General features: G+C 39.1%; 1 protein-coding gene and 1 long non-coding RNA gene across 13 annotated transcripts; both read left to right on the forward strand.

Annotated features, from left to right (window-relative positions):
• The first annotated feature begins 35,313 nt into the window (after nucleotides 1-35,313).
• LOC308611360 lies at nucleotides 35,314-215,980 on the forward strand. Of its 12 annotated transcripts, XR_014014854.1 has the most exons (7): nucleotides 35,314-35,674; nucleotides 75,187-75,251; nucleotides 175,909-176,014; nucleotides 193,100-193,226; nucleotides 209,622-209,843; nucleotides 211,364-211,452; nucleotides 215,048-215,980. It is a non-coding gene; the product is annotated as an uncharacterized lncRNA (long non-coding RNA). The 12 variants fall into 12 exon arrangements; XR_014014855.1 differs by lacking the exon at nucleotides 211,364-211,452; XR_014014856.1 differs by lacking the exons at nucleotides 175,909-176,014; nucleotides 215,048-215,980 and having other exon boundaries at nucleotides 211,364-211,484.
• Nucleotides 215,981-229,495: 13,515 nt separating this feature from the next.
• On the forward strand, nucleotides 229,496-234,350 carry LOC308611390 (putative spermatogenesis-associated protein 31C2; the record flags this gene model as incomplete). The annotated part of the gene is made up of 4 exons (XM_081260197.1): nucleotides 229,496-231,227; nucleotides 231,583-231,643; nucleotides 231,872-233,558; nucleotides 234,318-234,350. The coding sequence occupies exons 3-4, from the start codon at nucleotides 232,002-232,004 to the stop codon at nucleotides 234,348-234,350; spliced, it is 1,590 nt and encodes a 529-aa protein (XP_081116323.1). The 5' UTR covers nucleotides 229,496-231,227; nucleotides 231,583-231,643; nucleotides 231,872-232,001.
• Nucleotides 234,351-288,358: the final 54,008 nt, after the last annotated feature.

Raw genomic sequence — 288,358 nt, forward strand, 5'->3', positions numbered from 1 at the left:
TCTGTATCTTTGTTAAGCATTTCTTGCATCTTCTCGATCTTTGCCTCCATTCTTTTTCCAAGGTCCTGGATCATCTTCACTATCACTATTCTGAATTCCTTTTCTGGAAGGTTGCCTATCTCTACTTCATTTAGTTGTTTTTCTGGGGTTTTATCTTGTTCCTTCATCTGGTATATAGCCCTCTGCCTTTTCATCTTGTCTCTCTTTCTGTGAATGTGGTTTTTGTTTCACAGGCTGCAGGATTGTAGTTCTTCTTGCTTCTGCTGTCTGCCCTCTGGTGGATGAAGAGGCTTGTGCAAGTTTTCTGATGGGAGGGACTGGTGGTGGTTAGAGCTGACTGTTGCTCTGGTGGGCAGAGCTCAGTAAAACTTTAATCCCCTTGACTGCTGATGGGAGGGGCTGGGTTCCCTCCGTGTTGGTTGTTTGGCCTGAGGCAACCCAACACTGGAGCCTACCTGGGCTCTTTGGTGGGGCTAATGGTGGACTCTGGGAGGGCTCATGCCAAGGAGTACTTCCCAGAACTTCTGCTGCCAGTGTCCTTGTCCCCATGGTGAGCCACAGCTACCCCCTGCCTCTGCAGGAGATTCCCCAACACTAGAAGGTAGGTCTGGTTCTGTCTCACCTTGGGTCACTGCTCCTTGCCCTGGTTCCGATGCACAAACTACTTTGTGTGTGCTCTCCAAGAGTGGAGTCTCTGTTTCCACCAGTTCTGTTGAAGTCCTGCAATCAAATCCCAGTTTACTTCAAAGTCTGATTCTCTAGGAGTTCCTCCTCCCGTTGCCAGACCCCCCAGGTTGGGAAGCCTGATGTGGGTCTCAGAAGTTTCACTCCAGTGGGTGGACTTCTGTGGCATAAGTGTTCTCCAGTCTGTGAGTCACCCACCCAGCAGTTATAGGATGTGATTTTACTGTGATTGTGCCCCTACTACCGTCTCATTGTGGTTTCTTCTTTGTCTTTGGATGTGGGGTATCTTTTTTGGTGAGTTCCAGTCTTCCTGTCGATGACTGTCCAGCAGCTAGGACTGGACACTGTTATTCTGGTGTTCTCTCAAGAGTGAGTGAGAGCACGTTCTTCTACTCTGCCATCTTGGTTTCAATCTTGTATTTAATTTTTCATAGAGTGTTTAATACGTTTCTTGGTGTGTTTCTCCTTGGATTTATCCTGTATGGGACTCTTCTCGCTTCCTGGACTTGATTGACTATTTCCTTTCCCATATTAGGGAAGTTTTCAACTATAATCTCTTCAAATATTTTCTCAGTCCCTTTCTTTTTCTCTTCTTCTTCTGGGACCCCTGTAATTCGAATGTTGGTGCATTTAATGTTGTCTCAGAGGTCTCTGAGACTGTCCATAATTCTTTTCATTCTTTTTTCTTTAATCTGCTCTGTGGTAGTAATTTCCACTCTTTATCTTCCTTGTCACTTATTCTTTTCCCTCAGTTACTCTGCTATTGATTCCTTTTAGAGAATTTTTAATTTCACTTATTGTGTTGTTCATTATTGTTTGTTTGCTCTTTAGTTCTTCTAGGTCCTTGTTAAATGCTTCTTGTATTTTCTCCATTCTATTTCCAAGATTTTGGATCATCTTTACTATCGTTACTCTGAATTCTTTTTTGGGTATACTCCCTATTTACTTTTCATTTGTTTGGTCTGGTGGGTTTTTTTCCTTGCTCCTTTATCTGCGCCGTATTTCTCTGTCTTCTCATTTTGCCTAACGTACTGTGTTTGGGGTCTCCTTTATGCAGGCTGTAGGTTCATAGTTCCCGTTGTTTTTGCTGTTTGCCCCCAGTGGGTAAGTTTGGTTCAGTGGCTTGCGTAGGCTTCCTGGTGGAGGTGACTGGTGCCTGTGTTCTAGTGGATGAGGCTGGTTCTTGTCTTTCTGGTGGGCAGGGCCACGTCTGGTGGTGTGTTTTGGAGTGTGTATGAACTTAGTGTGATTCTAGGCAGCCTCTCTGCTAAGGGGTGGGGTTGTGTTCCTGTCTTGCTAGTTGTTTGGCATGGGGCGTCCAGCACTGGAGCTTGCTGGCCATTGGGTGCACCTGGGTCTTAGCGTTGAGATGGAGGTCTCTGGGAGAACTCTCACCGATTGATATTACGTGGGGCAGGAGGTTTCTGCTGGTCCAGTGTCCTGAACTCAGCTCTCCCACCTCAGAGGCTCAGGCCTGACACCCAGCCAGAGCACCAAGACCCTGTCAGCCACATGACTGGAGTGCCTTCACAGTTGGAGAAGCAGACCTGCAGTGGCTGTCCGTCTGTGCTGCACATTAGAATCACCTGCTTCTTCCTTGTTTTGCCCCAAAGACAGTGTTGCACAGAGAAAAACAGTAGCCTTGAAAATAGTCACAGCTCTGAGATGGCTTTTTTTTCCTCTTTGCGCTTATTTGGGTTTCACTTGCTCACAGGTGGCCATGTGCATAGGCCTCGCACCAGGCTCTTCTGATCGGAGTTCCTAGTGCAGAATGGCTGCCACCAACACCTCAGCTCAGGCGGGCTGTGTGCAGAAGTGGGGTGAACGATACTGCAATCCAAGATGGCAGCCAGGGGCCGTGTGCAGAGAGGCTGCGTTAATTAGCTTAATAAGTACTGGATGATGGAGTAATTATATGAAAAGAAAGCAAATTATTCTCCTTAATTCTGTCCATGTCTGTCATTGCATAAAAGTTGTACATGCCTTAGAGATATGAGTTTGTCTGTTATGGGAGAAACATAGTTTTTGATATCAGACACAACTAGGTTTTCATCCCTTTTCAGCACTTAAATACCTATGGGGCTTTGGGTGAGTTTTATAATACTCAGAGCATCAGTTTTGTTACCTTTGAATGGGAATAATAATTCCTGTTTTATAGAGTAATTAAGATAATAACATGAGCTAATGAGAAACCACTAGAATACTGTATAACATATAGCAGGCATTTCATCTTCCTTCTGCTCCACTTTTAAATAATATTCTGTGTGAAAGATGAATTTTAACCTTAGCTCCCGCATTTATAAGATGTATAGTTGTGGACAAACAAGTCAACTTTAGTTTTCTGTAAAATGAGATCAAGAGTGAGGATCAAACATAATAGTTAATGAGAATGGATTTTTTATACTGTAAATCCTTATACACATGAAAGATATTTAGTACTATCCGTATTTTACTGACTGTGATGAGGCCTAAGAAGGTGGATACATAATGCACGTTTCCTTCAGGCATTAGAGGGAAGATTTGTATATGCAAATGCAAGGTTAGTATTAGGCTTACCTCTCTTTTTGAACTCAAATGGCAGCATGAATATTTGGCTTCCGTTAATTGAACCTCCAGAACTTCCTTAGCAAGATTTATCTTTTCACTGGGGGGCATTAATCAAGACAAATTCCACCACAACTGTTGCCACACGTTTCTTACCATGTGCTATGTAGTTAGTTTACCCAGAGCCTCCTTCAAAGGACTATAATTGCAGCATTTCATCTGTCATTCTGGCAGTATTTGATGCCTCTTTTATCCTTCAGTTTTTTTCCTTATATAAACTATTAATATATATGAAAATGCATGTGTCTCTCTTAGGCTCTCATTACCACCTTGCCTGCACTGCTAGTTTTGCATTCAGCTTGCTGTAAACTCAGCATGGATGGTCTAAGTAAGTTATGGAAAAGCCAAATGTGAGTGGACAGATTCATAAATTGTAGTCAGGTTGTACACTAGTGAACATATATTTCTTTCTCCTTCCTCTATACCCACACATAAGGCAGTGTGTTTGCATATATACATGCTCTATGAGAGAAGTCTCGGCCACACATAAATAAGTTGATAAAGTCCAGGAGTCACATTACACGTACCAGACATTGAGTTGCAGCTCATGAATCAGCTAGAGCTAACTATAAATAAATGGCCATGTGCTCATTACTGTGCTGGTTATGGGCTTTTTCCAGTGATTGGCTTTTAATCTAAAAATAGGGACCAGTGGGCTGTTTCAAATATTTCATGTCAAGGGAGTAATGTCCATAATCAGCTTCCTCTTTTTTTTTCTTCTTGAATCAGGACTCATTGTTAATACATAATGGCTAGGAAAAATGGCTTCAGGATTTCTGGGTCGTAAATTCACCTTAGATGCCAGAGCACAAAGCCTTATATGACCCTGAATTAATGATTTATCATTCTTGTGTTCCTGTTTACTAATTTTCCGAAATGAATTTGCAATCATGTTACAGTGTCATAAAATTAATCTCAGCTAGTTGATTGGTTTATTTTCTGGGCACCCATTCCATTTTTCATGATTCTTAACTTCTGCTTTCTTGTGCAGTGTATTTATCAGATCTCTTTTGGTTGCAAATGACAGAAATGCAATTTGAAGAGGTTTAAACAGGGAACTGATTGACTTACTTGCTTCCTTCATCTGATGGTGCTCCAACAAGAACAGGGCTTTAGAGAGCAGTCACATGATGTTCTTTTTTTTTTTTTTTTTAACAAAGGAGAATCTTACTTATTTCTCTTGAAATTTACCATTTCTGGGTTCTGCCAGGTCTTCCAGTTGTTCTCCAGAGCTTAATCCTGGAATACCAAGGGTGTCTAAGCCCTTTATATGAGAACTTTCAGATAGACAGAACACATAGCAGTGGGAGAAAGATTTTCCTTGCTTCCTTTGGTGGGAGGAAAGAAACCATTTTTCCTTGTTCTATCAAAGCCCCTGTTGGACTTCAATCAGTTAAGCTTATTAAGCATGGTCTGTAAGGGACTAGAAGTAGGACTCTTTCTCCCTGTTTTAAAATGATATAACCAAAATTCTAAAAGACATTTCAGTTCCACAAGACTATGTGGTTACACATAGTTCATCCCTTCAGGACTGTGTTTACTACTTACTTTGTTTCCAAAAGAGTTCTAAAAACATAATATGATGAAAATAGTAATTTTGGTGACCAAAATGCTTTTACATTTTCTGCTGCCTTATTTCCTTTCCCATACCATTTTCAGGTTCTGTCACAATTTTCTCTGGTTTGTGATGACAGATTGACAGATGGAGAAAGGGCCACATGCTTTTCTTCTTAGGGTTCAATATCCTTCATCAACAAGGAGAAGACCTATGCCTCCTTATAGCTACTGGTGTTACGATGTCCCTAACAAATGTCCTCTCATTGTCTTTTGGTCAGGAGTCACCATTTATATCCCCAGCCAGGGAATCCTTCTAGCATGGATAGCTCTTCATAGAGTTGTTCCATACCCACCCTTCAACCTACAGCTGCTTCACATTTGGACTTAAATCCGAGACCAGATGGTCTCTCATGTGATTTGCTTCATCTTAAGTTTCCTTGTGTAGCTGGGGTCTTTACATTGATCTAAGTAGGGATTCAGATATGTCTAGGGAATGTCTAATGAATAATAAAGATAACACATCAAAGGACTTTACATTGACATCCCAAAAGCCTCATAGGAATTACTTAACAAAAAAATAAAATTGGATTCTGTATAATTTCTAATTTATAAGCTGGCCAGAACACTGGTATTTCAGCCAGTCCTCTGGTAGTTCCGATGATGTCCCCATGATGACCCAGGCATAACCAGAATGGCTTTAGGATTTGAGAGCCAAAATGTTCCTCAGTATTTACTGCTTTGCTAGTCCATTTAAGAAAATGGACTATTGAAAAAATAGCTTCAGACACAATATGGCATTTTATGATTTAGCATAAAATCCAAGAAATATAGAGGTTATCTGAAGCCTGCAATGGTAAAGTTCCCTCTGCTATTATTGATGTTTTTGTCTTTGAACAAAGATTCTACATCAGTAATGCTACATATATATATATATAATGCTCTTCAGGTTAATTTCCTATTCTCTCTAAGGAAGTAATTGGTTGGTTGGCATGAGAGATGGTGTGGCTTCCAAAGGTGAAAAGTATTATTTTGTTGTAATTTCCAGCTACCTAAGGATGGGAGAGGCCCAGGACACTGCAGTCAGTATATTATGTGGAACAGGTTATATTGTGGTTTATTTATGAACTTTTACATGTTTATTTTCTATTCAAGTTTGTGTGCTCCTTTTTGAGTTTTGGTAGATAAGTGTTTTGTAACTTTGGAATATTTCGAGTTATATATATATAACTTTTATATATATATATTTTAACATAGTAGTTAAAGCCATGGAGAGTGTACTAGTCTACCTAGGTTCAAATTCTGGCTTTACCCTATGACTTTCCTGTGGCTTCCTCTGCTCACCTATTAAGAGGGAGTATAATAAGTCTGCTGTGGTGAGTTATATACTAAGTGCTATTTAAGCATTTGCTATAATGATTATGTATACTCGAAGGCAAGGAACTTGCCCCTTGATCGTCTCTGTATTCCTAGTGCTTCAGAATTCCTAGTGCTTTTCTAGTGCATTGTCTTAGGATAGAGATAGCTCAGTATAGTTCTTCTCACTATAAAGTACTGTTATGTTGAAAGTCTTTGCTTCTGTACTAATAATCTATGACATATCTGCTGAGGACAAGGAATAGTTTTAAAACTGCAATGGATAACAAAAGATTCTATGATGTAATGCCTTTATTATGTAATTATAAAACTAACAAATGATCATGGTAGGAAATTTGAAAACTCCTAGACAAAATAGAGATCAAGAAAATTTGGAACTTTCAGAGTGTAGTATTGTCCATGAATATTAGTGCTTTCATATTTTCCAGGACTTTAAGTAGACTCTGCTTCTTAAGAGTTTATTCATGATATTTTATTTTAATGATGTTTTCATCATAGGGACACACACACAAAGCAATCTGTTAAAAAAAAAAGAAGGATGTGTAAATCAGTGATGTTTCAGATAGCCACATGAAATACAGTGAGAAAGGTCAACAAGCTGAAAGAATGTGGAGTAGCATCTCCTTAATTGCTTACATAATTCTGATAATGACCTCTTTGTGGATAAAGTAATTAATGGGGAATCTAATTCAAGAAAAATGTATGAACTTCAAGTCTTCTCGAAGCCAAGTATTTCTTTCCACAAAAGGTTACTTTCCACGGCCGTGCTTCCTCATTACTTACAGGGAAAGAATATTGTATGGCAAAGGGTCTTCCCGAAGGAGGGTGCTTCCCACACTGATTGTCATAAATGACTTCGGAATTACTGTTGCTGTATTACCAAAATCTTAAACTAGGCTATTTTAGACAAATGTGGTCCTTAGTTAATTTTTAGAGCTACAAACTGTCAGAAGGCTCCGAAATAACAATTGCCTGGCTATTCTTCAGGGTGATCACAATATGGTAATGACCTTGAGGTATCACTAAAAAGCAGGAAGGTGTGACTCTTCCTTTGGTTCCAGGGTGAAATGCGAGTTGGAGTTGGAGTTGGAAAAGAGGCCGACAACCCAGTGATAGAGAAGGAAATGTGAGGTCATTAGTGAAAAACCAGGTTTACGTTAAGGTGAAGAGGCATGAGGAAACGGTCAACTGTTACAGTATTACAAAGATCATCAAGAAGCATATCCATGAATGTGGTTTGTATTGCAATCTGCTGAGAAAGAGACAAATATCCTGGCCTGGACTTCATGGAGATTATATTTTATTGATTCTGATAATAGATTATTGTTGAAAAGGGCCTCCTATAAATTATAACCATGCAAAGGCAGCAAGATAATTTGTTTTTTCTTTATGTACGTGTTTCTCTTTCCTACTCACTTCTCTCTTAGGGGAAGATTAAATCACAAAAGACAAAAATGTCAAATCTCAGCTATTCATTTTCAGAATGATGTTTTTTCCAAATTCAAATGGAGGCAATAGGTTAACTGTTAAGATTTGTAAGACTCAAAAAGCTAGATTTTTACAAATTGTAGCCAAATTTTGTTCCATAAATAATAGCTTTGGAAAGAATATGTGATGATGCAAAGTTGGAAAAAGCTGGTTTTTCTTCCGTAAATGACTTCACCGTGTTGGCAGAAGAGGCAGAGAAGAAATCAAAGTAATTAAACATGGGGTGAGTTTTTCTGATAGGGGACTCTAGTGCTTTAAAATAGACTAGATAATCCTCGGGATAATCTGAGGGTAGAATAGACCAGTGCCTCATTTCCAATCTGGTAACCTGGAAGAAAAGAGTGTATTTCCTTTGAGGTCTTGAGAGGTTTTTCTTCTGCTTTGTTTTGTTTTTGGTTCATTTTGTAATCAACCTTATTAAGGTATCATTTACATACAATAAAATGCAGACATTTTTAGTCAACGGTTCAGTGACTTTTAATTAATGTGTACATTTGTATAACTACCACCCCCATAAAGATCGGTAACAATTCTAAAACCCTAGAGAGTTTCCTCCTAGGCTTTTGCAAAAGTATCCCCATCTCCCACCCCAAGGCAAGGACGGATCTGGTTTTTATCTTTAGAGATGAATTTTGCCCAGTTTAGAATTTCATGTAAGTTGAATAATACAGTAGGTGCCCTTTTGATCTGGCTTCACTTGCTCAGCATATGTTTTTTGAGATTCATTCATGTAGGGATGTTTTAAACCAGGATGTTAGCCTGGGTGGCTCATGTTGTCTGAAGGCACCTATAGGTACATCTGAGTCTCTGGCATTGTCACTGTCTGTTCTTGGCTCAGTATTTTCAACTTTACTGAGAAGCACAAGGTTGAAGTAAGGAAGATCATTGTCAGTATAATGGAGGTGAAGTGGGTTCTGTTATATAATATCCTCAGCATAAATTGACCTGCTTGGAATCATTGTGTTGATAATCAACAAGGATACTCTTCCTCCAAAAACCTTGATACTATAAAACTTCTAAAGGGCACTGTCCTAGGACTCTTTTAGTTTTCATTTTTTGGGAAACATTTCTGGAAAATTCAAATGCTTACAACCTGAAAGAAGCAATTATTCACCTGAAGGCTAACTCTGCTAAAGTTGAGTTGTCCGACCTTTACATGCCGATAGAACCCAAATAGCCTTGCAAAACAATGCTCTCTTATTGGATATGAGCATGTAGATTGTTTAAGATGGACGTGTATATGCAGTAAAGTGAAAAAACAAAGAATCTTTGAGTTTCCCTTGCTGGGTTTGTTTTTTGTTTTTGTTTTTTTTTCATTTAAGTTTCTATAGCATATGCTAATAGTTTAGGGTAACCTCAGGTTAGTTTTAGGTCCACTCTTTACATAAATGTTGAAGTACTCCATACCCACCTTTTTTCTACCTTCCTTCTTTTCTTCCATCTTTCCCTTCTAACTTCTTATAATCCATTATACTTAATCCTGCATTTGTTGAGGTGGCAATTAGTGTAGGAAAATTGAAAGCAGTGTGAAATTTTGCTGTTCAGAATGCATGTTGACCAAATTCTATACTGAGAAAAGGTCTGAATTTACCCACAGTAACCCATTCTCAGCATCTCTGAATAAAGGCCATAGAAACTGGGCTATATATAATATCCTGACAGGTATGTAGAATTCATAGCAATTGCCCTCAAAGAGCTTACCTAGCGTAGATGCATATGAATGCATTTAATGATTGCTTTATTGGCAGCAGTGCCAACCTACACAGTGTCTATTTTGTTTTATATCATTATCATTACCTGCTGTTTACCACTGTATACATTCCTAATGGTGTGGTTTCTATGGCTTGTGTATTTCACGGACCAATAATATGTAATTTATTGCACACTTTAGTGTAGAAGATGGAGACTCCATAAATTTTTGTGTGCTCTTTGCACCCTTTGGAATGTATTACATTGGGATCAGGCAAAGTAATAAATTTATTTCAAATGTGCGTGATAGCTAAATATCAATTAGGACTGATGGGCAATATTTCACCTTCCAGCAACATAACAGTTTTTAAAGACTAAGCCATTGAATGTGGAGTTCCTGAACATGGGACTCAGTTCACTGGGATCCCTTCTTAGAAAAATAAAGGAAAACTTGAATTGGATATGTGTGGCTTATTCAAGTAGTAACTAATCAGTTACATTTTGGTTAACTTAATTTGTCACAATCGTTTGGTATTTTATTAACTCTCTTCCCCTTCATTCCCTGACTCTCACGTGAATGGATCATGCGTATCTTAAAACACACTAAGTCGTCTTCCATCCCTGTTAATCTAACTACAAAAGCACACTTTCCTTATCCAATGTAACTTACTGTCTCTTAGAGTAGCTGTGCTTTTAATTCTCTACAAAATTAAAACCAGCAAAGAGAAACATTTTCAAGGAGCCAGCACATTGTAGAGCTTTAGAAAGAAGACTTTAGAATTAAGGGCAACTATATCATTTTATAGCTAAAGCACCTGAGGCCTAAAGTAGGAAGGTAACCATGGAGGTCAGGGAAAGGGGTTGAAGATCAGGTTTCAAGCTGAGAAAGAGTCTACAGGGACTCAATCTGAGCAGGTCAAAAACTGAAATGAGACCACGAATGTTCTGGGAAGGCTGGCATATGGCCTCAAGTGTGGGATTCAGACAGGGAGTGGGCCCGGGGGGAACTGAGCTTCTGCAGTAGGCAGAGAAGTCCACCTCATCTCCGGAAAGTGCCACTGACATCAGGGAGTTGAGGGGAAAGAGCAGTGAATTCCAGTCCACCTGAGAAAGCAGGCCAATCTGATTAACTCTGAATTTAGGCTTATTTCACATACTTGTTGAGAAAGAACTTGGACAAGAGCAAGTCCTGCACAGCCTTTTTAAATCCATGCCCAGTATTTTCTGGTGGAGCTGCTTAAACCCTCCAAGTGACTCCAGTATTTTAATTTCACTCTATATTTAATTCCGACAGTTCTATGATTGATTATTTAATTGGCAAATAAGTAGAGTCACAAAAGAGTGCGAATGTATTTTACAGGATGAGGATGGGCGGAGTGGAGCAGTCTGGAATAGGACACCAATAAAAAGGGATCTTGGTAAATAAATGCGTCTATTAGAAATGGAGAGGAATTCACAAGGAAATTAGTGCCTGACACCACGCCCTTCTCTCTGCATGTTTAGAAGCTAGTTTCTAATTTTATTTTCATAGGAGATGTCCCTGTGATGAATTGTCTTTTACCTCCACACTATTTATCACATGGACATATTGTGAAGTTTATGGGAGAGAAAGTATTAGAATTTGTCTTGGAAACAGCTATAAACATTTCCTGGAACAATCTAGGGTAGAAGGAGAAGGAAAGGAAGGTGGAAACAAAGGAGAAAGACAGCTAATGATGCTGGAGTCTCTCGCTGGGATTTGTGGTATCTCTTATTGAAACTAAGTACAGAAAGTCAGAACTTGACTGATTCTTTCTTGATCATGCTTTGTTTTCATTTTTGTTTTTTTCTTGCTCTCTCATCAGTTATTCCAGCCAGTGCTATGTCATTTTCAGTTTCAGTAAGCATTTTCCATTTGCATTATTCATGCAAACGTTGATTGAACTGATGACCCCGAGTTATTACGGAAACATTAGATACACCAGTGGATACATTTCTTAATTTTAGAAAAAAATTACCAAGTGAAGGTTAAAATAACTCCTCTTAAATTTGTCATTAAAAAAAAACTTCTCCTAACATACAATACCTCGTTGCCTAATAATGCCAGATAAATGAAGAATTCCTATGTATTCATGAATGCAGGCTAGTCTGTATATTTTTTGTCAGGTATGACCGTTACCGTGGGTAACGGCCTGGTTTGCTGGCCATGTCCTGTCTCCTAGAAAGTTGTAGTTTCTGTTGTCTTTAAGTTGGTCCATTGGATATCAGAGGTGAATTTATAAAACTATACTTCCCTTTACACTTACTTTGTTTTGTTTTGTTTTGTTTTACTTGAAGTATAGTTGATTGACAATGTTGTGTTTCAGGTGTACAGCCAAGTGATTCAGATATATATATTTCTTTTTCAGATCCTTTTCCATTATAACTTATTACAAGGTATTGAACATAGTTGCCTGTGCTATACAGTAGGACATCATAGTTTATCTACTTTATATATAGTATACACTTACTTTGTGTGATCCAGGCTGGTCAGACCACATGATTATTTTCACTTCTGATATAATTTTTTCAGGTCCAACCTCAAATCTTTGATAAGAAGATATTTTAAAATAAGTTTAGCATGTGTGTGCTCTAAATCCAACAGTAGTTATTACAGATATGGTTTTGCACTAGGTATTCCTCTCTTTTTTGTTCTTGGCCAACCAATTGAAAATTAGCTTTTATTTTCTGGTTGGTTTGCTAGATGTTTATGACTATAATAAAAGTCTTAAATTTTGTCTCATATCTTAAAACACAATCTGAATTAGCAATGGATATTGTGCTATACATAGGGGCTGTGATATAAATATAGTTTCTAACTTCAAAAACATATAACCTAGAAAGGAACACAGGCACATATGCAGCAATTATGGCAACTGCATTTGTTTACTACGTGAAATAGTACTAAGATGGATAAAGTGCTAGCAAGCCTTGAACAGCCAAATCAGCTTCAAAAATAGTTGTGCAGTTCTTTAAAAATATTTTTAACATTTTTCCAGCTACATATAGAATATAACAGCATAAAAACGGTATGGGTTTTATTTTAAGTAGTTAAGCATTTTGACATCCTCATAATGAAATTAAATCCAGAAGGAGGTTTCTCTCCATGATCTCTTGAAATGGTCCTTGATCATCCACAATATTTCCCATCATCACAAAGGTGATACCAAGGGCAGGGAACTCCAACATTATTAAAGTATCATAAAGCAAAGTCAATTTTAAGAATATAATGTCCCCAAACTGATAAAGGTCTTGACAGATAATTTCAAGGGAAGCATAAATTATTTTCTGTTTGTCAGAGGGCAAAAATATTTAGATTGAGTAAATGAATGGTAGAGTTTTTGAGTGGAGTGTCCTTAAAATATTATGTAGATCTGTACTGTCAACAGATGCTAGCTACGTGGCATTATTTATATGTAAACAAATTTTAAAATAAGATTAAAAATTCAATTCCTCAGTTGCATTTGCCATATTTCAAAGATGTTTATTGGCTCCATGTAGCTATTGCATACTGCTTTGCATAGTCCAGGTATAGAATATTTTCATTATCACTAAAAATTCTATTGAGCAATACTAAAATTATACCCAGATATTCACAGAGAAGGCAACCAAGTCTCAAGGAAATAATATAACTTCCCCAAAGTCACACAGCTATGTTTTTAAAGAAAAACAAAATGACACAAAGGAAATAGTAACAGAGGCATTAAAGAAACCCAGTAAGTTTCTGGAGCAGTCAAAGTAGGGCTTAAAAGTGCATACTTAGCTGTTAGCAGGGTTGAAGCTCTTGATGGTTGGTAAGATCTACTTGCCTGAATTTGGACATTAGCATTTTATGCAATGAATTAAAAGCAAAAAATCATTTCAACGTGTGGCTGCCAGCTCCATATTTTTAGCCACTGTTGTGCTTCCAGATTATGTTTATCACTTTCATATACAGGGCACCAGTGTGAAATGTGATGGTTTATCTGACCCCAGAGAAATCAAGAAATCTTGTGGGGGCTATGTCTATATTTGAAAAGGTTGATTTTTAAATGCATCATGCAGACTGGCCCTGTTTTTAAAGGGATTCCTGCCATCAAATAATCAAAATGTAAACTCTCTTCTCACCTTGCAAAAGTCAAAGATAGTCCCTGCATCTTTATTATTTCCTTGAAATCCAAATAGTATTTTTCCATTCCCTAACTTGTTTTCCTCACAGTGTGATCAACTATTGCCAAGGAAAGAAAGGTTAGATTTATCAGTCAAAGTTTGCTAAAGGCCCCCTAGGTAATTGAACGCTCAGGAGAAACAATCCTCATGTATTCTTTTTCTGTTGTTTCAATAGCTTTGTAAAGAGTCATTTCAGTATGTTTGGTTCTGTAGCAGAGGTTCGGTGAAGCGCTTATCTTCCTCAGAGGTCCAGAAAGCCTGCGAGTCTGCGGGTAAAGATGGGTAAAGAGAGAGAGGGAAGGAGGATAGAGAGTGGCTCAGGGCTGAGATAAGGACAGTGTTCTACAGCCTCCTGGGGTGAGGCTGGGGTGCACAGACACCCACAACTAATCTAGACAGAAACTGAATAATCAAGGGGACGACCACTGTGAAGTCGTGTGGTCACCTCTCCCTCTAGAAATAAACATTGCCCTCAGTAAGTCTCCTCCCACCCCAGAAGAGCATTAGGAAGGTCTGGAGAGGGGGATTATTGGCAGAAATGGAAAAAGCAGATTGAAGGGATTAGCCTGGAGCACAGAGACCAAGAAACCCAAGCCAGTAGGTGGAAGGCAGACTTTTCATGGAAGTCTCCAGGCCCAAGTCAAGTTCTGGGACCACCAAGTACAAGTCAAAGAGTGCTCATTTAACCCCAAAGGGCCCCCATGGGAGTGGAGGAAGACTGGACAGAGAGGGAGAAGGGGCCAATGAAGGTACAGTATTTACTATGGGATTTAACTCCTGAAAGGCCTCCCAGTAGCTTCAGATCTGCTCAAGAATCCTTCATGTCCTGCTGGTTTGCAGTGAGTGGCTCACAGCTTCAAGGCCTCCTCTGCCAGCTAGAGAACTATTTCAACCATCCTGCCTCTATTTTGGACTGTAGCAATGCAGACAGGAAACCTGACCCCATTTTCAGGTTCTAAAGAGAAATTCTAAGTACCTGAAAGACTAAGGAACATGGTGGCTTTTATTTAAGATGGCGAGCTAGAGAGCACATACCTGGACTTGGGCCTGCAGCAGCACCAAATTGCACCAAGAGTTCCCTTTAGTTTCTCTCGCATCTCTGTTTCTCCTTTTCTCTCTGCTGGATTAGCCACGGGGACTCCAAGTTCTTCACTGTGTGGTCCCGGTACCAAGAATCTCCTGGGAATTATAAAGCTATTCACCTTCTACACCGAGCACTTCTTATTTTTTCCCCAGCAACGTTAAGTCATCCTTAAGAGGAGTCAGGTGCTAACTCTTAAATATATTTTAGTCATTCCTTTGTACATTAAGTGCTCTTTCTTGGAGACTGCTCCTGACGTGGTGTTCACCGTGCTCTCAGCTGGCCTCCTGAAGTTCTGCCCTGCCTTCCCCACCAGGTACAGTTCAGGAGCTGCCTACCTCAGGGTGATAGGTTACCTTCTAGTTGCTTTATTCCTGTCCCTTTTACATTTAGAGAATATAATTTGAATACATAAACTTCTCTGTGACCTCAGCTTTATTTGCAACCCACAGGTTTTGTTATGGCATATTTTCATTATCATTCAATTAATAAAATTCTAACTCCCATTGCGACTTTATCTTTGACGTACATAATGATCAGAAGTATGTTTTTAATATCCAACTATTTGGTAAAATATTGGTTATATATTTTAAAATTTCTTGCTTATTCGGAGTCTTGTTTTATAACTGGAATATAGTCAATTTTATAAATGTGCCATGTGCACCTAAAAATTTCTGCGTAATATATATATTCCATCATTGTTGGTGCAGTGTTTTATGTAAATGTAGGCCAAAGTTTTTAATGATGGTATTCAGATCTTCTCTAATCTGCTGATTTGTTCTTGTGGTTCTACGTTACTGATCTAGGTAATTTAGATTTTTCTATTTCTACTTAGATTTTTGGAATTTCCCTTCATCTATTGCATTGAAGTTTTGATTTATAATATATTCCTTGTAAAGTAACAGTGGGTTTTATTATCCTGCCTTATCACCAGTGATACTTTTTGCTTTCAAATCTATGTTAACATTAAAAAATCTTCTTCAATTTTACTTATTGTTGTTAGGACATAAGTTTTGAATCCTTTAATTTTCAATCTGACTCTTGTCTCTTGTAGGTGGCATAGAGTTAGGTTTTTTGTTTGTTTCAATAATCCTTGTCCTTTAATTTGAGTATTTACAGTTAATGTATTTTCTTATAGACCGTTTACTCCTCGTTTACTATTTGTCCCACCTTGTTATGTTCTTTTTGCTCTTCTTTCTTCCTTTTAGATTTCTTCAAATTCCATTTTCCTTTGTATTAGCTTGTTATTTTTACCTAAGTAGCAGTTAAACATGTACCATGACTTATTAGCTCTTTTACTGCTTCTCAAGCAATGCTGAGATCTTAAATTTCTTTTACTACTTTTCCTCTTCCATTTGTTTTAATGCATTCTAATTTTTGATATATTTTATTATTACTCTTTTGTGCTGTTAGATTTTAGTTAGGTTTATCCACTTATTTATCCTTTCTGTTATACATAATTCTCTATAAATTCCTTATTTTCGTCTGTGATAATCTTCCTTCTACCTGCAGGTCTCCCTTTATAATTTAATTCAGTCAGTTCTGATGAGAACATATTTTCTAAATTTTGTTTGTCTGCAAATTTCTTATTTCATCTTTCCTTCCAAACAACATTTTCTCTGCCTCTAGAATTCCCAATGGGCAGTTCTTTTCTTTAGCACTTAAAAGTGTTATTCCATTATTTTCTAGTATCCAGTTTCATTGAGAAGAAAGCTGTAATCTTAATCCTATTGTTCCTTTGAAAGTAATCTCTCTCTTTTTCCTCGGGCTGCTTTTAAGATGTCATGATTTTCTTTACTATTCATGAATTGTACTGTGGTGATCTTAGGTGTGCTTTTCTTTGTATTTGTTCTTGTTGCATTCTTTAGTGCTTATTGAATTTATGGCTCCACATATTCTTTTTAGTTTTAGAGAACTCTCAGCTGTTAATATTTCTGAAATATTGTTTTCATCCCAATCTCTCTCTCCTTTTTCTTTGGACTCCAGTTTACACATATGATAAAAATGTTTACTGTGGCCCATATGTCTCAAATGCACTTTTGTGTACTTTTTATTCTTTTCGTTTCCCATGTTTTAGTCTTAATATTGTTACTACGCTATCTTCCAGTTCACTTACCTCTCTTTACCTGTGTCCAATCCACTACCGAGTTTGAAATTTCGTATAATTTTTAATTCTATCAGTTCAACTTCAATCAGTTTATAGTTTCTAGTTGTCAAGTTAAGTTCTCCACCTTGTCATCTATTTTCTTGAACTTGATAATATTTACCAAAATATGTATGAACTTTAATGTTTAGGTCATCTATGATTCTGATTCTGTTTTGTTTTTTATTCTAATTCTCCTTTTCTTGGTAGTCTTGGTGGTTCTTCAGTGAATACCAGACTTGGGATATGACAAGTTGTAGGGAACCTGAATGACGTTACAGTTGCCCTTTGAACAACCTGGGTTTGAACTGCACAGATCCACTTATACATGGATTTTTTTTCAATAAGTAATACAGTACTACATGATCTGTGGTTGGTTGAATCCTCAGATTCAGAACCACAGATAAGAAGGGCCGACCATAAAGTTATATGTGGATTTTTGACTGTACAGGGAGTCAGTGTCTCTAACCCTTACCTTGTTCACGGGTCAACTATATTTTCTTGAGGAGAGAATTTCCTATTCTTAGGTAGGGAGCAGAGGGGAAGATCACCTCAGTCACTGGACCAACTTCATACTCATTTTCCTTCTTTATAAGGTTCAGTGTAGATGTTGCATCAACCTTCCTAACACACAGACACACACACACACACACAGAGACAAACAGAGACACACACACACACACATATGTAGAGACTTTCAATGTCCTAATTCATATCATTCGTTTTCCATTGGGCCACAAATCTTTCATAGGTTCTGAACCCCAATTTTGTCTCTTCAGCATTATGAGCCAACTAAGTCTTTGCTTTGACTTCAGTTAGCTTTTGTTTGACTTCTTAGCATCTTGCCTTATCTACCTATTATACATGGAAAATACTGCAAGGGAACACTGTTGCTGAATCCAGCTCTGTTCTCTGAATCTTTACTCTCTCTGTGATTTTGGTCCTTAAAATTCTAGCTGCCTTGTTATTTCTCAATTCCAACTCTGGTTTCCTTAGTCCTATGACATTGTCCTAAGATCTACTGGCTTTTCTACCTCTTAGGAGCCACATTTGGTTTCTCAGACTTTTGCTCTTCATCAGTAGTTTCTAAATGACTGGGCTAGAAAAGCATGTGCAGAATATTGTTCTCACTTCAGTGAGTTTCTTTCTCTATTTTACTTTTCTAGGTCATGGCTACCTCAGTAGCTTTCTAATGCTCACAGTCCAATGTTGCTTATGATTTATTTGGCCTTTCTAGTACGTTTTCCTAAGGTAAACTGATATAGTTGGAAACAGAAGTTTGTACCCACCATTTAAAAAATTCTGTTTTGTCTTTCTATGAATTCTCGTTTTGTCCCATCTTCTGTCACTTTTTCCTACCCAAACTTCCCATTCTCACAGATAGATTATTTTAAGATTAAAAATTAAGATTTTTAATTTTTAATTATTTTAATTTTTAATCTTATTTTAAGATTAAAAATTAAGGTAATATGATAATTTTGAAAGGAATTAATTTTGCTTTGAACAAGAACACAGATTGGTGAATGGAATACGGAAGGTTCCTTAAGAGCTTTCTCATCTCTAAGAGTAGTATCCAAGCATCGGTACCATTATAAGTTTGTCAACTATGGAATAAAGCAGTCTTTATAAAATCAGCATTATTCAATAATCTCAAAAACTGCTTCACTTTCCTGCTCACGCCACGAATTTCCAAATGTTCAATAGGAGCAGAGAATCATGGGATGGGACGTGGAGAAATGGCCTGTCATAGTAACTATAAATATTGGAAGAATGAAATTACAAATAAAGAGGGTTTTCTATGAATATATTTGAAGTGTTTGTTCCTAAAGAACTTCTAGAATAAGACTCAGAAGTTTAACATAGAAACACCTCTTGATAAGTATGAAACTCAGTAAAATTTATCTCATCATAGTTTTTTCTTTTGTGTTATGTGACTGTCAGAGTCACACAAAACTGTGTTTTTCTGGACTTCACAGATCTTCTTATTTTTACTATGGGATCAGTGACCCTACATTTTTGAAACGTGGTAAAATCATTAAAATTGGAACATTTCCCCAGAATCCAGGGCATGTGACTTACATTTCTGTAGAAGGCAATATTATATTTCTGTCTAGTTCTGGGGTAAACATTTCCATACCTGCCAAATCCAATTTGACTAATGTATCGTTTTTACAGTGCATTAGTGTAAATTAAATGGTAAATTCAGTCAAACTGTCATTTCATACATCAAAAAGGAAAATCAGTCAACACAACTGTCTGACTGAAATGAACGAAGAAACCAATTCAAGGCAAACAACTGTCCCAGTAGACTTGTATAAATACAGTAGTGGTGTCATGTGCAGAATTAATCTTCCCTCACCCTTAACTGGAGAACACTCTGCCAGCCAATTCAGTCACTCAAATGATACTGAATTATAATATTCCAGTTTCATTTACTCTCAGTTACTGGTGACTGCCCTTCCTTCTCCTTCATCTGTCCATCAGTGGAGAATGTCAGAGCAGGAGAATAGTAATATTGGCCTATTGTAATGTACTGTCTTGAATTCTACAGCTTCAAAATTCTTAGGCTAACTCAATGATCTTAAAGAGTCTGGTGCAGAAAGGATATGTGAGTTAAATCGCAGACCACTGGCTGACCCTTCCAGCACTAACACCCCTTATTCCTGGTTCTAATATATCACAGAATACTCAAGAGGAAGGTTCTGAGTGGTCAGCATAAATATGGCTCCAAAGCAGGCACATGGAAAGAAATGTTGTCAGCCCTGATCCACTTTAAAGTTGACTTGTCTTTTACTCATAAACCAGATTCAGTGTGAATTCTGTTCTGTTAAAGGTTAGAGAATCTGTTGGAGGAGTGTGGCCAATTCTTTTGAATTTTTTTACTCTCTAACTTATTGTTTTTTTAACATCTTTATTGGAGTATAATTGCTTTACAATGCTGTGTTAGTTTCTGCTTTGTAACAAAGTGAATCAGCTATACATATACATATATCCCCATATCTCCTCCCTCTTGTGTTTCCCTCCCACCCTCCGTACCCCACCCCTCTAGGTGGTCACCAAGCACCGAGTTGATCCCCCTGTGCTATGCAGCTGCTTCCCACTGGTATCTATTTTACATTTACATATATGTCCAAGCCACTCTGTTACTTCACCCCAGCTTACCCTTTCCCCTCCCCGTGTCCTTAAGTCCATTGTCTACGTCTGCGTCTTTATTCCGGTCCTGCCCCTAGGTTCTTCAGAACAATTATTTTTTCTTAGATTCTATATATCTGTGTTAGCATATGATATTTGTTTTTCTCTTTCTGACTTACTTCATTCTGTATGACAGTCTCTAGGTCCAACCACCTCACTGCAAATAACTCAATTTCATTTCTTTTTATGGCTGAGTAATATTCCATTGTATATATGTGCCACATCTTTAGCATTCATCTGTCGATGGACACTTAGGTTGTTTCCATGTTCTGGCGATTGTAAATACTGCCGCAATGAACATGGTGGTACATGTCTCTTCTAATTACGTTTTTTTAAGGGTATATGCCCAGTAGTGGGATTGCTGGGTCGTACAGTAGTTCTATTTTTAGTTTTTTAGGGAACCTCCATACTGTACTCCATAGTGGCTGTATCAATGTACATTCCCACCAACAGTGCAAGAGGGTTCCCTTTTCTCCACAGCCTCTCCAGCATTTATTGTTTGTAGATTTTTTGATGATGGCCATTCTGACTGGTCACACAAAGAACTTTGGCATGGTGTTCATCATCTAGCTTATCCTAACATGCAGACATTTATGAGAGTAAAGTCAGGTCTTTGCCAGAGTGGGTTGCTTATTTGGGCAACTGGGTCCAATCAAGAAGGACAAATGTAGGCTGCCAGAGTAAATAAGGAGAGGAAAACAAAAAGAACGAGACATATCATTCATCAGTGATTTCCCCCCCAATATTCTTAGCCTCCACCTATCTCCATCTTACTGGTAAACAGGAACTAGACTGAACTATCAGGTAAAAGGTCTCTACAGAAACTGAGGTAATATAGAAAATAAAAAAATAAAATATAAAATTGTAAATTTTCTTCCTAAGGATAATTGAGATGATACTTCAATAATAACATAAGATCAGGGGAAGTCTCAAGAAATTTTAGCAAACTTGGATAAAGTAAGAAAACATCTGTTCACCAGCATCCGAATGTTTGAGAGACACCAAGACATGTGGGCCAAGTTCTGGAGAGAAGGGAAACACAGATGCAAGCTTGACATTTGGTGCAGCTTTTCTCCTTGGGGCATTTGCTGATTCAACTCATACAGCCTAGGAGCTGAAAAGCCAAGGAGTTCAAAAGACTGTACCCACAGAAGCCAAACGGCAAGAGCTCAAGCTAAAAGCAACAACTAATGGAATGACAAGCTACACGTATCCTTAGTCTCACGGGGCTGGGGGAACCATTACATTTAAAGCGTAACAAATACAAGGGTAGTTGGGAATAGGGAGAATACAAACTTTCACATGGTAATCCCAAAGAGCAACACCATAGAGGAAGGACAAGACAGAAATAGAGCACCCTTCACACAGACTGAAAAACAGCTTTGAATGAGCTCAAACTGAGAATGGACTAAGGTTTCCAGTCCCTATAGTAACTGTCTGCCATGGGCAAAAGGAAATCTTTTCAAGAGAACAATAACAACATCCAGAATGTGGAGGTATCTTTATAGTTTCCTAAAATAAGTTAAGCCCAATTTTAATATACAAAATAATTGGACATACCAGGAAAAAGACTAAATGATCAAAAGCTCAAAAAAAAATAAAAGAAAGAAAGAAAAAAGACAATATAAATAGACAAGGAGGACAAGAGTTAGTAGGCTTTGGTTAAAAAACAAAAAACTATGATTAAACAAAGAAAATAGACACACGGCAAATATGCATATGAAAAGATGCTACACATTCCATGTCATCAGGGAATTTTAAATTAGAACAATAATGAGATACCACTACACACCTATTCAAATGGCTAAAATCCAAATACTGAAATACCAAAGTTGTTGACGATGCAGAACAACTGAAATTCTCATTTGCTGCTAGCAGGATACTTGTCAGTTTCTTACAAAACTAAACATACTTTTACCATACAGTGATCTAGTAATCATGCTCTTTGGTATTTACCCATAGGAACTGAAAAGTTACGTCCGCATAAAACCTGCACATGGATATTTATAACAGTTTCTTTCATAATTGCCAAAACTTGAAATCAACCAAATGTTTTTCAATAGGGGAATGGATAAACAAACTATGGTATATCGGTCCAAAGGAATAGCATTGAGCAATAAAGAGAAAAGGCTATGAAGCCATGAAAAGACATGGAAGAAGCTTAAATGCATATTGCTAAGTGAAAAAAAGCCAATCTGCAAAGGCTACATGCATATTATATGATTGCAGCTATATGAACTTTTAGGAAAAGGCCAAAGTGTGGAGACAGTCAAAAGATCAGTGGTTGCCAGAGGTTGTGGGGAGGGAGAAAAGGATGGGTGAAGCACGGAATTTTAAAGGCAAAGAAACTCCTGTGTATGGTTCTACAATGGTGGATACAGGTTATTGCACATTTGTCAAAAAATCATATAATGTACAAAACAAAGAATGAAGTTTAAAGTAAACCATGGACATTAGTTAGTAATAATGTATCAATATGGGTTCATTAACTATAACAAATGTCTTACGCTAGTGTAAGATGTTAATAATAGGAGAAACTGGGTAGAGAGGTAAGGAGGTATGAGAACTCTGTCCTTTCTGTTTAATTTTTCTGTAAACCAGAAACTGCTCCGAAACAGTCTGTTAACTGAAAAAACAAATCTAGACCTGCATACAAAACTTGCACGTAAATCCAACCACAGCAGCATTATTCATAAGAGCCCCAAAGTGGAAATAACCCAAATGGCCATTTACTGTGAATGGGTAAATGAAACATAGTAATATCCACACCATGGAATATTATTCAGCCATAAAAAGACATCAAGTACTGATGCATGCTACAACATGGATGAACCTTGAAAACATGCTAAGTAATTGTATGATTCCATTTGTATGCAATGTCCAGTCTAGACAAATCTGTAGAGACAAAGTATATTAGTGGCTGCCTAGGGTTTGGAGAAATGGGGGAGTGAGTGACCTATAATAGATTCTTTTTCTTTTGGGGGGTGGATGAAAGTTCTAAAATTGATTGTGGTGGTGGATGCATAACACATTAAATTGTACACTTTAAATAATATGGAAAGTAAATTATATCTCAATGAAACTATTATTTAAAATTATGATTAATGTATTAAGAAAAGGACAACATGTACAATTTAAGCAAAAATTATCTGTGAAATGCAACCAAAAGAAACTTCTAGAATTAAAAAAGCTGAAATTAAACACTCAGAAGATCGGTTGAACAGTACCTTAGTCAAACAAAAGAAAGGATTACAAATGTCAATTAAAAAATAACTACACAAAAATTTGGAGGGAAAATGATGGAAAACAGAGAAATAAGTACTTAAGACATATAGAGTATATGTAAAACACTGTGTCTAGCCAGCCCCAAGTCACACAGCCTAGGAAGGAGACACACAGCCTACCTGAATCACAAGAACTTCTCCAAAGTAAAAATGAGGTTCTGATGCCAGAAGTGGAAGGAATGAATTACAAAGAAATATAACAATGGTAAACTATAATGTAGATATACATCGGTAAATACATAGGTTCCCTGGGGTTGTGATCTGGTACAACAATAAAAAAAAAAGATAACACTCATAGTAGAGGCTGCTAGATTCTGCTGAGGAAAATGTCCAGGGAGGGAAGAGTTGATTTATTTCATTATTTTTTTAGAGTCCACATATAAGTGACATCATGCACTATTTGTCTTTGTCTTATTTCACTTAGCATAGTGTCCTCCAGTTTTATCCATGTTGACTTAAATGATAGGATTTTCTTCTTTTCTAAGGTTGAATAATATTCTGTTGTATATATATACCATATTTCCTTTATCCATTAATCTACTATGGACACTTAGGTTGTTTCCATACCTTGACTCTTGTGCATAATGCTACAATGAACATGGGAGTACAGATATCTCTTCAAATCATGATGATGTTTCCTTTGGATATATACTCAGAAGTGGGAGTGAGGAAGAACTTATGACACAAATCGACCATGTGTAAAAGATGTTGTAGGAATGAAAAAGTCTGAACACCTAGGAAGAGTGTGGAGTATTTGAAAAGGTCATTGTTCCAGGTCATATAAAGTTTAAAATTAGGACATTTCAGTGAGCCTGTGTGCATGAAGGCTTGCTTATATTTTGGGATTTGAATACAGTGCAAAGAAGTGTTGCTAAATTTTCGATCAACATCAAAAAAAGGGTGGAAATGTTTTTTCTTTGATTATGAAACTACAGGAGAGGCAAGCCTAGAATTCTAGGCCCACTAGAATTTTCCCTGATGATAGTGCTAATTTAGGAGAAGAAGAAGGATCCAAGGCTATAGAACAATTTTGAAAGCAAAATAAGACTGCCGAGTCTTCACCCAGTGTATGAGATTAAGTTTTAATGGCATATGATGAAGTGGCCATGACACAGCCAGCAGAACTCGTTGAGTTGTTGAAAATGGCTCTTGAAGCTATAGGAAATGGACAGTAGACATAGAAAAAGAACAAGGTAAATCCCAAAGAGTGGAAGGACAAAATTAATCAAGAGAAAAGTCAAAAATAGAGAAGAAAAGCAGTAAACTTGACAAATAAAACCAAAAGCTTGTTCTTTAGAAAGACCAATAAAATAAGCAATATTTGGCAAATATGATAGAGATGGGACTAGCTATAAAACAGAGTAATTTTTTTTAATTACAAAAGAATACTATGGTAGCTTTATACCAACACATTTGAAAATCTGGACAAAATGGCTGATTATTGATTAGTTACATGCAGCCATTATTTACAACTGTTTTGAGTAGAGAATACAAGAAGCTTTATGAAAATAGAAAATATAATCAAAGATATACACCTTAGAAAGACATGAGTTATTTTCCAATGTATATAAAAAATTAGAAGAGTCCTAATACAAAAATCAGATATGGGGCTTCCCTGGTGGCGCAGTGGTTGAGAGTCCGCCTTCCGATGTAGGGGACACAGGTTCGTGCCCCGGTCCGGGAAGATCCCACATGCCGTGGAGTGGCTAGACCCATGAGCCATGGCCGCTGAGCCTGCGCATCCAGAGCCTGTGATCCGCAACGGGAGAGGCCACAACATGGAGAGGCCCGCGTACCACAAAAAAAAAAAAAAAAAAGTGAGTGACAACTTAAATGATATATGGAATATTTTGCTGACTTACAAGAGCATGCAGAATTAACTATGACCCAGTTGAAATGTTAATTTTATTTTAATGTGTATGTTGGGGTGGAGTCTTCAAGGTGCCAGAAAACAAGCATTCACCCATCCTGTTTGGAACTGCAGCACACAGACACCTTCAGTTACCAGTTCCATTCATTCGACAGAATCATCTTGAGAAAACATACTGTTTTTTATGGACCTGGTATATATCTTAATTAGTTTGAAGAATTTCCCAAATACCTGTTAATATGTAGTTCTCCAATTCCAATCTTGCCACATCCTGTACCAGTGACACAGCACATACGAGTTTTATTTCTCTTTCTTTCTCTGGGTTGTTCAGAACCCAACGAAAGAACAATGGAATGTCATCAAAGAGATCAGGATTCTTGACTCAGATTTACCATAAAATAATAGTGTCCTCTTGGGAAAATTATAGTTATTCTAGGCCCTTTTCCTTTTCTTTCCTTTGACAGAGCTGCACTAGATGACCCCAAGTAACATTGCACTCTTTGCAGTAGTAGCTTAGATGTTATTGGTTTTCTGAAACAAATGAAGACAATGACACATGAAACTGTGCAACATCTGTGTAACTATGTGTTCTTAGAGTTGCCTCCATTTTACAGATGATAAGATGGCTGAGCACAGAAGTAAATGTTTTGACCAGAGGTTCCAGAGTAGATGGAACTGAACCACAAGTTTCCTTCTTTCCTGAAGCTCACTTAGCCAAAACATAGGCTTCTGAATATTAAGCTGTAAAGCATATTATCAGTATGCTTTAAAAGAAGTGGTTCTTCTGGGATTTCCAATTAATAGCAGGAGGTTTTGAAATTCTTCAAAGATCATCTAATTTTGTGAGATTTACAGCTCTATTTTCCTGTCAAGCAAGTTGTATTAGTGCCAATCATCTGAGCTTCTGGATGCTTCTCTGAACCTCTTGAAGTTTTCTTCTTGTTATCTGAAATTCATGCCAGATAAGCCTTTTTCTAGAGCGTATATACAGACTTGTGTATTTTTATACAGAAAAGCGATGCAGTGAGTCAGGACGGGGGTTAAGCCCTCATTCTCAGAGTGGTATTGAGCTCCTGGTGAAATATAATCATCATTTCCTCAGAATCGAAAAGCAGTTATCTCTAGTTTTCAATCCCATTAACTATTTATACATTTATGTATGATACATGTATTTATTGTACCTACTAGGTGTGTTCTCTTTGGGAAGTACAAAGCTCTTTGAGACATAGGTTGTTCATTTTTTTGTTTTCCCACAAATACTGTGACCTTTTGAGCAGGAAGGTCTATATTTTACTAACATCTAGAACCAGCAGTTAACAAGGTGTCTAAGATGTAGTCAATAAATATGAAATACATAAATGAACACATTTTTAAGGAAGGGCCAGGACATGAACAAATAGAAATTTTTCATTTTCAGTCACAAAGAAACCAGAGATATAAAAATGATACAGACAACAAGTGCTACGGTCCTTCAAAGAAGGCATAGAATAGATACAACAAGGATCTCCTCTATGGCACAGGGAACTCTACTCAATATTTTGTAATAACTTATAAGGGAAAAGAATGTGAAAAAGGAATCACTGTGCTGTACACCTGAAAGTAACACAACATTGTAAATCAACTATACTTAAATTAAAAAACAAAGAGACAACAACAACAACAAAAAACCAAAGAGGTCTTAGAAGTTTTTATGAGATTCCATAAGAGAAGCCATATGAGGATGGGAGAGACGGCTTTTGAATCAATTCAGAGGAGAAGTCACAGAGAAACTTGTCTTTGACCTGAACTTGAGTTTCCATTAAGATTGGAACGCAGGGATATTACAGATGAAGGTAATCACATAAACTTACTATACTGAAACTTGCAGAGGCTATGAGCATTGTTCAAGATCCCAAAGCAAGGGCATTGTGGAATCAGAATTTTAAGTGAGGCCTAATGAACTAAAAACAAACAAACAAAAGAACAAGCCCTTTCTGTGATACCATGTTGCCTTTGAAGTCATTCTATTGGTGGGTTGGTAGAAACTGGTTCCAGTGTTTCTGGTAGGAATGACTAGCTCTGTCCCCCCACTGTCCCCCGCCCCCGAGTTGATCCTCAAAGTTTCCTTTAGAATGGACTTGCTAAAATGCAGACCTGCAAGTCTTCATGACGCCTGTGTCCAATCATTTCTCCTGCCATTGCCTACTTCACTTCTGGATTATATGAACAATTCACTGTCTTCTTTTATGCTTTTCCCTCCTCCAAGAATTCCTTTCTCCCTATGGGGCACCTGGGAAACCCACTTCGGTTTTCAAACCTCAGTTTACATATTATGTCTTTTGTGCAGTCTTCTTTTTAGTGTTGTGATCACACGCTCCTTTTTGCTACCCTTGCACTTCTGTGTGCCTGATTGCTGCACTCGCTACACTGTATTATAATTGTATTTTTTACATATCTCTGTCTTCTCCTGGGCAACATTCCTTGGGGCCAGGGACTACCTTTTTTCATCTATTGATGTTGCCTTAGCATGTTACTTGTTGTGAAGTAGTTAGCTATAAAAATGAGATTTGATTAAATTGAAAATTGTTATGTACATATTAGTTATTATCATTTACATATATAACAGGAAAAAATATTAATGTTGGTGCTGAAAGTTCACTGCTAGTAAATGGTGGTGGTACTTGACTTCACATATTATTTTCCCCACTATTTTATATCTTTCTACCTGATATGTCTTCTTTATTTCCATCTATGTTTCTTTATTACTACACCAAGAAAAACAGGGATAAGGGTAGGGCTAGGCCATACTTGGCTGGAATAGTAAACAAATTGTGTGGGGGTTTTGGTGAGAAAATCCTGAAGCATACAGGTCTGCATCTTCCCTTTGCTGCATGTGGAGGGTTCTGCTTCTAAAGACTTTTATTAGCAACTAATCAAGATGGGTTTTTTGGTTTTTTTTTTTTTTTTGTGGTACATGGACCTCTCACTGTTGTGGCCTCTCCCATTGCGGAGCACAGGCTCCGGACGTGCAGGCTTAGCAACCATGGCTCACGGGCCCAGCCGCTCCGAGGCATGTAGGATCTTCCTGGACCACTGCGCCACCAGAGAAGCCCAATCAAGATGCTTTTGCACAAGGCTCCTGATAAGCTTTTGGTATACTAAGAATAAATCAGAGTTAACGTAGCTTCTGATTTCTTTTACCTTGTCAATGTGGATGATCATTTTTTACTGCTGGGGGTGGTGGTGGTGGGGAGTGAGGGAATGTTCCTTTCCTGCTCCTGATGTTTTAGTCCTGTCAAGAGAGCTCGTAGGGTCCTATTAGCGCTGCTTCTTTACTGACTCTGCCCCAGGATGATCAAGTGACTTATATTGAAAGCTTGAAAAGAATTAAGCGTGCATGCTTGCCTTGACTAATTCTGTTCTCTCCCTTGAGAGTGTGAGTAAGTGTCTTCTGTTTCTCTCATTCTGTGTATTACTAGTTAGTAAATCTGCCCCATTCTGGGGTTCAGTTATGTGATCATTTCATTCAAACTGGATTCTCAAGCCAGGGTTATCAACAGTAACAGGAATATTCGGCCCTCCATCTTTTCTCTTATTTTCTAAGTTATGCCAAACCAAATGGAATTAAGGCATTGTAGCTGATGAAAGGTAATTAAAAGACCCTAACATTTGGTGCATTAGCTGGGAACACTGAGAAATAAAAAGGAGCAGACATTTTGGAGAGGAAAATGTCCATGTGGAAAATATTTTGGTACTGCCAAGGAAGGTATTCCAGTGCCTTGGTCTTTAATGTATGGTGGGATGTTGGGACCTTTGACTGTTTGAAAATATTTAAGTTTGTGCAGTAAACTGCTGAAGCCTAGAAAAGGTTTAAGACATGCTGTATTATTCTCCCGTGCTTATTGTAACAGACTACCACAAACTTGGACGCTTAACACAATAGAAATTCACTATCTCACAGTTGTAGAGGTCAGAAGTCTGATATCAAGGTGTCAGCAAGGTTGCTCTCCCTACAGATGCTTTAGGGGAGATTCTATCCCTTGCCTCTTTCAGCTTCTGGTGGTTGCCAGCTTCCTTGGCTTGAGGCCACATCACTCAGTTTTTGTCTCTGTCTTCACATCACCCCCTTTTGGTGTCTGTATCTTCTCTTTGGTGTGTCTCAAATGTCCCTCTGCCCTTCTTATATAATAAGGACAATTGTCATTTTATTTAGGACCCATCCAGATAATATAGGATGGAAATCCCATCTCAAGATCCTTAATGACATTTGCAAAAACATTTTTTTTCAAATGAGGTAACCGTCAAGGATGAGGACATGGATATATCCTTTTGGGGGCCACCATCCAACCCACTATACCAGCCGTAAGATACTTTGATTTTGGCTGATGGCTGCAGTTTATGGTGTGGGAAAGTGGCTGTTTCTTTAGAGCCACTTAAGTAAAGGTCTGACATAAAGAAAAGGGGCATTAGGGAGTTGCAGGTGACTGAGCAATACCTGGAGTGGAATGAATAAGGCACCTGGAGGGTTTTTAGTATACCTGGCACTTGACTTGAGAGTGTGCAGGAGTTTACAGGGCAGAAAAGTCTCAGGCAGCTGTCCATCAGCCAGCTGCTGCAATAGCAGCCACAGCCAACTGTACCCTTCAGGTACAGTTTTTCCCAAGCAGGCTTGACTGAGACAAAGACTCAATTGTAAGGAAAACATGTTTTATAGAACTTGTCGGCATTGACACATATGGTCTACCGTAGGCTCAAGTGACTCCCCTTACATGTGGACCCAAGCTGACACTGGATTTGTCAATTATGTTGGAGAAAGAAATGTTCTCTTAAAGGCAGCTGCCTTTGGTCTAGGCAGTTCCATAGCAGAAGGCAGTGAACATGGCCATGGCGGCATAGGACTGTCAAATCTACGCCTCAGAACTGGAGGTGTAATGTCACTAGACAGAACCCATTAGTTTACTGCAGTATGAACCACAAGGTCATCAAACAGGAAGGATAGCTCAAGAGTCCACGTGTGATAGATGCTCAGGGCTGTGCACTGCACATGGCGAATTCATAGTGACAAATCAAAGTCAGGCTAAAAGATTCCTCCTGGTTCGAAGTTCGCAGGTCAGAAATTTCAAAGAAATGGCCTAGACTAATGGACATCCTAGTGAGGCTAAAGCCAAAGAGACTTTCTCTTTCTCTCAAATGCCATTGAGTTTCTGCTATGTTCTTTGGTCAAATTCTGTACTGGATTCTGGGAACAAAAATGTGCCTAGTTTCACTCTTCTAGGAGTGGGGGATTGGCTTGCTTTTGAGATTGTTTTTAAATTTTGGGGATAGTGCTGTAAAATCAAATTGTATCGTAGTAACTCTTCAGACTCAGCATGGTTCATGAGAGGCTTGATAAACTGATAAAACAGCCAAGGCCCTGAGAGACCCAAACCCGTATCAGTCTGTTCTCTGTGTCTGTGAGTCTGTTTTTGTTTCATAGACAAGTTCATTTGTGCCGTATTTTAGATTTCACATATAAGTGAGATCATATATTTGTCTTTCTCTTCTGACTTACTTCACTTAGTGTGATAATCTCTAGGTCCATCCACGACGTTGCTGCAAATAGCATTATTTCATTCTTTTTATGGCTGAATAATATTCCACTGTATATATGTACCACATCTTCTTTATCCATTCATCCATCAGTGGACATTTAGGTAGTTTCCACGTCTTGGCTATTGTAAACAGTGCTGCAGTGAACATTGGGGTGCATGTATCTTTTCTTTCTTTCTTTCTTTTTCTTTCTTTCTTTCTCTTTCTTTCTTTCTTTTTTTTTTTTTTTGGTCACACGGCATGTGGGATCTTAGTTCCCTGTCCAGAGATGGAACCCATGCTCCCTGCACTGGAAGCACGGAGTCTTAACCACTGGACCACTAGGGAAATCCCAGGGTTGTATGTATATTTTTGAATTAGAGTTTTCTCCGGGTCTATGCCCAGGAGTGGAATTGCGGGACCCTATGGCAGCTGTATCTGTTCTCTGCACGTCTCACATCAACCACCTGCACTGCAATCCTTGCTCTCAATGTCATCTTCGGGGAACCCAACCTGTGACAGGGACCTTGACAAGAAGAAATGGCTCAGGGAAAAGCTACCTGCACAGGGAGGAGATAGAGGCCATCGACCCTGGGGTGTGGCGGGGAGCGTGGGCACAGAGATTTGTCATTTCACCCCTGATACTCAGCCCTCCTGGCTGCCCCACTCTAGGTCACCTCGGGATACAGAGGTGACCTGGTTAGAGTCCCTGCCTGTGCAGGAATCTAGGGGCACCAGCGGGTCTGAATAATATTAGTGCAGGGTCTCCCCCACGGCACTGGGGTTATTTGGGGCGGGTAATCCTCTGCTGGGGGCCCCTCCTGGGCACTGTGTGGGGTTCAGCAGCATCCCTGGCCCCACTCATTTGATTCCAGGGGCCTCTCCACCCCAGTTGTGACCACCACAGATTTTCCCAGACATCACCAAAAAACTGGGGGAGGCGGGGGCAGGATGGCCCTGGGTGAGGACAGCTGTGTTGAAGCAACCAGCCTGGCCCAGGGCAAGGTCTGCCCCAATCCCGTCAGGGCCTGCATTTAGAACTGCCCCTTCCCTCTCCCACCTCCCCTGCCCTGCAGTGGTCTCCGAGACATCATCCCCATGTAATCAATCACACCTTCTCAGTTTACTGTCCCCAGCACCTAGAGGAGTGTCTGATGTGTAGTAGATGCTTCATAAATACTTGCTGAATAAAGGAGTTGAATAAGGGATGAGTGGATGAATGAATGAAGGTTACCATGGAAGGAGGGGGGAGATTCCCTTTCTGGCTCTCGGGGGTTGGGAGATCAAGTGAAAGATCCATCCTAAATAGGCTGACCAGCCTTCTGGGGTTCCCCAGGAATGAGGGTTTCCCCACAGTTCCAGTGCTCAAACCTGAGCGGTCCTGGGCAAGCTGGGGGCGGGTGTTGGTCACCCTATGTAAACAGTAAGAATTCCAACTGCAATAACAATGGCCAAGGACCTCTAGGGTCTTACTGACCAGGCAGAGTTCTTTACCTGGCAGGGAAAGTGACACAGGAGGGAGGGAGGAGTCTAAGGAAGAACATCCCACACGACAATGTGTGCCAATGGCCCTGGGCCCAAGGTCACACCTGACCAGGGCTTGCTTTTTTTTTTTTTTTCTGGTTTACTTTTTCCCACATGGGTATGCAATTGTCCAAATGCCATTTATTGAAAACTCCTTAATTTCCCCACTTTCTGTCATATCAAGTTCTCATATATCTCTTTCTGGACCTTTATTCTATACCATAGAGCTTTACGTCCCATTCTTGCACCACTAGGGCTGTTTCATCACTCTAACTTTATTTTTTATTCATTTATTTTTTTGGCCGTGCCGTGCGGCATGTAGGATTTTATTTCCCTGACCAGGGATCGAACCCGCGCCCCCTGCAGTGGAAATTCGGAGTCTTAATCACTGGACCTCCAAGGAAGTCCCCAGGGCTTGCTTTGACATCCATCGAATGGTGGCAGGTGGACACGGGGAGCAGCTGTCTGTGAGCCATCCTGTGTAGAAATGCAGGGTGGAGAGCAGGACAGCTGGAGCGGGAGGGGAAGAGGCGGAGGAGGGAGGGAGGGTGGGCGGGCGAGAGACAGACAGAGAGTTTCCGGAGACAATAGCTCTGGCCATGTCCTAGGGCATGAAAACTGAAAATAGCTCCTAGTGCCGGAACCTTGGAGCTGCAGCCTGTGAGCCAGGGTGACTGGCTCTCCTCCCTGGTGTGTGTGTGTGTGGGTAGCTCTGGGTTTCTCAGGCTGGGAATGGGGTGCATGGAGCAGGGACGGAGTAGGGACCCTTCTCTCTGGGACCTCGCGGGCCATCCTTAGCTCACAAAGCTGAGCCACTCCTGGCCCTACGAGTGGGGGGCTTATCCTCCCTGTCCACTGGATCACACCCCCTCACACACAACTTCCCCGTGTGTGCTCCCAGCAGCCAAGAGAATCTGTTTTTAAAAGATTTGGGTGTGGGGGGGTAAACATACAAACAAGAGCAGAATGCATACTTTTTCAGAATGGGAATGGCTCTGTGTAACCCCACCCCCAGGGTAACCACAGTCCTGACCTCTAACACCCTTGACGAGTCAGCCTTGGTCTGGGCTTGCGGACCCACGGAAGCTTCCTCATCCCCTCCTTCAGACCCCGTCTCTCCCTCGGCGTCTTTGTGAGAAGCACCTGGGGAAGTGGCACTGCTAGGCTGTACTGCTGCTAGAACTCCACCTGGGCTCCACCAGGCTCCAGCCCCCCGCCCTGTGCGCCTCTCTGACCCTGAGGCACCTCAACTGGTAGGAGCGGCATCACCTTCCCTCCCGGGACTTGTGACACTTAAGGGAGACACCGAAAAGACAAGCGTTTGGCTCCCTGGCTGGCAAAGAGCAGGTGCTCAATTGTCATAAGTGTCCATATCAGTGAGGCTTCTCCAGACAAACAGAATCCATAGGGTGTGTGTGTGTATACACACACACACACATACATATGTACACACATACAAAAATATACATCTGTGTATATATGCAGTATGCATACAGACATATACACATATAGTATATGCAATACACACATACATATATACACACGTATATAAAATGCATCGTTTGTATATATACAGTATGTATACACACATACAATACACGTATACATATACACTATACATACACACATATCAAATGCATAGTTTGTATATATACAGTATGTACACATACATATAACATATGCAATAGACACACCTAGGTACATATATATCATACATATATACACACATACAAAGATATTTAGATGTGTATATATACAGTATACATACATATATAATATATGCAATACACGTACATACATATAGACACATATATACACCTACATCTAAAAGCATGTAGCATAAAAATATATATGTACTGTACATATAAATTCATCGTATATATACATATATATCATATATATAAGATATATACACATACATATACATAATGTATACACACACATACACACCTATATGTAAATATGCGCATGTACATACACATCTAAATACATATGCAAGTGTGTCTATATATAGTATATACATATATACATATAATACCTATGCAACATATACACATACAGGTATACAACATATATACACACCCATATATAAATATACACTGTATACATACATACGTACAGTGTACATATACTGTATATGTACACACACCCATATATCAATATATGGGTGTGTGTATATACACAGCATGTTCACATTTATAATATGTATACTATATATATACACATACATACATGTATACAATATATACACACAAATATATAGGCTTGTATGTATACTGTATATAGTACTTACACATATAATACAAACGCACGCACATATAAACGTGTATACATATATATAATATGTATACACACATATACAAATTAATAGGCTTGTATATATTCAGCATTTTTACATATATAGTTTTGTTTTAAGGAGTTGACTCATGTGACTGTGAGGCAAGCAAGTCCGGGCAGGACTCTGGGCTGGAGACACAGGGAAGAGCTGATGTCCCAAGGCCATTGGAGGAACAGTTCCCTCTTTCTAGGGAACCTCATTTTTCTCTCCAGTCCTTCAACTGATGGACGAGGCCCACCCACGCCGCGGCATTGACAGTCTCCTTTACGCAAAGTGGACCAATTTCAGTGTTAATCTCTTCTGAAAAATACCTTCCTGGCCACATCTGGAATAATGTTTGTGGTTGCCGGGGCCCCACGCAGTGCGCACATGAGATTAACCATCCCCGTGGCGATGATGACACTTTATTTTCTCCCTTGAACATTGTCCCTACTATTCCAATTAAAATGGCAGTGCCATGAGGGCAGGGCATTTCCTTTTTTGCCAGTACTGAGCGTCCGCGGTCTGGTGCCTAGCATAGGCTAAATACACGGCATTTTTGTGAACAGAAGCCGGGATTCCAGCTGTCATATTTAATGAGGAATTATAGTCTTCTTATTGGGGGGAGGGGAGGGGTGTGTCACGGTACGTCAAGGGCGGGAGTCGAACCCGCCATCCCAGGCCCCGAGGGGTCTCCTCGGGTCCCCACTTCGGGCCGGTGGGTGTGGCTGGGGGCAGCCGAAGACGTGCGTGCGTGCGTGCGTGCGTGCGTGAGAGCGGGCGTGCCCACAGGGTGGGCCGCGCGCGCCGCGAGTGGTTCGGCCCGGTCCCCGGCTCATTGTGCTCGCCTCACGCAGGCCTGAGTTCGCAGCAGCGCTGGAGGCCCGGGGCCTGTGACCACAAAGAGGGAGCCGGGGGCCGGACGGGAGCGCGGCGGCGGCGGCTGAGGCCCAGGCCAGGCCCCCTCCCCTCACCGCCCGCCTGCCTGTCTGTTTGCCCCGCCCCCGCCGGCGGCGCCGCGCCCCTCCCCCAACCGCCAGACTAGCACGGTGCGGGGGCGGCGCGCGAAGACATGGGGGAGAAGCTGGAGCTGAGGCTGGAATCGCTCGTGGGGGCCGAGCCCGCCGTCTGCCCGTGGCCGCTGCCGGTCTACGTAAGTGCCACCCGTCCCCTCCTCCCGGACCCCCGCCTCTCTTCCCCCACGGCGCGCGCTGAGCCCACCGAGAAACGGAGCGACTCGAGTCGCCAGACCTTCTTTGGAGCCCCCCCTTCCCGCCCCGCCGTGGTTCTCCGCGGCCGTTTCCAGCCCCCGCGCGCAGGGTGGGCAGAGGGGAGCCGGGGCCGGCCGGGGGCGCAGACTCGGCCGCGGGGACCCCTCGCTTCTGAGGGGCGCCCGAGCCGGTCTGCGGTTGGCTCTGCAGGGCTGGGGACCCCGGTCTCCCCGGGCCTGGACTGCCGGCGGGCTTGCCCTTCTGTACTTTAGGATTTGACATGTAGGGTTTCTTTTGCCTGGTAGTTTATTCTTATCGCTGTCAACGTGCTTAGGTTTTTTTTTTTTTTTTTTTTGAGGGCACCCTTTCCTCCCTGTCTCCAGTTTTTTGTGTTTCTGTTTTGTTTTGTTTTAGTTAGGCATTTTGTCCCTCTGATCTTGAGTGGGTGGGCTGGCAGGACACTTGGAGAGGAGGCGTGCTGTCCCCTGATCTCGAGTGGCCTTTGGAAAATGACACGCCAAAGGGAAATTTACACACAAGTCCGGTGATTCCAGAAATGCAGGGTGTCCGGCCAGGTGGGCGTCCGGCCTCTCGTCCCCTGTGGCGGCGTGGTGCGCGTGTACCTTGTCTCAGGGTTTACGCTTGGGCCCCGCAGCCCACCTTCCAGAGGGAAAGCGCAGCGGGCGCCCTTTCGTGCGCTCAGCTTGCGGGGAACCGGCCTCCAGGCGACCCGGCGGGGAAGCCCGCGCGACCCGCGCGTGTGTGTCAGTTTTGTGGAAAATGTGTCGCGGCCGGGGTCGGGACGCTGGGACCGCCTGGAGCCGACGTTGACTCCGAGCCCAGGTTCTCCGCAGTTATCTGAGGTCCGAGGGTTTCCAGCCCTCCACTGCGCACTGGCGCTTTCTATTTTTGCCCTTCCTGTGCCTGGAGGCGCGGCTGAGCCTGGGCTCTGGCTTTTCCGGTTGGGTAACTCCAGGCGGCCCGGGTGGGCGGCCTGAGCAGCAGTGGGCCGGGCGGGGAGACATGCCAGGGGAGGGAAACTGAAAGTGGGGAGAACCTTCAGAACTCCAGCTGATCCACTTGCCTCGCCTCCCCGCCCCTCTTACTGCATTTGTCATGCAGGGGATGGCTGGCCGGCACATTTTTCAAACTGTAATAATTTGTGTCTCCTTAGTAGCCGTGAAGCATAGTTCACTTGTAGTGCACAGTTGTAGGAGTTTTGATCGCCATCAGGCGGCAGAGCAATCCTGTCATGCCATTTGCTGCCCTTTGGCGCCAGGGTGCCTCTAGCCTCTTGGCCACTAATCTCCTCTCCGTCCCTAAGGTTTTGGCTTTTCCAGAAAGTCAGATAAACGGAACAACAGCATGTAGCTTTTTGATTCTGGCTGCTTTGGCTCAGCAAAAGCTTTGTGAGATTCCTCCCGGGTTTGTTTTGTTGTTGTTGTTGTTTTAACTCTTTATTTAGTTAGTTATTTACTTGGCTGTGCTGGGTCTTAGTTGCGGCACATGGGATCTTCATTGCCGTGTGCAGTATGTTTTAGTTGCGGCGTGGGGGATCTAGTTCCCTGAGCAGGGATGGACCCCGGGCCCCCTGCATTGGGAGTGTGGAGTCTTAGCCACTGGACCACGAGGGAAGTCCGTCATCCCTGTTGTTGCGGGTATGAGAAGCCACTCCTTTTTCTGGCTGTGTTGTATTCCATTTTCCGTTTGTCCATTCGCCTGCGGGTGGCAGGACTTGTGGGATGTTTCCAGTTTTGAGGGGATCAGGAATAAAGCTGCTGTAAACATCCCAGGGCAGGTTTCCATGTGAACTTGGGTTCTTACCTCACTTGAGAAAATACTCAGGAGTGGGACTGGGGTCTGTGCTAAGTGTATGTTTAATAACCCTTCTGCATCTTAGAAATTGGTATTTTTGAATATTGGAAGAGTTTAGAAATCCACTGTGACCCAGCACCCAGGCACTTGAAACGAAGTTGAAAGTTCCTCTGGAGATGGTCACGTTGTCCCCGTCACTGTCTTTTATTCGAGGCAGAGCGAGGCCACAGATGTGTAACCCTTGTAAGGAAGGCCTCGTGTGTCCAGGTCCTGGCAGGACCTGGCTTTCTGGTGGTGGGCGGTTCTGAAGTGGAGAGCGTCTTTCCCTTGCTGGCCAGACCTCGCTTGGCAGGGTGCGGGGTGTGCTGCCTGCCTGGCCGGGCGCTCTTTCTGCCGGTCAGCAGCCGTTCCTGGTGTGTCTGTCCTACTACCAGGCAGGCGGTCAGGGGCCCTAGTGACGTGCTCAGCGAGCCGCAGCCTTCCTAAAGCTTTGCGGGTAATGTCTGCTACCCTCCCATTTCCCTGCTGAGGAATTTTGCTTTCTCAGGGGAAGTGAGGGGGCCAGTACTTTATAAGAGTTCCTATTTTGTGATGACTCGATGCTGAATACATTAAGAAAATGGGCTCCTTCCAGAAGCTTAACTTCTCAGAAGGTCAGATTTCGCATGTGACTGCACATTTGAAACGAGTGAGCTTGTTTGTTCATGGATTCATTCATTCTGCAAGCACCTCCTGGATATGTACAGTGAGTGTTCCAGGGGGCGCGGAGGACAGTAGACAGTATTCTTTTTTTTTGTTTGATTTTTGAATTTTATTTTATTTTTTTATACAGCATGTTCTTATTAGTCATCAGTTTTATACACATCAGTGTATACACGTCAATCCGAGTCGCCCAGTTCAGCACACCACCATCCCCACCCCCCTGCGGCTTTCCTCCCTTGGTGTCCATACGTTTGTTCTCTACATCTGTGTCTCAGCTTCTGCCCTGCAAACTGGTTCATCTGTTTGAGACAGCTGAGACAGCTTTGTACTTCCCGCTTCCAGGGGCTCTCGTGTGGGCGCTGCGAAGCGGGGTTTTAGATGGTGCAAGGTGGAGGGTGGGCACTAGAACCGGTGCCCAGTGCCCGGGTGTGCGTGCGCTAGATGGGGCGTGCGGCCTCGGACTCCTGCCGGCTCGGTGACCCCGGCCGAGTGCTCTAAGGCTTCTAGGTCTCAGTGTTCTCATCTGTAGCATGGGCTGAACAGGACTCACTCTCTCTGGAGGTTACAAGGTCTCACTGTGTTAATGCTTGTAGACCCTACAATGTAGGACTTAGGACAGTTTGGAGCATCGTTAATTGTTCCACAGATATTACCTGGTCTGTTGAACGACTTTGCCTGGTACACGCCAAAGCGATTAGGAAACTGGTATATCCCAGCTTCATTTCCTTTCCATTAAAAGAGTGCTCAGGAAAAAAAATTCTGTTTTTCAGTAGTCGTATCATATAGTGGAAAGGGCAGGGGTGTGAAGGCAGCTTAGGATTTGAATTCCAGGGCTTATGCTGTCTGTGGCCTGGGCAGGTTACTTTTGAACTGCAATCCCCACACTTGTAAAATGACATTAAAAACCACTCTTTCTGTGGGTTCTTAGAATTAATTAAGCAGGTTATGTGTGTAAAGTAGCCTGGCACTTGAATGAGTTGTCAGAACCAAGGGCTGCTGGAGACGATGCTTCCGCCCTAGGTAATCTCCCCTCCTACTGGGCGGCAGGTAGACACAAGCACAGTAGTCAGTGCTCTGGAAGAAGTGAGTTCTGGTGCTACAGAGCACAGAATCTTTTTTTAAATTTAATTATTATTTTATATTGGAGGTTAGTTGATGTACAATGTTGTGTTAGTTTCAGGTGTACAGCAAAGTGGTTTAGTTATTCATATATCCATTCCTTTTCAAATTCTTATCCCGTACAGTTTGTTCCAGGCTATGGAGTAGACTTCCCTGTGCTATGCGGTAGGTCCTTGTTGATGATCTGTTTTATACAGAGTCGTGTGTCTATGTTAATCCCAAACTCCTAATGTATCCCTCCCTCCCCCCACCTTTCCCCTTTGCAGAGCACAGAATCTTGGAAGGGAAAGTTCAGGGTAGGCTTCTTGGAGGAGGTGCCATCCTTTCTAAGGATATGTAGAAGCTCCTGGGGTGGCAGGAGGGAGCAGTGTGTGTCAAAGTTTGAGAAATATAAGAAAATATGGCAAAACTAAGGTATAGGACTAGAACTCAGGGTTTGGGAAAGAAATGAGAGTTGATACTGGAAACCTAGTGGGGCCCAACAGAACGGGGCCTTGTTTGTCCTGTCAGAAGTTTAGATGTTTATCCTGAAGGCTGTGGGAAACCCTAAAGAACGGTGAGATGGACTTCTGGTTTAGAGACTCACTTGGACCTCCATGTGCAAGGCACTTGATTGGGTGCAGGGTGAATTGTAATCTAAGGTTTCCACTTAAGTTATAAAAGGTTGGACTGGATTTTGCAGATCTGAGAGAGAATGGGTGGGGCCTGGTGACCAGTTAGAAAAGGGAGGGCAGCAAGCGTGGGTGACAGTTTACAGCTGCATCTTTTTGAGAGATATAGAGCACAGTAGGAAGGTATTGGGGGTTGGGAGAGGATCTTACTTCATCTTCAGTGCTTTAGAGGGGCCTGGTAGACAGGTCTGGGCCCAAGGTTCAGATCTGGGCTTTTGGGGAGGAGAGGTGTTTGAAGGCATGGGAGAGACTTAGGTTACCCACAAGAAGATCCAAAGAATCATAGGTCTGAGGGCTTTTTAAGTGGGTATACTGAGGAAGTTTATAAGCTGAAAGAAAGCAGCCAGCAGAGAAAGGGTGTGAAGATCTAGGAGAGGAAATGATTGTTCATTTGTTTTCAAAAAGCTGAATACTTATCGTGTGCCTGGGCCTTTTCTAGGATCTGGGGTTCTCACCATGTGTTACCTCTTCTGCAAGGACAGTTCAACTCATTCCCTGGTGAAGAGAAGTCAGATTATTCTTTGCATCCCATTCAGGTGTAGGAACTGTTCTGTACCTCTGAAGGGACTTTACTTAACGAGAGTAATAAGTTAGAAATCAAAAGAAATTAGAGCTGGAAGGGACCTTAAAAGCCACTGTACTTAATTTTGCCTAATATTTTACATTGATTGTAAGAAAAATGCAGAGCCCATTCTCTTCAGAATTCCTTCACTGAACTTTCTTTATGACTTTCATCCAGTGGGTCTAGCTTGTAAATTTTGGCCTCCTCCTAAATTTGCTTCTTCATCCACATTACATTTTGCCCCGACTATGGTAGAAACTCCTGGGTGGTTTCGCGGCCCCTGGTCTCAGTTCCTCTAAGTTCATCTGCCTACCCGGGTTGAGTGATCTTCTAACATGACAAGATATGCCTAAAATAATGCTGCTAATGGCTTGCCCACACAGAGTTAGTGCATACTAGCCGCCCAGCGTGTGCTCTGCACAGAGGCCTGTAGTCTGAACTGTGCTTTGCCAAGCCTCCTGGGGCTCTTGGCCCTGAGGAAGGGGAGCTTTTTGTGATCACTCTCTTTATCTAATTGGTTCTTCAGCTGCGGGGCGCCTTTTTCTCATCAGCGGAGGCACCCTTACTCAGCCAGTGGTAGCCCCAGGCCTCATCACTTGTGGGATACAAGCCATGCTCTCTCCCAGGCTTGCTTGGGCCAACATCTCTATTTTTATTTCTGTCTCTTCTCACACTTGGACCGCTGGTCTTTAGTCATCCCCACCTGCAGTATTTACAGTGCCCAGCAGGTGTCAGGCTTGAGTGTATTTGCACAGGTGCTCCCTGTGCAGTTAATGCACCTCCTACTCCAACTCTGCATAGCCTCATCTTTCTAGACTGTACTCCAGGGTTATCATGAAGCCGTCACTTAGATATAACTTTTGGCCTCCATAGGCACTTCTGTGCTTCATGTCATGTGATTGAAATTTTGACTTTATAGATCTTCCTCCTTAATGAGGCTTTAAGGACAGGAGTCATTTCTAATCCTTAGCACAGAGCAGATGCTTTTTAAAGATGATAAAATGTATGGTTTAAATGACTCATTTTACAATACTTTTGCTTTAGCTTCTGTTAGAAATAAAGTTTCCAGATATTGTGTTCCTGCAATAAGAAATAACGATGTGACCTTCCAGTTGTGTAAAGCTCATCAATGCTGTGCAAGTGCGTCAGGTGCGCTAAGGAACGTGGAGCCAAGTGGTCTAGTTGTGAGAGAGACTTAACTATGTTAACAAAGGTAAGCCTCCATTGTGTCCTGCCAACATTTGACAGTTGCTTTTGGGCAAACTAAATTTATAAAATTTTAAACTGTTCCTCCCCTTTAAAGGGATTGAATATTTGGCCACTTTGGTGCACCTGTGTCTTGTGAATTGTCCAATTGGAGATGGAGGTTTAGAAAGTGAATTTTAGTCTTGTTTAAGTCTCTTCCCATCAGACTGGTCTCGTGATTTCCTACACACCATGTTACTTCCTGTCTACCTTTCCTTGGTGGTGTTCATGCCTGGATTGTCTCCTGTACCTGCTCAAACCTTGGTCCATTCTCATTTGTACCATGGAAGTTTGTCATGCCGGATACTGTCAGAACTAATTTTACTTAAGTTTGTGTTAAGGTGCAAAGCACACGTTTTGTATATTATCTGTTTTTTGTGTTTGTTTATATTTTTATGGTTTCTCTTCAAGAAATATTATGAGTAGGGAAATAACAAGATGTAAAGAGAAAAAAGTCATCATTCTCTTTTAAGTTGTTAGAACATCTACCTGCAATCATAATGCACTGTGGTATGTGTTAAAATAGGAAATCTGTGTCATGTCCCGTAGGAGCAGGAAAGTCAGTGGTGTTAGTGGGGGTGTGTCATGGAAGTAATCACAAAGCAGGTGACTGCTGGTTGGGGTCCTGAAACATTAGTGTGTGTTCCCTGTGTCCAGTAGTGGTCTGGAGGGGTCAGGAAGCGTGTCTTTCAATTTGAGGGAACAGAGGGTTTGAGGTCCTCTCTGTTCTATTGCTCTAGTATAGTATACTGCATAGCAGCTCATAAAATACTGGGTTTATAGTTGATATTTAAATCGCTGATTGATCATCAAGATTGGGATGTATCATTGGAAATGAAAATAGGAAGAGTCTTATGCTTTTTAGGTTTTTCCTTTTTTTCTGATGTCTCAGAAGGCTCTTTGACGGGGGACTTTTTATTCTCCCATACAATTCCATGAATACTTATACCCTGGCACTTATTTTAATGGCATTTTCAATTTATAAATGTCTCTGAAACACATACTGTAAACTATTTGAGGGTAATGACCATGGCCATTGATGGCACATCTTAAATGTGCATCGTGTTAATGTTTGAGTGTCAAGTGGTCTACCATCAGTGCTTCCTTCTTTCACCCAGTTTTCTTCCTCATTTCTTTCTCCAAATTTGTCTCATTTTTCTACTCTCCCTTTTGCTTCTCTATTCTTGCTTTCTCTTTCCCATTGCATGTGTCATTCTTCTTCTTCTTCTTCTCCTCCTTCTGACTTCATTATTACGGCCAACCAAAACCTTTTCTAGGATTGTCTCTATCTTCCTTTCCTCTTCTTTGCCATCCACAAACTCTTACAGAATATTCTTGCTTGACTCCGTTACTTCCTAGCAAACCCATGTACTTCCTGGTCACTTTAGAACATTGAAAAGTGTTGGAATTTTTAAAAATAGGTAATTATAATCAGTCTTCTTTCACCTCTGGCATAAGACTCTTCTTCCTCAATCTGACCATTCTTAAATCTAGAAGTACTCCAGCTCATTGGTCTCCCTTACCCCCATGTTTAGGCCAAAGAACTTGTGAAACCATAGCCCTGTTTAATACTTGAATTTATCAAAACATAAGAGGGCTAATTCTGCCTAAGGGCACCAAAGAAGAATAAAGACGCCACAAATAAACGTTTAGTCCAGATTTATAGTGGACTCTTAAGTGCCTAGTTGAGTGCTAACCGTTAACTCACTTGAACAACAGGGAGGTCATGACACAAACTAACATGTTAATTGTATAGACACTTCACTTCACCATTCCTCAATGTAGCTGATAAACTGCATCCAGTTAGCTTAAATAACATGAATGATGAATTTCCCTGTGTATATAAATGGGGAGTTTCTAAAGTTTTTGTTTTCCCTTTGTACAACTACTGACTGCCACCTCGCTTGGTCAGTGCAATAGAAAATGATGACTAAGAAACACATTGTCTCAGTATCAGTGGACATTATGTCCTAGTAGTGTATAAAAATCTCAAAATTCTTAATCTAAAAGGTAGTTCTGCCAATCTTATATCCTTTTCCTTTGTTAATATATATATCCAATCTATGAAGGTCTCGGTTTCCTTACTTAGAATATGAGGTGGATAGATTTGCTGATATCTAGAGACCTTTCCAATTTTAATATTCCCTAGTTATAAGGGCTGAGCCAAATACAATGGCTCCCTTAATCATTAACCTTGCTCATGATGAAAGTTATCAGCAAGTTCTACTTGTAAGAGATCAAACATTCATATAGATGTATATTGTAGCACATTGACTTTTACAGAACTCAAAGTAACACAACATAGTTACATTCATAGACTTAAGGTCACTGTGGTATACTTTACAATTTTTCTTTTCCCTAGTAAGGAAATGTAGATCCCTAGGAAGGGATTTCTTTCTCTGCCTTTCAGTAATGTAAGCCTTTTATTATCTCTTGGATCCTAAAAATGGGTAGGGTTTTGGCAGATGGAGCTTAGGACAGACATTCCAGGTGACAGGGACAACACGAGAAAGGGCAGAAGGAAGAATGGATTTTCAGAAAGACTTGATATCTTACATGATGAGAGCAGCGTTTCACAATCTCTGTCCTGCAGAACACTGGTTTTAGATGATGTTAATGTAGTTACAAGACAGAAGCATTTGAGAAGAGCTGTACTCTACATCCCGACATGAAATTCAAGTTTCACTTTGTTACATTACATACTCTGAAAAGTTTTGGAGGAAGGAATTGATTTATTTTTGTTTAATTCAGTCTTACTCACAGTTACTTGACAAACCTATATTCAGCTGATGGGACTGTATTTTGTGAAAGGCCAATCGGAGAAATGGTGAGATGGAGCTTAGGATATTTCTCTGTTGGGACAGGCATGTGATTATTTTTCTTATAATTCTTTACTGTTTGTCGTAACAATTGTTACTTTGCAGGAGTCAGGTTTTGTTTTTTTTTACATCTTTATTGGAGTTTAATTGCTTTACAGTGTTGTGTTAGTTTCTGCTGTATAACAAAGTGAATCAGCTATATGCATACATATATTCCCAGGATTCAGTTTTAAGCCCTCTTTTTTTTTTTTTTTTTCGGTATGCGGGCCTCTCACTGTTGTGGCCTCTCCCGTTGCGGAGCACAGGCTCCGGATGCGCAGGCTCAGCGGCCATGGCTCACGGGCCCAGCCGCTCCGCGGCATGTGGGATCTTCCCAGACCAGGGCACGAACCCGTGTCTCCTGCATTGGCAGGCGGACTCCCAACCACTGCGCCACCAGGGAAGCCCAAGCCCTCTGTTTTTACCTGAGTTATTGGGACTCTTAGAAAGCTCAACAGTCCTGGAGTCTTCATCTCTGATGTAGTTTCCAGACGCTCCTGGCACTTACCACTATTTTCTCTTGATTCTTTTCCTCCGGCTTCAGACTTCTTACGATTATGAGCTGATGGTTTTCTCAGCCTCTAGTGTCAAAACCAGCTACCTCACTCATCTTCATTGTCTCAGTTACAAGGTGTAATATTTCCCATGTTTATATGTGTCAAAATATACGTCAGGGATTGATACATAGCATATGCATAATAAAAATTGTATTTCTTTTTTTTCTTTGTTCAGAGGTATCCAAACACTGGCCAAGTTCTTAAATTGAAAGTAGAGTGATCTAACTTATTCAGCTCATCCAACCATCAATGTTGAATATTTGTCTTTTTTCTTACACATGTTTCTTGTATTCCAATTGTGACATTCTAGAGCACAGTGAGTACATTTATAACTTATTACTGCATTACTACCTTGGCTATTCCTTGACCAAAATTTACTTCACACAACTGACAGCCTAATTAACCTACTAGATTTTTTTTTAATGTACGCATACATTAAAAAAAATCTAGTAGGTTAACTTCATTGCTAATAACTGAATTTTTACATCTCTATGCACCCATGTATGCAACACCAGATCAAGATATTATAAAATATTTCTAACACCCTACACGGTTCTCTGTTACTTCTTTGTGTTCCATACTCTCCCAGGGCAACACCTAAGCTGACCTCTATCACCATATATGACATACATGGAAAGACACAGTGTGTATTCTTTGGTATCTGGCCTCTGGGTACATATCATTCTATCAGTAGTTTATTGTTTTATTGTGTTTTCCTGATTTTTTAAACCTAGACATTCATACAGTGTCAAAGTACCACTGAGTTCTTCATATTATTATGCTGACCTCCATCTTCAGGGGCTTTCCACAGTCTTCCATGTGTCTTTCCACCTCCTTTCTCTTCCGTCTAATTATGTTTCATTTAACCAACCTCAGCCAGCCTTCCCCCATATTCCCCAACACGTAGCACTCCTGTGTTCAGCCAGTTTTGTCCCCTATTCCATAAGCCCTTTGTGCCATTCCTGACACTGTGCCTGTTCCCTGCCCGGAAGGCCTGTTCCCTACCCTCTATATACTTGTTCAAGACTCAGTTTAAATGCTACCTGTTCTGAGAAGTCTTCTCAGAAGAAGCCAGTACTTTTTGGAATCCTTCTTTAATGAAATCCCATAGCAAGTGTAATCTGTCCTCCCTGATCTGGTATTTAATTATCCATTGTTCCTATCATATAGTGTTTGTTTTCCTTGTGTGCTGTTATTATTTATTGAAGCAGATTACAGTGACTTGAACCAGGAACTGGGTCATTTTCCTCTTCATTTTAGCGCAAGTTTCTGTGATATGAAGTTAAACTCTTTTTCCCTCACTTCCCATTCACCCTCAGCAGTTGTTAAACATGAAGTACAAGTGAAACTTATTGGTTAACAGGTTTTTGTGGTCCTTGTTTCTGGTCCCTAGGTCTAAGCTGCACTTCTGTAGTGCTAATTTGACTGATTTCTTATTGTCACATAACTCAGGAATTAACTAAATCATTACAAATTTAGCTCCGTATAAGATAGTATAAGAAAAACCCAGTGGATATCAAAAGTTTTGGCCTGGAGGAGAGTGTTGTATGAGTCCTAGTTTGGTGGGACTCACACTTAATGATTGAGCCTTCCAATATTCCACTGTAAGTAAGAAAGAGGTATGCAAATATATGGTTAATATTTAACAGTGTTGATAGAAAAGAGAAGAGAGAAAGGGACAACAGATACTTTGAGGGCCTTTTGGAATTCATGAGCAATTATGATTGGATGGGGAAAAAGAAGAACCGTGGGCTAACCTCCCACAAGTGAGGTCAGGAAAGAGAGAAGGGCTCATCTGGTACGCAGGTAGAGAGGTTTGACCTACAGAATCTTAGACAACCTCAACAATCTGAGCAGCGTTGGCAAGAGGCAAACTCAAGGGCTCACAAAAGTCTGCAAAAGTCTCACACAAAGAACTCTGGCATGGTGTTCATCATCTAGCTAATCCTAACATGCAGACATTTATGAGAGTAAAGTCAGGTCTTTACCAGAGTGGGTTTCTTATTTGGGCAACTGGGTCAAATGAAGAAAGGCAGGTGTAGGCTGCCAGAGTAATAAGTAAGGAGAGGAAAAACAAACAGAACGAGACATATCATTCATCAGTGATTTCCCCCCAGTATTCTTAGCCTCCACCTTATCTCCATCTTACTGCGAACACAGGAACGAGACCGAGCAGCGAGGTAAAAGGTCTCTACAGAACCTGAGGTAATATAGGAAATAAAACGTAAAATTGTACATTTTCTTCCTGGGGGTAGTTGAGATGACAGTTCAGTAATCGCATAAGGTCAGGCGACGTCTACAGGAATTGTAGCAAAGCTGGACAAAGCAAGGAAACATCTGTTCGCTGGCATCTGAACGTCAGGGAGACACCAAGACGTGTGGGCCAAGTTGTGGAGAGAAGGGAAACACAGACGCAGGCTTGACATTTGGTGCAGCTTTTCTCCTCTGGGCGTTTGCTGATTCAGATCTTACAGCCTAGGAACTGAAAAGCCAAGGAGTTCAAAAGACTCTAACCACAGAAGCCAAAGGGCAACAGCTCAAGCTAAAGGCAACAACTAATGGAATGACAAGCTAAGTGTATCTTTAGTCTCACAGGGCTGTGGGAACCATTACATTTAAAGCGTAACAAATACAAGGGTCGTTGGGAATAGGGAGAATCCAAACTTTCACATGGTAATCCCAAAGGGCAACACCCGTAGGGAAGGACAAGACAGAAATAGACCAACCTTCACACAGACTGAAAAATGGCTTTGAATGAGCTCAAACTGAGAATGGACTAAGGTTACCAGTCCCTATAGTAACTGTCTGCCATGGGCCAAAGTAAATCATTTCAAGAGAAAGATAACAACATCCAGAATGTGGAGGTATCTTTATAGTTTCCTAAAATAAGTTAAGCCCAATTTTAGTATGAAAAATAATTGGACATAACCAGGAAAAAGACTAAATGATCAAAAGTTTAAAAAAAAGAAGAAAGAGAGAAAAAAGACAACATAAATAGACACAGGAGGACAAGAGTTAGCAGGCCTTGGTTAAAAAAAAAACAACAAAACTACTATGGTTAAACAAAGAAAATAGACACATGGCAAATAAGCATATGAAAAGATGCTACACATTCCATGTCATCAGTGAATTTTGAATTAGAACAATAATGAGATACCACTACACACCTATTTAAATGGCTGAAATCCCAAAACCGAAATACTGAAGTTGGTGATGATGCAGAACAATTGGAATTCTCATTTGTGGCTAGCGGGATACTTAGCAGTTTCTTACAAAATAAACGTACTTTTACCATACAGTGACCGAGTAATCCTGCTCTTTGGTATTTACCCATAGGAACGGAAAAGTTCTGAATAGTTATGAAAGTAAGAGCCTTTACAGTGAGAAAATTCTATGATTCTATGGTTTTTCAACTCATTAATTTGTGTAGTTCATCCATTTTACTCATTGAATACACTTAAGTATATTGTTCCTTGAAATGGCCATTCAAAGTTGTTTCCTGTGCCACACACTATTATTGTTAGGGTTGGTCCTGTGTAAATCTTACCCCCACTGAATTAGTATTAACCCTAAACAAGCAGCTTTCTTCCATAAGGAAACAAAAAAGAGGTTCAGAAATGTCCAAAGGTTTTATAAAACTGTGTTATCAAATCTTATTTATCAAAAAACTTCAAACATAGCAGTATGAGTTCCCATATACCCTTTACTCAGCTTCCCCAAATGTTAACATTTTATATTACTAGAGTATGATTATTGAAAGCAGAAAGTTTACATTGTCACAATGCTACTAACGATTTATAGACTCGTATTCAAATATTGCCTATTGTCTTGTGGTCCAGATTCAAATCTAGGATCCCTTATTGCATTTGCTTGTCATATCTCCCCATTCTTCTCTAACCTAGGATAGTTCCTCAGTCTTTTTTTGTCTGTTATGACCTTGAACTAATGGAAAATCCTAGCCAGTCATTTTGTAGAACTTTTCTCAAAAAGGATTTGTTTGATATTTTCTCATGGTTAGACTGAGGATATGTATTTCTTGACAAGAACACTTCAGGAGAGATATGCCATTTTCAGTACATATTAGAGGTGCAAACAAATCTGTATGTCTCACTACTGGGGATGCTAACGTTGATGACTTAGTTATAATGATAGCTGCAAAATCACTATTTTTCCCTTTGTAATTATTTGAGATTGTTCAAATATTCTGCTTCTTGTTTAATTTTCCCATACTAATCTTAGCATCCATCAATAATTTTTGACTCCATCCTTTACTGTGGTGTTTGATGATTGTTCATTTTCTATTCCCATCATTCCCTCTACATTTATTAACTATAATTTGAGTATAAGAAAGAGCTGTTCTTCTTCTTCATTTATGTATTTATCTGGTTATTTGTTTATATATATACATACATCAGTGTGAACTTGTGGATATTTATTTTATTCTACGGGTTAAAATTTATTACTATCATTAATAGTTTTGTTTCTCAAAGTGTTCCATATTTGGTCACTGGTACTCCTTCCAGCTGTCTCCTATATTTTTCCTACATGGCCATACAATTTTTGGAGTAATATCTTACTTTCTGACGCCACAAAATGCTCCAGACCCATCTTGTACTTTCCTCTGTCTCAGCCTTGAATCAGTCGTTTCTCCATGGAGTTCTTGTTTCTTGCATTAATAATGGTATTCAGAAACCAGAATCTTGGTATGAGGTGGATTTATCGCTATCCAAGCTACCTCATTGTGTTTTCAGCAGAGAGAGCTAAAAATATATATACGAATACATAAAAATATACAAGTATCTCTATTTTCATATTATCTATCTGGGTGTGTGTGTATACACACACATTATCTATCATCTGTCTATCTACATATATATAATAACTTCAAATTGATATATGAATTCAAATTGATACCTTGATTCCAATCCAACACCACAGGGTTTATTCTAGCCTCCCTTACCCTTTCCTTATTTGTAGCTCTTTTCTTTAACAATTATAAACCTGATTCTCATTATTTGCAGTCTATTTATTCATTTGCTCAATTCTGGAATACACATAAAATATTTAAAAATCATTAACCTGTACACGTGTGAAAAATAAATTTACTAACAAGTTCAATATTTGTGTACATTTCTTTTTGTCTTTATGTTTTCAGTATATATTGTGCATGGTTAAGTACAGTATATTAAAATACTATTTTCCAAAGTTACTTAGGTTAGCTCTTTCCCACCTCCTTCAGTGTGTTTTTTTTTCTTCTGCAGTGTGAGAAAATCCAGTACTTTGTGTTCAACTCAGACTACCAAACCAGAAGTTCTAGCAGAAAAGGTGATAATCCATATGTGCACTAAGATCCCCAGGTGATTCTTTTCATTGGAGAAATATGAGGAACACTGCTTGACGTCTCTACAGCTAAGATGTCTAAAATGAAACTTCAGTTATTCCTTCTTCCAAACTGTCCCATCCTGCAAATCTTTTCTTGCTCAGTGAATGGTGCCATGATTCACACAAAAAGTAACTCAATGCAAAAACCTGGGAATGGTCCTCAATTCCTTCCTTTTCTTCACTTTCTGCATCGACTGCATCATTAGGTCCTCTGGAATCTCATCTCTCTCTCTCTCATCACATTTATAATGTTTCTCTTCATCTTCATTGCCACCATCTTAGCCACTACCATTTCTCCTTTGCTCTACTTGAACAGCCTAGTATCTACACAACTATCTTTTCATTTAATTGCTTTCTCTTGCATCTAAGATAAAGTCAAAATCCTTAGCCTTATAGATTCTGGCCTTGCCTTTTCTTGTAAGTTGTATTTTCATACTTATAAGTACAGGCACACTCACACACACACGTATAGTTGGTATTGTTAGTTTAGGTTTTGTTTGCCCTCCCATCCTAGCATGAGAAAATTAAGAAACAAAGTGAAACCAAAAAAAGAACTTTAAAAATAAATTTGAATAATATCCTTTCCCTCCAGAACAATTCTCTAAAGCAGTATTACCATTAATGGCAGTACAGACCAGAATTTTTTCCCTTAGACATAAAGGCATGGTGAAGAAGTCTCATTAAAAACTGGAATCTAAGCTTTCAATGTCAAGTTCTGTCTCTAATCTTCTGCAGTAAGCCATAATGATTAAAGTATAGGAATCTGAATCAGAGGTCTGGTTTAGTATAATCTTTTTTGTAATAAGCTTTGTACCTTAGACAAGTCATTTATCTCTCCATCCCTTAATTTCATCATTTATAAACGGAGATGTTAAGAGTATTGATATTCAAGGCTAATGAAAAAAGAATGCATCTAAGTACTGTATCAAACACTTTAAAAAGTAACCAGTTCAGGTTCTCTGCCCATTTTTAAATTGGAATATCTGGGGGTTTTTGATATTAAATTGTATGATTTCTTTAGATAATTTGGATATTAACTCCTTATCAGATATATCATTTGAAAAAATCTTCCATTCAGTAAGTTACCTTTTCATTTTGTGATGATTTTCTCCTCTCTGCAAAAGCTTTTCAGTTTGATATAATGACACTTGTTTAATTTTACTTCTGTTGGCCATGCCTGAGGAGATAGACCCCCCAAAAATATTGCTAAGATCGATGTCAATGTATTTTTCCTAGGGGTTTTATGGTTTCAGGTCTTAAATGTGAGTCTTTAATCCATTTTAAATTTATTTTTATGTATGGTATAAGGAAATAATTCAGTTTCACTCTTTTACAAGTAGTTGTCCAATTTTCCTAACACCATTTATTGTCTTTATTTCATTGTATGTTCTTGCCTCCTTTGTTGTAGATTAACTGATCACATAACTGTGGGTTCATTTCTGGGCTCCCTATTCTATTCCACTGACCTATGTGTCTGTTGTTATGCTAATACCATAACGTTTTGATTACTATAGCTTTGTAGTATAGTCTGAGATCAGTGCATGTCATACCACCAGCTTTGTTTTCCTTTCTCAATATAGCTTTGGTTATTGGAGGTTGTTTGTTTGTTTGTTTGGATGATTCTATACAAATTTTAGGATTATTTGTTCTAATTCTGTGAAAAATGCCATTGGTATTTTGATAGGGGTTACATTGCTTTGGGAATACATACAAATGACCAAAAGACACATGAAAAGATGCTCAATATCACTAATCATCTGGGAAATGCAAATCAAAACCACAGTGAGATATCACCTTACACCTGTCAGAATGGCCATGATCAAAAAGGGAACCCTTGTGCACTGTTAGTGGGAATGTAAATTGGTGCAGCCACTATGGAAAACAGTACAGAGGTTCCCCCAAATGTTAAAAATAGAATTACCATATGATCCAACAATTCAACTTCTGAGTATCTATCCAAGGAAAACAAAAACACTAATAAGAAAGGATGTATGCACCCCTCTGTTCATTTGAGCGTTACTTATAATAGCCAAGATATGGAAGAAACTAGTGTCCATAAATAGATGAATGGATAAAGAAGATGTGGTGTATATATACACATATATATAATGAAATATTACTTAGTCCTAAAAAAGAATGAAATATCTTCACTTGCAACAACATGGATTGACCTAGAGTACTAGGTGTGCTAAGTGAAATAAGTCAGACAGATAAGAACATATACTGTATGATTTCACTTATATGTGAAATCTAAAAAATAAAACAAAGAAAACCAAAGAGAAACAAACTTGTAGATACAGAGAACAAACTGGTGATTACTAGAGGGGAAGGGGGATAGGGGACTGAGAGAAATAGGTGAAGGGGATTAAGGGGTACAAATTTCCAGTTATAAAATAAATGTCTTGGGGATGCAATCTACCGCATAAGGAATCTAGTCAATAATACTGAAATAATTTTGTATGGTGATATATGGTTACTAGACTTATCATGGTGACCAATTCAAATGTATTTAGATGTTGGATCACTATGTTGAACACTTGAAACTAACATAATATTGTATGTCAACTCTACTTCAATAAAAAAGTGACCAGTTAACATTAATTGGTATTATAATTACATTTTCTCTGCATAAAGGCACATTTTATTGATTTTTTCATTATAAAGTATAAAAGTACCTTTTACTTTCAAGATGAGTTCTAAGATTACTTGCTAATGTTAATGTGGTAATTTAAAATACGTCTAGATATAATTTAATGTTAATTGCCTAAGACAAATATGTCTGATATTCACCATTATGAATTCAAACCTATGAGTAAAGATGTCAAATGAGTCACCAAAACATTTTTGTGTATTGCCTCTCATTGAACCCTAAATGCTAACAAGACTTTTTGTTGGAATGAGGGATCAAAGTTTTATACTCTTTAAGAACTAATGCCATAGCTGTTTTATTTTTATAAATAAAGCTCTTTCCGTTTACTTTTTAGTGTACAATTTTTGAATGGCCTGGAAAGAGAAAAATTATTCTTTGGGCTGACAAAAATGATAAAGAGGCTCATTGCTGATGAAGGGAAGAAGACAAAGAAGAATAGAGAAAGAAGGATTTGTTCCTCTTCCAAAAGGGGGGCAAGATACTAGAGCTTTCTGCAGGGAAACTGAAGCATACCTTTCTTTCTGAGATTTGAAAGGAAGAGATCCCCTACATTTAAATATCTAGAGTATATCTTCCATTTAAAAATGAACCTAGCTAATCATCCAGTGAGGAAGAAAAGAGTAAAATAGCCTTTGACCAAGTCCTTTCTGTGGTGTTAAATACAACTAATTATAATGAATATCACATATCTAATGAGTTCAAGAATTCCCCTTGGAAGAATTGGTCTGTCCTTTACAAAAAAGAGAGTTCAAGTGAGTTATTTGCATTTGGTAGGGAAGCTCTACTGTCTAAATCATACTCATTTAGAGGTGAAGTTCAGGGCTTCCCTGGTGGTGCAGTGGCTGAGAGTCCGCCTGCCGATGCAGAGGACACAGGTTTGTGCCCCGGTTTGGGAAGATCCCACATGCCGTGGAGCGGCTAGGCCCATGAGCCATGGCCGCTGAGCCTGCGCGTCCGGAGCCTGTGCCCCGCAACAGGAGAGGCCACAACAGTGAGAGGCCCGCGTACCAAAAAAAAAAAAGGTCCAGTTCAAAGTCTGCCATAATTTGTTATTATATATGTAATTTTTGAATGTAATATACAGTTGCATATGTATATAACATCAACAAGAAAGTGACCCACTTCAGAGTCAAGAAAATATATAGGTGAAGTGTAAAAGGGTTGGAATAGATATACCATAACAGTAACAACAAAACAAACCAAGACAACAACAACAAAACTGGAGTGGCTAAGAAAATATCAGAAAAAAATATATTTTAAGACGAAAATTTTTACTAGAGACAAAGATATTTTAAACTCATAAAATGATTATACCATCTAGAATGTATAATAATTATAAACTTATATGCACCTAACAACAGAACTTCAAAATACAATGAAGCAAAATCGACACAATGGAAAAGAGAAACAGACAGTTCTACAATAATAGTTGGATACTTTAATACCTTTCTTTCAATAGCAGAACAGACAGAAAATCAACAAGAAAATAAAAAAACTTGCACATTATCAATCAACTAGACCTAACAGCCATCTATAAAACATTCCACCCAACAGCATCAGAATATACATTCTTTTCAAATGCACATGGATATACTATATGCTAGGCCATAAAACAAATTTCAGTACATTTTAAAGGATATAAACAATACAAAGAGTGCTTTCAGATGACAACAGAATGCAATAAGGAATCGTTAACAGAAAGAAATTTGTTGAAAATCACAAATGGAAATTAAACAATATATTCCTAAATAATTCATGGGTCAAGTAAGAACTCATAAGGGGAATTAGAAATAATTTGAGATGAATTAAAATGAAAGTATAACATATTAATACTTGATTGGTCACACATAGTCTTTTGAAAAGCAGAGGGGTTAGACAGAGATCTAAATTAATTAAAAAATCATTTATTATTCTGGGAATAAAAAGAACTGGGCTTAGTCTCAGTTTTGCCTTTCTTTATCTTTGTGTCTGTTGATCATCTTGGAATAGTCATTACATAGTCAGAATACAGTTGCCATCTCAGGAATCAAATACTGTTATCTCTAGGGCTACCATAACAAGATACCACAAACTTGTTAGCTTAAAAGAACAGAAATGTATTTTATCACAGCTCTAGAAGCCAGAAGATCAAACTCAGAGTGTTGAGAGGGCCATGTTCTTTCTGCCTCAAGGGGAGGATCCTTCTTTGTCTTAACCAGATTCTGGTGGTGGCCATCAATCACTGGTGTTGGCATTTTTTGACTTGCAGCTGCATCACTCTGGTCTCTTCCACTGTTGTCACATGGAATTGTCTCTGTGTGTTCCTGTCTCTGGAAACAATTTAAATAGAAATTTCTATTTTTAAAAAACAAACTGTTGATTACTATGCTCTATTTAGATAGTTCCTCTAACCCACACCCACCTCCATTTCCCCATATGTATTTGAGAAGGAAAGAGGAACTCCTGTGAGCTATCCTATTGGAAAAAATCAATGATACATTGTTTTACTAGAGATGTCTCTTACCTAAAATATTTGAATTAAATATAAAATCTGGGGAAATTATCACCCAGTTTCCCTCTTCTAGAGGCATGATCTAAAAGATAGGCAGCAGAATATTTTATACCCATGAGGTTTGCTGACATTATTGATTTGATCCAGAATCTGTATTTTCTCTCTAAAGAAAACAGTATTCTCTCTTTCCTTTCTTTAATTTATAATGTTGATGTCTTAAGATTATTGTCAGAGAGGATGCTTGTAGTTCAAATGATTTGGCTGCATTTCACCAGTATTATTACAAGATAGTCAAACAATGGCTGGGCTCCAGTATAGACCTCAGTCCCTTTGTTCCACTGGGATACGGATGTGAAAGCCAGTGTTTCCTTATATTCCAAAGACCAAATAAATAAAACAAATAAATAAACACACAAAAAAAACCAAGTAAATGAAACTATCTTAAAACCAGCTCTCTTTCCTTCCTCATCCATGTTAATTCTCTTCTACCTAAAATTACTTCCTGGAAGTGATTTTTATGTTTCTTAGAGCCTCTTTATGTATATATCCACACTAATGCATATAAAACTGTTCCTTTTAGATCTTTTACTTTTTCCATTTGAAGAATTATTTTCACACGTCATATAGAGTTTATCCATTGTCCTAGATATGCATTTTTCCTGTGTATTTGAGCATCATAGGAAGATAAATTCTACTCTTGAAAATGTTAACTGGTGACTGAGACACAGAAAGCTATTCTTCTTACCATTTTTCAATAGTGAGTAGTAGATTCTGTAGGGGTGGAATTTTAAGATGTAAGTATACTGTTTTTCTACACTCCAATTACGTTCCCCTTATCATAGAAATTGACCAGTGAAGTGTCAGAATCCATGTACATACAATCCATTAAGTTATTAGATATAACGTTGGTCAGAAAAGCATACTGTGAAATGTTGCTTTTATTTAAACTCCCACTATTTTCACTCCATGGTTTCAAGATTTGACTTCTTTATTGCCCTCTGGTGGTGGGCTCTGTGAACTGCATATTTACGGGTCTGGAGCACATATCTTCCTGGAGGTATTCAACTCCTCAGGTACAAGCTAAAGAGTAGATGATAAGAAGCATTCAGATTTATTAAAACTAACTAAGAATATCAGTAGCCTGACTGTTGTTTCTAAAAATATAAAATATTTATCCTTCTGTTGTCAAACAACCATATTTCATGAAAAGAAGTATAAATCCTTTTTTGCTTGCAATAAAAGAACAATAATTGAAGGTATTCTTCATTTGGACCAAATACCTTCTCTGAAAATATAAGTTCAAATAGGAGTTGAACTTTGCAAAATATTCTTTAGTAAATAAAACTCCACATATAATTTCAAATTATCATTTAATTTTACCTTAAATTTAAATATCTATATTGACTTAAATGGTGTACTCTGTAATTTTGGATGATTCCCTCCTTTATATCTTCTTCCTCTCTTCAACAAGTAAAATACATATGAATGCCTAACGTGAGGTAGGGTATTCTCTGTGAAATAATGATGTTGGTATACTTGATTTTGACTTAGCAGAGGGATTGAGCCTCTGTGTTGGTGAATTCTCCCCAGGTGGTGCGTGGGGAGAGGGTCAGGCATGTCTCTGTGCTCCTGAAGTTTTCTCTGTGAAACTGTCAACCTCCAATATCAGAAATAACTTCCTTCGTCAGAAGGGATTTTCAGACATTAAAAGTTTTCTATTAAAGTGCAAGTATTTTTAAAATCTATAAAATATAGGGCATTATAAATTTTCTTTAGTTACTACAAGCTGAATTTTAACTGAGAAGACTGGGGACTCCATGTATGTGTACATGCATGCATGCGTGCATGTTTGTGTGCTACACAAGTGTGTGTGTGTGTGTGTGTGTGTGTGTGTGTGTAGGTCTACTGAGGATACAGAACATATTCTGGACATGAACGAGCAGTGGTGTATCAGAAGGGAAAAGAATATAAAGGACCAGCTTCACCTGCTTAATTTGTCCCCTGACCTGGTGTCATCTTATTTTCCACCATCCTTTGCTGATCTGTATACTAAATACCCAGGGTTCCTGGGTACCCCCAGGTACCTCTGTAAGTTTTACAAGCCTATCAATATCCCATGTACAGTGGATGGAACCTGGACTTTTTGCCCATCTAGTTTTCCTTTCCCTCAGAGTTTTCGTTTGAGTTATGTCATGGGGTAGGTACTGTTGTGAAAATTTGTGCTCACTTGTTAAATAGAAACTACTTATTTAACTGTTTAAACAAATAAACAGTATCTTAAGTCAGTTGCACGGCACCTCCAGTCTCCGCAAAGCAGAGTTACTTTGGGACAGGAAGTTCTTTTAGTTTCCCCTTAAATCAAAATACAAAGTTATTGAGCAATTCTAGGACCAACCCTATAGTTGCAAACTTGGGAAGAGATCACAGGATTCTGTAATCATCTGCTTATCCCCTTACTGGGACAGCAAATAGCTCAATAGTTCTTATACTGAAGTTAAAAGGAAGAAGAATACCGGAACAAAGTCTGCATTTAAAGTCTGTGTCTTATTTTTATTTTCTCTTGGCACATAGTAGCTAACTGTTAAATGTTCTCTTGATAAATATTAAAAACACACAAGATACTTCATATACTAGGGGTCATAAAATTTCAACTTTTCTTTTGGTGTAGGGGTTGATGAAGAAAAGTTTGGAAACTTCTGATCCATGTTAATGTTCCTGCTTTGAGAACTGCAGGGCGCAGCTTTTAGGTGGAAAAAGTTGCCAAGAGAACCAGAAGTAGAATAAAGACATTTATGTAATTGTTCCTTATAATTTCATTTATTGGTTTTCAGCATCTAACTTTGAAAAGTTGCCTGAGGCTGCCTAGGGTCTGCAATAAGGATCACAGCTGTGCTGTCCTACCCCCTCCCCACACGTGGGAACAGAGCCTCCCCAGCAGTGCTAATAGAGCCCCATGGCTTTCCGCCCACCTCGGTACTGCTCAAGGCAGTGGCTTTTTTCTACCAGCCTCACCCTTCTCCATTTGAATCTTTTTCTTCTTTCCAGTTTTATTGAGATGTAATTGACATATAACACTGTATAAGTTTAAGGTGTACAGCATCATAATTTGATACATGTATATATTGCAAAATGATTACCACAATAAGGTTAGTTAACACATCCATGACCTTACACACTTAATTACATTTTGTGTGTGTGTGTGTGTGTGTGATGAGAACATGTAAGATCTACTATCTCAGAAACTTTTGAGTATGCAATAGAGTGTTGTTAACTATAGTCACCATGCTGTACATCAGACTCCCAGGATTTATTCATCTTATAACTGGAAGGTTATACCCTTTGACCAACAACTCCCCATTTCCTCCACTCCCCAGCCCTTGATGGCCACCATTCTACTCGGTTTCTGTGAGAGCAGCTTTTTTAGATTACACCACGTAAAAGTGAGATTATGCAGTGTTTGTCTTTCTCTCTCTGACGTATTTCACTTAGCATAATGCCCTCAAGGTTCATCCAAGTTGTTGCAAATGGCAAGATTCCCTTATTTTTTAAGGCTGAATAACATTCCATTCTACATATGTGCCATATTTTCTTTATTCATTTGTCTGTCAATGGACACTATAGAAACAGAAACCCACTCAGTTCCTACAAGTGTCCAAGGTAACAATAGACAAAATATGGATGTTGGTGGGTGTAGATCCAGGCAGTAGGTTAGACTACATCCCACAGACAGGAAGGCCACTATTTTAGGAGGAGCTGCTTTGAATATGAATCAAATAATAATTGATTTATATGTCACCAGTTCAGAACTAACTCATCTGTTTTAGACACCTCACCATAGATATGAAATGAGAATGAGTGGAAAAGGAGGCTTCTGAAGGCAAACAGTCATAAAACCCATTATTCTTCTGTAAAAAGGAGACTATACAGTCTTACCTTTAGAACCTCAAATCAAACAAAGACATGTAGCAGCCTCAGTAGGATATAATCACCACAGAAAAAATACAAGCAGAAGGCAGAGGAAAAAGAAGTGCCATTTGGTATGGGAATAAATAGCTCTGTATGTCTCAAAAGCCTCCTATAAACATGTCTGGGTGTCAATATAGTGTAATAATTAATATCCATAAACCCTGAGTCTTAAGAAAAAAGAACTGTATCTTTTGCTTTCTTTTAGAAAGGGACAGAAAGGTAACTATATTTGCTTTAAGAAATACAGAGACTTAGTGCACTTAAATATTTGATCAAATAATTTTAAAAATGTTTCTTACAGTATACATCATTTTCTATGAAACAGGGGTAAAATAAGGTTCTAGGGTGTGAGGCAGGCATGAGGCATTATACACATTTTCTTTTCTGTCCTTTTGTAGCTGAATATCCTTTTCCAGGCCTAAAGAAGTAGTAAAATTATGCATCTAAGATTGCATAAAAGGTTTCATAGACATATTTTACATATATGCCATTAGATTTCCACAGAGTTATTTCAGGCTGCTGACAGGCTGCTTGCTTGAGCTGAGACCCCTCTAAACAAAGCCCAGGAAGAAACTAACAACTGTGAAAGCCAACTTATTTATTCTGTGAGTAACTTGGCTGCAGAGCAGACTAATTACCCCTTTAACCACACTGTTTGAACTCATTGTACTTATCTGGGAATCACTATTCTGAAAGTAGAGAAGGGGACTAGGGAAGTTAAAAGAGACAAAAGATGTAAATATGGTCTCTTTGCAGAATCTCAAAGGTCAGGCAACAGGCTTATTTCTGATGGTTTTAAAAAGAGAAGATGAGCTGTGGCTTAAAGGTCTACTTTGGAATTGAAGTTCTACCTCAGATGTAGCCTGAATGCTAGTCTCCACCTGGAGTGAATCACTGAAGGATCATTTCTCAGCACATAGTCAGTGTTTTTAAAATTTTCATATGATTTTATCCCAGTGAATAATATTGATGAGGGATTTTGAAACTATTAAATTCCGCCAAAGGACTTAATTTTGTAATGATACCAAACCTTGGAAAATAAAGGAAGTAGAGATTGGTGAATCCTTGACAAATGATTAGAGTTATAACTGATTGTTTCATAAGGAAAGATAGGGAATGGATCATTTAGGAACCTGAATGAATACTTGGAATCTCATCTATTTCTGTTAAAACTACAGGTTAGTTGAGCTCAAAAATTGTAGGTATAAAAATTGTGTTTTTTGGTAATAAAATTTGTTTTAACCCTTCTCTCAATTATGCATTTAAATGTTGACCAATTCACAAGTAACTGTTTACAGTCAGTGGATTGGCAAGTGGCTTTGGGATCATTCATTTTATAGTCTGGGATTTCCAGTGTTATCTTTATTTTCCCATTTATACTCTATTTCATACATTTTATTAGCAGCAGTAGTAGAAATAGTAGTAGTAGTATCATTATTATTTAGTTAGAGTAGAATTGTTTCTATAACTTCTTATGGTCAGACAGATACTAAGCAACACACATTTTGAAAGCACTGGTGTTGGAGTAAATTCGATGTTGATGAGACTAGTCACTGCCCTTAAAGGAGCTTGTCTTCTAGTTGGAAAGATGTGACATATACAATAATCTGAGGCATTAAGTAAATACATGGGTCTGAGGGCAGAAGATCCTGAAGGAAGCAAGCTGCAAAGAACTCATTTTGAATCCTGGCATTAATATTGGCAGATCTCCTCACACCTTTTTAGGACAGTTAGAGACAAAGCAAGTAGGACTGGAGAATACACTACAATGGCCAAAATAAGATTTAATGTCATTTCAGCCTAGGGGATTCTTTCTAGGCTTTGAGTATATGATAATTTAAATGCCCCCTAAATAGTAAATTTACTTTAATGCTGACAATGTAGAAAAGATATTTTGCTGCAAAAGTATACACAGTAGTAACAAGTGGATTTTGGAAGAAACTAATATTTTGTCTTATACTGATACTACACTATTGCCCTAGACCTAGCAGCAGCCTTTACTCTTTGTTGTTTTCTTCTAAGACTAAAGAGTCTCTTTATTTTTTTCCACCAACAGATCTCAGAGCAATCTGAGTGCACTGGCCAGTTGGGACACAATTATCATTAGAATTCTTGGCTAGAGAAGAAAGCTCCTAATTTAAGAATGGCTTTTTGCCTTCTGAGAGCTCAGAAGAGCAAATTGCAAGCCATCTACATTTATAAAACATGTTTTAGTATGGAAAATTTCAGACATCTACAGAAGTAAAAAGAAAGAAGTAGAAACTTTCCTCAATTGTTCTCATCAAATGTCCATTTCAGGCCAATAGATTTTCTCTGTCCCCTCTCTTACTACTACCACCATCATCCCCAGCAATTTTAAAGCAAATCCCAGGTTTCTTTTTCTCAGTGAAAACGTCAGTATACATATTTCTAAAATGCAAGAACTGCCCTTTTTAAGCTCAACTATGTCATTATCACACATCCGCAAATAATAATAATTCCTTAATATCAACAAATAGCCAGTCAGTTCATGTTTCCTTGATTGTCCTATAAATGTATTTTTATTTTAATAACCATTATTTATTTGATTGCTGATCCAAACACAATTTCTTTTAAAGTATAGGTTTAAAAGAACTCAATTTGCTCATTTTTCTTGCAAGTATTTGTCATTGAATTCAAAGCATTCATCCAGTAGGGTTCCCAACTGTCTGGATTATGCTGATTGCATCCCCTTTATGCTTATATATTTATCATGCTCCTTTGGCCCATGTATTTACTGTCAGTTGGTAGATAGATCTAGAGCACTGACATAATTCAGGTGTGATTTTTTGTCAAGTTTACTTCATAGATAATATTGATGAATTCCAAAAGGAACTATAAAGTGCCTGTCTTACTGTGATGTTGCGGCCATTAATTATCAATGTCTAGATCCATTAATTTATTAAGGGTACCAAATGGTGATATTCTACTAATTAGATTATTATTCATTTACTAGCTAGAAGATGATTTCATCAACTACTTGGTTGCCCTGAGTTACAGTTTAATTAGGAAAGGAAGAATAAATGTTTCTTTTATTTTATTTACCAGTTTTACAAAAAAAGAAAAAACAGGAGAGAGAAAGGTTGACTCCAAAGTAGCCTCCGGAGATGACTAATGAGGTATTTTCTTTCTTTGTTGTTGTTTTCAGTGAGGTGGTTATAAATATCGATGCGGAGATTGTCCCCTCTTAGGTTCACGGATCCTGTTCAAGTTGGCTCCTGAGTCCTTTCCACACAACCACAGTAGTCTTTGAAGTCTTCCCAGCTCTCTTGTATGACAAGGTGTAACAGGAACATCTTGTTCGTTTCTTATGCTGGATTTGAAATCAGCTATTTCTCCAAGGAGGCATTATCCACTGTGTTTATTCAAACTTGTGTTGCTTCTAGTTTAACCTTCTCTCGGGACATGATTTTTTTTAAACAAATTACTTACTGAATTTTTTCACCTTTTCAAATCTTGCTATTCTCCAATCACTTCATTTCTGAATTTTTCTAATTTCTTTTATGTTTTTCTTAAAACCAGTTTCTATTCCTTTTAAAATTTCTTTTACTTTTTCCGCAATATCAGGCAATAAATTTCATTTGTTCTGGGGACGTGTCTTTCTGTCACGTTTTCAGGATTTGCTGGAACTTTCTTTTCACCCTTCTTTTTCCTTTTTTTTTCTCACTGATTTTCTACAGGATGTGAGTGGAATACTCTTCTGTCACTCATTTTTAAGTGAAATAAGTTTCCACTTTAGGAGGGAATCATAGATCAGAATATAATTTCTAGCTTCAGAACTCCAGGGCTCACTATCTTCTATTATTTTCACAACATAATTTTAAAAAATGACCTTAAAATTTCTAAAATCTTCCTCCTCGGCCCTCCTCTGCCCATTTACCCAGGGCTCCTCTTTCTTGTCCTTGTTGAGTATGGGGATTTGTTCTGGAATGGTGCTTTGGTTTGCTAGGTGTCAAGGTTTCACAGACCCCAGAACACTTGGCATCCTCAGAACATTTCAAAGTTCTTGCACTCAGCTGCAAAGTGGAGCCTGCAACGTTCACTCCCGGTTTCTGCCGCTGTTCTCAGTGAGTTTTTCAATCTCAGTGAGTTCGTGAACCATAGTAACCTTTGGCTCTCCTGAAAGAGAGAGAGAGTCCTTCCCTCGTCTTCCTCCCACACACCTTGGGATACACATATGTAGGTCTTTTTCCTGTTGTTGATTTGTTCCTACCTGGCTGTATGTTGCAGTTAATGTGGACACCTTGTTGTAGATGTTTTCTGTGGGTTTTTGATCTTGCTATCCTAGATGCTTTTCTTTCTTCTTTGTGGGGGTGGGGGCTTGTGTATTTAGGGGAGGGGTGGCATATTCAGGGATAAAAATCTTCTCTGTAGCCACCATCATTTCCCCAGAATCCTCTGCCATTAATATTTAAAACAAAATCATAGGAATCATTATCCGGATCCTTAGGATAATCATTACATTGTATCTGTCTTTTTTCCAGGCTTCAAGCTGCCTGTGGCTCCCCACGGTAGTATACTGACATGACTGGGCAATGCCTAATTTGACAGGTTCTTTCTGTACTACCTTCCTCCTTAATCATGACAGTCTTGTACGCTATACGTAGTCTTCTTTACTGATAGGGAATTTAGAAAATACAGGAAGCCATGGGTTTAAGAGCTGAAAGTGGAATTAATATATTATTTTTCTCAGTTAAAATATCATAAGACTCCTTAGGCCAAAGTTGTAAAATGAAATCACAAATTTCCTGGAATCACTTTGCAAACGTGAATGCCCACATAAAGTACACTAGGACTTGAATCCAAGGAATAACACATTTTTAGAGCCTCCAGATTTATAAACTTAGTACAATTCTGCATTACTTCTTAAGGCAACTGAAGAAAATAATTTTGTGATCAAATAAATATTGATTTTATTAACATAGTTATTTTAAAAGTTTATAAAGCTTTTAAAAAATGTTAAGGCTCTATCCACCTCATCAGTTGTTATTTCTTTTCTAGAATCTTGGATAAAGGAACAGTCGCTTGAGGGGAAACATGGTATAAAATGGGAAGATAATCTAACAGTGAAGATAGTTATATCTCTTCCTGTGTGATGAACTACTATGCTTGGTGGTTTAAAACAGCAGGCACTTTATCTCCTCACAATTTGTGAATCAGCAGAATGGGCTGGGATCCCCTGGGTGGATCTATCTTGCTTTCACCTGAGGTGACTACTGAGGCTGCCATCATCTGGTTGCTGGACTGGGGCTGGTTGCTTTCACATGTCTGGCCGTTGGTGCTGGCTGTGGCCTGGACCTATTCTCCACTAGGTTAGCCAGGCTTCCTAACATGTCAGGTTTCCATGAGGACAAGCCCTACTCTCCAAGCTTCAGCTCTTGATATGCCATTGGGCCAAAGCAAGTCATGTGACCAAACCCAGGTCAAGGTGGAACAAAACTACACAGGGTGTGAAAACGGGGGGGAGGGGCATTTGCACTGGGGGTCAGTAGTCTAACAAACTGCTGCAATAATTATATAAAGAAAAGCACCCCGGAGGACAACTGGCAAAAAATCAATGTGTGTGGGGTGGGGTGGGGGTTTGGCATGGGGGGGCAAAGGCAGTAAACAGGGGCTACCAAAATCTGAAGATTCTGGAATTTTTGGAAAATCCACTGGGATTAAAGGAGTTACACAACCATGTTCTGACACCAGAAGAAAGGTCCCAGTTCAGCATCAGGGAAGTCTAGCGCTCTTCCTCCATCGCACCAATTTCCACATTTCTTTGACTCAGCATATTTGTAGAATGAATCATGACTTTCTATAAATTTTTAGTTCAGTTTTTCAAAGAAATAGTGACCTCGCTTCTATCTGCTGTGCCACAAAAATGCCGTAGAAAAAAATTCCTTCTGTTAAATTGCTCACTAGGTGAAATTGTACGTGTAACCTAGTAACAAAGAGGTATTAAGAATCGCCACAGCTGAGCCGGCCCTCCGCACCACGCACCCTATAGCAGCCAGTGGGTGAGCTGGGAGTCGAGGAGGTCACCGTGGGAAGGAGGGTCGCGGGCAACGTGTCAGCCTCCTTCCGTCTCCGTGGAGCCACCTCCGGCCTCTGGTACAGGGAGTCGTCTGCAGCAGCCGTCGGTGGCCAGCCTTGCAGCGCTGTGTTCTAGGTCAGTAGCTTCCAAGACTCCAGTTGGATTCACTGGAGTAGGCAACGTGGGGAATCCAATGGCAAAAGAGCTCTTGACATGGCTAGCCACTCACTATTGCTGATGTGTTCCCTGATGCATGCAAAGAGCTTCTAGATGCAAGTGAACCCGGTAGTGTCTTCTGCAGCGGATGTAGCCGAAAAAGGTGATAGAATTATTACAGTGCATCAATGTGCTAGAAGCTTATACTCTAGCAAATGGAATTCAAAAAAAAGTGAAGAAAGACTATTAATAGATTCCAGTACTGTTGATCCTATGGTTTTGAGAGAATTGGCCAAAGAAGTTGAGACAATGGGAGCAGTTTTCTCGGATGCCCCTGTTTCTGGTGGTGTGGGAACGGCTCGGTCTGGCAACCTCACATTTAGGATGGGAGGGGTTGAGCTGCTGTGGTGCATGGGCTCCCATGTGGTGCATCGTGGAGCTGTTGGGACTGGCCAGGCTTCGCAGATCTGCAAACACTTGCTGTTGGGTGTTCGTAGGATTGGAGCTGCTGAAGCTATGAATCTGGGACTCAGGTTAGGGCTTGACCCAAAACTCTTGGCTAAAATCCTAAATACGAGCTTAGGACGATGTTGGTCAAGTGACACTTACAATCCTGCACCTGGGGTGATGGATGGAGTTCACCTGGCTGGTTACTATCAGGGCGGATTTGGAGCAACACTCATGGCTAAGGATCTGGGATTAGCATGAGGCTCTGCTACCAGCACGAAGAGCCCAATCCTTCTGGGCAGTCAAGCCCATCAGATCTGCAGGGATGTCGTGCGTGAAGGGCTACTCAAAAAAAGACTTCTCATTCGCGGTCCAGTTTTTGCAAGAGGAGGAGACATTCTGAGTTTGCCCTCTGGCTGTGAACACTGAACCATTGAAACCAAACTGTGTCTTGGAGCCCCTTATGGCTCACTCCACAGGAAAATGGGCTTAATCAAAGGTCAACTGTCTGCTTTTGAGTGTCTAGGTCAGGGGTCCCCAACCCCTTGGCCTCGGATGGGTACCAGTCCGCAGCCTCTTAGGAACTGGGCTGCACAGCAGGAGGTGAGTCGCAAGCAAGCCAGCTATAAGCTTCATCTGCCGCTCCCTATGGCTCACATTACCGCCTGAACCCCACACACCCTGCCCCCCTCCCTGGAAAAATTTGCTTCCAGGAAACCGGTCCCTGGTTCCAAAAAGGTTAGGCACCTCTGGTCTAGGTCACAATAGATCCTGGGATTTTTCACCCATTTTAAACTGCTTATTCTTTTTATCTATTTAACAAACATATCATCTGTAATTTTTTTTTCCTGCAAGCCACTGATGGTAACTGCTAACTAGCTAGCTGATTGGCCTTTTTCAAAAGTTTGATTCCTGAGCATCTTCAGCTAAAATGCTGCCTACTTCACTCAGGATATTATTTACTCCACTTTACAAATAAAACTAAAATTGTTTTCAACAGGATAAAATCTATCCTCGAGGAAAGAAAAGAAATTGGTGTGAGAAAAGGTATTAGAGAAAGGGGAAGTATAGTGAATTACTACCTGTGTGCCTCAGAAAATGTGTCCTGTTATCCCAGTGGTGATATTCTTGCATTGAGATTACTGGTTTATTTTCTAGGAGTTGTTAAAGCAAGAGAACTCCTTGCTGCATGTTATGTAATTTGGACTCTGTTACAATTATCTCGGTGTGCCCATCTTGTAACAACTTCCCATACTCAGCAAACTGTTTTTTTCATATTTTTGCTTCCTTGTACATTTTTACTGCATATTTTTTACTTCAAAAGAATGACATCTTTAGAACTGTTTCAGAGCCAGTGATGATATGTGCTTTAGATAATTATTACACTATGCTAAATATAACCATATTATTTTGAATTCAAATAAATTTCTATGCTGATAAAAAAAGAGAGGCACATTTCATCAATGTTTAAATAGTATCCTTCCTCCTCTAAAACTTAAAATAGGATTCAGTCTGATTCCTAAAGGGTTATTTTCTTCAACAACAAGAGCTGACTTAGGCCATTTCTTGGCAGTGGAATCTGAGCATAGAGGTCTCTGTCTGACTGCCCTTTGATTCTCACTCACAGTATCCTGGGTGAATGTAATGGATGGGCGTGCCCTTATGACTTAGCCCACTGCTACTGCTCCTGATGAGGGTTAATGGTGTGGGCCACTTTAAATCTTGCCCAGCAAAGTGCTGACATCTGGGGTTTCCTATCAAGTTTACCAGATATTCCACAGTAATTTCATAATTTACACAACATAAAAACACTGATCTTGAGCTTAGGAAAGCATTTCATTTAAACAGATACAGAACACTATACAAAATGGTTTAAAATTTGTGAGCAATTACATTAAATAAACTCTAATATAAATTAATCTAATACAAGTAAACTAATAGTTGCAAAGCTACTGGTCGCTTCAGAAGCGGTGGCTACGGATAACTTCAAAGTTGTTTCCTCAATGCATTAAGAGGCGAAACTATTTGCTGTCAACTTCTTCTTGGGGAAGCTTTTTTCCTTAGTTTGATGCTGATTTGCGTTATGAATGTATAGGAACCATTACTGGTTCTTCCTTTCCATATTTAGTGCACCGTTATACTTCTATCCTCTTAAGATCTGGATATCTGTTACTGCTACTGTTGGCTGGAGCCTGGCAGGAGGAAAGCTATCAAGAAAAAAGGTCAACAAGTGTTAAAGAGTTTTAGCGTACTACTGAGACTTTTAATCTACCATAATCATAAGAAATAATAATTAAAATTACAGCCTGGTCAGTGAGACCTTGAGTAAATTTTGGAAGCATCCATGTTTCATACAGTTTCAGGGGATGGATATTTCCTGTTATTAACTCTATATCCTCTTCAACTGGAACAGAGAGACCTTTCTCTGTTGAAGCAGTTTTGTCTTTTTCCTGGGCATTTTTAGTTTTCTCTTATGAGAGACTTGTAAAGCTTACATACACAAACTTACACATACACGTATAAAGCAAAGAAGGGATAGAGTAGTCTTGAGAGGACACTGTTTTGTAGCAGGCACACAAGACAGAGATAATATTCCCTGATTGCATTTGCCTCCCTAGCCCCATCTCCTTTGTGGAAAGCATCAGCATTCTGACTGGTCTCTGCACCCCACTAACTGGACGGAACACTGCATTGGCATTCTTAGGGAGCACTGATGGTCGCTCCGGAAACTGTGGTTAGAGCTTGTGCAGCCAAAGTGCACAGGAAAGAAACAAATATACTTCATATAACATGCTTACTCTGTTTTGCTTAATTAGCACTTATTCCCTGTAAAAGGCTGATTTCTGCTTTGACAGGGAGTAATCGAACTCTGTATTCACCCAAACCATAAAATTAAAGTTAACATACCTCAGCTTTTCATCCTACTGGAAGAAATGTATGAAATCTAAAGTTATTTTTTAATTGCTGCTGTTCAGAATGCCTGAGGCCCATTTGATGAACTTGTTAAAGAGCACTGTTAATGAGGGTATTTTTCGTTTCTTTCTTTTCCGACCACAGCGTGAATTCTCAGCCCAAAGTGTGCCCTGTTACCCACAATAGAAACGGGGAAAAGTGAGAGTCTGTCACCACAAAGCATGAGACAACTACAAATACTTCTCTCCCAGAGTTAACATTGATGACAGTCTTTGTGGAAAAGGACTTCCTCTTTTTGCAGGAATACAGTAGAAATGCAAGTCGTATTCTCCATAATTTCACTACTGGAAAAATAATTTCATAGTACATATATATATGTATATGTATATACATATATACATATAAACACACACACACATATATATATATATATATATATATATATATATATATATATTTTTTTTTGCGGTACGCGTGCCTGTCACTGCTGTAGCACTTCCCGTTGCAGAGCACAGGCTCTGCACGCGCAGGCTCAGCGGCCCTGGCTCACGGGCCCAGCCGCTCCGTGGCATGTGGGATCTTCCTGGACCGGGGCACGAACCCGTGTCCCCTGCATCGGCAGGCGGACTCTCAACCACTGTGCCACCAGGGAAGCCCCATAGTCCATATTTTTTATTGGTCTTCTTAAAAACATATACAGTGTTTACAGTAAGGAGTAACAGAGAAGATTTTCAATGTGATATTTCAAGGAGCATTTTGTAAAGGCGGGATCCAGTCCCAACTTTGGAAAATTAACACACACCTATGAGATCAGAGAGTCACCTGCAAAAAATTTTATTATGTTTTTCTTTCATACTAGCTTCCTAAAGGTGCATTGTTACTTCTTGGTAATGTAATAGAAATGACTATATGGTGGCCATTTGAGGAAGAAGTAGCTCTTACATAAGTGTCTAGTGACCTTATCTCTTTTGATACAGTACCTCTTGGTTTCAGAGGCTTGCACAGATTTCCTCTAAATGAATAAACTTAGTAAGATTTTCCTAACTATCAATTAATCTAAAAGTAGATTTAGAAATCTACTTCTGAAGCAGTTTTGTTAAGTAATTATTGGTCAGTTCTCTTTCTGATTGGTACTTTTTTCTGCAAAACAAATCCCTGTACTTAGAACAATTAATATCACCATCCCTGGCTCCTTGATTATTACACAGTGATGTTTCTTGAGAAGAAAGCTTACCCTTTTAAAGGGGGGGAAACTTCAGTCCATGAAGTAAAACTTCATTAAAAGTAGATCTTCTAATGCCAGTGTGATGCAGATCAGTATCCCCTTTCTTTTGACTTTCCAGGCTGTGTGAAGAGAATGGTATGGTTTGGTTTAGGAAGGGTTGTAGCTTAAGAGGATTGCATTATGTTTCTGTGTCACTTTGGGGGGTTTTATTTCAATATTATATCCTGTTCTGTAAAAACACCATAGTCATTCTCTTACTTATTATTAAATAATTAAACGCTGCCCTTTGTTTACTTTCCCCTTCTGATCAGAAGACTCCTCTCCACTCTAGGCCTTGATCTGAGTTCCAATTCATCAGCTTGTAGTAGCTACACTTCTGGTTTCTGAAGTCAGACAGATATGGGTCCCATTTCTGTCTTCATCAGTTATAATTTATTCTCTGATATATGCATACCAGAGCTGGCAGTGACAAACATTTTGCTTCTCCTTATTTTCCCAGGGTTCTGTGCATTTTAATAGAGGATCACAATATTTTAAGTAGAGCTGGGATGGGGTGGAAAGAAAGAGCAGGAAAACATGCTTTTAGGAAGGTCTGAAATACAAATCACATGGAGTTAACTGCTTGAGAGAAAACCACCCCTACCTGAGTATTGTCAATAAAGTAGCACAGGGAGGCAAACGAATGAATTGTTCACTAAAAATATTTTTCTTTAGAAGAATAAAATTCACAAGAAAGCCTCATTGCAAATAAAATATATTTGTTTTCCTAAAGGAAGATATTTGAAAAGTCGTAGTAAATACCTGCTTTGACCTTCTGTGTCCCTAGTGTTCTATCTCCACTAAGTTTTATGCACACTACATAGAGGAGGAGCCTGAGTCTCAAAGACCATAAGTAAGAGATGGATTCCAGAGCCTTTGCAAGGTCCATTATGCCCCATGACTTCCCATTGCTTGTGCTGTTCATCCAGATAGGTGCTTAGGATACCAGAATGAATACATCTCTTTCGAGAGGTTTTTAACAGACGTTAGATACTAAACAAGTACAACACCTAACAAATAAAACAGAATGCTTTATTTAAAGCAGAAACAGAATAAATGCTCACCTAGTATCGTTTAAATCCCCTTTAAATTATTTTTTGAATCAATATGTTTATATTTGAGGGTATTTTCTTATTTTTTCCTAGTTCCTTTTACTTGCACCTCCTTTCTTTTTCTCTTTTCCCAACTGAAATGTTTATGGTTTCAAAAGTAATTACTTCTTGAAGAAAGTTTTTGTGTATACTAAGTGCTACCTAATGGAAGCCATAAGCATAGAGTCTGCTAGCATTTAGAGTGGTATAATACACAGCCAGGTTGAATCAAGTGGGAGAGAAGGTTAATCGTTCTTTTAAACTGGCAGTGTTGCCGGAGGTGGATTAATATGCTTTTTGAATCTCTTATGTGCTGCAAGTCTCCTTGATCACAATCACTGTGTTAATGGTTGAGGTTTTGAATTAGAGGTGTCTCCTGGGCTCAGCTGGGCCAAGTCCCTTCATCTCTCTGGCCATATTAGGTGATAGTTTTCTCATTTCAATACACGACCTATGTTAGAGGGAGTGTTGACTATACCAGACTTTTAACGTGGGCACCCAGAAAGTGGAAGAATCTCTCTATTGGTGATTAATCATAACTCTTTTCACTGTGAATACAGTCCTTCCCTTAGGTAAGGCAGGAACACCATGAAAAATAGAAAGTTCTCGGGTGTCTGTGGAAGCGGGAGTGCTCTCGACCTGTCAGCTCACTGGCAGAGCAGGCTTCGTCCGGACACTAGAGAACAAAATGTGAAATTGGCACCAGCCAGCCTCTCCATTGCACAGGATATCCCTATTTAAATTTGACAACCAGGATATTTTACAATTTGAAATGCTTGTCATCTGGTTTTCTTTAGTTTTTTCTTTGGGTTGAAAAGACTGAGAAGCTTGTTAAAAAATCTGGAATTCTGATGGTGAGGCTTAACCAGATCTATTGAGTCATCAATCAGCAAACATTGACCAACGCTTACCATTCCCCCAGTTACTATACTAAGGACCCAGACATGTCTCAGATAGTGGCCTTGCTCATTCACTGTATTTACAGTACTTTTTTCTAAATGTAACCAGAGCTCAGGTAAGGACAAGACATTGATTTGAGTCTGAAGTAAACAAAGCTGACTGGTCTGATCCCTTCAGTTTCCAGAATTATTTTGTTTCAGGTAGTAATTTTCCCAGACGAATAGAACAAAGTTCTATCGTCTATTTATTTAATATTTTATCACAATAGTCCTTGCTCCTTTGACCTCTAGTGAGGAAACTTGCATAAGAAACTGAAATATGCTTAGGTTCTGTGGGTAAGTGCAGATAATGATATGAATGAAATTGAAAATGAAAGCCAAAGGTAGAAAAGGCAGTTCTGAATAGATTAAGTAAGACAGAGGTATTTGAAAAATCAAGTAGAAAAGATACCATAAGGAATGGAGAGCTTCTGGAAGTTTTCTAATAGGTGAGGGGTTGGTACATCTTTTTTTTGTTTTTTTTTTTCTTAATAACATGTCTGGCAGTTGTATGCCAGAGAAAGTTATAAGGGGGTTGACTATATGCATGCAGTCCAGTGAGAACACTGTTCCTGTAGGCCACTGACCGTGTTCTGAGTGTACATTCTATAGTACTAGAAATTAAGTTAGGAAACAAAGGGTGATCTGCTGTCATTTTAAATGAAATTTCACAAATGATTAGAGCTAAAAGGTGTCTTTTTTCACTCAGCCAACACGTTGAGCACGTACTATGGGGCAAGCACTGTGCTTATGGGTAAGAGATAAAAGAAAAAATAAAGGCCATGGGCTTCCCTGGTGGCGCAGTGGTTGAGAGTCCGCCTGCCGATGCAGGGGACACGGGTTCGTGCCCCGGTCTGGGAAGATCCCACATGCCGCAGAGCGGCTAGGCCCGTGAGCCATGGCTGCTGAGCCTGCGCATCCGGAGCCTGTGCTCTGCAAGGGGAGAGGCCACAACAGTGAGAGGCCCGCCTACCGCAAAAAAAAAAAAATAAAATAAAATAAAATAAAAATAAAGGCCAGAGGAACTCAAAAGAGAGTGTCAGAGATGCATGAACAACTCATTACAATCGAATAGAGATAGGCTATTAAATAAATCATAAAAATATAAATTTGTAAAATAGAACTCGGAGTCAGTAACCCTTCTAGGGGATATTAAAGAGAATGCCAACAATGAGGGGGTCTTGGAATTAGGTTTTGAATGTCAGTAGGTATGTTCCACGTGGAGAGAAGGTCAGGGGCATACCAGGCAGAAGGAACATCCTGGACTTGAGAACCAACACAGTATTTTTCAGTGATTGTAAAGGAGATTTTTGTTTGACTAGAGCGTAGGGTATAAGTTGCCAAATGGTAGAAAATAGAGTATAAAAGTTAGGCTGGAATGAAAGTATAAAGTGTCATAATTCTTATGATGAAAGATAGGTGTTTTCTACAAAATGGGTTACTTATAAATATTTTAAAAATAGAGACCCCGAGAGAGGAGCGCGCCCGAGGAGCAGCCCCCGGACTGGAGCCTCGGGAGCCCGGAGCCGGTGAGCGAGTGCCCACGGGGTAGGTGTTGCGTCTGCAGGCCTGCAGGCGGTTGTGGAGCCTGCGGCCCTTGGAGAGCAGGGCTTGGGAGAGCGGGGCTTGGAGAGCGGGGCTTGGCCCGCCCCGGGGCTTGGCTTTGCCCGCCCCAGGGCCCGCAGTAGAGCCACCGGGAGGGTTTAACTGCTTCCCGGAGGTGGAGGGGCCGGGCTGGAGGACAGGGCTGGCTGCTCCGGATGGGGCTCCCCTGGGACTTGTGAGCTCCGGGTGTCCTGGGGGAGCAGGGTCCACAGGCTCGGCTGGGACGTGCCGCGTCCTCCCCTCCGTCCAACCCCGATCCTCCTCCCCCTCCTGTCGCCGTCTCGGCATCTCGCGTGTGTGTCTCAAGGCGCGTCAGCACCTTGGCTGTCTAATGTAAGCGTCCGCCGCCCCCCTGGGTTGTGCCCTGTGGAGTCGCCCAGTGTAATCGGTGCAGGATGAGTCTGCAGGGCTGCTGTCCTGCTGCCTCGGGTGAGGAAGGAAGCGATGGGGCCTGAGGAGGGAGATGACTTGTCCTAGATCCTCACCGGGTGTGCACGTGGGGTCGCTCACAGGACTCCAGACTCCTAGGGCAGGTGTTCTGTCCACTTAAAGTCAGTTTTAATAAAAGATGTTTTTGAGCGTCGCACGTAAGTTTGTAAAGTTTGTACAAATCATTGCAAGACTGAAAGGCACCTGAGTGTGTCCCTTTATTCTGGGTATCCTGTGGATGTTCTGATCTAAGTTGTTAACAGACTTGGAAGAGATAAACTATAAGCGTTTTTAAATTTCATATTTAATGACGGAGGTTTATTTTAATAGGATTCAATGTACACTCGCTACGGAAAAATAAAGTATCCCCTTAGGTACTACAGTCACGTGGGAGTTACAGACCTGAGGGTGGTTGCTCCCTCCTTATTCTCACAGGCCCTTCTGAAGGTGAAAGGACGGGTCTCCCACAGGTGTCTCCTGTGGAGCGCGGGGTGGGTGCTTGTGCACCCCGAGCCGCTTCAGTCGTAGCTTCACTGCCTGCGTTTTCCTTCTCCAGGTCCGCCTCCACTGTCACAGTCCTGCACGTTGTTCCAAGAGCAGCGGAAAATGAATCAGCCTCTGGTGAGTTTTGCTGTTTTCGTATTTATCTGCTGCTGTTCCTTTGTGATAACACCTTGGGAGGCGAATAGTTCAAAAGTTAAAATGGGAAAGTAGGAGTAGGTAAAAGATGTGGTTAGACAAAGCGTAGAGGAGCAGGTCAGCACCAAGTGTTTCTGGCAAGTCCTACGTGTAGATCCCACGATCCTCTTAGAGCCACAGTACAAGCCTCGTGTTCTTGACATTGGTGGCAAAACACCATCCCTTGCTCGACTTACATGGTCCTGCCGAAGCACTTTTGTTCTCGGGCGTTAAAAGGTTTCCCTGAGGATCCCGCTGTAGGCCGTGAGCCTTCCTGAGCGACAGCCCCTAACGTGTTGACATTGGTGCCTTCCTTGTGCTTCCTGTAAGCCGAGAGCGTGCTGTCCAGGGAGCACTCAGTGCATATAACTTGTCGGTTCAGTAGAACACCGTTGTCACATAGGTACATTGTTTTCAGTGCTCAGTCGAGGGATGCAATGAGGATCATCTGGAAGAACAGCCTTGTCACCCTTCCAGTAAATTTCGCTCTTTGTCTCTTACAATCTCAGAGGTTCGCGTTACACACCATGCAGTGAGGTCTCTGGCAAAGATTCCTTGTTTCCCAGCTGAATTGTATCGTGCAGCCTGCGGTCTTGGTTCTGCCCCTCCACGGAACCTGATCCGGTTGAGGTGACCTGGCATCCAGCATACAAAGCAGTGGAGATTTGCCAGTCGTCACCTCAGACCACTGTTGCCTTGCCATCTGCAGAGTCTGCTCTGTGGGTTTCTGTGACAGATCTCTCCTTGCTGTCTTCCTGACTGATTCTTTCCTCCGCCCTCTGTGTGTGTTGTCGTTTCACCCTTGGTCCATGACTCTCCACCCCGTCTGATCTCACCCTCTGGCGCTTTTCACCTCCAACTCTGTCAGTTCTCCCACCTGGACCAGATAGATGCCTCTGTCCAGCCACTTGCCAGCATCTCTATGGAGTTTGTCCAAAGGGCACCTCGGATGACTAGATCCAGTAGATCCAGAAATGATTATTTACAGCCCCCCTGCCCCTTGCCTTGAGCTGTTGTCCCTGGCGGCTCATCGTTGCATCATCCAGCCTGTCACCTACCCAGAAAAATGAGTTCCTTCTAAAGTCCTTCTCCATCCTCTGTTACCACGTTGTAGTGTGAGGCTTGTTAATGTCGTCTTCTAAATGGTTTTTATTCGTTCTCCTTCATCCCATACTTGTTACCATTAAAACAGCTTATCTGTTCATTCCTGTAGTTACAGAAACTTTTTTTCTGTGCCGCTACCTCTTTCCTCCAGCAGCTCAAGTGTATTCTCCACGCTGAGTATTTCTCCTAAAATATTAATCACAGCGTTTTGTCTGCATGTGGGAAGCACTTTAGAGGTTCCCTGGGTGACTGGACAAACGAGGTTGCCGTTCCGCGGAGCCATTAACCATCGAGCCCAGCACTGGGGGGAGGTCGTACCTCGCCAATGATGCGTTTGGATGGATCTGTGAGGTGAAATCCTGATCGGAGAGGCTTAGGAGAGAGGAGTGGGAGAACTGTGTTTGTTCTGGTCCCAACTTTTTCAAGACATTTTGCTGTGATGGGGAAAATAGAAACTGGACAGTAGCTGGGGTAGGAGCTGAGGTCCGGGGAGGATGTTGTGTTGTGTTGTGTTGTGTTGTGTTGTGATGGGAGAAATAACAGTGGGAATGATCCAGTAGATGCGTGTGGGGGAGGGGAGAGCTGCGGGCCAGGGTCCTGGAGTGGGGAGGGGATGGCAGAGCTGGGTTGCAGGTGGGGAAGCCCTCCGATGGCTTCTCTGTTCTCAGGGAAGCAGCTCCTCAGCTGAGGGTGAGGGTGAGGTTGGGGGTTTGAGGGGAGAGCAGAGCTCTGGGGCCCAGCTCCATCGTGACCATCAGCACACACAGTCCAGCCAGCTGGGAAGACTGTACTTGCCTTCCCTGCCTGAAAAGCCATCTCCTTTCTTAAATGTGGGAGTAATTACTCTTTGGGGAGCCTATGTAATTACATGGGTGCTTCTCAGCTCAAAGCGAATTGAGTGCCAGTTCTGGCCACGGACATTTTCTGCTCTGCTGATGGAAGGGTCCCCAGAGGAAGTGTCCTGCTTGCCTGGCTCTTGGCCTCGAGGACCCTTCACACCATCTAGCGTTCTGTCTTTTATCTTTGACATAAACATCAAATGTCTTCAGGTTGTGCATGTGATCTTAAGAAGCAATTCCCTGCTTCCAGGAGCTTCTGTTCTCCTCGGGAAAGGCACTTCACAGACGTAATTACAGGAGAGGACGGGAATCCTGCCCGTCGATACGTAGGGAACTCCAGAGTGCTGACAAAGCAGAGCCTGCTTTTATTTATTTATTTATTTATTTATTCATTTAAATTTTTTATTTGTTTACTATTTAACTTATTCAGTTTTGGCTGTGTTGGGTCTCTGTTGCTGCGCGCGGGCTTTGTTCTCTAGTTGCGGCGAGCGGGCGCTACTCTTCGTGGCGGTGAGCGGGCTTCTCATTGCGGTGGCTTCTCTTATTGCGGAGCATGGCTTCTAGGCATGCGGGCTTCAGTAGTTGCGGGTCCCGGGCTCAGTAGTTGTGGCGCGCGGGCTTAGTTGCTCCGCAGCACGTGGGATCTTCCCGGACCAGGGTTCCAACCCGTGTGCCCACCATTGGCAGGCGGATTCTTAACCAATGTGCCACCAGGGAAGTCCGAGAGCCTGGTTTTAAATGCATTGTCAGAGCACGTGGCTCAGTGACTCGGGGAAGGGGGACGGCCCTGAAGTGACCAGGACTTGGGTAGCTGCAGAGGTTGGTGAGGCTCTCAGAGCAGCGTGAGGTGGACTGGATGAGGCTCCTGAGGTGCTGGTAAGGACCTCCGTCCTTAGGATGTGGGCCTCCCGTCAGGAAGAGCGGGACGTGAAGGCAGGCAGACCCTGAGGTTGACTGAAGAGCCTCCCCTCTGTGCTGGTTTTGGTTTCTTCCTGTGCAGAAACTGAAACCTTGTAATTGGGACAGTGAGTCATCTGATCAAAAGATGTCATGTGTAGAGACTGTGGACGGCATGAAACGTGGGGTGGGGTGCGGTGGGTCAAGTCAGGGGGACTCTGGGCTCCAGCGCGATGCCCGACAGGAAGGGGCGAGGCCGCGGCGTGTTCCTGCTCATCCTAGGCCCCGGTAAGCAGTATGGACGTTCCCTTGGGGTTTTCTGACTCGTGAATGAGGTTGAGAGTATTTTCACGTGCTTAGAAGCTGTTTCTTCTTTTTAATTGGTAGACAGTGTTTAGAGCAGTTTTAGGGTTCCAGGAGAGTCGAGCAGACAGCAGTTCCCTACGCCCGTCCCTCTGGGTTCCCTCCCTTGGTAACATGTCTCGCCTGTGTGGCGCTTCATCTCAGTGATGGATCCGCACTGACACCTAATTCTCCCCTGGAGTCTGTAGTTTATATTAAGGCTCACTCTCTGTGTCCTACTGTTCAGGTTTGGACAGGCGTGATGACCTGCAGCCACCACTGCAGTGCCACCCAGGACCATTTCACTGCCCGAAACATCCCTGGGGGCCACCTGTTCACCCGCTGAGTGCCCCCAAGCCCCCGACAGCTGCTGGTCTTGTTACTGTCTGTGTATTTTTGCCCTTTCCAGAATGTCATGTAGTTGGGAGTCCTTCATTCTGTGGTCTTTCCAGACTGGTGTCTTTCTGTTTTTATATGAAGGGCCTGTTCATGTCCACTGCCTGTCTTACTGCCCCAATACTTTCTTGTTTTTGTTTTTCTTTTTGTTTTTGTTTTCTGCTGTACGCGGGCCTCTCACTGTTGTGGCCTCTCCCGCCACGGAGCACAGGCTCCAGACGTGCAGGCTCAGCAGCCATGGCTCAAGGGCCCAGCCGATCCACGGCATGTGGGATCCTCCTGGACCAGAGCACAAACCCGTCTCCCCTGCATCCTTTGGCATTGGAAGGCTTCCAGAAGCCTCCCCCTTCCATTGCAACTGAGGAAGCAGGTCCTCAGCTGAGGGTGAGGGTGAGGTTAGGGGTTTGAGAATAGGCAGTTGGAAGAACTCCTCAGTCTGGAAGACACGATGTGGGAGGGAATCTGAGTAGCTCATGTAACGTGTGTATAGATTATTCACTAAATCTTGAGTTAGCTCTTAAGATTGAGAAGAAGCAGCATTAGGGAAAAATAAAGCAAGCTGTCCTCCACATCCTAAGACACGGTACCAACTGAGACTATAAATCTGCAGGTCCAGATTCATTCACAGATGGTAAGCTGATGGGAAGCTGTTAGCCAGAGTTAGGGGGGTAGGAAGCAAATCCCCAACTTCAGATGCTGTAGAGGGTTACGACCTGCCTCTCTCATGCAGGGGGAGATAGAATTCTCAGCTCAATGGCTCAGGACTCTGGTCCATTATCATGGCTGTTCTAATCTGTTTCTGAAGTGTTCTTTTCTACAGCATTTAAAAAAGTGACTGTATTATCCTGAACATTTTTATCAAGTAACAAATCAGCTGATATAAATGATAAAGTTGGCTGAAAGCAGGCCAGGATTTCAAAGCCCCTTCGGCATGTCTAGGTTGGGCACACGTCATGGAGCCTAAGAGTTTATTTAGATGGGGAGTCTTAAAAAGCCGCAACTAAAAGTGACCATAAAATCATCAAACTTTAAAGTTTGAAAAAGGCTCATTCTTTTTCAAATGTAAAAAAGCATTAACTGAGTCATTAAATGAGCTTTTAAAAAAGCCTCCTGGCAAGAGAGTGACAGATATAGAACTTTAAACCCATGCCTCTGGGGCCAATGCTCTTTCTATCATAAAATGTTTCTCCCTAACATTTGATGAATCAAAAAAAACACACACACACACACACACACACACACACACACACACACACACACACACACACACACACACACACACACACACACACACACACACACACACACACACACACACACACACACACACACACACACACACACACACACACACACACACACACACACACACAATGTTAAGACCCAGGGTTCACTCTTCAACTTGCTTTCAACCATATGGAAACATTATGGATTGAGTCTTTCAGATATTATTTCAGAGCAGATAAGCCAAACGCTATTTCTCTCACCTGGCTCGAAGCACTGTTTAGTCTTCTCCAACTGGGTATAATTATTCACTAGGGATCTCACCTATTGTTCAACACTCAAACTTGTGATGGCCATGCTGTGGACTCCATTGTCTTGAGAGGAAAGCTTACACACCAAAACATTTGGGTGGGTGAAAGGAACACAGGAGAGGGGACTAGAGGAAAGTTATCAGTGAATATGTAGTGAGTTGTTGCTTTTCTACCTTGATTATGCCTGACTGGCTATTTTTATTAACATGAGCTTGCGCTACATGCTTGATGCATGACACACGCAGACTCCCTTAACTTAGAACATAATTGTGGCACATGTATCTCCAGCTACAAATATAGATACCAAAGAGCCTAAGGAGCTCTGAGAGTCATATACCTTCATTTATTTTTTGAGTTTTTCTTTTTGTGTGAGAATTGAATAGAAATAAAAGCTAAAAAATATCCCTTATTCACCTGGCAATTTCTTTTCATCTTCCTTTTCTCAGGTAACATCTCCTCTAGGAATCCTCCCATACCCAGGAAAAGATAGTTTCTCCTGCTCTTTACAATCAAAACCCCCTGGGCAACCCTTTCTCATACCTTTTATAACAGAGTGTTGAATTGTGGATTTACTTGTCTGAATCTTCTTTAACCTGTGAGAAAATTGAGTGCAGGGGCTGAATCTTCCAACAGTGTATCTTCCAGTGCCAAGCACAAAGGAGTCAACTGACATGTAGCTTTAAAAAAAAGTATCTTGTACATATTGTAAGTGTTCAGTACATTTGTACATCAAATACATGAAATAATCAAGGCTAAGAAATACAATAGGAAAAAAATAATGTTAAGGAGGATTTATAAATGAGTAGAAAGGGGATTTTAGGGAAGAAATCATGATTTAAGATTATTAGGTTTTTTAACCTGGTATAGGTTGAGGATTGCTACAGAAGAAAAGGCAGTTCAGTACTTTGAAAATGTGTGAAGTCTATATTCATTAGTTCATCAGCTAAAATAAGGTGGTATGCCCATAGCTGCTCATCTTTCAAATTTTTTCATAAATTTCAACTTGTTGAAAATATTTTTGAAACTAATTTTCTTTACCTTTTAAATTCTCTTGGAATTAAACATGGTGATTTACCACTAAGACCTTCAAGATGTATTAATTTATTTAGGCCACCGTAATAAATTTCAGAGAGAGTCTTTGTACAGAGATGCATTTTAAAAAACACAGTTAACCACCCAAAAGTAATTTATAAAGGAATTCAAATTTTAACCATTACTCATTAAAAAAAAGGAGAAAGGAATTAAATTCATAAAAAGTTGAACATTCTTAAATCTTCATCCCCCTACTCAATTTTCTTGTACTTCAGTGCTGCAGAATCTCTAATGCAGAAATCCTCAATTATATCCAGCACTTTCTGGCTTTTCCCTTTTCTTTACAAACCCTCCATTCTTTTTCTTTTTTTTAAGCATCTTTATTGGAGTATAATTGCTTTACAATGGTGTGTTAGTTTCTGCTGTATAACAAAGTGAATCAGCTATATGTATACATATATCCCCATATCCCCTCCCTCTTGCTTCTCCCTCCCACCCTCCCTTCCCCACCCCTCTAGGTGGTCACAAAGCACCCAGCTGATCTCCCTGTGCTATGCGGCTGCTTCCCACTAGCTCTCTATTTTTTTATGTTTTTTAGTGTATATATGTCCATGCTACTCTCTCACATCGTCCCAGCCTAACCTTCCCCCTTCCTTGTGTCCTCAAGTCCATTCTCTATGTCTTTGTGTTTATTCCTGTCCTGCTCCTAGGTTCATCAGAACCTTTTGGGTTTTTTTAGATTCCATGTATATGTGTTAGCATACAGTATTTGTTTTTCTCTTTCTGACTTACTTCACTCTGTATGACAGACTCTAGGTCCATCCACCTCACTACAAATAACTCAATTTCGTTTCTTTTTATGGCTGAGTAATATTCCATTATATATATGTGCCACATCTTCTTTATCCATTTCATCTGTTGATGGACATTTAGGTTGCTTCCATGTCCTGGCTATTGTAAATACACCTGCAATGAACATTGTGGTCCGTGATTCTTTTTGAATTATGGCTTTCTCAGTGTATATGTCCAGTAGTGGGATTGCTGGGTCGTATGGTAGTTCTCTTTTTTAGTTTTTTAAGGAACCTCCATACTGTTCTCCATAGTGGCTATACCAATTTACAGTCCCACCAACAGTGTAGGAGGTTCCCTTTTCTCCACACCCTCTCCAGCATTTATTGTCTGTAGATTTTTTGATGATGGCCATTCTGACCGGTGTGAGGTGATACCTCACTGTGGTTTTGATTTGCATTTCTCTAATGATTAGTGATGCTGAACATCCTTTCATGTGTTTGTTGGCAATCTGTATGTCTTCTTTGGAGAAACGTCTATTTAGGTCTTCTGCCCTTTTTTGGATTGGGTTGTTTGTTTCTTTGATATTGAGCTGCGTGAGCTACTTGCAAATTTTGGAGATGAATCCTTTGTCAGTTGCTTCATTTGCAAATATTTTCTCCCATTCTGAGGGTTGTCTTTTCGTCTTGTTTATGGTTTCCATTGCTGTGCAAAAGCCCCATAGCAGTACTGTGAGTGTCACTGAAGCAAACTTGGGTCCACTTATCCACATGCAGTAAACCCAACCTACTGACACTGGGTTGTGGTGAAAGAAAGTGCAGTGTTTTATTGTAAGGCGCCATACAAAGAGTCCGGGACAGCTAGTACTCAAAAAGCCTCATTTTCCTGATGGGTTTCAGCAAAGTGTTTTTAAAGGCAAGGTGAGGGAGGGGAGTCCCAAGGTATGTGATCAGTTTGTGCACAGTTCTCTGGTTGATGGTGAGGTTACAGGACAGTGTCCCAGGGGTTAAGGTCATCAATTCTTTGGCTCCAGTAGGCCTGGGGGCTATGTGCTCATGGTCAGTAAGTAGCTAACCTTCCATTTGGTGGGGGTTTTAGCATCTGTAAAGCAGGAAATGTGCATCAAATACTGTGATCTATGTACTTCAGAGAGGAGCTAAAGTAGAGGATATGGGGGAGGGGTCTATCCTAGGAAGGCCCCATAGGGTTCTCTTCTGTTACATGAGCCCTGATGTTTTTTCCAAAATCCTCTTAAAGTTGAGGACAGACAGATTTGGTTTCCATTTTTTGCTACCAAAAGCATCCTAACTTACACACTTGGCATAAAAATACTCTACTAATTTGGTACCTGCTCAGAGGTCTTGCTCAGGGCTGTACACAACTCCAGCAAGTGTCATTCACATTGACATTATTATGAATGGTACCCCCTGGAATTGTGCAGCCCCCAACCTTCATAGTTGTAAAAGGCTGTGCTGCTTTGTATCTGCTCACCTTTCCAGCTCCCCTTCAGTTGTCTTACATATGTGAGCTACAGTTGAGTCAGTTCCAACTACTTTTGCTCTCCAGAGGAACCATGATATTACTTGGGCTTTTTGTGATCACTTTGTTCCCAATGCCAAATACAGATTCTTCACAGTTTGTTCATCTGACAAAGTCGTGTTTATTCTTTGATGCTCTTCTCAGATACCACCTTTACTATAAAACTTTTCTGGTCACATCATTTTCCTGCCATAGGCCCTAGGCACTCATAGTAAGTGACTTTATCAAATGTAAACATAGCACTTTGTGTACATTTCTATCAGTGCATCTCATGATGGTTTTATGTTAGTCTTCTGTACTGACCTATGTGCTTTTTGAGCAAACAGATTTTTCTAATTGTGGCCTAGTAGAGGAAACCCTAGCACACAGCAGATGCTTAAAGGACTCTCTCTTTGTGGACTGTTTAATGTATTCATTAACACTCACAATTCACTGAATGAACCAAATCATTTAATATTTACAGTTTTCCACAGCAAGATCTTTTTCGACCCACCACCTAGAGTAATGAAAATAAAAACAAAAATAAATAAATGGGACCTAGTGAAACTTAAAAGCTTTTGCACAGCAAAGGAAACCATAAACAAAATGAAAAGACAACCCTCGGAATGGGAGAAAATATTTGCAAACAAAGCAACTGACAAGGGATTAATCTCCAAAATATACAAACAGCTCATTCAGCTCAATATCAAAAAGTCAAACAACCCAATCAAAAAATGGGTGGAAGACCTAAATAGACATTTCTCCAAAGAAGACATACAGGTGGCCAACAAACACATGAAAAGATGCTCAACATCACTAAGCATTAGAGAAATGCAAATCAAAATGACAGTGAGGTATCACCTCATACCAGTCAGAATGGCCATCATCAAAAAATCTACAGACAATAAATGCTGGAGAGGGTGTGGAGAAAAGGGAACCCTCCTACACTGCTGGTGGAACTGTAAATTGGTATAGCCACTATGGAGAACAGTATGGAGGTTCCTTAAAAAACTAAAGATAGAGCTACCATATGACCTAGCAATCCCACTCCTAGGCATATATCCAGAGAAAACCATAATTCGAAAGGATGGATGCACCCCAGTGTTCACTGCAGCACTATTTATAATAGCCAGCACGTGGAAGGAACCTAAATGTCCATCAACAGAAGAATGGATAAAGAAGATGTGGTACATATATACAATGGAATATTACTCAGCCATAAAAAGGAATGAAATAGTGCCATTTGCAGAGATGTGGTTGGAGCTAGAGATTGTCATACAGAGTGAAGTAAGTCAGACAGAGAAAAACAAATATTGTATATAGTACCATTTATGTGTGGAATCTAGAAAAATGATAGAGATGAACTTATTTGCAAAGCAGAAATAGAGTCACAGATGTAGAGAACAACCTTACGGTTACCAAGGGGGGAAGGGGTGGGTGGGATGAATTGGGAGATTGGGACTGACATATATAACTACTATGTATAAAATAGGTAACTAATGAGAACCTACTGTATATCACAGGGAACTCTACTCAGTGCTCTGTGGTGACCTAAATGGGAAGGAAATCTAAAAAAGAGCAGATATATGTATATGTATGACTGATTCACTTTGCTGTACAGCAAGAAACTAACACAACATTGTAAAAGAACTATACTCCAATAAAAATCAATTAAAAATTTTAGAGTTTTCAATCCCCCATTATCACATATATCCAGATGCAGCAATATTTACTTCTTCTCTCAGTTGCCAATGTTGACTAAAAAAAAACCAAACAATACCAGCATAGTAAGGAGAAACTTTACTCTAAAGCGTAAGTGTGAGGAGGGGTGTATTGCAATTGGGGGAGGAGAACTATTGCATTAGGGAGAATGCTGTGACCCTACGATCTGCAAGCCTCTCAGTGGTTAATCAAAAGGGGTTTTTCTTCTCTTGAGAGGAAGTAACAGGGGTATTAAGGGTAGGGTGAGGGAAAATGGGATAAAAGAGTAGCTTGAGTGGATGGTAGATCAGAGAATATTTTACCCTGAGGTCAGCCTGTTCTTAGGAGAGATTATATGTTGACTCAGTCTGACAGTGAGTCAGAGTTCTGGAGCCTGGAGGAAGGAGTGAAACTTTACAGTTTGATTAATAAGCAGTTTGTTCCAATTGATTAGTAGGAATAAACACTTCAGATGATAATTTATGAGACAAAAAAAATGGCAATTTGGAATATCTTTGTCTGGCATTGCCATAGGTAAACAAGAGGAGGCATCTGTGGTGGTTCTTAGGAATAAGCTGTTTTCCACAACACAAAGGGCAGAGAGATATCTTAACTTTTGCTGTTTTCCAGGATTCGAGGGCTCAGGTAAAATTCAACATTGTCACTAATAATAGTTCTCAGTATCGAAGGACACAATTAGACTATATAAAACTTTATTTTCGGGGCTTCCCTGGAGGCTCAGTGGTTGAGAGTCCGCCTGCTGATGCAGAGGACGCGGGTTCGTGCCCCGGTCCGGGAGGATCCCACATGCCGCAGAGTGGCTGGGCCTGTGAGCCATGGCCGCTGAGCCTGTGCGTCCGGAGCCTGTGCTCCGCAACGGGAGAGGCCACAACAGTGAGAGGCCCGTATACCGCAAAAAAAATAAATAAATAAATAAAAAATGTTACTGTAAGCTAAGGCAAGGAAGTCAAAGATAGAAGATTAAGAGAAAACTGCTGGGGAAATGAGCAAGCATTATTAAAAACAAGTGACAGGTTTGTATTACTCTATTGGAAGTAGCATATAGTAGTGGAAAGACTAAGGAATTAGTTGGGCTATCCGTAAGCTATTTGAAGCACAGCTTTTCCAAAGCTAAGTAAAGTTTTCTCTAATCATCAGCTGATTTGTGGTTTCAAAATCCTGTAGTGTTCTTGATGCAGTTACCACCAAAATGAAACATGCCCTTCTTCCTAATGGTCTACTCCTCCCCTTCCTTGTACTATATGTGCAAAACAAATGACATATACGAACTCTTTATGTTCTCTTTTCACCCTGCTTTCATTCCACATTGCACCAAGATTTTATTTTCCACATCAGTAATGGCTTTATAATTTCCAAATTCAAAGGTTTTTCTTGTCTCATTTACTTTAAAATCTCAATTGCTTTTGATTTTTTGCTCCTCACAGATGACTCTTATCTTTTTGCTGTAATTGTGTTGACTATGTACTACCTGTTACTCTTTTTACATATTTAGCAAATCAGTTTGTTACTTTGAGTGCTTCTTTTTGATTTTTCCCATTCCATTATTTTGGGAATTCACCATACTTCTGTATTTTGTGTGCTGGTTCTCCTCTATCAGACTATTGATTCAATTTTATGTTTCCAGCTAAAACCTGCCATTGGATTGGCTATTACCTCAGTGGGAAATGGCTATGGTATCCATGTAATGTACTCTCACTAAAGCCCCAACTTTGTATTGCTAATTGCCTTCTAAATATTCATAAATGGATGTCTTGCTACTCCTTGAAAGATAGCTATTCAAAATCATTTTTCTCTCCAAACCTAGTCCCGCTTTCTGATTTTCTCATTCTTCTATCTCTGCCATAGCCTTTAGATAGAAAAAAAATTGAATGTTTTTTCAACTAACACTCTGTAGGCTCCTTGCTATCCTCCTAGGCCAGGTCTTTGGGCCAAGGTAACTAGTCTCTGGATCCATTAGAAAGTCCAAGGGGGCAGAATTTTCTTTATGCTTTATTCATTAATGTAGCCTAATCACAAAGGATGATAACTAGCTCAATTGATATTCATTAATAAATGAATGAGCCCAAATACCCAAAGTTGTTAGGTTCTCCTGTTATTTATTTTACTTTAATTACCAGATGAATATTTTTAATACCACTTTTGTATTGCTGCTTTTCTGATCAGAAACTTCATTTAGTCTATTTTGTCTCTTTTTTTCTGACTTTTAAGATTGTCCATTTTTCTATTCTAAGGAGGTCCTAAGAAAGTGAATTAGTGTTGTGGGTAAGAGTGAACGTACTGGAGTTAAACAGCCTGAGTTTGATTATTGTTCTTTCATTTACTAACTGGGACAGATATTTAATTTTTCTGTGCCTTGATTTCTACGTCTGTAAAATTGAGATAATGATCATTGGATTGATGTTAGGATGAAATAACTTAGTTCCTCTTAAGCACTCAAACAGTGCCTGGTATTTAATGAATGCTCAATGTGCATTATTACTATTATTATTAACTTCTACATTTGAAAAGCGTCTGTATCGTCAGTGACATCCAAATGTTTAATACAACATATCCCATCTTTCAAACAAAATTTTACATGTAATCCCAATAACTTTATGAAATACAAAATAAGTGTGGCTTTGATTATTTGTATCCTCCGCTCTTTCATAAACTCATAAGTGTCCTTGACAAAATCCCCAAACTCCAAGAACTACAATTTAAAAACCACTGGTCTCAGTAACTTTTTTGTTAATATTTATTTATTTGGCTGCACTGGGTCTTAGTTGTGGCATGCAGACTACTTAGTTGTGGCATGCGGAATCTTAGTTGCAGCATGTGGACTCTTAGTTGCAGCATGCATGCAGGATCTAGTTCCCTGACCAGGTATTGAACCCGGGCCCCCTGCATGGGGAGCACAGAGTGTTACCCACTGGACCACCAGGGAAGTCCCTGGTCTCAGTAACTTTTGATATAAGTATTTACTGATTGACTAAGTCATTTTGAAAACCAGTAGATTGTAGAAAGAGCAGGCATTTTAATAATGCATCTATTATATTCCTGTCTCAAATGAGGGTATTGTAAGACAAGGAAGTTACCTTTGAAAATATTATCTAGCACAGACAATTTATATCTATTTTAGTAAATTAATTTAGATCAAAGGAATAAACTTTTTTAATAATAAATGAGGGGTAAGTTAGAATTAGAAATCATATTTAAGGAATCAAAGTATTGTGTTATGATGGTTGTCATATATAGAATAGATTATTTGCCCTTTGAGCATTTGGAAATGACTTAAAACATTATTTGTTTCTGAAGTAAGCCTATAAGATGTAAAAACCATTTTCTAAATGATAATATTGATATTAACAATACTTATCCTTTTACTTTCAACTCTGTAAGCTTAGTAAAACTTCAGACTTTATTGATATCCCCATATCTAAAAGATATTTATCTCTACTGCTTAACTGGAAATTTTTGAGAAAAAATTAATTGATGTTATTAAAAGAAAGGTGTCATCTAAAATTATACTGTCTTATTCTTACAAAGAATTTCCGGAGTAATCCAATGAACATGTGACTAAGAGTCATGTACCCTTAAAGGGTTTGAGGACACGTTGTTCATGAGATATTTTAGTCCCTTCATTTTACAAATGAGAAAACTATGAGCCTGCTTAGCTAAGCAATTTACCAAAGATAGATGATTGCATATTAAATATTAAGAAGTATTAGAATCTCTGTTCTCAATCCAATACTCTTTCCACCATTTGGAAAATTAATCATACAGTCTCAAACATCAAAATATTTTTTCCTGTATCCAAAAGAGAACACAATGTCATGTTTTAGAACCCAGATGTCATATCAACTTAAAAAGCAACATAAAAAACAATTTTAAAATAAAACTTTGGATTAAGCAGATGATGACTGCTTGATTGGTAGTGGCTTATAGTGGAATATAAAGTAAATCAATAAGCAGAAATACTGCAGTCATCTGTTTTTCTGAATGTCAATAAACAGAGCTGTTCTAAGAAGGATTGAGAAATAGCAAAAGGCTGGTCTTTCTCCAATCTGTGGTTGTCTTTATTGAACTCCTTTTCTTTTTTCTTTGCCCTTTTAGGTGCCTCTTATCTCTGTTCTCTCCTCCTCCTACCAAAACTTCTTCTAAGAAACTTATATCAAACTTGTACTGAAATGTAAATGGCTTACAAGCTTTAAGGTGCTGCCTCTCCCAGGGAAGTGTGAGGAGTGAGATTTAAGAGGGGCAAAGAAAGGTAAAGTTATAGAATATATATCTAAATATGAAATTTTAAGCATCAATGAGGAAGAGAGTAGCAGTATTAATTTGTAGGAGAACACACTTCCCAGTGATTTTAAAACCATTGTTAATCTCCACAAAGAAACAAAAGCCAAACAAACAAATATGCAACAAATATAACAGCCAAACACAAAAACAAAAATAAAAAAACCCAAATTAATGGGACTTGACTATGTTGAAACTGAGATTAATATGTGAAGTATTGATTTCTCTAATAAGTTGATTCCCTCAGTCCATGAACATGCTATATCCCTTTATTTAGGTATTCTTTAATTTTTCTCAGTAGTGTTTCATAATTTTACATATAGAAATCTCCATATCTCTCATTAGATTTATTTTTATGTGTTTCGCTTTTTAGATATTACCATCAAGAGCATCGTTTTCTGAATATCCTATTTGTTGTTGGTCTGTACAAATACAATTGATTTTTAAAAATACTGACCTTGGATTCAGCAACCTTGTTAAATTATCTTATTCAAATGGCTTACCTGTAGAATTTGTTTCAAATACCATAATGATTAAAAGATCAATTCTCTAAAACAATGTAATAAATCTAAGATTTCATACAAACAATAATGTTTTTAAAAATTCATACAGCAAAAATTGACAGGAAAAGAAGAATAAATATGTAAATCCACAATCATCGTGGGAGATTTTAACACAACTCTCTCAGTAGTAGGTAGAACAACCAGCCAAAAGTCCATGGAAGATTTTTAACACAAATACCAAACTTGATCAATTTGAAATATATAAAACGCTCTACGCAACAATGATGGAAATCACACTTTTAACAAGTATATATAGACTATATTACAAAATTAATTATATGGTTGTACATAAAGCAAGTCTCAACATATTTCAAAGACTGAAATACAATAAAATATGCTTTCTGACCATTGAGATGTTGAATTAGAAATCAGTAACCAAAATTATTTAAAAATAGATCCAAATGTTCAGGAATTAAGCATTTTACTTAAATAATCCACAAAGTAGAAATCACAATTAGCATAAGAAAAGCAAAATTTTAGGTATACTCCCATGGTTTATTATATATGTGTGTACTCTAACACCATCACAGTTTCCCCCACAAGCATATGCACTAACAGAGTTTGTATCCTATTTATCTAGTTTCCTTTAGGGTCTGATAAGGCCAGTTGAAGATGCTTACTAAATGCTAATTGGTGTATCAGCAGAACTCTTGGTTTTAAGCAACATGATATAACTTAGATAACTTTAAGAAAATGAATTTATTACAATGATATAGAGTAGCTCACAGAATGGTTTGGAGAGTCAGAGAACCGTGGGTGTAAACTATCAGCCAGGAGAAATGTCTAAACTTATTTCATGGTCTGATGGGGTGAAGATGAGATTGCCACTACTGCTGGATTACTTGATTACCCTGCAGATTGTAATGCTGAGCTCACAAACACAGAACGTTAGATGCTGCTGGAAAGAGGATATTGCTTCCACTAGGGTTCTTTTGTGTGACCAGAATAGATTCTACAATTGCTGTTTTCCACTCACTCACTGGCAGCTTTTAATTGCAAATCTGGGGCATATGCATCCAACTGATAGAATTCCGTTTTTGTGCTAATGCCCTAGTTTCAAAGGAGGCTGAGAAAACAGGTACTTGAGATCTTTAGCTTCTATGGTGAAAGGTGGATTTGCCTCATAAAGAGGGAGATTCCTAAAACATAGGGAATGGACAAGGTTCATGCAATTTATCTATGACTTTCAGGCAGACATGGGTCTTGCCAAGACACTTTGGATAGTCTATTTACTGATCTGTAGGTTCTCTGAGCATGATGTCATTAAAATAGAGGATAAGTGTGATGCCAGAAGGTCAAGGTCCCTATGAGCTAAGCTGTGATATAGAATGAAAAAGTTGAGACAATACAGTGAAATTAATACTGCTGCCTTGCGATTTGCAAGCAAATTGTTCTGATGTTCTCAGCTTTTTAGAGGAAAGGAATAAAAGCATGTGCCTAATCAATAGCTATCGATTACTTAGAAAGCAAAGCAGGTTCCTTAGAACCTTATTGATTTGTTCTAGTGAAGAGACCACATATAGAATAACGGCCTCAATTTGCTGTCTCTAGCTGATCAAATTTATAACAGTCTTCTGTTTTACTCCTGAATACTCTGACTTCTACACTAGACAAATTGAAATTTTAAAAGGGAATATGATAGAAATCACCAACCCTGAATTTGTAAAATCTTTAGTAGTGAAACTAATCACTGTGATTCTCTTAGGGATTTCATCATGCTTTTGATATATTATTATAATAAATAGAGGAAGCTCTTGGGGCTTTTAGTGGGCTTCCTAATAAAAATATTATTCCCTGAGACATGCAGCCAAGATGGTGATTCTGCTTGTGGCTGAGTGTACTACTTTAATGATATACTAAGAAACTAATGAAATATTTATGGACATTTGGGGCATCCTACTAGTCCTACTGGGAGGCAGACTTAAGTCTAACTGCCATTTATCATTTCATCTTCATGTCTCCACCCTGACTAGTGGAGAATAGTGGTATTGCAAGTACCAAGAATCAATACAGGGAAGGCTAAAGAGGTTGGGATGGGAAAAATTGACTTCCATTTTCTAGGTAACTCTTCTTGGCTAAGTCATTACATGTCTCCAATCATGGCGAAAAAAATGTTACTATATATTGTAAAATTGACTTCTCCTTAGAACGATGGCAAGTGAGGGTTGGAGAGTCCTTTCTTTATTGGAATCTACCATTATATCCTCATCCCACTACAAAGAAGTCCAGTTCTTTTTCAGTCAATGCCCCATTCCAAGATGCCAATTAAACTCTCATAATAAAGCAGTCATCAGAATTAAATGTTTACTGTTATTCTATCTCAACCTGTGGATGCAAGAAGTAAGACTTTTATCACATTCACAGAAAGTTAATGATATTTTGGCATTACCTTGAGCTGGGAATTTAAGACTGGAATATTACATTCTTATTACATTGGTGTATCCTGTTGTCTTTATTTTTAATTTATTTTATTAATTTATGAAAAACTTTATTGTGGTAAGAAAACAATATGCGATCTACTCTCAAATTTTTAAGTGTATAATACAGCCTCTGGCAACTATCATTCTATTCTTTGTTTCTACGAGTTTGACTATTTTAGATATCTCATGTAAGTGGAATCATGCAGTATTTGTTCTTCTGTGACTGGCATATTTCACTTAGCGTAACGTCTTCAGATATATCTACATTACTGCACATGGCAGATTTTCCTTCTTTTTTAAGGCTGGACAATATTCTATTGTATGTATATATTACATTTTTAAAATGTATTCATCCATCAATGGAAATTTAGGTTTTGTCCATATCTTGGCTATCATGAATAATGCTGCAGTGAGCATGGTAGGGCAGAAATATCTTCTAGATCTTGTTTTCAAATCTTTAGACTATCTACACAGAAGTGGCATTGCTGGGTCATGTGATAATTCTATTTTTAAGGTTTTGAAGACCCTCCATACTATTTTCCGTAGCAACTGTACCATGTTACGTTCTTACCAACAGTATACTGTAGTTCCAATTTCTCCACATCCTTACCAATACTTTATTTTTTTTTATTTTTATAATAGCCATCCTAACAGGTTCAGGATGATATCTCATTGTGTGGGGTTTTTTTTTGTTTGTTTTTTGGGGGATTTTTTGGTCTGCACTGTGCGGTATGTGGGATCTTAGTTCCCTGACCAGAGCTTGAACCTGCACCCTCAGCAGTGAAAGCACAGAGTCTTAACCACTGGACCACCAGGGAATTCCCTCATTGTGGTTTTGATTTACATTTTTCTGATGATTAGTGATGTCGAGCACAGGGTTTGCAAATGTTTTCTTCTATTCCATAGGCTGCCTTTTCATTTTGTTGATTGTTTCCTTTGCTGTTCAGAAGGTTTTTAGTTTGATGTAGTTCTACTTGCCCATTTTTGCTTTGTTGCCTGTGCTTCCGGTGTCATATAGATAGGACATCATTGCCAAAATTAGTGTCAAGGATCTTTTCCCCTATGTTTTCTTCTAGGAGTTTTACAGTTTCAGATCTTATGTTTAAGTCTTTAATCCATTTAGAGTTGATTTTTGTGTATGATACAAGAGTCCAGTTTCATTCTTTTGCATGTGGATATCCAATTTCACCAACACCATTTGTCAGTTCTGAGAAAGTGCAAATTTGGAGGCATAACAGTTTCTGATTTCAAAAAATAAATTACAAACCTACAGTACTCAAAAGAGCATGGTACTGGCAAAGAGACAGACTAATGGAACAGAATAAAGAGACTAGAAATAAACATATGCATATACAGCCAACTGATCATTGACAAGGGAGCTAAGAATACACAATTGGGAAAGGATGCTCTCCCAGTGCCCTTAGAAGTAACCATGACACCCTACAGATTTGGAATACTCAGGGCCTTCATACTTTTTTAAAAGATAAATTTATGTATTTATTTTTGGCTCCATTGGGTCTTCATTGCTATGCACAGGGTTTCTCTAGTTGTGGCGACTGAGGGCTACTCTTCATTGCAGTGTGTGGGCTTCTCATTGCCGTGGCTTCTCTTGTTGCAGAGCACAGGCTCTAGGCTCATAGGCTTCAGTAGTTGTGGCACACGAGCTCAGTAGTTGTGGCTCGTGGGCTTAGTTGCTTCCCAGACCAGGGCTCGAACCCATGTCCCTTGCACTGTCAGGTGGATTCCTAACCACTGCACCACCAGGGAAGTCCCAGGACCTTCATACTTTTACATGTGAGTTACTACTTGATTTTCCCTAGTCAGGTCACTAGTAGGCTTTAAGTTGCAGGAGACTCGAAGGATAATTTTTTCTCAATTTGTTTCTTATTGCCAACTAGAGATTTACTGTCTTCAGTGCCAACCAGGCTAGATAAGTGATGACAATTTCCCCTATATCCTCAATGATCTGTTGTCTGTGATCTCTCCTGGTATCAATATTTATGTTAGAGCAATCGGTGAGTTACTCTGGGTTAATTACGTAGAAAATAAACTATTAAAAAGATATTGGATAAACAAATGGGACCTAATGAAACTTCAAAGCTTTTGCACAGCAAAGGAAACCATAAAGAAGACCAAAAGACAACCCTCAGAATGGGAGAAAATATTTGCAAATGAAGCAACTGACAAAGGATTAATCTCCAAAATTTATAAACAGCTCATGCAGCTCAATAGCAAAAAAACAGACAACCCAATCCAAAAATGGGCAGAAGACTTAAATAGGCATTTCTCCAAAGAAGATATACAGACTGCCAACAAACACATGAAAGAATGCTCAACATCATTAATCATTAGAGAAATGCAAATCAAAACTACAATGAGATATCATCTCACACCAGTCAGAATGGCCATCATCAAGGAATCTAGAAACAATAAATGCTGGAGAGGGTGTGGAGAAAAGGGAACACTCTTGCACTGCTGGTGGGAATGTGAATTGGTACAGCCACTATGGAGAACGGTATGGAGGTTCCTTAAAAAACTACAAATAGAACTACCATATGACCCAGCAATCCCACTACTGGGCATATACCCTGAGAAAACCATAATTCCAAAAGAGACATGTACCAAAATGTTCACTGCAGCTCTATTCACAATAGCCCGGAGCTGGAAACAACCTAAGTGTCCATCATCGGATAAATGGATAAAGAAGATGTGGCACATATATACAATGGAATATTACTCAGCCATAAAAAGAAACGAAACTGAGCTATTTGTAATGAGGTGGATAGACCTAGAGTCTGTCATACAGAGTGAAGTTAGTCAGAAAGAGAAAGACAAATACCGTATGCTAACACATATATACGGAATTTAAAAAAAAAATGTCATGAAGAACCTAGGGGCAAAACGAGAATAAAGACACAGACCTACTTGAGAATGGACTTGAGGATATGGGGAGGGGGAAGGGTAAGCTGTGACAAAGCGAAAGAGAGGCATGGACATATATACACTACCAAACGTAAGGTAGATAGATAGTGGGAAGCAGCCGCAGAGCACAGGGAGATCAGCTCGGTGCTTTGTGACCGCCTGGAGGGGTGGGATGGGAAGGGTGGGAGGGAGGGAGATGCATGAGGGAAGGGATGTGGGAACAGATGTATATGTATGACTGATTCACTTTGTTATAAAGCAGAAACTAATTAAAAAAAAAAAAAAAGAGAAATCTAGAAACAATAAATGCTGGAGAGGGTGTGGAGAAAAGGGAACACTCTTGCACTGCTGGTGGGAATGTGAATTGGTACAGCCACTATGGAGAACGGTATGGAGGTTCCTTAAAAAACTACAAATAGAACTACCATATGACCCAGCAATCCCACTACTGGGCATATACCCTGAGAAAACCATAATTCAAAAAGAGACATGTACCAAAATGTTCATTGCAGCTCTATTCACAATAGCCCGGAGCTGGAAACAACCTAAGTGTCCATCATCGGATGAATGGATAAAGAAGATGTGGCACATATATACAATGGAATATTACTCAGCCATAAAAAGAAACGAAACTGAGCTATTTGTAATGAGGTGGATAGACCTAGAGTCTGTCATACAGAGTGAAGTTAGTCAGAAAGAGAAAGACAAATACCGTATGCTAACACATATATACGGAATTTAAAAAAAAAATGTCATGAAGAACCTAGGGGCAAAACGGGAATGAAGACGCAGACCTACTTGAGAATGGACTTGAGGATATGGGGAGGGGGAAGGGTGGGCTGTGACAAGGCGAAAGAGAGGCATGGACGTGTATACACTACCAAACGTCAGGTAGATAGATAGTGGGAAGCAGCCGCAGAGCACAGGGAGATCAGCTCGGTGCTTTGTGACCGCCTGGAGGGGTGGGATGGGGAGGGTGGGAGGGAGGGAGATGCATGAGGGAAGGGATGTGGGAACAGATGTATATGTATGACTGATTCACTTTGTTATAAAGCAGAAACTAATTAAAAAAATGAATAAATAAACTTAAAAAAAAATGGAAAAAAAAAAAAAAAAAAAAGATATTGGACAGTTTATGGAATCTCTAAATAAAAGATTCAACAACCAGGATTGGTGTTTGGAAGTTTAAACTTATGTCTAGGAATCATGCTGTAGAATTGGTCCAGGGAACAACCTCGTGCAAGAGTCACTGGGCAGAGACACTTCAGCTAGAACTACAAATATCAATGATAGGGGATGCTAAATACAGTAATATGAATCACTGATACATTTGTTCTGGATACTGAAAACAGTGTGTGCTTTCCACTTCCAGAATATATTCTAAGCAGTCTTTTCTTCTTGTCAGTAGCTTCTAGTCCAGTCTCCAGAATGGATATAACTGATTGTCAGAGCTAAGGTCATATGCTAGCCTATGGCTTTAAAGGATACTGAGATATTAAGTAGCTGGCATTTTCAATCTCTATAACGAGAGACAGATTCTTCCTCATAAGATGGGGATTTCCATAACTTATACATGGGTACACACACTGGACAAAAACGAGGAGTAGAACTCTCCATTAGAGTTTATTCATGAATAAATACCACAGAAGTCATAATTTTCTTTACAATAATATTTTGGAAACAAGAATAAGGAAGTTATCTATCTATCTATCTATCTATCTATACACACACACATACACACACACACCCATATATGTATATATGGGTGTGTGTGTCTTTATAAATTCTGACTTAATATAAAGTAGGCCTTTGTTTTTTACTGTTACTGTTCTGAATGCAGAATGGGGATCCTTTTAGTTACAAAGAGGAAAATGAAAAATTTTTTCTGAACTAAACTACATGAAATGTGAACATGAAGATTAACATCATCTCTGAGGCAGGAACCTCAAAATTATACTCCTTCTCAATCAATGCTATTGTCAGTTCTTAGTTTTATTACTTATTAAAGGAAAATATATATCCAAGACATTACTGCAAATAAATATTTTAGAATATGTCTGGCTTTTCCTGTACAGTGAAAACATTTTTATAATATGAAATGTAAGAATAGATATTTTTCCAACGTAAGTTCTCGTTGCATATTCTCACATATTATAACCATATATAATTACTGTTAATTGAAAAACCTGAATTAGATGAGTAAATTGTTACAGCCAGTGGTAAGAAAATAATTATATATTGTTTTTAGCACAGTATTTAAATTTGATATTTAAGAAACTTTTGAGGGACTTTTCATCTAGCTAATAAGTGAGTTAATTAAAAACAGAGGAACGTTGTGAAGAGTGGCACCATGGTGTTTTTAGAATCCGAGGGATATGAATTCAAATTATTCAATGATAATTTTTGAGATCCTACCACAGCCAGGTACATGGCTTTTACATTTTCTCTAGGAATTTCATTTTCATCATCTAAACAATAGATCTAAAACATTGAACTAATGAAGTTTTTGAGAGCAGAACAAATCTTAAAGGCAAGACACAAAAAGGTGAAAACCTTTCCAAGTAACTTGACTATGTTCCAGAGCAAAACTCAATAATATTTATAGAAATACAAAAATATTCATCACTACTACAAGGCAAAATGAATAAGTATGGCATCCAACCAAAGATTACCAGGCATACAAAGGGACAGGAAAAGATGAACTATAATAAGAATAATCACTTGAAAGTGACCCAAAACTGGCACAGATGTTAGAATGAGAAGATAAGAAAGTCAAAATAGCTTTTATAATTGTACCACACATGTTAAAAAAAATTATGTCGAAATATAGAAGATATCTAAAAGAACCACATTTAACATCTAGAGATGAAAGGTGCAGTTATTGAGATTAAAACAAAGCAACAAACAAATCATTTGATAGGTTTTGTGAGTTTGAAACTTTGTTGTTTGAAAATTTGTTTTCATTTGTTCTACCAGTCAGACCTGGTAGAAGAAACAGTGTTTCTGGGTAAGAGATGGTGAAAATACCAGTCCTCCAGTTAGTTCACTGTCACTCTCAGAGAGCTTAAAAGAGAACTCAGTGTGGTCAAACAGTAGCCCAGAGAATAAGTTGGAGGGGGTTATTGCTGGAAGTGACAAAAATAAGACATGGCTTCCACTTTGGGGTGTCTTCCGTTGTAAAAGAGGCAAGAATGAGGATGAACCATAAACTCTTCCCATGCTGAAGCCACAGAGTGAACCCATCCCATGTTATTAGAGGCCACTGATATCAGAGGCAGAAGACCAGGATCATAATTGCTAATGGGCAGCTAATTGTGCTTGTAGTCAGAGGAGGGTCTCCCTCTTTTCCCCTTTTTCTTTTTAATTCTAAACTCAGGGTTATAATTAAACAAAACAGGAATTTAGAGAAGAGCATGTGGGAAGCTTTTTGGCTATTTGGAGTTGTTGCTTTGAACAAGTATCCCCCCAATAAAAATAATAACATAATAATAGTAGTACATGAAATGTCCATATATTTACTTAAATGAATTCTTTAAAATTAGATGTAATTTTTGGTCTAGACTGCAAAAGCATTAAATTTCCCTTGTAGTAGTTACTGAAAAAAAATTAAACATTTAAATTTTTTTACTTCATCAAGATTGAATTTCTCAATCAAACCACATATGATTAACCTGGCTTTCCAATGTATCTTTTATAACAGACACATAATCTGATAATAAACATGGCATTGTTTTCTAAATTTTTTTTAAATTAATTTATTTATTTTTGGCTGCGTTGGGTCTTCGTTGCTGCACGCGGGCTTTCTCTGGTTGCGGCGAGCGGGGGCTACTCTTAATTGCAGTGCACGGGTTTCTCATTGTGGTGGCTTCTCTTGCTGCGGAGCACGGGCTCGAGGAGCGCGGGCTTCAGTAGTTGTGGCTTGCGGGATCTAGAGCGCAGGCTCAGTAGTTGTGGCACACGGGCCTAGTTGCTCCATGGCATATGGGATCTTCCCGGACCAGGGCTCGAACCCGTGTTCACTGCATTGGCAGGCGGATTCTTAACCACTGCACCACCAGGGAAGCCCTTCTAAATTATTTTTAATGACATACATGATAGAACACGAGAGGATCTTGGCCCATTTAGCAACCCCCATACTTTTATTTTAATGGAACATATAGTTTAGGTAGAAAATATAGCCTAGTGGATTTAAAAAAAATGATCTTTGGAAATGAAAAATAATGGAACTGCAAGATTATGTATAAATTAGAGACTATAAGGATTTGATTTATTTGAAGTACAGAGTCCTTAAATTGTGCTTCTGGTTAATAAACTGGCTTTAGACATTGGAGAAAGGTGTGTAATTTCTTCTACTACAGTCTGGTATTTCAAGAGCTACCAAGAAAACACTGCTGAATGGCTTTAGGTCTCAGAAGTTAAGACACAAGAGAAGTCAGATATCACCACTATGGTGGTAAATTCCCTCTATGCAAAACAATTTTTAAAAATTCCACTTCTCTCATTAGAATACCACAGTGCAGAACTTCCGTGGTGGCGCAGTGGTTAAGAATCCGCCTACCAAGGCAGGGGACATGGGTTCGAGCCCTGGTCCAGGAAGATCCCACATGCCCAGAGCAACTAAGCCCGTGTGCCATAACTACTGAGCCTGCATGGCACAACTACTGAAGCCCACGTGCCTAGAGCCCGTGCTCCTCAGCAAGCGAAGACACCGCAGTGAGAAACCCACACACCGCAATGAAGAGTAACCCCGACTCGCCGCAACTGGAGAAAGCCCACGTGCAGCAATGAAGATCCAACGCAGCCAAAAATAAATAAAAATTAATTAATTAAAGAAGAAAAAAAGAATACCACAGTGCAATGTCATCATCTCCTCAAGAAAAAGTGCCATATAATTCTGTTCTCTGTCTTCAGTGTTATGCAGTAAGACAAGATCTGTTTTCTCCAAGTCCCCCCTCCCTTTTTTTGGTCATTTCCCCCTCCTAGAAGAGAGCCTTAGCTTAGATGAGAAAAGAAAGTTTCTATTATCATAACACCAAATAAAGGCTATCAACATATGCAAGAGAAATTTTGATTGTAGATGTTTAACTGAAAGATTAAAACATATTTCCGTAGGACCTTCAAGGTACCTGACCTCTCCCACAGCCTATCTTTTTTTTTTTTTTTTTTTGCGGTACGCGGGCCTCTCACTGTTGTGGGCTCTCCCGTTGCGGAGCACAGGCTCCGGACGCTCAGGCTCAGCGGCCATGGCTCACGGGCCCAGCCGCTCCGCGGCATGTGGGATCTTCCCGGACCGGGGCACGAGCCCGTGTCCCCTGCATCGGCAGGCGGACTCTCAACCACTGCGCCACCAGGGAAGCCCGTACAGCCTATCTTGCTGAGAAGATGAAAGGAGCCTATTGACTGCTAATCAAGCCTTGCAGAGTAAGAAGAAAGCTAAAAAAAACCAAGGTCATGGTGAAGAGGAGAAAAGTTAGGGAGAACCTACAGAGATGCAGCTTTAAGCTGAAACCTGTATAGACTTTAAATGGAAAAGAGGAAAACACTATCCATGCTCTCCACTGTTCTCTATGTGTTTTGTATTGTAAAGTAGGCTTTTCTTCTAGTAACAGACCCACTTTCATGCTCTTCCAGATATTCAAGTCTACATAAATAAAGATTTATATGCTTGTGGTCTTGTCTGAGATTACTGTACTGTGACATAACATATGGCTGTGCCTCCATCTAAGACTACCATAGAAATTAGCCAAGAAATACTCCACCGTTTATCTAAACTACCAGATTGTTGCTGAGGAAGGGGAGTGCTCACAGCTTTTGTATATTGATGTAATGAATACTCTTTCAGCAGGGGAGTAACTTGAGAAAAGTAGTAATCTTGGCCTGGAAGCACTGGCTGAGTGTCAAGTTTGAGAATGCATGGTTTAATATGAATGCCTAGGTTAATACTTTCTAGTGAGTTTATTAGTTTCCCATAGGAAAATTTCACAAGCTGTTATCAGGCTCTGAACAGAGGGAAGAAGTCTTGGGAAGGTCATTTGTGTATCTGCATCATCCAAAATGGATGATAGAAGGGAAATTAGACCGTTTCTGAAGACAGAGGAAAAGTCCCTGAATGATATGGCAATATTGATGGGGGCAATGCAGTTGATACAGTATTTGGCTCCAGCTACATTTGAAACAGGGCTTGAAACTAGTGAAAAGACAGCCAGTAGGTACGTGAGAAGAAGAATGCATTATTTAGGAATTCATGATTCTCTGCCATTCTCAAATAGTTCATTGAATAGTTAATTGAGAGGATGGGTAAGGGAAATTGATTAAATAAGCTTTAGAGGAACTGATATAAATTATTTAGTGGTCAGTGTATATTATGATGGATTTAAGAGATTTTCAAGGGTAATTTTGACTTTACTCCCTTAAACAATATTTTCCACTGATTTTAGTACCTAATCAAATATCAGAGTAATATTTGACTCCAATTTATGGACAGATTTGAATATACAAAATCTTAAGTAACCTAAGAATGGAAGGCAAGTTTAAAGAGAAGTTATAAGGTATGAATACAAATTTTTCCTCTCAATAAGCAGTGCAAAAGGAGGACTACAGCTGTAGAACCCTAGAGTTTGTAGAGCTTTTCAGTGTGATTGAGCCATCAGAGATCAATGTTTTATGGTACCATAGTAGGAAATCCTATATTATGATATCTTAGTATCGAAGTTAGTAATCTTATTCAATTGTGATGGTATTGTAAAAGACTAAGAAAATTAGGATGTGTGTGTGTTTGTACTAAAGGAAGTTGAAGAAGAAACTATTAATCATTAATTTACTATATCCCAAATTCAGAATTCAGAAGTTGGCATGGTATAGATTCAGGAATTTTTTTGTCTGTGTTAGATTTAAGGAAGGAGTGAATATTATTTGATACCCATAGGAAGACTAAACCTAAAGAGAATATAAATACTTTTTTCTAGTGAGATTTTTTTTTCCTTTGAAAAAATGCTTCAGGGCAACACTAGAGTCTAAACTCTTTGGCGACAGTGGCTACTGGTGAGAGTATTTGGAAGTGTAGGTATAGTTAAATAATAAACTTGATTCTTGGAGTTAAGGACTCAGAAAAAGCAAGAAAAGTTACTTCTCTAAGGGCAAGATCACCTTAAGGAAGTTAATTTGAAAATGTCATTTAACAGGTGTGAGTTTTGACACACTTCAGTGAATATGTGCACCATGTTGTTTATTGACAAGGGGAAAAAGAATTACTTATGTCATTAACAAGACCACTTCTTACCAATCTGAAAGAACTAAAGATATTTGGAGAGTTCAGATGGTATTATAATTGGTTCATCCAAGGTTACTCCTAGAGTGAAATAAGTGGATTGGCATTCAGTGTCTATTTGATCTATAGTCATTTCCCTTTATTCGAGGTTTCATTTTCTGCTGTTTCAGTTACCCACGGTCAACCGAAGTCCAAAAATATTAAATGGAAACTCCCAGAAATAAACAATTCATAAATTTCTGAGTAGTGTGATGAAATCTTGTATCATCCATCCACCCACCGGGGTATGGACCATCCCTTTGTCTGGTGTATCTCACCCCTTAGTCACCTAGTAGCCATCTTGGTTATAGAACTGACTGTCTCCGTGTCACAGTGCTTGTGTCCAAGTCACCCTTATTTTATTTAATAATGGCCCCAAAGCAAAAGAGGAGTGATGCTGGCAATTTGGATATGCCAAAGAGAAGCTGTAAAGTACTTTCTTTAGGTGAAAAGGTGAAAGTTCTTGGTTTAATAAGGAAAGAAAAAATCACATGCTGAGGTTGCTAAGATCTATGGTAAGAATGAATCTTCTGTATGTGAAATTGTGAAGAAGGAAAAATAAATTCATGCTAGGTTTGCGGTCACACCTCAAATTGCAAAAGTTATGGCCACAGTGCATGATAAGTGCTTACTTAAGATGGAAGAGGCATTGAATTTGTACAATAAGATATTTTGAGAGAGGAAGGGACCACATTCACATAACTTTTATTATAGTATATTGCTATAATTTTTACATTTTATTATTAGTTGTTGTTAACCTCTTACTGTGCCTATCTTATAAATTTTATCATAGGTATGTAAGTATAGGAAAAAAACACAGTACCTATAGGATTCGATGCTTTCTGCTGTTTCATGCAACCACTGGGGTCTTGGAATGTATACCCTGAGGATAAGGGGGCTACTGCATTTTCTAGTGTACCTTCCTAAGGCAGAGGTTAGAAGTTAAGAAAAAAATATCCGAGACCCTCTTTCAGCTTGGGATCTTTATGTAAAAGAAATTCCACAAACTCAGTGCATTTATGTGAGACTTGGAATTTGAAAATAAGGAAAGGCAGTTATCCTGGTGCTTTAACTTTTGTGGCCAGCAAGCATCTCTATGGAGACTTAAGTATTCATCTGTAGCATCATTCCTGTGTACTTAACTCCGTAGGTGGTAAGCACAATAGCTGCTTTTCTTTGTGAGTTTAGATGGAAAATGTATAGACTCTATGTACATTTAATGACAATTATGAAGCAATAACAATTGTTACAATCACACAGGTCAAGAAATTGAACATTGGCAACAACCAAGAATCCCCTCCATGCCTTGCATCATCACAAAACCCTCCTCCCATAGCACAAACAATAACCACTTACCTAACTTTTATGTTAACCCATTCATTGTTTTTCTTTGTAGATTTATTACTTATGTGCACATTCCTATAATACTGTTGATAGATATTTGTGTTGTTTTCTATTTATGGCTGTCATGAACAGTGCTGAACAAGATACATGTTTATATATGTATCCTAGTACACAGGAGAACACATTTCTCTAGGGAGTGAAATACTGGGTTACAGGGAAGTTTCAGGAATGAGATGCTGAGTCACAGAGAAAATATGTCCTTAAACCACAAGATAATGACAAGTGGTCAAATCAACTTACACTTCCAACAGTGGTGGTGATTCATATTTAAATTCCTTGACATTAGTTGTTATCATTTATTTTAATATTTCCTATCTAATCTGTGTGTAGTGGTACCTCATTATGGTGTGAATTTTAGTTTTCATGATTACTAGTGAAAATATAAATATTTTACAATTTTAAATAGAGTTATTGGCTTTTGGGATTTGCTGTTTTTTGAAGGGTCTATTGAATTTTTGGCCTATTTTTCTATTGGGTTATTTGCCTTTGTATTCTTGCTTTTAAGAGTTTATTTCCTTTTTGTAATTGAAGTATAGTTGATTTACAATATTATATTATGTTCAGGTGTAGAATATAGTGATTCAATATTTGTATAGATTATACTCTATTTAAAGTTATTATAAAATATTGGCCATATTTCCTGAACTGTAAATATATCTTTGTAGCTAATTTATTTTACACATTTTATACCTCTTTATCCCCTACCCCTATCGTGCCCCTTCCTCCTTCTCTTTCCCCACTGGTAAGCACGAGTCTGTTCTCTATAACTGTGAGTCTATTTCAGTTTTGTTATATTCATTCATTTTATTTTTTAGATTCCACATATAAATGATAACATACAGTATTTGTCTTTCTCTGTCTGACTTATTTCACTAATCATAATACCCTCCATGTCCATCCATATTGTTGCAAATGGCAGGATTTCTTTCTTTTTCATGGCTGAGTAATATTTGTGTGTGTGTGTGTGTGTGTGTGTGTGTATCATACCACATGTTATTTATTCATTTGGCTGGTAGCAGGCACTTAGATTTCTTCCATATCTTGGCTATTGTAAGTAATGTACATAATGCTGCTGTGAACATTGGGTGCATTCATCTTTTTGGATTAGTATTTTCGTTTTCTTTGTATATATACCCAGGAGTGGAATTGCTGGATCTTATGGTAGTTCTAATTTTAGTTTTTGAGAAACCTTCATACTGTTTTCCATAGTGGCTGCACCAATTCATATTCCTACCAGCAGTGTACTAGGGTTCCCTCTTCTCCACATCCTTGCCAACATTTGTTATTTGTAGTCTTTTTGATGATAGCCATTCTGACAGGTATGAAGTGATGTCTCATTGTGGTTTTGATTTGCATTTCTTTGTTGATTAGTGATGTGCATCTTTTCATGTGCCTATTGGCCACCTGTATGTATTCTTTGGAAACATGTCTATTCAGGTCTTCTGCCCATTTTTAATTGTTTCTTTTTAATATTGAGTTTTATGAGCTGTTTATATATTTTAGATATTAACCCCTTATAGGTCACATCATTTGCAAATATTTTCTGCCATTTAGTAGGTTGTCTTTTCATTTTGTCAATGGTTTCCTTTTCAGTGCGAAAGCTTTTAAGTTTATTTAGGTCCCATTTGTTTATTTTTGTTTTGGTTTCCTTTGTCTTAGGAGACAGATCCAAAATAATATTGCTATTATTTATGTCAGAGTGTTTTGCCTATGTTTTCTTCAAGGAGTTTTATGGTTTCTGATCTTGTATTTAGGTCTTTAATCCATTTTGAATTTATTTTTGTATATGATGTGAGAAAGTGTTCTAATTTAATTGTTTCACAAGTAGCTGTCCAGTTTTCCCATCACCACTTATTGAAGAGACCTTTTTCCTATTGAACATTCTTGCCTCCTTTGTCTTAAATTAATGGACCATAAGTGTATAGGTTTATTTCTGGTCTCTCTGTTCTGTTCCATATGTCTGTTTTGGTGTCAGTACCATACTGTTTTGATTACTGTAGGTTTGTACTATAGTCTAAAGTCAGGGTGTGAGATACCTCCAGCTTTATTCTTTTTAAGTTCTTTTCACGTTTGGAATAGTAGTCTCTCTATTGGTTTTATATGTTGCAGTGATCTTTTCAAACTCTGTGGCATGACCTCTCTTTTAACTATCTTTGTGTTTTCTTTTGTTGGAAAATATGTCTTAATTTAATGTGGGTAAATACATCAATCTTTTCCTTTAAAGCTTATACTTTTTTCCATCTTTCTACTTTGTGGCTTAAAGATAGCCTCCTATATTGTCTTTTAAAATATATTTGGTACCGTTTCACATTTAGGTCATTAATCCATCTGGAAATAATTTTGTTTACAATATGAAACAATTTTAATTATTTTTTCTTCATGGATACCCTAGTGCTCAGCATTTTTTAATCGAAAAGTTTGTTATGTCTTTGTTGAGGTGCTGTGATACCTCTGTTATGCAGAGTTGCCGTGTGTGTGTGTGTGTGTGTACATACACATATATATATGATTTTGTTTTAATAATATATGTTTTGGTTTGTTTTTCTGTGTCTCTATTAAGTCTTCTTTTGGTTCATTTGTTTGTCTCTATATCAAAACTGCACTCTCTTTGTTACTATAGCTTTATAAGAACACTAAATATTCAGTAGGACAAGTTTTCCCACATTTATATTATTCTTCAAGTGTGTGGTGGGCTTTTGTAATCCGTATAAATTTTTAAAGAAGTTTTTCAGGTCCAAAACAAAATCTTTGGCATTTTCACTTAGATTTTGCTTTCTCTATAACTTAATCTTTAGAGACTTAACATCTTTTCACTATTAAGATATCCAACTTATAAACACAAAATGTATCTCTATTCATTTCTGATTTCTTCAAGGTCTTTTTATTATAATGTTGTCTGTAAAGATATTGTATATCTTATTGGATTTATTGCTACTTCAGCTTTTTGGTGCTATCTAAAAGGATTTTTTAATATCACTTTCTGTTTGATGCTATTATATAAAAATACAATTTATTTTTATTGATTTTTATCTAGAAATCTTATGAAACTCTCTTACAAATCCTAGCAATTTCCTGTACATTATTTTGTGTTTTCTCTGTACACAACAATATCATATATAAATAGAACAAGTTGTGTGTTTTCTTTTCTAATCCTTAGACATCTTAGTTCTTTTTCTTGACTTTCTCCACTGGCTAAACTCTCAAGTACAATACTGAATAGAGTGGTGACAGGGGGCATCCTTGTCTTGTTCCTGATCTTTAAATCTTTCATCATCTCACCTGTATCTATAATGTTACTCTATGGTAGATAGCTAATTTTCATTTAAGAAAGTTTCTGTTTCTACTTTGATAAGATTAGCTGCGGGTTTTTGTAAAATCACACACGACTGCTGAAATTATAAGAAACTTTTGATTTAATTTTTTTGTATGTTTAATTTTATTATTAATTTTGTTGTCTCAAATAATTTTGGTTGTCTGTCATGAAATTAGCCTTTTATGTAGGACTCAGTTTGCTTATATTATATTTATCATCTGTTTTCCTGGGTAAGGTCACCTCTAATTATCCTTTCTTATCCTGTCCTTTCCTGTCTTGAAATGAAGAAAATATTAAAAAGTAGTTGAATAGTGTTCCCTCTTTCTAGTCTCAAAGAGTTTGTGTACTACTGGAATTCTTCCTTTCTTTAGAACACACTAGTGAAAAATCTTGGATTTCAGCTCTCTTCATGGTGAGAGTAGTGAGTGCTGATTCAATGTCTGTAATGTATAAACGTATGTATAAATTTCTATTTCTGTTTGAATCTATTTTGATATATTTTTCTAGAGGACTGTGATTTTTATAAAATTTAAAATTTATTTGAAAACTCTTTGTTCACTTTTTCCTTTGTAAAGTCTGTAACATGTATGTGATATATGACCCTTTTACCTTTCTGATATTGGTTTCTTGTGCTTTCTATCTGTTTTTTTTTCTTTTTTGGTCTTGAGAAGTCCCTCAAGTAGATAGCCATTTTTATTACTATTTTCAACAGCCAAATGTTAGCTTTTGAATTTGTGTTGTTTATTTTCTATGTCATTAATTTCTGCTCTTGCATTTATTATTTACTTCTTCCACTTTCTTTGGGTATGTCTCTTGAAGATAGCACATAGTTACATGTAATTTTATACAATCTGACACTTATTTTCTTTTCATTTGAAGCAGCCAATCCATTTGCATTAAATGTAGTTACTAATTTGGTTTAAATCTTCCTTTTTTTCCTACTTGTCTAAATTCTTTCATATTTTTCTTTTTCTTCTGGAATCATGAAATATTTATAGCAGTCTACTTTTACTCTATTAAGTTTGAAACTGTAAGCTCTATTTTATTATTTAATGACAATTTCTGTCAGAATTTACTAAATATTTAGAACTGAAAAAAAAAAAACCCTTGCTGGGAACCTGTAAATCAATACTTGTAATCTGTGTCACACACACACACACACACACACACACACACATATTTGAAAGGAAACTTATTAGAAATTAATTAGCTAAGTTTGCAACATAAGAATTAAATAGATTGTGCCATAGAAGAAGAGATAATTAATAAAACAAGTAGGACAAACAGAAAACAAACTATAGAGGGTATCAATAATCACCAACTTGTAGGAGGACTCACACTTCACACTATTTAAAAAAATAGTGGTAGGACAGCAAAATGGCATCACTCAATTGAAAACCATCTAAGCAGTTCCTCCAACAATTAAACATGAAATTACCATATGACCCAGCAATTCTACTCCTAGATGTATACCCAAGAGAAATGAAAACATATGTTCACACCAACTGAACAAGAATGTTTATAGCAACATTTTTCATAGTAGCAAACAAGTGGAAACAGTCAAAATGTCCATCAACTGAGGAATGGATGAACAGAATTGGTATGTCCATACAATGAAATATTACTTGGCTATAAAAAGGAATGAAATACTGATGCATGCTATCACCTAGATGAACCTTCAAAATATTATGCTAAGTAAAAAAGTCAGTCACAAAAGACCTTATATTGTATGATTCTCTTTCTATGCAATGTCCAGAATAGTGAAATCTACAGAGACAGAAAATAGATTAGTGGTTGCTTAGAGCTTGTGGGAAGTAGGGTGGGAATATAGGGAGGTGATGCCTAAAGAATATTAGATTTGTTTTTTGAAGTGATAAAAATGTTCAAAATTGACTGTAATGATGGTTGCACTTATATGTGAATATACTCAAAATCACTGAAATCTATAAATAGGTGAATTCGATGGTATGTGAATTATATGTCAGTAAAAAATGGGATCTAAATAGACAGTAGAGAGGATCAGTAAACTTCAATTTTGTTTCTTTGAAAATATAAAGAATGGTATTTTTTTATGTTCATAGAAGAGGAAGGCACAAACAAAACTCTGAAAGAAAAGGGGTTTTATTTACATATATTTGGAGTTTTACTAATTATAGGAATAAAGTAAAGAGTATTATGCCATTAATATGAAAATTTATAAAAAATTGAATTAAAAAATAAAATTAGCACCATTGTCTTAAGAGGAAATAGAGAAACATAGTATACTAACAACTTTTACATGAATAGGATAGTCTGGTCAAATGTCTACAAATCAGCAAACAAAAACACCAGGACCAGACATTTTAAAAGTGACTTTGCAAATCCTTCAGGGCTCAAATTAACCTTTATCTTATATAAAATTTTTCAGAGAGTGAAACAAGAGGGTATACTCACTTTTTCAATATACAATAGCCAAACCAAAATAAATAAATAAAATATACAACACATCCGTTTATAGAGATCAATAAAACTATTCCAAATAAAATATTAACACAAGATTAATTTATATGTACAGAAGCAAAAGCCAGTGGAAAATACAGTTGAAAACAAAAAAAGAAGTGGAAAATGTCTGCGTACAAAATACAAGAAAATCTGTAATCTCTGAACTTGCTGGATACAAGACTGATGTACAAAAACCAATAAGAATTTAAAATATTAGCAACATCCAGTAAGAAAATGTACTACTATTAGTAAATACTATTCCATTAATACTTTTACTATTAAGTAAAAATATCATTCACAATAAAATAATAAATATCAGGTATTTGAGAATAAATATAATAATGTGAGTCAAATATTCATGGAGAAAATGATGCTTTCTTAAAGGATGTAAAAAATTAAATGGAACACTTTATAATATTCTTTGAAAACATGAATCAATATCTTATAATTGACCATGCCACTAACTTCTGTATGCATTGCTATTACAATGAAAATTGCAATAGATATTTTCATAAGCCATGACAAGCTAAATCTAAAGTTTATATGGGAGAGAAGTGTATTAGGCAGAGTTCTCCAGAGAAACGGAAGCAGAGCCAATAGGACATGTGTATGTGCAAAAACTCTGCAGGGCAGGGCAACAGGCTGGAGACCCAGAGAAGAGCTGATATTGCAGTGTGAGTCCAAAGGCAGTCTGCTGGCAGAATTCCCTCTTTTTGAGGGGACGTCAGTCTTCTTTCTATTAAGACTTTCAACTGATTGGGTTAAATGTTAATCTCATCTAAAAAAAATTCTTCACACAAATATCATGAATACTGTTCGACCAAATGTCTGGTTACCGTGTCTTAGCCAAGGTGACCATTACGTATAAGTAGGGAGTTGAAAGTAGCCAAAAATTTTTGAAGAAGATATGAAAACATTAAGAAACATGAAGAAAGGGCAACCTATGCTACCTGATATAAACACTTAAAGTCATATTAATTAAAACAGTGTGGTACCGGCACAGCAAAGGTATAGACAAACAAAATTGAACAGAATATAGGGCCCAGGAACATAGATAGATTAAAAAAAAGACTAATGTGGTAACATTGCAGATTTGTGGAGAAAGGATGAACCTTTTAATAAATGGTGTTGAGATTATTGGAAATTCATATGGACAAAGGGTTAGACCCCTATCTTAAAGAAATGAGAAAATAAATTCCAGTTCAAATCAAACATTAAATATGAAAGAAAAAACATTAATACTTTAAAAGCAAAATATGGATATAGCTTTATGAAATCAGGTTAGGGAAAGGTGTCTTAAACACAACATTTAAACAATCACAAAGTATGAAGAAAAGCTGAACAGATTATTTGACATTAATATTGAAACATTTCCACAGCAGTATAGACAAATGGACAAATAAAAACACAAAAGAATAAATCTGGGTGGCCACGAAACTTAGAAAAGAAAGGTCAGCCTCTCTATCATTAAGGAAATTCTTATTTATCTACATTAGAAGCTATGTGCATTGGAATCTTAATGTAGTGCTGTTTATAATAAGGTGGATGTTACCTAAATTCCCTTCTTAAAGGTAATTGATAAATTATGGTTTGTTCTCAAAAGTAATATTATACAGTAGGTAAATTGAATGAAATGTTTTTGTGTGTATTAACATGGGTGGATCATAATAACATAATGTGGATTTAAAAAATAAATTGCAGTTACAAAAAGAGTATGTAGGTTTACAAATATATGAACTGAAGGGATGGGTGTGTGCGTGTTTGTGTATGTATGTGAGAGAGAGAGTGAGAGACAGTGTGTGCATGAGTTTTTGTGTGTGTTAAATAAGAGTATATATGTAGTCAGATATGGCAACATGAACATAGAAGATTCACATAGCTTTTGGATAGAGATCTCTCTAATGATTGGGGATAATCTGAAGTGAAATGCAGGAATCAGATCTTAGGAAATACGGTCAGGCTCCATATGAAGTTTTGAAAAATTTACCACTTTAAATAAACATTTTCTTCTCTGAGTCTGTTAAGATTTATTGCAAGTTCGATCTAATGAGCTGTATAGTAGAATGAACTTTTCAAAGTATGCTTGGTAAGGGATAGATTTCAGATCATTGATTGTTCCCCTAAGGACTAAGGTGAGGAGGTTCCAAAGCAAGGATTTTGTCGATATATAAATCTGCTTTCTTGAAGAGCTAATTATTTGTAGTTATGGCAGTATAATTTATTGAAACTTTAATTTGTGTTTGTTTTCCCCAACAACTCTATTACCACCACTTCAAGATGGTAGTCAACATTTGCTGTTAATTACTTCAGGGGAGATTTGTGTTAGGGTGAAAAGCTGGTGATTCCTGGAATTGACAGAATTTCCTTTGTTCTTTGAAAAGCACAAATACTTTGAAAGAATAATGTTAGGTGAGAGAGAGAGAGAGAGGAAAAAGAGGAGAGCCATTGAGACTCCAAAGGAAGAGGGATAGATGTCCCTGAGGCTGGAGAGAGGGACATATCTTCATGTAGCAGAAGACTTAAACATTCACTATGGCAGTGTGAAAATAGGGCATGTCTCCAGAGATAGAGAAAGATTTCAGAAACAGTGGTTATGCACTTCATGCAAGTAATATGGGTTCAGGCACCAACTTTCCTGTTATTCCAGTTTATCAGTGAAGCAGTAGAGTCAGCAGATTTAAAGCCACCATGAAAGTTCAACAAGATATATCTTTTGTTTAAGGCCCAAATACAGAGCCTCTACCACACTTTCTAGGGTTATTTTAAGCCTCTAGAATGTTCATGTGACCTAATGAAAGAAATGGATTCTTGAATGATGACAAAACTGGTAGAGTTTCTTCTTTGCCTGATGGGATGAGGGCTTACATTATTATTAAATTTGAAATAAAAGAAGTAAATAAATGAGCCTCTTCTTGACCAAACACTTGAAATTCACTTTAATGAGAATACCAATATGGTGTTGTAGAATAACAAAATCTCATGCAAGAAGGGAGCCTAGAGATCACTCCATCCAGCCAACCATTTTGTAAATAAGGAACCTGAAATTGATCAAATGTGGACAACTTGCCCGAACTTAATATTCTGGTAATTAAACAAGCTGCGATTCAAACTCAGGTCTTTTGATTCCAGGTCTAGTTTATTTTTCCCATTATATTAGGCTTTGTTTAAATAAATATAATTTTAAAAGTACATGATACCTTTACTCACTGTGGGACAGTATTCCAACATGAAGGTTTTATTTCTATTTGCCTTTCCTTGAGCCTAGGACAGTTGAGGACGACACACACACACACACACACACACACACCACTCAGTAAATCTTCATTGCTTGGACTATCAATCCATTGGTATTTTAGCATTTCCTTCAGAGATATGATGCATCCTAAGAAACTATATTTTCAAATAGCGTATTTCAGATGAATTATCTAAATGTGTGGGGGTTAGTTCCTGAAAATCTATTTCTCAGTTAATTGCTAGTTAATGTTTTTCTCTTTTTACCACCTTAATCTGCTATCCTTTACCTGGACTCTTAAAAAGGGCCTTCTAAAGTTTCTTCTTGAATCCTTGTTTATTTGTCTATAGGAAACTCCCCATAGATAATCTTTTTTTTTTTTTTTTTTTTTTTGTGGTACGCGGGCCTCTCACTGCTGTGGCCTCTCCCATTGCTGAGCACAGGCTCCGGACCCGCAGGCTCAGCAGCCATGGCTCGCGGACCCAGCCACTGCGCAGCACGTGGGATCTTCCCGGACTGGGGCACGAACCTGTGAACCCTGCATCGGCAGGCGGACTCTCAACCGCTGTGCCACCAGGGAAGCCCCCCCCGCAGATAATCTTTAAAAAATAAATTAGGTCATTTTTCTCCCATGTTTAAGCCTCCAAACCCAACTCTGCATTGCACTATCCTATTGTAATTGAATAAAATCAATATTTCTCACCATTGACTAAAAAGCTTACATGATATGGCATCTCCCAAATACTCCTTTGTTTGGTCTGCTATGACAAAAATACCATAGACTGTCTTTTTCTGTCTTATATCACTTATATATGGAATCTAAAAAAGCCAAAGTCATAAAAGCAAAGAGTAGAATGGTGGTTTCCAGGACTGGGGGTGGGGAAATTGGAAAAATGTTGGTCAAATGATATAAACTTGCAACTGGTATTGATAGGTAAATAAGCCCTGGAGATTTAATGCACAGCATGGTGATTACAGTCAACAGTACTGTACTATAAACTTCAAAGTTGCTAAGAGACTAGATCATAATTATTCTCACCACAAATAAAGAAATGATAATTGTGGGACATGATAGAGGTGTTAGCTAATGCTACTGGTGGTAATCATACTGCAATATACAAATGTATCAAACCAACAAGTGTACACCTTGCACTTACATAATGTTATATTTCAACTATATCTCAAGAAAAAATACTATAGGCTGGGTGGCTTAAACACAAATATTTGTTTCTTATAATTCTGAAGTCGTATTTCCCCCAAATACTACTTCACTATTGAGTTGTAAGATCATCTTACATATCCTGGATGCCAGTCTATGTTATGTATATATCTATATCTATATCTATATCTATATCTATATCTATATCTCATGAATATTTTCTCCAATCTTTGGCTTTCCCTTTCATTTTCTAATGGTGTCTTTAAAAGTGCAGAAATTTACAATTTTGATGTAGTTATAATTTTTTCTTTTATAATGATCAAAATGCTATTTTTAAAATTCTGCAGTAACATGGTTTTAATTATAAATTGGAAAGCAGATAGTATGGGTATGTGATTTTGTATCTCACGCAGAATTTGGCAGTCTGTTAGCTTGTGAATATTTTCTATTTGTGCTATTATTGCATGTATGAATTTATTTACGATAAATATACTTCTGTGATACATAGAGAATATTTAAATTGTCAGGATTTGCTATTTCCCCATAACTTTTTCCTCTCAATACTCTGAGGACTTGAAATGTTTCCTTTCTTAGTTGGTACAAGGCCTTTGTTGAGGTGGGGGGTGGACGGGAGAGAGATATAAAGAATGTAAAGAATACAAATAATAGCCCAGGTTATTCTCTATGAGGAAGAATGAAAGAGGGCAGAGGGGAAGAAGGATAGGGAACAATAAAGGAAGGGTGAGGACAGGAGAGAAGGGGTAAAAGGAAAGAGCAGTCACTATCAGGAATGGGATTTAGGAAAGGGAGTGTGTAATAAATCGTTCGGAATCCTAGCTGTGTGCTGCCTCCATCTTTAAAACAAATCAACACGATGTTCAGTGCTTTCTGGAGGTTGGTTTCTGTTTGTGTGCATTATCATACCTAGGCTGTGATATATTTGACATCCTAAATTTTCATGGAGTTTATTTCCCACTCTTTGACATCTGTGTATCTTACTGACACAACTTGAGTACTTCCTACTTTTTCTCATGTCCAATCACCATAAACTCATCAATACAAGGGACTATCATAATGCTTTTGTGATATCCAGATGACTAATCTCCCTATGGGCTATAATATTATAGACATCGGGAGACTTGGCATAGCACTCAAGTAAGACAGAGTTTGAGTGTACTTCTGTCTCTGTCAGATAGAAGTAAACTGCTCCATTATCTTTGCTGTTTGATGTGGAGACAACTATTCGCCAGATCAATAGCTGTATATCAGGAGTTAGAGATGTTTTGATTTGTTCCAGGAAAAAAAGGCCCATAAAATCCAGCAGCTTTGATTAGAATTAGTACCTCATTATCTTATGATAATCAACAGTCATTGTCCATGACTTATTTGCCTTTTTTCCAGGCCAAACAGATTATTTAAATGGGGCAGGTGATGGAGATTACCATCTGCATGGTTATTTTAGTCTCTGCAAATTCCCCAGATATGTGCTATTGCTATTTTTTTGGTATTGTTTGCATGTAGGGACAGTTCCAGGAGCTTCCACTTGGCCCTTCCTATGTATTTTTTTCCAGTTGTGGCAAAATATGCATGACATAAAAGTTACCATCTTAACCATGTTTAGGTGTACCATTTAGTGGCATCAAGTACATTCACGTTGTTGTGCAACCATCATTACCATTCATCTCCAGGACTTTGTTCATCTTCCCAAACTGAAACTCTCTACCCATTAAACAACACCTCTCCATTCATCACTGCACCCAGACCCTGGCAATCACCATTCTATTATCTGTCTATATAAATTTGATTACTCTAGTACCTCATAGGACTGGAATCACAGTATTTGTGTTTTCGGTTCTGGCTTATTTCATTTAGCATAATGTCTTCAAAGTTCATCCGTATCGTAGTGTGTATCAGAATTTTTACCTTTTAAGGGTCATTAATATTCCATTGTATGTATAGACTACATTTTGTTTATCCATTCCTCTGTTGATGGACATTTAGGTTGTTTCCATCTTTTGGCTATTGTGAATAATGCTGCTAAGAACATGAAATTACAAACATCTGTTCAAGTCCCTGCTTTTAATTCCTTTGGATATATACTCTGAAGTAGAATAGCTAGATCGTATGGTAATTCTCTTTAATTTTTTGAGGAACTGCAATGGAGAAGGGTTCAGATTTCTACACATCCATGCCAATACTTGTTATTTATTATTGTTTTTAATAATAGCTATCCTAATGGATGTCAGGCAGTAGCCGTTCTTAATAGCACTTAGGTTGTTTGAGAGTTCTGTCATTTTCCAAGTATGTGTACTCCAAAAATACATTCAGATATGGGGAAATATAGTGTAGGTCACTGCACAGGATTTCTAGTGAGGTGAACTTGTGTCAAAATTCCAATTATCACATGGCTTCCATAAGCCCTATTATGACCTGAAGACCACAGTGATGTTTTGGAACCTCAGGTGTGTAAATTTATCTTAATAATCTCTGAAAAATTCTGAGTTTTCCACTTTTCTTTCTAAACATTCCCCCTGGAAAATTGTAAACCCCTTTGAGGTAGACCTGGAGAAAAAAAAAATCACACTCTATACTTTTGACAGTGTTGCGGCAAAGTTTCTGAAGCTGTTTTAGCCACCTGATCTCTGGTTTAGGTCTGGGCGAGGCTGTAATTTTCATTCCTGGAAAATCAATGCAGGTTTCTGCTCATTGTGCTTGAATTTTATTTTCATTTATACAGTTCAAGCCTGCTCATCAATGTAATTCCCAGTGTAAATGTGATTAATCTGTTACTGCTGGAAGTCACTTTGGGTCAAAATACTGCCACTCTGCCCTGCTGACCTTTATGATAATTGCACTCACCTTGTTTCTCATATTAAATGCTACCACTTAACCTCTGCTACTCTGTAACCCCATATTCCTGTTAAAAGCACGGGGGCCATTTCATTGGTGCTATCCCGCATTGTCATCTTTAGCCCACAGAAGACAGATGCCACAGAGGTTTTCAAGGATGCCTGTATTTCTCTCATCAATGAATGTCTTAATGTCTTGAAGAAGAATGTTATCGATGACCTCTGTGGGGGCATAACTGTGGGATAGTTGAGTGGGTTTCACATACTTAATCCACTCCAACATTCTCATTTTAAGTACATGGATTCCTTTGTCTACATTCTGTCAGATAAATTATGGCATCTTGCCCTCTTTGAATGTTGCTGACTATTGAATCTATGTTTCAGTCAGCCAAACAAGCCAACGATTAGAGCCAATTCCATCAGCTAGAGCTAATACTTTGAATCTCAGGTAAGTTCTTTATAATAAATTCAACCCCTTCCAACTTTATATTCCATCTTTCTCAGTCTAGCACTTATAAAACATAAGCCAGGGCTTCCCTGGTGGCACAGTGGTTGAGAGTCCACCTGCCGATGCAGGGGACACGGGTTCGTGCCCCGGTCCAGGAGGATCCCACATGCCACGGAGTGGCTGGGCCCGTGAGCCATGGCCACTGAGCCTGCGCGTCCGGAGCCTGTGCTCCGCAACGGGAGAGGCCACAACAGTGAGAGCCCCGCGTACTGCAAAACAACAAACAAAAAAACCCGAAAAACCATATGCCACACACACATTCTACAGGTTTCTGCTGATACACATTAGCAGGATATAGCATTTCTTTTGATGTATATGCTAACTCCTACCAGGGTGGACATTATACTTGCCTCCTGGGGCCTGGTGGAATCTGACTGTAGTTATTAGGATGCAGTAAGTGCTGATGTGGATGGGTCTTGAGAAAAGTAGAAATTTCCTTGAAAACTAACCTATTTAGATGAGGTCTTTAGAGATATGTTAAGTAAGGGAAGGTTAGTTTCCTCAAATGGGGAGGAAGAAGGGTGGCTTCCATTGGCGAGGAAACCACAGGAAGATTTGGGTTAAAAATTTTCATATTAATCTGAGTCTGCCTACCTGCACTTATCCTAAATACTCAATATATCCTTATCTTAATACCCAGCTCTTCCTGATCAATGTCCTGATATTAATCTGTGAGACTTAGCACAGATGTACGTTGAACTTGGATTTTAATTCTGCAACCCACACTTTTAGATTTGAAACTTGATCCTCAGCCATGTCTGCTGTGTGGCTATAAGACATGAGAAAATTTTAAGGCCCTCAGTGTGGCTCTCTGTGTCTTCCCATGCCTGGATCTGAGAGTTTAAACACCTAACACCTTTTAACATTAAGTGTAAACATTTTCATTTTGTAAGCTCTCTGGTGCTATAAGAAGCAGCTAATGGTCTCCGTGGAGCTTGTAGTTATTACTGCTGTAATAGACAAAATCAGCTGCCGCTTGAGATGTAAAAGTATTGTCTTCAACTGGCAATATGTTCAAAGCAAATATTGCTGGTAATTTATTTATTGCTTCCACTACTCGGAAGAAACACTTGTCTTTGCATTGGCAGTGGAGTCACTACTACATTCAAGCTCAAAACCTTGTTCCAGAGTCCCATCTTGAGCATCTTTTTCCTGGGATTACTCATGCAGGACAGGAAATCTGCTTCAGGAAGTTTAGAAAGTAGATTTTAATAAAAGGAGCTTGTTTCAAAAGTTATAAAAGCTGGAGTCAAATGAAATAGGAAGGCAACCTAGAGTTTGGAAAGACTGAATCCCCTAAGCAGAACGGTAATGAATGTAGAGACTGCTGGTGGGTGCTGGGAACATGGAGGGAGAAGCCCTTGAGCAGGAATTGGATGCATGAGGTAGACGAAGCCTCAGCTGTACGTACAACTCAAAGAAAGAGTGCATTCTGTGTTCTCCCCTATCCCCTTCTTCCAAACTCTCACCAGTCCTTCCTTTACTCAAAATTAATTGGAAGCTAGTTGCCAGTGAATCCTGGGAAACCGAGTTTTCAGGAGTCAGTCCTCTAAAATAAAAATCAGAGCTGGAAAAAGAGAAATAGTCTTTAAAAATTATTCACACATATATGCCATCCCTTTACAATAACTTCTCACATTCCAGTTCACTTGTTCAAATACCCCACCACTATGATAGTACTTTGACGCAAAGTCTGTTTACTCCTTTGCTTTCTCCTGATACTGCCTTTGTATCTCTCCTTACTCTCTTACATTCCAGTGTCCATTATCTAATAGTGTGTTTGTCCCTAGCCCTGTTCCAGTGTCTTTTAGTTATGCTGGATCAACCCAAACCATTGCTTTCTCTTTACTTGATCTCCAGCTTTCAAAGTCTTCCCAAGTAAAGTGTATAATAGTTTAGATGGTTTCCTTTATAAATTCATGATCACTAACCTAAAAGGTCCTTTAATATTGCCCTTTAATTCTGCTACATTAATCTGGACCCATCATTTCCCACTCTTTAGAGTTTGTTCTCTCTTTCTGCACTATTCTTTGTTTTTTTAAAAAAATCTTTATTGGAGTATAATTGCTTTACAATGTTGTGTTAGTTTCTGCTGTATAACAAAGTGATTCAGCTATTGCACTCTTCTTAAATGGCATGTCCCCACCATTTGCTATAATATCAGGAAATAATCTCTTTTAATTCACAGAAAAGAAAAGAAAAAACATTAGGAGAACTTTCCTGTTCATTAACATAATAGAGTTACTACATCTGCTGCCATCTTTATCTCCTTTGGTAATTTAACAGAACAGAAGCTCTATTCCTACTAAACCCAATTCCCTTACTCCTGATTTGGATTGCATCACCTTGCACTCTCTAAGGATCCTTATTTTGTTCAATACCTTCTCTAATCTGGATCTTTTCCACTATCTTTTTGAAACATTCTAAAATCTTCCAAATTGGGAAAAATAATAAAGAAGAGTAAAGCAAAAAAGAAAAGCAAAACCAAACTCACCTTTCTCCACCTGACTTCTATTACTAATTACCACACTATCTCTTCTTCAAAGGCACAGTTTTTAAAATAATTCTTGAAAATGTTTTTCTATATCTTGGCAATTGTGAATAATGCTTCAGTGAACATGAGAGTGCAATCTTTTTGAGATCCTGATTTCAGTTCTCTTATACATACACACACACACACACACACACACACATATATATACATATATATATATACATATATCCATTCAGAAGTGGGATTGCTAAATCATATGATAGTTCTATTTTTAATTTTTCGAGAAGCCTCCATACTGTTTTCCATAGTGACTATATACCATTTTGTATTCCCACCAACAGTGTACAAGAGATCCAATTTCTCCATATTCTCTCCGGTGCTTGTTACCTTTGTATTTTTGAAACTAAGCATCCTAACAGGTGTGAGGTGATATCTCTTTGTGATTTTGATTTGCATTGCCCTGATGATTAGCGATGCTGAGTACCTTTTCATATACATTTTGGCCATTCATATGTGTTCTTTGGAAAATGTATATTCAAGTTCTTGGCCCATTTCTTAATCGAGTTATTTGGTTTATTTGCTACTTAGTTGTGGGAATTCCTTATAAATTTTGGATATTTACCTCTTACCAGATATATGATTTTCAAATATTTTCTCCCATTCCATTGGTTACCTTTCCATTCTGTTGGTTGTTTCCTTTGTTGTGCAGGAGCTTTTTATTTTGATGTAGTTCTACTTGTCTATTTTTGCTTCTGTGGTCTGTGCTTTTGGTGTCATAGCCAATAAATCATTGCCAAGATCAATGTCAAGAAGCTTTTCCCAAACTGTCCATCGACAGATGAATGGTTCAAAACATGTAGTATATATTTACAATGGAATATTTTCAACTTTAAAAGAAGAAGGAGGTTCTACCATTGTAGCAACAGGGATGAACCTGGAGGACAATAAGCTAAGTAAACAAGCCAGTCACAGAAGGACACATACTGCATAATTCCATTTATATGAGGTACCTAAAATAATCAGACTTCATGGAAGCAGAGAATAGAATGTTGGTTGCCAGGGGCTGGGGAAAGGGAGAAATGGGGAGCTGTTGTGCAGCAGGTATGAATTTTCAGTTATACAAGATGAATAAATTCGAGAAATCTGCTGTACAAATAGTGTCTGTAGTTAACAATAGTGTTAAGCACTTAAAATTAGTTAAGAGGGTCAATTTCATGTTAAGTGTTCTTACCACACACAGAAAAAATGGGACACAAGCTTTTGGAGGGGACAGATATGTCTATTACCTTGATTGTGTTAATTGTCTCATGGGTTTATGCATATGTCCAAACTCATCAAATAGTATACATTAAACATGTGCCATTTTTTGTGCATCAGTTGTGCCTCCATAAAGCTGTTTAAAAATGTTTATCTATATTTGATACCTTCACTTTATTACTTCCTTCTCATGCTTCAACCCACTCCCAATAGAATCCATCTTTTATTACTCCAATAAAAAGGTACTTCATAAGTTATTTCCAAATCCATGGATGTGATGTGAAAATTTTATCTCCTACTTACTTGACCTGTAAGTAGGATTTGCTTCTGTCTTTGAGACTTGATTTTCCTTGACCCAAAAACTCCTCTGGTTTTCCTCTAATCTCTGCGGCAGTTCATTCTCTATCTTCTTTGCAGGTACGTATCCTTCTCCTCAGACATTAAATGTTGAAATTCTTCAAAATTCAGTTCTAGGCCATTATGTCCCCTCACTCTAGAACTCATAATATGATTTCACAGAAACACACAGCTTCAGTTACCAACTCCATAAAGTTTGGACATTTGTGTACCTGAGACCTCTAATCTGAATTCTGTAAATCCAGTTGCCTATTTAACATCTAAATCTGTTCATTTAAAATATACATAAAGCTAAATACTCATGGTCTCCCTAAACTACCGAATCTCTCCTCCTTCATTTCCATTTGTCTTAGTGTGTAGTGACACCATTCACCCAGTTGTATAAACCAGGCACCTAACAATAATCCTTGAGTTCAACCTCTCACATCAGCCACTATATCCTATCCATTATCAATCTTATCCATTTTACCTCCTAGATACTTCCTTAATCTATCTAATGTTCTCTATCTACTCATCGTTGTAAGTGGTCAATTAATGCATGAATATAAATTTCCCTGATTGCTTTGCTTGGTACCTATAGTTTTTATGGCAGAAAAATTTATATAAAAAAAATCTGTTCATCTTCCCTATATCTTCCCTTCTGTTCCTCCATCCTCCTGTCCCCATTTCAAGCAAGTATCCAGGACTCCCTAGAAACCTCTTCCTCAGGAAATATGCCATTTCTAAGCATCAAGGTGTGAAGGAGGAGATTACAAGGCAGTTGGAGGATTAAAAGCCAGTGAGTACAACAAGCACTGCCTGACACTACCTTGTTACTGGATAGAGCCTTGGAGCTGCACCAACTCATTAGAGGGATGTAGTTGAGAGAGATATAGGGAAGGCATGTAATAGGCATGGTGTATCTATCTCATCGAATATTTCAGCATCCCAAACATTATACAGGAACATTTATAAATGGGACATAAAGGTACAGGTGTCCCGGTCTCAGAAGACCAGAAGGACCTCCACAACACTTTCATGTTACAGGGTTTTTATACCACTTTGGTTGTATAAGGTACCTCTAATAATGGCTGAGTCTAAATTCTCTACCTGCTCAGTTATTTAAAGAATTAAATTCATTTAAATCAAGTAAAGAAACAGTAGGTTTATAGCAGCTCATAACTGCTTACTTTTTTAAAAATTTTTATTTATTTATTATTTTTGGCTCTGTGTTGGGTCTTCGTTGCTGCGCGCGAGCTTTTTCTAGTTGCGGAGAGTGGGGGCTACTCTTTGTTGCAGTGTGCGGGCTTCTCATCGCGGTGGCTTCTCGTTGCGGAGCATGGGCTCTAGGTGCGCGACCTTCAGTAGTTGTGGCGCACAGGCTCTAGAGCGCAGGCTCAGTAGTTGCGGCACACGGGCTTAGTTGCTCCGCGGTATGTGGGATCTTCCGGAACCAATAGAACTTTATGTTCCTTCCTTTTATCAATTTTAAAGGTTTAAAATGCTTTCGATTTTTTTCTTCTTTGACAAAATCAAAGAAGGACTTTTATCTATGACGTCCACACTTGATATTCTCAGTCAGAAGTCATCTGCCCAAGGAGGGCCTAGCATCTGAGGCCAACAGTCACATCCATGTCCCTCAGATAGGACCCTGTATCCTGGAGCTCAGGCTCCAGGCTCTGCTCAGAGGCTCTCAGAGGCTCAGCATTGTTGCTCTGATCAGCCCAGCATAAAGGAAGGCTCTGTCGAGTGAGGCCTGACGTGAGAACGTGAGGCATGATCAAGCAATGGAGAACTCTGTTCTCCTGCAGAGATCCCAAACTCTCTAAATAACCCAACTCAGGGCCGCAAAGTTATGCTTGGGATTTTATCCTGCAATCTCCAAACGCTCAGATGGGCCATGGGCTTCAACTGGAAGCCTTAGTCCCCCCAGAACTACTGGCCCTGCCTGGCCTATGATGTTCTATCCTCTCCTTGAACTTCCTATCTTAGGTGTCTCTCTGACCCAACCAATCTCACTGAGAAATGTGAGCAGGGGAACAAGAAAATAAAGAATCATTCTTTGAGAGGCAACTTTTGGTTCCAGCTCCAACACTTAAAGAGCTTGAGGGTCATTACTCCAGTCTTTAGAAGAAGCGAAATCTGAACCAATTGAAAGTCAGTGACTTTTCTTGTAGCATTAGAGAATTAAGGTCACAGGGCAAATCACTCCAAAATCTTCATAGAGGGTGAATGCAGAGAATCATAGTTGAGGTCAGCTTACCTCAAGCAGAGGCCACTGGAGCCATAAATTGATAGGAACACTTAAAAGGACACTTTGACAAATTGCTAGAGGATGCACATGGGCTAACATGAGAGCGAGAAACTCCTAGGGTCATTATCTTAGGGGGGCCTCCACCTATTCATGGGTTTCGCCTATGGGAACCCCACCAGGTTCTCACAGTGAAGAGCCATGAAAAATTCTGATGTTTCTGGTGGAGGAGTGTGGGAATGGGAAGAAAAGTAACAATTTTGAAAACATTCTGAAATATCCCCTGAATGTTCTCCATAACAGAAGCTTACTCCGCAGAGGAAAAGACTACCAGAGACTTATCCCACATGGGAGAAGGGAAGTTATCCAACTCCAGTTCCCTCTAGCTTTCTTATCTCTTCTAAAAAGTGAAAAGAAAGAAAGAGAGAAAAGAGTTAGAAACATCTGTGAATAACCCAGGGGCACAGGACCACTAAACGACAGATTTAATCATATCCCCTCCCCCCCAGCTCCTTACTACCACCTCAACAGGGCTCCAGTATGGTAACAGAGGATCATAGCCGAAAGAGCTGCAAGGCATAGGCTCTATATAAGGAGGAGACTTAGGGAAATCTGAAGACACCAAGGGAGATGAAAACAAGGACACTATAGGAAATTGAAGTCTCTGACATATACAGCTACAGTAAATATTAAACACAACCAACACCTACCTGGATTAACATAAAACTTCACACTAAGGTCTGTTTACTTCAGTTCCTATTACCCAATACATTATGTCTGGCTTTTCAACAAAAAATTACAAGGTATGATAAAAAGGCAAGAAAAAACAGTCTGAATAGATAAAGCAAGCATCAGATCCACATTCAGATATGACAGAGATTTTTGAATTGTCATACATGGAATCCAAAATAACCATCGTTTCATGTTAAGGGCTCTAATGGAAAAAGCAGAAACATGCAAGAACAGATGAGCAATAAGCAGAGAGAGGGAAACTCTAAGAAAGAATCAAAAGGAAATGTTGGAAACCAAAAACACTATAACAGAAATGAAGAGTGCTTTTAATTGGCTCATCTGTATATTGCCTATGGCCAGGGAAAGAGTAAGTGAGTTTGAAAATATGTCTGTCAGTAGAAACTTTGCAAACTGAAATGCAAAGAGAAAAAGAATTTTTAAAAAAACCTTTAACTCAGAATATCCAAGAACTGTGAGACAGTTTCAAAATGTGTAATATACATGTATTTGAAATACCAAAAGGAGAAGAAAGAGAGAAGAGAGAATAAGAAATATTTGAAGAAATAACAGCCCAGGATTTTCCAAAATTAATGACGGATTAACCATAGATTGTGGGAGCTCAGAGAACACCAAGCATATAAATACGAAGAACGTCTATACCTGGACATATTTTATTAAAACTGTAGGAAGCTGAAAGATAAAATCTTGAAAGAATACAGAAGAAAGTAATATCCTGCCTCTAAAGGAACAAGGATAAGAATTATGGGCTTATCACAAACCATGCAAGCAAGAAGAGAATTGAGTGAAATATTTAAAGTGTTGCAAGAAAAAAAAATCACCCTAGAACTTTGTGTCTAGTGAAATTATCCTTCAAAAGTGAAGGAGAAATAAAAACTTTCTCAAACAAAAACTGAGATACTCATCAGCAGCAGATTTGCCCTGGAATAAATGTTTAAAAAGTTCTTCAAGGAGAAGGAAAAGGACAACTCAGCTCTACATAAAGGAAGGGCAAAGAAGGAATAAATGAAGGTAAAACAAAACTTTTATTTTTCTTATTCTCAGTTGACCTAATAATACTAATGATAGTGTATTGGGTGATTATAGTATATGGATAAGTGAAATAAATGACATCAGTGTTACAAGGGACAAGAGGGAGGAATTGGGAACTCTGTTATAATGGAACCTGCACTACCTATGAAGTGGTATAATGTTCTATATAAAAGTGGCCTTAGATTAGTTGTAAATGTATATTACAAATTCATGGGCAACCATGAAAATATTTTTTAAAGAAGAATACTTGACATGCTAAGAGAAGAGAGAAATGGAATCATATAAAGTGCTTGTTTAAAATCAGAAAAGGCAGAAAAAGAGAAGAAGAAAAAAAGAATACACATAATAAATACTAAACAGTTACAGATATGGCAGATATTAATCCAACTATATAAAAAAATCACTAAATGTAAGTGTTCTAAATTCACCAATTAAAAGACAGACTGTCAGTGGATAAACCAAGATCCAATTATTTGTTGTCTACAAAACACCCACTTTAAATATAAAGACACAGATGATTAAAAGTAAAGGGAAAGAGAAAACTGTACCATGGTAACACTGATGAAAGAAAGCAGGAGGAACTATATTAATTTCAGACAAAGCAGGCTTCAGAACAAGGAAAGTTATGAGGGATAAAGCGGGGCAGTACATAACAACAAAGGGGTCAACTCTCCAAGAAGACAACAATCCTTAACGTGTACAGTCTAACAACAGACTGTCAAAATATGTGAGGCAAAAACTGGTTCAACTGCAAGGAGAATTAGGTGAATCCACTGTTATTTTTGGAGACTTCAACACCCCTCTATGAGAAATGGACAGGTTCAGCAGGTGGAAAATCAGTAAGGATATAGTTGACCTAAACAGCACCATCAATCAACTTGATCTAATTGACATTTGTAGAATACTTCATCCAACAACAGAATATGCATTCTTCTCAAGCACACATGGAGCACTGACCAAAATAAACCACGTCTTGGGCCACAAAACACACCTTAACAAATATAAAATAGAAATCATACAAAGTATATTTTCAGACCATAATGGACTTCAACTAGAAATCAATTACAGAAAAATAGCTGGAAATGCCAAAATGTTTGGAGAGTAAACAACATGCTACTAAAACATGGGTCAAGGAAGAAATATCAAGAGAAAAAATATTTTAAACTAAATGAAAATTAAAATACAACTTGTCAAAATTTGTGAGCTGCAGAAAAAGCAGTACTTAGAGGGAAACTGATACCATTGAATGCATCTATTTGAAAAGATTTAATATCTTTGAGGGACTCTGGTTTGCTGACCTGATCGATTTCTCCCTGTTTCCAAAATATTGGGAAACATGAATTCCTCCTTAGGTAGCACAGTGCCAGAAGAAGGAGCCCCACCCAATACACAAAGGCAAGGATGGGGAAACCTAGGAAGTTGAGCTGGAGCTCAGCCATGGTGCAGTAAGGCTCCTCAGACAAAGAAGATGGTCCAGATCATCAGAAGTGCGTTGCTGCCTCAAGCATCTGGGCATTGAAAGTGCACATTCTAGACTAGAGTTCTAGGCCCACATTACAGAGGTTAAGCGTAAACACCAAAGGTTCTTGAGGGTGAGGGAGGGGACAACACAAGAGAGAGAAACCCACAATCCTTCCCCCACCATCCAACCCAGCAGATCTATCCATCCCTCCAGGGCCCTTTAGATACCTCTAACCCACCTTCCAACCCACACATTTACATACCATATATTTACCTTAGTGAAAATTTCTATTTATTCCACACGTTACCCAGATATTACCTGAGACCCTTTTACTGCTTGGTGATCTACCTTTGGACCCCACATAATATTTAAAACTCTTCTATGCCAAGGGATTTTTACCTCCAAGCCTTCAACTACAGCTTCCCCTCATACATAATGTGTTCTCACCTGTATGAAGCCAGAAACGTAGTCAGAAGAAATATACGCCCCCATATCTCCTCAAAAGAATTCACATTCACCAAAAAGTGTAAGAGTGCAGAGTAGCCTGTACCAGTGAACAGGAAGCATGACAAAAAGGGAAACAAGGGCATGGCACACCCATGAACCTATGGCAAACAACTTAAAAAGCTTTAGTAGTTCTTTTTTTCCTAAAATCCCTCTTCGGCTATTTAGCCCCCTAAGGTTCTCAAATCTAGCCTCCTCCAGCCATACAGTGTCTCATCCTGCTGCTTGCTCTCTCTTCTGAAAAATCCCTCTCAAAACATTTAAAATTTTTTTCTTTATTTTACAGAACACAACCCGAAGGACCAAATACACCCTGATTTAAGGAGTGGGCTTCTCTTTAACATAACTTCTAATGAGCACAATATTTAGCAATACGTTTTAGCTTTTTGGAATCACACTCATGGTTACTTCTTCTATGAAAAGTTTTATGATTTTTTTCCCCATCTACTTTCTTACTTGCCACCAAAATTCCTGTTGGCATCTCCATACCTTTTTAAACAATGATGTCATTTTTGTCGATGTGTATATGTATTTATTTCATCTCCCCATGCTAGTCATTTAATAGTTGTAGCCCTTGTGCCTTCATTATTTAGATTATAAACTGCTGAAATTAAGCTGTGTCATTTCCTTACTTTGCTTGCCTGTATTCCCTCGTTGAGTCTGATGAATCAGTCTTGACCCCAGATACCTAATTCTCTCCCTCCCCTATGAGGAGGATACTAGTAATGACAGCTCCTTTCTTTACCTGTCTTCTCCTGCATCCACAGCTCCACTGTTGTCTGTACCCAAAAGGAGGGTCCATTTCAAGCCCACTCCATCTCACATACCTTCCTCCCTTGACTGCAGGAGGTGTATCTGTTCAGAAAAACCCCTCCACATATCTTTGTATCTCTGGTATTGTTTTTTTTTTTATAGAAAGTTTGGTCCTGACTGTCCCTGAGGTCCCTAGGATTCACAACTGTAAAAACATCCTCTAAAGTCTGAGCAATATAAGCTCCACCAAAAGAATTTCCAGGATAGAAGGGGTCATAAAAATGACACATCAAATATATTCTTCAAAAAGTGGCCTTGTCATAAAAAAAGAAAGACCGAGAAACACTGATCCAGATTAAAGGAGACTAAAAACACATGACAACTAAATGCAGTCTGTGATTCTGAATCCTGTAATGGAGGTTTTGAAAAAAAGCCACAAAGGACATTACTCAATAAATTGACAAAAATGGAATATGAATGGGAGATTAGTTAAAAGTTTTATGTCATTGTTAAATTTACTGAAGGGGAAAACTAACTGTACTGTATGTAAGAGAATCTTCTTTTTCTTAAATACACAATGAAATATTCAAGGAGAAGGTGCATGGTGCATGAAATGTATTTTCAAATATTCAGAAATGTATGCATATTTTTCATATATGTGTGTGTGTGTGTGTGTATTCATATATAGAGAGAGTGGAGGCAGGAAGGGAAGGAGACAGAAACAGAGACAGAGAGAGGAGAGAGATCTCAAATGGGTCAAAATGTTAGTAGGTAAGTCTGGATAAAGGGTACATAGTTTTTACCATCCATGCATCTTTTCCACAAGTTTAGTTATTTTCAAATAAATATATTTTAAAAATGGACCATTGCCTGCTGTCCTGGATTTTACCTAAACTTTGGGATTTCTGCCTTTGATTCTTGCAGCTACCACCATCACCATACCCAAACCCCAGAAATGTGTAATGCCAGCTTCAAAAGTTATCTCACATTCTGTCCCAGGCAAGAAACCTGGGACCCTCTGCACACTTCAACAGGATTTTACAAAATGCTGAAGAAGAGCACCACACCCTCCCCACCAACAAATGTTTTTAAATTAAACACAATACAAAAAAAAAAAAGAAGGGAAAATAATCAACGTGTTTACAGCATGGAACCCCTGGCTTTTCTGATCTGGTGCCACCAGGTCATCCGTCTTCTGGCGTTTTGTGGTGTGAAATGGTTTGCCAGCACTTCATCTGCTCTGCTCACCAGTTACCATTCCTCCACCAGATTTCCATCTTCCAAAAATGTGTTGACATCTTTTGTTGTATCCTCTCTCCTAGTCATCCTTAAGCACTTATTCTTTTTAAATCCTTTGTTTGAATAGTTTTATTGAGATATAGTTCACATACCATACAATTTACTCATTTAAAGTGTGTAATTCCAGGATTTTTAGTATACTCACAGATATGTGCATCACAATTTTAAAAACATTTTCATGACTTCAGAAAGAACCCCGTAACCTTGAGCTATTACCCGCCACCCTTCATCTCCCAGCTCTAAGCAACCATTAATCTACTTTCTGTCCTCTCTTGGCTTCCCTATTCTGAATATTTCACATGAATGGAATCATACGTGGTTATTTGTGACTGGCTTCTTTCACTTAGCATGTTTTCAAGGTTCAGCCATGTTGTAGGATGTATCAGTGCTTTTTAACGCCAAAAGTATTACACTGCATGGATATACCATATTTTATTTACCCATTCATCAGTTGATGGACATTTGGGTTGTTTCTGCCTTTTAACTCTTATGAATAATACTGCTTTGAACATTTGTTTACAAGTTTTTGTGTGGACATATGTTTTCATTTCTCTTGAGTACATACCTAGAAGTGGAGTTGCTGGGTCACATAGTAATTCTATGTTGAACATTTTGAAGCGCTGTCAGACTGTTTTCCAAAACAGCTGCACCATTTTTCATTCCCACAGGCAGTGTATCAGGGTTCCAGTTTCTCCGCATTCTCACCAACACTTGTTTTAATCTGACTTTGTGTTTCTCGTCATTCTTGTGTGTGTGAAGTGTTATATCATAGTGGCTTTGGTTTTCATTTCCCTGATGGCTAGAGATGTTGAACCTCTTTTCACCTACTCTTACTTTTTTTTTTCATCTACTCTTGCTTTTAATGTCATTTGGGGAAAGAGAGAAGATAAACAAGTGTGTTTTATCTACTGTGTTTAACTCGGAACACAATAGCTCATTTTAACTATGTGACAGGAAAAATATTTTCTTGTAAATATTTGAAAACACATATAGTAATGTCAAGTCTTTATCAACATGCCCAGTTTACTACTTCTGTTCTCTCTGCATGTTATAGTTACTGTGTGATTAAGGGAAAGCAATATTGTGCACTGAATTTGACCTGTAAGATTACTTCTTATATGGGGTTGAGGGAGGAATTCATTCAAATGACTCCTTAGGGTTTACTAAAAGGCAGAGCAGAACTGATTGCCAGAGCCTCTAAAGCACAATGCTTTTTTGTCACCAATGCTGTGTACATCTGTTGTGAATAACTGTGTACCACAGGTGATAAGTATCAAAGAAATGTGAGAGCTCTGACATGGGCACATAGCATATGTCTTAAGAGATAGATGACAAGGTGTTTAAATGGGCTTTTGCACTTTAATCATAGTGTAAAAGATGGGATGTAGCACACATGCCAAATGATAACTGTGAAAGCTGGGTGAGGGGTGTATGGGAGGTTACATTGTTCTGTCTGCTTTCGTGCATGTTTAAACATTTTTTACTAAAAAGCTTTAAAAATAATAAAAGATGTAGAGTGACTCATAAGGAGAGGGAGGGAGCAAAAGGATACCTGGCCAGGGTGATCAGTCCATCAAGACTAGAGTTTAGCTATCTCTCAATAAGGAAATTTCAGGAAGTGTAATTCCTTTGACGTTGGGAAAGAAACTTCTTTCCATATAACAGGAAGGAAGAAGGAAAGGAGGAATGGGAAATTTTTTTTTTAAGGATTTTGATGAAAATTTCCCATCTCATGACTTCTAGTTCCTCTGTGAATGGTGGTTTGGCACATCTGCTGAGCAAGTGGAGATGGCCTAAATTTGAGAAAAGTGAAGGAGATTTGAAATAGATTTGAGTAGCACTGGAGAGAAAATGGACTAAGGAAACAGTGACCTAAGTTCCATTTGTTTTGTTCACATGTTAGTAAGCATGGAATAAGAATTTGTGGAATGGCTGCATTATTTCCAGGTAGCATGAGGGCTGAATTTATCATGGCATCAGTAGACTTGATTGTGAGATTTAATCCAATAGTCATCAGCTACTTATGGGAAGGTATTTCTGGAAAAGGCAGAGATAGGGGATTTTGCCAGACGGGAAGGATTAAAGGTGATTGGATGGGACCTATTTGTAGTGGAGCTTTTTAAATGTTGCTCACCTGATAGACCACCAAGCCTACCTTGGAGAGAGCGAAAAAGAAAACAAGAGCTTGGTGGATAGAGGAAGAGTAAGTGGAAAAACGACCTAAAGTTGAAAAATTAACAAGTAGTATATAAGCTGGGAGGATGGAGGATGAGGCCAAAGGGTGGAATGTCAGACTGTATTATTCCAGATGGCAGAAGTGTTCCTGGTAATAAGCTCTACAGTGTGGCAGTGACTGCACTGGAATGGAAGTAAAAATGAGATGATGTAGGAACAGGGAAGCTGGGTTACTGATAGGTCTATCCACATGGAGGTTAGAGCCCTCCACCACTCCTCACCTCTTCATGTTCCCCACCCTGGGCCCCCTCCCACCTTTTGTCCCTCTCCCGGGGGCTCCACGGAATCTGCCTTCTCTGTGTGACCATAAGCTTCAGATATTGTAGGATCAATGTCATAACTCTGGATAAGAAAATAAAAGTAGTGAGAGAAGGCTGTAGTGGACATCTATTTTTGTTTTTTTGTTTTAACACCCAGTATCCATAAGTCTTTCTGGAAAAAACTACCTCAGGTGCTCTCTAGGATACTCACCCTATTTTTGAGTCCCAGTCTGTACAACTAGAGTTGCCTTCCCTCTAGACCTCACTGTAAGGGTGGGTATGTGTGCAGCCTTGGCCAAAAACAGGAGGTCCATGGTAAGCCCCCAAATGTCTGATAACCCCAGTGCATAGTCTAGGACTCACCTCTGGTTCCTGAGCTGCAGGTATCCTGGGGAGGTGTACCACGGCTCCACCAAGGCTACTAATATCAGTGGTGGCACCTTCATCTTGATTGGTGAACTGTACACACTAAGGGCAGTATCTTGTATATTCCCATCAAGCATAGATGGAAGGAAAGCACCATGATCACCTTCCCCAAAGAGGGGGATGCCATCTTGATGACATCCTTGGAGATACTGTTTTAGTACTCAAAGACACCCCCATGCCTTTTTGATATAAGGCATCAGTGTGCCGTGCAGTTCTCTGGTCAGCCTCAAGGACATGGTGCTTGGATCAGATTGAGGAATGGGGGAGCAGGACAGGGTCAGAATATGGGAATGATGAGGCATGAACTTTGTTCCACCAGTAAGGACATTCTTTCCCTTCACTTTTTCTTTCTTTCCCACTCACTTTAAGACATCTTTTGCTTACTCTCAGCTGTATTTTACCCTGGGAGGTAGGTGGCTGCCTGGTCAACATTCCTACCACTGACAGCTGAGTGGTGTTTTTCCTCTGCAAAAAAAAAACCAGTCATCAACTGAGCAGCCTGAAAAAATATCCCGGGAGGGGAACCACTTCCCCAGGGTGCCTTTCTAGTAAGGAAACCTCCATGTCAAGTTTAAAGTATGCTCTCCAGATACATTAACATGACCCACATAACAGATTCTTAAGCAGCTGCTGTGCTGTTCCTGGACCCTACGGCAAGTAGCCCAGGGTCCAGTAGAGCAGCACCTCCGCCCAAATAGTGCCATTCAGGGTTCAGCCCCCTCTAGGAGCCTCTGGTCACTGAGTTCTAAATAATGATTAAGCTGTTATTTCTTCTTCAGCATTATTTTCAGAAAGTATACCTGTACTTAACGCTCCTCAGGTATAAAAGACCTATCTCCCCTACTTCTCTAAAGGATATAAAACATTCAGTGAGGGGGGATATGTGGGCTGCTATACATTTTCAGTAAGGCTAAGCTAAGCGGCAGAAGACAAAGCCCACCTCCTCAAATTGCATCAGGGAGGAAATGGGCTTTGGGGTGGGGCGGGGGTGGTGGCCGGGGTAGAAGGGGCACAATATCTATTTCTCAGCAAGAACTCCAGAGGACTGGTCACCTTTTAGCCAAAGCCAAAGGAAGCAGTCAGTAAGAGCTGAACTATCTCCTTCCTTTCCCTTACACATAAGCCCTGAGTTACCCAAAACCCATGCCCCCAACACAGTACACAGTACACAGAAAAGATACACTATTATTAGATAAATATTTATTGGGGAGAATCAATCATCTCTACAAGGAAGGAGTTATTTCTGGATGGGAAGTCTTCATCCCTGGAAATTCTGGGGCAGTGTTTTCTGTCTAGACAGTAGAGACAGATGTCTGAACACAGGGCCTTCAGCAGTGCTGAGCGCAGTGGTGGGTGCCTGGCCAGCTTGACGCCTGCGGGTGGGGCTTGGATGGGGCACAGGCTCCCTGTGGGACACTGGTGGGGGATGTTTGTGACACAGTCGCTGGTCCTTGAATGCCACAACTTTCTGGGGGTGTCTCTTCTTATCTCTGATCTGTCTTGTACTACTTGGAGGATAACTCTGGCCAGCAAAGATAGCTTCTTGATGGAAGGACTTGATATTTGTCAGTTTACAGGAGGGAGCCCTGTGGTTGAAAGGATGCCCCTGGACAGGCTCTGTCCAGACCTGCACTTGCACCTTTTGCTGAGTTTTCCTAATCTGCACTGGGGAAGGAAGGGGCTCTTGAGAGTAGGTGACATCCATTGCATACTGACACCCCGGTTTCTCATCTAGGAACTTCCTGATGCCTGTCGCGATTTTCTGAGCTTCAGTTGTCCCAGTCAAGGCAGCTCTACTTTTAACTAGGCCTCTGTTCTGCACAGTTGATATGGGGCTGCCCTTTTCCTGGGCATCTTCTTGCCTTTTGTATTTTATCCCAGAAAAAAGCCATTGCAAGAAGTGCTTCATTCTTTTTCTGATATGGCCTTCAGGAAGAGGCTGTCCCTTCTGTGATAGGATCTGGGAAGACTTGCTCGCAAGTGTCTTCTCTAGTACCATCTCCTGAGTAGGGAAACTCTTCCTCCTAAGTTGGGATGTCCCGAACCCTTTATCCCCTCGATCAAGCTCTTCTGCCTTGGGCTCCAGAGGGCTCACTCTCTTTGCAGTTGGTGAGAAATTCTTATCCTGGCACCTCCTTAAGGCATGCTTAGGGACCCAAGGTTCCTGCTGCTGCTCCATCCTGATTCCTCTGTCCTCCAAATGGACATGCAGCACCTGGGAAGCTCCCATGTCCCCACCTGAGACACCCTGGGCATGAGTCAGTGAGGCCTCGTAAGTCAAGTTATCTGAAGCAAGGGATGTGTCAGTGGGTTGACCTTGAGCCTGGCTATGCTCCCTGTTCTCCAGTTTAAAGTTCAACTCACTGAACAGTTGTTCTTTAAGGTCTAATGATTTAGGATCTTGGGGAACTGGTAATTTGGGTGGGGGGCTTCCAGTGGTCACGGTAGTTTCTACTTTATTCTCATTCACATTTATCATTTGGGAGCTCCCTGGCTTGCTAGTTGCCAACATGTCACTAGTTTTTAATTGAAGAGTGTCAAGCTCCTCAGCCGTGAATACCTCGCTAGACCATCTGGGCATTGAAACAGGTTCTGACTTCTCCACCTTTTTGCCCCGTTGCATTTCTCCTTTATCACTGGAACGCACACTCTTATGCTTCGGCTCATATCTGGCCCCAGCTTGCTTTGCAAGCAGCTTTTGGGGATATCTGTTGGCTAGTTGAGTCTGTCTATGACCTGCTTTCCCTGTGATGCAGAGGGAGACAGGCAGACGAGTCTGTCTGGCATCCTTAATTCTCTGAACACCCTCTGCCAGCCCACGGTTGACATCAGAGCGTGGTTGTCTCAGGACCCTCTGTCCTCCTTTGCCCACAGGTGAGGTGGCAGGGAGAGAACGATCCAGGTCAGGGGCTGAATTTGTTGTTCCCACTTTGTCTCCATGGAGAGATGCAGAGCTTCCTCTCAAGGACTTGAAGCTCCCAGATTTGGAGTCTGCCTCAGAAATCACATTGGTTGAGGAGGGCAAGTTGGCTTGAGACAAGGACTGGCATGAGGCATCTTTCAATTTAAAGATCTGTATGGATTTAAGGACCTTGCGGGGAAGGGCCCACAACATCCTCATATGAAACCTTTTAATATGGGCTTCCAGCATCTGTTGTGGACTGGAATCAACAAAAGTCAGGTCCTGGAAGGTATTCAGGGGGTAGGCCTCACCCACTGATGATGGCAAACTTCTCTGTTTTGTTCGGGTGTGGGATTTCACAGAAAGAAGCAATGTTTGCTTGATAGCATGCCATGAATTACGCACTGTCTCAGGGAGCCGACCCTCATGTATGTCCTCCAACTTCTTGCTCAAATGTCCTTTTAGGACATTTTCAAGTTGTCTCCGACTTAGACTCTTTGCTGACACCCTTGAATTTTTCTCTGAGAGACTCACCATCTGACTGTTTAGGTCTTTCTCAGAGTCATACCCCAGATCCTTACCTGAAGAGCTCTTTGGGTCATTCAACAGGTGATCTTTTGGGCCATTCTCTAGGCTGTGTCCCACATCTTTCCCCACATCTTCCTCTAGCTGGAACATTACACCAGGGCTTTTTGGAAGTGAGTTCTCAGGAACAGGCTTCAGTAAGATGGCAATTGATTTAGATTGAGTGACAGATAAAGTGCAGTCTGGCTGTGGTGAAACAGACAGAGCTGGTGGTGCATGATGACAAGCAAAAGAATCGGGGTGATTCATTGCCTGGGACAAATCTGATAAGGGGTTGATATCTTGGGAAAGGGTGGGGTCAAGAGAAAAAACTGTATCCGGAGACAAAGTGGCCTCTCGTGGGAGAACAGGACCTGCTGTCTGAGTGTCACGTGGTAGGAGACGGGGAAAGGCAAGGGGTTGGGGTGGGGAGTAGTCCACAGGGAATTTGGAATCCAAGGAAGGAAAAGGCTCTGGTGCCAGAGAATGACCCAATGGGGAGGGTGAAAAAGAGTCAGCTAAGGGGGTCATTGGGTTAGGGGAGAGAACGGAGGTGGGCAGTGTGGTAGGCTCAAGCAGAGAGGCTGGTGTTAGGTCCCTTGGAGGGACTGTTGAGAAGGCAGGGGACAGAGTAAACGATGACTCAGTCACAGAAGCTGTGGAAGCCAACGGGGACACAGAGGAAGTAGAATCTTCCAGGGCCTCTGCGAGTAGCAGCCGACTGACCTCAGCAGTTGCATTATTACACACCTCACAGAAGGGGTCTGGACATAAGAGTTGACGCAAGCGGGTGGTGTCATCGTGCCGGCCCAGGGTGCTGCAGAAGACAGGAAGTACAAAGGTGCAACCAGGACCAGAACAAGGAAAGGGGGACCTGCTGGCCTGGCAGGGGTGGGGTCACTGGAAGCCTGCTGCCCCTTCACATTGCTCCACATCCATGAGTTCACAACATGCTCAGTAGCCCTCACCTCAAGGCCTTCATCACATACTCATTCCTATGCTACCCCCTGCCATGACTACAGCAGGTTGCACTGAATCCCTGGAATTGCATAGAACATGCTAAGGGGGGATCAGGAAAGAAGGGGAAAGAGTCACCTTTTCAGAATAGAAATCAGCTGCGTTTTCTCCTCTGTTTCTGTCTGGTGACATCTCCAACCTGAGAAACCAGGAGAGTGGGTTATATGTAATGAAGGTAGAAGCATAGGGATAATAAAGGAGTCCCCTTATGGGAAACCCTTGGGATATTAGACTCTGAAAGACCCAAGAATTAGTAGATGAGGTCAAATGGTCAATGATATTAACATGTGTATGTTGCTTCTTGTAAAGTACTTTCACATGCATTTTATCTCATGTGATGCTCAAAACCACCATGTGAAGCCCAGAGATCAGTGTTGCCTTAGAGAGGGATCTGATCATCCAGGAAGTCAAAGGACTTTTACAAAGTCAGGACACAGAAGTTCTGAGTCTTGACATCTCACCTGGCCACCTGTTGGGAAACACCCATTGCCCAGGTCCATCACTGCTTCATGCCCAGCGATGAGCAGAGCAGGGAATCTGAGAAGTGTCTCAGGCTCTGACTGCCTTCCCACAAGCCTCTCCTCTGAGAACTCTGGTCTCTGAGAGAAACTGTACCTAGCAGTTGACATCCTCAGAGATCAGAGACCTTGGATCTCCTGGAAAAGGCAGGAAGGGTCACCCTTGGAGAGTTCAGGTGGGATAGGCAGAACCTTACCTTTTGGTGTTCCACCTTTCCTTCTCCTTTTGGCTCTGTCCTGATGCTGAGAACAAAAGAAAAGAATGAAGGGCTGGGGCTCATTTCTCTCACTCTTCTCTAGGAAACTCAGATATTCATTATCCATGAATAATATGACTCTCTTTTAATTAACAGAACTTTATGTTCCTTCTTTTTATCAATTTTAAAGGTTTAAAATGCTTTCAATTTTTTTCTTCTTTGACAAACTCAAAGAAGGACTTTCGACTATGAGGTCCACACTTGATATTCTCAGTCAGAAGTCATCTGCCCAAGGAGGGCCTAGCATCTGAGGCCAACAGTTACGTCCATGTCCCTCAGATAGGACCCTGTATCCTGGAGCTCAGGCTCCAGCCTATGGTCAGAGGCTCAGCATTGCTGCTCTGATCAGCCCAGCACAAAGGAAGGCTTTGTCGAGTGATGCCTGACATGAGAATGTGAGGCATGATCAAGCAATGGGGAACTCTGTTCTCCTGCAGAGATCCCAAACTCTCTAAATAACCCAACCCAGGGCCACAGAATTACTGTTTGGGATTTTATCCTGGAGTCCTCCAAACACTCAGATGGGACATGGGCTTCCACTGGAAGCAGCCGCAGAGCACAGGGAGACCAGGTCGGTGCTTTGTGACCGCCTGGAGGGGTGGGATGGAGAGGGTGGGAGGGAGGGAGATGCTTGAGGGAAGGGATGTGGGAACAGATGTATATGTATGACTGATTCACTTTGTTATAAAGCAGAAACTACTAAAGAAAAATGCACACACACACACACAAAATGTGGGAATAGAAATGGAAACAACAATAAAGAATCTCCGTTGGGGGCTCACCCAGGGCTGCTTACCTTTCGGATGTCTTTGGTTTTACTAAAGATAGATGAAAATGGCAAGCGCACCAGGTACCACAGGAACAGAAGAAGCAACCCCAACCCGCACAGGACGACGAGGTTTGGGTCAGTATCCAAGGATGTTGAGTCACAGCTCGGACATGGGTCAGTAAGCTGTTCAAAAATGAGAGAGCGTTCCATTTTCTGAATTCCGTTTTCTGAATCACAAGGCTGCTTGAAGTTACTGAAGTTATTGAGCAGTCCCAGGCCTGCATCACAGAGCACTGAAGAGTCACAAAGGGTTTCTGAGTGTGGGGGAGGGGACAACATGGAGAGGGTGTGTCCACGGCCCCTCCCCCACCCACCAGTCCAGCAACCCCTTCCGCCCCTGCTGGGCCTTCCAGGTCCCTCTGCCCTACCCTGCCATCCTATTTTCCAACTCCATCCTTTCATGGTTTCATATATTTACAGTAATGAAATTTTCTGCTTGTCCCATCGGTAACCCAGATACTACCTGGGTCCCCTCTACTGTTTGATAGAAACTTGACTTGGGTCTCACCAATTCCACTGCCTTAAGTGTCTGAAATACTGTCTGGAATTTTTGCTTGTACCCACACATTTATACTCAGGATCATATATGTCCTTAAATCCATCTTTCCTATAGAATCTTTTCACTACGCAAACCCAGTTCTAAAGAACTTAAAAGTTCTTTTATCCAGTTTTGTGAATGTTGAATAGGGAATTTTGCTTTTTGTTGCAGTCAGCCGTTACCATCTTCAGTCAGAGGGGCTGACTCAAATAATTAAAATGAAGACTTCATTGTTCAACATTCACAAAACTAAAGTTACTATAAAATAAATGTAAATAATTAAACTTTCACGAGATCTTGAGGATAAGTCTGTAGCACTTATTTTTCTGAAGTTAGTGAAGCTTAAACTGCATAAAGACTTTTAGGACATGCTACACACACACACACACACACACACACACGCACCCTTTGACAAACCCATCTGGTATTTTCAAATCTAAGAATAAAGTGTTTTCTCATTTTATTCCAATCTTCCATCTTTTGTTTTGACCCTACTTCTTCCTACTCTACCTAAAATACAGACAGTCCCTGACTAGGGGACATCAATTTTCTAACATGTGCACAAATCCCTGTCCTAGTCAGTTTGGGCTGCCGTAACAAAACACCATAGACTGGGTGCTTAAACAACAAACACGTATTTCTCATAGTCCTGGAGACTGGGAAGTCCGAAATGAAGGCAACAGCAGATTCTGTGTCTGGTGAGACCTACTTCCTGGTTCGTCAACAGCTGTCTTCTCCCAGCAACCCTGCAGAAAAAGTGGGTGAGAGAGCTCTGTGAGGTCTCTTCTATAAGAGCATTAATTCCATCACCTCCCAAAGGCCCCATCTCCTAATACTATGATATCATATTGGCCTTAGGGTTTCAACATATGAGTTTGGTAGGACACAAATATTCTGTCCATAACACTACCCAAAGGCTGTGCTAAGTCCTCTGGTGGCACGGTGGGACCCAGGAATGTCAAAGCCTTAGAGAAGAATCGAGTCTTGAGCAGCCTTACCTGATTATCCTTGTGGGCCCTGTAAATATCATCTTTTCTTAAGTGTGCCTTGCCACAAAGGTTGAGAAGCTCTGCTCTATATAATCATCCCCATAAATGTTTGAAAATCAACTACCTGCCATGCTTTTTTTCAGGCTCCTCTTGTCAGGTTTAAATAATCCCAGTATTTCCCTCCCCTCTTCCTACATCTTCCTTTCTAAACTCTTTATCTTCATGATAGCTGTTCTCTGAACTGTCTCCTAATTTCTCATGTCTTTCTTAAACTGTGATGCCCTTTATTTGACACCCATGGCCTAGCACAGTTACTTGATCTCCTGTGAAAGGGTTAGACAGCCTTCAAACCCACAGAGTCTTCTTTCAGTTATGCAGGAACAGGTAACCTACCCTGAGGATAAAATCTGCCAAGAGGCACCACTTCCTCCTGACCTTGATATGCAGCCTCAGCCAAGTTTTCATTTAATAAATATTTCCTGCTGGAAACTAGGAGACACCAGTACCTGTAAGTCGCAGGCTCTGTCCTTAAGGACCTCATGGTGCAGTTTTAGGGGCAAGCCCTACACAGGTCAAGAGTTACATAACCGCACAGGAGAGGTCCCCCATGGCATTTGTGAATTGGCAAGTGATCTCTGGAATAGATCAGAGAAGGGACAGATGCTATGGGTGATAACTGCTCAGACATTTTATGCTCCTTAGGAAGGTATCCCTGCATGCCTCTCCAATTTTCTGATACAAATTAACGATCCTTGGAGAAGATGGTTATAGAAGAGCTTTTCTCTTTTAAAAGGGCACATGTTGTCTAGATATTCTTACATACATGTGTGTGCCTTGCGTGTAAAACTTACAAGAAGTTTCAATAAAAAGGCTTTTCCCAAAATGTTAATAAGATTCCTTTTCAGAACCTGGTAGAGCTCCTTCAAAATTGAAAGAAACAAAGGACTAAATGTACAGCACTTTTTTTTTCTTTCTTTTTTTTTTGTACCAACCACAAATAAACTCCATTGGTATTTAGTAGGAGAAGTTCACAGCACTTATCCTTCCTAGACTAACATCAATGATAAATTATAAATTTATTTGTCTAATTTATAGAACATTTTCCTTTCAGCAATCTCAGTGGATTTTCACAAACATCCTGTGATGTAAACAGTACAGGTATTATTGTGCCCATTTTATCAGTAAATAAAAATGAAGCTCAGAGACGGGAAGAAACTTCCTTAGATCGTTCAGCAAGTAAGTAGTAGAGCCCTGCCTACTAAATTTCCCACATTCTCAATGCTACTATTTTAAACAATATAAATAAGTGACTTCTTAAAAAGTATGCCCTGGTACTAAAATTAAAGTGGTTATGTGATTGAGAATATTCACTTTATCCATTAAGTGAGGCCAAATTTGGGAAGTAAAGAAAAGCTATTTTTGGCATCCTATCACCTCTTAGGTACCTTTTCCTTTTCATTCTTAGCACCAGTATCTTGGTAAGTTTTCTCTATTGCCCTCTTAAAACCTACTTTCAAGAACTCTATTACATATGATTCGCAGTAAGGTATAAATGAATAATAAAAGCTTAAAATGTCATCCCTCCCAGGAACACATGTCACACATTTTACATATATCTAACCCCAAAGCCTTGTAATAAAGCTCTCACCAGAGCATTTCAGGCAGCCATCCTGAGGTGGCAGTGGTGGCTTTCAGTAGAGTGAGAGCTTCTCCTCTCCACCCAATGACATCTTCCCAGTTGACCTTCATCACTACACAGAAGTCTGGTTCCAGATTTCAGGCTGCACATGGTTAGATTATCCCCAAGAAAGAGTATTTTCCAAAAGCTCTACTAGAATACTACGCTGCCTATTGGAGGAGACTCAGTAGGGATAAGTCGTTCGTCTAGGATTGTCACATGTCCTCAGTGCTCTCGCTCACATCCTGGCCACGGTCCCAGGGATGAGCCACGTAGAGGGAGCTTTTTTTAGGTTACCAAAGATCCTGAAGAACAACAGATTCTAGAGTAGAATCCTTTAAAGCTGAACTGAACACTGCCGCTTTAAGATGTTCTTCGTTCATACACACACCACACTTTCATTGAACTCTACCATGTAGTATTTCTAGTAGAAATATCAAGAAAATAAGGCATTGCCTCTGCCCTCAGGCAGGTCATAGTTCAGTAAGTAAGGCCTGCAAACAAGTATAATAAAGTGATATGAACTATAAAAGAAGTAGGAATAAGAACACAATGAAAATACAGATGAAAGAGCAATTAATTCTTCCGCCAGGAGGGAGATGAGAGAGAGGCAGGGAAAATTTCAGACGTGGTGCCAACTGAGATGGGCCTTGTGAGGTCACCTCCTCCTCCTCTCCGTCCTTACCCTGGCCCTCTTCCTGTTCCTCACCCCCTTCCTCCTCACCCTCCTTTGCTTCTTTCTTTACACTTTAATTTTTAGAGCAGTTTAAGGTTCTCAACAAAACTGAGCAGAAAACACAGAGCTCCCATATGCCATCTGACCCCCCTCAACACCCCTCCACACACACACACAACCTCTCCCACTATCAACATCCAGCACCAGGACTTCCCTGGTGGTGCAGTGGTTACGCCTGCCAATGCAGGGGACATGGGTTCGATCCCTGGACCAAGAAGACCCTACATGCCACGGAGCAGCTAAGCCTGTGCATCACAACTACTGAGGCAGTGCTCTAGAGCCTGTGAGCCACAACTACTGAGCCCGCAAGCCATAACTACTGGAGCCCACACACCTAGAGCCCGTGCTCTGCAACAAGAGAAGCCACTGCAATGAGAAGCCCATGCACCGCAACCAAGGGTAGCCCCCGCTCACTGCAACTAGAGAAAGCCTGCGCGCAGCAAAGAAGACCCAACACAGCAGAAAGGAAGGAAAGGAAAGGAAAGGAAAGGAAAGAAGGGAGGGAGGGAAGGAGGGAGGGAGGGAGGAAGGAAATTTAAAAAAAAATGCAGCACCAGAGTGGGACATTTGTTACAATCATACCTACATGGACACATCATTATCACCCAGAGCCCATAGTTTACGTGAGTTAGACAAGTGTATAGTGACATGTCTCCACCATTGTAGTATCACACAGAGTAGTTTCGCTGCCCTGGAAATCCTCTGTGCTCTGCCTCTTCACTGCATCCTCCACCCTAACCCCTGGCAACCACCAATCTTTTTACTGTCTCCAGTGTTTTGCCTTTTCCAGAATGTCATATAGTTGAAATGATACAGTGTGTAGGTAGCCTTTTCAGATTGGCTTCTTTCACTTAGTGATATGCATTTAAGGTTCCTGCATGTATTTTCATGGCTTAATAGCTCATTTTTTCAGTGCTGAATAAATACTATTCAGTTGTCTGGATGTACCACAGTTGATTTATCCATTCACCTTAGACATCTTCTTGCTTCCCAGTTTTGGCACCTATGAATAAAGCTCCTATAAACTCTTTTTCTTAAAAAAAACACGTTGTTGAGGCATAATTCACATACCATATAATTCACCCATTAAAAGTGTACAGTTCAGGGGCCTCCCTGGTGGCGCAGTGGTTGAGGGTCCGCCTGCCGATGCAGGGGATGCGGGTTCGTGCCCCGGTCTGGGAGGATCCCATGTGCCGCGGAGTGGCTGGGCCCGTGAGCCGTGGCCGCTGGGCCTGCGCGTCCGGAGCCTGTGCTCCGCAGCGGGAGAGGCCACAGCAGTGAGGGGCCCGCATACCGCAAAAAGAAAAAAAAAAAAAAAAAAAAAAAAAAAAAAAAGTGTACAGTTCAATGACTTTTAGTATATTCACAATGTTGTGCATCCATCACTACAGTCAATTTGGGAACATTTTCATCACTCTAGAAAAGAAACTCTGTTCCCCCTAGCCTTCACCCTTCAATCTCATCACTCTCCCCAGCCCTAGGTTACCACGAATCGACTTTCTCTATAGATTTGTCAATTCCAGACATTCATATAAATGGAATTATACAATATGTGGCCTTTTATATCTGGCTTCTTTCACTTAGCATAATGTTTTCAAGGTTAGTCCATGTTGTTCCATGTATCAGCACTTCACTTCTTTTCATGGCAAGTAATATTTCATTTTATGGATATACCACATTTTGTTTATACACTGATCAGCTGATGAACATTTGGTTTGTTTCCACTTTCAGCTATTTTGAATAAAGCTGCTAGGAACATCTGTGTACACATTTTGCTGCAGACATATGTTTTCATTTCTTGCTTATTCATTTTTGCAATAACTTAAAGTCACACTTTGTCTAAGTTTGTTGTTTTCTGAGATTTGGGTAATATAAGCATATCAGACTCCCTGTGAAATGACAGCTTTGGAGTCTAAATGCAGTTTTTGTCAAATGTCTGGGTGCATCAATTTGCTCTCCTGCCAACACTCTCAAAATTAGCCCTTGAGTCAGCAGGAATGATGGTGATGCATAATGCTTAACATTTAAAAGTAATGAACACCTTATGTTCTCAAGTTCCTATTCTTAGAAAATCAGAGGAGGGTGTGGGAAGAGAAAGTGCAATCCAGCCAAAGTGAACATGAGCAAACCTATTACATATATAAAAGTGCATGTGTGGTCACACTAAAGCATTGCGCATGTGTCTGAGGATGAGAGTAGCAAAAAAAATTAGGCTGAGAAAGAAGGGGACTCAACTGTGAATGACTTTGAATGACAGTTTAAGAAGCCTGAACTCTGGACCAAGGGAGTGGGAAGCTAAGGTTTTCATAACCAGAAGAATGGCATTCCCAGATCTCTGTTCTGGAAAGATGACTGGCAAGGTGACTGAGAGTTAGGGGGAAACATGCAAATTATATCACATAGGACTCTTTCTCTTGCAGATGATAGAAAACCTAATGAATTCTAGCTTGAGCAAAATTTTTAATTTATTGGCTTCTATTTCTCTATAACACAGGAGCAGATTCAGTTTCTGACTTGCTACCTCTTGGTTCTGCTTTCTTGGTGTTGACTCACTCTCAAGCCACTTCTCTTATAGTCCCAAGGTGGCATCCAGCCAGGAAAAACAGAATTGTTGTCCCAGTTTCTCAACCAAAGTCCCAACATTCAAGTGACTGGGACCAGCTCAGGTCATAAGAACACCCATGAAATAATTACTGGGAACCAGAGAATACTACTGGCCTAGTCTAGGTCAGTGCTACTCAAAGTGTGGTCCGTGGACCAATGCCTGTTTCCACATGTTTGTTACCATCTACAACAAGATAAGTTTAGACAATCAGCCATAAAAATAAACGAAATTGAGTTCTTTGTAGTGAGGTGGGTGGACCTAGAGTCTGTCATACGGAGTGAAGTAAGTCAGAAAAACAAATACCATATGCTAACACATAGATATGGAATCTAAACAAACAAAAATGGTTCTGAAGAACCTAGGGGCAGGACAGGAATAAAGACACAGAGAATGGACTTGAGGACACGGGGAGGGGGAAGGGTAAGCTGGAATGAAGTGAGAGAGTGGCATGGACATATATACACCACCAAATGTAAAACAGATAGCTAGTGGGAAACAGCCGCATAGCACAGGGAGATCGGCTCAGTGCTTTGCGGCCACCTAGAGGGTTGGGATAGGGAGGGTGGGAGGGAGATGCCAGAGGCAGGAGATATGGGGATATATGTATATGTATAGCTGATTCACTTTGTTATACAGCAGAAACTAACACGCCATTGTAAAGCAATTATACTCCAATAAAGATGTTAAAAAAAAAAGGTAAGTATAGAAACTGAGGATGGTTAGAAACTTGTACTGCAATTTGAGAGAGTCATTAAATTTCATAATAAAAACTGAGGCTTATATTTTGTATGTCATAGTTCGTGTGTCATTTTTCCAGTGATTCATTTTTACTATATTTTATACAAGTACCAGTCCACAGTGGATGGGGGTGTGGGAGATGAAGCAAACTGGTCCTTCACCACAGATAGTCTGAGAAACCGTGGTCTCATATACATGGTCCACTGTGAAGCCTGCGGGTGAATCAACATTCTGGAAGCACACAGGGAGACTTTGGGGAGCTCTTCTCCCCTCGCCATGAAAGAAGGCAAAAATAAATGTCCACTATAATCGGGATCTTAGTTGGAGAGAGGAAGGACATTCACAGACTTACTTTAGCTCTCTTATTTTCTCAAGCTTTTGTCCACATTGATCTGCCCTTATTCAGAGTCCCTAGTAAGAATTTACTCTGCATAAGCTTTGGATATGGCCAGTTTAATAGGCTAAACATTACATGGGCATTCACCTGCCTTGCCCATTAAAACTTGTATTACTAGAATCAAAGCATTTGAATGGCTCTCTTAAGCCATTAAGAGAAAAACAACTTTGAGCTAGACTAACACAAGGTAATTACTAAGCTGAGCGAAATTCCTCTGCCATGCTCTTGGCACTGAGGTATGGAAACTCTACAGCCCTATAAGAAGTCTGAAGGAAAAAAATGTTTTATACAAATTTCAGGGGTCTAAGTTTCTCATTAAAAGTACATTTTAGAAAGTTGTTTTAAGTTAACTTGCTAGGGCAGTTGTACGGCAAGCAGACGGATGTAGCAATTTGTCAAACTGCAGCTTTCATCTCTCTTTTAAAATAATATGGAAACAATAAAAACACAATTAAAACTAAAATTAAAAAAGCATAATCTGAAAGAGTATTTTGATTTTTTCTAATTAAAGCTCTGCAATTAAAGTTTTGCTGGAGAACAACCTGTGTTTTTCATCTCACAAAGGGCTAATAAATGCACAGAATTTGAGATGTCTGCTAAAACTCAGAGCTGGAAGTGACCTTGGAGAACCTTCTAGTCTGGCTTTCTCATTTTACAAATTGGAAACTGAGGCCAGAGCAGGTTTATTTCTTTTTTCCTTAATCCTTTCTTTCATGTGTGTGCATGTGTGTGTTTTCTCTTGGTGTCTGCACCTAATTTAGTCACTCAATATAGGACTTGCTTCTTTCCAGTATGAAGACAAGGACTCAACAAACACCAAAGTTTATGCAGTACTACCTCGAAATCTGCAATTTTTGCCTAAGTGAACTTCACAAACCATTGAGATAGTAATGCATTTTTGTGAAAACCAAATGGAAATACAGCATGTGCCTTCATGCCTTCTGCAATAAAATAAGCTGAATGTAACTTCAATATTCTTTGGTGACCCCAGCTTAGTCTAATAAACAGCTGTGATACTGCAGAGGAGCAGGTGTAGGCGGTCTGGGACATGGACACAAATGTGCCTTGTCTCCAGCAGTGCCCCACAAACCTGCTATCATTTTAAAAATCCATCACCTGTATTTTAGGAGTTTACCTCTTTTTCATAAAAACACAAGAATTGTTTGCCAAATGTACATATGCAGTGCAAAACTGACCTATGACAGAACTGCCTTTAGCAGGTCACGGGGCTACCCTAAAGAGTTAATGTAGTTTGGATCACTTTTATCCCCTCAGGGGGTGAGGGAACGACAGGAAGGAAATGGAATATAACAAATAATATAAGATTTGGTGGGTACTTAATTTGTGCCCCAAACTTTCACTCATTTCATTTCTTAACTATCTTGTGAGAGAAGAAATAGTTCTCTCACTCACAGATAACAAGACTGAGCCCCAGAAAGATTAAATAACTTGCCCAAGGCCATAAGCGCTAAAAAGTGAAAAAGTAAGGATTTGAACCAAGCTTGCTTTGGTCCCAGACGTGCATCTTCAGTCCACACAATACTGTCTCAGAGAGTAGAGTCACTGCGTCTTGATCACTGACTTCATTTTAACATGCCAGGAGCTATATTTTGCTGTATAACAAACCACCCCAAAAATTAGTGGCTTAAAACAATGAACATTTTATTTGCTCATAATTCTGCAATCTGGGTTGGGCTTGGCTGGGTGACCCTTCTGTTGATCTTACTGATGGCTACTCACGTGGATTCATCCAGCTGGCAGGTCAGCAGGGGCCTGGGCTTGACTGAGACACTGGGATGGCCAGGCTTGTCTCTCAGGGCCTCTCCCTCTTATGTGGCTTTTCTGACAGCCTCTCCACATAGCTGTAGCAGGCTAACAGCATTCTTATAAAGCAGATCATGGCTCTGAAGAGAACAAAAGCAGAACTTCTTAAGGCTTGGAACAAGAACTGATAGAGCATCACTCTGCCACTTCCAGTTAATTAAAATAAGTCATACTCCCAACTCAGGTTCTAAGAAAGAGGACTACACAGAGGCAAATACTGGGAGATCACGGGGGGCCAACAATGTAACAGTGGTCGCTATACTCTTCTTGAACTGTGGCACGATCAACTGTAAAAGTTGCTGTTTCTTCTATACCTTCCATTTTTCTTATGTGCAGTTTTTCATTCTTTTCCTGTTTGTTTCTCCACTTTCTCCTACCATTTCTTAGCTTTTCTGCGTTGTAACTGGCCTTCCCTAGGCAGCCACAAATAAAGGATGCCTCTCCTTCAGAGCAGTGAACTGACCAATCGCATCTTGTCAACCCTATTCTTCAGGTCATCAGTCTTTGTTAAAGTGTTCTACTGACAGAGGTTGCTTTGTCTAGTTTTTTGTTTCATCTTGTTTTGCTTTATAAACTGCGTTCAAAGCTGGAAGTCTAATGTAAAGGAAATAGGACATTACTGCCTCAAGAAGCAACTTAAGTGAGTACATTTAAAAGCTTCACCCTTATAAATAAAATTTAGAATCTATCATACTCCTCTTCAGTTTTACCTGCAAGAAGGCAAGATGTCCAGTTCAATGGCCAAGGCAAGAAATCAATGTTTATCATGTTTTACATGCTTTAACTTCCTTTAGCAGTCATTCACCAGGGCAGAGAAGGAAGAGAGGCCTGTAGGAATCAGATAACTTCCAGCATTACAATTCTAGTTCACAGCAGGTTGCTTCTTACACGTAGCTAAAATGAGATCCGATTAAATTTCCATTGAATCATTCAACCTGTCTGATCACTGCTTTCTGCTGTCAGGAGAGTTTCAAGAGTACTAAGAATTAGGGCCAGGAGAACTTGCTGTACAGATACCACAAGCATGAAGAGGGCAAAGGAAATAAGAGAAAAGAATTGTAAACACCCAAGGTGAAAATTCTTGCAGAAGGGGATCATGGGTTTCCATTTGAAATACTGACGAATTCAAATGAAAGTTAAAAGTTGAAACGTGAATTACCCTTCAAGTGTTTCCAAATCCATTCACTGACAATGTTGATCATTGTGTCTTTTATTCTGCACCCTGAGGCCAGTCACTGGATCCTTGATTGTTGCATTACATCTCCACCAGACATTTAGGTGCAAAAATGAAAGGGGATTAAATTTAATTTGGCTATGAATTGCTCAAGTGAAGGAGGCAACTGAGATAAAATGTCTTTGTTACTATTTTAGACTAATTCATTGACTCGAATCTGTGTTCTGTCGTCACAAACATCAAAAGTTGATTGAAAATGGGTGTAAATTCATACATAAATAATACACAAGCTCATGACAACCCTCATAATGATTTACAAAGTCCAATAAATATTCTAAGAAAATTTGGAGAATCTGACTAGATTCTGATGTTCTCAGGAAGAAAAAATTGATAAGTTTATCAAAGAAATTTTTGAATGAAGAATATGAACGGCAGCCACACTAGATATTTAAGTACAGCATAAAGCTGAGCTGGAGGGAGTGGTGCCCACCAGCACCAGTGTCCACATGGTGGGGAGAGCGCCAACGGTGGCTGCCGCCAGTTGACTCTGTCCCCAGGGTGAACAGCAGTCGTCACCATCCCTCACCCCATGCCTCTCTGGGAAACTCTCCAAGACCAGTAAGCATTTTTTGTGAGAAGTCTCTTTTAAAACTGCTTTTGCTATATCCCATAAATTTTGGCATCAACATGTCTCATGGTCTGCCTGAAGGACAGGGCCTGGATCTGACCCCATCTCTTCATCCCAACCTCCAATTCTCCCCCTGGACCAGCCTTCACCACCCTCAGCCTCAAGTCACCTGTCATGGTCACCCACACGAGCTCCACGCTTTTTACCCTTTTGCTCACATGTTAGCTTCTGCCCTTTTATATGGAAAATAAACACTCTATGGTGAAAAAAAATAAGGCTATGATAATTAAAATAAGACACTACAGAAAGAAGGAAAAGTATAAAGATATAGAACACACACTAGACAGTCCAGAATTGATTTTTTTCCATACAAGAATTGGCTAGGAAACAAAAGTGACATCACCAGAAAGGAAGAACTATTCATTAACTTGTGCAGGAATAACTGGGTAGGAATTTAAGGGAAATAAAATTAATTTAGACCCATCTTTCATAGTGTATAACAAAATAAATCCCAGATATATTAAAAAGTTAAATATTTTTAAAACATCCTTTTCCAAATGCCTGCTCAAACAAGGTATTAGATCTGTGAATTTAAAACCAAGGATGACTTCCTAAGCTTAAAATCCTTTTAAGAAATCATAAAACAAAAGGCCAACTGTTCAGACTACATAAAATTTGAAACTTCTATTTGTAAAAAAAAAAAAAAGAGTAGCAAAACCAACTTTTTAAAAAGAACAACAGCAGATTGAGAAAATGCATTATTTTACTATTATAGCAAAAGAAAACATTTTCACATTTATTTTTGATTTTTAAAAAAATGTTCATTTATCTTTGGCTGCGTTGGGTCTCCATTGCTGCGTGCGGGCTTTTCTTTAGCTGCGGCGAGTGGGGGCTACTCTTCATTGTGGTACACGGGCTTCTCATTGTGGTGGCTTCTCTTGTTGCAGAGCACAGGCTCTAGGCGTGCGGGCTTCATTAGTTGCAGCACGCAGGCTCAGTAGTTGTGGCTCGCGGGCTCTAGAGTACAAGCTCAGCAGTTATGACACACGGGCTTAGTTGCTCCGTGGCATGTGGGATCTTCCTGGACCAGGGCTCGAGCCCATGTACCCTGCATTGGCAGGTGGATTCTTAAATACTGTGCCACCAGGGAAGTCCCAGAAGTTCATCTTCTTTAGCAATTTATTTTCATATATGGAAAGGAAAAGAAAAATGGTTAAAAAAACCTCTAGGTCCTTACTGCATAGTTAATTCATGAAACCCTGCTGCGCCTTACTGTACTCCTTGCTCCACAGTATTCCAGTCATTTTATTTTCACATTGTCTGAAGACAAGTGTATTTATGGAGCAGACTACTTGAAATAGGAACTGTCCACTAAACCTTGAAAATGTAGTCGCTGCGTCTATAGCTGACTTACCATTCTGGTGCTCTCTCTCAACCCTGAAGCTCTTAGAAGAGACCTTTTATCCACTTTATAAGTATCAGGCCCAACATGACATATAAGCATTTCACAAAATAGTTTGAATTTTGGAATAATTTTGATTCAAATACTTGGATGCAGAGATGGAGAAATGAAGGAGGCAAGAAGGTATTATTCCTCTGTTCAGCCCCTTGCACTAGGTTTGTGTCCCAAGGAAAGAGGAGCATCTCTGTGTTTCTACATGGAGCACGGCCCTAAGGAGAGTGAAAGGCGCACAGGGCTGTCCTGCCATCTTCAGGGTGTGAACCACTCTTCCAGGTTTCCTGGCAGACTAGAAAATATGGCTCTTTCATGGAGGGCACACAGCAGTGTCAGTGTGACAGAGCCATCCTCGGATACCTTAGCTGACACCTGACATTCCAGTGGCTGCCAAAGTGGAAGAACAAATGGAACATGTTTTTGAAACCCATGCAAACACCTCTGAGGATGCTCAGTGTGTGTGTACTTAGGGACCAAAATGCTACAACAAGACAGAACTATAAACCAGGAAATTTTTGCTTGATACCATTTCTCGAACTCTATTTACGCCCACAAATAGGTGAAACCCAAGGCAATTCAGGTCACACTGACAGATGCATTTGGCCAAGTTGGTACGTTGAATACCAACCGTTGAGTTTCTTGACCTCATCTGAACAGTTCTCTGATGTGTGTGGTCAAAGGAAGGTCACGGATCTCAGGAAAGCATCTCCCTACCACACCTGCTCTGTCTCTGTGTTCTTTGTTCCTGTAAGTCCCCAGTTTACTGCCATCTCCTGCCCCCGCTCTCCTTGCTGGCACAGGCTTTTTTGAATATGATGTGTCTCTCTCCTGGCTCATTCTTTGGCATTTCACTGAAACACCTGCTATCAGACCTCAGGAATAGGGAGAGTTATTTTTTGCCTGGTCAGGAATGAGCATTTGGTGGGAGTCATTTCTTTAGTGTGCAGTGCTCTGAACCCAGTGCTTTGGGTGTGGAGGTCCAAGGCATTTCCTTGGGGAATCTGGTCAGCTTCCTGGTATAGAAGACTTAAGTTAGCCACAATCCTTAAAGCAGTCCTATGAGAACATATAAAATACACTTCTATGTTAGAAATGTCCTAGCATTTTTGGAATTAGGTACTTTTGAGTGTTTTTATTCCATAGACATCACGGATGCCATATCTCAACTGCATTTCAATTACTGACTTACACTTCCGCAGTATAAACTTTGTAACTTCTTGACCACGAACTAGGCTGAGCACTGAGCTTGCTTCCTTTCTTTCCCTCCCTCCCTCCCCCTTTCCCCTTCCTTCTTCACTCCCTCCCTCCTCTCCTTCCTCCTTCCTTCTTTCCTCCCTCCCTCCATCTCCCTCCTTCTCCTTCCTTCTCTCTCTCTCTCTCTTTCCCTCTCTGGCTTGGGTGATTGTTGATGCCATTCAGAAACAGAGAAGATGATCTGTTCAGTTTCTAATATGTCAAATTTGAATTATCTAAACAGGTAGAGATATCCTCTACCCAGTTATGTCATACATAGTAGAAACTTTATAAACACCTGTGATTAAATATATTTGGGGTCCAGTTCTGGAGCTCAGCAGAGAGGGCAGCCTGAAGATGTAAGTAGGGGTCTTCAACATACAGGGTGGACGACATGGGCATCTTGGGTTTAGAAGATGTCCCTTGGGGAATCTGCACAATGGGAGAGTGAAGGACAAAGCTCTGGGGAAACAGACCAGGGGCTGGCAGAGGACCTGAGAAAGAGCAGTTAGAGAAAAGTGAAGATAACCAGGAAAGAGAGAGGTAATGGAAACTGAGGGAAGAGAAGATGCAAGAGAGGCTGTGTGACAAAGAAGAAAAGGCCTGCAGTGCCCTGAATCCTGCAGCCCCCAACCCTGGTACCTGGGGGCAGGGAGCAATCACTATATAGTCACAAAGTTTGTTGCTTTTTATAGAGAGGAAGGACTCATTCAGAACCAGAATGAGCAACATTGCCCCCTTTAAACATTATTTTTTATTAATAAACCTCCACAGAATTAACAGTATTTTATTTTTAAAAAACGTGTCTCTTCTTTTTTTTTTTTAACCATTATTCATCATCTCTTTGATTACTTGCTCAAACCCAGTACACGTGTATAGGGGTATCAGAATTGAGAAGTGAGGGAAACCACTTTATTAACAAGAGAAGAGTGCTTATTCATATAGTTCCTTTAGTCCTCAGTCTTATAATGTCTACTCATTTTCAGATAAATTTCCCCCCTTTCCTTTAATGAAGTTATGTCATAGACCTGTAACACAGATTCTTTGCTTAAATGTAAAAACATTTAAAAATAAATGTGTACTCCCTTCACTCATTTCTCCTACCACCCCACCCCCTGCCTCTGGCAATCACTAATCTGTTTCCTGTATCTGAGCTTGTTTTGTGTTTTGTTTGTTTGTTTTAGGGTCCACATATAAGAGAGGTCAAATGGTATTTGTCATTCTCTTTCTGACTTATTTCACTTAGCATCATGCTGCCCACCCATGTTGTTGCAAATGGCAAGATTTTTTTTTTTTTTTTTTTTTTTGTGGTACAGGGGCCTCTCACCGTTGTGGCCTCTCCCGTTGCAGACCACAGGCTCCGGATGCACAGGCCCAGCAGCCGTGGCCCACGGGCCCAGCCGCTCTGCGGCATGTGGGATCTTCCCGGACCGGGGCACGAACCCATGTCCCCTGCATCGGCAGGCAGACTCTCAACCACTTCACCACCAGGGAAGCCCAAGATTTCATTCTTTTTATGGCTGAGTAATATTCCATCGTGTGTGTATGTGTGTGTGTGTATATATAATGTATATAAAATTCTTCATTCATTCATCCATTGATAGACACTTCTGTTGTTTCCATATCTTGGCTATTGTAAAATAATGCTGTAGTGAATATGGGGGTGCATATGTATTTTTGAGTTAGTGTTTTTGTTTTCTTTGGATAAATACCCAGAAGTAGAACTACTGGGTCATATGGTAGTTATAGTTTTCATTTTTTGCAGAACCTCCATAATGTTTTCCACAGTGGCTGCACCAGTCTATATTCTTACCCACAGTGCACAAGGGTTCCCTTTTCTCCACATCCTCACCAATACTTGTTATTTCTTGGCTTGTTGATAATAGCCATCCTAACAGGTGTGAAGTGATATCACATTGTGGTTTTGATTTGCGTTTCCCTGACGACTAGTGATGTTGACCTCCTTTTAGATTACTGATTCAGTCTTCTTACTAGTAATTGGTCTGTTCCTAGTTTCTACTTAATCATGATTCTCTCTTCATAGTTGTATATTTCTGGGAATTTTTATTTCTTCTAGGTTGTCCAATTTCTTGGTGTATAATTTTTCATAGTAGTCTCTTATGATCCTTTGTATTTATGTTGTACCATTTGTGATATTTCCTCTTCTACTTCTGTTTTATTTATTTGAGTCCTCCCTTTTTTTCTTGGTAACTCTAGCTAAAGACTTGTCAATTTTGTTTATCGTTTCAAAGAACCAGCTCTAAGTTTCACTGAACTTCTGTATTGTCTTTTTGGTCTCTGTTTCTGCTGTAATCTTTGTGATTTCCTTACTTCTACTAACTTTGAGCTTCATTTGTTCTTCTTTTTCTACTTCCTTGAAGTGTAAAGTTTCTTGAGGTAGGTATTTATTGTTATGAACTTCTCTCTTACAACTGCTTTTACTGCATCCCCCAAATTTTGGCATATTCCCATTTTTGTTTGTCTCAAGGTATTTTTAAATTTCTCTCTTGATTTCTTCTTTGACCCATTGGTTGTTTTGTTCTTTTTTTCCCATGTTCACTCTTGTTTTAATTATATACAGCAGAGACCCTGACATTCAGAGTACCAAAAAAATCCCGTAACTACTGTTCCTACCCAATAGATATTTAACATATGATGCTTATTGAGAACCTACTGTGTACATGGGGCTCTGCTAAGTACGGGAGGGGGTGGTTACAAAGAAGTATAAGGCTTGCTCTCTGCCCTCAAAGAACTTACAACAAAAGGCTGATGAACTAAGGGACACGTGGGCAGGCAATATACAAGGTGTGATACATGTACAGGAAGGTGAGGCCGCTGTGATGTGATGGAGTTTGAAATCCAGACTTTGCTGCTTATTAGCTGTGTCAGCTTGAAAGGTTACTGAACCCCTCTGAGCTTCACTTTCCTCATTTGTGAAACGGACTACGAAGCCTACCTCGAAAGCTTATCATGATGTAAGGAGCTAAGGCACATGGAAATCTTAAGGTGTCGTTATTATGGTTTCTCTGTGCTAGATACTCAAGAACGGCTCCTGGATCTGTGGGATTTGGGTTTGGCTTTGAAGAATGGATAGGACTGAGAAAGCAGAGAGTTAGGGAAGGAAGCCATTCACCCAGAGCTCTCCGTAGGCAACAGCGTGACCTAAGTCGTGTTTGTCTTCCCGCTCTAGTATTTCATTACCACATCCTTACCCGAAAACCCCCTTTTCAGGATCCTGTTTTGCAGAGACACGTTGCTGCCACGACCTGAACCTTTCCTATGCGCCCCCCTCAGAGTCAGTCCCTCTGTGCCTTCCAAGGAAGCTGCTGTCTCGTCCAGTAAGCCAGACAAAGTGGCAGTAGGTCTCAATTTACTGATCTGTACAGTGGGGGTAACATTACCTCCCTTCCCTTCCTTAAGGTTTACTGTGAGAAGCAAACGATATCACTGATGTGGAAGCACTTTGTAATTGTGAGCTTCTAACTCCACAGGATGTTGTTAGGATGACAAACTCGGCTGCTGATTGAATCCAATTCGACGCTACGTGGAAAGATAGGCCTGACACAATATCTGGTCTGTAGGCTCTTTCTTGAGAAATGTCAAAAGGTATATATGATTAAATCAAAAGAGTGAAAAGAGATCATCTTTAAGGTCTGTTGTTCTCTCTTAGGGGAAAGTTTTTAACGTTTAAAAATCTAGAATCCATGACGTGTGCTTTGTAATCAACCCCCCAAAATGACCGTTGAGAGAAACGGGGTTCAGTCAGGCCAAGCAGGAGGGAGGAGAAGCACCTTGCCTGCTGCGGGTGTTGGGGGAGAGACCTGTGGACTGATGGAGTCTGGTAGCACTTGCCCGACATCTCAGCTGGTGGCCTCCTCTCTCACTAGCACTAGGCTAGTTTTCGCAACTCTAAAAAGAGCCGATTTTTACACGCGTTTCCCAGTAGGTGGATTTTTTAGTTGTCCTTCTCTTTTCTGTCTGTAATGCTGTCTCCTTTGGGCAGTTTCCCCAGCACCTCCACTGGGTTTTATGACTGGATGGACATTGAGACTTTTATTCCTGTGGGTGTTGGGTTTCATTTTTATTCCTAAACCTTTATGGTCTTCTGGTCCCTTGCAGGCTGAAGCTTAAGGAGGGGCTGATTTTCCTAAAGCAGAGGCTGGTGGAGGCTCTTTGGGCTGAGCAGGAGCTGGAGCTGAAGCGGGAGGCGGAGCCGGAGCCCCGACCCATTGGTGTTTTAGTAGCATGTTGTTTAATCGCCACATAGTTTTGAATTTTCCAGCTTCCTTCATGTAATTAATTTTGGTTTCATACCATTGTACCTGGAAAAAAGGTACTTGATATGATTCCAGTCCTCTTAAATTTATTAAGACTTGTTTTGGGGGGGCTTCCCTGGTGGCACAGTGGTTGAGAATCTGCCTGCCAATGCAGGGGACACGGGTTCGAGCCCTGCTCTGGGAAGATGCCACATGCCGCGGAGCAACTAGGCCCGTGAGCCACAACTACTGAGCCTGCGTGTCTGGAGCCTGTGCTCTGCAACAAGAGGGGCCGCGACAGTGAGAGGCCTGTGCACCGCGATGAAGAGTGGGCCCTGCTCGCCGCAACTAGAGAAAGCCCTCGCACAGAAACGAAGACCCAACACAGCCAAAAATAAATAAATAAATAAATAAAATAAAATAAATAAATTAAAAAAGACTTGTTTTTTGGCCTAACATATTCTCTATCCTGGAAAATGTTTCATGTGTACTTGAGAAGAGTGTGTATTTGTGTTGCTTTTGTATGGAATTTTCTATATATACCTGTTAAGTTCATTTGGTCTAATGTGTCATTTAAGGCTGATGTTCCCTTATCGATTTTCTGTGTGAATGATCTATCCATTGATGCAAGTGGGGTTTTAAAATTCCCTACTATGGTATTGCTGTCTGTTTCTCTCTTTAGGTCTGTTAATGTTTGCTTTATATATTTAAGTGCTTCTGTGTTGGGTGCATATATATTTACATATGTTATATCCTCTTGTTGGAGTGACTCCTTTATCGTTATAAAACTCCCCTCCACTCCGCCTTATGACACACCTGGCTCTCCTTTGTGGAAGCCAGAGAGCCAGCAGGAAAGCAGACCAGATGATACCTCAAGCTGGTCTCAAAGAAGTAGAAGTTTGATCGGGGTTTTTCATTGTCCCAGGATCCTCCCTTATAATCCTGTCCCAGGTCCAGTTCTCTCCCAGGACATTGACTACCCACATTCCAGATGGGGATAAAGAGGAAATTGTCAGGAAGGATGGTTCTTATCAGCTGGCCACTGTCACTTTCACCCCTTATTTGGAGATGCTTATCCTGTTGTTCTTCTCCTATTACCTCCATTTCATTAAGGCTTTTTTTTTTCCTGAGGTTTTATCTTGTTCTTTCATTTGGAACATACACCTCTGTTTCTTCATCTTCTTGACCCTCTGTTTTGGTTTCTGTACAGTAGATGAAACAATCGCCTCTCTCAGCCTTGAAGGAGTGGCCTTGTGTAGGAGATGAAGCTTGTTGTTCAACCCTGCTCCAATGCTTTTTTGTCTCTCAAACCTTTGTGCTTATGCAAGCAGCCCATTACATTTTTAATAACTCCCAGTAATTGAGAATGTGCCAAGACCTGTCAGCATCCCTAATGGGAGGATCTCAGCCCCTAGATTCAGGCTGTTTAGAAGCCAGATCCTCAGGCAGTGGCTTTTTAAAGTATGAAAACGTACACAGATACATGTTTTGTAGGACCATAAGTGTAAGCTCTGCTGGCCAGGTGACCTGGCAGTCACAAAAATCAGGGCTCCAAACAAGTATATAAGCTCTTTCTGGGAGATACTGGTGAACTGGAACGAGGCAGAGGGAGAGTGCCAAGATGGCATCCACAGCCTGCATTCCTCATTCTGTAATTACAGAGAGCAGCTCCGTAATCCACTACATGTGTGCTGAACCTGAAGCCTGCCCCTCAGGCTGGAGCTCCAGGATAAGCCAAGCAGCCTCCTTCACAGATGACTGGGGTATGTGTATCAGTCTGCCTCCGGCTCAGTCCCTGGGCTGGCAGCCTGCCAAGAACCATCTCTCTGATTTGCTACAATCCCGTAGGATCCACAAATGCAAGTCCCCCTGTCCACCAGAGCCAGGCAATCAAGGGGCATCCCCTAGGCAGCAACTGCAAAAACTGGGGCGCCAGATACAAAAACCAAGGCAGTAGCCAAGTGTAAAGCTTCCTTCCAGGAGACACCGGCTCTCTGGAGGGCAGCAGAGGGAGAGCATGAAGACAGTGCCTGCCCTCCAAGGCCTCTGAAAAGGATTACAGTCAACCCCTAGATGTGTGTTTAATTAGAAGCTTGCCCCTCAGGCCACAGCCATGATGATAAGCTAATAGGTCTTCTTCACAGAAAGATAGGCTTCTGGGTCTGTTGCCTCTTGCTGTGCCCCGGGGGTGGTAGCTGCTTAAGAATTCTTTCTCCTTTGGTCATGTGAGACCCACAAGTGTAAGCGCCATTGCCTGCCAGAGCCAGGTGATGGAGATGTGTACGCTGGCATCAGCTGCAAAAATTGGGGTATGAGCTCCTTTCTGGGTGACACTGATTTTTACAGTCCCAGGGGACCAGGAATGCAAGCTCCACTTGCCTCCAGAGCCAGTGGTCAAGAGGTATCCCCCGCCCCAGGTGGCAGCCACAGAGATCTGGGCACCAGGCACATGGAAAGAGCTCCTTCTGGGAGAAGATACTGGTGCTCTGGAGCACAGCAAAGGGAGAGTGCGAAGATGGCCCCACCAGTCTCCATCCCTGGAGACTGTTCCAGCAGGCTTCTAGAGGTGTGTGTTAAATTAGATTCCTGCCCCTCAGGTCAACACTAATATAAGCAGGTGAGCCTCCTTCACGTTAAATCAGGGCTTGACTGGCTGCCTCTGAGCTGGGCCCGGGGGCGGGTACATCTGAGCACAGGGCCGCTTTAAGAGCTGGCTCTCAGATAGCTACAGCTCTGCGTCTGAAGATGTGAGCCCTGTTGGTTTTCCAAGTTAGGGCTTTTGGGGGCTCGTCTCTCAGGTGCAGGTCCTAAAAGGTGAGGTGTCCAATGTGGGGTTCAAACTCTTTCCTTCTTGGGGAGAAGCTCCGGGTTTTGAGTTTTCTCCTGGTTGTGGCTCACTGGGGTGAGCTGGGGGTGGCGTTTATATCGAGATTGTATGCCCGTTTCCATGTGGTTTCCTTCTTGTTTGCCAGATGTGTGGTGGTCATTCAGCCGGACTTGGACTTTAGGTTTTCTTTCTTTCTTTTTTTTTTTTTTTTTTGCGGTACACGGGCCTCTCACTGTTGTGGCCTCTCCCGTTGCGGAGCACAGGCTCCGGACGCGCAGGCTCAGCGGCCATGGCTCACGGGCCCAGCCGCTCCGCGGCATGTGGGATCCTCCCTCGCCGGGGCACAAACCCGCATCCCCCGCATCGGCACGCGGACTCTTAACTGCGCCACCAGGGAAGCCCTAGGTTTTCTTAAGAGAAAAATTTTCCGTATGTAGCTGTAGACTCTGTGTCTGTGGGAGGAGGTGAGTTCAGGATTTTCTTATGTTGCCATCTTGAACCGGAACTTTTCTAGACTGAATTTTAAACACTCTTCAAATCATGCGACAGCTTGCTGCCTACAGGTTTTTAGAGAAAGTCATAGGAAACGAACTTTTTTTTTTTTTTTTTTTTTTTTTTTTTTTTTGCGGTCCGCGGGCCTCTCACTGCCGCGGCTTCTCCGCCACGGAGCACAGTCTCCGGACGCGCAGGCTCAGAGGCCATGGCTCACGGGCCCAGCCGCTCCGCGGCATGTGGGATCCTCCCGGACCGGGGCACAAACCCACGTCCTCTGCATCGGCAGGCGAACTCCCAACCACTGCGCCACCAGGGAAGCCCATGAAAGGAACTTTTTAAGTAGTATCAATGCTAAAAGAATTATCCTGGCGGCGTAAAACATTGTGAAGGTTTCCCAAAGTGCTCCTTGACACAGTAGGGCCTCCATGATTGAGATTTGAACTCCTGTGATTTGCTTAATACTGACAAGGTTATTCTAAGGGCTTTGTGCTCTCAAACATGAGCAGCATGTTATTACCCTCGATTTCAACAGAACTTCTGAAATGCCAAGAGTTTGCCTGCTGTTCCTAAGCTCGGAGAAATATAATCTGGTCCAGCAGGTCGGAGGACCTTACGTTTGGATGTGGCCCACCGTGAATGTGAAATGCTAAGTCTTCATAGCCAGATCATTTGAAATGGCCTTTCAGTTCTTAATTAGTAGATGCTTTCTCTACCACTGACTACCTGGGAGTGACGTGAAGGAGAATTTGCCTAGTTTGCAGGGGGGCGCCTGGGAGAGCCATTATCACTCACAGTGTGTTAGAAATGAAAGATTGAAGAAAAGCTGATTAAAGCCCCAGCAGCTGCCTTCACAAATGAACTTCAGGAGAAAAAGCAGTTTAGTGTAAACGTGGCAAGTCTTCATATTGGAGCTTGATGAAATTAAAGGCAATGCCAGGTAATATAAACCACTGTTGAATCTTTCTTTTATTAAAACTGGGTTAAAACAAGGAGTAGAAATTTGTCAGGTGCAGTAATTACTTTGGTACTTTACTGATGAAAGCTCTCTTGGGCAAAGCCCTCCTCATCTCTTTTCCATTTCCTCCTAAGTTAGACTTTCAGCTGCTAGAAGAGAATAAATATGAGCTAAGAAGAGGGTAACTTCAAAGCCTATCCATTTATGCATTAAATATTTCTAAGGGTAATACTGGTGATGTTTTCCCTCACTCTTTCAGTTGCCCTGAGTTACTACCTTGAGAAAATTTCTAGATTATTTGGTCAATTATATTCTTAGGGGAACAGAGAAACATACATGTTGGTGACCATAGAAACAGGAAAAAAAAACTCTGATGAGACAACATCTGTTGCATGTGAAAATACTATAACCCAGCTGTTGCGGCTAAAGCAGGAGCTGGAAGAAGGATACTGGGGCAGTAATAGTGGGATAAAAGAAACTGATAAAGAAGAGAAAAGTCTGTGAGGTCCTTGCTTGTAGTGTGGTCTTTGAAGCAGCATAAATGTCACCTGGAAGAAATCACCTGTTAGAAGTGCAGAATCTCAGGCCTTACCCCAGAATACTGAGTCAGAGTCTGCCTTTTAACGTGATCTGCAGGTGATTCATATGAACATTCCAGTTTAAAAAACTCTTGATCTATGGGCAGCCCTATAGATGCCCATCTAAGTGCTATCAAAGCCAGGGAGACCTATACAATTCAGAGGATATCCACAGCTTCTCAGAAGGCATTTGCAGAGGGCATGCCAGTGGAAGGAATTACACATTCAGTGCTGGTGAAGATAGCAACAAATAGCTAGAGAAATAGAAATTCACAGGAAATCTTTAATTTTTAAAATTTTATTTAAATGTAGTTGACTTACAATGTTGTGTTAATTTCTGCTGTACAGCAGTGACTCAGTTATACATATATCTATTCTTTTCCATTATGGTTTATCACAGGATTTTTTAAAATAAATTTTATTTTATTTAGTTTTTTTTTTAATTTTTGGCTGCATTGAGTCTTCGTTGCTGTGTGCGGGCTTTCTCTAGTTGTGGTGAGCAGGGGCTACTCTTTGTTGCGGTGCATGGGCTTCTCATTGTGGTGGCTTGTTGCGGAGCACAGGCTCTAGGCACACAGGCTCAGTAGTTCTGGCTCGCGGGCTCTAGAGCACAGGCTCAGAAGTTGTGGTGCACGGGCTTAGTTGCCCCGCGGCATGTGGGATCTTCCTGGACCAGGGCTCGAACCCATGTCCCCTGCATTGAATCCCCCAGGCGGATTCTTAACCACTGTGCCACCGGGGAAGTCCCTATCACAGGATATAGAATATAGTTCCCTGTGCTATACAGTAGGACCTTGTTGTTTATCCATTCTGTATATACTAGTTTGTACCTGCTAATCCTAAACTCTCAATACTTCCCTCCCCTACCTCCACTCCCCTTTGGCAACCACAAGTCTGTTCTCTGTCTGTGAGTCTCTGTTTCGTAGATATGTTCATTTGTGTCATGGACAAGAAATTTTTAGAGTTAAGGCAAGAAAGCTCTCTGATTTAAGGACTGAAATGGTGCAGTAGTAGAAAGGAGTTAAAACTCTTTGCAGTATATTTACTTGCGATGAAAAAAGGCACCGAATGATCCAAACAAGGGCAGCATGGCTGAGTGTGAGACGTGGAGCTACTGGAAGCAGAAGGGACACTCAGCACCAGGCAGCAAGACAGGGGTGTGGTCCAGGATAAAGATCTGCTTCTAATCAATTTTTGCTCATAGCTTTTGTAGTGAGGTGGAGTTAACAATAAACCCAGACCATGGTCATCCACGTTAATTCTTAGTAATTTACTGCATATCCTTATCTATTCCCATGTGCACTTAAATTAACTCTTGAATAAACTCTACATAATTTGTTCGTAAATAGGTTTTGTTTCTTCACAAGCGTGGGTTCATTTCCCAGCTTTTATCTGCCGTGTGACTTTGACCACCTGTATCTTAGCCTCACTTGCCTGTTTCTTCAGCTTTAAAATGGGGATAACAGTAGTACTCACCTCAGAGGTTTGTTTGAGAGTTAAATGAATTAGTACATGTTATTTGCTTAAAAGAGCACCTGACATCTAGTTAGGGCTTAATAATTATTAGTTGTGATTATTATAAAGTCTTGAAATAAAAGTATCCATTCAGATACTTAAGGAGAGGCAGCTGAACCAGGAGGATTTAACCAGCACTGGCAATCACTCTGCTAGGACAGGTCACCTCAGTTAGACATACTATTTTTAGATGCTCCAGACCTTAAATATGGATAATAACACAAAAATCAGATAGGATTTTGAGTAGTCATAACTTAAATGTATTCTTATATACCTAAGGAATGAACTCCCTGGAAATGGAAAATCCATTACTTACCTTTGCTTCCAGAAATCTCTTTCATTTTCTTGGGTCCTTTCTATCCTTACTCATAGAAAGTACATGGAAGGCCAAGTCCATACCAGTAGTTCTTGGATAAATAGTGATAGCTGAAGTATTGTGGCTGAATTTCACTCCTTTAAAAATTGACTGAGGAATTGAACTTAATTTGTAGCTGTATTATGCATCTTGATCCATGTGACAGGAATGCTAGAAAATGATGTAGTGAAATTGTAAAATGTTTAGGATCAGCTGGATCTCATTAAGAATGAGCTATTTGTGCTTAAAACCTACTTGAGTGAAAAAATGTTTTTCTCAACTACTTTGCAGTAGTTTTTCACGTGCATTTGGAAGATTTTCCTCTTCCTGCTCCTTCTGCTTTCTTGAGGGGCATTTCTGCAAGGAAATGTCATTATAAACACCATTTGTCATAGGTGATGGCAAGAATCTCCAAAAGCAATGCATTTGAATAGCTCTCCTTGAAGAGGCAGGACAGTGATGGAAAGTAAATAAGTTTGACCCATGTTATAGACCGGATATCTGACAACTTTTCCTTCTGGTCGTGGTTCTGCTCTGACGTTGCTGTCAGCCCCCTTCTCGAAGCCTCTGTGTCCCATCTATGAAATCTGAACTAAAATATAAAATCACATATTCAACCAACTTAAAATTCTAGGCCTCTGTGATTAGGACCCCACACAAAGGAATTATGAAAAGCATTTCTAACCGATTAGTTAAATTTCCCCTGGTTTAGGAGAATTGGGGTCAGGGACCAACACGAGACTACCCTGGGGAGACATGCAGGTCTTTTCCTGAATATACTTTACTTGGGTAAATGTAATTTCTGAGAATAATTTCTTTTCTTGATTTTTTTCCTTCGGTCTGGGGCCATGTTGGTCAGCCTTTTTTTTTTTTTTTTTTTGCAGTACGCGGGCCTCTCACTCTTGTGGCCTCTCCCGTTGCAGAGCACAGGCTCCGGACGCACAGGCTTAGCGACCATGGCTCACGGGCCTAGCCGCTCCGCGGCATGTGGGATCTTCCCGGACCGGGGCACGAACCAGTGTCCCCTGCATCGGCAGGCAGACTGTGCCACTAGGGAAGCCCGGTCAGCCTTTTCGTAATATGAATTTTTATTTTCAAAATGGACTTTCTCACATCTCTCTCTGTACTACTGAAGATGTTGACAATCTATACAAAACCAGGAGAAAGAGGTCTTTGGGACGCTAATGCATTACACTCAGTCTCTTGGCCCAGGTGGCCCAGGTTTGGTGAGGAGGACATGGCAAAGATGCAAGGAAGTCCTGAGCCAGCAGGGATTACTGTAATTGAATTCCTGGGCAGCCCTTTGCTGCCTTCCAGCCCAGGCACACATCTTTGCCTTTTTTCTATCTTCTGGCTTCCATAAATAATCCGCAAAGTGGACAGTTGGCGGCCAGAAAATCAATTGGCCCTTATATCTTCTCTAATTAATTTCTCATTGCCAAGCATTCGCAAGGCATTTGTAGGGAATAAACTAACTCTTCTACCTGTTACGGTGCTTTTGATAGATGACAAGACATAGATAGATTCAGGGTGGAACAAACAGGTAAAGTTCTATAGCTGAGTACACTCTATCTGGACTTCCTTTTATCTTGTGTAACTGTAGAGGACGATGTTTTCCCAAATACCATATTTTTAATATAAATAATAATTAATTTAAATATGTTATCTTTTTTTAACTCTACTTTTTTAAAACTACATTTGTGTTGTGTGACAGAAACTGTGGGTATTATAAGTAAATAGAAAATAGGGATGACAAAATGAAAAGTAAACTCATAAAGTACATGAACATTCCTAAGGCTTTGAAACATGCCTGTGAGGAGACCAGCAGACACATATATTGGGTGCTCAAGAAATATTTAATGGATGAATGGAATTTTCCAAAACAGTTATTTGTATTTCTTCCCACCGTCAGCTTAGGAGATAACCTATTTGTTTTATACTTGCCAATGTTGTTCAATTCTTTTCCTTTTTTTTAACAATTTAAGTGATATATTCTTACTACACACCTATGAGAATGGCTAAAATTAAAATATTAAAAATACCAAATGCTGGTGAGAATGTAGAGCAACAGGAACTGTCATCCATTGCTGGTGAGAATGCAAAATTGTACAGCAACACTAGAAAACGGCTTGACAGTTTCATATAAAGGTAAACAGATACTTATCATAAGACTCTGCAAGCACACTCCTAGGTATTTGCCCAAGAGGGATGAAGATTCGTGTTGATATAAAAACTCTACACAAATGCTTAGAGTAGCTCTCTTCATAATCACCCTAAACTAGAAACAGCCTAAATGTGGGCTTCAGTGGGCAAGTGAATAAACAGACTGCTGCATTCATGTGATGGAATTCTACTCAGCAGTATAAAGAACAAATTTTTGATGCACATAACAACTTGGATAATCTCAAAGGCACTATGCTGAGTGAAAGAAGCTAACCTCAAAAGACTACATAGAGCATGATTTTCTCAAGGAATCAGAACTACAGTTGACCCTTGAATAATATGGGAATTAGGAATGCCAACCCCCCACAAGTCAAAAATCAGAATATGACTTTAGAGTTAGCCTTCCTCATCCACGGTTTTGCATTGGCAGATTCAACCAACCTTGGATCGTGTAGTACTGTAGAATTTACCATTGAAAAAAAAGTCCTATATAAGTGGACCTGCGCCATTCAAACCCATGTTGTTCAAGGGTCATCCGTATAGTGATGGGGAGTAGGTCAGTGGTTGCTAGGGGTTTGAGGCCAGGAGAGTGTGTGACTATAAAGTGAGAGCAATGGGGAGTTTTTTTGGGTGTAATGAAACTGCTCTGTATCCTGACTGTGCTGATGGTTACATGAACCCATACATGTGCTATAATTTATAAAAGTGTACCTCAAAAATGAGCCAATTTTATGGTATCATAATTTTTTTAACAAAATTTTTAATTAATTAATTGATTGATTTTTGCTGTGTTGGGTCTTCGTTTCTGTGTGAGGGCTTTCTCTAGTTGTGGCAAGCGGGGGTTACTCTTCATCACGGTGCACGGGCCTCTCACTATCGCGGCCTCTCCTGTTGGGGAGCACAGGCTCCAGACGCGCAGGCTCAGTAGTTGTGGCTCACGGGCCTAGTTGCTCCGTGGCATGTGGGATCCTCCCAGACCAGGTCTCGAACCCATGTCCCCTGCATTAGCAGGCAGATTCTCAACCACTGCGCCACCAGGGAAGCCCCGGTATGATAAGTTTTAAAACGAAGTGAAAAAAACATACATTCTTATTGAAGACTGTTAAACAATAGGAAGCGTAAAAGTAAAATGGAGTCTTCACTCCTCACCTCCCTAACTCATACCAGGATGTGTATCCTTTCAGAGCTATCTATGCTGTTCTGACAGGCTGAGAGTTGCTGGGAAAGACATCAACTCAGGAGCCACATGGCCTTGATTTGTCCCAGCCCCTCCACTTAATTGTAGCTTTGTGACTTTGGGCAAGTTACTTAACCTCTCTGTTTCTCATGTTTCTCTTTCTTACGTACAAAATGGTGCTTATAGCTTGTTATTTACATAACAAGCACTGTAAGCATTTGCCATTTTTACTATAGGAACATACGACATGCACACGTAAAATCGGTTTGTATTTGTATAGTTTTGACATCTTTTGTTCATTTGACATTACATAATTAATATCTTTCCATGTCAGTATATAAAGATCTTCCCTACTTCTGGGAATTCCAAAGGCTGCATAGTAGTAGTCTATTATATATATATGAATTAAAATATATTTAATATTACATATTTATAAATATATATTCAATACATTCGTATTAAATTTAATATTATATATCCTGTTTATAAAATAATATATTTAATAATGTTCTTATTGATGAAGGCACCCTTTTTAACTTAAACTGGTTTTTTATTTTTGAAAAATTTTCTCTACCAATCGGATCCCAATGTGCTCGCAATCTTCCAGGATTTGTTCACAGTTCATAGTTCACTGCTGGTACCCTTTTCTCCCTTCTCATCCTCTTCTTTCCCTTTCTCCTTCTTTTAAAAATCTTTTCCATAAGTTCCGTGGGCTTTTCGGGAGGCATTGGACGTGATGTGTGTCTTCAGTCCGTCATCTTGAATCAGAAGCTCTTACCCTCCTAACATCCTTTCTTAAACCCATCCTATGAGTCAGGGGAAGTATTGAGGCAGAAGATTGCAGTGCTTAGGGAAGAAAACTGAACTTAAGCTGGGAAATTTGAGTGTGAATTCTGCTTAGCCATCCATTAGCTGGCTGAAGGTGGGCATTCACTTCAGATTCTCTGGTTCTCAGTTTCAATTGTAAAATGATATGCTTAGACTAGATGAACTCTAAAATTCTGTTACCTCCACTTACAAAATGGTGACACTAAGGCTCACAGAAATGATTTGCCAGTGGTCATCCAGGAAGTGAGATGTAGACTTGAGTCTTGAACACGTGTCTTAGGATTTCAAATCACAGGTGCACCAAGCCAACCTGAGCAATGTCACCTCAAGAACTGAGAGTGAAGGGGACACATCTCTCTGAGAGCCATTTGCTACCATGTGTGGACGTGGGCACGTGTGCCCCCACACAGAGGCTGTCCCAGGAGGTCGCCTCGTGGCTCTTATACGCCTGCCCTCCAGTGGACAGAGCTGTGTTCTAGAACGTTGCCTGCTCCTCCTCTCGTGGGGCGGGGGTGGGGGTGTAGCTCGGCTTTGGCCCAGCACTGAGAAGCAGCCCTGTACAGATGGTGGTGCGGCTGCGTGCACAGTGGTCGGGCCTCCCAGCACTGGAGAGCATGGCTGAGCTGGTTCCGAACTCGCTCTGACAACATTCCTCTCCTGGCAGCCATTTAATCTCTCCTCCTGCCTTGTGCAAGCAAATGGCTTTGCAGCGGCTCCCCTCAGTCCTGGTGTAAGCAAGGTACAAGCATCAGGGCTGTGCATTTTTATACATTTTCCTTATTTGGATCTTTCCACAAGGCCTTCCCTAGATGTCAATTTCCTCCTTCCTTTCCATGGATTTCCCTTTGGGTTGTATGAACACGGTTTTTCTTTTTAGTCAATATTAGGATGACTTTTAAAAATTTGCAGCAAAACCCCTAACTCCTCTAAACACACAAACAAACAAGCCAACAGAAAATCAAACCAGCAAACAGACGCATCCTACAAATCCATTAAAAGTGCTTCTTCAACACAATCTCATCAGCCTCTAGTTAGGGGACGGTGTACTTGTTTCTTACGCGGTTTAAGAATTGAGTGCTCGTCTGTCGCCCCACACCTTTAGCTTCTTTGGAACATGAGCTTCTGGAGTGCTGATCTGTCACTTCATTCTTTCTGGCCGCCTCCTTCCTTCTCCTTTACCTGGTTCTGTCCATTCCCTGAGTCTCATGCAATTATACCATCTGGCCGACCTTTTGGTTACTCCAGACCAGCTGTTCTCAACTCTGGCTGCACGTTAGAATCACTTGGGGATTGAATTTGTCTTTGTTGGATTCTAGGTGTGCATATATTTAAACATACCTTAAGTGACCTGTACACAGAGTGGGTAAGAAATGGATAACATCTGTTAAATGGGATCAACTCCTTCCTTTTTCTACCTACCTAATCTAGCTTCTTTCCTCTTTTGGTGATTCTCAGAGAGAAAATAGGGGGTTCCCTTGGGCGGTTGTTGGCTTTCAAGCCTTTGATCTGACAATGCATTCATAACTCTCTGGGAGTGTGGTGCCCACCCTACAGGCTTATAGTCACTCTTAGAGGTCACAGGATGAACACGAGGTACAGCATGATTTTTCGCTTGCTTTATAATTTTCTCTATATCACTCTTTCATTCATAGTTTAGAAACAGTAGATGAATTATGTAGGCTTTTTAGACTCCTCAATAAAAGGAGAAGGGGAAAGGGAGCTCTAGGTTGAAGAAATTTGCATAGAAAGAAAGTATGCCCCAGTCACTGCACATTTCAAGATATGTGATATCAGTATTTGAAATGTTTTTGAGTCTGGTTCTTTTTAAAATACTTAGGGGCATCCTGGCTGTAAAGACACAAGGCATTTTGCACAGGTTGTATGTTTAAGCTCATGGGAAGAGAGTCATAAAGCCCATCTTCCATATCCACCTTCTGTTGGGTATTGAGAAAACTCTTTTCTCTTCGTCTAAGCACCTGTGTTGAATTTGGTAGCTGTGGTGTTTGGACTGATTCAGCAGTAATTAATCTCCAGGCTAATTATGAGCTCTGTTGTCATTTTGCTAGATGTAATTAAACTGCATAGCTGGAGAAAGTTGGGGAACTCTGGTTTCCAAGAAAACTCTTCCCTGTAACTTGGCAAGGAGCTCAAGAGTGTCAACATAATCAGCCAATTAAATATAAGCTGGAAGCCCGATGTCCTTCAGGATGAGTTTCCATGAAGAAGACAAGTGTATGTTCACAAGAGGCACCTGCTGTTTTACTGCTGCCTTTTTGGAAAGAGCTTGGAGTATTCTAGAGGTTTTCTCTCATTAATCCTCTTGATAGCTTTATTAAACAGGAAGCAGAGCAAACATTTTAGTCCCTTTCAAACAGGTGAGATGATTAACATCGTGAAGGTCAACTGTCTTGTCAAAGAGCATAGTGACCACGGGTCAGAAGAAATTTCAGTAATGTATTTCCTTTAAAAATGTGATGATTGGGCTTCCCTGGTGGCGCAGTGGTTGAGAGTCCTCCTGCCGATGCAGGGGACACAGGTTCGTGCCCTGGTCTGGGAAGATCCCACATGCCGCGGAGCGGCTGGGCCCGTGAGCCATGGCCGCTGAGCCTGCGCGTCCGGAGCCTGTGCTCCGCAACGGGAGAGGCCACAACAGTGAGAGGTCCGCGTACCGCAAAAAAAAAAAAAAAAAAAAAAAAAAAAAAAAAAAATGTGATGATTGTCTACATAGATTTCTATAGCAACCATCAAATACATGATTATACTAGCATAAAGATATGAATTGGTGAATAAATTCTTTAAGTCTTTTGGGGCCAAGGTTCTGTTCCATTTTTTAGTCTAGGGTAAGGAGATACCCTAACAAACGTGGGTGTTGCTGAATCACACTGGCCTTGGCCTTGCTCAGAAGGGCCACTTTGAAGAGATGAGGAAGAAGGTGCATCTGGTCCGTCTTTCCATAAAAATCAGCCCTGGTAACCTGTTTGGCAAATAAGTTGCAGGCTTCCAATGCCTGACATAGGTAGAAAGACATATCGTACTTTGTTATTTTAAACAGGTTTTAATGCTTTATCTCTGAGCAGACTCTTTGCCTTGGTGTGCACAGAATATATGGTCAAGGAGAAAGCATTTAAAGCATGGGACAGCTACTCTCGTTGCTGTGTTTCCAAAAGCATGTGTGGGTGTGTACATGGGCTCCACCAGTGATACTCAAGAACTCAGGATGATTTGGGGAGGTACATTGACTCATATAGGTAGAGTTTTATACTGTTGGATATTTTTCATAGTTTTATTTATGGCAAGGGATTTCCATTTAAAAGAGTAAGGAATAAGAATGTCCTGTTGAAAATAAATTTATCTAAGTAAAACTGTGACCCATATAATTGTTAAATAAATAATGATATGGGTAACGTGTGGGTAGAGGCACAATTATGAAGGTGGCACTCGAATGACTAAGGTTTAGGTCACAGGGGCCTCTATCCGTTCTCTCCTACTCCTGGTAAGAGATTTACCTTCTTGATTCCTTTGCCTCTACAGTAATTCCACTTTGTTAAAGGTGGGTCAGATAAGAAAACTAATGTGTTGTACCATTAAGTCACAAATATGTATTCCGTTGCTATTGCAATAATGAAAAGATAAGGAAAACCACACTTAAACTCTGCCTTGAGTCTCCGAATTAATTTTAGTGCCCAGTCATTTGACTAACAAAAGTTTGGGTCTTACAAACATATGACTTAGTGCCTATAATAACCACAGATTATGATTATTCCCTGAGAGTGTTTCTTCTTTCCCTGCTCTGCTGAAAACAAACAGCCATAGTAAAAACTCGGTTTCTTCCTAACCATGGACAAACTAAATGGCAAGAGATCCAGGCTTTGCATATTGACTTTGGCTTTGGAAAAATAAGGGAAACTCTAAAGGACAATATGCCAGTCCACATTTCCTGACACACACAACACGGATAATCTCACTTACCTTGTGCTAAGTGAAAGAAGCCAAACTCAAAATGTTACATACTTGTTGATTACATTTATATGACTTTCTGGACAAAGTCAAACTATGGGGACAGAAAACTTATTAGTGATTGTCAGGGGGCTACAGGTTGACTTCCAAGGGGCAGGGAAAAATTTTCAGGATGCTGGAACTATTCTCTATCTTCATTATGGTGGAGGTTGTAAGACTATATCCATTTGTCAAAACTCTTAGAACTGTACGCTAGAAAGGGTGAATTTTACTGGCTGTAAATTATACCTCAATAAACCTGACCGAAGAACAAATAAATGTTCTTAGTGTTCCATAAGAAGAATTACAAGTAAAATATGAAATAATAGTCAAACCAAAACGAAAAGCCACAAATACCTGCAAATCATTTCTTGAGGTTGGAGAAAATCAGTCTCAAATTGCAAATTGATTTACCTTGATAGACAGCCTCTTAATCTGTATGTCTAGAGTGAAAATATCAAGTGTATCCTTTTATACAAACTGTTTCCATTCAATCCTTTTTTTTTTGTTCACGACTAGATTCATTTCAGCCCTACTGCTCCTCATAGTTTGAACAATTTATCATGGCAAAGCGTGCTTTCTCTGGTCGGGTATTATATTAGTACATCGCTGTCAATGATTGCCCTGTAGCAGTTTTTTTCATATAAAACACACTCTACCTTTGGTACAATTAGGGAATGCCTAAGAGTGGAAATGATGGAGAAATTAGGAACATATAAACTTTTGGAGATAACGTACTCCGAATTAGTTCGGAATGGCCAACTTTTAAAATAGTGTGATCAGGTACAGATAAGGTTTGTAGCCCCTCTTACCTTGCATGTCCCCCTGTCCCCATGCTCATGAGATTGTATGGAAAATTTTGGCTCCCCTGGGTGTCTTCAGTCTGTGAGTTCCTTAGGAGCAAGAGACATATTCATTTTTGTATCCTATTTCCTAGCACAGTGCTTGTAGGAACTAAAAATTGCTTCTGAATGAATAAGTGAAAACTTATGGCTTTCTAATGATCTTAAATGAATCATTACCATGTAAAAACGGACTTTTGCAAGGAGTTGGGCAAGTGACATGAATTCTGACATGCCAAGATGGACACATGAGGCCATATGTCTGTGATACTGTAGGTGTAGCTTTTCTTGGAGGCATGTGGCTGGACTTGAAGTCTTCTTGAAACTTGTTCTAGTTGCTGGTTGGTTAAAGTAAGAACTACTCAAAGCTTTTAATGCATTAATTAAAATTTGTTTAAAGTAGTCTAATAATGAAAATTAAGTCATTTAGGAAAAAAATGATGCATTTTTAAAGGTTCCTCTGCCTTGCAAATATAATGAATTATCAAAGGTTACACATATTTTATAGACACTGTTTTCTTTCTTTTTCTTTTTTTTTTTTTTGCAGTATGCGGGCGTCTCACTGTTGTGGCCTCTCCCGTTGCGGAGCACAGGCTCCGGACGCGCAAGCTCAGCGGCCATGGCTCACGGGCCCAGCCGCTCCACGGCATGTGGGATCTTCCCGGACCGGGACACGAACCCGTGTCCCCTGCACCGGCAGGCGGACTACCAACCACTGCGCCACCAGGGAAGCCCTAGACACTGTTTTTATAGGACTAATTGACTTTCTTTTGAAACACTGGTATATTTTTGCCAATTCAGATCATTCCATAGTTCAAATAAGAGGTCCCTTTTCCTCATGGCTTTTTAGGGAAGTCTTTTAAAGTAATACATGAAAATCTGATTAATATATAGTCTGGTTTTCATAATTGTATCTGTTGTGATTCAAGGACTGATTTAAGATTTCTATTTCATTTTATTTTTCTTGTTTTGTGGCAATCACAGACAGTTAGCCATGTTCACCTTCTGATACCTATGACACAATTTTCATATCACAGAAGGCAGAACTCACCTTACCAAGCCCTCAGGATTGTTTACTGATTATAGACTCAGTTAATTCTTCTCAAACAGTGCAAACAGTCAAGGTCAGCTCCTTTTTGTTGATTTGTTTCCAAGAGGCCTCGTAGGATACTGCCCACCTCTGTAGCTCCATTTCACAATTGATCTTGGCTGTGTTTCCCTTCACACATTGTATTTATCATCATTTCACTTATCCCAGACTTACTAATCAATACATCAATTAACAAATATTTGCTGAGTTCTTTTTGTGGTGGCACATGATATTTACCTTGCCCAGGAGACATTGCCTTTCCTATGGTAACTACATTTAGGTTTCCCTTTGGGGCGTCTCTCCCTACATCTCTCAGTCATGTGCTTTGGAAGCAGCAGAGCTCCAGCAGTGGGCACATGACTCAGACTGGCCAATCAGTGTAGTCCATTTCTCTGGCCCCAGTGAATTGTGTGGTGATGGGCACACGACATGAAACAGTCCATTAGGAATGAATTCCATGACTTTGGACTAAAACTGTTGGGAAGAGAAGCTGTCTTTCTCCCAGGGTTACTAACCAGGTGCAGTATTTCTGGGGCTATCTTTAATCCCACTATTAGAGGATCTTTGAAGAAGGAAGCCAATATAGAGAAAACCAGACACAAGGAATGGAGAAAGAAATTCTTATGTCCCTTTAAAAAGCCTGATCCGGGCTTCCCTGGTGGCGCAGTGGTTGAGAGTCTGCCTGCCGATGCAGGGGACATGGGTTCGTGCCCCGGTCTGGGAGGATTCCACATGCCGCGGAGCGGCTGGGCCTGTGAGCCATGGCCACTGAGCCCGTGCGTCCGGAGCCTGTGCTCCGCAACGGGAGAGGCCACAACAGTGAGAGGCCCGCGTAGCAAAAAAACAAAAAACAAAAAAGCCTGATCCAACTGTGTCTGAAGCTGATATCAGGCTACACGTGTACCTTAGAACATACACAATTTCTGTCCTTCACTAAAAAGGACTACTGATTAAAATGCTCACATGTGCAAAGATTCTGAAAAATACAAATTTCTGGTTTCCAAGGGTTTACAATAGATCAGAAAGAATAAAATAGAATCATATCAAGTTAGCATTACTCTTCAAAAGTATGCTATTTTTTCTCTCTATCCCTGAAATTATTCAGGATTGTTTGCATATATTCCTTTCTTCAAAGATAGATTGCAGAGAAGAGAGCCTGGTCTTCTATTCACCTCCTTTTTCTTAATATCTAGCAAAGTGCTTGTACATGGAAAATAGTCAATAAATTTTTATTGAATTTATCTGAAAAGACAACTAATGGTACTCAGGGATTTATGGTAAATGCCAAATGAGTAGTTTAGATCATGACATCCTATTTTATGTTAAATCACATTTTTTGTCCTCTGGGCCAGGTCTTCATTCAGATTGCTACCACTAGATAATTTGTGTTTTGTTTTGCTTTCTTGAGCAAAGCCATGGCTCAATACTAGACAGAGGCAGCTTTGTGGGGATAGAAGAAGGGGAATTGAGAAAGCCTCCAGGGATTTATGTTTTACAAGGAATATGCTCCATTATCAAAATAATGTTAAATTATCTTGTTCACTTAACTTTAAATTGATAAACCATAAAATTTTAATGAGGAAAAGAGAGGAAGATTCACTCCCAATAATCAAAAGTATATGCAATCATAACATCTTGATCATAATCATTGTTTTTGACCTTTCCTAGCTCAAATAACTCAGCCACTTTTACATAGTGGCAGTGTAGAACCATTTTGTCACTAGTTAATTAGAACCAAATGCCCTGACAAGGTCTGATTCTTTCTTTATTCTCAGACCTGTGAATCTTTTTTCTTCCCGGACCAAACTAAAGTGAACTTCGTTCCTGTCTGATATTTATCCAGCTTCAAAAGTGGAAGCACCTGAAGGTACTTTGTTCAAGGTAAGTGAACTAGATATCTGCAGTTAATATTTGTTTCTTTTAAATTTTAATCGATACAGGCATGTGTGGTCTTATATGAGGATGCATCTAAAACAATGCTCAAAACAATGCTTTTATTACAGTAGCTAAGATTCACAGAAGGAACTGAAAATGCATGAGTGATATTCAACACCTCTATCTTTTTCTCTTGGGTTATGTCATTCTATAGGATGAAATAATGATGGTTAAAGTTTAATTCGTTTCTATGTTTTTTTTAACAACTTTATTGGAGTATAATTGCTTCACAGTGGTGTGCTAGTTTCTGCTCTATAACAAAGTGAATCAGCTATACGTACACATATATCCCCATATCTCCTCCCTCTTGCGTCTCCCTCCCACCCTCCGTTCCCCACCCCTCTAGGTGGTCACAAAGCACTGAGCTGATCTCCCTGTGCTATGCGGCTGCTTCCCACTAGCTATCTATTTGACATTTGATAGTGTATATATGTCCATGCCACACTCTCACTTCACCCAGCTTACCCTTCTCCCTCCCTGTGTCCTCAAGTCCATTCTCTACGTCTGTGTCTTTATTCCTGTCCTGCTCCTAGGTTCTTCAGAACCTTTTTTTTTTTTTTAGATTCCATATATATGTGTTAGCATATGGTATTTGTTTTTCTCTTTCTGACTTACTTCACTCTGTATGACAGACTCTAGGTCCATCCACCTCACTACAAATAACTCAATTTCGTTTCTTTTTATGGCTGAGTAATATTCCATTGTATATATGTGCCACATCTTCTTTATCCACTCATCTGTCGATGGACACTTAGGTCACTTCCATGTCCTGGCTATTGTAAATAGAGCTGCAATGAACATTGTGGTACATGACTCTTTTTGAATTATGGTTTTCTCAGGGTATATGCCCAGTAGTGGGATTGCTGGGCCATATGGTAGTTCTATTTTTCGTTTTATAAGGAATCTCCATACTGTTCTCCATAGTGGCTGTATCAAGTTACATTCCCACCAACAGTGCAAGAAGATTCCCTTTTCTCCACACCCTCTCCAGCATTTCTTGTTTCTAGATTGTTTGATGATGGCCCCTCTGACTGGTGTGAGGTGATACGTCATTGTAGTTTTGATTTGCATTTCTCTACTGATTAGTGATGTTGAGCATCCTTTCATGTGTTTGCTAGCAATCTGTATATCTTCTTTGGAGAAATGTCTATTTAGGTCTTCTCATTTTTGGATGGGGTTGTTTTTTTGATATTGAGCTGCATGAGCTGCTTGTAAACTTTGGAGATTAATCCTTTGTCAGTTGCTTCAAATATTTGCAAATATTTTCTCCCATTCTGAGGGTTGTCTTTTCATCTTGTTTATGGTTTCCTTTGCTGTGCAAAAGCTTTTAAGTTTCATTAGGTCTCATTTGTTTATTTTTGTTTTTATTTCCATTTGTCTAGGAGGTGGGTCAGAAAGGTTCTTGCTGTGATTTATGTCATAGAGTGTTCTGCCTAGGTTTTCCTCCCTTTCTATGGTTTTATTAGATAACTAACATCATAGGTTTTTCATGAGACGGACCCCTGAAATAAGTTTGAATTTCAGCACCGCCATTTGTCAGAGCTGTTAATTGTAGACAAGTCACTTACCTTTGCCAGCCTGTTTTCTCATCTGTTCCTCATGGAGTTGCTGTGAGGACCAAGTATTCTAATGTATGTGAGGTCAAAGGACAATGGTAGTAGTAGCAAGAGCTACAGATTAGCTGGAGTAGTAATTCTGTACAAGCTTTCCCTATATCCTCCCTAGGAAACTTGATGTAAAGGCAATTCCATTTTTCCCCAATGTTGAATGGGCCATATGGCTGGCTAGGCCCCCTCTTTCTTCACATTCCGCCTGTGTCCCTCAGGGATGTGTATGCGGTTGAACTGGTATCCTTCCAGGATGGAGGGAAACTGTTCTTCAGTTCAGGGTACACCTCTAGGAAACATGAGAATGACAAATAATAAAAAAGAACCAGCCCCAAATGCTGTCAAATTGTGAGTACAAAACTAATGTTGGTTTTCATGTCGCTGAATTTTTTGTTAAAGGAATTAAATTCTAACAAAACTAGCTTTGGTCAAAGAAGTTGACCCAATTTCATACAAGAAATAAGGATGTTACTGGGAATTGAACAGTTTATTGCTAGAATAATAAAGACGACAAGAGGAAGAATTATGGTCTCTTTTGTTCTCTCTTGAATCCCAGCTAGTAAAGTTGTGCCTGGACTATAAGAGGTGCTCAGTATATAATTATTGAATAAATGAGTGAATGCTGCTAAAAAAAATAACAGGTGGACTTGGGCTGATTTTTAAGCATGATAAGTGTGCCATGTAAAATAAACTAGATAGAAGCAACATAGTTAAGCCAGGAAGCTGAAATTCCTCTTCTCTGAAGATCTCTAAGAGTAGGTACAACTCCCATTTCTCCAAGATCCTGTCAGTTTACCTTTTGAAAAGAGGATAGGCCAGATATATTCTGAGGTTGAAAGGCTCTAGAACTCTCATGGGAAGTTCCATATATGTGTGAAAGGTCTTTCGTCATCTTGGAACTTGGAGAGCTTTGCCAGGCACCACAAATATTTATCCACAGTTAGTCTTTTACCCCCAATCATGCCTTAAGACAGATTTTCCTGCTACAGATCCATTTTGCTTCTGACACTCTTTTGTTGCAAGCCACCAGTTACCTGTGTGTGCAGGTGATAATGACCCCAGTGATATTTATTCATAGTTCACTTTTCCTTCACAGAAAGCAGGAAACAGTTCCTCATTAGTATCTGGGCCATATGTAAATAGCTGAATGACATTGTTGCTTTCTGTCCGCAAAGGAGAGAAATTTTGCTCAGGGTTTCACAGATAATACTGATTTTTTTGTGTCCCAGATCATGTTCAGGATATCATCATACATTGTGGTTCTACTTTCCTTTTGAAAATAATGTAGTAGGTCAAAGTACTTATTTCTTTTATGTGAATAATGCTTTATTCATTTAAACTCCTAATATGAAACAAGAATATTTATTAAAAGATTTCATGGAAATTTGGGGGTAGAAAACAGTGCTCGTTTTATAAGCAATTGGAAATCAAATGGTAATTATTTTGAGAAAGAACTTTCTTATTACCATGGTGGGCTACTGACAATTGTTTAGGATAAGCTAACTAATTTAATAATAAGTGACTATATTTGTTGCCCAAATCTCTGAAAATGGACAGGTTTCATGTTAAATGGTCTAATGTATATGAAGCCAAAGCACAATTTTTGTTGTTTTTCTGGTTTGATTACTTAATAGATACAGTACCAGAAACAAACCACAGCCTAGAAGCCCCCATCATAGCTAGAATACATCTCAGGAAGACATAATTGGAAGATAAGTTTGAACCAATGAAACCCACAGAGCAGAAAGATGCCATTACAGATTTAAAGATCATATATCTTATACACTTTAAGATAAAGTTGATGAATCTGAAGGACCCAGATCAGTAAAACCAATTTAGTCACATTGCATATGTAAAGAAAAGACAATGGGTCTAGTGAAACTAAGATGACTAACATAGCAAAAGACTTCAGTGCTCTCTAGTTTGCTTTGAAGGTATAATTTATGAAGATGCTTTAAGGTCATATGTAACACAAATGACAGTATTTCTAGAGATATATTTGTGCTCTGTAGGATTCATGAGTAATAATGCCTGGAGCACTCCAACAAAGGTAGTTGCATGAATTAATGGAGCAATCTGGGCATCAGTCCAATAAAAATGTTGGCTGAATGCTTCCTTGGGGGGAAAAGATGCTGAGAACAGGAGAGTTATAAGCAATTGATGCTGGTTAAATAGAACATCTTCCTTACTCTTTTCAGCTTGCTTCTGAACTAAGTCAGCTGTGTGTCTTTGAGAGAGGAAGAAGAAGACTTTAAGGGGCAAGTTTACTTTAATGCAAAGAGTCAATTTTCAAGTAACGTACTTCTTTTTGGGTAGACTGACCTGAGTATGAAAACCCAGGCTTACTAGCAAGCCCTTAGTTATAAAGTCTCTGCATTTAATGCTGATAGCTCAGATTTATGCTGCACACTTCCTATAAGATCAAAGTACAATATGTAATTCTCAATTTCAATGCAACTACATATTTGAATAAATGTATTTTGTGTTGGGAACAGTGGGAAGAAATGGAGTCAGTTAACCAGGTCTAATAGGAAGAGTTCCCTTCTCTCTTGGCTTGAGGTCTTCCATGGGGACATAAAGAAATAAAAACTCTAGGCTCATAAGAACTTCTGTGTCCCACTTGCCAATCAAAAATAGAAGGCAACTGGTTGTCTTTAAGTGATTGGTAGTGGGCATGGAAGAAAAGAGCATGCTGTGGAATAGCTGGGCTGGGTGGAGTGTCACATGCTTTTTAGAATTGGTCTGAAGGTCACTCTCTCCATTTATAGCCATGGAATGGATGGAGACCAAATTCAGTGTCAGAATGTTTGAAATCCATCCTTATTCTATAACTTTCTAGCCATGTTACTCAGGGCAGGTGGCTTAACTTCTCTGAGGAGAAGTTTAACTTTTTAAATTTACACAATTGGAAAAATAAAACTCTCCTCTGTGTCTTACAATCATTTCCTGAGACGCTATTGAAATAATGTATGCAGATGTGTTTTGCTGGTTGAGGAGAACTATGCCATTGTGAAGTGTGGACATTATTATTCTCTCTAATGGAAAGCTCCCTGAGGGTTTATACCGTTCATAAACCTCTTCCAGCTGCCTACTTTATTTCCCAAGCCCTCCTCCTTTGGCTCTTCTTGTTGTTCTAATTACATCCAGGAGGACAACTCCATTAGGAATTAATGAGCTTGAGTACCTTCATTTGCCATCTGCTCCCCTCCCCCTTTTAACAAATGAAGGTGTGTCTCAGCCTCAAGACCTTATGTTGACTGTAGCCAGGCAGATGTAGCCAGCGTGATTCAGATGAGAAAGATTCTTTATTGCATGGTACCAAGGTCACATTTGGATTTGGTGCTGCTTTTGGAAGCCAGATGGCGACTGGAAGGTGAGAAGAGCCTCTGTTTAGAGCCCTGCTATGGAACACACTGGCCCCACTGGCATTCATTTATTCAAGCAGGCATTTATTCATTCAATTAACATTTACTGTGTCTGTTATATGCCAGACACTGTGCTAGATGGCAAGGATATAAAGTTGAATGAGACGGACTCTTTTCCTTGAATTGCTCACAGCCTACTGGAGGAGATAAATACATGTATCCAGGTAACTATAGTGCAATATTTGATGTGCTCTAATAGTCCTATAGCACTGAGTCTAGGTTCAGATATAGGGAAAGTTAGAAGAGCTGAATTGCTCTCACAATTGGGGCTTTTCAGAGAAAGGACTGTCTTCTCAGTTGCCTCCATGTCTATTAGCAAAAGGAACTGGTTTGTGGACCAGTAAGTATCTAGTTGATAACCCCCAATTGCACATCTCTCTTTTCCTTTATTCCTATGTCTGCTGTGTCCAGTTTGGGAATCACCTAGGACATAACTGCAATACTGGAAAGATTTGCAAATGTAGAGAATAATAATCTCCCCATCTCTATTTATAATAACTGTGTACCATCTATTGTTTAATGAAGAGGGTGGTAATTAGGGTCCTAATAGATAACAGATGGCACACAAAACTGTTACAAGGGTGTGAGTACAGCCCCATAGGAGGGATTGTGCAGGAATCTGGGGCTAGGAGCAGCTGAGCTGAGACAATCTCTATGTCCAAAGGGAAGAAGAGAGGGATCAGTTTCAGGACCCCAGCAGAAAAAGGACCCCTGGAGAATTGGTCTTCTTGAGAGGTACAGTAACCTTCAGTAAAAGGTCATAGTTAGCCCACTTGGAGGCTATCTAGCAGGGAGAAAGCCAGGGAAACAAATCCCCTGCCTTCACTTTCCTCCTCCCTCCCTCACATCTCTCTGATGCTCTCCATGGCCCAGACCCAGCTAGAAGTCTCAGGGGCTGGGATCCTGTCAACCTCACCCTTCCAGTTCACCAGAGAAGGGTGGAGAGGGGACCTGGGAGGGCAAACAGAAGATAACCACCCAGGAGAGATCAGGATCCTCACCTGTAACATGACTGTGTAAGAATGTAGACTTGCCTGCCCCCAAAAGTTATGTTAATTATGTATATATGCGTATATATATGTGTGTGTGTGTGTGTATATATATATAACATAACTTTTTATGCACATTTTATTATGCCTATATATACACATATATATGCCCATATATACATGTGTGTTTTCTTAAAATAATAGCACACAAGTTCTGTACAGTAAATCCCCTACATACAGACCTTCAAGTTGTGAACTTTCAAAGATGCAAACATGCATTCGCATGTCCAATCACGTAAGTTCAAGTGTCTGGGGTAAATTGTCACGTGCATGCATCTTCTACGAGTGGTTGTGCTTTTGTGTAGTTTACAGAACTGTATAGAGGACAGTAGTACAGTATCTTTATTTCAAGCCCAGGCTGTCCAGAAGCAAGCTTAAAAGCACAGGTAAAGTAGCTGGTACTACTGTACTTTTCAGAGTACTGTACTGTAAGATTAAAAATGTTTTCTTTATTTTTTCTGTTTGTTTTGTATGTATTATTTGTGTGAAAAGTATTATAAACCTATTTCATTCCCGTACTATATAGCCGAGTTGTTAGTTGGGTACCTAGGCTAACTTTGTTGGATTTGCAAACAATTTGGACTTAAGGAACGCGTTCTCGGAATGGAACTCATTTGTATGTAGGGGACTTATTGTTTAACTTTCTTACTTGAGATGCTTTACCAAACACTGTTTTTCTTTCCTTTTTTAAAATACTTTCTTAGTTATGGAAAATGTCAAACACACACATACATCATAAATCCCTAGATGCCCATTATTTTGCTTTAGTACTTATCAATTCATGACCAATCTTGTTTCATCATGCTCGCGTCCAATCTTCATAATCCTATGATTTTGAAATACATCCCATGTTTGGCTTTTGTTAGGCCAAAGGCATGTTAAAGCTATTTTTTAAAATGAATCCCCTTTCTCAATCACAAATTAAGCATATATTTTTAAGAGCTGAATCATAGGCAGTAATTAATATATTTTAAAAGGTCAGTCAGCCTCTCTTAACCCTAGATTGTTTTAAAATGATGAATGATTGCAAAACACAATGAATAACATGATTTATATAACTGTTTACTGTGTTATAGTTTAAAAATAGTGGCTTATACCTTTTTTTTACCTCTTTTTCTTTCCATTGTTTGGTAGTTAACTAAATTCCTAAATGACGATTTCTTCCGTTTTATTTATCCCCCACCCCTATATTGGGAACCTATCATGGGGTACCATTCAGTATATAGAACATTGTTCCCCTCTGATTTGTAATGTCCCATCTTCCATATATCAGATTTCAATACATGCATGGGCCTGTGTTGGGCACCTCTTTTTATTCTGTTGGTTTATTATTTTTTAAATCATTGTGCCAACATCATAGTTTATAATATACTATAAAGTATCACTTTATAATAATTCTTCATATCTGGCGTTTGGAGTCTTTAGACGTATCCTAGCCTTTCTTGGCCCGCTCTTCCATATAAATAGGTTCAGCTTGTCAAACTCCATGGGGAAAAAATCCTATTGGTATATGGCAGTTGATTTCTAAAATGATCTGAACTACAAAACATATTTGTTGAGAACTTTGAAAGTTTTCTAGAAGTTTATGAACTGAAGGCTTCATGAGGCTTAAGACAAGCAGGAATAAAATATGATTTTCTCTTTGTGCATGTGAAGGCTTGATTAAAAGAAAAAGAATATATTTTTGTAATATTTGTGTGTCAAGCATAGGATCCATATCTTTTTGTTTAATGTAGTTTTCTACTCACTTTAAGATCTTTCTTTGCAATATGGGCTCTCAGTGACTAAAAAGGCAAGGTTGAGAAGAAATGAGAAATGATTGACAGAAGATCTCAAGAGCTCAATGGTCTCAAAAACTATGCACCATGGACCCAAGGGGCAATGCACAGAAGGAATATATTAATTGGCTGGTGATTTGAAGATATTAATGATGAAGACCATGGCTGCAATACAGCTGAGTCACCAGTCATTTAAAAATGTAGGATCTGAATGCTTAGGAATTGTATTAGTTATCTGTTTGCTGAGTAACAAATGAGTGGCTTAAAACAACCCAGGTTTTATGGGTCCGGAGTCCAGGCACTGGGTCCTCTGCTTGGGGTCTCACCAGGCTCTGATAAACGTGTTGGGTGGACCACATTTTCATGTGGACATCAGCCTGGGGGGGAATGCACTTGCATGCTCATTCAGGTCGTTGGCAGAATTCATATCCTGGTTGCTCCAAGACTGGGGTCCCCAGCTTTTTGCTGATTGTCACTGGAGGCCACCCCAGATCCTAGAGGCAATGCAGTTCCTCCCTGTGGGCTTCTTCGGTGTGGCTGCTTGCTTCAGCCAGCAAGGAGGGTCTCTGGCCTGTAGAAGGCCCGGTGCCTCTTTTATGAGCTTTCACCTGATTAAGGCCACACAGGATAATCTCCTTTTTGATTTACCCTTTTGACTTGGGACCTTTATAACATCTGCCAAACCCCTTCACCTTTGCCATACTCAATTGTTTAGAAAAAAGTCACAGGTCCTGTCTATGCTCAGAGGGAGGTGGTGATCATACAAGGTGTCAACACCAGGCGAACAGAGTCATAGGGCCACGCTAGAGGCTCTTTGCATAGGGCTAAAATAAAATGGCAGAAAAATTGTCATCTGTGGTCACAGTTCTGGCCACCTGGTTCTTTAAAAGGAAAGGGCGTTTCTGGGATGAGACCTGCAGAGGCAGAGGTGTTAGGGTGATGTGGGTGCAGCCCGTTTTGCCTTGTGTTTGTGAGAAGCAGAAGGAACACACATTGGCCTCCGCGAGCTTTCAGGGTATCTGTGCTGTAGGGCTTGGGAGCTTGCTGTGGGCTGTCTCCCCTTCAGAGCAGTAGATGTGGGGACGCAGACATGTGGCTCTGACGGGCAGGCAACACGGATCTCCTTGCAGTCAGCAGCCCAGGAAAGAGTTAAGCCTTGGCTTTTGTTCCTGAGCTAGGAGATTTTGATTAGATGCTTAATTGCTATTGGAACCTCGTGTGTAGGGTACACGCTTAGCGACCTGAGACAGTCAGAGACCGAATTTAGTACCTACTCTTAGGCCTGCTCCCAAGGACGAGAAGAAAAGGAGTTGTGAGGTACATTGTTGGCACAAACGCTGGGTGAACAATCACCTTCCTGGCCCAGCAGCAGTTTCCTGGTGCAGGTGATTCTGTGGCATTTGGGCTGTACAGCTCCCTTCACCTTTCTGGCCCCAGCCTGCAAAAAAATTCTGGCACAGCAGGGAATTAGTGCCTAATGGCAAGAGAAAAGGAAATTAGCATTTCCTAACAGCTAACCAAACACAAAAGCGTCCCCCAGCCTTGCACGGAACACCTCTGACCATCCATCCCTCTATGGCCAAGCCCTGCACCTTACAATTTGTGCTTAATTATACAGGAAAAGAGAAATCTGTTTCTCTGGGAGAGCCTCTGAGAACCTGTTGGGGAAAGCTTTCAATTTTAATTACAGAAGAAATACTGGCTGAGGCAATGGTGAGAAGGAATTACCTTTCCTTTTCTTCTGATTTTGCAAAACAGCTGGCAGCAGACACTGGCACATAGAAGGTGTGTAGGAAATGTGGGTCCAATAACTGAATAAATATGTGAATGAAAAAACAAGTGTGAAACACTTACACAAGAATATTCTTCTTTCAAAAGAATAATGAAAAATAATTTCATTCAATAAGAGTCATTCTTAGTTACTGATACAGGACTCAGTAGTTCCCATTCAATTTAAAATGTTCCATTTTTTTCTGATACTTAACAAGTCATTAATTGAATGTTGCTCACTTTTAAGGCCAATCTGTGAGACATTATTTATCCTGTCTACTCTAAAGTTCCAGCATCACCTCAGGCGGGGCTTCACCATGTACTGATCATGGGACCTTGGCCTCTCATTGCCTCAGTTTTCTCATTTGTAACATGGGTATAATAATAGGCTTATTTCATAGGCCTATGAGGAGGAAAACCTCATATATATTTGTGTGTGTCTATATATATGTATTTAAACAGTGTCTTAGAATAGTGTCTGGCACATGATAAGCATTACAGAATATTGACTGCTGCTCCTAGTACTGTTATTATGAGAACTAGCTGTTGAGAATAATCCTTCATATACTGGTTTATTCCACTCAAGATAAAGGAAACTAATAGAATATTAGAAATCAGATTAAACACAGAAAGCCAGTAAAATATACCAAGACAGAAGATGATGAGAGTGTAAAAGCATAGAAGAAAAAAAACGGGTTTTGTTTTTCTTTTTCTTTTTTAAAGAAGGAAAGAGCCTAGAAATAGGACAAAAACTATTCGTTGGCTATACTGACATGGAGATCGCTGGTGACCTTCATAAGTAAAATTTCAGGACAGTGGGCAAAGAGATTACGGTGAGAGAAGTCAGATGGATGTAACTTATAGAGTAAATGGGACGTGAGGAAATGGAAACAATATATGAAGATAACAATTTTGAAAAGTTCAGACATGAATTGGCTAAAGAAGATATGCAGGGATTAGGGGAGGAGGGAGGCTTTCATGTTGGACGTATAGTTTTTAACATTTTAAGTTGGAGTTACTAGTCTAGAATGAGGTTGAATTTTGGCAAGAATCATTCATAAGGAGTAGATGGGCTGTAGAAAATGCAGTGCTGTGAACTACTTGAGAAGATGAGAGAAAATGAAATGCTATCTGTAGTGCACATGGCCTTTTAACTTTAACTCCTGTAGTAAAAGGGAATACAAAGATCAGTGCAAATGCTAATGGATTAATGGATTTGGCAGTGGACTATTATGCATACCATAATGTCCTTTTTCTATTCCAGGATTTCATCCAAAACATCACATTACCTTTAGTTGCCATGTTTCCTTAGGCTCCTCTTGGGTTTGATAACTTCTCATATTTTCCTTGGATGACCTTGACAATTTTGAGTAGTTAGTTTTTTGTAGGATACCCACTACTAGAATTTGTTTGATGCATTTTTCATGATAATATTGGGATTATGTGTTTTGGGGAGGAAGACCACAGAGTAGAAGGGTCATTCTGTAAGATCACATCAAGTGTACGAAGTATCAATATGCATTATGAATGCTGAGGTCGACCTTGATCACCAGGCTAAGGTAGTGTTTTTCAGGTTTCTCCATCGTAAGATTACTGTTTTCCCATTTTCATGCTGTACTTTTTGGAAGGAAGTCAATATGCTCAGCCCACAACTAAGGAATAGGGAGTTATGCTTCAGATGGAGTACTACATAAACTATTTGGAATTCCTTTGCACTGGAGATTTATCTATTCTCCTGCATTTATTTATGTATCCAATTATTTATTTATATCAGAAGAACTCATGGATTTTTATTTTATACTTTGGGTTATAATCTAATTCTACTTTAGTTACTTTGTTCCTCAAATTGCTCTAGTCCTGACCCTTGTGAACTCTTTTCAGTTGGCTCTTGTGCCACTCTGAGGTATCCCCATCCTATATATTTTTTTGGAACTTTCTGACACTATAAGATGGTCTTGTCTATAAATCTTGTATATTTACTGCCCCAGTCCTAGAATCAGCTATTTCTTCAAGGATAACTAGGTGATTTTAGTGGAGAACGGTATTAGACAGGAGGATCTGGGTGTGGGGTGTACTAATTGCTGCTTGGATGTCATTGCTTCTAGATCTTCTCAGCTGACAGAGCAAAGAGATAATATGTGTGTACATGACCCATGTATAGGCACATATCTATAAGTATCTCTCTACATAACCATGTGTATTAAGGTAATATGAAGCAATATTAAGCTAAACATGAACGTATATTGATGTTTCCAACTTTAATCTGTTACCACATAGATCATCTTAGCCTCATCTCTTGCTTATCTTTAAATTTCAACTCCAGCAAAATACTTGACTTTTAGAAGTATGAAAATCAAATTGTAGCAACTTTGGGAAGCCACATCATCTAGCAGAATAATTCTTAAAGGGCAAGGTGTTTATCATCAAATTTTAATTTACAATCAGCAGTACTTTTTAACATCAGTAGGCCTCCAGACCTCTGCTTCCAAGAAGATGAAGTAGCCCATTTCTCCCAGGTTCTCCCACTTAAAACTAAAACCCTGAACATAACAACAAACAAACATAGGAAGACGCTGAAAGGTGGAAATGAGAAGGCAGACTTAACTAGGGACTTTGGGACTTGAGGAATAACATGGTGATGAGTCCCCTGTGTTTCCTGTTGCTTCCCATACATCCTGGAGAGGGTATTACAGGAACCCCCAATCAATAACCACCAACAGAACAACAGACAAAAAAGCTTCCGAAAAAAACACAAAACCCTGTTCCCCCTAGCCAAAGTATGAGGAAAGGGGTTGCTAAAGACAGAAGACCATTTGGGCAATAATATACACACTACTCGAGCCAAGTGCCAGTGGAATATACACACTACTCGAGCCAAGTGCCAGTGGAATATTGCACCCATCCCCTATGTCCTGTCGTTTCAGTTGGGCCAAGGTAGGATTTCATCTTCCACACCACCCCACTCCTGCCCTCCAGAAGAGCCAGCGCTCTGATTCCCCACCAGGGTTGTTTCAGTGTGGTCCAGTGGTGAGCTGAGCCTCCACCCCTTTCCATTAGCAAACAGACTTTAAAAGGTGGTGCTGACAGGCTACTTAACACTGGGCTGTCCTCACACAGTCGTGGGGTCCAATGGTGGGACTTAGCCTCCGTCTCACCCTGACATCAATAAGAATAGGATGTTACAGGTTGGAGGGAGTAGGCACCCCACTAACCCCCAACACATGGTGTCAGTGAGACCCAGTGGGGTGCTGAATCCCCATAACCATCCTGAGGCAGTAAGACAGAATGAGATGGCACAAGCAAGGCTAGTTGGCAGTTCTCTTCCTCTTACCTTGGTGTCAGTGGGGCAAGCACGTAGCTGACCCTCTACCCACACCCGGCATCAACAAGAAGGAATGAAGTGGGAGGAAGGACAGCAAACACTTCACTTCTCCCCTCCCCTGGTGTCAAGAAATCTACTGGGGAGATGAACTTCCACTCCTACTAAAAGGCAACACAATGATATTAATGTTCCCACTTTTGGGGGAAGGTGTCAGAAAGGCCATAGGATAGCTGAACTTCTACTTGATCTGTCTGCAGTGAGGCAATGTAAGTGCCCACTTTTGCTGGGGTATTGTCAGTAGGGCCCAATGGAAATCTGTATGTAACCCCCCAGTCCTCATACTACACCTCAAATAGGATGATTTCCTTCTAAAATGTAATAATAAAATTAAATGGGATGCAGAGTCATATAATAACTCACAATGTTTAGAATACAATGGAAAAATACTCATGACACTAAGAACCAGGAAATCACAGAATAAATGAGAAAAGACAATAAACATACACCAACACTGAGATAAAACATCTATTGAAATGATCAGACAAGGATTTTAAATAAGCTGTCACATAAATGCTTCAATTAGCAATTATGTGTTCCTTGACAGAAATGGGAAAAATAGAAAATGTAAACAAAGAACTAGAAGCTATAACAATAAAAACAAATGAGAACAGTAGAACTGAAAAATACAACAATCAAAAAGCTTTGCTCAAGAGTAGAGTGGAGATTACAAAGCATAGAATCATGAACTTAGAAGAGATCAATACAATCCACCACATGTACAGAGAAAAATAGACTGAGGGATAGAGACGGGAGAAAGAACAGGATCTCAAGAACGTGTAAACAGTAACAAAAGCACTAACATTCATATCATCAAAGTTCCAGAATAAAAACAGAGAGCAAGTAGGACTGACAAAGTATTCAAAGAAATCATGACTAAAAAGTTCCCAATTTTTTAGGACATAAACACAAATTCAAGAATCTGAGCAAACCCAAAGAGGAAAAACGCAAAGATATCCTTGCCAAGACGTGTCATAATTAAACTTCTGAAAAGTAGAGACAAAAAAAATCTCGAACGTGGACAGGCAGAAACGATGCATTACTTATTGAGAAACACCAATTCCAATGACAGCATATTTCTTGTCTAAAACTCTGGAGTCAGAAGCATGGACATAACATTTTTCAAGTGCTAAAAGAAAAGAACGCTCAGCCACAAATTCACACTTTTTATATCCACTTTCTTGTTTGACTTACATTAATGGACTACTAACTCATCTTTCTATATCCGGAACTGCCATCACCCGTCTCCAAAAATCTAGTCACAGTATTTCCAGAGTGATCTTTCTGAAAATGAAACAACTTTTTCTTATAAAAATACCTGATTGTGTTATGAAACTTTTCTTTCTTCTAAGTTACCAGTTAAAATCCTTCAATGGATTCCCATCTTTCTTGGAGTAAAATCTCACATCCAAACTCTCTTTGTCCTTTTGGGCTGCTGTAAGATTATGGTGCAGGTTGGGTGGCTCATAAACAACAGGCATTTTTTTCTCACAGTTCTGGAGGCTGCAAGTGCAAGAATAGGGTGGCAGTATGGTCAGATGAGGGCCCTCTTCTGAGTCACAGACTTCTCATGGTAACCTCACATGACAGAAGAGCTTCGGGAGCTCTGGGGCGTCTCTTGTATAAGAGCACTAATACCATAATCATTTCCCAAAGGCCCCACCTACTAATACTATAACCTCCGGAAATTAAGATTTCAATGTATAAATTTGGAGGGGAACACAAAGACTACACCATAGCACTTACTATACATACATGGACCATTCATGGTCTGCCTTCTACCACTCTCTCCATTGTCTTCTTTTCTTACACTCCAGTGAGCATTTCTTTTTTTTTTTTTTGCGGTACGCAGGCCTCCCCCTGTTGTGGCCTCTCCTGTTGCAGAGCACAGGCTCCGGACGTGCAGGCTCAGCAGCCATGGCTCACGGGCCCAGCCGCTCCGCGGCATGTGGGATCTTCCCGGACCAGGTCACGAACCCGTGTCCCCAGCATCGGCAGGCGGACTCTCAACCACTGCGCCACCAGGGAAGCCCCAGTGACATTTCTTATACTGATTATGAATGGAACTCCTTTCTGGACTGATCCTTAACCATTCATTTTCTGGCAAACATGAATTTATCTTCTCTTTTCCTCAAAAATTCACCCTTCCTTCATGTTACATGTCCATTTCCATTGCCTTCTACAGGAAGCCCTACTGATATCCCCTATATACTACTGTCCACAGCATGAATTAAGGTCTTACCGTGTCTTCCTATAGCACTCTGTAATAATTTTTACGGTAACTATGGATTTTCTTATTTGAGTGTCACAATACATTGACTTCTAGGTGGCACGATAATGATTTTAGTAACAGTAACACTGGTGCCTAGTTTAACCCATGGCCTACTTTAGGTGTTCAATAAATGTTTGTTGAATGAGTGAATGAATGAATGTTCAGTTTGAAATCTTAATCATGTTACTTTTCAAAAATCTGTTAAAAAGATACCCACAGTTTTCCAGAAGATTAGGGACTTAGGATCTTCAACTTGATTTAATAGAGGAAATTTTTACTCATACATCATGCTTAAATACCTCAAAGTAAAACCATTAACCCAGGAATTTAAGGTTACCATTTGGACTTGCAAGCCAATAATTAATATCTCCTGCCCCCACTGTATTAGATGGTTTCAATGCTCCACTCATATCTCCCCAGCACTCATCATTCCAGTATATGCTGATAGACTCATGCTACCACCTGCAATTATCCACCTTAGGGCAGGCCAGAAATGTACAGGAGTTAATGTATCTGGGTGTAGCTTTCAACCAAGGACAGAGGGGACTGGAAGATAAGTACTTCAAGTTTCTCACCAATTCTTGGGATGACTCTGAGACATGCTCTATAGAGCTTCACAGAACTCCCCTGAAGTACTGGCAGCAGTTTCCTGCAGGAGTAATTGATTCAGTAATGCACCTCTGTTGGCTTCCTTCCATGGCTCCATTCTCAATTCCCACTCCACTTCTGAGTTTTCTGGAAGCACCTCCCAGATGCACAGTTGGCATTCAAATTATTGCCTCAGGTTCTGCTTCTAGGGAAATTCAATTTATAGCCTCCTAACAATCCAGTGCTCCTTACAGAGCCATCACTGGTACAAGTACCAAGGCATGGCACATTATGTATCACCCCTCCTAAATCCTAATATTTTGAAACAGATAGGAAAGAGCACGACCTTGAAGAGAAAAATCGTTTCTATGAGAAGAGCCAATGGATAAAGGGAAGGAGAGACAGTGCCATTTGTTTTCCATTAATGATAGTGTGAAATTTATGGGCAGATGGTCTAACAGGTGTGACTATAATTTGAGGGGCCTGCTCCCTTGGTTACAGAAGACTGCTATTGTTATTATTATGGAAGCACAACCTCATGACTTTATTGCTTCACTTGATGTAGCCTTTTCCTTTACCCTTAAATCTTTCTACATCACTGAATTGCAGCCAATAGATTTATTTTCTCCCTATGGCTCCATCACACAAAAAAGACACACATGTGCACACACACACACACACACACACAGAGTTTTGTGTATGCCAGTGCTAGAAAAGACAAGCTCATGGTGCATGTGTGTGATGGATATTGTACATTACAGGTCCCTGTGAGATAGTCTTCTGCAGGTCCGTATGTTTATTTTATGAATAATTAACTTTAGTAAAGTTAATTTCCTGGAGATCTTGATGAAGACTGAAGAAAGGAAGTAAATTTTAAAGAAAAAGACTTAGAAACTTGCCCTTTTTGCCCTCTCTTTGTGTCTTAATGAACAAAGGATAACTGGGCCTTTTTTGAAGTCTTTGCTTGAGTTGAAGACACAAAATGCAACCTGTACTCTTATCATAATATGTTCAGTTTATGAGTACACAAACTTATAAACTGTGAATTTCCCTAAAGTTATTATACCATGTAGAAGATGTTTGCTGGGACGTTTACTTAAAACCAAACAATTGAGGTCTATATGTCCAAATAATTTCCTTCTCTCTTGCTGTCTCCATTTCAGTTTCCTGAGTTTCTGGGAAGGCCTGGTTTCCCCAAAGGAACGATTTCTGGTAGAAGTCTGAAGGTCTGACCCAAGAAAAATAATCCAGTATAGCCAATGAATTGAGGACAAGAAGGTTTCCAATCAGGTAGGAACATTTAATCTCATACATTACAATCACCTTAAATAAGGTGTGCTGATAGCTGGATATGATATAACTGCTTGGAAAAAGATGCATATCTAACCTACCCCACAAGGAAGCTGTTCTCAATTCCCTTAGAGGTTGTGGTGTTTATCAGAGTGCCTTGGGGGAAAATGAATACAATAACAGTATGATGCTTTTTTTTTTTCATTTTTTAGCTCATTGTTGCCAAGTACCCTTGGTGACCTTGGTGCCTGTGGTTTAATCCCAGGAGGTTAGACATGTGGAACAGCACATTAACCCTTTTTAGTATTTTCTCCCAAGACAAATCATTTTTATAGGTTGTCTCCATGGTCTTCTAGTTGCTTATCAAAATTAAGCATCATGTCTTCTAAGTGAGTAATAGCCCCTGTCAGTGTGAGGAAATCAGCTTGGTTCTTATTGGGGCACAAATTCTTGGTCTTGGCACAAAGTGGGTTCACATAGGCAGTTACAAGGAGAAGAATGGGGCATGCGAAAGGGGAGTTCTGTGTTCTCATTTACCTATGCATGTTGAAACTCCACTAACAGTTTTATTTTCATTAGCAATTTGTGATAAAAACTTAGGGTAAAGGGAATAATGAAGCTTTGCCATTATATGGCAGGACAAAAGATAGTAGTGACATCAAAATCAGGGCCTATCCATCTCATTTGCAGTTATATACTCAGTGTTTAGCCTAGCATTTGACCCCTCATCAGTATTCAATAAGAAGATGCGTGTTGAATGATTTAGGGATGAATTAATGAATGAAAAAAGTTAATATGGTAGAAAATGTGTTTTATCCTTGTATTTTCGTGTGTTGACTTCTGTATTTCAAGACCCAGCAGTATAACTGACACATAGAATATAAGCAATAAAATTTGCTGAAAGAATGAATGTGTCCCCACAATTCTAAGAATAATTTTAAGACCAACACAGACCCCATATCTACCATGGTCTATGACAGAAGTATCCAGAGATGAAAGCCTGATCTCAGCTAGTGGTAGAGCTGACAGAATTTATCTAGTTTTAATAATTTACAGCTCATCCCATTACATCTAGGCATAGTACCTACGTGAGCCATACAATTAAATGTTGACTGAAAAAAAATGCACAACCTAAAAGTTGAGAATTATGTTTTATTTGGAGGACATACTGAGGACTTAAATCAGGAGACAACCTCTCAGATAGCTCTGAGGGACTGTTCCGAAGAGGTAACGGAGGGCACGGGATATTTAGGGGTTCTTGCAAAAAAAAAAAAAAACCCAGGTAGTTGGAACATCAAAAGATTACTGTTAATTAAAGAAACTAGACATCTTAATTAAATAAATTTAGCACTTTTCTATATATGGTGAGATGCAAGAATCTGGTCTCATGGAAATCATTCCCTTGATATGCACTTTAATTATCTAGGGCCAGTATCCTGTTTTCTCCATCCTGAATCCCCTCAGGGTGCAGCATTGGGGGTGGCTTCAGTGGCTGATGGCTTGATGGCTATAACATCCTTTGTACTGATACCGCAGGCTACATTCTTTGTCCACGTAAATGACTTGAATATGGATAGTAAATCTGTGGATTTGCAAAACGTAATTCTTGGAGCATTTTTAGAAGGACAAAGTTAAGGGCAATTTCAGAATCACTAGCAGCTAAAATTGCTATTTATACTTTTCCACCGGTAGGTAGTAATCTGTTGTTGCTATCTTCAGTATTCCCAAGGGATAACAAAAGCCATTTAATTCTAGAAAGAAATGTAAACTTTAGCACAATGCAACTTCCATAAAACCAAACACACAAACACACACCCAACTCTCGCAGATATGAAGTAATAATCTAAAATAGAATCCTGGAACTAATTGCAAAAAAAGAGCAAATGTACTCATATTGGATTTTATTCTTTTATTAATGTTTGAGATATATATATATGTATTTATTAATAAAATTCAGAGTTGCTATATGGAGAAATAGCTTTGTACCAATATTGTCTTTGTATGTGTTTATCAGTAATGTATGAGATTGCCTCCTATGCTCCTTTTCCTTTATTCTCTTGCAGGCAGTAGATGTAGTTATCAGTTGTTTTTAAAATTTCTAGGCAGCCAAAGGACTAGTATCACTTAAATAAAGAAGGCAAATTGTCCTAAAGTAGGAACAATTTTCCTTCATTATGGAACATAAAGTCCTCCTATGAAGGGGGAAGAATTTCATAGCTAAAAGCTTTCAACTACAGAAGATGTATGAGTAACTATGTATGTTGTTTCAAAGTGGACTCTCTATAATTAATGTCTAGGGGTTATCTTTGGTATATAATGGATTTTGATTTTTTAAATATTATTAGATAATCTACAAAAGAATATATTTAATTGTATGTAAGTTATGAGAAATAATAAAAACTCCTGCAAACACACCACCAAAACTAAGAACTAGAATCAAAACTGCTGAGTCTTCTCTCTGTTCTCTACCCTGATCCCACCTTCCTGCTTTCACCAAAGAAATCACTCTGATCTTGGCTTTATGTTGAACATCCACATAATTTTTATCTGATTTTGCTTATTATTGAGATTTATAAAATTGATATCATACTTTAGTCTTCTGTGCTTGCTTTTTTTACTCAACATTATGTTTCTAAGGTTCATCCACTTTACTTTAACTAGTGTTCATTCATTTGTACTACTGTATAATATTTTATTGTATAAATACAAGAAAATGTGTTTATTATTCTATTAATGATATTTGGGTTGTTTGGGGCCTATTACGGACAGTACTTCCATGAACATTTATTTTAATGTTTCCTGGTACACATGTGCAAGATTTAACATAAGTAAAAGAGTAGACATACTAAGAGTAGAATTGCTGAGTTGTAGGGAATTCAAATATTCAACTTTAAAAATGCATGTCAAAATGTCTTCCAAAGTTATGGAATCAATTTTCAGCCCTTTTGCTCTATAGCTTCACCAGTTAGAATGGCCATTCTAGTCTTTTGTTCCTTGTATTAGTCTGCTCAGGTTGTCCTAGCAAAATACCTCAGATTCAGTGGCTTAAAAAACAAGAGATTTATCTTCTCACAGTTCTGGAGGCTGGAAGTCCAGGCTCAAGATGTTGGCAGTTTGGGGTCCTCCTGAGGCCTCTGTCCTTGACTTGCAGATGACCACTGCTTCCTTGCTATGTCCTCACATGGCCTTTTCTCTGTGTGTATACATCCCTCTTATCTCTTTCTCTTCTTACAAGGACACCAGTCATATCAGTTAGGGCCCCACCATTATGACCTCATTCAACCATAATTATGTTTTTAAAGTCCCTGTCTCCAAACAGCCACATTGGGAGATGGGGCATCAACATACGAATTTTAGGGAACACAATTCAGTCCATAACAATTTTAATTTGTATTTCTCTAATTACTGATAGGCTGAGAATCCTTTCATTTGTTTAACAGTTGCCTATGTTTCCTATTCTGTGAAGTCCAGAGAATATCTTTTGTCCATTTTTCTACTGTTTATCTTTTTCTTACTTATTTGTATTGTTTTTTAAATACAAGCAAATAATCTTTGGTCAGCTATATATGACACAAATAAGTTATTTCATACCTTCTAACATTTTTAATGTTGTCTTGTGATAAATAGCGGCTCTCAATTTTAATGAAATCAAATTTATCTTTTAGCTTAGTGTCATTTTGTTCTACTTAAAATGTCCTTCCCTAGTTTAATGCTACCCAGATATAGTATATTTTCTTCTGAAAGTTCTAGTGTATCTTTGTTTTATATTCAAGCCATTAATGCACTTACAATCGACTTGTCTGTATTATCCAATTTCTTTGTTTTCTTATGAATAATTAAGTTTTCCAGGACCATTTTGGAATGAATGGATTTTTTAGGTGTGTCTGAGCTGTTCTTGACCATTCACATAAATTTCAGAATTGGCAATCCTGTAAAACCTCTATTAAGTATTTTTATTGTAATTGTATTGACTATATAAATTAAGTTGGGGAAAACTTACACCATTATGATGAGTCTTTTCAATCCATAAACAAGATGTACCTCTCCATTTATTTAAGACTTCTTTAACATCTTTCAATAAGGTTTCATTTTCTCCATAAATGTCTTGCACATTTTTATTTAGATTTATTCCTAGGTAGTTTTTTTTTCCACTTTAAATAATTTTTAAGCTCTCTCTTTGTTCCTGGTTTATAGAAATCCAATAGATTTTTGCATCTTGAGCTTATATCTACCATCTTGCTAATATTGTTTTTTAGTAAGAGAGAGGATTTTCTTAGCAAAGAGGAATAAATGTAAAATTAAGTAAAAAGGTTATGGGTCAGCTCTGGTCAATAGAACTTTCCATGATAATGGAAATGTTCTTAGTGCTGTCAAAAACTACAGCCATTAGTCACATGTGTTTTTAAATTTTTAAATGTAAGTTCAATAAAATTAAAATTTCAGTTCCTAAGTCAAACTTGCCCACATTTCAAGTATTTAATAGCCACTTGTGACTAATGGACACTATACTGGACATTGTATCTCTAGACTATTAGACTGTGAAGCCATGGCGTCCCGGGATTTTATCTTTGTCAATGGCATAGTGAGATCTTTTATGTGACAGTTATTCTGTTATTAAAAAGAGAAGTTACTTAACCAAGTCATCCCTAACTTTTTGAAATAATCCAACATAGCTTTCACCATCCATGAATTTCTTGAATCATATTTATGTTTCTAAACTATTTCTTGTATCAGGTGTTCACTTTGTACCAAGTTCATTGTCCTAAAATGGCACATACCAAAGTATCAAGAGGTTCCCTTATTCCTGATAAGCTGTGATTGGATGAAGAAGACCTTGTTACCCTGCCTGTCTGATTTTTATTATAATCAGATGTTAATCTGTACCAGTCTCCATATTCAAAATTCACCTTCAAAATTATATGTTATTTACATGATGGTTGTCTTTATTTCATTTAGCTAGTATCATGACCTTATAAATGCAGTTTTGGTCATTTTCTACTAAAACCTCATATTTATCTGTGTGGAAAAACATCTCCTACTTGTTTGCCCTCTTATAAACTCTTCCTGTAATTTAATCCTCATGAGCTTTATTTCCCCTAATTGTAATTACTTAATATTTTGTAAAACATTTAAGAGATCACTGGTATGCTCTTTTTTTCAATCATCTATACATTTAAACAGTGTGTTGCAATAAGAAATAGTACTGGTAATCAGAAGACCAGAGTCTTAGTTTTACCCATAAAAATGAACTATATGTGCATTTAAATAAGTTTTATATAAGGTTATATAAGGTTTATTCTGATTCTAAAATTGTTATGATTATTTAGAAAATTATGTTTGAAATATGACATTATTCAAAACCAACAGAGGTTTGAAATCTATTAAAAATCTACAAAGAATTCAACTATTTCACCTTTTTCCTTGATTTGATATTAAACTGTAATCCTTCATCTTTCACTTACAGCATGCTGTAGCTGCTGTTGACACAAAGACAAAATATAATGTCTAAATATTGTGTACTTGTTTTTTAAATGAATACTTTTGTTTAAAATTGTCTTTTACATAGATTCTTGATTCCCTTTTCACAACTTTTCCATTCCCCATGCTACTGCAATCAATCACTCATGATAGAAAATTATTCTCTTTTCTGTTTGCTAAAGCTCTTTTTAAAATACCAAGTTTCAAATGATCATCAATTCAAGAAACTTTGGGAAATGAACCTCATCATTTTCAGAATGAATATTTTGTTTCACTGGCTACCAGGACACCATCCTCTCCTAGATTTCTCCCCTCCTCACTCACCATTCCTTGGCAGTCTCCCTTGGTGATGCCTCCCATCCCTCAACGTCTTTTAGAATGCCCTAAGGCTCATTCCTGGCCCCCTTCACTCTCCATCTACCTTAACTACTCATGAGTTTTAATCTAGTCCCATTACTTGAATGGGAAGATGACTTATGATTCCCCAATTCGTACTTCTAGCCCTAAGCACTCACCTAACCTCCAGACTCCTAATTCCAATTTCCCACTAAATATCTCCAATCTATGCATAATAGACATTTCAAACTTAGCAAATAAAACTAAATATTTTGCTTTGATCCATCCATTGCACTCCCGTTTTTCCTGGCTCCATAACTCATCCAGTTGCTCAGGCCAAAAATGTTAGATTCATCCTTGAACTCTCACTTTCCCACAATTCCTGTGTCCAGTCCATCAGAAATTCTTGCCAGTCTAACTTGAAAATACATCCTGAATCCACCTACCTCTCACCTTACTCTTGCCGTCTTTACTTACTCCAAGCCATCATTGCTTGCCTCATCTAATGCAACAGGCAGCCTCTTCCACAACCTCCTTGCTTCCTCCCCTCTTGCCCCAATCCTTATAGTCTATAACCAATACAATAGCCAGAATAATCACAAAAAAAAACCATGAATCATATCACATTATTTCCCAAAACCTGTTCCCATCACTTTAGAATAAAAATTAAACTTTTTACCTGTCCCACATGCTTTATTCAGTATTTCTTCTGCCCTACTCTCCAAGCTCGTTTACTACTACTCTTCTCTCACACACACATCCAGATTTTCTTTCTGCAGTGGCTTTCCCAACATCAGGGCCTTTGCACTTGCTATTCCCTAAAACCTGGAAGATTTAAAAAATCTGTAAGGTTCCTCCAAGCAAGATTTTAGAAGGTATTTACATTTCATTTTGTAGAGACATTTGGTAGAAGACATTTTTGCAAAAGATAGATACATTTTACTTTGGCGGCTATTCACACATCTGGCAATTTCCAAGTTGGTTAAATAACAAATGTGAATTGATGAAGCTAAAATAAAAGAACTTTAGTTGGTGAGACCTATGTGTTTTAAACCATGAACTTTGAGGAATTGTAGACATGCAAACTCCACCATGGTTTCAGTGTTAATGTGTGAGAATTAGCTAAGGTATTTTCCAAATACTCATTACTCTCTAAAGAGCTTCTGAGCAGGAAATCAGAACAGGGCCTGTGGACCTGAATTTTATCTAGTACCACAGTTGATTCTGTTGCAGGTGGTTTTCAATCAGCCCTTTGAGAGACACCAAGCTGGGGTATTTGCCCAGATATGATTACCAATGGTCATGCAAGTCACCAATGAGATACAATCGAGAATCAACAAATGACTGAAAAGAGTGACAAAAGAAGAAGAGGATCCAGTAAGGATCAGTAGAGACGCTATCCCAAGCACTCTTGGCTAGGAGTTTTACACATCCATTCATATAAATGGATGATAGTTAACAGCCAAATGGCACTGCACATTTTTTTAAGTTGCTGAGTATTAAAGTGTATGGCTAAGCATCATAAGTTTTGTAAAATTATATTTTGGTTGCTATAAAATTAGGTGTACATTGTGTGTCATAGATGTAGGGATACAGATGTGTAAATATATGTCATTGTTTCAGTTCTTCAGCTGCTACTTCATAATGTCTTTGCAACTTCTAAATGAAGGGCCTCTTCAAATATTGTTTAGAAAGGAAAGATACCTGTTCATCCCTGTCCACCTCCCTTTCTTCATCCCCTTCCTTGTCCCTTCCCTTTTTTTAATATCTTTATTGGAGTATAACTGCTTTATAGTGTTGTGATCCCTTCCCTTCTTGAACAAATTAGTCCATTAAGTGAGGTAAAATAACCCTTTGTCAGCATGGGGGAGGTGGGCATTCAAGGAACCAAATGACTTGGCATTGGGTCTCAGAGTCTGAGAAAGGGGAGAGGATGTCTGCATAAGGGAGCCTGGAGTTGACTGCTGAAGTCTGATTCGTGTGAAAGGGCATCCACATGAGGAAGTGGCCTTGGCAACCACTCTGCACAGATTGTCCTAACCCGTGCCAGGTTGAGAAAATGTGCAGATGGGAAAGTGGCAGCTACAAGAATTTACTTAAATACAGGAAGATTGATCAAATAATTAAGGATATTAAGAATATGGTAATCAGTGTTATTTTAATATCTGTGGAGGGAGTTAAAATATGAAAAGGGCAAAAACTAGAATGAAAGGGTGTTGAAAGGGAGTGGAGGATGTTAATGTGAACACATGATTTTCAATATAGAGACATTATAGAAAAAACATAGACTATATGTATGCATATGTTTATGAATGTGTTTGTGAATATGTGTAAATGGTTATGAATATGTGTTTTCATATGTGTGTATGTATATATGTACATAAATCCCCTAGCTCTGCCTATTGAGAGTACCTGGGACCACTGCTTCCCAAGAGCAATGAATACACCTAGTGTCCAGATCTTGGTTTCTAAATACAGCTCTCCAACTGAAGGAACTAAAGGTCTTTGGAGAAATGGCTGATTCTAGAACCGCTACAGGGAAAATATAAGATGACCCTAGAACATATTATTGTTTCAAGAAGTAAGGGATCAGCCATAAAAAGAAGCGAAATTGAGTTATTTGTAGTGAGGTGGATGGACCTAGAGTCTGTCATACAGAGTGAAGTAAGTCAGAAAGAGAAAGACAAATACCGTATGCTAACACATATATATGGAATCTAAAAAAAAAAAAATGTCATGAAGAACCTAGGGGTAAGACGGGAATAAAGACACAGACCTACTAGAGAATGGACTTAAGGATATGGGGAGGGGGAAGGATAAGCTGTGACAAAGTGAGAGAGTGGCATGGACATATATACACTAGCAAACGTAAAATAGATAGCTAGTGGGAAGCAGCTGCATAGCACAGGGAGATCAGTTCGGTGCTTTGTGACCTAGAGGGGTGGGATTGGGACGTTGGGAAGGAGAGCGATGCAAGAAGGAAGAGATATGAGGATACATGTATAAATGATTCACTTTGTTATAAAGCAGAAACTAACACACCATTGTAAAACAAGTATACTTCAATAAAGATGTTAAAAAAAAAAAGAAGGGAGATATCACAGAATAATTGGGAAACATCAAAGGATATAGAAGCCAAACTGAACGGGTTTCCACTGGACAAATCTTGAACAATCTCAGCCTCAAAATAAATAATGGCAGAAACGTATTATAGTCAATTGAATAAAATAGGAGTCTATGAGTTCATACTGATTTAAATAATTAAATTGAGTAAATTATGTTTGATGAGGAACAGGATATTTACATAATTACAAAGTGCCTTACCACAAAAATTATTAATAATGAAGGAGAAAAAAATAACTTTACAATGGAGAAGACTGGGTGATACACCTTAATCAAATGAGTCACATGATATTCCAGTGAGGTTACAGGTTAAAAGTTTGCCAAAATTGTTTGATAGGAAGCAGTGAGAAGAACAGAGCTTCACCACTGTGTTATTCCTGCCAACTACACATATCCTGAATAATCATGAGACAAATACAAAGAGCTAAATCCTACAAAATAACTGATCCATATTCTTTAAAACTTTCTAGTTCATGAGATTCAAGGGAAGCCTGAGAAAATTTTCCAGATTAAAAAACTAAAGAGACAGGACAACTAGATGCAACATGTGACACTGGGCTGATCCTTTTATTATGAAGGACATGATGGGGATAATTGACAAAACTTGAAAGGGGTCTGAGGATTAGTAGCTCTGTGGTCATGTGTCAGTGTTAATTTCCTTATCTTCATGATTATATTTGGATGTGTGTTTGTAGGAAATACTAGAGGATTTGGGGGAGACATTGCATTGTGTTAGCAACTACTCTCAAATGGTTTGGGAAATAAATTATTTTTATTGTCATTTCAATCTTTCTTTAATTTTCGAGATTGTTAAAAGAAGGCAAAAAAAAAGAGGAGTAACCCTCCTTTTCCTGGCGACTGCCATAGTTAAAAGCTCAGTTTACAATGGTGGTCAGTTTTTCAGTCTATTTGTGCTAATTTCTGTTACTAACAACATAGCATCTTATTTTCTATTTGAGGTTTTTGGATTTTTCCGAATTATGCTTTTGCTTTTTATTCTATCAAATGTCTATGAATTTGATAAAGTCCTCGGTATTAAAACAAAATCAGTAAGATTCATAAAAATAAAAATAAGTTCTTGGAGAAATTTATAAATTTCTACCTGCATTCAAATTGGAGTAAGTTGGCAAGAAATTTATAAGGGGAAAATACTATAAGGAGCACTCCCATTCAGAAACTCAAAATGGTTGCACGTGTTTATCTTGTAAGAGGTCTGTGATGAAACAGCAGGATGAAGGCTATATGTCCAAACTTAAATGCAATCTTTTAAATCGCCTTTCGTGTCAGGCCATGTAAGAACTGGGCAATTCAAGAAGTAAATTAGAACAATTCTTATTTTCAATAATTTCTTAGGTCAACACTTAGAATAATGAAACACTTATCTTTAACTCCAAGAACTCTGGACAGTTATTAAAGCAAATGTGTTGTCCTACTGGCCTACACCTGGTTACAAACAGCAGTACGACTTCAGAAAACCCTGGACACTGAGTGGGCTTTCTAAATATAGCTTTTTCTTTCTATAAAGGTGTTTTACAAGAATGCTATCTTTTGTGAAAATGTGGCCTTTAGAAAGGGTACACTAAGGTCTGTGACTTTTAGACCTAGAAAAGATTTGAAATATTTTCTTAGCCTGGGAATCCACATTTTAGAGGCATAGAAAGAGAAACCCAATGAAATTAAATATTTTGCCCACCATCAAATGGCAAACAAGTAATAACGACAGCACTCAAGCCTCTGTCTTCTAAATCCATTGAATGCAGCATAAATAGATTTCAATAACTGCTGATTTTCATTGTCCTCAACACTACATTTCTTCTGTGCCTTATCCCTCTTCTTTTAAGAGGGATGACAACATTATCTGCAAACTTTATCTATAACTATTTTTTTTTAATTTTGCTGTTTTGTAAACTTTTTGTTTCTATGTTGAAAATGTGTAAGGACATTTACCTTCTTTCTTGAAATACCTTTGCCTGCATTTATCACATTTTATTGTTGAACTATCGTGTAGCAATAAGTACAAAAGTGCCTCTAGTAGAGGAGATAATATCAGAGGCAACAAGGTGTGTGTATGGGGGGGCGGGGTTAGAGTTGACATACCTTAAGGGAGATGAGGAGAGAGGGAAGAGAATAGAAAGTTTATTTATTTGAAAAAATATGGCAAGTTAGAGAATTTTGGCTAAACTTAATACAATATAGCTTTCCTTAACTTAAATTCCGGGTTAACTTCCACTCTTTACATTGCCACAGACTAGGGAATAAACAAAGCAAAAAGATTTTTGGTACCACCATTTTGTGTTAATTTCATAAAGATTTCTACAAGACTTTTAAAAAATAAATTGAAAAACGAAAGTCTTGTCTTTAGCTTATTTTCCCTGCATGCTTGCACTTTAATAAGTTGATAAATGGCATTTAAACTCAATAGTTATGATTAATTCTGTCCCACAGTTTTTAAAAGCACTGGGGATTGTGTGCGTGTGCATGTGCCCACCTTTACAACCAGTAAAATAAAGTTCTTGATCCAAAAATTATTATCACTTAGACTATTGAATAAAATCAGATATGATAGAGGGGCCAGCTGTTGGTAGGTTTAAAAGTCACCCTAGGTGATTAATTCATGCAGCAGTGTTGCACGTCTCTCTTTAGATGAAGCACTTAGAAGTATAACCAAGCGTGGATCTAATTTCATATCTGAGATGTGTTTTATTTAGAGTTCTTTGGCAAGTGCTTGCTCTATGTGTTTTTATAGTCTTTGGTTGTGCTATAAAAATGTCAAAATTATGAATTAACAGATATGCAAAAGTGAAATCCTAGAAGATAGGATAAACATGAAGTCCTCTAATTATCACTCAAATAAGTTTGGTTGACACAGAACTGGGAATCAGATAAAGACATTAATAATTCATAATGCTGAAGTTAAAATCTTCTAGTTACAGTACAAAAGAAATCCTAATTTGTACCACAAGGTAATGAATTCACTACTTTTCATTTGTTAAACATTTGCTTATTACCCTGCACCATGCATATAAAAGTGTTCCCAAATTTGGATGGCAAACAGGAAAAACAGACACTCTCTACCCTCAAGTTGTTTATACTGCAGTCAGTGAAATTTCTCTACTTTGAGATCTTTTAATTCCTCAGCTCATTGTAACATCTTCTTCAGATGAATTGTTTTTTATTTGTTAAAACCAATGTTTAGCACTTGAAATAGTTTCTTCAATGTTCCTGATAGTGAAATAGAGTCATCATGGTAATTTCCAATACTAATTATAGAGTTGATAGGAGAAATGCTCAAGATTGATAGTAAAGTGATTTCAATAATCTACAAAATGTCTTGAGGTTTCCCAGATAACAACTTGTCTCCCAGACAAAAATGCACTTATTATTTATCTTCCAAGCTTATAAAAATTTTTGTACTTTAATCATATAGAGATTTTACAACATCTTTTCATTCATATTTTAAGATATTTTGTTCAGTAGATTATCTCATTTAGAAACTATTGATTTATATATACATACTATGTAAATATTAGTATACATTTCTCAATGACTAGATTAGTGCTTTCTTAACTACTTAAATTTGTTTAATTCATATTGTTGTTCTTCAGCATTTCTTTTACTCACTGGAGCCTATCCTACTGACTTCAAAAAGCCTGAAAAATCTGAAAATCCCATTTAAAGTAACTGTATGGAAAATCTTTAAAATAACATATAATAATGGTAGAGAAGAAGTGTATTGAACATTGTGCTGAGATTATTCCATTAATAAAGAGATTAATCAATAATTCTAATATTCAGACATATAATCAAAATGAAAAACAATCATAATACTGAGCAATGACATTTTCAATAAAGGGAGATATTAAATATTGTATAGGAAACTAGAATCTGCAAAGCAGACAAGTTGGCAATGATTATACATATATTTAAAATATGTTGAAACAGTCATAGACAGTTTTTCTTTTTGGCTGAAAAGAGGCACGTTGAAGTGTTTAAGCACTACTTCAACTGGAAGAGATATTTAGACACTATACAGAAAACACGATTGCAGAAGAGCAGATATTAGCAGGTGTGTGAACGTGTATGTCTTTTTTTTGTGTGTGTGGTACGCGGGCTTCTCACTGCTGTGGCCTCTCCCGTTGCGGAGCACAGGCTCCGGATGCGCAGGCTCAGCGGCCATGGCGCACGGACCCAGCCGCTCCGCGGCATGTGGGATCTTCCCAAACCGGGGCACGAACCCGTGTCCCTTTCATCGGCAGGCGGACTCTCAACCACTGCGCCACCAGGGAAGCCCGTGTATGTCTTTAATTAATGTATTTTCATTCATTCAAAAAGGGAAGAATGCCAAATTTACTTTAAAGGTGGCATTGTGATATGTTAAAGTTCCATTCTTAGACTTTTGCTGCTGTTGCTGTTCCTTTAGTATTCACCAAAGAGTACCGTCCTGTCATTTATCCAAGTTAGAAATCTAGGAGCAATCCTAGGATTCTCATTATAGGGTCCACTACCTTCATGCTCCCCCCTCAATAAGTAACACATTCTTGGCTCTCCTATATAGGAAAGCTCTCTCCAATGTACGCCTGCTCTGTCACTCTCCGGGTCCAGCATCTCTGCCTCAGCCTCCCATTGAAGTCACTTCTAGTTCATTCTGTGCAGGGCCATTTTTAAACCTTCCTCAGTCCTAGGCAATTGCCCTTTTAGAAGCTTTACCCTAAATGTTATCAAATGCATTAAAATGTGCCCAAGTCACATATCCAATATAATTTATAGATAACTATATGAAAGCTGAGTAACATTGCTGTTGTAGTAATATTAGTTGAAAATATTAATTACACAAGTTTTGATCTCCATTTCGCAGATTTGTTTTCATATTCTGGAGCCATTGTTTTCAGGTTCCAAACAATTTTCTAAGTCCTTCTCAAACTCCTAGTCCCTAGTGAGTGTGCTTTTACTGTCACAGGGTTGAACAGCCCAGACAGCAAGATGTCTGAAGATGAAGACCATCACAGGGATGAGTAAATCAGATACGTGGAAGTTGGAATGCAAAGTGTTTGTAGAAAAAAATATACAAATCAAGGAAGAAATTGCAGTGTCAATTAATATGATGTATATCAGATGATAGTATTAAAAAGCCAGGTGAAAATAAAATAACTTAATAATGTACCTATTTGTCTGATTGTTTACTAGTGATATACTGCTCAGTGTAAGGTGAGAACCACAGATATTATCTTCTGGAAAAAAACCCTTTAAGCCCTAACAGTTTCAGTTTATAAATTTCCTCTCTAATAAATGAGGAATAAAATAATTTACAATAAATTAATTATTTCCTCTTCTGAAGGTACCAATACCACAAATTCAGTCAGAAGATGGATCAAGTTTTTCATACATTTCTCTCATTTCACATTTTTTAAATAAATGAGACTATATTTTGTCTAATGACTACCAGAACAACTATCTGGAAACTGTGACTTCATTATATGTGAGAGAGTATTTTAGGAGATACAGACGTATATTTAGATGGAGATATAAATACATAGCATATATACACAATATTTAATCAGACACAGGAAATGTCGGATAGCTCCAGAGTGGTACACCCTATGTTCTGAGCTGCTCCGAAATGCAGTTCCTTTTTTTTTTTTTTAACATCTTTATTGGAGTATACTTGCTTTACAATGGTGTGTTAGTTTCTGCTTTATAACAAAGTGAATCAGTTATACATATACACATGTTCCCATATCACTTCCCTCTTGCGTCTCCCTCCCTCCCACCCTCCCTATCCCACCCCTCTAGGCGGTCACAAAGCACCCAGCTGATCTCCCTGTGCTATGTGGCTGCTTCCCACTAGCTATCTGTTCTAATGGGTGTTCTCTGGGCACAAAGGGCACTGTTTTCTGTAATGAGATTAGAAGAAAGGATTTGCTAATAATTGCTTCTATAGCAACTAAAAATCTTGGAATCCCACCTTTCAGCATTTTGAAAATCTTAAAGGGGATGTTGTCAGTAACAAAAAAATTGAAGACTGATTATGTATTTAAATTAATGATTCTTTAAATTCATCTTTTAAATTGATTCATGCTTCTCAGAAAATAAAATATGCTAATCCGTATATCCTTTTTCCACTGCGTAGGGCAACTATATCTAAAAACAAAAATACTATCATTTTACTTTCCTTTACTATATTCCTCCACAGCTTGTGTTGTACTTTCATATTTTCTTTTCATTCTGCTAGTGAGATATATATCCATATATGTATGTATACATATATGTATATATACACATAATATTTAGATTTTAGATATTTGCATTATGCAGGGCAATCCATAAAATGGATAGATGCTTAATTTTAATACCATTGAATACAGTTTTCATAATTTTATACTTTAATTATTTTTGGAAGCACAAACCAGAAAGGGTAAAGCAAACTTGAAATGGAAAAAGATGACCAAGCTGGCATTTTGCATTTCAGACTTTATATTTGGACTACTCAGTGGGACAGATTATAATAACAAAATTTTGCTTTTGCAGGGAGGTCAATCTTTGCTTCTGCATTGCCTCATCTCTTTTAATCCCATCCAGTTTATTTTTCATCTCAGAAACTATATTTTTCATCTCTAGGAACTCAATTTGGGTTATTTTTATATCCTCTGTATGTCTATTTAAGATGTTGACGCTTTCCTTTAAACTTTTTGAACCTATGAAAATTAGTTATAATAACTGTTTGAATGTCTTTGTTTATTGATTGTACCATTTTTCAGTCTGTTTTCATTAATTAATTTTTCTCCTTGTTATGGGTTATATTTTCCTTCGTCTTTGCATCCCTAGTAATTCTAGATTGCATGTCAGATATTGTGAATTTTACTTTACTGGTTGCAGGGCGTATTTGTATTTTTGTAAATATTTGTAACTTTGCTCAAAGAGGTAGTTAAGAAATAGTTTGATCATTTTGAGGCTTCCTTGTAAGCCTTATTAGGCTGCAAGTGAAACAATTTAGTCTAGGGCTAATTTGGTCCCACTACTAAGCCTATACCCATTGAATACACTGTGTACTGAATACTCTAGTTGATGCTGCATGTATTAAATTATATCAAAACATATTTGTATAATCTTAAAGCAATAAATGCAACACATAAAAATATAAAAAATTTTAAAAATTAACTTTTATTAAATAAAACAAAAATGTTTTCTTCTAGTAATTGTAGTATTTTAACATATTTAAATACTGCATCCCTATGAAATTCATTTTGTTAATAAATATGAAAAGAGAATCCACCTTTATTTTTCACAGGTGACCAGGGACTTGTTCAAACACCAACATTTAACTGTATTACACAAAACATTATGCCACTGGTTTTTATGGGTTATCATTATAATTAACACCTTTATACAACCGTTGTCTTGTGCTGTTTGTTGTTCAATGTCTAAAAGTATTGTTTAATATATATATTTTTTTACTTTTAGCAGTTTAAGCCAGGAGAGTAAATCCAGTTCCTATTACTCCATCCTGTCCAGAAGCACAGGTCTTAAGTGAAATTTAATACCAAAGGAACAGTTCCAAATTTTACAACGGATCTATCACTGGTTGTTAGCATATCGTCCCACACCCAAGACACCAAGATACCTTCTACTCACTGTTAAAGCTTTATGATGAGCAAAACTTCCACCACTGTGCTTCCTTAGCATGTGAGTATATTTTTAACTTACTGGTTATATATATTCTCTAATTATCCATTATTTTGTCCTTCTTTTTGATTAGATATTGATATCCACATTTTTTTTTTCTAATAGCTCACAGAAATTTCTCTCATTAACAACACCAATAGAAATATCAATAAAAATCGCCTTGGGGGACCAAATTTATATCACATTATCAAGTTTTTATTTTGCTCCCATAAAACTTCTGCAAAATACAACCACTGTCTATCATCAGTATCATTAGAACAAAACCAAGTCATTCTAATCTCAAAAGCACAATATTTTATTTAACTTAATAAATTTCACATTATAAAAATTTTCTCATAGCATCATCCTTAATTCCTCAGTATTCACTAATATTGGGGGATTTTTCTTTCAGTTATTTGAGACTAAGGATGATTTTATTCATCTCTACAACCTGGTATATATATGTACAACGTTTGTCAAAAGGTGGATATTCAAAAACATTCTTGACTAAATTATGGTAATTCATGTGATCAGTTCTGCAGTTCTTAAAACTTTAAATTACTTGTTAATTCTAAGAGAAAGTCAGATAATTTTTAGAAGGATTTCCAAACCATGCTAAAGTGTCAGCCTTCATTTCCTTGTGTGAGTGAAACAGGAGAGGAATAGATGGTTTTAAAGTTCTCCAAGCTTCTGTGTCCTTTATACATCCACAATTTTAATCCTTATCATTTTCAAGATTTGCTAAATTATTTGAGGTGATCCATTCTCTTATTAAAGTTACATATTTTATGTCACATACTGAGCATATTAACAAATAACTTACTGATAAATGACAATGCCCATAACATCAGGTTAATCTGATTTCCATGAAATGAGCTATAACTTCAAGAATATTAATTCATCTAATAAGGGTGATGATTCACATAATGTTGCCTAAAATATTTCTCTTGATTATTTAAGAGAGTTTTCCTAGGGGAAAATAGCTGGGAAGTCTATAGAAAAAAAAAATGACAACCATGATTAATTTAATTCCAGTCTAAAGGACTCCATATATAATGTATTTGAGAAAACCAAGTCACTATTATAGATTCAGATAAATGGTTGTATATATGAGATATTTTTAATGTAACCCAAATTATAAGAAATAGTTTTTTGGTATAGAAGCAACCACTCTTTTACCTAAAGGAAAATATAAAATCTGAGTTCATTGAAAATTTGCCTCATTGCCCTCTGTTAGTTTGTGCCTGCCCCATCCTTAGGGGCCCAGTTAAGGACTATTCTATCATCCATACATCAGAAGAGAATGTCTGTGTTCTATGTTGATAGTCAGTCTAAACAAATATTTATACAGTTGAGATCAGAGATATAAAATGTCAGTTCCAAATCCACCCATGATGGCACATATACCAGACAGATGACAAAGGTTATAAAGGCCTGTGAAATACTTGAATCATATTTTGCAACCCTTGAAAGAATTCAAGTTGGAGATTAGCAGAAACCAGGCTCAGTTCTGTCCATAATCCCCTTTATCTGTCTTCTAGCCAACAATATGAAAACCTGAAGCCAAGCTGACAAATAGAGTGTGAAGGGCCTTCTACTGCATTTAAGAAAAAACTGAGACTTGCTATAGGTAGAAATTATCTTTTCTATTACTATTATTGTTGATGTTGTTGTTATTCATAGAAATAATAAAAAAAAAACCCTAAATAACATTATTCTGCTGGATTCTTTACTATATGCAACACAATAAATTAACTCGCTTCATATTACACTGGGCATATAACATGAAAACATGTGCAGAGAACAGAAATCAGTATCTGTACAGACAAATGCCCCTGTGATAGAGAAATCTATTATTTTAAGTCCAGACAATTAGATCTATTAAGGGGTAAGAGTGTTTCAGTACAGTCCTGCTAAAAGTAAACCTTAAAAGTAAATCGAAAAAAAAAAAGGAAAACTGATGCCAGTTAGATACAAAATATAAGATTATGCTATGTATATGGGACAGGATAGAACTCTGAATGCACTCACATGTAGGGAAAGCAATATTAGTGACAAATCAACTAATGTCCTTATTGAGCATAGACGTTCCAAGAAGGGTGAAGAGTACTGTATATTAGATGTAAGACTCATAATATTCAAGTTAGTTGTAAAAGAAACAAGGTAAATGCTTTCAGTCAATAGGATAGGCTGAACTGATATTGAGAATCCTTTCTTGCAATCTGAACACACAGTTTGTTATACTTGTGTTTTCTTTTATATGTTGCTTTTACATGTAGCAACACATAAAAAGAAAATGAACAAGCTTACAAAAAATGGGGGGGGGATCCCCAGTCTCAGGATTTAAGGAGAAAAAACAAATTCAACATTAGAATAGTGAGGAGGAGTTGAAACCAAGAAATTCAAGGGGGCCCTGGAAATAATAAGCCTTGTTTTTGAGGGCTGGCTTTAAATATCTGTTGTCTTATCAGAAAACAGGTAGATGCTGTTGTCTTATCAGAAAACAGGTAGATGCTGGAAAACAATAGAATAAAATCTTCAAAGTACTGAACACATATAGCTGTCCAAATTAAAATTCTACACGTCATTTAAAAAAACTACTCAAGAACAAGAAGTAAAGAAATTTTCATTCATAGACAAAGAGGAATTACCACCCACAAACTGTAACAACAACAACAACAAAATGACTAAAGCAGTAGCAGCAGCTATTGGAATTGTCTGAAGGCATTAAAAAATATTCTGATGCCTGAAGCCAATACTTGGAGATTTTTTTTTTTTAACCAGTGATCTAGGCGGTGTTTCAATAATGGGAGCTTTAAAAAGTTCTCACATAATTTTCATGTGTTTTAGGCAAGATTGGAGACCATTGTACAAAGAATGTTCTTCAGTAAGAAAGAAAATAAGCATAATAAAAAGAAGTAGGAAGGTGCACTGAACAGTGACCAGCAAAGAAATTTGTAATGTTGGAATGAATCTGAATAACGGTTGAGTGTAAAAAATAATAGCCAATGGGGGTATGTACAAAGTAAAACTAAAACACTAGATAATATACTGAAATACTGGAGATCAGATTTAAAATTTGAGGGGTCCATGAACCGCTTAGGAGAAAGATGAGATAATTAGTTTTAGACTTTTTCAAGTTAGAAATATATGTCAAATTTTTCAGAAAACACTAAAAATGAAGACTTCATATATGATTCATAAAAAGGTAGACCATAAAAAGAGAATGAAAAATGTGTTTAAACGAAGTTAGTACCGGGAGGGATGAAACATGGAAAAATAAAGGAGAAATAGATCAATAATCACAATACATTTGATCACAGAGACAATAAAAATAAATTTAAAAATTCCAGTTTATGCTGCTTACAAAAGACATATATAAACTATTTTTAAGATGCAATGCAATACTTCACTCGAAATAATTAATTATATACATGATAAATGATTTTTAAGATTACATATTTGGCATGATGACATGTCTACAAATTTTTAAAACTCAAAGCAATCATGTGTTTTTCATGGATTCATTTGCATATAGTAAAAAGTTCAAGCATGGATTCAAAGTATTTATATTCAATTCATGATACCAGTTATCTAAGAAGAGGAAAAATGGGACTGAAATGAGAATAGAGAGGAGAGAAAAGAAATGTGTGTGTATCTGTGTGTTTGTGTGTGTGTGTGAACACACGTACAACAAATGTGTGCTTCTTTCACAGCATGATTCACTGTATTCCATCACAATATTAATAAGATTTCACACAATATGGGCATCTCTGCAGAAATTAAAATTGTCACATGCTTATTATGTGTATTGGGCAATGAGCTCACCTTACTATTTCCATCCATTCTTCAATTAAAATCTAGAAATGTGAATGGGCTGTTAGAATTTAGTTAGTGAGCCAATTATCTTTACAGAACATGCTAGTTATGCACAGCTTTTCCTTGGCTTAACTATGTTTTAAAATAGCAGGCATTCATTTTACGTCTTTAATTGATGGCTATCACACACAATTAGTTTGAAATTTCTTATCAATATGCTTGAAATATACTTGGTTGAATCATTGGAGTAATCTTTTTTGAACTTACCCAAAAGTATGTGTTTAGCCTTCCTAAACACAGTGGCACATTTCCAAGTACAAAGTAGTTGCATTAGAATTATTCCTAATATGAAGACATTCAATATTTGTGGCAACAAATTTTCTCTTGAAAACTTAGCTTCCAGATGGAAGAAAAATAAGGGTAGAAATGTATTTAAAGGCAAATTTGAAGATGAGAAATCAAAATTCACATTCCATAGTGAAAGAAAAAGGGTTAGTAATTTCAGAGAGAAAGGCAAATACAATGCAAAAATTATTGGAACATATTTTGCTCAATTACAAACAAACTTACATGGTAAGTTGTAGCTTCCATTATTGCACCAATTTGTAGCATATTTTAATATTTTCATTTTGAAAGGAAAATTTTAAAAAGTCATCTATTGTTTTAGAAAGTATCTAGAGTGGTTGAAGTGAAATAACTTTCAGAAAATGTGTTAAAATGGGGCTACAAAAGACTTAGGAGGACATAAGCTTGGTTCTTATTATGGACAGTTTGCAGATCAGCCATGGGGATACACATTATTTCCAATTTAAAATGAATGATGATTCTATACACATATATATGCATCTTATCATATTGATTATAAACCAAGTAAAATCTCATGAAATCTAAGTATGTTTGAAAAACTTAAACCTATTTTTATGTTTTTCCAAACACTAGAAAATGAAAGCAATTTCTGTTGTTTGTCATTTTCTTTTGGACTCTCTTGGCTTCCTGAAAATGATTATGTCAAGATATTGGAGAAATATTCATAGGAAGCAACAGAGGCCATGAGAATAGAGACCTACACTGCTTCCTCATTAGAAAAAATAAAATAAAAATTCCTGTCTATCCATTTCAAATTACACTCAGGGATGCTTATAATATAGAATTTGAAAGTTGAATACATACTAGTTGTCAAGTAGTCAGCCCCGTTGATTATTCATGCATTCCCTCCTAAGTATGTTGTTCTTAGAATTCAGAGGGGTCCTTTAATCACACCCCCCATCTTGACCACTCACATCTCCAGATTTTCCTACTTCACGGCATATTGGTGTTTAACTTATTAAACAAATATTTGTTGAACAATTACTATGCATGCTAAGCAAAGGGGATCAAAGATGCATGAATATTCATTTGTCTTTAAGGAGACACAGTCTACTGGAGAGAGGCAGAACTGTGAACAGATGACTGCATAAAGAGGCAAAGTCAAGTCTTATTTATTCAGAGGAAGAAGTCCCCGTGATCAAGCAACAAGTAAAATCATTTCAGTGTGCAAGACGTGGATTTGTGATTGAAAATGCACAAGCATATTTATTATCCATCATAGATGATCACCTATTATAATCAGGGAGATTTCTTAATGGCACAGCATCTAGAGGAGGACGTCATGCATGAACCTGTCATATTCAGAAAGTAAGGAAGTGGCACAGTGGGAACAATTCAGGAAAGTAAATAAACATGACAGTAGGTTTTAAATCTACTTTACCTGTTCTGACTATTATTAATCTATTTGGGCAAGTGGTAGTTTTCATTGATGTTAGCATTTTTTCATCCACGACTTGAAATCAGACGTTAAATATTAATATTATAAAAATATTACAAATGGAATTCATTCACAAATTTATAAAAATAGATCAGCACCAGAGACCTATTTATTGGAAACAAAGTAGGTAGAACAATGAAACTCATTTATAGTTCCTCCTCAACCAAAGTGGACAGAAGTTTTATATGTAGAGGTCAATCCTGGGCCAGAGGCTATTTAATATTTTCATCAAGTCTAGGATGATAGAAAAGCATGTGGATTTAGTCATTTACAGTTCTCTTTCGTTGATAAGACTGATTAATACTTTGTCAAGATCAAAATTCAACATGACCGTAATATGACCTTGACAAATTGGAGAAGTGGTTTAAAACAATGCAATTTAATAAGTCTAAGGGTCAGGTATGGGCTTTAGAGGGATTGGGAAGGAAATGGAAATTATAATAATGTAGGTGATACCATGCCAGTGAGAATGCATTTGTGTGTGTAATATAATATGTAACAAATAATATTGAGTATGACTTGAGTCAAGAATATAGCAATAGCTTTTACTTTTTTCTCTCTCTCACCATGGCATAGTGCTTACTCACTCACAAATATTTCTAATACATTTCCTCAAAATTTCATCATTAAATCCTGTATCCCTGCTGATAAAAGTAATTCTAAGATATATAAATGAAGAGAAGGGTATAAAGGTACAAATAAGTGGGTGAATATTCATGAAATTACTTTGTATTGTGCTTTACAAATACGATTTATGCATTTATCTTGTTACTAACACATTCATTCATTCATTCATTCAGCAATCATTACATATTTATAGAACTTCTACTAGGTCCCAGGCACTGCATTAGGTGCTGGTAATACAAGGTGTGGAAAAGCAAGCATTGTCCATATTTCTTAGAGCCTGCAGTCTAAAGAAGAATTACTAATTGTAGTAAATATAGACAGGGTACTGTGAGCCATGGAACAGGGAGCCTTTCTCACCTGGAAGGATGAGGAAAGGCATCCCTTGTGAAATGTCTTCTTAACTGAAGTATGACGTAGGTAGCCTAAGGGGACAAGGGAGTAAAGGAGTAAGTATTTCTTGCAAAGGGGAAAGCAAGTGTTAAGAATTTGAGCTTCAAAAAAGGAATGCTTCACGTTGATATTACAGTCTCAACAAATACAATTAAATTTCTGGTTGTTAATACATTGCATAAAAGTGGAGGAGTGGATTTCTGCCCAAATTAGGGCATACAGTTAGGATTAGAAATGTGCTCTGTGATATCAGTGACTTTAACATTGCAGTGAGACTGGGAGAAAAAAACGTACAAAGAGGCTATCCTCTGGACCCAATGGCACTGATGTACATCAAGGCTTTTGCTGAAGTAGAAAACCTGCTATTGATAGTGAGATGCTCTTTTTTTTTTTTTTTTTTTGCTGTACGCGGGCCTCTCACTGTTGTGGCCTCTCCTGTCACGTAGCACAGGCTCTGGACGCTCAGGCTCAGCGGCCATGGCTCACGTGCCCAGCCGCTCCGCGGTATGTGGGATCTTCCCAGACTGGGGCACGTACCCGTGTCTCCTGCATCGGCAGTTGGACTCTCAACCACTGCACCACCAGGGAAGCCCTTGAGATGCTCTTGAATGAAACAATGACTTCAAATAAGAGTTTCAAACTGAAACTCAGAAAGACCACCAATCTGACATGACTTAAATTTGAACTGCTTCTCAGATAGGCAATTTATACTTTGGGGTAAATGGAAACTGGGCTTGGTTTCACTAATGATATCAATGACATTTTGCTATTAAATTTGGTTTAATACTTTCATTTTACAAATCCCTAACTTCAGAAACTCTCTAAGGGAAAGTAAGGGGAAAAGGATAGGACTAACTTGTTTAGTTACATTACCCTGAATTTTACATTCAAATTGAGCTGCGCTATCTCCACCAATGCTTGACTAGAAGCCTGCACAGTGAGTAGTTTTTTTTTTTTTTTTTTTTTCTTTTTGCGGTATGCGGGCCTCTCACTGCTGTGGCCTCTCCCGTTGCAGAGCACAGGCTCCGGATGCGCAGGCCCAGCGGCCATGGCTCACGGGCCCAGCCGCTCCGCGGCATATGGGATCCTCCCAGACCGGGGCACGAACCCGTATCCCCTGCATCGGCAGGCGGACTCTCAACCACTGCGCCAGCAGGGAGGCCCTAGTGAGTAGTTTTAATGGAGGAGATTGGCTCATTTTAATGGCCACATCTGATGGATCTCAAAGAAATTCAGGTAAAACAACTCTCTGCATAGTTCATAGTCAATTATTTATACTTACAGAAAAATGCCAAAGCCTAGAAAACTTTAAATGGTGGATAATCGGCAACATTCACATTTTTCCTTGAGGTTTTCAGGATCGTACAAACACATTTAGGCTTTGAAAGACACGTTTTGGAACTTTACTGGAGGTATTCTAAGAAATACCTACATGTTAAAACAATCTCCAAATATTTTAGGAATAACTAGTATCTCTCCGTAAATAATTCATGCCTTAATTAATTATTATCATTGTTAGAAATTAATACTGAAGTATTTCAGAAAAAGATGACATATTAAGAATGTGACACTGCTTCCATATCATATAAGAGCATGAGGATATCTCTATTATGAAACTTACTGCATTTTGCGACAACATTTTTGTCTATCTTCTCTTCCAGATTACAAGCTTCTTAAAAAATAGACTGTGCACAGATCTAACTTTCTGGCCTACATTTGCAGCACTGGAGACTACTATTGAAATATTAATTCAAAGGATATTTTAGAAAACATTATAGACAGAACTCTACCATAAAAGAGCATATATAAATATAGCATATTTTCTGATGTTATTGAATCATCTTAAATATTGGTTAATGCAAATTTCAATCTCTAAGGCACTTCTACAACATACCTGAAAAATGATCGTCATCTTGTACTTGAATGTCCTCACTGAGAAAGAAATTGCCAACTCAAAATCAGTTTGTTTCATTTTTAGGAAGCTCGAATTGTTAGAAAACTCACTCTTAAAATAAGTTAAAATCTCTCTTCCTCAACTTCTATGCATTTTCTTGGTTTTTAAATTAGGGGCAACTTGATCTTTTTTTGATTTGACAGCTGTAACATAGCTAAAGCTGGCTTTCAGGTCCTTTGCCCACTTACCTACTCTTCATAATGATTTTATTAAAAGAAATATATTGTGGTATAATATAAAAAATATACTAACTTGAATGTCCACTTTAATGAATTTTGACAAATGTAAATATTTTGTAACTCTGTTTCCATCAAGGTAGACAATTTTCCTATTACCCCCCTTTGCAGTTTTCCCTTTCCTCTTTGCAGTCACTCTCTACTCCATATTTGATACAGGCAACTGCTGATATGTTTTCTGTCGCCATAGATTCATTTTTCCTTTTCTAGAAAGTCATATAAACAGAAACATAAAGTACATACTCTTGTGTGTCTAGCTTTTTTCTCAGCATAGTGTTTCTGAGATTCATCCTTGTTGCATTCCTCATAATTCTATCCTTCTACTGCTGTATGATATGACATTGTATGGATATACCACAAGTGGTTCACCCATATAAATCTTGTTGGAGATTTTCTGATGATGGCCATTCTGACCGGTGTGAGGTGATACCTCAATGTAGTTTTGATTTGCATTTCTCTAATGATTAGTGATGTTGAGCATCCTTTCATGTGTTTGCTGGCAATCTGTATATCTTCTTTGGAGAAATGTCCATTTAGGTCTTTTGCCCATTTTTAGATTGGGTTGTTTGTTTCTTTGATATTGAGCTGCATGAGCTGCTTCTAAATTTGGGAGATAAATCCTTTGTCAGTTGCTTCATTTGCAAATATTTTCTCCCATTCTGAGGGTTGTCTTTTTGTCTTGTTTATGGTTTCCTTTGCTGTGCAAAAGCTTTGAAGTTTCATTAGGTCGCATTTGTTTATTTTTGTTTTTATTTCTCTAGGAGGTGGGTCCAAAAGGATCTTGCTGTGATTTATGTCATAGAGTGTTCTGCATATGTTTTCCTCTAGGAGTTTGATAGTGTCTGGCTTTACATTTAGGACTTTAATCCATTTTGAGTTTATTTTTGTGTATGGTGTCAGGGAGTGTTCTAATTTCATACTTTTACATGTACCTGTCCAGTTTTCCCAGCACCACTTATTGAAGAGGCTGTCTTTTCTCCACTGTATATTCTTGCCTCCTTTATCAAAGATAAGGTGACCATATGTGTGTGGGGTTATCTCTGGGCTTTCTATCCTGTTCCATTGATCTATATTTCTGTTTTTGTGCCAGTACCATATAAATGCTGGAGAGGGTGTGGAGAAAAGGGAACGCTATTGCACTGTTGGTGGGGATGTAAACTGATACAGCCACCATGGAGAACTGTATGGAGGTTCCTTGAAAAACTAAAAATAGAACTACCATACGACCCCGCAATCCCAGTACTGGGCCTATACCCTGAGAAAACCATAATTCAAAAAGAGTCATGTACCAAAATGTTCACTGCAGCTCTATTTACAATGGCCAGGACATGGAAGCAACGTAAGTGTCCATCATCGGATGAATGGATAAAGAAGATGTGGCACATATATACAATGGAATATTACTCAGCCATAAAAAGAAACAAAATTGACGTATTTGTAGTGAGGTGGATGGACCTAGAGTCTGTCATACAGAGTGAAGTAAGTCAGAAAGAGAAAAACAAATACCGTATGCTAACACATATATATGGAATCTAAGAAAGAAAAAAAAAAAGGTCATGAAGAACCTAGAGGTAAGACGGGAATAAAGACACAGACCTACTAGAGAATGGACTTGAGGATATGGGGAGGGGGAAGGGTAAGCTGTGACAAAGTGAGAGAGTGACATGGACATATATACACTAGCAAACGTTAAATAGATAGCTAGTGGGAAGCAGCCGCATAGCACAGGAAAATCAGCTCGGTGCTTTGTGACCACCTAGAGGGGCGGGATAGGGAGGGTGGGAGGGAGGGAGACGCAAGAGGGATGAGATATGGGAACATATGTATATGTATAACTGATTCACTTTGTTATAAAGCAGAAACTAACACACCACTGTAAAGCAATTATACCCCAATAAAGATGTTTAAAAAAAAATCTTGGATATTTTGGTCATATCCAGTTTTACCTATTATGAATAATGGTGTTACACATTTTTGTGAACAAATTTCTGTGACCTAAGACTTCATATCTCTTGGATAAGTATGAACTATTAGGTAATTGCTTGGTCATATGTAAATGTATATTTAACTTTAAAGCTTTCATGCTACAAGCCCATTAACAATGTATTCATGTTTCTCTAGGTCCACACCAAAACTTGATATTAACAGTTTTTTAAATTTTAGACATTATAGTGGTATGTAGTGGTATCTCATCATAATTATAATTTGTACGTCTTTGATAGAGCAATCTCTAATATATATAAATAATATATAGTTAATATATATGTTGTATACAATATATGTAAATATTTTAATTAATTTTTTGGAGTATAGTTGATTTACAATGTTGTGTTAGTTTCTGCTATACAGCAAAGTGAGTCTGTTATACATATATCCACTCTTTTTTAGTTTCTATTCCCATATAGGTCATTACAGAGTACTGAATAGAGTTCCCTGTGCTATACAGTAGGTTCTTATTAGTTACCTATTTTATATGTAATAGTGTGTGTATATATATATAAAATGTAATTAGGCACTTAAAAATAAAAGGAAGACATGCAAATAGCCAATAGGCATATATTCATGGATACATATACTTTACATTTATATATATAAAACATATCCATAAATATATTTTTGCCATTTTCTCCCATTGGATTGTCTTTTTATTTTTGAAGTGTAAAAATTCTTTAATCTGTATATGAGTTCTTTGCCAGATATTGATATTGCAAACATTTTCCAAGTTTGATCTTTCCTGTTGATTTTCTTAATTTTGATTTTTATTCAGCAGAAGTTTCCCTTTCCTCTGTGGCTGTCACTGCCTTGTCAGGGTTGGGTTCTGATCCCTAGTCGTTGGAGCAGAGGCCCTCAGGTCTGTTTCTTAGCTGTGTTTCTGATCTGTGGTGTGAGGTCGGGAGGACTGGAGCACCCCCACTGGGATAGAAGCCATTGAGTATTCCTCCTCTGGAGGTGTTCACCTGTGGGTATGCTCTGTTTTGTCTCCTTTCCGCCCATTGTGTAGGCTTACAAAGTACACTGCTGTTGGTACTGCTCTCAGTCCCACCTTAACCGTGGTTATGGCGGCAACTGGCCCTGGTGACTCAGGCATCATTTTCACCAGGCCACTGGCCCAGATCCACTGAGGTCAGGTCCCAGGACTGCAGTCATTATGTACCTGGACCCACTATGTGAGATACGGAGGCAGCTCAGACTCTGGCCTGGCCAAACCCCAGCATGTATGTGCCCACAAAACCCACAGCTGCTAAAGCCAGACCTGTCTCAGCTGCAGGAGCACTTGTCCATTGGGATGTTCCCAGGTGCTGAATTTAGGAAGCCATCAGAGGAAGTGTAATGCCATGATTTGCACAGCCATGAGGAGAGATTTCAGCTCTTCTTCCTTAGTTGCATGTTCCCTGGAACTCAGCTGTGGCTTCAGCCCCATCTCTGCATGTGGGCCACCCACTGGCGTCTGCTCCCAAGGCTGCTGGAGCACACGAGCTTGTCAGGCAGGAGGATGTAGAAGCGGCAATCAGGGCAGGCAGGCTGCCCAGGTGAGAGGGTGCTGGGTGGCTATGGGATGTACGAGCCTGTCAGGCAGGAGGGAGTCAAGGTGGCAAGCTGGGCAAATGGGCCACCCAAGCAGGAGAGTGCTGAGGTGATGATGGCTGGGGGCCTGTGAGCCACTCTGGCAGGAGCCCTTCCTAGTGCCTGTGGAGGCAGGGGCCAGTGCGTGAGGAGAGAGGCTGCAATGGGGGCCCCGCCCTTTGTGCATCACGCAGCAGTGGCACTTTGCTTCTCTGCTGGTCTGGGCTTCCTCCAGGAGCATTCCTTGTTGTGGAGCTCCTCACTCCTATCCCCTTGAGCTGTCTCCTCACAGCCAACATCATTCCCCTTCCTGGGTCTGCTCTTCAAACCCCACATTCCAACACTCAGCCCCCGTGTGCACCAGTGGTCCCCAGTGGCCGGGGCATGCAGAGCTGTGGCCAGACCACTTGTGTAGGCCTCACTCTCTCCTGCCTGCCACAGACTGGTTGCTGCACTGTTCTCTGAGCCACCAAATTTCTCCTTCTGCCCCAGCTTCTCTCCCCGCTGCTTCCCCAGATGCGGGGAACCTCTTCTCACCTTCAGCTCCGCTCCCCCACCCAGGGTCACAGGTCACGTCCCACTTCATCTGCTCTTCCTTTTCCCTTCTTCTTTCTTTCGTCCTACCTGCTTACGTGGGGATCTTTCTTGTCCTTTTAGGTGCCTGAGGTCCTCTGCTAGTGTTTATCAGGTGCTCTGGGAGAATTGTTCCATTTGTAGATGTATTCTTGATGCATTTGTGGGGAGATATGAACTCCACATCTTCCTACTCCTCCGTCTTCTTGACTGACTAATCAGCAGTTTGAGTTTTAAAAGGCCACTTTTTCCCCTTTGTTAACCTTGGTTTCAGGTTCTACCTAATTTAGCTAATTAGGCTCAGTCTCAGGTCATTGTGGTCTGTATTTACATTTCTGATTTGTACCGATTTGCGAGACAAAGACAGTTGCTTTTAATTCCCCAAAGAACTGGCCTGTCACCTAAATAATATTAAAAGATTGATTTGCCCAACTACGTTTTCTTTAACTTGCTTTTCTGTATCAGTGAGAAGATTTCCAACTAGACTGAAATTTCAGAATTCTATAGTCTAGAACTTTATGGTTTAATTGATCATACCTTCTAAACTTGCATAAGGCATTCAACAAAGACCCTCTTTCTGAGTGCACAGGTTAGACCCAGAGAAAAGTCTCCATTATTTATTTTTATTATCCCTTAAATATTAGCTGTCAGTTCTTACTTTATATTGTATAGGCTCAGGTAATCCCACTGGTTTCCTTTAGTATGTTTAATTAATATTTCCTTCATATGCCGTCTTATAATATCAGGCAGGGGAAGAATTCCCCAGTGAAACATGTCTATCCCACACAATATAATTAGGCAAAAGAGAGGTAATTATCTTACACAATGCCCATTTAAACATACCAATTTTTATAAAGACTCTGGGGACCCCAGAGAGTGGTTGAACCAAGGGACTCAGGCACTTTTTTCAATCTTTTAACTTGATTAATTGGTCTAACTTTTGTCCCAAGTAATTGTTGGTCAGGTATCTCAGTGTAATTTTACGTGTATAAAATTGACATGTAATAAAATATACGTACTTTAAACTGGGGTAAATAGGGCAGACTTGTTTGGGTCTGGCCCTTTAATGTTGATGACAAGTAGGAGATCCCTTTGGCCCATCCAATCTTAGGTAGTATTGTATCCAATTTTTGATTTATCTCATTAATGTCTGTTTTATTTATCCCACTTTAAAATAACCATCTAAAGATTTCTTATTCATTTAGGAGAAGTCCCTTTAAAATTTCCACCTTGTTGGGAAAAAGTTTTTAGGCTTTTCCTTCAGTTTTTTTCCCTGTTACTTAACCTAATTAACAATAATTATTCTAATGTTTTTATTAGCATCTGTAAGACCCATTTAGGGGAAGCAGAGACCACAAATAAGGTTTCCCAAACCAATTTTTTGGGTTTGTTTGAAACTAAAGGAGTTTTTAGGTTAACCATTATATGACTAATTTCCAGCATTTCTGCCCCCCCATAGGAGCCAATGAAACAGCTGTTTATAATGAGAGCTCTCTAAAAATTTACCAATTTAGAAGTTTCTCCAATTTGAAGGATCCATCATCTGGCCATAAATGAGGTATACCTTAATAGTGACTCAAACCAATAAGACGCAAGAGGCTTCCCCACAAAAGAGTGTAAAGGATGCTGTCTAAATAAGATGCAGAAAGTTTACTCCCAAAAGTAGTTTAAGAAAGTAATGGTCTTTGTTGTACAGGCTGACACAATGAAGGTTAAGATGGCAAAAAGCCCCTGAGAGTTGTACAGTCAGACAAAAGACTGCTCAGAATCCCAGTCTATTTGACTGGCTGCCAAATGTACACCATATAAGTACTTTTGGATGGTAGTGACCAAGTTCTCAAAACACACACACACACACACACACACACAGAAGAATATCAGAACACTTACATTTCAAAGACACAGGAAGAGAAATGCAAGTTTCTCCTAGAAAGCCTTTTGTTTTCTTGAAGTCAGAATTCTGAAAAGATGTTTTTATCGAGCCAGCTTTTTCTAACTTAACTGCATATGCAATAAAAGAGTCCTATCTTAGTCGTTTTTAGGGCAAGATTTTCTTTAAGTCCCAAGTAAGTAAGCACTTGTAAATGTAAAATTTGTATGGACATAAACCTGGCCAGGATATCCGTTGGAGGCTGGAAATCTGTTGTTCCCTTTTCTTTGGTATTGAAAGCTAAGTTCCCCATTCTGAGTTCAATTTGTGAAGATCACTTTTATTTTGTCAAACTCTATTAAAGTAGCCAATTCAAGGAAGACAGGTTAGTCTTCCACCTAATTACCCAGTCCAACTTTTACTCAGTGTCTTTCACCTGAGCAAAGTCTCCCCAGTCTTTCAGCTGAGGATAAACCACAGTGTCTACACTGAGCAAGATCTTCCCAGTGTCTTTTAAGTGAGGCTAACCCACTTGAGCAGAAGTCTTCCCAGTGTTTTTCAACTGAGGATAAGCTCTCAGTGTTTAAACTGAGTAAAAATCTTCCCAGTGTCTTTCACTGAGGATGACCCAAGTACTTCTTGAAACCAAGTTTCAAGGATAACCTACTACTCAAGAGAAGAGTTGAACACCACTGAATAAAACTTAGGATCATCAACCAAAACTGGAGATCCAAGAACCAGGAGATACTCACCCAAATTCGTCTGGACTCTCTGAGAAAGCGGACAGGCCCAAGAAGCCTCTGCTGGTGCCAGGACTCTGGATCCTCATAGAGTTCAGGCAAAGAAGAAAAGTCTGCTCTGGGCCCCTTCATTGGTTGCCAAGACTGCTGACTGAAAACTATGCACAACCCAAAAGGAGAATTATGTTTTATTTGGCAGATTTTCTGAGGACTTAAGCCCAGAACACAGCCTGTCAGATCACTCTGAGGAACTGCTCAGAAGACCTAAGGGAGGAGTCAACCAAAACCAGGTAGTCAGAACATCAAAAGGTTACTATTAATTAAAGAAAAGTAGACATCTCAAGTTAAGGACTTTAGCACTTTTCTATGTATGAGAAGATGAAAGAATCTGGGCTCCGTGAAATCATTCCTTTGATATGCACCTTAACTCTAGAATCAGTACCCTGTTTTTCTCCATCACGAATCCCCTCAAGGTGCACAGTTGAGGGTTCCTGCTTTGACATCTGACTTGATGACTGCAACATCCTTTGTCTACTGATATGGCAGGGAACATTTTTCATCCACGGGTAAGAAATTGAGGAGAAAATTAACATAATTCAAGGTATAAAACCATTACAATATTAAAAATTCCCAAATGTCAAACAAACATAAGTACCCTTGACCTGTAAAATGGAAGATGCCAAAAAAGGGAAAAAAAGAAACAATAAAGAAAATGTAGAAAATAAAGCATAAAATAAGATGGCAGAAATCAATAACAGTAGAACAATAATTAAATAAATCAAGGTAAATGTTATCATAAGATGTTTAAATTTCCAAAAAAAACCCCATCAAACAAAACATACTGAAAATAAAGTAATAGAGAAAATTTAGGGAGCAAATATGAATGCAAAGAAGACCTGTTAGGTAGTTAGTCAGACATTAGCAGCAAGGAGGTGACGGTGGTGGGAAAGACAAGAAGAAGAAATTGAGTCACACGCAGCCGTCTGGGGACTCTCCCTTGACTCCACCCAGAACGGGAGAGACTGTGGTCTGGTGGTGGGCAGCTTATCCTGATAAAGAGAGGCACAGTAACACAAGGGGACTTCTCCAGGCTGTGCATGCCCAGACCAGACAGGCGTATAGCCTGTAGTACATCCAAACTCATTATACCATAATTACAAGAAATAACATGTGGTTTTGCCCCTCCCCCCACCCAGTAGGCATTTCTTGGGGATTCAAGGATGAGAGCATGCGCAGCAGAAAACTTGTTACATAGCTCAGGACTGTCAGTCAAATAATGATCCTTGTCACTCACCCCCGCCTCTCTGCAAAATGCTCCTTAAAAGCGCTCGTAAGGGGCTTCCCTGGTGGCGCAGTGGTTGAGAATCTGCCTGCTAATGCAGGGGACACGGGTTCGAGCCCTGGTCTGGGAGGATCCCACATGCCGCGGAGCAACTAGGCCCGTGAGCCACGACTACTGAGCCTGCGCGTCTGGAGCCTGTGCTCCGCAACAAGAGGCCGCGATAGTGAGAGGCCCGCGCACCGCGATGAAGAGTGGCCCCCGCTTGCCACAACTAGAGAAAGCCCTCACACAGAAATGAAGATGCAACACAGCAAAAATAAATAAATTAATTAATAAAAACTCCTACCCCCAACATCTTCTTTAAAAAAAAAAAAAAAAAGTGCTCGTAAGCCTTTATATGAATGCTGCTTTCAATTTGCAGAAACAGTACACCCATCCCCCCGCCCCATCCCGAGAGTGTACCTTTGCTTCGATATACTTTGCTTTGGGCTTGCTTCACTTCGCTGAAATAGCCTGTTCTCAGAAACAGCCTGCTCTTCCTCTCTCCTTCTTTCTCTCCCTCTCTGAGAGTGTACCTATGCTTATATCAACTTTGCTTTGTGCTTAAGCTTAACCTGGTAGTTTGCGATCCTTTGCTTACTATCATGGAACCAAGATAGCTGGTCCAGGCCTTCCACTGACCTCCTCGGTTGAAGCTATTTTGTTACAAAGCATGTCCACATGGTGACAGACCTCAGTCTAAATTTTGATAAAAGGTTGAATTAAGGTGAGAATATCATATGGGAGGAAAAGACTGTAGGAAAAATAGTAGATGTAGGAGATATGTTTGTGAAAGTGCACATTCATGGCAATATAGCCAAATAACCTCACATGCCCACGTTCCCACTAAAACTGTATAAAATTATGACCAACAAGCAGAGAATACACATTATTTTAAAGCCCTCATGGGGCATTAAGACATATTTACCATGTGAATCCTTCAGTGAATCTTGTGTTACTGCTAAGGGATGTCATAAGGGGATTTTGTGTAAGACTCAAAGCTCCCTTTCTATATGGTTCAGGCTGGACTTGAAGCTTCAGGGGCCTGGGAGGATGGGGCAGGAAAGGCAAGGCACACTCAGAAAAGAGAATACATCCATAACACACTAGGAATATCTGAAGAGGCTGCTCAAGACCTGGCTCAGCCCCAAGGGTTTGACCCCTAGTCCTACTCTTCACCCTACAGCCCTTTAGGGTCAGGACCTTGGCTCACCCTAACCCATTCCTAGCTTCCGGGTATAGAATGAGTGCACATGTCTGAATGTTAATGTTCTCTCAAAATTTACATGTTGAAATCCTACCTCTTAAAGATAGGAGGCGGGGCCGTGCAAAAGTGCTTATGAGTCTTCATGAATGGGATTAGTGCCTTATAAAAGAGACTCCAGAGATATCTCTAGCCTCCTCCCATCATATGAGGATACAGAGAGAAGGCTCCAGCTGTGAACCAGGAAGAGAGCTCTCACTACGAGGTGGCCATACTGGTGACTTGATCTTGGGCTTCCCAGCCTCCAGAACTGTGGTAATAAATGTCTGTTGTTTTTAATCTACTCAGTCTATGGTATATTGTTATAGCAGCCCTAATGGATTAAGACCACATATTTCAAAATTTATCTGGAGAGTGGGGATTGTCTTATCATTGCAAACTAAGAAGTTGGGTTGAGACAACGTATGAAAGATTTTTTTTTAAGTAGAAAATTATGGATTATTGGATTTGAAAGTACTAGATTGGCTAAGGAACATGAGTACGTGTGTGTGTGCGTGTTTGCAGTGTGTCCCAAAAGTTTTTGTGCAGTTTAAAGATTTACTGACTCCAGAATTATAAACACTACAAACTTACAAAAACATCATTTGAAGGTTTAACTGTTACCAGATGCAAGTCTGTGTGCCTGATGCACAGTGAGGCTAAATACTGAAACATCAGAGTTTGAAGCAGAGAAAGGTTTACACAGTGCCATGCAAGAAGACATGTAGCTCATGCCCAGGAAAAACCCCAAACTCCCTGAAGGCTTTCAGCAAAGCCTTTTTAAAGGCAAGGTGAGGGAGGGGCATGACTAATTCTTGCAAATATCTTGGTGTTGGATCCTTTGTTCTAGGGGCTGGCCAGACGGGTCAGATCCTGGTCAGGTCATGTGTTCCTGTAAACGTCCAACAAAACAATTATTATTCTCTGTTGTGCAACTTTTTATCTCCATGAATGGGCTCTTAAAAGTCAGAGCCGGGGCTTCCCTGGTGGCGCAGTGGTTAAGAATCTGCCTGCCAATGCAGGGGACACGGGTTCGAGCCCTGGTCTGGGAAGATCCCACATGCCGCGGAGCAACTAAGCCCGTGCGCCACAACTACTGAGCCTGCTCATCTGGAGCTTGTGCTCCGCAACAGGAGAGGCCGCGACAGTGAGAGGCCCGCGCACCACGATGAAGAGTGGCCCCCGCTCGCCGCAACTAGAGAAAGCCCTCGCACAGAAACGAAGACCCAACACAGCCATAAATAAATAAATAAATAAATAAATAATAAATTTATTTAAAAAAAAAAGTCAGAGCCTTAGAAATAGTCTATCCTGTATATTTCAGGCTCTAGGCAACATTGTTTTACAAAAAGTGCAGAGCCAGCCTGGATCACAGGGATGGACAGAGTTAGCTCAGGCAACAAAGCATAAAGATTAAAGTAAAAAAGATCTCATGTGGAGGCAAATTTGTTCTTCCCTATTATATAACTATTTATAATTCTTTCATACTTATGAATTTTGAAAAATAAATTATTTTAATTTTTGTGCGTAGTTCCCTCTGATAGAAAATGAGGCAAAACATACACTATTCAAAATTCACAAAACTAAATAAGTGTAAAAGAAATTCAAGTTCTATCCCTGGGTTTACACAAGACACATACATGATGTGGGAAAGTTGGAGCTGAGGACAAAGGAAATCCTGAGTAAAAATGTCTGTGAAGCAGCCAGTCTTCCAGGGTCAGCTTAAGATGTTCAAGAGTTATCAAGTTGGTGGGCCTCAAGTAAAGGTCTCTAATGGATGAAGGAACCAGGTTCCAGATGGAATGAAGAGAAAATTGGCTAAGGTCTCTCTGACAGGATGAGAGTAGTTGGAAGGAGGGATCTGGAAGCCCCAGGAGGGTGCAGGTGTCTGTGGGTCTGGATGGGAAGGAGGGGCAGTGATTCAGCCTATTTCTCTTATTGCCCCTCCCCCACACTCAGGAGCCCTTTGTGACAAGGCCACAGCTCTGTGATGCAGGCCTGGGGTTCTGCCATCAAGCAAACTCCCAGTGCTCTGTTGCCTGAGGGCAGCAATGCAGTTCAGAAGATGGAGAATCTCTTTTCTTTGAAAGACATTGTTGCTATCTGGCTGAGATCCAGCCCAACTTCCTGGGTGATTGATATCATCCTTGGGTTCCTGTGTGGACTGGGGCTCTTCCTAATGTTACTCCACTGCTTCCAGAGTAATCTATTCTTAGCACCACCTAGGAAACATAGAAACATCAGGAAGGTAAGAAACCTTTGGCTTAATCCCAGCAGAGATTCTCTCTTTTTTTCTTATTCTTATTTCCACTTTTCTAAACCACGTAGAGAGACTCCTGAGATGGGAACTCTCAGAAAAGTATAGAACATCATCCTTCTAGGGAAAAGCCAGGCCAGAGAGGGGTTAGAGTGGGCATGAGGATTTCTAGCCTAAGATCTTAGACCAGGAGTTCAGGTATGGTAGAGGGCTCCAGGGCAAGTCCCAAATGCAGTGACTAATGGTTAAGGACTGGATTACGAAGAGTTCAATCTCTGCAGGAAGGCTGACCCCTGAGCCCTGGTTCACCAGCCACCTTCCCACAGCGGGTGTCTCAAGTGAGACCTTCCTCTGTGTTGGGGCTGAGCCCCTGAGAGCCTGAGAGAAGAGGCTGGACTAGAGGTCTGGCCTTGGGAAGCAGAATCCTATCTGACAAAGCTCACGTGGGCATTTAGGTCTGAGAATGTGTGTGTTTCTTGATCAGAGGAACAGTGACAGAAGAAATCTATGGTGATTAAAACTTAAAAAATCCTTCTTGGGCTTCCCTGGTGGTGCAGTGGTTGAGAGTCCCCCTGCCAATGCAGGGGACGCAGGTTCGTGTCCCGGTCCGCGATGATCCCACGTGCCATGGAGTGGCTGGGCCTGTGAGCCATGGCCGCTGGGCCTGTGTGTCCGGAGCCTGTGCTCCGCAATGGGAGAGACCACAACAGTGAGAGGCCCGAATACTCCCCTGCCCAAAAAAAAAAAAAAAAAAAAAAAACCTTCTTTGCACTCCTCAAAGAAGAAAAACTGAAAATATTGTTATCCACTTTAAAAATAAGTAAAAGGGGAAAAAAACCCACAGAGTTTTAGTTAAATGTAGAAAGTCATGTTGTTCATGAACACAGCTTGCCTAGATAGAGGACAGTGAGAGTTGGGTGTTAGCCCCTCACTTTTTCTTATCTCTCAGCATCAAGTAAAGCTGAAGGGGAGGAGCAGGAGTAGGAAGAAAAGTGGATCTTTGAAAGGTAAGCCTTTGCCATTCAGCCCTGCGCGACCCGAGAGTTAGCTTCCATCTCTCCTAATCCTGAGGGCCCAGCTTCACGGTCTCTGAGGATGCCAGGGGCAGAGCTTATTCCTCAGGAAACAGAGCCTGAGCCTAATTAACAGAGCCTAATGAATGTGGAAGCACTTTGCAAAGGACAAACCCTTTTCAAGTGAGACTTACCATCACTGTCAGGGACATGTGGCCTTGGACACTGATACTTGGGCTCCAGAGTCTAATCCTCCAAAGATTTCCCTTAAAGGGTCATTGCACTCAGCCTCCTGAAAGACTCTTAGGCCTCTGCCTTCACCACCATGACCCAGTCTCCTGATTTCCAGCTTGCAGAGATTGCCTGGAAGAACTGGAGGGGACTCACGACCTGGTTTCACTTCTGCAAAGGTAAAGAACCTTTCCACTTCTCTCCTGGGTCGTCCTTCCTCCCAGAGCCTCTAATGTGACCCCAGCCCTGGGAGGGGGAGCCATGGGAGGGCGTGGCTAAGGCCCTAGTGTGAGGGAGAGCAGGAGCATTAAGAAGTCAGTGTGGGGGCAGAGGAGGGTTCTTGGGCTGCAGGTGCCCACCCCTGCCTGTCCTGTCCAGCCATCCTGGCCCCATCTGCTCTCCTACAGCTGCCTGGGGAGGCTTCCTGGCAAGGGCAACTTTCATCAGCTCTCATGTCAAGACCCTCCTGGTGAGACGTGCAAAGCCGTGCCTGCTGGAGCCTGTGGAAGATACTGCTTGAAGGGTTGGGAACCCTGCATGAACACCTCCTGTAGGGTTTCCTTCCCTGATCCAGACACTCGAGAGGTGCTGGAAGCACATATTAAAAGGTTTTGGGTAAAGCACAGGTGGACCCTACCCCTCAAGGTCCTCAAGCCCATAAATCTCTTTAAGTCGAAAAAGTTCCAACCCTCCACCGTTCTGCAGTTTGCCACTTCCCCTTCAGCCACCTGTGTGTCTGGGTCCCACTCAAAAGTCAAGTGTGCTGAGTTCCTGGAGAAACCTCCTCAGGCTCATTCAGGAGAGAAGGTGATAACAGAAGAGTCAGTTCCTACCCTGAAGAGGCCTCTCCTTCTCCCCTCAACTGTGTGTAAGGAAATCCAGAGTACCCTGGGAGCGCTTCCATCTATTGACTACCATGGGCCCTCAAAGGCTTCTCTGACTGGACAGGAGGGCAGGCCACCTTCTCAGTCCCTCACACTCAGCCTTGTGGGCAGAACCTGGAAGAGTGAGAGTGTGGAAGGGGTCAAGAGGGACAGCCTAGAGCCAGGTCCAATTTCAGCAATGGTCAGGAATGAGCCAAGAGAGGAGAGTGGTGGTCAGGCCTCACGAGACCCCTGCCATAGGGTAACAGTGATGGAGGTGAACTTAGGATCCCAATCTTTGAGAGGTGAAGAGGCCAGGGAGGCTGTGGAGGCCAAGGAGTCTCCTGCTCTTCAACCACAGTCTAGTGTTATCTTGGAAACCAAAGTGTTGACAAAATCCCAAACCACAAATGTACATATGAGGAGTTTAGAGGTGCCAGGGGCCAGTAGAAGTTTCCTACTACCTAGACTGTCTGTTTTCCAACATCCAGGTGAGCCATGCCTTAACATGGAGGTTGCTAGTGAGTTTAACTCCAAAGTAAAGGTACAGTCAGACAACCAGCTTCAGGACTTTCCCAAACACAGGTTCCTTGCTGCAGACAACTTGGCTTCTCAGGTGCCTCAGTGCCATCCCCAGAGAGTCCCCACCAGAGACAGGTTAGCTTCCCAGGAGCCAAGTGGCCTTATGGAAGCCCAAAGGAGCCACCTAGGGCAGCAGGAGCCCAAAACTTCAAAACTCCAAGACTCATGGAAGAGCCAGAGCAAGATGATTGCCCCTACTTACAAAAGAGAGGACTGTAGGAGGCATAAACCAGGAGAGCATGAAGAAAGGTTTAAAGAATTAGGGACCTCTCAAGCTGGAAGTATGAGCCGCCCTGCCCAGGTCAGGGGAATAACAGACTCTATTGGGAGCAGATGTCTCCAGCTCATGCCAGAGAAGAAACATAGCCCTCCAGAAAGCCTCTTCAGAAAAAGGATGAGGCTATTTTTAAAGTGGATTTTCCCCAAGAAAAAAGTCAATGGTCGAGATGCTCTGCAAAAAAAAAAGCCCATATCAGCCACTGCCCAGAGTCACGGATCAGTCAAAAGCAGATCAACCTTGAAGAGTGAGACTGCTGAGGGTCGGGCACGCATGACAGCTGTTGGACAGATCCCAGAAGAAAAAAGAGCAATTCACCATGGACTACATGTCACAAAGTTAAATGAACACAAACTGGAATTCCAAGTCCCAGTATGTGGGTGTTTCTGCTACCATAGGCTTACCTCCTACCCAGAGCAAGGGAGAATGATGGGTTATACAGCCTGCAGTCATAAAGCCACCTCCAAGGGCCAGAGTTGTTCTATCAGGGAAAGGGAAGTCAGACACCAACATAGTTTAAAAAGTGTACGGTTCGACGATGAGCAGCTGGGCCTAAGGTGCCTCCCATCCTTGCCCCCCAAGAAGAGTTTGTTTCCAGTTAGTACCTGCCAGTATGGGCCAAGGATTCCAGGTGCCCCAGCCCACCATCAACACTACTGTCCAAGGCATTGTCATCTTTGGGGAGGTGTCTTGCCTGGTCGACAGTAAAATCCTTCTTTAGTCTTCCCTTTAGTAGGAAAACATGTCTCCAAGTAAAAATTCAGTCCATGTAGAGAAAATGATTTTCTCATTAACACATCCAAGATATTTAATGTTCCCCAATACATATATATATATATATATATACATATTTTTTTTCTAATAAAAACATAGTGTAATGGCTGCTGTCTGTGCTGTGCACTTTGTCTTCTAGAAGGGAGGGGCATGGAGGGAGGTGGACAGTAGCATCACAAGCTTGCTCCTTGTCTCGTGTCCCTTCATTGCACCTTATGATACTGTCATTACACAAACCAAAATTACTCTAACAATGAGATGGGAAAAACCTATGAAGCCCACACCCAAGGACCTGGTTCAACCAGTCTTTCTCCTTCTTCTATGCTACTTTGAACTTTATGCAACTGTAGTGGATAGGTTTACACGATAGGGCCGGACATTGCAATTTAGGCTCCAGGAAGTGTCAGAGCCAAGTGGATGGAAGTTTGGGGGGAATAGAGTATGGGCTCTGAGTTCAGAAACAGGAGAAATCTTGCCCCTGGATCTCTTGGTAGGGAATATCCAACATCTGCTCTTAAGAGTTCCTTCTCTCTCTGCTGAAGGCTGGGATTGAGATATGCCCTATGAACCCCTTTTAGCTTAGGCATAATAAAATGTACAGCATCACCCTCCCCCACCTCTGTTTTTCCTAGACTTTAGAGCAGCAGCAAGGATGGCATTTCCAGCTCTGTGTGTGTAGGTGGGGGGAGTATCAGGGAGGCTGCTGAGGGCTGTGTTGAGTGCAGTCCCATATAAATGAATGGCTATGTTCATGGGTCACCTACCTTCCACTCTATGTTAACCCCAGAGAAGGAGTTTTGGATGAATGGAATAGGGTTGTGACTGTGGGTAGTAACTATCTGATGGTCAAACACTGTGAACTTAGGGTGGGACGTAGGTGTAGAAAAATCCCTGGATCCAAGGAAGGAGGCAAAGTGGTACCAGATTCCCATAAATGTGCATTTGTGAAAGAGCAGCCCCCTGACATACAACCACCATCTAAAGGCCTAAAGGGGAGGAAAAGTTAAGGGTCCAGTAGCTCATCATGACCCCACCCCAGGGTCTCTACCCTATTCCAACTCTAAGATCACAGACCTAGAGAAACCACCTTTAGGTCAAAACAGAAGGTCAAACTTATAGAAGTAAAGCAAATCAGGGAAGGTTAATCTCTTAATACTATATTTAATAAGCTTACACATCCTCACCTCTTGACTTTTAGGAAGGATAACTTAACAATAGGTGTAAAAGCCAGGACTAGGGAACTTGGGATGTGACTCCTAGTCTGGTGACCTTCATGTAAACACATGGACCAAGGACTGCTCCAGGGGAGAGGTGGGGACTGGCCTGTGGTTGTGTAGTAAGCCTTGCCTGTCTCCCAGTCCTTGATCACCCCAGAGCCTGGCAGGTGAAGAAGCAATCAGACAGGATTTGTGGTGGTGTGGAGGTGACCTGGCAAAGTGGATGGGGCAGGGTGCAATCCAGGGGTGTTCCACTGATCTGCTTCTGGCACAGCTTTTCTTGTCTCCTGACCCCCATCCATATGGAAAAGCAGGGAGACGAGGAAGAATTTCTCTAGAGTGATTTGGTGCTTTCTGCCATGTGCAGGGCGCGTGGTGGACACAGGTCCAGGTGGTGTGTTTCTCATTGTGGCGATTTCTGTTCCAGCTGATGCCCCTGATCCAGATGACAACAGAAATGGACCCCATCCCCCATCCCTGTCAGGCCCCTCAACACGTGGAAATGCTGTGACCTGGGGTGGAGGGGGCAGAGTGAGCACAGGACTGCTCACACCCCTGGTTTCTCCCTGGAGCCAGGCCCTACCTCTGGGCCCCAATTCCCAAGGCAGCCTCCAGAATGGGCAGAGCAGTGAGAGTGGAGCCAGGACTTGTGGGAGGGGTTGGTACCCAGAGGAAAGAGTTGACAGGGCTGGGACCTGAGCCTGGCTGCTGCTGGGTGCTCTCAGGGGCACCCAGAAGTGAGTTCTGGGAATATGGGGAAGCTGGACTTGGACCCCCCCTGGCTCCTCCTGGGAGAGTGCCACAGACAGGTGATGCTGATGGAACAGCAAGAAAACAGAAAGAATCAAGTCCCTTTGCCTTTCTCTTGCTGCTCCGTCTTCCATAAGGTACAGTAAGACAAGAAATGGAGAGACCAAAAGAAAAAAAGAAATGGAGAGACCCAGAGACAATACACAAAGACGTCAACGACACACCTCTCAAGAGAGACTTCTCACACAAACACCTTTCTCAGAGATCACATACTGAGACCTCACACAGGGACCTCATGTTGCTTCACAGACCCTCAGACAGAAACCTAGCACAGATTTAACAGATTTCCCAGAGATACCTTCCAAAGGGACCGAATACAGAGACTTCACACAGAGATCTCACCCAGAGACAACACACAGAGACTTGGCACAAAGACCTCACAGAGACCTCACATCTATTCTTCAGTATCCATTGACAAGCCTTTCTTAGTGAATATGAAACCACTTAGCAAACTGGCAGCATGATAAATATATTATCAGTTGTGCCCCTCTGAGATCCACCAGACACTCACTGTCAGCATTACTCTAAATGGGGACATGTTTGAGAAGTTTTGTTCTTTTGGAATGTCACTGCCTCTGAACAAAAGAATTGTACATTCCAAATGTAGATTTTCAAATTTCTTTCTTAGGTGTTCATTAGCTTGAAAATCACATATTACATTATTTTATTTTTATTTATTTTAGAAGAATGAAGAAAATAATGTTTATTTCTTAGAAATGCATGTAGTACTCTATTTTTTTATTTTAAAAGATTTTTAGTGGAGTATAGTTGAGTTACAAATTTGTGTTAGTTTCAGGTGTACAGCAAAGGGAGCCAGTTACACATATACATATGTCCACTTTTTTAAAAGATTCTTTTCCCATAGAGGCCATTACAGAGTATTGAGTAGAGCTCCCCGTGCTATACAGTAGGTTATTATTATCTATTTTGTATATAGTCGTGTGTATATGTCAATCCCAATCTCCCAATTTATCCTTCCCCCCTTATCTCCTGGTAACCATAAGTTTTCATTTGTACCCTTTTTTTAGGAGAATCACAAATGTTAAGCACAACTAAAACACTGTCAGTCTCCAGTGAGAGAAAATATTTGTCCAGTTTTAGTTATCATCCAGTCAAATGGTATCTGGCACATTTTTTATTTTATTGAGGACAGAACTTAAACTTGAGATGGCTTACTTGTTTCCTTTGGGAACATAAGAAAAACCTGCAACAAAGGTACTCTAGGAATGAAATAAACCAAGAAAGAAGCATCCGGACTCACATTCACTTCCCAGAGGGCTGTGTAACTAGCACATTATTTTGCACATAATAGCTTGCATCAGGTTTGTGGGCTTTGCTTTATTTTTTAACAGGCCAATAATCATGTGAGGATTTTTCACAAGTCAAATTTCTGCTTTTAAATTTTACATTCTGGCAAAATTATGCTTCTGAATATTAGTTTATTTCTTAAAATGTGGTAATGCCCTAAAATGATATTACACAATCATAACGTTCAGCTAACATACTTAAAAAGATGGGCTATTAAGGATTCATTCTTAAATAATTCTATGAAATGCACATTGTCTAAGACATGCAGTTAGGATCCACTTTATATTCATTATAGGGTTAACACATTGCTTAAAAAATTTTTGCGGTACGCGGGCCTCTCACTGTTGTGGCCTCTCCCGTTGCGGAGCACAGGCTCCGGACGCGCAGGCTCAGCGGCCATGGCTCACGGGCCTAGCCGCTCCGCGGTATGTGGGATCTTCCCAGACCGGGGCACGAACCCGTGTCCCCTGCATCGGCAGGCGGACTCTCAACCACTGCGCCACCAGGGAAGCCCTTAAAAAATTTTTGAAAGATTATAAAATATATGACTTAGCCTATGCTTGACATTCTACATGTTACCTCATAAAATTACTGAGGTAAGGATATCTTAATATCTGAATTGAAGGTAGTGTACATTTAATCTACATCTGGCTTATAACAATGAATAATGAAAGGCTTTCATTTATTATATATCTCACACTTTCCAAAGGGTACACTTCTAAAAGACTACTGATTTCTCACTGCGAATAAGCAACCTATTGCCCTTGCCTTGGTAAAATCTATCTTAATGACAGCTGGTTGTCTCCCAGATTATCCATTGGTATTACAGCGTCACGGTCTTTTAAGAGGAACAGGGCTGACACGAGGACTCTTTGGGCTTATTTCTACAAGAAATTTAGTTTTTCTATTCTCCTAATTAAACAATGTATAATTATTAATTTTCCCTTTACTCCTTTATGTCGTTGAATCAGAAAGCAATGGACTCTGGTCCCGTATGTCACCTAAGACTCTATCAGATCACTTTTGTTTCAATAGTGCAGCTTACTCAGGTAAGTTTACTGATCAGAACCAAATGGGATCAATTAGGAAAAAGTTCATACAGGAAAATATCCTTTTCAAAGTTGACTATTTTAACACAGTTAAATAAGCGATTATTTTTTAATCCTTTGAGTTAAAATTGTTCAGGGTGGCCAAGAAAGTCTGGAAACATGAAAAATGTCCATAAAAGCACTTTATTACTATAATACGTTGAATGTGTTGCTCCTCATTATTAATTCACAGTTCATTAAGCTGGGCAAAATTACAATGAACAATGTGCATTAAAGCAAAATTCCCATCAACCATTTTCCATCTGTCATACATTGTGTCAGATGATTTGTGTGTCTAATTTTCATGGAAAAACTTGTACCTTTACTCCAGAATAAGAAATCAAGGGGGATCAATCTATTAAAAAGATATTAATATTCCCAGACTCTGTGACCTTCCGTATTTTCTTTTTAAGAAGATTCACCTAGTGCAAATCTTATAAATATTTTTACCATTTAATATGCCCAGACAAAATGGATACAAAAATTAGATAAAAGAGAAAACAACAAAAACAGATCCCCTTTGTTTTCAAAACATTTGATGTTTACATCAAAATATTTTGTTGAAAATGAAGTGATTTTTAATCTATAGTTAAAAGACACTACAATGATATTTAGAACATATTACAGATCTGGATTTTTACAAATAGATTTTTATTTAAAACGGGTCTCACACTGATATCAAGAAACCAGGCACTCTAGAACAAAATGTGGAGAGATGGCAATTATGCGATGACTTCTTAATACTCCAAGGGAAAAAGATTGTTTCCAAAGTAGTCCATCTACAATATTAACCCTTAAGATCTACTCCCCTTGATAGGTTTCAATATTATTTTCTGTTTTATACACATTTACTTTATAATTAACTCCTACAGGAGGACATTTCTGGAAATGTTCCCAGATATCTACAGCCACACTTTCTGTCATGATCACACCATGGAAAAAGTAGGGAACATCCAGATCCTGATGATACAGGGGTTTCATAATTACCCCTTTGAGGTCAGTCAGAATCATAATCATTCCCAGAACAGGGTCAGTCTTTACATTTGTGCCCCTAGACATGCAGATTGTAACACTACCCACCCAAAGGCAAGTTGTCTTCCTTACTCAGGTTTGCAGGGGCACCACTCACTGTGGTAGCTAGAAAAGTCCGTTGCCCCCAGCCCGGACCTGCATTCTCTAATCTCCACAGACACATCGTACTACAGATATACCAGTGGTGCTGATGAAACTTCCAGAAAGCTATAAAATAATGCATGCCAGGCACGGTAGATGAGGATTTAGAAAATGCTAACATCTTCTCTAGGAAATAAAGGTGACATACCTATGTGGCTTTAAGCATTTTTGTGCGTTAGCTGGCGCCCTGGATCTGGGAAAAAGCATCTGATTTTAAAGTTTCTCAGCCTCATTCTCTGCAATGAAATCTGAAGCTCTTCCTTCCTTCTCTGAGTCCAGAAGCTGGAATTGATACAGTCTGCTCTCTGTGATTTGTCTCTACCATTTGTTTCCAGTGACCACTTCAACTCAGATATCTCTCAATTCAGGGATCACTCCTAAACTTCAGGACGAAGGTCACTGCCCTTTTTATTCCCACCACAATTTTATGCTAGTAACCCTTTACAGTGTCAATAAATTTATTTTGTAGAATGTGCCCCCTGGACTCCACCAGCTAAATCTGTTTTGTGGGCAAATCATTTGTTACTTAGCTAAACAAATTTTATAAAATCATATTTCATAAAATTGTATTTTATAAAATGTTACTTTCTTATTTTATAAAATTGGTAAATCCAGGGATTTAGGCTTAATTCTTATTTTTAAAAATGTTGGTACTCATTTTGCCAATTTTTCTCTTTTTACATGTATCAGAAAATATATTAAGAACTCAACTGTGAAGATACCACTATTTTTATTTTTTCTCACTTTTTGTACTTAACTTTTATAACAAACCTTTATTATTGCACAGGAAACAAGAAAGTTTGTTCCTTGGAAAACATCAGTCCTAAGAACATACTAAGTTAAAGCTTAGTATGTTAGATCTGCGAGTAGCCTTGTCTTTTTTTTTTTTTTTTTTTTTTTTTTGGTACGCTGGCCTCTCACTGTTGTGGCCTCTCCCGTTGCAGAGCACAGGCTCCGGACACGCCAGCTCAGCGGTCATGGCTCACGGGTCCAGCCGCTCCACGGCATGTGGGATCTTCCCGGACCGGGGCACGAACCCGTGTCCCCTGCATCGGCAGGCAGACTCTCAACCACTGCGCCACCAGGGAAGCCCAACCTTGTCTTTTTTTTAATGATGCTTTTTTCTGAATTGGTTAAAAAAAAAAAAGCCTTAAGGCTTAGGAACAGAAGCAAATTGAGAATTAAAATCCAAATCATTCAAATGAAGTTTGTCAGAACAGTTTGTGTGTGGAGAGGACAGCTTCTAGGCACTTCAGAGAAACCAGCAGGACAGAATTGAGAATAGCCAGCACCTTACAGGGCTTCTCACAGAAATGCTTTAATGCAAAGAGGTGACTAGATTTCACAGGGAGACCAGGGAGAGGATGCAGAGATAATTAAATCACATTCAAGCACCTGTTTACCTGGGAGGTAAGTTCCTTCATATTGTGGTCAGATGCTGTTTAGGGGGACACTGGTGCAGGGGAGGTGTTGGGAGGATGAACTCTTTTCTGAGTGATTTTGCAAGTGTGAAAATTCATCCAACAGAGATGCTAGAAAAATTTGCTCCTAGTAGCGAGTGTCCAACATGATATTTTGGGACAAAAATGTGTATTTGGAAGAATTTTTCACAAAAGAACAGTGATGGGAGGAAAAGATTCATATGGGCCTGGCTAGTAATATTCTTCCTTCACAATTTTCTTGTGGGTTCCTGAGGCCTGTTGTGACTGCTTGGAGACCTGGTCCCCAAGCAATGGCCCTCTTTGTCATACTCAGGGTAATCCAGGAAGTTGCTTGTCTGAAGCAGAAAAGGTTCTCCCTTCCACTCATGTCCTCTTGCTGATCAGATGAACACATGGCATCATCTACAGCTGAGAGGTGTTTGTTAACTTCCTTTGTTTCATAGGGCACAACTCATATATACTCTACAGTAATGTTTATCACTGTCTTTTATAATCTCAAGGTAAGAAGTAATCAGTGTTAAAATCATTCTACTGGAATAACAAAGCACATGATTTTTTTTTTCCTAATAGTGATTGTATTTGTTTGCTAGGGCTTCCATAACAAAATACCGCACTGGCTACTAGGTGGCTTAAACAACAAAAACATATTTTCTCATAGCTCTAGAGGCTAGAAGTCCAAGATCAAAGTATCAAGTTTAGTTTCTTTGAGGTCTCTCTCCTTTGATGGCTACCTTCTCGCTGTGTCCTCACATGGTTGCCCCTCAGTCTGTGCATGTCTGTGTTCTAATATTCCCTCCTTATAAAGATACAAGTCATATTGGATTAGAGTCCATCCATATGATCATTTTACCTTAATTTTCTCTTCCAAAGCAGTATTTCCAAGTAGAAGTTAAGCTTACTGTACAAGCAATCAGGTATTTAAAAAGAGGCATTGCTATGGAGACAAAAAAACAATGGTTAATAATTGAGGCAAATTTCATATCAGTTTTTGAGTTCTGAGGGTAGACAGTTGAGAAGATCTCTAAATGTCAGGGTTAAAGCATCTTTTGTAGTTTGAATGTCCATCAGATATTCAGGTAAGCTTTCTGAGTGGTCCATATAGCAACAGGAACGAAGAAGACTGTCTAAACATGAGCTGCTGTGGAGATTTCTCTGAAGTTTATATTAAGATATCTACCTTCAGTATGCAGGACTTCAGAAAAAAAGGCAGTTTTAGTTTCAATGGTTCCAAGTCAAAAGGATGGGAGAAAATTTAGAAACACTAGTTTGGAGAGTTGTAGTCAGGTAGTGGAGGAAACTAGAAAAATTCAGGATACAGTCCAGTTTTCAGGTAATTAACAAAACTTCAAGGAAAATTAATAGCACTAGAGTCTAATATCCACAATACGTATTTTGGTTTCTATTGAAAGATAATTTTTCTCTCTAAAATCACCCTCATTTCTATCAAAGATAGCCAAATTAAGACAAATTTGTTTGCAAAATAAGTCTAGATTCAATACAATTGGTCTTATTTATATAAGTATAGCAAGGATCATGACTGACCATATAGGCTTGTTTTTTATTTTTATTTTGTGCTTTTATTAAGAGAATTTATTGCCTGTCTCTCCTCCCAATAGCTCAAACATGAAGAAGCAACATCAGAGGAAGACAGACAGAAAATGGCTCTTTGAGTTTGTCCTTCTTGGCATTGGTGAAGGAAGAGGCAGCTTTCTCAAAGTTTTTATCTGCTTAATTGGATGTAGTGGAGAAAGGGAACAAGGAAAGTCAGAGGATAAGTGAACAGGCTCTGCACCTACCAAGGATGTGTTATCCTCCTAATCGTCCCAGTAGGAATATTCCATTCATGTTCTTTGATCTGATCCTTGCATTGGAAGACACTTCTTTTTTAATCTCTTTTTTTAATTTAATTTTTATTTTATATTGAAGTATAGTTGATTTACAATGTTTAATTAGTTTCAGGTGTACAGCAAAATGATTCAGTTATACATATACATATATCCATTCATTTTCAGATTCTTTTGCCATATAGGTTATTACAGAATAGTGAGTAGAGTTCCCTTTGCTATACAGTAGGGTCTTGTTGATTATCTATTTTATATATAGTAGTGTGTATATGTGAATCCAAACTCCTAATTTATCCCTCCCCATACATTTTCCCTTTAGTAACAATAAGTTTGTTTTTTAAGTCTGTGAGTTTGTTTCTCTTTTGTAATTAAGTTCATTTGTATCATTTGTTCAGATTCCACAGATAAGTGATATCATATGATATTTGTCTTTCTCTGAGTTACTTCACTTAGTATGATAATCTCTACGTCAATTCATGTTACTGCAAATGGCATTACTTCACTCATTTTTATGGCTGAGTAATATTCCATTGTATATATGTACCACATCTTCTTTATCCATCCATCTGTCAATGGACATTTAAATTGCTTTCATATCCTGGTTATTGTGAATAGTGCTGCACTGAACACTGGGGTGCATGTATCTTTTGGAAGTATAATTTTCTCCAGATACACGCCTAAGAGTAGGATTCATGGATCATATGGTAGTTCTATTTTTAGTTTTTTAAGGAATCCCATAATATTCTCCATGGTGGTTGCACCAATTTACATTCCCACCAACAGTGTAGGAGGACTCCTTTTCTCCACACCCTCTCCAACATTTTTGTAGTCTACACTTTGTAGACTTTTTTTTTTTTTTTTTTTTTTGCTGCACGCGGGCCTCTCACTGCTGTGGCCTCTCCCGTTGCAGAGCACAGGCTCCGGACACACAGGCTCCGCGGCCATGGCTCGCGGGCCCAGCCGCTGCGCGGCATGTGGGATCTTCCGGGATAGGGGCACGAACCCGTGTCCCCTGCATCGGCAGGCGGACTCTCAACCACTGCGCCACCAGGGAAGCCCTGTAGACTTTTTGATGATGGTTACTCTGACTGGTGTGAGGTGATACCTCATTGTAGTTTTGATTTGCATGTCTCTAATAATTAGCGATGTTGAGCAGATTTTCATGTGCTTTTTGCCCATCAGTATGTCTTCTTTGGAGAAATGTCTATTTAGATCTTCTGTCCATTTTTTTGATTGGGTTGTTTGCTTTTTTGATATTGAGCTGCATGAGCTATTTGTATACTTTGGAGATTATTCCATTGTCAGTCTCATCATTTGCAAGTATTTTCTCCCATTCTGTAGGTTGTCTTTTTGTTTTGTTTATGGTTTCCTTTGCTGTGCAAAAGCTTTGAAGTTTGATTAGGTCCCATTGGTTTATTTTAGTTTTTGTTTTCTTTCCTCTAGGAGGTGGATCCAAAAAGATATTGCTGCTGTGAAAGAGTGTTCTGCCTGGATTTTCCTCTAAGAGTTTTATAATATCCAGTCTTACATTTAGGTCTTTAATGCATTTTGAGTTTATTTTTGTCTGTGATGTTAGAAAATTGTTCTAATTTCATTTTTTTACATGTAGCTGTCCAGTTTTCCCAGCACCACTTATGGAAGAGACTGCCTTTTCTCCATTGTATATTCCTGCCTCCTTTGTCATAGATTAATTGACCATAGTTGTGTGGGTTTATTTCTGGGCTTTCTATTCTGTTCCGTTGATCTATATTTCTGTTTTTGTGCAAGTACCATACTGATTACTGTAGCTTTGTAATATAGTCTGAAGACAGTGAGCCTGATTCCTCCAGCTCCATTTTGCTTTCATAGTATGCTTTGGCGATTTGGGGGTTTGTGTTTCTATACACATTTTAAAATTTTCTGTTCTAGTTCTGTGAAAAATGCCATTGGTGGGGGCTTCCCTGGCGGTCCGGTGGTTGGGACTTCACCTTCCAATGAGGAGGATGCAGGTTCGATCCCTGGTCAGGGAGTTGGGATCCCACATGCCATGCAACCAAAAAAACACACAAAAAAACAAAAACCAAAACATAAAACAGAAGCAATATTGTAACAAATTCAATAAAGACTTTAAAAATGGTCCACATGAAAAAAATCTAAAAAAAAAAAAATTCCACTGGTAATTTAATAGGGATTGCATTGAATCTGTAGATTACCTTAAGTAGTATACTCATTTTGACAGTATTGATTCCTCCAATCCAAGCACGTGGTATATCTCTCCATCTGTTTGTGTCACTTTCGATTTCTTTCATCAGCATCTTAGAGTTTTCAGAGTACAGGTCTTTTGTCTCCTTAGGTAGATTTATTCATAGGTATTTATTCTTTTTGATGTGATGGTAAATGGGATTCCTTCCCTAATTTCTCTTTCTGATCTTTTGTTTTTAGTGTATAGGAATGAAAGAGATTTCTGTGTATTAATTTTGTATTCTGTGACTTTACTGTATTCATTGATGTGGTGTATCACACTGATTGATATGTGGAGATTGAAAAATCCTTGCATCCTTCGGGTAAATCCCACTTGATCATGGTGTCTGAGCCTTTTAATGTGTTGTTTGATGCACTTTGCTAGTATTTTGTAAATGAGTTTTGAGTCTATGCTCATCAGTGATATTGACTTATTTTTTCTTTTTCTGTAGTACCTTTGTTTGGTTTTGGTATCAGGGTGATTATGGCCTCATAGGATGAGTTTGGGAATGTTTCTTCTGAAATTTTATGGAATAGTTTCAGAAGAACAGGTGTTTAGTGTTCTCTAAAAGCTTGATAGAATTCACCTGTGAAGCCATCTGATCTTGGACTTTTGTTTGTTGGGAGTTTCTTTTTTTTTAAATAAATTTTAATAATTTTTTTAAATAAATTTATTTATTTATTTTATTTTTGGCTGCATTGGGTGTTTGTTGCTGTATGTAGGCTTTCTTTTTTTAGTTGTGGCAAGCGGGGGCTACTCTTCATTGTGGTGCATGGGCTACTCATTGTGGTGGCTTCTCTTGTTGCAGAGCATGGGATCTAGGCACGTGAGCTTCAGTAGTTGTGGCATGCAGGCTCAGCAGCTGTGGTACGTGGGCTCTAGAGAGCAGGCTTAGTAGTTGTGACCCACAGGCTTAGTTGCTCTGTGACATGTGGGATCTTCCTGGACCAGGGTTCGAACCTGTGTCCCCTGCCTTGGCAGGTGGTTTCTTAATAACTGCGCCACCAGGGATGCCCTGTTGGAGTTTCTTCATCACAGTTTCAATTTCAGGACTTGTGATTTGTCTGTTCATATTTTCTATTTCTTCCTGGTTCAGTCTTCGAAGGTTGTACCTTTCTAAGAAATTGTCCATTTCTTCTAGGTTGTGCATTTTACAGGCATATAGTTTCTTGTAGTAGTCTCTTATGAGCTTTTGTATATCTGTGGTGTCCATTGTAATCTCTTTTGTATTTCCAATTTTATTGCTTTGAGCTCTCCCCATTTTTTTCTTGATGATGCTGGCTAATGGTTTATCAATTTTGTTTATCTTTTCAAAGAACCAGCTTCTAGTTTCATTGATCTTTCGTACTGTTTTTTCTCTCATTTATTTCTGCTCTGATCTGTATGATTTCTCTTTCTACTAAATTTGGGTTTTGTTTGTTCTCCTTTGTCTAGTTGCTTTACGTATAAGGTTAGGTTGTTTATTTGAGATTTTTCTTGTTTCCTGAGGTAAGATTTTATCACTATAAACTTCCCTCTTAGAAATGCTTCTGCTGCATCCCATAGGTTTTGGATCTTCATGTTTTTGTTTTCATTTGTAGGTATTTTTTAATTTTTGTTTTGATTTCTTCAGTGATACATTGGTTGCTTATAGCATATTGTTTAGCCTCCATGTATTTGTGTTTTTTACAGTTTTTTTCTTGTAGTTGATCTCTAATCTCATAGCATTGTGTTTGGAATAGGTGTTTCATATGATTTCAATTTTCTTAAATTGACCAAGGCTCACTTTGTGGCCCAGCGTGTGATCTATCCTGGAGAATGTTTCGTGTGCACTTGAGGAGAGTGTGTATTCTGCTGCTTTCAGATGGAATGCTCTCTAAATATCAATTAAGTCCTTCTGGCCTAATGTGTCATTCAAGGCCTGTGTTTTCATATTGATTTTCTGTCTGGATGATCTGTCCATTGATGAAAGTGGGGTGTTAACATCCCCCAATACTACTGTGTTACTGTCAATTTCTCCTTTTATGGCTATTAGCATTTGCCTTATATATTGAGGCGTTCCTATGTTGGGTGAATATATATTTACAATTGTTGTATCTTCTTCTTGGATTGATTCCTTGATCATTATGCAGTGTCCTTCTTGGTCCTTGTTACAGTCTTTATTTTAGAGTCTATTTTGTCTGATATGACTATTGCTACTCTGGCTTTCCTTTGATTTCCATTTGTATGGAATACCTTTCTTTTACCCTCTCACTTTCAGTCTGTGTGGGTGTCTAGATCTAAAGTGAGTTTCTAGTAGGCAGCATATATATGGTTCTTGCTTTTGTATCTATTCAGCCAGTCTATGTCTTTTGGTTGGAGCATTTAGTCTCTTTACTTTTAATGTAATTATCAATATGTATGTTCTTATTGTCATTTTGTTCATTGTTTTGGGTTTGTTTTTGTAGTTCTTTTTTCTTCCCTTCCTCTTTTGTTCTCTTCCCTTGTGGTTTGATGACAATCTTTAGTGTTGCATTTGGGTTGCTTTTTCTTTGTGTATCTATTGTCGATTTCTGGTTTGCATTTCCCATGAGGTTTTGATATAGCAGAGTGTATATATATATATATATATATGAAAAGTTGTTTTAAGTTGCTGGCCTCTTAATTTCAAATGCATTTCCAATATCCTGCATTTGTACTCTCCTCTTCTCATGATTGCTTGTTTTGATATCATATTTGTGAGTGGATGATTTCCTACCTTTACTGTATGTTTGCCTTTAATGGTGAGCTTTCCCATTCATAAGTTTCTTTTTTTCTAGTTGTGGCATTTTCTTTTTCATCTAGAGAATTTCCTTTAGCATTTGTTGTAAAGCTGGTTTGATGGTGCTGAATTCTCTTAGCTTTTGTTTGTCTATAAAGCTTTTGATTTCTCTGTCAGGTCTGAATAAGAGCCTTGCTGGGTAGAATAATTTTGGTCATAGGTTTTTGCCTTTCATCACTGTAAATATATTGGGCCACTCCCTTCTGGCCTGCAGAGTTTCTGCTGAAAAAAATCAGCTGATAACCTTACTGGGGTTTCCTTGTATGCTATTTGTTGTTTTTCTCTTGTTGCTTTTAATGTTTTCTTTGTCTTTAATTTTTGTCAATTTCATTCATGTGTGTTGGCATGTTCCTCTTTGGGTTTGTCCTGTAGTTGACTCTCTGTGCTTCCTGGACTTGAGTGACTGTTCCTTTTCCATGTTAGGGAAGTTTTTGGCTATTATCTCTTCAAATATTTTTTCAGCCCCTCTGTCTCTCTCTTCTCCTTCTGGGACCCCTATAATGTGAATGTTGGCACATTTAATGTTGTCCCAGAGGTCTCTTAGACTGTCCTCATTTGTTTTCATTGTTTTTCTTTATTCAGTTCCAAAGCAGTGATTCTCACCAATCTGTCTACCAGCTCACTTATTTATTCTTCTGCCTCATTTATTCTGCTATTGATTACTTGTAGAGTATTTTTCATTTCAGTTATTGTTTATCTCTCTTTGTTTCTTAAAACTTCTAGCTCTTTGTTAAAAATTTCATCTATGTTCTTGGTCTGTGCCTCCATTCTTTTTCCAGTTACTTGTATCATCTTTACTATCATTACTCTGAATTCTTTTTCAGGAAGATTGTCTATCTCCACTTCACTTAGTTGTTCTTCTGGAGTTTGATGATGTTCCTTCATCTGGAACACATTTCTCTGCCTTCCGTGTTTGTAGCCTCCTTTCCTCAGGCTGCAGGATCATGGCTCCTCTCACTTCTGGTGCCTGCCCCCTGATGGGTGAGGTTGGTCCAGGAGCTTGTGCAGTCTTCCTGGTGGTAGGGACTGGTGCCTGCCCACTGCTGAGTGGAGCTGTGTCTTCTCCCCCTGGTGGGCAGGGTTGTGTCAAGTGTTGTTTAGAGGTGGCTGTGCGATCAGAATAAATTTAGGCAGCCTGTCTGCTCATGGGAGGGTCTGTGTTCCCACCCTGTTGGTTGTTTGCCCTGAGGCATCCCAGAATGGAGACTGCAGGCTATTGGGTGGGGCCAGGTCTCAGTGCCCAAATGGTGACCTCCAGGAGAGCTCACACCAAAAAATATTCCCTGGGTTCTCTGCCACCAGTGTCCTTTCCCCCACAGTGAGCCACAGCCAACTTCTTCCTCCCCAGGAGACCCTCCAAGACCCTCAGGTAGGTCTGACCCAGGCTTTTATGGAGTTACTGCTTTGCCCTGGGTCCCAGTACACATGAAACCTTGTGTGCACCCTCCTAAAGTGGAGTCTCTTTCCCCCAATCCTGTGGAGCTCCTGCCCTCAAGTCCCACTGGCCTTCAAGATCAAATGCTCTGGGATCTCCTCCTCTCATTGCCATGTCCCCAGGCTGAGGAGGCTCACGTGGGTCTCAGAGCTCTCACTCCTGTGGGAGAACCTCTGTGATATGATGATTATTTTCCACTTTCTGGGTCGCCCACCCAGCAGGTATGAGATTTGACTATATCATGAAAGCATCCCTCCTACTATCTAGTTGTACTTTCTTCTTTGTCTTTGGATGTAGAGTGTCTTTTTTGTATGTTCAAGTCTTTTTTGTTGATGGTTGTTCAACAGTTCGTTGTGATTTGGGTGGTTTCATGAGAGGAGGTGAGCTCACGTCCTTCTACTCTGCCATCTTTGTCTCTACCCTCTCTCCTGAATATTACTGTGAGGGGTCCTGGCTTCTTAAAGTTCAATTTTGATTGAAATTCATGAAGGACTTCAGGCTTTACCTCTGGTCAACCACTATCTCTGCAGAATATCTCCAGGGTTAGAGGGAAATCTCCCATATAGGCTCTTTTAAATCTGCTTTGCTGGAACTTTTTATAAGGAATCTCCAGATTAAACTTTTAATAGTCCCTTGAGACTAAGAAGCCAAGCCAATCATTTGACATCTATAGATTTGGGTGAATTCTTTTCCTCAATGTCCCCCAAATATTCTGAGGTTCTTGCATTTGCCAGAAAGTGATCTTCCTCACTCAACTAGTAAGGCTGCTGCGAACTCTAAGCAAGGTACCACACTATTTTACCAAGGGGCTTTATTGGCTCCATGAAGTCAACCTTAGTTTCTTAAAGCTGTTTGGTCAAACCTAAGTTTATGTATATCTCTCTCAAATATGACATTCTAGGCAAAAGTTTAGTAATATAATCAATGTTTGCAATTATGTGCTATTATAAGAACAGATTCTATTGAAATTATGCAAATAACTATATTGCCAAGAAAACAAGAATGTTCAATGAAAGCTTCTGAATTCTGGAGGAATCGGGTAGGGAGAAAAAGACAAATGATTCAATTTTGCTTACAAGGGTATAATTTACCAAACTGCTCTAAGCTTAAGAGAGAAAAACAAATTTTCCTACATTTGGAGAAACAAAACTTAAAAAAAATAAAACCAGCAATGTTTCAAATGTAAAAATCATAGGGCTTCCCTGGTGGTGCAGTGGTTGAGAGTCTGCCTGTGATGCAGAGGACACGGGTTCATGCCCCGGTCTGGGAGGATCCCACATGCCGTGGAGCGGCTGGGCCTGTGAACCATGGCTGCTGAGCCTGTGTGTCCGGAGCCTGTGCTCCACAACGGGAGAGGCCACAACAGTGAGAGGCCCGCGTAACATGAAAAAAAATCATAAAATGGGGCTTTCCTGGTGGCACAGTGTTTAAGAATCTGCCTGCCAGTGCAGGGGACATGGGTTCAAACCCTGGTCCAGGAAGATCCCACATGCCGCAGAGCAACTAAGCCCACGTGCCACAACTACTGAGCCTGTATTCTAGAGCCCATGAGCCACAACTACTAAAGCCCACGAGCCACAACTACTGAAGCCCATGCACCTAGAGCCCATGCTCTACAACAAGAGAAGCCACTGCAATGAGAAGCCCACGCACCACAACGAAGAGTAGCTGCCATTCGCTGCAACTAGAGAAAGCCCACACACAGCAACAAAGACCCAATGCAGCTAAAAATAAATAAACTAAATAAATTTATTTTTAAAATCATAAAATATTATAACCATCTTCTTCAGTTTACTTAGTCCCATGGAATTAATTCTTGTTTTGTTTGATCTTTTGTTAGAAGTTTTATGAAACCGTCAATTTCTCCATTAGGGTTTTGTAAATTCTTACTCAGTTCAGTGTAATGATTTGAAATTCATCAGAAACTTGTGTTCTAGAATACTTGTTAGATCCTTTTCCATGAATTTCTCTGAACATGAAACACATTTTCAGGAAGCTTTTGTAAAAGCATCTGAGTAAAACCATTGTCTAAGTAATAAAAGACAAATAGCCATTACTAAAAATTGGATTCATTCTAATGGAATTGACAAGAAAATTTATCTCTGTGACACAAAACATTTAAGATAATAACTAGAATTATGACTGATAACATTATATCCAATTTTAGGAATTTCATATACTTTCGAGAACATTTATATTAATAATATTCACCCTTATGATATAACCTAGAGTTGATGATCATCTATTTAGCAATGCTTCCCATGTAAGTAACATACCAAATAAGCCTAATGAGTTTCATAGCTCTCTTTTCTAATAAGATAAAACAAATCTTTGAGGGTGTTCCAAGGGGCCTCTGGAAAACCTGAACATTATTTCCAGGTCCATAAGACTTCATTTAGAATTTGACTTGGGGGAAAATCTACTTTTTCAAAAATAAAAATGTTTTAAAACACTTTGTCAAATATGATCATATGTCACTGTGAATTAATATTTAGTTATCAATTTAATCAAAGTGACAAAGATTCACATGTAAATACAGATAGTTAAATAGTGTAAAAAGACTTAGCTCTTTTAATATTGAAAGCACTCAGTTTTTCTTCAAAATCATCAAAGACTCATCAAGACAAAATGTACAATATTTGTTTTGCTAGACAGATTACATTAAATGTAAAAAAAAGTCTTTGTTTACAATTTCTCATTAAGAGCAGACCAATAATTAAGAAAATGTTGCAAAAAGAGAGAAAAAACAAATTTTAATTTTCTACCAGCTTACTTTGGATATTAAAACTCAATCACTTTATTAAATTCATTCCAATCTTAGACCTGACTACACATAAAATTCCTTTCTAAAGATTCCTTTTTAACAAACCTCTCACAACGTTCTCTGCCCATTTTGATTTGTCCCTTGTTCTCTTTCCCATTTAGAAGTTACCAGCTTTAGGACAAAAATCACTTAACAAAGTTTTTACATGAACAAAAACATCTCCATAGCTTACACTTTTTCTTACCCCCAAACATATTCTAATTTCCTTATAATTCCTAGTAGCTTTAACCACATATATTATTTACAATTCTTAATCCTTTGAAGCTTTAATTTTTTTGTAAAGATAAAGTTAAAAATTATTAACTGTGTAAGTATTTTGTGGCTTGGCAAACTTATAAATACATTTCATAATTTCTAGAAACATATTCTACTTCATAGTACAAGCTTTTAATGAAGCACAAGACATGTTTACTAATAGAACCAAACATATTTAGTGTGTAATAAGAGGTCAAAAGTAGGTAAACTTAGACTCGTGCAGCAATTAATATTTCAGTATTTTGTCTCAGTTGGAAATGATCTAGACATTCAATTCATTTAATTTAACTTAGCAAAACTCTAAGGGTACAATTTATCAAAGACATTTAGAAAACTATTTAAGTTGACATAGCAAAAACAATTATTGCTAAAAAAAGTTTACCTAAAAGAATTCTTATCTTATGTCTATTTAATTAATTTGTTCTTAACAATCACTCAGATTACTCATGACAATTTCATAAGATGTTAAAGTAGTGTTAGCCATCATCTTAAATTATTATTATTATTACTGTTTTCTGAGAAATTTTGTAAAAGAGATAACATGAGCTTATTTGACTTTTAGTAAAACTACATAGCATAAAGCTATTATACTTAATGCTGATAACTCTTAAGATATGTCTGTATTAATTAAACCATTAAACCTGAACTAGATTTTACTTACCAAAAATTATCCAAGATCATGTGAATTTGAAAAATATTTGTATTCGTTTTTGTTATATTTTTGAGAATTTTTAGATTGCTTGTTGGAATAAATTAAGTTTACTCAGATAGCTACAGTCTTTTATTAGTTATGGAGAAGACTTTTAAGTCTTCTTGCCCTTTAAGTGTACTTGCCCTTGATAAACAATTTTAAGGAGACTGTGATTGAGAGTTTGAGCAAGAGAGGGTTTTTTTGGTGGTTTTTGTTTAAAAAAAACACCTCTTTCCTTTTTTTTCTTTAAATTTTAGTTTCAGGTTCTAACAATTGAGATAATCTGGGCTCAGTCTCAGGCAATGTGGCTGTGTTTACATTTCAAAGACATGGTAAGATTTATAACTTTAAGGGACAGAGAAAAAAATGTAAATTTTCTTCTGTGAGTTTTGGAGTGTATTTTTCTATTATCATAAGTCTCAGGGTAATTATTATTTTAAAAACTTTTTCTTCTTAAGTACAGGACAATTTTGCTCCAATTATCCTCAACTTTTATAATATCTACAAGAATTTGAGAGGAATAGGTTTCAGGGTTGGTGAAGATAAATGGGCCTTGACTTGTTCCTAAGTTGCATTTCTGGTTTTGTAGAGATTTGGAAGACAAAGATAATTGTTTCTATTAGCTCTTGAATATTGGCTTCCAACTGATATTTGTAGGAGGGCCTAAGGAATTGCTGAGGAGATGGGGCAATTTTTAAAATTTTTCTTAAGAAGGGGAATTCACGTTGGATCTTTATTTTAAGTCTAATTTCAGTTATTTCATCTTAATAACGATTCCCTAAGGCTAGCTGTTATACATTATTTCTCCTTTCAATTTGATCCTTCCATAAATACCAATATGACAGCTGTTTATGATGAGAGCTCTCAATCTTTTAATCTTTAATCTTTTAAATACAGCAAATTTAAAGGATCCATCATCTGGCCATTGAGGAGTAAGACCTTTCATTAATTTCAAATAGTGACTCAAATCAGTAAGGCTTTTTATGGAACGACCCAGAGGTAACTTTTCAGGCTTAGAATAAATCGTTACCATGGATGAAATAAGCATACTTTCAGATGGAGAAGGCACGGATGGTATAGCCCCTATAATGTGAAAATTCATTTCCAAGGATAATCTAAGAAAGCAAAGGCCTTCATTGCACAGGCAGTAAGGGTGGTATAATGCAAACTGTGTCCCTGGTCTCTCCTGGGAATTTGAGGCACCTCTGATCCCAAACCTACTAATCTGTGACACCAGGCATATGCTGCTGGAATGGGACTTTTCCAACACTTACAAGGTAATGAAGGTTGAAACAACAAAGGCCCCTTATGGACTGGGTCCCCTTAGGACAAACTCCTCTGACAGCTGGCACAACAAGACTAGAGTGTGCTGTTTATGACTTTGCGTCTCAGAACCCCAGTCAATTCAACTGGTTACCAGATGCACCCCAGTAAATACACCATCCAGATGGTGGAGACCAGAGAGAATATTCTCACTGGACAAAAAGCCAAACTCTCAGGACATCGAAAAATGCAGAAGGAAAAATCTCATCCAGTTTTTATATAGAGGACTGACAGCAAAGTTTGTCTTAATAGGCACTGGACTGGAGAGAACTGTTAACTCACCAGTCTGTGAGGCTGTCTCCAACAGCAGGCTTATAGGGCCTATGCCTGTACTCTGCCCTATGGTTCTTTCTTCTTATGAAACATGACTCAGGAGACAGAGACAAAGAAAAACAGTGACTATCTCTGGGAGGAAAGGATTAAGAAAAACTGAGACGAGATTACTCATTTCCAAAAACCAGATTTTCTATGTCACAAGGATCTTGCTCCATAAGTATTTTCTTCTGCTAATCTAAATTTAGAGAGAGAGAAAAGGAGACTCTTAAGCACTTTCCCGCCCACCAGACCTTACAGGCCTGGGAAGTTGAGGAGATAAGAACTTTTACCTTCTGCTGGCCATTGTCATGTGTCCTAGGATCTCTCAGCTGCAGCAGTCTTGTGGTGGGAAGCAGGGTTTAGCCAGCCTCCTGGTTGTCTTGTCAGCTGTTGAGGAGGAAGAAATGTCCCTGCCAACCTTCTTGAGTTAAAGAAGTCACAAGGTTTATACAGCCTTCTTCACCCTGCATTCCCTATCTCTGGTGCTAATGATGTCTTTCTACCTCCTGGTAGAGGGAGGGCACCAGTCACATGAGATATTAATTTCCTGCTTACATGGAGACAGATAGGAAGGTCAGTGTGTCTCTCTTGCATCAGTCATTTCTTCAGTAACTTTAATTCAAAGTAATATTCCACTGAGGCATATTTTGGAGCATCCTGCCCTGGGCACCAAAAAAGTCAAATGGTTTAGAGAGAAAGCAAGTCCCTTTGTCAGCAGTGACCTGTGCTCATGGTGATTGTTATTCCATCTCCACAATACCGTTGGGCTGGGTGCTCAAGAAACAGAGCTGTGAAAACATGGCTCCTGTCTCTTATAATTTATAGTACCAATGTTTCAAAGAAAAACTTTTATTTAGTGCCTCCTTTGTGTTAGACAATAATGCTGGTATATTTTCAAGATATACAAATAATAGAAAGAGACATGTATGGTACTTGAATTGTAGTGAGACATTAAAAATTTTCCCCCCCCAAAAATCTTTCTCTTTATACTTATAAGAAAAAAAAATGTAGATTCATTTTGGATAAGATAAAGAAAATTTATGAAGTGATAAATCTAACCTGAGAAAGTAGAAAAGAACACAGTACACAGGCTCTGAGCATTCTACTCACAGAAAATATTGTCCTGTTCTTTTGCAATATGGACTTGTTCCCCTGTCCCTATGGCTGTCTCTTCCCCCTCTCTGTTTCTGCCCCTCTTCTCTCTCTCCCTCACACATACACACATTCACTCCCCTACAAAAAAACCCATTGACTAAATGCTAATTGGCAGGCACTGTGCTCAAACTGAGGCTACAATGGTGAGTTAAAAACAGAGATCATTTTTCCATCCTCATCAGACGTATATTCCAAGATGGAGAAATTGAATACTAACCAAAGAGTCACACAACCATAATATTGCAACCACAACTAACAAGCATAACCACGGAGTTAAGCTAGGCAAGCCACTATTGTCAGCTTTCTCTCAACCCTCAGTAGAGTGTGTTCCACTTAAAGGCCTTGAGTAAGTCAATATTCTGTTGAGAAAATCCAGGAAATTTCTCAGTCTTCCACATCTGAAATTATGCAGTTTCGAATGTTAGGAACAAGAGTGAGGGGAAAGGTCATTCAGAACTGCAACTAACCAGTTTCTCTCTTTCTGACTGCTGCAATAACCTCCTAGTCTATCCTGTGTTTACTCCCGTTCCTCTGGCCTGTTCACAGAGCTGCCAAAGTGGTCCCTTAAAATTTAAGCCTGATTGTGCCACTCTAGACTCAAAATCATCCAGTGAATTCAATTTAATTACAATAAATCCAAAGTTCTCACCAAGGCCTCAAAGTCCTTTTTGATCTGTTCTCCCCTTCTCCCATGTCTCTCTTGGCCTCATTCCTACCACTCTCCCCCTTGTTTTCTGAAATCCAGCCAAACTGGCTTCTTCTCCAGCTTTTACTAAAACACTACTTAGTAGACAAACAATTTAATTTAAATTGGGCCAAAAATTTAATAAGACACTTAACCAAAGAAGACACATGAATGGTAAATAAGCAACATTTTAAAATGTTCAGCATTATTAGTCATCAAAGAAAAATTAAAACCACAATGCAAATAACTTCACATCTACGAGAATGACTAAAATTAAAAAGATTGGTAGCATCAAATGTTAGTAAGGATGGAGAACAACCAGAAGTCTCATACATTCCTGAAGAAAATGTGAAATGATGTACTACTTTGGAAAACAGTTTGGCATTAATACAACCCCCTAATTTCACCCCCTAGGAATTTAAATGAGAAAAATATGTCCACACAAAATTTGTACATGAACGTTCATAGAAACAACTTTATTCATGATTGTGAAACTGAGTAGGATCCTGTGGGGCCTTCCCAGTGACAGACTCCCAGTGTTCCCTGCTTCTTGTTTGTAGAACAAAGCTTTAGTCTCCTAGGCCTCCCTTGATTTCCAAAGAGCAGTTAATGATTATAGAACTGACCAAATTCAGAAACAAAGGAAAAGCAGTCAAGCAAGAAAAGTAACAAGAGATTGAAAAACAGTGTTGTCTCTATCCCTTTCTCCTCAAGGGATATAGATAACAGTCTGACACATATCCTTGATGTGGTGCTCCAAGGACAATGGTGCTTCAAGGACAAAGGACAATCCTCTCTGAAAAAGTGTCAGCGTTACACCCCTTATCAGACCCTTAATTGCCCTCCCCACCATGTTGTGATGGTTATGAAATTCCTGAGCCCAGCTGGGCGATGAGACCTGTCCCAAATAAGAAAAGGCATCTTCCCTGTCCCACTGCCACCCTATAGAAGGAAAGTATATGTGCCTCGACCAATCAGTAAATGAAATTTTCAACTTGGAGCATTCCTTTGTTTTCTGGCTATAAAAACTGATCAATAGCACATGTTTGGGGTCCACTCCCCCAGACTACTAGGAAGTCAGCCTGCTGTTCTGGCAGAGACACTTTCCTCTAATAAATTTTATCTTCTTTACGTTCTGCCTTGTGTCTGGAAATTCTTTTCCAACCCACGTATGGACCACGACACTTGAGCGTTTTCTGTAGACACTAAGGCTCTCCACCTGATGGAGGATTTGACTACATGCTGATCACAAGCATGTAGGTCCCAGACTGGTTGGAACAAGAAGGCTGATGATTAAGGTTCCCAAAACATCACCCTGTCACCTCTCCACCAACTAATCAAAAGAATGTCCATAAACTGATAATTCACCCTGAGACCCTCACTCCTAATGTTGTCTTTAGAAACACTTGCCCAAAAGTCTTCAGGGAGTTTGGGTCTTTTGAGCATTAGCTGCTTGTTATCCTTGCTTCGCATCCTGCAAATAAACACTGTACTTTCCTTCACCACAACTGGTATCAGTAGATTGGCTTTGCTCTGCATTGAGTGAGTGAATCTGTGTTTGGTTTGGCAATAATTTGGGCAACCATGAAAGGGCCACCATCCCTAGTGGGCATCTCAACCATAGCACACTGGCCCCTGACCAGTGGCAGCTCATGGATACGACTCAGCAGCTGCTTGAACACCTTTGTCTCAGAGATGGCCCTGAACACTTGCCACTGAGCAGGCATCATTGGCCCATGGCACTTTTGATTTCTGTGGTAAAGGGAAAAAGACACATGCTTTGCTGGTTGAGATTTCTCTAGTAAGTAGTGGAACTTGTGTGTGATAATACCAGGGTATTCATTCTCTTAGCCATCTGGGTCTGTCAGTGGCTAAACATTTGTTGGGATTTTCCCTTTTGGGCTTAGGAGTTTGAAACCCTGAGAGACTACATTTGTTTGTTTGTTTGAGATTTTAAGATTACCAGCCATAAACAACTGAGAAGGGGTAATCAGAGCTCTGTTTCATCTTATATTCCCTATGGTGTATTTTGCAGAATTGGGAAATTCTTAGCTCTTAGTTTCACGGGCTCATACCCATGAAAAGGAGAAGGTGATATTTTTCTAAAATCATGTGGTCACAGTATTCTTTAGGCTCTGGAGAATAATGCCCCAGATGGGGCACTTTTTGACATTCTAAATCTTGTTTTTGCATATGAAAAAGCTGGCTTGTTAAAAGTATCTCTTCACTATTCTGACCAGAAGGAAACAAATCTTACTAGGAGGAACTTACATTTTTCTCCCTGTGACTTTGAAATGTAAATGTTCTACCCTGGGCTCTAATGTACTCTCACTCACTCTTGTCTATACCATTGCCAATTCCTGAGACTGAGGGGGGAAAAAAAGGGAGAAGAGTCCTTTTTAAACTCAGGCAGGAAAACTGTGAGATCTCGTTTGTCTGGAATGTATGTATGTCCATGTGTACATTATAAATATATCTCTTTTCCTTTGGATGGTATTATCAAATTTAGTTTGTAAATGAGCTCTATTTAATTGACTTAAAGGAAATTAAGCACTTACAGAAATGCTCAGAAATATAAAAGAAACTATGTTGAATGAATTTCAGATTCATGTGATCTGAAATATATTCAATATTAAATTTGGGATAATGGCTGACTTGGTCTAATGTCTCATAAAGTTTTCTTGGGTAATCTAAACATAATTTTTGAGAACAAGTGAATAAAATAGAGGTAAATGAGACAAGAGTTTTTAGGTGAACTCTGGGAATAATTATGTTTTAGGAATGTCTACTTAAAAATAGCTTTTCTGGAAGTTTTAGTAACTTGAAATTTTAGAGTTTAACTAAATTAAGCTAAATGATGAGAATTCATTGAATATCGAGGTCTTTTCCAAATAAAATAATATACTGAAATATTAATTACTAAACATTGGCTTCCTTTTACAGAGAAAGTAAAGATATTTAAGACTATTAATAAATATGTTTGGTGTCACGCTGAGACATTTTCCATAAGAAAGTACATATTTTTAGAAATTATAAATAGCATTTATTTATAAATTTGCCAATCTACAGAATGCTAATGTAAAGAACAGCTCATAATTGCTTACTTCTTAATTTTCACTAGGAATTTAGGTTTTTAAGACTTGAGAATTCTAATTAAATATGTAATTAAAGCCACTAGAAATAATGAGAACATTTTCGTATACAGGGTAATAGGATGTGTGTTTTCATTAAAAGAAGGTATGAAGAATAGGAATTTATTTTGTTAAAGAAAAAGGAAGTAATTTTGTCTTAAAGCTGGTTATTTCTAAAGAGGAAATAAAATAAAGGGAAAGTTAATATGAATATAGAAAGTTGTAGATTTCTGGGGAAAAAGTAATCTTTAGGAAGAAATTCTATGTGTTGTCAGGACTCACTAAGATTAGAATGAATTTAATTGAGTAAATGAATTTTAAGATTAAAAGTAAAGTGGTACAAAAACTTAAATTTTTTTTCTCTCTCTGTTAAGAGAAAAAAGTTTTCTTGGAATATTGATTTGCTTTTGATTACAGATTGTCAATTTTCTTTACCTTTTAAATAATCTGTTATAACTTTCTCTATTTGCTTTTAAAATCTTTCATTGTAACTTTGGTTAAATGGATACACATTGTTTCACAGTGATCTGTAATCCTATTTGACCAAGTGTCTTGAAACTTTTTAACATTTTGGATAAATTTCTCAAGGATAGAATCCTGATGAAAGATATTTTGACCTCTTGATAGTTTTGGGATGTTTCAGAGGACCCCTAAATCATCTCAAAGAAAGATATTAAACTAATTAGGATGATTTGGTATGTTATGGGAGGCACTGTCAATTGATTAGAGATAAATGTATCTCCAACATTTTAGGTTATACATTTAGATTATACTAAATATCATTAATATAGATATTCTTATGTTCTATGAAATTAAATAAAATTTCTAAAATTTGAATATGTCAAATTTGTATGTTACAGAAGTAAGCAAATTTTTTTTGTCAATTGCATTTTAACCAGCTCTTTAACTGTGTCTTTTTAAGTCTTTTTATCATTCATAGATGCTTTTGCAAAAGTGCTTCATCTTCAGGAAGATTCATACTAAAGACTTTCTGACAAGTGCAGGTTTCTGATAACTTTCAAATCATACCATTGAATTGGGTAAGAAATTAAAGAATTCTAATGGAAATCCCGATGGTTTCATAAAGGTTAAGGCTGCAAACTGTAAACAGCTCAAATGTTCATCATCAAGTGAATGAGTAATTCACATCAGCAATAAAGGGGGATGAAATATTAATATACACAACATGGATGAATCTCAAAACATGCTGACTGAAAGAAAACAGGAACCAAATACACACTGTTATATTCTATTTATGGAAATTTGAGAATGGGAAAACTATAGTCACTGAAAGCAAATCATCATATCACTTTTTTAGGAAGGTGAGGATTGACCACAAAGGAGCCTAAGGAAACTTTCTGGGTAATGGAAATTTTCTGTATCATGATTGTGGTAGTGATTACACAACTGTACATATTTGTCAAAATTTATCTAACTGTGCTATACACTTAACATGAGTGCTATTAGTTGTATGTAAATTGTACCCCAATAGGGGTGATTAAAAGGAAATATATATTATGTATGACATATAAATATATCTTTACATATATTACCCATATATCATGACAATAGAATAAAATATGTTCTTAGTGATGAAATTGCCATTTAGCCAACATCCAGAATGCCAAACATCCTAATTTTTTTCTTGTTTTTCCTTTCTCTAACCTTTCAAAAAGCATCATTTTTAAGAGTCACATCAACATTGCTGATTAGATTTGCAGTAATTTGAAAACACAGAAGACATTCCTTTTAAAAATATAAACAAAAGCTTCTTTCATCTGCTCTCTAGATCTTTTTATTCTTATGCCACATTCTTTACACCAGTTGACCAATTGAGTTAGGCACTCATTTCCTTTTTCACAAATCTTTGTTGTGTTTCTGCTAGCTCTGCATTAGGGACTATTAAGGAGGAAAACCACTGACACAAAATGGTTTCATTTGTGCTGAAGCCCACGATACCACGCATATATTTAATACCTAACCTACTTGCAATTTCGACCTTCACCAGAAATGTTATCTTAATTCTGAAATCTGGAATTTTCTGGTTGGCACCAATATGGTAATCTATCACAGGGGCCCTCTCCATCTCCCCCAAACCAAGAAGAAGAGGCAATCTGCATGATAAACTCAAGGCTTCCCTTCCCTACAAAGAGAAGATAGTACTGGTCCCAAATAACCTTTTTTTTCCTTTGCTAATGACTTTCTTGCCAACCCTCCTTTCTATAAAAACCTTCCACTCTGTAAAACTTCTCAAAGTGCCCTTCTATTTACTAGATGAGATGCTGCCCAATTCATAAAGCATCAAATAAGGCCAGTCAGATTTTCAAATTTACTCAGTTGAACTTTGTTTTTTAACAAGACATGATCTTAAACAAGATAAACATTGCCCCTGTTTTCATCTCAGGTGGCCTCAGCCTGCAGCTGCTTGAAGCAGGATTTTGGTTCCTGGCCAGAGATTGAAGTCAGGCCGGGGCAGTGAAAGCACTAAATACTAGCCACTAGACCACCAGGGACTAGTGGCCAGTGACAAGTTCCTGGCCTGTCTGCTGTGTAGAAATGAATTTCCACAGAGATGGAAAGTAGTGAAACAAGTAAAGTGTTTATTAGGAGGACAAAGAATACATGTGGCTAGACACATGGGCGGGCTCAGAGAGAGTTGCGCTCACTTGGTAGTTTGAATCACTTTTATGGGGAATTTCTTCCAGGTTTCCTTTGACCAATCATCTTGCTTTGCCTGGTTCTGAGTCCATATTTGGTATACCTCAGGGTCCTCCCGTGTTCATGTACATCTCTTAGCCAAGATGGATGTGTGGTAGTGGTGATATGGGTTTGTATCCTCATTACAGGCATAATGAAGTATTTAGAGGTGAAGTATAATATCCTCAGGCTAATATCAGATTGTCTGATAAAAGAGACATAGGTGTGTGTGAGTGTGTGTGTGTGTGTGTGTCTGTGTTTGGAGAGTGAGAGAGAGAGAGAAAACTGGCATTGTGGTACATTAATAGTTGATATATTTATTCATTATACTGGTCTTTCAACTTTTCTTTGAGTTTGATACTTTTCTCACAAAAATGCAAAAAATAAAATATGAATTAAAAGTTTGGTTTAACTGCTTATAGACATTATCAACTGTATGTGTATTTATGTGATTTTATAGATTTTAATATTTCATCTTTTTTCCATAAATAATTGCATACCAAAAATCTATGGAACGTCAATTTGAAGGAGACACTCTAAGTATGAATACCAAAAGTGTTGCGTGTAGTGAGTATCAGCTCATGTTTTTTTGTTATGTATATAGATGATTGTCAATGAATCTATCTGTGGACTCAAGGGACATTCTGATATCAGCATTCAGTTCTCTCCTTGAGTCCATAGAATAAATGTACAAAAATCATAGTTGACTATGAAAGAGAGTTTGACTTAGAATAGATTTTCAAGAAAGGTTCACAGTATTTTTAAAGAACAGTAGTAAAATTAATGCTAGAGTAGATTAACGTCTATGAATTTGGATTTTTTTCAAGTCTTGAGATATTTCTCTCCAATTAATTTCACGGAATTATTGTATAATGTGTCACCCAAGTAGAACTAACTGTAACATATGGATGTTCATACATTATTTCAATTCTGTTTTGTTCTTTTTATACTATGCAATCTCATTATGAGGACACTGCATAATGATAGGTTTTACTCAATCTCACGGTAAGCTTAATATTCTCTTTTCATATTGTGTGAAATATTGCGGTTTGGGGGGGAATACATATTACTTTTAGAAATCATAACCAAATCGGGTGTATAGAATGGATTGAAATGGGAATTAAATGATCGGGTTAAAAGTATTCTAGCAAGACCTAGTAACTGGAAAGAAAATATTTTTAATAAAAACGATTATTTTGTAGTTTCATTTTCATTGCTAAAGCATATATTTCACATTTTTATGTTCAAAAAGCTAAAATTTCCATTGTTCTTTCTTTCACCTTCCACACTTGAGAAACCTATTTTTCTGTACCTGCGAGTGTCCTACTTTATAATAGTAACGCAAGTGCAATTCTGATAGCATTTATGCTCTCATAAAAATTGGCCTTCTACTCTCACCTCTCTTAAAAATTATACTCTTAGATTAATAGATTACCTTCGCATGCTAGATATTTAATAGTCTCCCACCAAAGTTATATGTAATTGTGCACCAGTAATTGTGCACTTTAGTCATAAAAGCTTTGGTTCCACCAGTGTTATATGATGTCACTTTCTCTACAGAAACTTTTATTTGCAAAAATAGGTCTACAGGATTCACGTCAGAATCATATTTAGAAAATTCCTCAGTCTACAATTTTCTGTAGTCTAGCAGTTTTCTGGAAAGACATCTAACAAAGCAATTTTTACCTAATATACTGATGCTGGTTAATTGTTTCTTTGGTTTTTAATGCTCTTTAAGATAGCTTTCTAATTATGGTACATATTTTCACATTTACTAATGTTGAGGCACTCTGTAGCACATAACAGAGTTTATTATAATGGTTCACTTCTTGGAAGACAATTGTGCTATTTTGTGAGGAGTTTATGTTTATGATAATGGCTTTAGTTTGCAAAGCTCATTCATGTGAATTATTCATGTCAACACATGTTTAATGTATACTTACTATGTTCCATTTACAAGGTTATGTACTAGAGATAAAAGGAAAAGGAGGAAGAGAGAAGGACTGGTCCAAGGAGGAGGAGAAAGCATGATCTAAGACTCAGGACTTAGTAAAGGACATTGATCCATTACAGTTTTTTTTTAACTTTTACTGTTTACAACTATTTAAACTTAATAAAACAGCACAGAATCACTAGTATATCCAAAACTCAGAGTCAAGATGTGATTTTTCCCTATTTGATTGGTACCTTGTTTTAGAATAAAATATTAGTGATACACATGAAAGCTCTCAAAGTCCATGGCATTTTCCTTGCTGCTTAGTTACACACTGTCTAAAGTTTGACTATACTCTAGCATCCATATTTTTGTAAATCAAGAATTTGTTTATAGTTAGAAATCCTATTCTACTCTTTTATATTTTGAACTTGCATAAATAATATATTTCCTTTTGTAACTTGCATTTTTCATTCAATGTTATGTTTTTCCCCTCAACAGATTTGGAGTTTATCTATTCTAATTCTAGATTTTTAATAATTAAAGGTCTAACATTCCTACTTGAGTGATCACAGTCTTATATTTAATAGCTCTAACCCTTACAGAAAGCAAAATTGATGAGTTTCAAAGCATTGGTTCTGATTGTATTTTATATCATCTCCATGTAATGATCATCTCTATTTTAATTGTACTTATTTATTATTATTATTATTTTAGTTTCTAATTTCTTTTTTTTTAACATTTATATTGGAGTATAATTGCTTTACAATGGTGTGTTAATTTCTGCTTTATAACAAAGTGAATCAGTTATACATATACATATGTTCCCATATCTCTTCCCTCTTGCGTCTCCCTCCCTCCCACCCTCCCTATCCCACCCCTCTAGGTGGTCACAAACCACCTAGCTGATCTCCCTGTGCTATGCGGCTACTTCCCACTAGCTATCTATGTTACGTTTGGTAGTGTATATATGTCCATGCCACTCTCTCACTTTGTCACAGCTTACCCTTCCCCCTCCCCATATCCTCAAGTCCATGCTCTAGTAGGTCTGTGTCTTTATTCCCATCTTACCACTAGGTTCTTCATGACCTTTCTTTTTTTCTTAGATTCCATATATATGTGTTAGCATATGGTATTTGTTTTTCTCTTTCTGACTTACTTCACTCTGTATGACAGACTCTAGGTCCATCCACCTCACTACAAATAACTCAATTTCGTTTCTTTTTAAGGCTGAGTAATATTCCATTGAATTGCACTTTATTTTTGACTTGGCCCCCAAATTAGTCACACAATTACACAGTGTTTAACAGTTAAACTTCTTGGATTTATCTACATGTATATCACTTTCTTTGCTCAGTTTGTTCTTTAATCCCACTTCTTCACGGTGAGTTTAATTCCCTTCAGTAAGAAACCTATTCCTTGGAAGTTTTAGTATTGAAGATCTATAGGTAGAAATTTCTCTCTTTGTCTGAAAATGTCATCTCTTTCATTTTTTAATATGGTTAGTTAAATGTTCTATTCTAGGTTAAGAGTGATTTTTCCATTAGTACTTTAAGGATAGTGCTTTCAGTTATCTTCTGGCATCTATTGTTACTGATGAGAAGATTGCTACTAGTCTCATTGCTCTTTTTATTTGATATTCTTTCTTTCTTCCAAGTTGCTTTGTAGACTTTCCTCTTTGCCATTATGTGACGTGGTTTACCAGCTGTTTTTTAGCCTTGGTTCCCCAGAAAGCAGAGCCTCAGGCCAAGAGTTTATGTGCTATTATTTAATTAGAGAGTACAATGCAAGTGAACCGGATTGCAGGGCAAAAGCAGTGAAGCAGGGAAGGCTGGCGATTCAATATGAGAATGCATGATCAAGCTGGGATTTGACCTCTGGAAGTTCTGTAAACTGGATCTCAAAATTATGGGGAGAGAATGTGAAGAAAGGAGAAAGAATTCATCCATGGGTTTAGCCTGTGGGAGAACTGAAAGGGTTGCTTTAGGAATATTCTCACCTGCTGGAGTAAGGAGAGAGGTGGAGGATAGATTTGTTGGAATCATGAACACAGTGAGACACTGTCAGATTGTATATATAAGTAGTCTGCCAGTGTTGCACATTCTTTTAATGTGGAACAAAGGAAGGATCAGGCTGAGGTGAGGTAACGATACAGGATATAGTCATATATTTGTTTTTATTTCTTTTACTGGTGACTCCATGCACTTCTTTTATCGGAAGATTTATTTCTAACTTAATCTCTGAGAAGTACTATTTCTTCAATTACTTGTTAAATTCACTCTAATCTCACCTTCTAAAAATATTATTAGATGAATGTGGGTCTTCCATTTTATCCTTTATTCCTTTATCATTCACATTTTCATTTAATTTCATCATTTTTTCTGGCTTATTTTCAACTTTTAAAATTCAAATTCAGTTTTATCAAATATGTTATTTAAACTTTCTATGGAGTTTTGAACTCCAATGAACATATTTTTTCTGCCATTTCTGCATCAGTTGAGATGATCATCTGGTTTTTCTGTCCTCCATTCTGTTAATGTGGTGTATCACATTGATTGATTTTCGTATGTTGAACCATCCTTGCATTTTACAAATAAATCCCACTTGGCCATGATGTATAATCCTTTTAATATGGTGTTCAGTTCATTTTTCTAGTTGGATTATAGCTTATCTTTGAAGGTTCCAGCTTATCCTTGATCTTCTAACTTCAGATCATCTCTCATTCCTGACATCCAGCCCTACTGACTTCAGGACTGGCACCAAGAGGCAGGGACAGTGGATTTACATAGACTGCTTAACAAAGCCCCACTATCATGTAAGGTTTAATCTCTATAAAAAAGTCCTTCTAGTGGTTCTACTTGTCCCACCAAACCTTAATATAGAGTTTATCGAATGTCATTTGATATTCTGATCAAGGAAAAAAGGAGAAAGCCAAGGTATAAAGTATAGGAACAGAAAGAAAAATAACACAAAGGGAAATATATTAAATTTAGGGTGATGCACTGAACATAAATATGCTGTAAAAATCTAAAAACTGGATGAAATTGATTATTTCCTAGTAAAATATATACCACCAGAATTGATTCCAGAAGAGTGTGAGAAACAAAAGAGAACCCTTACAAGACCTTCATTGCTACTTTTGGTGAATTTGTCCACATTTCCATCTGGTTTGGCTTGGAGATCCCACCTCCATATTCTCGTGCTGGGCATGTGACCAAGACCTGGCCAGTTAGAATTCCCTGAACTTGAGGTTTTAACAAAAATCCCAAGCTGAGTCAGTCTTTTGTATAAAGGCTGTCTCTTTGCCTGGGTTCAGTAAATTGGTAATATACAAAAATAGAGTTGCGTTTGGTCATTTTTCTTGCCACCCCTTGGAGAAAGGTTTCCCCAAAATAATACAAAAGAAAACAAAACAAAACAAACAAAACAAACTGCAGAGGGAAGAATATCCAAGTCAGAGAAACATTTTCTATTTATATCCTTTGGGCCCCCACACTTACCTGTGTCTGAAAGTATCGGCACTTTCAAACTTTGGTGTATTGTGAGTCAATAAATTCCTTTCTAGCCTTTAAACTAATTTGCAAGTGTTCTCTAAAATTACAACTTAAAATTAATACAATGACCATGGCAGCAATTGCATAAGGTTTCAAGAAGCTAATTTTCTTGCAAAAATGAAGTTATGGGTATATACTCTTTCAAGTCCAAATACTCTGAAACTCTTTCCCTCTTGCTGAATTTTTAAATTCCTTTATATTGGATTTCAAAATACAAAAGAAAATGGGCTCTGCTTCAAGATGTTTGTGAATGTAAGCATACGTAGCCATTACCTTTGGCTCTCAAGAACCTATCATAATAACGGTGAAATCTGAAAGAAAGGGAAGCTCACTACTATAATATGCAAGGAGAGGGCTTCAGCTTCTGAGATATATATGTGCCCAGCAGAAATCCTGAGTAACTCAGGATGGCAAGAGGGAGACGTAGACTGAGAGTCTATGTGGGGCAGTTACTTCACCTTCAACTTTTTCTCCAAACAAAAAGCCTGACAGAAAGGCATTTAACCACCCTCTTACCAATTCTTTCTTTTAAAAAGGAGCCTTTTAAAAAAGATATGTAAAGACTGTTTCCAGGTGATCTATAATGGCCAGTGTGTTTGTTACAGTTCCTGCCAAAGACTTATTCTTTCAACATTTGTATGTGTTTAGAATAGTGGCAGGTCTCCATCTGCTCATGGTAAAACTAAGCCTTTCAGGTTCTTTCCTAGTCCATGAATTATTCCTATTTCTCCCAGGACTTATTTTGCTATTTTTAATATTTATCTTATTCTCTCTTATATCATGCCTATCTCAAATATCTCAACAAATATTTATGGAACATCGACTTTGGGCAAGGCAGTATTTTTTGGGTGCTATGACTATTGTAGTGAAAATTACAAAACCCTTGCTTTCCTAGGAGTTTACCTTCTTCTTAACACTTAGAGATATTTTGTTTTCTCTTCATATTTACGAATGAAGACCATGAGCTCTGTGTTTATGATTATCTTTACACCTCTCATTTTTCTGTCTTGATTATCTTTGCTTGGGCTTCCCTGGTGGCGCAGTGGTTGAGAGTCCGCCTGCCGATGCAGGGGACGCGGGTTCGTGCCCCTATCCCGGAAGATCCCACGTGCCGCGGAGCGGCTGGGCCCGCGAGCCATGGCCGCGGAGCCTGTGTGTCCGGAGCCTGTGCTCCGCAAGGGGAGAGGCCACAGCAGTGAGAGGCCCGCGTACAGCCAAAAAAAAAAAAAAAAAAAAAAAGGTTTCTGAATCCAAGGTCAGTATTTTTAAAAATCAATTGTATTTGTACAGAACAACAACAAATAGGATATTCAGAAAACGATGCTCTTGATGGTAATATCTAAAAAGTGAAACACATAAAAATAAATCTAATGAGAGATATGGAGATTTCTATATGCAAAATTATGAAACACTACGGAGAAAAATTAAAGGATACCTAAATAAAGGGATATACCATGTTCATGGACTGAGGGACTCAACTTATTAGAGAAATCAATACTTCACATATTAATCTCAGTTTCAATATAGTCAAGTCCCATTAATTTGTTTTTTTTAATTTTTGTTTTTGTGTTTGGCTGTTATATTTGTTGCATATTTGTTTGTTTGGTTTTTGTTTCTTTGTGGAGATTAACAATGGTTTTAAAATCACTGGGAAGTGTGTCCTCCTACAATTTAAAACTGCTACTCTCTTCCTCATTGATGCTTAAAATTTCATATTTAGATATATATTCTATAACTTTACCTTTCTTTGAACCTCTTAAATCTCACTCCTCACACTTCCCTGGGAGAGGCAGCACCTTAAAGCTTGTAAGCCATTTATATTTCAGTACAAGTTTGATATAAGTTTCCTAGAAGAAGTTTTGGTAGGAGGAGGAGAGAACAGAGATAAGAGGCACCTAAAAGGGCAAAAAAAAAAGAAAAGGAGTTCAATAAAGACAACCACAGATTGGAGAAAGACCAGCCTTTTGTTATTTCTCAATCCTTATTAGAACAGCTCTGTTTATTGACATTCAGAAAAACAGATGACTGCAGTATTTCTGCTTATTGATTTACTTTATATTCCACTATAAGCCACTACCAATCAAGCAGTCATCATCTGCTTAATCCAAAGTTTTATTTTAAAATTGTTTTTTATGTTGCTTTTTAAGTTGATATGACATCTGGATTCTAAAACATGACATTGTGTTCTCTTTTGGATACAGGAAAAAATATTTTGATGTTTGAGACTGTATGATTAATTTTCCAAATGGTGGAAAGAGTATTGGATTGAGAACAGAGATTTTAATACTTCTTAATATTTAATATGCAATCATGTATCTTTGGTAAATTGCTTAGCTAAGCAGGCTCATAGTTTTCTCATTTGTAAAATGAAGGGACTAAAATATCTCATGAACAACGTGTTCTCAACCCCTTTAAGGGTACATGACTCTTAGTCACATGTTCATTGGATTACTCCGGAAATTCTTTCTAAGAATAAGACAGTGTAATTTTAGATGACACCTTTCTTTTAATAACATCAATTAATTTTTTCTCAAAAATTTCCAGTTAAGCAGTAGAGATAAATATCTTTTAGATATGAGTATATCAATAAAGTCTGAAGTTTTACTAAGCTCACAGAGTTGAAAGTAAAAGGATAAGTATTGTTAATATCAATATTATCATTTAGAAAATGGTTTTTACATCTTATAGGCTTAGTTCAGAAACAAATAATGTTTTAAGTCATCTCCAAATGCTCAAAGGGCAAATAATCTATTCTATATATGACAACCATAAAAACACAATACTTTGATTCCTTAAATATGATTTCTAATTCAAACTTACCCCTCATTTATTATAAAAAAGTTCATTCTTTTGATTAAATTAATTTACTAAAATAGATATAAATTCTCTGTGCTAGATAATATTTTCAAATGTAACTTCCTTGTCTTACAATACCCTCATTTGAGACAGGAATATAATAGATGCATTATTAAAATGCTTGCTCTTTCTACACACTAATGGTTTTCAAAATGACTTAGTCAATCAATAAATACTTATATCAAAAGTTACTGAGACCAGGAACTTCCCAGGTGGTCCAGTGGGTAAGACACTGTGCTCCCAATGCAGGGGGCCCGGGTTCAATACCTGGTCAGGGAACTAGATCCCGCATGCATGCTGCAACTAAGAGTCCACATGCTGCAACTAAGATTCCGCATGCCATAACTAAGAAGTCTGCATGCCACAACTAAGACCCACTGCAGCCAAATAAATAAATATTAAAAAAAAAGTTACTGAGACCAGTGGTTTTTAAATTGTAGTTCTTGGAGTTTGGGGATTTTGTCAAGGACACTTATGAGTTTATGAAAGAGTGGAGGATACAAATAATCAAAGCCACACTTATTGTGTATTTCAAAAAGGTATTGGGATTACATGTAAAATTTTGTTTGAAAGATGGGATATGTTGTATTAAACATTTGGATGTCACTGACTGTGCAGACGCTTTTCAAATGTAGAGGTTAATAATAATAATAACAATAATAATGCACATTGAGCATTCATTAAATACCAGGCACTGTTTGAGTGCTTAAGAGACACTGTTATTTCATCCTAACATCAATCCAATGATCATTATCTCAATTTTACAGATGTAGAAATCAAGGCACAGAAAACTTAAATATCTGTCCCAGTTAGTAAATGAAAGAACAATAATCAAACTCAGGCTGTTTAACTCCAGTACGTTCACTCTTACCCACAACATTAATTCACTTTCTTAGGACCTCCTTAGAGTAGAAAAATGGACAATCTTAAAAGTCAGAAAAAAAAGAGACAAAATAGACTAAATGAAGTTTCTGATCAGAAAAGTAGCAGTACAAAAGTGGTATTAAAAATATTCATCTGGTAATTAAAGTAAAATAAATAATAGGAGAACCTAACAACTTTGGGTATTTGGGCTCATTCATTTATTAATGAATATTAATTGAGCTAGTTATCATCCTTTGTGATTAGGCTACATTAATGAATAAAGCATAAAGAAAATTCTGCCCCCTTGGACTTTCTAATGGATCCAGAGACTAGTTACGTTGGCCCAAAGACCTGGCCTAGGAGGATAGCAAGGAGCCTACAGAGTGTTAGTTGAAAAACATTCAATTTTTTTTCTATCTAAAGGCTATGGCAGAGATAGAAGAATGAGAAAATCAGAAAGCGGCACTAGGTTTGGAGAGAAAAATGATTTTGAATAGCTATCTTTCAAGGAATAGCAAGACATCCATTTATGAATATTTAGAAGGCAATTAGCAATACAAAGTTGGGGCTTTAGTGAGAGTACATTACATGGATACCATAGCCATTTCCCACTGAGGTAATAGCCAATCCAATGACAAGTTTTAGCTGGAAACATAAAATTGAACAAATAGTCTGATAGAGGAGAACCAGCACACAAAATACAGAAGTATGGTGAATTCCCAAAATAATGGAATGGGAAAAAATCAAAAAGAAGCACTCAAAGTAACAAAGTGATTTGCTAAATATGTGAAAAGTGTAACAGGTAGTACATAGTCAACACAATTACAGCAAAAAGATAAGAGTCATCTGTGAGGAGCAAAAAAATCAAAAGCAATTGAGATTTTAAGGTAAATGAGACAGAAGAAGAACATTTGAATTTGGAAATTATAAAGCCATTACTGATGTGGAAAATAAAATCTTGGTGCAATGTGGAATGAAAGCAGGGTGAAAAGAGAACATAAAGAGTTTGTATATGTCATTTGTTTTGCACATATAATACAAGGAAGGGGAGGAGTAGACCATTAGGAAGAAGGGCATGCTTCATTTTGGTGGTAACTGCATCAAGAACACTACAGGATTTTGAAACCACAAATTAGCTGAGGATTAGAGAAAACTTTACTTAGCTTTGGAAAAGCTGTGCTTCAAATAGCTTACGGAGAGCCCAAATAATTCCTTAGTCTTTCCACTACTATATGCTGCTTCCTATAGAGTAATACAAACCTGTCACTTGTTTTTAATAATGCTTGCTCATTGCCCCAGCAGTTTTCTCTTAATCTACTATCTTTGACTTCCTTGCCTTAGCTTACAGTAACACTTTAATACAGGGACTATAACAATAATGCTGGACTCATTTATAATTCCATCTCTTCAAACACATTTTCCCACATGAAATGTTGTTAGGATTAAGTAAAAAAAAAAGTAAAGTGACAAATAAGAAAACCCTCTTTTAAAAAGATTTTTTTAAAAACCTTTGCTCTGAAAGGCAGTTATGAATCACTGACAGCACACATTTGGGTATTAGCTACGTGTAATAAAGTTCTCACACTCTTTCACTCAAGCTTTGTTTCAGTCCAATTGTGCCCTCTACAGTCTTATCAAGTGAATGAAGATGACTTTAGCTTGAAAGGAATCTGATAAGTCTGTGATACTCAGTCCACACTTTTCAGACACGAAAGCAATATTTGATTCTTTATAAAAATTTCCGACCTATTAAATTTGGGGGAACTCTCTAAGATAAAAGGTAATTAAATTTAACAAGTGGATACATTTGCTTGGCTGTGTGATGACCACTGGAAAAGAAAATAAAGTTTTATATAGCCTAATTGTGTCCTTCAATACTGAAAACTATTATTAGTGACAATGTTGAATTTTACCTGAGCCCTCGAATCCTGGAAAACAGCAAAAGTTAAGATATCTCTCTGCCCTTTGTGTTGTGGAAAACAGCTTAATCCTAAGAACCACCACAGATGCCTCCTCGTGTTTACCGATGGCAATGCCAGACAAAGATATTCCAAATTGCCATTTTTTTTGTCTCATAAATTATCATCTGAAGTGTTTATTCCTACTAATCAATTGGAACAAACTGCTAATTAATCAAACTGTAAAGTTTCACTCCTTCCTCCAGGCTCCAGAACTCTGACTCACTGTCAGACTGAGTCAACATATAATCTCTCCTAAGAACAGGCTGAGCTCAGGGTAAAATATTCTCTGATCTACCATCCACTCAAGCTACTCTTTTATCCCATTTTCCCACAGCCTACACTTAATACCCTTGTTACTTACTCTCAAGAGAAGAAAAACCCCTTTTGATTAACCACTGAGAGGCTTGCAGATCGTAGGGTCACAGCATTCTCCCTAATGCAATACTTCTCCTCCCCCAATTGCAATACACCCCTCCTCGCACTTAACCTTTTCAGTAAAGTTTCTCCTTACTATGCTGGTATTGTTTGGGTTTTTTTTAGTTGACATTGGCAACTGATAGAAGAAGTAAATATTGCTGCATCTGGATATATGTGATAATGGGGGATTGAAAACTCTAAAATTTTTAATTAATTTTTATTGGAGTATAGTTCTTTTACAATGTTGTGTTAGTTTCTTGCTGTACAGCAAAGTGAATCAGTCATACATATACATATATCTGCTCTTTTTTAGATTTCCTTCCCATTTAGGTCACCACAGAGCACTGAGTAGAGTTCCCTGTGATATACAGTAGGTTCTCATTAGTTACCTATTTTATACATAGTAGTTATATATGTCAGTCCCAATCTCCCAATTCATCCCACCCACCGCTTCCCCCCTTGGTAACCGTAAGGTTGTTCTCTACATCTGTGACTCTATTTCTGCTTTGCAAATAAGTTCATCTCTACCATTTTTCTAGATTCCGCACATAAATGGTACTATACAATATTTGTTTTTCTCTGTCTGACTTACTTCACTCTGTATGACAATCTCTAGCTCCAACCATATCTCTGCAAATGGCACTATTTCATTCCTTTTTATGGCTGAGTAATATTCCATTGTATTTATGTACCATATCTTCTTTATCCATTCTTCTGTTGATGGACATTTAGGTTCCTTCCACGTGCTGGCTATTATAAAGAGTGCTGCAGTGAACACTGGGGTGCATTCATCCTTTCGAATTATGGTTTTCTCTGGATATATGTCCAGGAGTGGGATTGCTAGGTCATATGGTAGCTCTATCTTTAGTTTTTTAAGAAACCTCCATACTGTCCTCCATAGTGGCTGTACCAATTTACAGTTCCACCAAGAGTGTTGGAGGGTACCCTTTTCTCCACACCCTCTCCAGCATTTATTGTCTGTAGATTTTTTGATGATGGCCATTCTGACTGGTATGAGGTGATACCTCACTGTCATTTTGATTTGCATTTCTCTAATGCTTAGTGATGTTGAGCATCTTTTCATGTGTTTGTTGGACACCTGTATGTCTTCTTTGGAGAAATGTCTATTTAGGTCTCCCACCCATTTTTTGATTGGGTTGTTTGTGTTTTTGATATTGAGCTGAATGAGCTATTTGTATCTTTCGGAGATGAATCCCTTGTCAGTTGCTTTGTTTGCAACTATTTTCTCCCATTCTGAGGGTGTCTTTGCATTTTGTTTATGGTTTCCTTTGCTGTGCAAAAGCTTTTAAGTTTCATTAGGTCCCATTTATTTATTTTTGGTTTTATTTTCATTACTCTAGGCGGTGGGTCGAAAAAGATCTTGCTGTGGAAAACTGTAAATATTAAATGATTTGGTTCATTCAGTGAATTATGAGTGTTAATGAATACATTAAACAGTCCACAAAGAGAGAGTTTTTTAAGCATCTGCTGTGTGCTAGGGTTTCCTCTACTAGGCCACAATTAGAAAACTCTGTTTGCTCAAAAAGCACATAGGTCAGTACAGAAGACTAACATAAAACCATCATGAGATGCATTGATAGAAATGTACACAGAGTGCTATGTTTACATTTGATAAAGTCATTTACTATGAGTGCCTAAGGTCTATGGCAGGAAAATAATGTGACAAGAAAAGTTTTATAGTAAAGGTGATATCTGAGAAGACCAGCAAAGAATAAACACGACTTTGTCAGATGAACAAACTGTGAAGAATCTGTGTTTGGCATTGGGAACAAAGTGATCACAAAAAGCCCAAGTAATACCATGGTTCCTCTGGAGAGCAAAAGTAGTTGGAACTGACTCAACTGTAGCTCACATTTGTAAGACAACTGAAGGGGAGCTGGAAATATGAGCAGATACAAAGCAGCACAGCCTTTTACAACTATGAAAGTTGGGGACTGCACAACTCCAGGGGGTACCATTCATAACAATGTCAATGTGAATGACACATGCTGGAGTTGTGTACAGCCCTGAGCAAGACCTCTGAGCAGGTACCAAATTAGTAGAGTATTTTTATGCCAAGTGTATAAGTTAGGATGCTTTTGGTAGCAAAAAATGGAAACCGAATCTGTCTGTCCTCAATTTTAAGAGGATTTTGGAAAGAATATCAGGGCTCATGTAACAGAGGAGGACCCTATGGGGCCTTCCTAGGATAGACCCCTCCCCCATATCCTCTACTTTAGCTCCTCTCTGAAGTGCATAGATAACAGTATTTGATGCACATTTCCTGCTTTACAGATGCTAAAATCCCCACCAAATGGAAGGTTAACTACTTTATGACGATAAGCACATAGCCCCCAGGCCTACTGGAGCCAAAGAATTGATGACCTTAACCCCTGGGACACTGTCCTGTAACCTCACCATCAACCAAACAGAGAACTGTGCACAAGCTGATCACATACACTGGGACTCCCCTCCCTCACCTTGCCTTTAAAAACACTTTGCTGAAACCCATCAGGAAAATGAGGCTTTTTGAGTACTAGCTGTCCCGGACTCTTTGTATGGCCCCTTACAATAAAAACGGCACTTTCTTTCACCACAACCCAGTGTCAGTAGATTGGGTTTACTGCATGTGGATAAGTGGACCCAGGTTTGCTTCAGTGACACTCACGGTACTGCTATGGGGCTTTTGCACAGCAATGGAAACCATAAACAAGACGAAAAGACAACCCTCAGAATGGGAGAAAATATTTGCAAGTGAAGCAACTGACAAAGGATTCATCTCCAAAATTTGCAAGTAGCTCACGCAGCTCAATATCAAAAAACCAAACAATCCAATCCAAAAATGGGCAGAAGGCCTAAATAGACATTTCTCCAAAGAAGACATACAGATTGCCAACAAACACATGAAAGGATGTTCAGCATCACTAATCATTAGAGAAATGCAAGTCAAAACCACAGTGAGGTATCACCTCACACCGGTCAGAATGGCCATCATCAAAAAATCTACAGACAATAAATGCTGGAGAGGGTGTGGAGAAAAGGGAACCCTCCTACACTGTTGGTGGGACTGTAAATTGGTATAGCCACTATGGAGAACAGTATGGAGGTTCCTTAAAAAACTAAAAAAGAGAACTACCATATGACCCAGCAATCTCACTACTGGGCATATACACTCAGAAAGCCATAATTCAAAAAGAGTCATGGACCACAATGTTCATTGCAGGTGTATTTACAATAGCCAGGACATGGAAGCAACCTAAATGTCCATCAACAGATGAATGGATAAAGAAGGTGTGGCACATATATACAATGAAATATTACTCAGCCATAAAAGGAAACAAAATTGAGTTATTTGTAGTGAGGTGGATGGACCTAGAGTCTGTCATACAGAGTGAAGTACGTCAGAAAGAGAAAAACAAATACTGTATGCTAACACATATACATGGAATCTAAAAAAACCCAAAAGGTTCTGAGGAACATAGGAGCAGGACAGGAATAAACACAAAGACATAGAGAATGGACTTGAGGACACAAGGAAGGGGGAAGGTTAGGCTGGGACGATGTGAGAGAGTAGCATGGACATATATACACTACCAAATATAAAAAAATAGAGAGCTAGTGGGAAGCAGCCGCATAGCACAGGGAGATCAGCTGGGTGCTTTGTGACCACCTAGAGGGGTGGAATAGGGAGGGTGGGAGGGAGATGCAAGAGGGAGGGGATATGGGGATATATGTATACATATAGCTGATTCACTTTGTTATACAGCAGAAACTAACACACCATTGTAAAGCAATTATACTCCAATAAAGATGCTTAAAAAAAGAAAAAAGAAAAAGAAAAGAATGGAGGTTTTGTAAACAAAAGGGAAAAGCCAAAAAGTGCTGGATATAATTGAGGATTTCTGTATTAGAGATTCTGCAGCACTGAAGTACAAGAAAATTGAGTAGGGGGATGAAGATTTAAGAATGTTCAACTTTTTATGAATTTAATTCCTTTCACCTTTTTTTATGAGTAATGGTTACAATTTGAATTCCTTTATAAATTACTTTTGGGTGATTAACTGTGGTTTTTAAAATGCATCTCTGTACAAAGACTCTCTCTGAAATTTATTACGGTGGCCTAAATAAATTAATACATCTTGAAGGTCTTAGTGGTAAATCACCTTGTTTAATTCCAAGAGAATTTAAAAGGTAAAGAAAAATTAGTTTCAAAAATATTTTCAACAAGTTGACATTTATGAAAAAATTTGAAAGATGAGCAGCTATGGGCATACCACCTTATTTTAGCTGATGAACTAATGAATATAGACTTCACACGTTTCCAAAGTACTGAACTGCCTTTTCTTCTATAGCAATCCTCAACATACACCAGGTTAAAAAAAACTAAGAATCTTAAATCATGATTTCTTCCCTAAAATCCCCTTTCTACTCATTTATAAATCCTCCTTAACATTAATTTTTTCCTATCATATTTCTAAGCCTTGATTATTTCATGTATTTAATGTACAAATGTACTGAACACTAACAATATGTACAAGATACTTTTTTTTAAAGCTACATGTTAGTTGACACTTTTGTGCTTGGCACTGGAAGATACACTGTTGGAGGATTCAGCCCCTGCACTCAATTTTCTCACAGGTTAAAGAAGATTCAGACAGGAAATCCACAATTCAACACTCTGCTATAAAAGATATGAGAAAGGGTTGCCCAGGGGGTTTTGATTGTAAAGAGCAGGAGAAACTATCTTTTCCTGGGTATGGGAGGATTCCTAGAGGAGATGTTACCTGAGAAAAGGAAGATGAAAAGAAATTGCCAGGTGAATAAGGGATATTTTTTAGCTTTTATTTCTCTTCAAACTCACAAAGAAAGGAAAACTCAAAAAAATAAATGAAGGTATATGACTCTCAGAGCTCCTTAGGCTCTTTGGTATCTATATTTGTAGCTGGAGATACATGTGCCACAATTATGTTCTAAGTTAAGGGAGTCTGCGTGTGTCATGCATCAAGCATGTAGCACAAGCTCATGTTAATAAAAATAGCCAGTCAGGCATAATCAAGGTAGAAAAGAAACAACTCACTACATATTCACTGATAACTTTCCTCTAGTCCCCTCTCCTGTGTTCCTTTCACCCACCCAAATGTTTTGGTGTGTAAGCTTTCCTCTCAAGACAATGGAGTCCACAGCATGGCCATCACAAGTTTGAGTGTTGAACAATAGGTGAGATCCCTAGTGAATAATTATACCCAGTTGGAGAAGACTGAACAGTGCTTGGAGCCAGGTGAGAGAAATAGCGTTTGGCTTATCTGCTCTGAAATAATATCTGAAAGACTCAATCCATAAAGTTTCCATATGGTTGAAAGCAAGTTGAAGAGTGAACCCTGGGTCTTAACGTTATGTGTGTGTGTGTTTGTGTGTGTATGTACTGATTCATCAAATGTTAGGGAGAAACATTTTATGATAGAAAGAGCATTGGCCCCAGAGGCATGGGTTTAAAGTTCTATATCTGTCACTCTCTTGCCAGGAGGCTTTTTTAAAAGCTCATTTAATGACTCAGTTAATGCTTTTTTTACATTTGAAAAAGAATGAGGCTTTTTCCAACTTTAACTTTGATGATTTTATGGTCACTTTTATTTGCAGCTTTTTAAGACTCCCCATCTAAATAAACTCTTAGGCTCCATGACGTGTGCCCAACCTAGACATGCTGAAGGGGCTTTGAAATCCTGGCCTGCTTTCAGCCAACTTTATGCATTTATATCAGCTGATTTGTTACTTGATAAAAATGTTCAGGATAATGCAGTCACTTTTTTAAATGCTGTAGAAAAGACCACTTCAGAAACAGATGAGAACAGCCATGATAATGGACCGGAGTCCTGAGGCATTGAGCTGAGAATTCCATCTCCCCCTGCATGAGAGAGGCAGATCGTTACCCTCTACAGCATCTGAAGTTGGGGATTTGCTCCCTACCCCCCTAAATCTGGCTAACAGCTTCCCATCAGCCTACCATCTGGGAATGAATCTGGACCTGCAGATTTATAGTCTCAGTTGGTACCGTGTCTTAGGATGTGGAGGACAGCTTGCTTTATTTTTCCCTAATGCTGCTTCTTCTCAATCTTAAGAGCTAACTCAAGATTTAGTGAATAATCTATACACACGTTACATGAGCTACTCAGATTCCCTCCCACATCGTGTCTTCCAGACTGAGGAGTTCTTCCAACCGCCTATTCTCAAACGGAAGTTCCTCCTCTCCCTCGATGGTTTTTGCTTCCCTCTGTATTTTAAGGTGTACTTATCAAAACTTCCTAAGAACTTCTAGGTTCAAACAAATTTCTATTTTGTCCAAGGGTAAGACAATACCTTTCACTTTGTTTCCAATATCCTTTGTGATAATGTCCAACAAATTTGGTCAGTGTTGGTTTCCTGGTCGTAATCTTAGACTGAACCTTCAGGCAACGGAGTCCTTAGGCTTTCTTCCGCAGTGATAATCAGTTCTCAGGGTCTTCCATCTCATAGAAGAGTTTCAATTATTTTACCTGAACTGTTTCTCCCTGCTCTCATTAGAGCTCCTCTGCTCATTTCAACTCCTCTTCATCCTACTTTGATGATATTTTTATTACCTGGAAGAACTTAGTTCTGTGCACAAATTTGGAAATTCTCCCATGGTACTTCTTATCTTGATCCCTTGAAAAAAAAGTTAAATAAGGCCGGTTCAATATGCCTTCTTAGGGGTTCCTATTATAAACCCTTTTCCTTCCAGAGAAAATGATCATTTATCCCAACTCTTCATTTACTCTCTAAGATAATTCTCTCTCCATCTCAAAACACTGTCTCTAATCCCAAGAAAACTCAATTATTTAGCTTTAGTGAGGTGTAATTGATATATAATAAACTGTACACATTTAAAGTAAAATAAATAAATAAACTCTCAACTATTTCTAAACTTCCAAGTATATATAGATAGCTGATTACTTGTGACCTCTCACCAATGGGCCTGTTCCACTCAACTAAAGACAACTATGCCGCAGAAATGCACTCAGTCTGTGTAGACTACAGATCTAAATGTCTACCCACTCACGGTGTCATAATATATACTTAATAAAATGCTCTGTAATATTGATGACTGTGGTCTTTAGTGTCCCATGAACCTAAACATGTTGATTAACAGAGTAAAATGTAGATTTCACTGTGTGTTATTTACAGGAGCTTTATTTTTATTAAGGTCATTGCTAGAAAAATATGTTTCTGCTAACAGTATTTATACTATACATCAAAAGTTAAAGTTATGATTTTGGCAAGATCAGACTCCTGATACTCACTTATTTAGTATTGCCCAGTAAATTTTCAATATTAGAATTCTTTATCGATGAAGAATAAAGAATTCATGATACTTTTATTATTCACCTTTTACATTTGTATCCACTAAGAAGCATTTTCACAATACATGCATATGAATATTTGTGGATTATTTTAACGTATCTTTCACAATGTTAAAATCTCTTTCAAGACCCTTTTGCTGTTAAGAGGTCTTACCTCTTTAATAATAGATGATAGATGATTTATTGTCATATTTGCCAATGAAAAGGAAAACCATGGCCTGAATTTGTGATGTCACTCTATGTAGACACTTATGCATGGAAATAACCTGTAGGTGTTACACACACACATATATAGTCCTATATATATAAGTATATATTTTTATATGTATATATTGTGCATACATATGTATGTGTATGTATATGTATATGTGTGTGTATGTACTCAGTTATCTTTCCACCCACCCATATATGCATCCATTGATCTATCCAGCTATCTTCCAACACACAGTACCCCTACAATGATAAAATAGGATCAGAGTTTCATAGAAATAGAGAGCCCAAAAGATCCTTAGACATAGTTTAAAAACAAAGAATGTTATTCTTAGAGGTGTAACTCTCCAAGATAGCACCAGGAGAAAGAACTCAGCTGGAACCTAATCCCCATATTCCAATTACAAGTTCAGTTTTCATTCCACCATACCACACTGTCTTTCGCACAGATATCTGTTATACAGATGGATAGATACTGATCCTTAGAAGACAGTGTCAGTGCTGAAACTATTTTCTGTACTGAACACCCTGCTGTCAACTAAATTCTCGTTTGAGTTTTGAAGTTTACTGATGGTTTCTATCAGTCCCAAGCCCTCCTAGGCATTTTTACACATAATCAATATGAGGGGAACTTCCTGTCTGGCATCAATCAGTTCTTTAAACCACAATTATCTCTTAAAATATTGTTCTTAAGTCAGGAAAAATGGATGTTAGTGTCAAACACAGCTTTGCTCACTCTCACACACACACACACACTCACGCAAATTACAAATAGTATTCGACTGCTCTATATTTCAGGCTATTCAATAACTAGATAAATGAAATATACTTTCTGTCTACATAATTTTTTTTTACTATGCCAAGGCATACACACTAGTTGTTCCCTGCAGTACCTGCCTAATGCAACTAAATTTGCAGCAGATTTAATCACTGGCGCAGCTGAATATTTTAAGAGATTTCTCCTCTAGTAGGAAATTCATCTTTTTTCCAAGAAATGGGCATTTACCCACTCCTTTATCTCCAACTGAAGTAGTTCCGTGATTTCCTTCCTTTCTCTGATTTCCACGCTCCAATTCCCAAAGACAAGCTCATCTCTGATGACCTTTCAGTCTATGAGTATTTGGGGTAGGAGTGGGGGTAGTCCACAGTTAAAATAAAGTTTGTATACAATCACTTTCTATGTTGTTATGAAATTATTCTAAGCTTCCCTAATAATAAACTTACAAAGAAGCCATGCAAATGGTTCAGATGTGCATATGGAGATAACTATTATCTAGAAAGCATCCAGATTTCTTAAAAAGCCAAAAAAAAAAAGAGACTGACTCACTCAGGATATATGGAAATATAAGTGAGGTAGGTGGGCTAGAGTGTATGTCATTATCAATAAAGCCCTAGGAGAAAATCATAATTTGAAAAGATACATGCACCCCAATGTTCACTGTAGCACTATTTACAATAGCCAAGACATGGAAGCAACCTAAATGCCCACCAACAGATGAATGGATAAAGAAGACGTGTCATACACACACACACACACATATACACACACAATGGAATATTACTCAGCCATAAAAAAAGAATGAAATAATGCCATTTGCAGCAACATGTATGGACCTATCATACTAAGTGAAGTAAGCCAGACACAGAAAGACAAATATAGGGGCTTCCCTGGTGGCGCAGTGGTTGAGAGTCCGTCTGCCGATGCAGGGGACACGGGTTCATGTCCCGGTCCGGGAGGATCCCACATGCCGCGGAGCGGCTGGGCCCGTGAGCCATGGCCGCTGAGCCTGAGCGTCCGGAGCCTGTGCTCCACGGCGGGAGAGGACACAGCAGTGAGAGGCCCGCGTACCACAAGAAAAAAAAAAGAAAAGAAAGACAAATATAATATGATATCACTTATATGTGGAATCTAAAAAAAATTATACAAATGAACTTATATATGAAATAGAAATAGACCCACAGACATAGAAAACAAACTTATGGTTAGCAAAGGGGAAGGGGGTGAGGGATAAATTAGGAGTTTGGGATTAACATATAAACACAACTACATATAAAATCGAGGGCTTCCCTGGTGGCGCAGTGGTTGGGAGTCCGCCTGCCGATGCAGGGGACACGGGTTCGTGCCCCAGTCCAGGAGGATCCCACATGCCGCAGAGCGGTTGGGCCCATGAGCCGTGACCACTGAGCCTGCACAAACACAACAGGAGAGGCCACAACAGTGAGAGGCCCACATACTGCAAAAAAATAAAAAAATAAAAATAAAATAAAATAAAATAAAATCGATAACCAACAAGGACTTCCTGTATAGCATAGGGAACTATATTCAATATTTTGTAATAACCTATAAGGGAAAAGAATATAAAAAAGAATATATATGTGTGTATATATATATATATAACTGAATCACTTTGCTGTATACCAGAAACTTATACAATATTGTAAATCAACTATACTTCAAGAAAGAAATTAAATTAAATTAAAACTAAAAAATAAAATAAACCCCTAGATATATTTTTGCATAACTGAATTAAATTCTTAAAACCCCAAAAATGAATGTTTTCACTGAATTTGAGAAATGAAGACTAAATTAAATCTTGGGTTTAGAATTAATTTGATTCATAATGGAAGGAAGTTAGAAAATAACATTTATTAAGAACAACACTGTTTAGCAATCCTATATGAAGATATAACACACAAAATATCTCCTATTACTTCCCTGTTAGAAGAGCTCTTTGCTTTAATACTTACACTACAGAGAATTTAATTAGTTCTCAATCAAATATTCTTCAGCCAGTGATTATACAGCAATAAAACATATTTGCATCTGCAAATTCAAGGTAACTTTTATAAGAACACAGTGGTTGGAGAAAATCTTGAGTTACATTCCAAATACATTGGGTAAAACTTCAGATTCCTGTGTAGACATTTTGAAAAGCCTGCAAAGTGTCACAGAAGAGGATGTGCAACTCTGATGTTACTGGGGTTAAGAGAGGCCATGTTACTGCAAAGCAATGTTTGTTAAAACCATATTAATTATTAGGTGATTAGGATATGATGATTTTAAATATCTATATTATAACAATTTTTTGTTTCTTTTGTTTCATTGCATTTCAGGAAAGTTGTTGGGGTTGTTGGGCAAACATATAAAACATATTAAAGGTTTCCATTAAAATAATAGGAAATTTTTTCCTGGTTACATTTTAACAAAAACGGCTTCATTTTTACAAATGGATTCCTGACCTTAAGCAGGAGACACCTTTACATATAGTATCACATTTACTTTATTTTACATAGAATGTCACTAAAGTTTACCACAACCCATTTAGTTATCATTGCCTTTTACAAATAATGAAACTTAAACTGAGAGATTAAATAACTTACCCAATGTCACACAGCCCATGAGCGGGGGAGATCAGAATCCAATTCAATAGCCTTTGAAATGTTCACTATATAGTAGGACCATAGTTCAACTAATCAGGTATTTATTGAGTTTCTAACTGTGCATAACATTTGGTGTTAGGCATTAGAGGGGCACATAATGATGCCTACTTCTTGCATCACTACAGTTTACAATCTAGTAGAAGGCAAGTGCACACATTGTTCTATTTAAGAGTCTAAGAGGAAACAGGAAGGTGAAAAATGGCAAATATTTATGCAAACAGGAGTTTTACAGGCCATCTTGAAGGGCAGTGCATTTAATACAGGACTAGAAGGGTACAGATATTACAGAGAGGTTTGATATGAACTAGGGCATAAAGGGTAGGGCATCGCAAGCACAGATTACAATGTGAACAAAGGCATGGAACAAGTGACAGCACATGCAGAGAGATGTAGGTAAGGAAAGCCTGGAAGGTACTGAAGAAAACAAGTATACATGATACTTGTTAAAGGTAGCAAGGATAAGTCAGGGAGACTACTACAGAGGGGCTGTGTAGTAGGAGAGGGAGACGGGGCTCAACTCCTAATATAGTAAGAACAAGTAAGGATATAAAGGCAAGGAGCAGGGTGGGGGTCAGTGGATAGAAAATTACTAAGAGGAAACATCAGGGGTAAGGAGAATTCTGGCTAAACCAATTTGACAGAACTTTTTTCTGTAGTCAGGCTAGGGTGATAAGACATGAAGGGTGAGGGATAAAGAGTTTGATCATATATCAAGGGTAGAGGATTTTTGCTAAACTGACCCACCAGAATTCATGTTAATACTAGTCTAAATGGGCCAAGGACAGAGCCTAAGGTCAGGGACTAGTTAGAAAGAGGACTCAGAGAAGCCTGACTCAAGTTTGGTCAAAGAAGAGTGCTATGGTCTGAATATTTATGTTCCCTCAAAATGTATATGTTGAAATCCTAACCCCCCAAATTGGTGGTATTAGGAGGTGGAGCCCTTGGAAGGTGATTAGGTCATGAGGGTGGCACCCTCATGAATGGGATTAATGCCTTTTATTTCAGATTTTTTGTGACTATTATTATTATTTTCATTGAAATATAGTTGGTATACAATATAAGCTACAGCTGTACAATATAGTCATTTGCGATTTTTAAAGGCTATACTCCATTTATAGTTATCATAAAATATTAGCTATAGTCCCTGTGCTGTACAGTATATCCTTGTAGCTTATTTTATACATAATAGTTTGTACCTCTTAATCCCCTACCCTCTCCCCTTCCCTCTCCCCACAGGTAACCACCAGTCTGTTCACCACATCTGTAAGTCTGTTTCTTTCTCGTTATATTCACTTGTTGGTTGTATTTTTTAGATTCCACAAATTCCTTCATGAATGGGATCAATGTCTTTTAAAAGAGGCTCCAGAGAGCTCACTAGCCCCCTTCCACCACGTGAGGACACAGCAAGAAGGTTCTGGCTATGAATCAGGAAGAGGGCTTTCACCAGAATGAGACCATGCTGCTATCTTGATCTTGGACTTCAGGCCTCCATAACATTACAAAATAAAGTTCTGTTGTTTATAAGCTACCCAGTCTGTGGCATTTTGTTACAGCAGCCAGAATGAAAAAAGATGGAGAGAGAATCTTTGCCAGAGGCCCTTCCTTCCTCCCTTCCTCCCTCTGGCCTTTCTTCCTTACTTTACTTTTTTCACTCTCCAACGCATATTCATTTAGTATCTACTTTAAGGAACTGAATAGATGGAAAACACAGGTTGAGCTCTAAAGATCACTATTCTTATAGTATACAGTTTATTGGAGGAAGAGATAAGTGTCTGTGACAGAGCATGACATGCACAATTTTATTTTAGATAAACTGGTCAGGAAGACCTTTCCATGGAAGTGACATTTAAACTGAAGTTTGAAAGATGAAAATGTAGTAATGTTGGCAAATCTAGAGTGATTTTTGTAAGGACTTACTACACATTTTACTTTATTCTATATGCAATAAGTTGTCAAATGTGTTTGAAGATAGAGCATGCATTCTAATAGTGTGGATAAGAGCTTGCATTTAGCCTGAATATTAAAGAGGCCCCAGGAAATCCGACCATAAGGAAACCCAAACTCTGCTCCCAATACAAATGCTACTTTTTAAAGAACTTTCACCCTTTGGTCAACCTACTGTCCATTGAATTTGTTGAGGTTTGTGGATATTAAGACTTAAGCAAGAGAGGTAACTTGATTATAGTACAGTAGTTTGAATTTAAGCAAAATGGTATGCCTGAAATGTAGGGGCCTTTTTGTAATGTAATTTGAAAATGTGGTGAGTTTCTTTGAATAGGCAACCCAGACTGACCATTCAGTGACTCTCCATAAGAGCGACTACAACACCCAATTAGCACCATAAAAGGGAGAGTCGACATGACAGAGATGTGAGGTGACCATTTTTACCCACACCACACGCTGCCATTGTGGTTACACCTACTGGTGTAAATACTTGGTGAAAGAGGCAGTGCACCTCCCTGTGACTGCAGGCTACTGAACAAAATCACCAACCTCCCTTCAATAGGAGCATATAAAATTCTAGGCCTGGAGAAGAACAAGTAATAAAGTAACTATTTACTCTCCCTGAGTTCATTATCCTCTTCTCTTCTCCCTACTGGGTCGAAGGAAGGCAGAAGATAGCATTAAAGCTCATTTTCAGGGTCTGCATGTTCAGTTGTACAGGTGGTGCACTGCAAATTTATAGGAGTGTCATTCACTTTCTTCTTTACATGAATGGTGCCCCCTGGGAATTTTAGAGTGCACAACCTGTGAATCTGTATACAGCAGGCCTGCTTAATTTGGTTTTGCTCATATATTGTGAGCTTTTGTGTTGCTTATTCATTTTGTGTTCTCTGTGTTCATTTGTTTTGAGAAAAAACCTGATATCCGTTTCATCCTTGGAACCGTAAAATTCATCTTTAAATATATCTATATAGGTAACAAACAGAATATTATTTATGTATATGTAAGTTTATTTATTTATTACAATAATCTAGGATGTAAGACTTTACAAATAAACAAATGTGCGGAAATATGAACTAACTTGTTTGTGAATCACAGACCTGGAGCGTGCCTCAGAGAAAGTATGTAAAATGGCTCAAAACTAGAGAAAGCATAGAAGCAAACTATCCACTGACACGGCACTAATAGAAAAGCTATCAGAAGTCTAAATCTGAGCAGAACCGGGAAGAAAGGAAATCATAAGAGGGATGAGACCTTGCTAAATAAATACATTTTTATTTCCATAATTAGAGGTAAGCATAAGGAAGAGATGAAACTAATTCCTAGTGTCAAGCCTATGTAAGTGGAAAGGGTGTGATTTCAATTAACAAGAATTTCATGTTTAGATTCAAAACAAGTATTTGTGTCAAAGAACCAATTCCAGTAGATTCCATGAGACATGCATATTTAGAT

This window comes from Mesoplodon bidens, assembly GCF_964165515.1.
Source record: "Mesoplodon bidens genome assembly, contig: HAP1_SCAFFOLD_72, whole genome shotgun sequence".
NCBI lineage: Eukaryota > Metazoa > Chordata > Mammalia > Artiodactyla > Ziphiidae > Mesoplodon > Mesoplodon bidens.